This window comes from Spermophilus citellus (genome assembly GCF_964194105.1).
Source record: "Spermophilus citellus genome assembly, chromosome: 17".
In the NCBI taxonomy this organism is placed as follows: Eukaryota; Metazoa; Chordata; class Mammalia; order Rodentia; family Sciuridae; genus Spermophilus; species Spermophilus citellus.
The window spans coordinates 12988355-13212382 of record NC_138199.1 but is presented as its reverse complement, the minus strand read 5'-3'; the positions used below and the strand labels follow the sequence as shown (position 1 = coordinate 13212382).

The 224028-nt window shown below is 40.2% G+C and overlaps 2 protein-coding genes across 7 annotated transcripts; one reads left to right on the top strand and one right to left on the bottom strand.

Moving 5' to 3' along the window:
* The first annotated feature begins 26864 nt into the window (after positions 1-26864).
* Positions 26865-66318, top strand: NDEL1 (nudE neurodevelopment protein 1 like 1). Of its 3 annotated transcripts, XR_014019321.1 has the most exons (11): positions 26865-27018; positions 35892-35989; positions 37357-37510; positions 38398-38546; positions 39793-39929; positions 44214-44387; positions 47218-47309; positions 52071-52222; positions 55254-55288; positions 58942-59012; positions 61779-61797. XR_014019321.1 is itself a non-coding variant. In XM_081270975.1 (10 exons), exons 2-10 carry the CDS (start codon positions 35904-35906, stop codon positions 61832-61834), a joined length of 1071 nt encoding a protein of 356 aa, XP_081127101.1. In that variant the 5' UTR covers positions 26865-27018; positions 35892-35903; the 3' UTR covers positions 61835-66318. The 3 variants fall into 3 exon arrangements, 2 of the variants coding, with proteins under 2 accessions (XP_081127101.1, XP_081127102.1); XM_081270975.1 differs by lacking the exon at positions 55254-55288 and having other exon boundaries at positions 61779-66318; XM_081270976.1 differs by lacking the exon at positions 61779-61797 and having other exon boundaries at positions 58942-59503.
* Positions 66319-67609: 1291 nt separating this feature from the next.
* Positions 67610-219629, bottom strand: MYH10 (myosin heavy chain 10). Of its 4 annotated transcripts, none has more exons than XM_081270974.1 (42): positions 219400-219629; positions 211343-211718; positions 199201-199357; positions 175775-175802; positions 158781-158883; positions 158114-158143; positions 151056-151148; positions 136014-136077; positions 133389-133487; positions 130912-131055; positions 130566-130661; positions 128746-128864; positions 127930-128082; positions 123891-124064; positions 119919-120092; positions 119553-119667; positions 105838-106031; positions 105624-105745; positions 104061-104130; positions 103813-103973; positions 103048-103156; positions 102812-102943; positions 101657-101863; positions 98093-98230; positions 97506-97629; positions 95836-96007; positions 94221-94433; positions 91090-91234; positions 89212-89418; positions 86591-86695; positions 85218-85370; positions 84714-84962; positions 83910-84122; positions 81833-82045; positions 79272-79433; positions 77462-77590; positions 74630-74718; positions 73729-73852; positions 73443-73651; positions 71914-72022; positions 70475-70647; positions 67610-69266 (listed from the first exon to the last, which is right to left on the bottom strand). In XM_081270974.1, the coding sequence occupies exons 2-42, from the start codon at positions 211685-211687 to the stop codon at positions 69122-69124; spliced, it is 5961 nt and encodes a 1986-aa protein (XP_081127100.1). In that variant the 5' UTR covers positions 211688-211718; positions 219400-219629; the 3' UTR covers positions 67610-69121. The 4 variants fall into 4 exon arrangements, with proteins under 4 accessions (XP_081127100.1, XP_081127097.1, XP_081127099.1 ...); XM_081270971.1 differs by lacking the exon at positions 219400-219629 and adding an exon at positions 219205-219225; XM_081270973.1 differs by lacking the exon at positions 219400-219629 and adding an exon at positions 218938-219085.
* Positions 219630-224028: the final 4399 nt, after the last annotated feature.

Here is a 224028-nt window from a genome sequence, read left to right as displayed (position 1 = left end):
AAAATTAGGTCTCTCTCTCTCTCTCTCTCTCTCTCTCTCTCTCTCTCTCTCTCACACACACACACACACACACACACACACACATACACAAACACACACACACACGAAATGTGATTTTTGCACATGCTGAGGAGGCAGAAACAAAGCAGAAAGCTACTATTAATCTAAGCATAGCTTTTGGCTTTTCAGGGTGTTGGTGATTTAAAAACTGCATTTCTGATTCTTGTGAGAAAGAAGGATCTGGTAAACACTCTAGAGGTTCAGTGAGACTCCTGAAGGGCTATGATCTCAGAATAAAGGCATTCCAGAAATAGACCTGCCCACATAAAACCTGGAACATCTAAATTGGATCAAATGATTTGACTCTACTCTAACTGCCTGAAAAAAAAGATACACATCTTTTCTGGAGAGAAACATCATCCAGAGCCTCTAATTTTTCATTCTACCCAGCATCCAGCATTTAACAAAAAGTTGCAAATATGCCTGGAGACAAGACCAATAAAAATCAAGAGGAAAAGAATAGAAGCAAAGCTAGGCTTGGTAGTGCACATGTGTAGATGTGTAGTTCAGGCTAATTTGGAGGTTGAGGCAGGAGTATCATTTGAGCCCAAGGGTTCAAGACCAGTGAACAACATAGAGAGATCCCCATCTTAAAAAAAAAAGCAGATCCAAAGGAGAACAAGATATTGGTAATATAACACATAGACTCTAATGCATTCAAGAAAGTTGATGAAGAACTATTCATCATTAAAAAAACTTTAAAAATTGTAGAACTGATGAACATAATTATTAAAACTAAAAACTTAGATAGGTTCAATAGTAAATTAGATATAATAGAAGAGAAGATTATCAAATTGGAAGATAGGTCAGTAGAAAATATTCAATCTGAAACATGGAGAGAAAAAAAGATATGAGTATAGAAAAGAACATAAAAGCATATAAAACATGATATAAATGTTCTAAATATATTAATTAGAATTATTTAGTAAGGAGAGTAAGTGACTGGGTCAAGAGTAATAGTTGAGTTATTGACTCTGAATTTTACAGTACTGATGAAAGACATTTAATCACAGATTCAAGAAACTCTGAAAATCTCAAGGAAAATAAATACAAAACTAGGAGCACTGTAGTAAGACTTCTTTTTTTTAGCTATAGATAATAGTACAAGTATTTATTTATTTTTTTAAATTAATTTTATTTTTTAAATACATGACCTCAGAATTCATTACAATTCTTATTATACATATAGAGCACATTTTTTTCATATCTCTGTATATAAAGTATGTTCACACCAACTCATGTCTTCATACATGTACTTTGGGTAATGATGTCCATCACATTCCACCATCATTGCTAATCCTCTGCCTTCTTTCTTCCCTGTAGTAAGACTTCTGAAACCAAATAAAAGATAATTCTTAAAATTTGATTAAGGAAAAGAAAAGACACATTACCTTTAGAGGAGCAATAATTCTGACAGCTCACTTTCAAGATAAATGATGGAAATCAGAAGAAAATGACTGTCAAGAATACATGTTATAATCTTGAAAGTGCTGAAAGAAAATAGCTACACCAATCTAGAATTTTCTGCAGAGAAAAATATTCTTCAAAAATAAGGTGGAGGGGCTGGGGATGTGGCTCAAGCGGTAGCGCGCTCGCCTAGTGTGCCTGCGGCCCGGGTTCGATCCTCAGCACCACATACAAACGAAGATGTTGTGTCCGCCGAAGAACTAAGAAAAAATAAATAAATATTAAAAAATTCTCTCTCTCTCTCTCTCTCTCTCTCTGTCCCCCTCTCTCTCTCACTCTCTCTTTAAAAAAAAAAAAAAAATAAGGTGGAGATGGGTGTGGTGGCACATACCTATAATCCTAGTGACTTGGGAGACTAACACAGGAGGATCGCAAGTTCAAAGACAACCTTAGCAACTCAAAATAAAAAAATAGAAAGGGCTGGGGATGTTGTTCAGTGTTTGAGTGCCCCTAGGTTCAACCCCTGGTACAAAACAAAACAAAACAAAAATAAACAAACAAAAACCCCCAGTAAACAAACAATCAAAAAACAAAGGTGGAATAAAATAAAATGCGTTGGTTTTCTATTACTGTAAAAAATACCAGAGATAAATCGATTTATAAAGATAAAAGGTTTATTTTGGCTCACAATTTTTGAGAAATTAGTCCATGATTGATTAGCCCTATTGCTTTGGACCTGAGGTGGCACATCCTGGTGGAGCGCAAGGGCAGAGCAAAGCCAAGAAGGGTGGGTCCTATTATCCCCTTCAAGGATGTGCCCCCAGTGACCTAAAACCTCCTACTAGGTCCCAACTCTTTTTTTTTTTTTAAAGAGAGAGAGGAGAGAGAGAGAATTTTTTTAATATTTATTTTTCAGTTCTCGGCGGACACAACATCTTTGTATGTGGTGCTGAGGACACAACATCTTTGTATGTGGTGCTGAGGATCGAACCCGGGCCGCACGCATGCCAGGCCAGCGCGCTACCGCTTGAGCCACATCTCCAGCCCTAGGTCCCAACTCTTGAAGGTTCCAACATTTTCCAATAGTGCAAGGCTGAAAACAAAGCTTTTAATACATGGGCCTTTCAGGGACACTGCAGATCCAAACTACCAAGAAAAAGATTTAAATTTAAATCAGAGTGAATTCATTGTGGAAAGAGCTATACTAAAATGCTAAAAGAAGTTCTTCAGGCAGAAAGATGAACCTAATGGAAGTAGAGAAATGTAGGTACAAATAAATGATTTGAATATTGACTATATAGAACAATAATAATATTATTGATATATATATATATATATATATATATATATATATATATATATATTATTTGACAATTTTAGCTAAAAGGCAAGAAGGGAATAAGTGGAGTTAAATCAAAAGATTCTTGCATTATCTGAGGAATGGTAAAACTATGAATTATAATATACTAATAAGGATAAATATTGTAATTTCTTAAGGTAACCATTAAAAGGATAATACAGGAATGCAAAATTGAGAAGCTAATTTTTAAAAATCCAGTTATTACAGAAGAATCTAAGAAAGATGTAAAATAAGTAAAATTCTTAAAAATGCCTTTGACTATTTGCATTTCATTTGCTTTCAACTTACCTGGGTTTTTTACCCAGTTTTCTATATCGATGCTTCTTTTTCTTATTGATTTTTAGATGGTATGAATAGAAGTAAACGGAACTATGTCCATGTGAATGTTGAAAATACTGACTTATACGGACCAGTTTTAAATTTTTGTGCCTTTTTCTTAGTAAGAACACTAATGCCTAGTTTGTTTACTGATCACTTGCTTTGATGCTAGTGAGAAGAAAAATGTACTGTTGAAGCCTTTTTTTTTTTTTTTTTTTTTTAGATAGGGCCTAGCTCTATTGTTCAGTCTGATATTGAGTTCATGGACTCAAGTAATTCTTCCACTTCAGCCTCTTCCTGAGTGCTGGGATTACAGGGCTTCTTTGGAAGTCTTGATGTTTGCACCTACTAGGAGCTCAACAAGGTCAAGGGTCTAAGGAAACATCGAATGCTGCATTGCTGTCATTTAGAGATTAAGGAGTTATCTGACAGGAAAAGCGAATGGTGAGTGTTGAAGGAGCAGAAATAAATCAAGACTAGAAACGACCAAGTCATTCCCTACAGAAGATCCGAGATTTGAACTGCGGAGGGAACGCCTGCCTGGAGCCAAACTCATGGTGCATATCTAATTAAGACCAGCAGGTGGCGCCCTAAAGATGTCTCATTGCTATCCAGAGTCTTGAGTCCCAACTTCATGGGACTGGGCTGGAGTATCCAGGAAGTGAAAACTTGGGGAGGATAGGGGAACCTCCTTGCCCTAATATTTTTTTAAATTTGTGCTTCCTGGAGAGGGGCAGTCTTCAAGATCAATAGCCTTATCGGGTTTTTTTGTTTTTGCTTTCCTATTCTTGGTTTGCACATGGAAGCCTGTATAGCTCTATCATTTCAATTCTGTTTACACCAAATTTTTTGTTTGTTTGCTTTAAATTTTGATGAGCATACCAGTTACCGGTTCTGTTTTAAAAATGCAATTTCTGATTCTGTAGTGTTACAGAGCTGGGGCCTTCCACGAAACTGAGGCAGCACAAAGGGCCCCCTTCACCCCAGTTCTTGCAATCATGCCAGAAAGATTTCAGACTTGTAGCTTAGAGTAACATATGTGAGTCTATTAGAAGGGACAGGAAAAGGGAAATAAGGAACTCTGGAGAGAGAGTGGGTCCTATCAGAGAGGAGAGGGATAGTATCCTTCTCCTGCCCTCCAGTTTTATTTGGCTCCCAGGGGAATTTCCAGAGAGTCCTACCCACATCCATCTCTTTACTTCTACTGACAGACAAAACTCTAGGTCACTTTGGCTCATGCTGACCAGTTCTAATTGGAACCAGTTCTTACTGATTTTATGGTTAGGAGGAATTATCCTTATGTCCCTGAGGTCTAGGATCTAGTCTGTGTAAGGGTTACAAAAGTCTCCCTTCAAGGTAACTTGTGTTCTTATCAGCATTTCAGGGCCTGCATTTTTCCTGCAAATAAAAGGTAGTTTTCTGAGGAGTATAAAATATCCTCTGGACTTAAGCCAGGAAGGTCTGCAAGTAAATTGCTTTTGAAAAGTGAAAGCATGCCGGTATCAGCTCAGTGGGCCCAGTTTATAGAATAATTCCCCTAATCTCCTGTTCCCATCACTCATGTCTGTCTGTCTCCTTTCATGTAGGACTTGGGTAGAGTCTGGGATTCTGCATTTTTAACCCTCTATCTAGTGATGACTCATGCTCAGTAGTTCTGAAGTTTAGAACATGCTCATTGCGCAAGCAAGATCTTGTCTGAGCAACATGGGAGTTGAGAGACAAGCAAACCTCAGCTCTTCCCTCAGAGTTAATAGCAACCTGGAGTAAACATGATTTCACAGAAATACTGGAAATACATGTTATAGTATGATTTCCCCCTCTACTGTGTGCTATTGTTTGGAATGTTCCCCAAAAGTTCAGGTATTAAAGTCTTGCAGCTTGTTGCTTTCGGGTGGTGATGTAACCTTTAAGAGGCGGGGCCTAGGGAGAGGTCTCCAGGCCATTGGGGGTGTGTCCTCAAAGGGAATTATGGGACCCCAATCTCTTCTGCTCCCCTTCATGTCCTGGCCTGAAGTGAGTGGCTTTTTACTCCTCCATACGCTCCCTATTATGATCTGCTGCCTCACCACAGGCCCAGAGGTATGGGAGCAATGAGTAATGGGCTGAAACTTCCAAAGCTTTGAGCCTGAATAAACCTTTTCTCTTTATAAATTGACTTATCTCAGGTATGTGTTATAATAATGGAAAGCTAACACATTGTGTGGCCTTGGGAAAGTGGCATGACCTCCTTTGGGCTCAGTTTCCTCATTTGTGAAATAGAACTAGTAGCAGCCTTTACCTTAAAGAGTTATTGAGGTTAATGCAGGGATATTGTGGGTAAAGCATTTATTAAAATGCTTATCACATTTTCTCTAATATGCAGATGCTAATTTACAATAAGGCAGGGGGCACTAGAGAAGAATAGCTTTACCTTAGATTAGGTAGAGGGAAGTGAAGGATGGGGAGGGGAGGGGACATGGGGGTAGGAAAGATAATAAAATGAAACAGACATTATTACTGTATGTATATATGTGACTGCATGACCAATATGATTCTGCAACATGTACACTCAGAAAAATGAGAAATTATATCCCATCTATGTATGATATATCTAAGTGCATAAATGCATTCTACTGTCATGTATAACTAATTAAAACAAATTTTAAAATTCCTAGCACATAGTAAGCCTCAACAAAGCTTGGGGTACACTAAGAGAAATATTGGGTTAGGTGGGCAGTCCTGGTGAGATGATAAGTTGGAGGAAGCATAAGATAAGGGACAATTTTTTTTTTTGTACTGGGGATTGAAACCACAGGCGCTTAACCACTGAACCCCCTTTTTTAAAAAATTTTGAGACAGGGTCTCACTGAGTTGCTTGGGGCCTTGCTAAGTTGCTGAGGCTGATACTTTGAATTCGCACTCCTCCTGCCTCATTGAGCTGCCGAATTACAGGCATGTGTCACCACGCTCACCTTGGTAAGGGGCAATTATCAAGATGGGATTATCTCGGCTGTTAGAATATCCATCATCTGAGACGGGGTCAAGGAGATGAAGACAGAGAGTCAGGGGGTTCTCTTGTTGGCAGGTGGCAAACTTGAGGGCTGATATTGATGGGATATAAGCGTGGCGCAAGCTTATCAGGCTTCCTGCTGGTGCTGGATGGGGTGGTGGAGGAGAACTTCCTGGAGGGTCTATGGCTTTCTGCACACTCATGCATTTCACATCTTTAGGGGCCCTAGGGGATTGTGAGAGGGACTAAGAGAAGCCAGGGGCCACCCTGGCCCTGTCCTCAAGCAAGGCTTTGTCACAGCCTGTAAAACCTCAGCCCTGCTGCTATGAATTCCTCTGCCCAGTACCTAAGGTTACCTATATGCTTTAAATCAAGGTGATGTTTTCATAGTACCTCTAAGATTCATAGTGCTCTGGGGACACAGAGATAAGTCTGCACTGCCCCTACCTTCACTGGGTGACCCTGGGGAGCTAAAACATTCCCATGGGAGAGGTATTCTCAATGAAGAGCTTTGTCAGCAGTTTTTTGTTTTTAAATTGCAGACAAAACATCATTTCATTTTTTGGATTCAATTGTCATTTAGAGAGTTAACATGGTTAGCCACTTATTTCACATTTATTATCAGTAGCTTTTTTTTTTTTTTTCGCTAATGGAAACTGAACTCAGGGGTACTCAACCACACTGAACCACATCCCCAGCCCTATTTTGTATTTTATTTAGAGACAGTTTCTCACTGAGTAGCTTAGCGACTCATTTTTTGCTGAGGCTGGCTTTGAACTCACGATCCTCCTGTCTCAGCCTCCTGAGCCACTGGGATTACAGGAGTGAGCCACTGCACCCAGCTCAGTAGCTGCTTTTACTGATGATTCCTCTTCTGTTTGGTAAGATTGACAGATGAGAACTACAGCCACTGTGAAGGCAAGAGGTGTCCTGGGTTGCTCTTCAGATCAGGGTGGTCTGATCTGCTAAAGTTTGGGCCAGAAAGGAGTCAATCAATAACAGATAAAGGGACTCATTTAGGGATTTGTATGAAACCCATTAGACACATTATCTCATTTAAGCTGCAAATAACACCATGAAGTCAGTCCTAGGAAAATGGGGGAAAAAAGAGACTCAGAGAGGCAAAATGCTTATTCAAGTTCTCACTTAAAGTAACAGATTGAGGCTATCTTACTTTTAAGTTTATTCTCTCTCTGTTTCTTTCATTTTCAGTGTTAGGGATCAAACCTGGCTTCATGCATGCTAGGCAAGTGCTCTGCCATTGAGCTACACCCCAGCCCTAGTTTGTTCTCTTATTTACCATATTATGAGTTGTGCCAGGATCTATGGGAAAAATAAAATGAACAGTGACATCCAGTCATCTCCTCCCCTTATTAAGTAAGACAACTCTTCCCCTTGACTATGCCCTCTAAGTATAGGGACAAAGGCAGAAAAGTGGGGGAGAGGACAGAAAGTTTACCTAGAAGACCTGTGGCTTCCGTGCACACAGGGGAGGTGAGGAGCCCCGGAAGCCTGGTTGAGGAGCTGGACCTGGCTTTCTTCTTCTCTTGCCTAAGCACTAAAGTCTTGCTCAACTCCCGCTGAGCCACAGGCTGCCAGGGTTACCTCACTTCTAGACAGCAGGCCCCAGCCTTCCTGGCTCTAAATCGCTTCCTGTCCCTGAGTTTCTTGTCAGCCCGTGATTCTTACTCTTCCTGTTGACTTCTGCTTTGTTTCAGCTGGTTCACAGTGTGGACCTGTGTGTTCCTGTGGACCAGATCAGCAGAGGACCCAGGACCAGGTGCCTAGGAATGTGGGGAGACAGGGGTGGTTTCAAGAAGGTCTGAGCCAGGGCTAAGAGGGGCTAAGAGAAGCCAAGGGCCACCCTGGTCCTGACCTCATGCAAGGCTTTGTCACAGCTGTAAAACCTCAGCCCTGCTGCTATGAATTCCTCTCCCCGGGGCACCTAAAATTACCTACATGCTTTAAATCTGGGTGATGTTTCCATAGTACTTAGGGCTGGCCCTAGAGATGCCCCGGTAGGGGGCTCCTGGTGTCTGCCTGTGTGGTGGGGGGACTGTCAAAGGCTGAGGTCAGTTTGTGAAGTTGGTTATAACCCTGTAGTAGCTGACACTAAGGGTTTGCTTTGATGGCTTCTTGAAGCCATGTTGTCGGTCCTCAGGTCTCAAAGATTCTGATCAGATTAATTTGATTTTCTTTGTTCTATTTACTTATTGCAGTCCTGGGGAATGGAACCCAAACCTGGGGTCTCACATATGTCAAAACATTATATTTTGTTGAATTTTTGTGACGCTTAAGACTGTGATTATAAAGGTATTTTGTAAACTTTAAGATTCTTCAGGGTAATTTTTCTTTCTGTCTTTCTTTCTTTTTGTATTGAGAATTAAACCTTGTGGCTCTTAACCACTGAGCCACATCCCCAGTTCTTTTTTTTTTTTTTAAGAGAGAGAGAGAATTTTTTTAATATTTATTTTTTAGTTTTCTGTGGACACAACATCTTTATTTTATTTTTATTGGTGCTGAGGATCGAACCCAGCACCCCGCGCATGCCAGGCGAGCGTGCTACCACTTGAGCCACATCCCCAGCCCCCGCCCTCAGTTCTTTTTAGATTTTATTTAGAGGCACAGTCTCCCTAGGTTGCTTAGGGCCTCACTAAGTTGCTGAAGCTGGCTTTGAATTAGGGATCTTTCTGCCTCAGCCTCCTGAGTTGCTGGTATTATAATCACGCGCTACCAGGCTTGGTGGAGTTAATTTGCTTTTATTTAATTTTCTAAATGGAGTTAGATGAAAATTTTTCCAGATGATATGATAGTTGATAAAAATTTAAGCCTTACAATAGAGAGAAACTAAAGATCATCTACAATTTTATCCCTACAGACTTCTGGGCTTTTTTTTTTTTTCCTTTTGTTTTGCAGTGTGAGGTGGTAGGGAATTGAACCCAGGACCTGGCACATGCTAGAATAGCACTTTACCACTGAGCTACTTATGGACTTCTAAATAATTTTTTTTAAAATAATTTTTTAGTTGTAGATGGACACAATACCTTTTATTTTGTTTATTTATTTTTATGTGGTGCTGAGGACCAAACCCAGGGTCTCACACGTGATAGGCAAGCACACTACCTCTGAACTATGACCCTAGCCCCTAAATATATTTTAAAAAGTATTTTACTATTATTATTATTTTTTTTGTAGTTGGACACAATACCTTTATTTATTTTTATGTGGTGCTGAGGATGGAACCCAGGACCTTGCATGTGCTAGGCGAGTGCTCTGCCACTGAACCACAACCCCAGCCCCTAAATAATTTTTTTTAATGTCAAATTCTACTTACTGTCCTGTAACTTTTTTCAGTTACTCTCTCTTGCGTCATCTTACGTTAATTCATAAATACTTATCCTTAACTGTTGTGTAGTATTCCAATTATGTGCATATGCCATAATTTCATTAACCCATCAATGTATGGTAGGAGGTTTCCACTTTATTTCTATAATAATGAACAGTGCTGTAGAAAACACCATTCAATATACATCCTTGCCTACTAGTCTTATTTTTTCCCTTAGGATAAATGCTCAGGAGATGAACTGTTATATAGACACTATGCTGTTACTGTCTAATTGCCACTCTCTGATCTATGCAGTGATCATCATCATCATGATAATGGTGATAAGGTTCCTTTTTTTTTCTCCAGGAGTTGATGGCTATTTTTTTCATTTGCTTATTTTATTTTATTTTTTTGCAGGGGGAGTATGGGGGATTGAACTCAGGGGCATTGGACCACTGAGCCACATCCCCAGACCTATTTTGTATTTTATTTAGAGACAGGGTCTCACTGAGTTGCTTAGCATCTTGCTGTTGCTTAGCATCTCACTTTTGTGGAGCTGGCTTTGGATGTGCAATCCTCTCGCCTCAGCTTCATGAGCCGCTGGGATTACAGGTGTGCGCCACCTCACCAGGCTTATTTGCTTAGTTTTTAGATACATATCACTGATTCTTCTCTAACAGAGTTACTAAATTCCTATCCACATGATTAGACACATCAGACAATCTCTTCCTTCCTTCCTTCCTTCCCTCCTTTGTCTCTCCCTTCCTTCCTCCCATTCCTCAGGGACATCTTCCCTGGAGCCTCATCCTAGTGCTCTGGTCGGGTCTGGTTGCTCCCTAGATCTACTACATAGTGTTGTCCTCAGACTCTCCTAAACATCATCTTAGAAATCCACTTTTCATTTCATTCCCTTGTATGGATCCTCTTTTTTTTTTTCCTGGATCCCATTTTAATTCAAAGAAATTCTTCTTGACATTTTACTTATTATTATTATTATTATTTTTAGTGTTGGGGATTGAACCCAGGGCTTTGAGCAGGCTAGGCAAGCACTGTACCTCTAAGCTACATCCCCAGATGTCATTTCACATTCTCAAATAAAAATTTTATTTATTTTTATCTGTTTATTGATACTGGGGATTAAGCCCATGGGTACTTAACCACGGAGTCACATCCCCAGCTTTTTTTTTTTTTTTTTTTTTTTAGGTACCAGGAATTGAATCCACGGGTGCTTGACCACTGAGCCATATCCACAGCCCATGTATTTTTATTATATTTTTAAGCTTTTTTTTTTTTAAAAAAAACAAAGCCACAGGCCATCTTTTTTAAAAAAATTTTTTAGTTGTTGATGGACCTTTGATTTTATTTATTTGTATGTAGTGCTGAGAATCGAACCCAGTGCATCATACATGCTAGGCAAGTGCGCTACCACTGAGCCACAACCCCAACCCCTTAAGTTTTGAGACAGGTTTTCACTAAGTTGTTTAGGGCTTCACTAAATTACTGAGGTTGGTCTCAAACTTGTAATCCTCCTGCCTCAGCCTCCCAAGTTGCTGGGTTTACGTGTATGTACGACTGTGCTGGGTGGTAAAATTTAAATTTTAAAAATGTAAAAAATTTTACATTTTTAAAATTGTGGTAAAATACATATAGCATACAGCACCATTTTAATAAATTTTTAAATGTACAGTTCAGTGCATAAATGTACATGTATATTGTGGTATAACCATCACCACACTCCATCTCCTACTGAAACTCTGTACCCATTAAATGCTAATTCCCCATTTCCCCTTCCTCTCAGTACCTGGACACCTCTGTTCTATTTCCTGTTCCTATGAATTTGACTTTTCTAAGTACCTCATATGAGGAGAATCATGATGTATTTATCATTTTGTATGGATTCCACATTTTCCTCCTTGTTTACTTTCTTATTTTGGTGACAGACATCTTCCAATTTACATAGAAGATAATTTTTTTGAGGTTTTGACTGTCTCTAAAAAGGTCCTTATCCTTGTTTAAGGGTCTGGCTTAATCTAGAACACTAAGTTGAAAATGATTTTCTCTCCATATTTTAAGACAACATGTCATTATCTTCACACTTCTAGTACATTGTTGAGAAATCTTAAGTTATCTGATTCTTGGTCTTTTGAAGCTGACCTGGTTTGATGTCTGCGGAAGTCTTTAGGAGTGTGTCTTCATTTCTGGGATTCTGAAATTTCCTTTGTGGTGGTGTTTTTTTCTTTCATTTCCCTATTAACTTAGGAGATTTTTCAGTGGGGTTTCATGTTATTCAGTTCCGGGAAAAATTTCTTGAATAGTTATTATCTTAAAAATAATTTCTTTTACTGGGCATGGTGGTGCATGCCTGTAACCCCAGTGACTTGGGAGGCTGAGACAGGAGAATCTATAGTTCAAGGCCAGCCTCAGCAATTTAGCAAGACCCTCAGCAATTTAGTGAGATGTCTCTAAAAAACTAAAAGGGCTGGGGATGTGGCTTGGTGGCAAAGTACCCCTGAGTTAGATCCCAGTAACAAAAAAATCTAAAATAATAATAATAATTTCTTTATTCTGTCTTTCTGGAACTTATATTGTTTGGATGTTGGAATTTGGAGTTTATTCTTGCTTTTATTTTTTATTTTTATTTTTGGATCAAACTCAGGATCTTGTGCATGCTAGGCAAGTGTTCTACCATTGAGCTACATCTTGGTTCTTATTCTTGCTTTTAATCTCCTATTTAGGAGAGCTGTCTTTTGTTCTCTACTTTGGGACATTTTTCTTAATTTTATGATCATAACCTTCAAATAAATATTTTTATTTCAACACTCACATATTTTTTTGACTCTCACTTTTTTTTAAAGGTTTTTGTTCTCATTTCTTTTTGTGACCCTGTGTTCTTCCTTCCTGATGAAGTTACGAAGTTTATTTCTCTAAAGATATTTATTGAAGTATTTTTTTCTCTGGATTTCTGCTCCCTGTGTCTATAGTTCCTAAAGATGTCATACTTTTTTTTTTTTTTTTTTTTTTTTGGTACCGGGGATTGAACTTAGGGGCACTCGACCACTGAGCCACATCCCCAGCCCTATTTTGTATTTTATTTAGAGACAGGGTCTCACTGAGTTGCTAAGCACCTCTCCGTTGCTGAGGCTGGCTTTGAACTCATGATTCTCCTACCTCAGCCTCCCAAACTACTGGGATTACAGGCATGCACCACAGAGCCGGGTTATAGTTCCTAAATTTCTTTTGTGTTATTTTGTCCTGTCTTTCACACCCAAGTCTTCCTCACTTGTTTGGTGATTTCTTATTCAATGTTCATTTTTATTTATTTATTTTTATGGTGCTGGGGATGGAATCCTTAGCCTCATGGGATTCTAAGCAATTGTGTGCGTGAGTGAGTGTGTGTGTGTGTGTGTGTGTGTGTCTGCGCTTGTTGGTTTTGGGGTTTCTTTGCAGGGTGATTAAGTGTGGGGAATGGAGCCATGTGATTGGGAGACCTCATGAAAAATTCTCTGGTCTCCTACCTGGATGGTGCAAGCCAAGTTGCCAGTATTCTTGGAGGCCACCAGGAGAGACGCACTGGGGTCTCATCATTCAATGTTTGGATTGGAGAGGATTTTCTCCCCAAATTCCCTTTCCCTTTAGAGTGTAGTGACTTAACCCCACCCTCAGTTGTACCCACTCCTCTGAAGTCTAGAACTTCTCTAGTTTAGTTTCTCCAAAAAAATAAACTTCCTTTACCTGCTGGGTGAGAATCAGGTAAATGATCTGACTTGGGCTTTGAAGTCCACAGTCTAAATGCTCTGTAAATACACCATACTTTCAAGAACTCTTCCTGTCTTTAGCCCTCCACCCCCCAACCCCCAGTCTGCTTTCTGAAGTAGCTGGCACCTCCAGTTCTGGAGCCTCTCTGGAGTTCAGAGGCACAGTGCCACTTGCTTCCGAGGGGATCTAGTTTCCAGTCTTCTCTGACCCGGTGCATCCCTACCACTCACCCATCTGCTCACAGGATCTCAAGATTCTGCAGATGTCTCTTGTCCTCTGTTGTCTCCTTTGCCATACTTCGTCCTTGTGGGTTCATACCTTTGAAAATCTTTGTTTTATCTTTTTTTTGTGTGGGGTTTCGGGGGAGGAAGTGAAGATACATGTATTTAATCCATCATGGTAACTTGTGACAGCATCTTTCACTCCTACTGGAGAGCGGTAGGAGGGAATCGGCTTACACTTTTATCAGCACGAGGCATAATTTGTTTTAAACTTTGAGAATGTGAAAGGGAAAAAGTGATATTTGTTATTTTAATTTTAAAAAATTATTAATTAATTGATTTTGGTGCTGGGGATGGAATCCAGGGCCTCCTGCATGCTGAACAGACACCGAACTACTGAGCTATACCCAAAGTTGCTTATTATACTTTTAAAAGTTACTGGTATCATGGTTGAGGACCTTGTTCTGTGTTTATTGGCCATTTGTATTTCTTCTGTTTTTTAATCCATTTATATCCATTGCTCATTTTTCTACTGGGGTAGGAGAATTGTTAAGTTACAAATGCGTGGCTAGCTCTGTAAAGAGGCGTATGGTTTATGGTTAATCTTTTATTTTCTTATAAGGTTTAGACTCAGAGCATAGCCTTTTTTTTTTTCTTGGTACAGGGGATTGAGCCCAGGGGTGCTTTACCACTGAGCCACAACCCAAGCCCTTTTTGTTTTTTATTTTGAGACAAGGTCTTGCTAAGTTGCTTAGGACCTCACTAAATTGCCAAGGTTGGCCACTTGCAATCCTCCTTCCTCGACCTCCTGAGTTTCTGGGATTACTGGCATGTGCCAGAGCACCTGGGTGGAAAATAGCAATTTTTAGTGATTGTGTCTAGAGTTTTTGATGATTTTCATTCCTTGGATTATAAAGAATAATATGTTTACTGTGTAAAATTGGGAAAATATGGATAAACACAAAAATAATATGTGACTCATCTAGAGATAGACACCTCTTATAAATATATCTTTTCAGTCTTTTTTTTCCCTGTGGGTACATATTTATAAAAAAAAAAAAAGTGGAATCATTTTCTTTTGTATTCATACTTTCAATTTGCTAAACCATGATTTGTTCTCATATCAGTGTATGTGGCTCTATGACATCATCTTTAGTAACTGCATAATATTCCATTGTGTGCATGTATGATCATTGATTTAGCCAATCCTTTACTGGTCATTCTGGAACTCTCCTTAGGTACCTTCACAGCCTTTCCTTAGAGGGAAAATGATAACAGACAAAAGCACAGAGGAAGGACTGATATATGGAATGATGAGAAAAAATAAACAGATTAGGCAGAATCTTCACCTAAGAAATAATATCTTAAAAGAGAGAAAATCAGCTGGGCTTGGTGGTGCATACCTGTAATCCCAGAGTCTCGGAGCCTGAGGCAGGAGGATTGCAAGTTCTTGGTCAGCCTCAGCAACTTAGTGGGACCCTGTCTCAAAAAATAAAAAGGGTTGGGAATGTGACTCAGTGGTAAAGCACCTTTGGGGGCAATCCCTAGTATTTGGGGGGAAAAAAAGAAAAGAAAAAGAAAGGAAAAAGGAAATCTAGAGGAAAGGATTGGTTTGAGAGTTGATGGTCTGATTTCTGCCCCTGAGTCTAACGCTAATTTTTTGTTGTTGGGCAGGTTGCTCAACATCTCAGTTCTCTGATTTATCAGATGTTTTCTCTTTCTTCTTATATCTCTGGGCTTCTCTGAATACCGCCTTCGACACCCTAGCTGTGTAATCCTGGACAAGTTGTTTAACCTCTCTGAAATTGGGTTTTTCTCACCTGTAAAGTGGGACCACTAATAGCTACTTCACAGGGTTATTGTGAATGGATATTTGTAAAACACTTGTCATAAGGCCTGTCTCACACTAAGTATCCAATAAATGCTAGCTATTTTTATTGCATGATGAGTGTTATGTAAGAGGATAATTATGTCATCCCACATTCTGTATATAGAAAGAACTCTGCCTTCTCAAAAGTGGTTTCAAAGTTCAATTTGCAGCTGGGAGAGATGCCAAGGGGCATAGTTCAAAGTCGCAGCTGGCCATTGACCTCCCTTTTCAGTTTATTCTTCCCCAGGGCCTGGCCACTGTCCAGATGTGGGTCAAGTAAACAGACTACTGTTAAACACAGATAAGTCAGATGCATGAAACTTGATTGACAGAAAAACCTGCTCTTCAAATGCAAAAGGAGATTCTGGATGTCCATGAGTATCAAAGAAAGGGAAATAAGATTGTATGAATGAATCATCTGTGTTGGGGATGCCATTAAGAAAAAGCTGACGTACTTTTCAAGTTGTGATTAATGAGCGTGGAGACAGGAGGAAGAAATTGTGGGTGTAACAGAAAATTTGTTGGTGTGTATTCTTGGACAAATTGCCCTATTTGGTAAAAATCAGGAGGCTGAATTCTATTTTTGTTCCCCAAAGTATGCTTTGTGTACTACTGATGGCACACAAAGTGATTTAGGTGGTACAGAGATGAACATCTGAAATAATAATGGTCACATATTAATTTTAAGGAATATCAGGCAACTACGAGCAGCAGTCAATGCCATGGATTCATAGACATGATTATTTAGGAGAAGGAGAAGGAGGGATTTAAGTCCATCTTTAGGAAAGTGAGCTGATCTCAAAGAAAAATTTGAAGATGATATGCAGAAGTGGCAAATATCATGCAGGTGGTCCATGGAACTGGAATATCAGAATCGGTGGCAGAATAATAGCCCTTAAAGGTGTCCATATCCTAGTCTCCAGGATCTATGCATAGTTGTGTTATCCTATATGGCCAAAGAGACTTTGCAGATGTGATTAAGTGGAAGATTTTGAAATGGGGAGAATGTTCCAGATCATATGGGTGGGCCCAATGTTATCAAAAGATCCAAGGAAGAAGTCGGGAAGATCCGAGTCAGAGAAGGCCAAGGGATGATGGCAGCAGCTCTTGCAGTGATGCAGCCACCAGCCAAGCCGGTGGTCCTCTAGACACTGGCAGAAGCAAGGAACTGATTCTCCCCCAGAACCTTCAGACGGAACCAATCCTGATTTTAACTCTGCAAGCCTCATCTTGGATTTCTGATCCCCCCAGAACTGTAAAAGAAATGATATGTATTGTTTTAAGCCACCAAGTTTAGGGTCATTTGTTACCTCAGCCATAGGAAATGAATGCAGTGGACCTTAGAAGCTCTTAATGTAATACATTCTGCAAGCTCAGCAATTCCGTAGGATAGAGAAAGGAGCACTGGCATTGAATAAGAAGATCCCTGGCCACTTAGCCTCACTCACCAAAGAGTGACCTGACTCCTGCCATCATGTTTGTCAGACTGGCCAAGGAGGGGCAGGCGCTCAGCCCCACCAGTAGGATTCTTGGCTAGATGACAGGATGGGTCCTGATTCATGAGCACTGTCAATAATTGTCGTCTGGTTCAACCTGTTCATTTCACAGATGAAGAAACTGAGGCCAGAGATGGGAAGTAACTTGAACAGAATCATCAGTGATGAGGCTGATTTGGCCAGGAAGAATAACAGCTGTGATCTGAAGGTGGAGGTAGAGAATAGCAATGGGCAGAGGCCCCCTGTTCTCACACCAGGGCAGGGAGCCCAGAAGGGGTGGGGCCTGCACCTTTGTGGTGGAGGGTGGAACTGCCAACCTTTGATCACCTTCCCTATGTGTCTGGGCCTCCAGCTTGGACACTGCTTTCTCTAAATCTTTTTATCAGTGTTTTAATAACCATCCTGTTAACATACGATCTTTAGAAAATTGTTGAAACAGCAACATGATTGGAGAAAGGGCTCCCCTGCCCAACCCCCCCCCCCAGCACTTAAGTGAATATCTTTCTTTTCCTGGCCTGCTCACCTCCAAAGGGGACGCTTGTTTTCTTTTTATAGGAGGAACATCTTTCTGTGATTAACACAACACCTGGGTGTTTCATTTCTGCAATTCCGCATTTATGAGGCAAACTGGCCTCTGTGTTATGAACACCTGAATAATGTCCAGTCTCTCTATTATAGCAGAAAATGTTTCCCATGTCAAGGTCACAACCTCTTCTAATTTTCAAAGTGAACATTGTGTTGTATTATAGATGCGTGTTATATCATATAGGAATTGATGAAAACTAGAGTGAAATTCCCTCTTGAGATTTCATAGACTGTCATTTTAACCTATTAAGCTGTAATTATAAATGGTAGGTGTTTTGTTTCCCTCTTATTAGACAACAAGTGACCTCTTAAAAAAAGCAGTCTTTACCTTCCTGATTAGCTATGGTTCATGTTCCAGGTGATTCTACCATTCAGTGCGCCACTGGGGTCAGTTAATACGTGTTTCAAAGCTCTGAAGTTGAAAAGATTGCAGGGTAGAATTTTTATGTCTGTAGAATCAGCATATATGTTTACAGGAGGAAATTGTATAATTATTTATACCATCAGGTTGACTAATTAAGGAGTCATAGTAGAAGATTCTTATGATTCAGCCCACAGAATTGGGAGCCTTCCCATTGAAACTTTGTTGACATGAGTACTCAAGTCATTGTTCTCTCCACTGGAGTCACTTAGCTCAAAGGCTAGATTAAAAAAATTCCTAAATCTCTAGGCTTAGGAAATGGTTTGGATCATTTGCAAAGAATGTTCAGGAAATTATCTTGTTAAGTTTGGATGCATTTTTATTTTTAAACTTTAAAAAAGTATACACTTAGTATATTTTTGGTCACAATGCAGAAAAGAAAAAGAAAGGAAGAAATGTGTGTGTGTGTGTGTGTGTGTGTGTGTGTGAGAGAGAGAGAGAGAGAGAGAGAAAGAGAGAGAGAGAGAGAGAGATTATCCTGTGATTTTATCTTCCAGAGATAATCACTATTAACATCATTTCTAGGCTTTTCTTCTAATATGTAATGTATATGCATTTTCCTGCTTTACAGAAATGGAATTCTATACATATTGAGTCAACTGCCTATTCAGCTGTATATTGTGAACATTTTCATTGTTAATTCTCTTTTGTAACATCACATACTATTATATTGTGTAGCTATCACATAATTCCACTTCATCAATCTTTTAGGTTATTTCTGATTTTTTTTTTTTTTTTTTTTTTTTTTGCTAAACAACACTTTAGTGAACATCCCATTGGACCATTGGATAAATATTTGCACACATCCTTCATACTTCAGGTAAATTCCTAGAAGGGGAATACCGGATCACAGGGATTGCATATTTTATTTATTTATTTTTTTAATATTTATTTTTTAGTTGTAGTTGGACACACTACCTTTATTTAACTTATTTATTTTTTATGTGGTGCTGAGGATCAAACCCAGGGTCCCGAATGTGCAAGGAAAGCGCCCTACTGATGAGCCACAACCCCAGCCCAGGGATTGCACATTTTAAAGCTTTTGATACACATTGCGTGTTAGTCAGTTTTCTATTACTGTAACCATACCTGAGACAATCAACTTGTAAAGAGAAAAGATTTATTTTGGCTCATAATTTTGGAGGTGTCGGTCCATGGTAGAGTAGACCTATTGATGTTAGGTCTTGGCTTGTAGAAGGTTGGGCATCACATCAAGGGCAGGCAGGAGCATGTTGTATGCAAACTGTTCACTTCATGACTGAGGGAAAAGATGGAGAGGGAGGGGGAGGAGGAGGGAGAGAGAGAGAAAACCAGGATCCCATAATCCCCTTTGAGGGGATCCCCACAATGATCTAAGACCTCCTACTAGGGTCCATCTCTTAAAGATTCTATGCTTTCCAATAGCCTCACAGGCTGGGGACCAAGCCTTTCATAAGTGATCCTTTGGGAGACATTCTACATCCAAACTATAGCATGCTGCTGAACTGATTGCCAGGAAAACTCACTGCAAGTGACACACCTCCTCAGCACTCTACAAGAGGGTGCTGGTTTCTCTGTGTTCTTTTCTGCATTTTGTAGTCCAGTATTTAATTTATTTATTTAATTAGGTATATATGACAGCAGAATGCATTTTGATTCATTGTACACAATTGCAGCACTACTTTTCATTTCTCTGATTGTACACAATGTAGCATCACACCATATGTGCAGTCACACATGTAACTAGGTAATGTACCTAGGGTACTGATGTCCATCTCATTTCACCATCTTTCTTGCCCCACTGCACCCTCCCTAGCCTCCTTCCCCTTTGCCCAAAGTTCCTCCATTTTTCCCATGCCTCCCCCTTCCCAATGCATCAGCATCCACTTATCAAAGAGAACATTTGGCCTTTGGTTTTTTGGGATTGGCTTACTTTGCTTAGCATAATATTCTCCAACTCCATCCATTTACCTAAAATGCCATAATTTTATTCTCTTTTAATGCTGAGTCATATTCCATTGTGTATATATACCACAGTTTCTTTATTTTAAAAATCTCAAATGTGTTGGGTGAAATATGGAATCTCTTTGCTATTCTACTTTGAACGGGTTTGATTAGGACTGAGATGGAATATGATTCATATGTTTGTTAGTCACCTGTATTTTTTTTGCCAATTGTTTCTTATTGCTCATTTTAAGATCAGAGGTTCTTTATTAGAATTATAATTTGTGAAAGAGTTTGATAAAAGAAAAAGGAGCAAGAAAGAGTAGCAGAGGAGAACAGTAAAAATGATTCAGAACTTGGGGCTGGGGTTGTGGCTCAGTGGTAGAGTGTTCACCTAGCATGCATGAGGCGCTGGGATGTATCCTTAGCACCACACATAAATGTAAAATAAAGATATTGTGTCTACCTAAAACTAATAAATAAATAAATGTTAAAAAATAAGAAACTGAAGGAGTTTTTTTTTAAATAAAAATGATTCAGTACTTAAAAACATTCATTGAAAGTTTTTTATTCATTCAACAGATGTTAAGTGCTTACTACAAGTCAGGTATTAGAGCTAGAGATAAATAAGTAAGAGTTACTTCCCTAAATGCTACCTTAAATGCAAAATGCTGCAAAGCCCTAATTTTTTTCATTAGTACATATTACTGCCCTATATACTCATGCATATCTATTTTCTGTTTCCCTTCTGCTTCCCTTTTCTTTTTTCATGTTAGAAAATCTTCACTCAAAAAAAAAAAGTCTTCATAGAAGAGACTTTTGTTAATTGCTCTATCCCTGGGGCTAAGAACAGTGCTAGGCACTTAATAAATATTTGTGGAGTGGTTAAATAAAAGATCTTTTTGGTCCTGGTAACTTTGACTCACTGGATTACCCGGTAATGGGAATTAGGTTGAAATTGCCTGATACAATCAGGGTAGTAAGAAACATTCCATTTCTTTCAACCCTATCATTTTGTCAGTATGGTTTGGGAGTAGATGAACCTGGTGCCGCCTTGTCTGCGTAAAGGTATGAGAACAGATATCCATTTTTCTCCAGGGATAGTCACACTGTTTATGTAGGTGTGATGTCAACAGCTGTGGTTGCCAGGTGTTAACCAAATTAGCAATTTAGAGTGTTGTGCTACTATTCTTTCCTGGGGAGGCAGATGTTACCCTGGGGTGTGAGTAGTGACTTTCTAGGGGCTGGGGTAGAAGCCAGCGCTGACAGTGGAAACTGAGATTTGGGAGAAGGGAGGTTCTGGAGCCAGGAAAACCACAAGGTTCCTGATCTGGAGGAAGTCCACCAATCAGGTAGGCTGCTGGGGCTGAATTCAGGACCAACTTCAGGAGATTCGTGAGTGAGGCAGGATATCAGTTTTCAATAAATAGAAAAGACTGGGCAGAGACCCTTGAGACTTCAGTTATTCCTTCTAGATACAAGCAACCAGGGCAGGACCTTTTTTTTTTTTTAAAAAGAGAGTGATAGAGGGGAGAGAGAGAGAGAGAGAGAGAGAGAGAGAGAGAGAGAGAGAGAGAGAGAGAGAAAGAGAGAGAGAGAGAGAATTTTTCAATATTTATTTTTTAGTTATCAGCGGACACAACATCTTTGTCTGTATGTGGTGCTGAGGATCGAACCCGGGCCGCACGCATGCCAGGCCAGCGCGCTACCGCTTGAGCCACATCCCCAGCCCTTTTTTTTTTTTTTTAATATTTTTTTTTTAAGAGAGAGTGAGAGTTCGAGAGAGAGAGAGAGAGAGAGAGAGAGAGAGAGAGAGAGAGAGAGAATTTTTTAATATTTATTTTTTAGTTTTCGGCGGACACAACATCTTTGTTGGTATGTGGTGCTGAGGATCGAACCCGGGCCGCACGCATGCCAGGCCAGCGCCCCCAGGGCAGGACCTTGATAGGAAGGCCTGTTAACTGGTTCCATCCAAATTGTGTGCTCATTTTTCTTACCTCTGAGAGCTATCTTGCGGCAGGCTACATCTGGAAGCCTGCAGAGGGTAAAGCACCTTCCTGGTAAGGGGTGCAAGGGCCAGAAGCAGGTGGGATTCTCAGACAGACATGGTGGAAAGGGGAAGAAACAGGAAGGAGGTTTGCAACCTAAAACACCACACATAAAATCCATCTCCACCCAATTCCTGCCTTTCTGTTAACTTACAGCCAACTGCAGTTTAAAACTGAGGAGACCACTTTTTCCTTTCTTTTTTTTTTTTTTTTTTAAAGAGAGAGAGAGAGAGAATTTTTTTTTTAATATTTATTTTTTAGTTATCGGGACACAACATCTTTGTTGGTATGTGGTGCTGAGGATCGAACCCGGGCAGCACGCATGCCAGGCGAGCACGCTACTGCTTGAACCACATCCCCAGCCCCACTTTTTTGAAATGGAGATTTAACCAAGGGATGCTTTCCACTAAGCTACATCCCCACCCTTTTTTTACTTTTTGAGACAAGGTCTCTCTAAGTTTCTTAGGGTCTTGCTGAACCGCTGAGGCTGGCCTGGAAATTGTGATCCTTCTGCCTCAGCCTTCCAAGTCGCTGGGATTACAGTTGTGTGCCACTGCATCTGGCTGAAGGGATAAATTTTGATGGATGAGCTGAGTTTGGGGAGCCTGAGCTGCTTTGGGAGGGTGGGTTGGTGAATGTCATTTAGTCAAGAAGGTACTGAGGATGCAATAAAGATGACATATGGAACTTTCTTTCCCTTTGAAGTGGTATAGGAATACCCTAGGCTGGGCTCTTCATGGCCATCTGAGCCAAGGATTAGGGACAAACTAGAAGTGGAAATTTCTGAATCAAATATGAACTGGCTGCCAATCAAAATCTGGTTCTAGCATTTTTTAGACTGTCTAGCCAGTCATTATTCCAACCAATATATATTGAATGCCTGCTCTATGCTGGCACTATGATGAAAAACTATGTTTGTCTATTTAAGGCATCTGCATATATTTGTTATGTTCGTCTTTAGTTTCAGATCTCTGTTGCAGGCCTTTATTAAAAAGGGCCTTGACAACTTGAGAAAGGAAAAAAAATCCCATGAACATTAAGTCCTATTTTCACTCAGGAAGCAATCTTTGCCTCATCTTGTTCTTTGACCTTGGTTATTTTTCTTGACACAAGAAGAATAAATTGACCCAACAGAATAAATTTGTCTATTTGCTTATTGTCTGCCTTCACCATCAGACAATCTCTGTGGGTGGGGAGGAGAAGTGCCTTTTAAAGTTATGGTTGAATCTTCAAAAGTTTAGAACAGTGCCTCTAGCAAGCACTAAATTTATAGCTGTGAATGACAGATTTTTTTTTTTCTAAAATCACTTCTTATCTCAAGGTCTAAGTGTGTATGTGTATTTATGTGTGTACTCGGAGGGTGTGTACTAAGGATTTAACTCAGAGTGCTCTAACACTGATCTACATCCCCAGACCTTTTTATTTTTTTAATTTTTAAAATTTTTTTTTAAAAGAGAGATTGTGAGAGAGGAGAGAGAGAGAGAGAGAGAATTTTTTAATATTTATTTTTTAGTTCTCGGCGGACACAACATCTTTGTTGGTATGTGGTGCTGAGGATCGAACCCGGGCCGCACGCATGCCAGGCCAGTGCGCTACCGCTTGAGCCACATCCCCAGCCCCTATTTTTTTTTTTATTTTGAGACAAGGTTTCAAGAAGTTGCCAAGGCTGGCCTTTAACTTGTTATCCTCCTGCCTCAGCCTCCTGACTTACTAGGATTATAGGCATGCACCACCATGCTGGTCTTCAAGTTAATGTTTTTTTAATATTCAAAATAACTAACATCATTATTATTATTTTTTAATATTACAAAAACAAACTATATTGTGTTGGGGACTATAGGTGCTGTAAGTGCTTTAGGATTTAAGATTTGGGCTCTAGAAAAGATATAATTGCTTATGACCCAAATCCCAGTTCACCAGAGTTCAGCCTTTCACATAAGTTAAAATTTATTGCCCCACCCCCACCCCCAGGATTTGGGGGAATTGTCTAGAAAGTTCTGTCAGTCTTGCATTTCAAGTTTGAGCCACCAAATCATTGAATCATTTTTTTGCTTCATTGGAGCATATTAAATGCATGTTTGCAAAGGGCCTATTTTTGCTGAGGGGATATTAGGACAATCAACAACTCCCTGCACTCAGTGGGTTTTGGTTTCTTGGGGGAGAAACCTCCTTGTCCAAAAGGTCTTCTGTGAAGTATGAAGGTCTACACTTTTTTGGGTTCAGAGGAAGGAGAGCTCACTTTGTGGTTTTGAGTAGGAAGTTCAGGAAGCCTTTCTGGAAGAGTTAGCATATGAGTGAGTCTTCAAAAGGCTGAAGGATAAGTGACTGGCCAAGCCCAGGGAGCAGCCATAGTGCATGGTGAAGTGGGAGTCAATGTCATATTGACTCTGGGCCTGTCATAGGCCCAGAGAGGAAAGGAACCTTCCATCTCTGGTTAGAAACACATAGATGAGCTGTAGAATGTAGATTGCAAAAGTGGGTTTGAGTTGCTTTGGGGACCCTGAATGCCAGTAATACTTTATCACAAAATTAAGATGCTAAAAGAAGTTCTAGACCTAGGGATGCTCTTCATACCACGGGATTTTAGAAACACTATTCTGATGGCTATCTGTGGCTTCCTGGGCTGGAACAAGAAAAAATTCACTGGAGAAAAATTTGGGAAAGAAGACTCAGGAAGATACAGGAGGAAGGAACTGGGAAATGAATGGATTTGAGAGAGTTTTTGAAGGGGAAGTCATTGTGGCTTGGTGAACACATGAGTGAAATGAAAGGTGGTGGGGGGAAGGGGGAGTAGATAATTAAGGGCGATTTGAGGAGAGCTTTGTGCCTCAGTGACTGAGAGAATAATAGCACCATTGATAGAAATAAAAATTGTTTTGGAAATTTCAATGGAAGCAAAGGATGCTGTTTGGGATTTAGACATATAAAAAATGGAGGTGGTGGTAGAACATCTGGTAGGCATATACAGAAGACCTTGGCAACCAGCTAGCCATTGAGTGTCCCTTGCCTAGCTCTAACACTTAGCAAAAAATGCTGGCGAAGGAAACATAGATTAGGTTGAATCAAGGCCCTGATTTTGAGGTGTTTTATTCATGTGATCCAATGGAAGGTTAAATTCATCTCATCTCCTCAGTTTTTTCATAGCAGGTCCATGTGCACTGTATCACCTTTTGTGAGTATGTGATGTGGCCACAGTCCAGCATCCTCATTAACTAAAGTTTGGTCTTGTATCCCATACCTTCCCTATGACATGGTCAGTCTCCACTGGTCTCTGATTCCTGTATCTCAGAGTCTGTGGCTGTAAAGGTAGTGAGATGATTGTGCATGTTCTCAGGACTGTGACGTTTGGCTCAATGTGCAAGAAAGACCTCAGCAAACACTTCTTAATGGTTTGTGAAGGTAGAAGGGTGGGACAGCCCTCATTTACCTTTACCACCTTCACAAGGCTGATTTTTAAACTTCTTCCTTTTGAGGCTGCTTTCCATCTTCCTTTGTACTTTATTTTCTTGGATTTGGCATATTGGAAGCAGGGGGTGGGGCAAAGGTTCTGAATGTTATTTACCATCTTCAGCCCCAGGGTGCATCTCCCACAGAGAAATATCAACCAGCCTGGAGGAAGGAGATCAGTGCAAGACTCTTGAGAGCTTTGCCACACAATGCCCATTCACTAAGATGGTATCAACACATCCATCCTAATAAACACTGGTGGTTCTAGGTCCAGGCTATGTGGGAGTGACCATGGTTTGCAAGATGAGGCCAACATTTTCTGAGGGGCCTAACCTGCCATTAGGTGACTCAGTGCATTTCCTACCACCTCAGCCAGGAGGCAGGGACAAAAGCTGTAGCCTTTATTTTTTCCTCTTGGGGTGGGACTGTTCCGCCTTGGCACCAGGACTACAGGAAAGCCTTCATTAATCACCTCCCTGCCTGGTGATCTCATCAGCCAGAGCAGAACTTCAGCTAGGGAAGCAGAGCCCCAGAAACTGAGTGAGCTTCCAGAATGTCCTAGGTCACTGGCCTTGGGAATAAGAACTTTCTGGGTTTAAACTTCAGAAATTCTGGGTCTCATTTTACAATATTTAAAATGAGGGTAATAACTGCAGCCTGTTTTGAGGATTGAGAGAGGTGAGGTATGTAAAGCACTTAGCTCTAGCCCAGCAAATGGTATTATTAATATTTCCTCGGCAGTATAGTAATGGAAAATAGTATTTTCTGGAGTTTAAAAATTCAGTCTGGGTGAACTTGAGTTTTGAATGTTCCTTTTTCTAGTTAACCTTGGGCAGCTTCATCTTGCTGAGTCTGTTTCCTCATTTGTAAAATGGGAATAAGGTACCTATCTCATGGGGTCATTGTGTTGATTAATTGTGCTTAGCACAATTGCTAGTATATACAAACTGAGCAACAATAGTGAGTTACTATTGTCACTTGTTTCAGCCCTATATCCTTTAGAGTCCAGTTCAAGGTGCTATCCTATCTACAAACCTCTTTAACCCTTTCTTTCATCTTCACTGATTTAGGTACTTCTTATAATCCCTCTTAAATTGATTCTGTTTACGTCCGTCTCTATCAAAATTCTAACTGGGCCTCCTAGGCTCAACTTGCTCTCACCTTGAGGTGTATCTTACATGTTTTTATTGTTTCCAGAAATCCCACAAAACCAATCCTAAGAGCATTAAAATTTGAATTGCATTATACATAGTGCAGCAAAAGTTCCTAAAGTTGTTTTTAAAACGGCTTTCTTCCTTTAAGCTTCCACTTCTTGAGCAGTTGTTCATCTTTATGGGTTTCCTTTCTGAGCTAGAACCTGCTCCGCCCCGTTACCCTCTCTCAGTTTCCTAGGGCACCATTTTCCCCAGTAACACAGTCTCTGGAAACCGCAGCGCCCTAAAACCCACCACTCACAGGGTGCGAAAGCGCCTGCGCAGCAGGAACCGCCGACTTGACGTCAGCGCGCCGGGATCGGGCCGTCCCCTTTGACGCCAGTCTTGCCACAGCCCCGCCCAGCACGCCTGTATACTCCTGCGCATGCTCCGAACTCCGCCCCCGTGCGTCACAGAATGGCCTCGGACACCCAGGCAGACCCTGACGTGTCGGGGAGGAGCCGGGCGCGGAGGTGCGTGGAGTGGAGCTCAGGGCTGCCGAGGGGAGCGGAGCTGAGCGGCTGGGCGGGCCTGGCCAGGCCAGCGGTGCCGAGACGTCGGTCGAGCGGCGGCGAACATGCGCTGTTGACATATTGGAGGTGAGTCTGCTGTGCGGGGCTGCTCCGAGGGGCCGGAGCCAGGCAGGCGGCGCCGAGGCCTTCCCCTGGGGAGCCTGACCGGCTCGGGAGCTGTATCTGAGGCTCCGCCGGACCGGGCCAGGGCTTGGTTCTGGGGGGCCAGTCCGTGGGGCAACTGTACCAACCGCTCTAACTGTCCCCTCCCTGCCCTGGTCCGAGGTGTGGCCCACCAGGGGCGCCTGCAAGGGAGCGAATCCTCTGGCTTCCAGAAGATGTGCCCGCGTCCTAGGGTGGGGACGGAGGCCGGGACGTGGCACCGTGGGCCAGGGCGCTGGTGGCGCAAGGGTGGCACAGTCGAGGTGGCAGCAGCGCTCTTAGCCCTCCCTTACCCAAATTTCTTTCTGCTGTGAGGTTGTGGTTGTTGGGAGCCTGGTTGAATTTTGATCTCTCAGCGCCTCTGTCCTGCGGGGGACGAGAGCGGGAGCAGCCCACGTAGGTCTCAGATTGGCATTCCGGTGACTCCCCGCCCCAAACTGCTAATCACCCCCCTTGGAGTTCAGCAAAGTGTCACCAACCGGTTCAGGTTGTTTGTGTTCTCTTCCTTTTTTTTTTTTTTTTTTTTCCTAGTAAGCGACGGTAACCCTTTAAGTGCCAAGAAAGTGAAGGTTTTTTCACTGATGGTTATTTGATTCCATTCCTATAGTGCCTTCACGCATTTCACTTCGTTGCTATCAGCTTTGAACGCTGATCTTGTGACGGTTGCTGTTATTTTCATTTTCTGGATGGGGAAATTGAGCCCAGTTGGGGGGGCAAGTAAGTGATTTATACTTGGGTTCAGCCAACTGGTGAGAGGCGTAGCTTGAATCAGAGTTTACATTTCTAGGGTTCAGGTTCTGGGTTTCTTTTTGTGAGATTTTTAGACCCTTCTCAGCTAGAAGGCAAGGCAGAAAAATTTGACTTGCCCAAAATATACCAAAACCTAGAAAATGATTTTTTTCAGCTATTTTTGAGCAGAATTACCTAAAATAAAAATTATTCAGTTATGAGAAAAGAAAATCTTACTCTGAAGCTTATTCATGGGTGGCTGGTTATTTTGTCTGATAAATTATGTTGCTTTCAGTGCACTTAAAAAGGGATTGGGTTATGACTTTGCTAAATCCTGAAGTTGATGGAGCAAAATGCAGCGTTAAGTCATACAGTAGAGAAACAAAGGGACAGTAAATGAATGGTATCTGTTCAGAACTATTATTAAAAGTATTGTTACTTAAAATTGGAGCACATAAAGAACAAGAATAAAAACAAAAAAATCCTTGTTTTGTTGTTAGAGATTGACCTGATTCAGACAGAAGGAGCTAAATCTTCTGAACCTGAAGCTTATTTTTTCTGAGGTTAAAGTTGGAAAAAAGAGCATTTGAAATAAGTAGAAACCTTAATTAAAACTTAATTCTTACTTTCATGACTCTACAAAACTTTTTATTTTCATTTTAAACCATACTAAGATAAAGTTGATTACTCAAGCTTAAAATTGGTTCTCATGCAACCAAAAGAGACACCTTATAATGATTGGCTTTGAAAAATTTAAAAAAATCTGTAAATGTCACCTTTGGGAGAAGTAAAACACAGTGTGTATTATCTACGGGGGTGGGGGTGTGTGTTTCTCAAAGAACACTTCACTCTTAACAGTTGTTAACAAGAATACAGTATCATATAAAATAGATTTTCTTACCATTATACAAAGAGTAGTGTTCTTGTAAACAAGGCATTTTAGACAGGCTGTTTAAAACCCAAGTGAGTTGTTAGGTATCTGAAGGTCATATAGGGTATGATATGCCCGATGTAAAAGTTGTAATTTTCTTATCCTACCCGTGAAAGACACAGTATTAAGGGAAGGGAAACAGAGAATACCCAATTATCTGCCTTCATTTCAATGTCAGAAAATTATAGATGTACTGTTCCAGTAATTTTTTAGCGGTGTTTTTTTTTTTTTTTATATTGGCTAACTTTCTGTACCCTTAATATCTCCAATTACATAGTTTCAGATGACAGTGAACATATCCTCCCAATGTAACTTGAGGCAAACTGAACACACTGTCTTTTAAGCCCCTGAAAACAGTCTTGTGAATATCTGCAGTGGTAGCACATTTTTGTTTTTTTGTAAAGAATCTGATACTTAAAAGGGTAAGTCTAATGATAAAATTAGAGTCAAGCTGAATTGTACTAATTGGAAAGCAGTAAATAAAGAGGTGCGACCATGGAACTTTTTTGCTTAGTTCTTAACCTGGCTCATAAAGCCTATTCCAAAAGAAGTTTTAGAAATATTTTTAGTAGTGATGGTATCACAGGAATATGAGTATAGCTCCCTGAAATAATTAATATTAAGGAATCATTTGCATGTTTTAAATTCTGAAAAGCCTGTTTACTTTGTGGTTAAACTTCAAAGGTCCACTGTTGAATTATAGTTTTTTATAATTTAATGAGTCTTTATGCTGTTTACTGTGTGCCAGGCTGTATTCCAAGTATTTTATAAATGTTAACCCATTTAATTGTCATAACAATGTCATTTTACTGATTACCCACCCCTATTTTACAGGTTAGGAAATGGGGCACTGAGTAGTTGGTAACTAGCCTAAGGTCACCCAATTAGTAAAGAGAGGAGCCTGATTTCAAACTCAGGCAGCTTGGCTTCAGGGTTTTGTCTCTTAACCACTGTGCTATGCTGCTCCCATGAGTTATTATTGGTTAAATAATTTTAATTGGTTTGTTCTAGAAAAGGTGATGGTTATTTTAGTAGTAAGATATCTGGCATAAGGTATAATACAGTTTGAAGGGCCAAGAAGCAAGTTATGAAAGTAGCCTCGTTCATTAAAAAAAAATTGGGGTCAACATTAAGCCCACATAAGATTCAGCAAGAAAATTAAGCATGTATGAAGTAAAAGCATATAATAACTTTGCTGGAATTATTTAATACCAAAGTAGTTGGATGAAGGGAATGTCAGAGCTAAACCTAGATTCTCAAAAAATTTTCAAGCAAATGGCTATTTAAAACCTGTCATCAGGGAACATAGGTTAGAAAAGTTGATAGTTGTGTTAAGAATATGTTTCTGTTCAAGTACCAAAAGCCAGAGACAAATAGATACTTCATAGCACTGGACTCAGAGGTGTAAACAGTGCTGTCCTCCAGGGATCAATAGTTAACTAAGCCCTCTTCAAAGCAGTAACTGCCAGTAGGTTCTTCTATACAGTACATGGGTTAGAAACAACCAAAAAACCCTCCCTCACCACTGAAATGTTTGAAGTGGGTATTTGAAAAACATTTATAGACGAAAACAATCCTGATCTTATTTGTAGAATGATTGGCTCCACATTCAAATATAGTACATTCAAATAGATGTTAGATGCCAAAGTAGCATCTGACAGTCATGAGAAACTTCCATAAGGACACTGGTTCACGGGCCACACAGTCAGCAGCAGTATTGTCAAGTGCTGCATAATAACACAAAGAGTACTAAAAATTCAAAAGAAAATTATCCTGCTAGCCAATAAAATGTTGAATGCTGAAGTAGCACTATTCATTCAGCTCTGCACAGTTTATATGTGATCTAAGGATAATCTTAAAGCATGACAGTGAAAATGTTTAAGGACTAAGGTGACTACTGCATGATTATAGGCTAAAAAGACAAGAAATACTCACTTTGAGAAGACCAACACTTAAGAATTATTATCATCAAAGTCTAAAAAATGAGAAATGGCATAAAAAAGAGAATGCAAACTTGTTTGCCAAGACTTTGAGCCTTAAAACAGCAAGGTAAGAAACTTACCACAAATTCAAGACCAAAAAATGGAAAGGTTGTTATTGGCTATAAAATTATGGGACTTATCGCAGTTGGTTAAAATACTATAAAAGTAATTAAAAAATTTACATTTGAAATCCTTAAGATTATATAAGGATCAGGACTTTCTTTTTTTGTACTGGGGATTGGTACTGGACCACTGAGCCACATCTCCAGCCTTGTTTTGTATTTTATTTAGATACAGGGTCTCAATGAACTGAGTTGCTTAGCACCTTGCCATTGCTGAGGCTGGCTTTGAATTTGCCATCCTCCTGTTTCAGCCTCTCAAGCCACTGGGATTGCAGGCATGCGCCACTGTGTCCAGCAAGAATCACATTATGTTATTCCCCCGACCCCCATCAGGTTTTCAGTTGTTCTTTTTCTAATAGGTGGCAGAGTAATGTGCCTTCATCACAATCTCAGATTTATCCAGTTTCTCAGGCATGCTGTCTATTCTATGGGATTCTCTATTTTTCTCAGAGCCAATCCTTTTTGAGCTGCTCTCTGGGCCTGATGGACTAGGCTTTCATCCTGGGACTTCTCTTCATTGCAGTCCTGGTTGGAGCCACTGTGTACTATACTCTATGCTGATCAGGTCAGGTTTTCTCCCCCAACCTTTAAAATAATAAATAAAATAAATAACCCCCCCAACTATCTCAGGACTTATATGGGGGGTAATCCTCCTGAGTTCTTTTATCAGAAAAAAATTCTGTTTCCTGAATTCTCTTTCCTCTCAGTTTCAGTAGGTTCTAGGATTTACTTGTTCATGCTACTGTATTTTTCCATTTGGTGGTTCTCTATTATCCACTTACATTTAAAACTACTAAGCTGGGTGATGATTGAGGCCACTGGTATGCAGTTGTTTCCTCAAGATTCTCCCTGATAAGTTCCATCAGCTCCTTCTTCTTTGATGTGCTACCTACAAAAGAGACTGACTGTAACTTGGCATGCATCAGACTGATAATTTTGAACAACTGAGAATGATAGGTTTTATACTCTTGGGTTAATACATGGTGGTACATTTTGTGAGGTAGAAATAAACTAGCCACAAGTCTTTGCTTACTCTATCCCTGAAAGAGGAATACAGATGTTAATAAAGGAAAGTGGTACTTTTTAAAGGAAAGAGGGAATAATGAAAGAGAGATTATAAGTCAATTCAAGTAATATTTATTGAGATTCTTCTGGGTTCCATGTTTCTGGTGATGTGGATGGATTTATAAACAAGGCAGGTTTTGCCATCAAGGAACTAGAGAGACTTAACCTTTCATTTCTCTTCAACTCTTTCTTGTGGAATGCAGAGTTGATAGTAGTTGAATATTGCTTCCTATGTCATCCCTGGTCTTCACAACATTTTGCAAAACCATGATTTATTGGATTGTGTACCAGAAACTGAACATTTGAATTGCTCATTAACACTCAGTTGCCAGAGTTCAAATGGTAACTTATATCCAAATGCAGGAACCAGTGCCCATGAACTTATAATCTCCTCCTCCTCTTCCTCCTCCTCCTCCTCCTCCTTCTTCTTTTTTAAAATTGGGCACATCTTTTTAAAAAATTTGTTCTAATTAGTTATACATGAAAGTAGAATGCATTTTGACCATCATACATAAATGGAGTATAACTTCTTGTTCTTCTGGTTGTACGTGATGTAGAGTTATACAGGTTGTATAATTATATATGCACATAGGGTCATAATGTTCAATTCGTTCTACTCTCATTCCTATCCCTGTACCCTCTCCCTTCCCTTTACTCCCTTCTGTCTAGTCCAAAGTACCTCTATTCTCCAACCCCCCTTATTGTGAATTAGCATCTGCATATCAGAGATACTGTTGGTTCTTTGGGATTGGCTTATTTCTCTCCATTTCCATCCATTTACCTGCAAATGCCATGCTATCATTCTTCTTTAAGGCTGAGTGATATTCCATTGTGTATACATACCACAATTTCTTTATCCATTCATCTGTTGAAGGGCACCTAGGTTGGTTCCATAGTTTAGCTATTGTGAATTGAGCTGCTATAAACATTGATGTGGCTGTGTCACTGTAGTATGGTGATTTTAAGTTCTTTGGGTATAAACCTAGAAGTGGGATAACTGGGTCAAATGGTAATTCCATTCCAAGTTTTCTGAGGAATCTCCATACTACTTTCCATAGTGGTTGCACCAATTTGCAGGCCCACCAGCAATGTATCTTTTCTCCCACATCCTTGCCAGCATTTATTGTTGCTTGTATTCTTGATAATTGCCATTCTATAATCAGTTTCTTTAGGGTTGGATTTAAAATGTTATCACAATTTTTAGGGCAATTAGGGGAAAGATCTTGTGTCCTATAATTGTCTTCATTTGGATTGTTAAAATGGGTTCCTCCCTTTCAGGAGACTTAGGCAATGACTCTGAGGAGTTATTGGTAGCACATGACAATGGCTGTGAGTTCTTTGGGTCTTTTGAAATGTAGCTCCCTCTTGCTTCTGGATGAACCTTGTCCTTGCTTCTGGATGAAACTTGTCCTTAGTCATATCTTACTGCAAATTAATTACAAATAAGATTACCTCTACATTTGAGAAGGTGAAGTGGGAATTTGGAACTTTGATGAAGGGACAGGATTATAAAATTAGTATTATTTACTAATCAGTGTAATACAGTGTACAGTGACATAATTATAAGTCAGTTTAGTATAGTCCAAATCCTCATTAGATGAAAAAACTGAGGCCTAAGAGATCAAACTGTTTAAGTAATTTAGTGGCAGAATTGGAATGTTAGAATCCAGACTCAACAGGACTCCAGCCTTGTGAGGTTAACATTTTAAAGGGCTGCCATGCTATAATGGCACCTCCAAGAGTGGAATAGTTCAGACAAATGTGTCCTAGTATAGAAATAATCACATTAGAGGAGGGTGTGTTTGGTCAATAAGTATTTATCCAGTGCTTAACAATATCTGATGCATAGTAGGCATTCAGTTAATTTTTGAAAGTGTTCGGTGCTTTCTCTGAGCAGGGTGCTAGTCTTAGTGCCCTGAAAGGGAAACAAGATGTGTTAAGGATCCATCTCTTTCAAAGCACTTACAAGCTGATTTAAGATAATTGGTAACTTAAGGTAATTATGAGATTGTTTAACAGATGTTAAGGTAATAATAAATGGTGTGATCAGGCAAGACTTGATTCAGAAAGAAAAATTTGCAATAGGCCTCAAAGGAATTAAACTTAACATATAAAGTTACTTTATACTTCTGTTCGATTAAAAACCATACTCATCCCTCTTTGGTGTACTCACCCAGAAGTTGGAGTTCTGTGTTCTTTTTTGTTGTTTTTAATATTTGGGTCGTTTTGCAATTTGTCTTTTTTTTAAAAGAAATTTTTAGTTGTAGACGGACACAGTACCTTTATTTAGTTTATTTTTTTTATGTGGTACTGAGGATTGAACCCAGTGCCTCACATTGTGCTAGGCAAGTGCTCTCTACCACTACGCTACAACCCTGGTCCCTAGAGTTCTATATTCTTTTTTTTTTTTTTTTTAAGAGAGAGTGAGAGGGGGGGGAGAGAGAGAGAGAGAGAGAGAGAGAGAGAGAGAGAGAGAGAGAGAGAGAGAGAGAGAGAGAAAGGGAGAATTTTTTAATATTTATTTTTTAGTTCTCGGTGGACATAACATCTTTGTTGGTATGTGGTGCTGAGGATCGAACCCGGGTCGCCCGCATGCCAGGCGAGCGTGCTACCGCTTGAGCCACATCCCCAGCCCCAAGAGTTCTATATTCTTATCTGTGACTGAGTTCTTGCCATATCTTCACAAGTGGATTGTGTTAAATGAACTCCAAGTTATCTACATCTCCAGGGGTTTATTAATTTAATTTTAAAGCTAGTTTTGAGTTCTTGCTGCCCAGTATGTGTTAGGTTGAATCAATTATGTTTTAATTTAGAATATTGTTGAGCATTTTCTCAAATTGTGCAGATATTGTGCGGGGACAGAAATAAATAAGGACAATGCACAGACTAATAGGAGCCATAAAACTGTTAGCAAATACATTGCTATCATTGAAAGTATGTGTGTGGCATAGAGGCACCTAAGAGTACAGGAGATTTTAATGCTCTTTGGATGAGGGCAAGAAAGTCTGGAAAAGATGATAGCTGGATTTTAAAGAAAAATAGGAGCTTTCCAAATGCAAGGAATGGAGAAACATTTCAGGTAGTGAAAACATCCACGCCTGAAATAGCATGGTGTGATAAGACAATTTTGAATGGCATTACTGAAATATCAAGTGGAATGCTTAGGGGGGAGGTTGTAGGAAACCCTAGGCATGAATCTAGAGTAGACCTAACATTTTTTGGTATTCCATCTGGCCTGACTATGAATTGGGTGTTTAGCTGATCCAACAGCAAGGTTAAACAAATAGATTACCCCCTTCCCCCAATGTCTTGGGAGAAAAACCAAGACAAATGATAATTGAAGATTGAGATGACTGGACTTTGGAAGAAGCTTTGGATTTAAAAGATAATAGGGGGACTTGCCTAGCAAGTGTGAGGCCGTGGGTTCAATCTCCAGCATTAGGGGAGGGAATATAATAGGAAGGTTTTAGAAATTTGGAAGTAGTAAATTATTACCCATCTTCTGGCAGTGTCACCTGGCATGAAATGCTCCAAAGCAGGTGTTTTGATGCAATTAAACAACAAGGAAGGGCATGCAGTAGCAGAGTCTCTGACATTGTGCTTACTTTTATTACCTGATTCCCAGAAGACTAGTTGACCATAACCCAACTGCTGGAACTCTGTGTGCAGGATGGGGCCAAGTAACCTAGAACCCAGTGCTGCAATTGAAAGTGCCTCACTGGCTTTGTGCCAAAGGACTTTGTTGATTTTATCTCCTATCAAGACTTTGTCACAATATTGGTTGTTCCTGAGTGGGGCAGTGAAGTGGGGCATGTACTTAAGTAATACTAATGAGTTAACTGTTCCTAGAATATTTCATATTTAGCTCCAAGATGCTACAGATTTTGTGTTGCCCCAGATTTTATACTTTTGCTTAGATTTTTATGTTCTGTCTTTAACTTACAACAGTTTGTCTTTAATATTTCATAGGCTTTCTTGATCATGGATGGTGAAGATATACCAGATTTTTCAAGTTTAAAGGAGGAAACTGCTTATTGGAAGGAACTTTCCTTGAAGTATAAGCAAAGGTAAAGTTGAAAAGTACATTAAAAATAGGGGAGGACATTTGGAACACACCATATCTAGCTTGTGCATTTTTTAAAAAACATTAATCTAAATTTAGAGTATCAGATTTAGGTATATGATTCTAGAAATAGCCATAACATTGCTTGCATTTAAATAGTACTAAAATGCTGTAAATTTTTATATTGTTGTAATTATTAAAAATAGTAGGAAAAGTGTCATTTGTGATTTTATGATTTAAGATGGGTCACCTCCAGTTGTATTTATTAGAGTGGACCATCTTTGGCCTGCTGTGTGTGTGTTGTTTCTCACATGAAGATTCTTAGACTCTGGTTCTTTTCAGGCATGCATTATTAGTGTCTGGAGATAGGCAGGCTTTGAGGGTGTTAGGGATGAACTTCAGGGCTATGGAGCATTTTATAAAATTTCAGTTAATTTACTTGGTTAGAAAAACTTATGGATAATAACTTTTCAGCACCAAAACTGGTCTAAAATTGCTTTTTTAAAAAAGTAGAATCTTTCCAAAGTATTTATACATTTTCCTAGTTTGGTTAACAGAATTTATTAAATGTTATCAAACCTTATTGTGCTTTCACTGGTATCACTCCAGCTAGCTACTCTATTGTATCAGTGGAGATAGAAGGTCATCAGGGGCTCTTTACCTTTTTTTGTGTTGCAGATGGCTTTGAAGCCTATCAATCTCTTCTCAGAATGTTTTTAAATGCATAAAATTAAATGATAGAAATACAGAGGAAACCAATTATATTAAAAGCAGTCATCTAAATATTAAACTAATTTGTGCTATGTTACTGCATTAAGTAATAAAGATTTGGGGGTGTATAATACCTCATTTTGAATTGGTAGTGAGAATAAATGATGTTTAGAGATATCTGGGGTTGGGGACATGACTCTATGGTAGAGTGCTTGCCTAGCATGTGTGAGGCCCCTGGGTTCAGTCCCACCACTGCAAAAAAGAAAGAAATCTATAACAACTCTATTGTGATATGAGAGTATTTGTGATTACTACTGGACAGAATTGAAGGTAATTGTAGTTACTCTAGTGTAAATAAAGATGCCTTCCCTGCCCCCTTCCTTTAATTTCTATGGAGGAAAATCTAATGTTATTAAACTATGTAGACTTTTTATAAATATTTTAATCACTGATTTGTGAGTCTTTTGGGGGTTTATAACTCATTTTCATTGAACTCTGAATATATAGATAAGAAATATAGACCAGATTGTCTTTAGTGTTTAGCATATTTTATGAGAACATTAATTTTCAGGCAAAAATTATTGAATTGGTGTATCATTATCTTCACTATGATCCTGTAGTTCCTATTATTACTCATATTTGCTGCTTTATTCTCATTAGCTTCCAGGAAGCTCGTGATGAGCTAGTTGAATTCCAGGAGGGAAGCAGAGAATTAGAAGCAGAGTTGGAGGCACAATTAGTACAGGCTGAACAAAGAAACAGAGACCTGCAAGCTGATAACCAAAGACTGAAATATGAAGTGGAGGCATTAAAGGTAATTGTGGCAGGAGAAGCTGGTGTCTGATGTACTGGGTTTTATTAAAATGAGAAGTATATTTTTCAAGTCTGTGTAAGAGAAAGAGGCAACAAAGATATAAAAAAGGCTTTAAGTGAATTTTTGAATAAAATATTTTCTTTCCTAGAACCAAAGGAAGGTGGATCAGTGTTTAGAAGTTCACTTAGAAACTTAATGGCGCTCAGTTTTCTAGTTGTAACGTTCCTGGTTATATTAAAATTCCTCTAGTTTTCAAAAGCTGCCTGATTACTTGACAAATCATTTGCCTTATAGTACAGTACTTTAAAATTTTATTTATGAAATGTGCATTTATTTCATTATTGTTCATAGCCCTTTCATTTTGGAGTTTAATTTGTGTTAAAGTTTCCCTTCTGAATAGGAATCTTCAGGCATAAAAAGGTTGACCCCTTTCTCTGCTCTTCACCACCTGCCATAACTATATGCTTAGGAGTATTTCTGTAGGGAGAGGGTGGTTTGGGAAAGGTGGGGAGACAAATAAGGGGTAGGGAATCTAGACTCTGATGGCAGTCTGCTACTGTTTGCACTGGGTTGCATTCAGCTTGAGAACCCAGACGCTCCCCTACTAAGTCTGGGAATGTTGAGGCCAAGGTTTCATTATTTTACTTCTTTTCAGAGATCATTATTAGATATCTTTATGAGAGGAGAATGGTTGACTTAATTTTATGTGAGTTAAAACACATAGAATAGAATATTTAGTTATTTTTAAAATACTGTAAAAAGGAGAGGAGCACAGTCAACAGATTGTAAGTGATTCCTTGTCCCTCCCTCCTTAACTTGGGTTACATCCTTTAAAGGAGACTATATATTAATGACCTATTCCTTCTTCTCTATATCTATACCTTTAGGAAAAACTAGAACATCAGTATGCACAGAGCTACAAGCAGGTCTCAGTATTAGAAGATGATTTAAGTCAGACCCGGGCCATTAAAGAGCAGTTGCATAAATATGTGAGAGAGCTGGAACAGGCCAATGATGACCTGGAGCGAGCAAAGAGGTAAATGATGATGTGTGTTTTGTGAGAATAACCAAAGTTTGAAATCTGTATCATTAGCCTCACCCTCTCACCTAGATCTTAATCTCAGAGCATTTCCTTTTGGTGTTTTGTTGGATTAAAAGGCACCCCAAATCCTTGTCTTCCCAGATAACATCCTCCCAAACTTTTCTTTTAATTTTTTCTTTTTCTTTCTCCATGCACTGTTGTTGATCCTTCTTGTTTTTCAAGGCATGTCTCATGCATTCTGTCATTTCTTCTCTATAAAACACTACCATGCTTTCTGTAGGTCCTCATGTCTTCTACCTGAATTTTGCAGTTATTTCCCTGTGGATCTCTCTTTACGTTTATAGTTCTTTTCATTCTCTTCTGTTTGAATGCTGACCAGTGACTTTGCCTTAACGACCCATGGTGGTTTGCTATTACTATTGCCAAATTTTCGTGCCTCTGTAATTAGTTATTTCTTAACCATTCCAGACTTAATGCCTGTTACTTTACAGTTATTGTAAGGTATTACTTAATATTTATCAAGTGGCTCTTAAGTGATTGACATAATGCTAATATTGTGGAATAACAGCTTAGCAAGTTACTATCCTTGGGGCTGACAGATAAGAACATTCACTGTGGCAAATACTGTGGCAAAAAGAGTGTATAGGCTGCTCTGGCTGTACAGAGGTGGGAGCAGCAGAGTACCTGTGGGAACCAGGAAAGCCTTTGCAGATATTGGAGTCTATAAGGAGGAGAGAAGTTAAACAGGTGAAGGGACAGATGCAAAGGTAGAGAGGTAGGAAGGTGCTTTGGATATTACTAGTTTCACTTTGATTGAATTGTCTTGACACAGTTTTGCTGAATGTGATAGAGTGGTTAAATGTGGTTGGGGCCAGGTTGTGAAGAACCTTGTGTTTTGTTTTGTTTTTTTAATTTTTTAAACAAAAGAGTAATATCAGGTTTTGAGAAGATAATATTGAGGAATTGAAAATTTGAGAGGAGGCACAAAGGTTATTAAAGAATAATCCAAATGATGAGGAATTAAGGCAGAAGACTGGAGAATGTTAGGGATGAAGGTCGGAGCATAGAGTGGGAGGGGCTCAGATTAGGTTTGTGTTAATGTTTGTTAAATGGGTTGAGATCATTCTCTTTGAACTGGGCCAGACTGACTAGGTCAGAAATGGTGGGAGATAAACTGTTTCTTTTTATAATAGCAATTTGTACAGTTGTTTATTTAATTCATGGGCACTATTTTTTTAAGGGCAACAATAGTTTCACTGGAAGACTTTGAACAAAGGCTAAATCAGGCCATTGAACGAAATGCATTTTTAGAAAGTGAACTCGATGAAAAGGAATCCTTGTTGGTTTCTGTACAGAGGTTAAAGGATGAAGCAAGAGGTAAGATTTATAATTTAGAGGATGTTTATATATTACTTTGCTGTCTAGTAAGCTAAGGAGTCAACCTCTTTTTTTCTATGTTAATTTTTTTTTTTTGTGTGTGTGTGTTGCTGATGGTTGAGCCTAGGGCTTCACTTAGGCAAGTACTCTATGGGCGAGCTAGTCTCTAGCCCTCACCTTCTTTTAAGTTGCCCTGAATGCTTTTAATCTGTTTATTTTCTTAATACCTATGTCCTCAATGCTAAGAGGTAGATTTTCCCTATTTTAAGGAGGAGAAGACTGAGGCACAGAGAATTTGAGTTTTTCCAAGGCAGTATAGCTCGTCAGCTAGGATTGAAATCCTGGTCTGTTTTTCAAAGCTTTAATTATTACCACTGTACATATATTGCTTGGTTTGTTTGGGGTTTTTACGTACTACTTTTTTGTTTTGTTTTGTTTTTTGTTTTTGGGATTGAACCCAGGGGCACTTAACCACTGAGCCATATCCCAGCCCTGTTTTATATTTTATTTTGAAACAGGGTCTCACTGAGTTGCTTAGGTTCTTGCTAAGTTGCTGCTGCTGACTTTGATTCTCCTGCCTCAGCATCTTGACCTGCTGGGATTATAGGCATGCGCCAGCATACCTGGTCTTCTTACTATTTATGCCTAAATAATTTTGTTATGCACACAGCACTAAATATGTACATACTATTGTATACTTATTATACATATAGTTAATATATATTTTCCTCAAAATAGTTTCCCTTCTCCCCTTTTTTAGTAGAATGCAGAGTATCTTGAAGAAGATGAAGATCGTACCAATCCCTTTATTTGGAGGGAATCCACTAAGAGTTTGGCATATTTCTTTCTATTCTTTTCTATGACTATGCATATCTATTTTTTCCCTTTATATAGTTCCTGTCACTTATCTTTCACACACCCAATCAGATACACCCAAGTGTATTTTTTTCACTCCTTAACATTTGCCTTTAACAGAGAATCCTACATAGGGAATTCTATATTTGTACCATTAAGAAATTATATAAAATAGATTTTTAAAAATGTTATATAGAAACTGGGGTTGTGGCTCAGTGGTAGAGTGCTAGTCTCGCACCTGTGAGGCACTGGGTTCGCCATCCTCAGTACCACATAAAAATAAATCAAATAATAAAGGCATTGTATCCATCTACAACTAAAAATATTTTTAAAAATGCTACATACTATTTTATTATAGTTATATTTTAAGAAGTTCTTTATTGGTGACTATTTTTTCCCACTGTAAATTGTGCTATGATTAGGGTCCTCATACATAATGTTTAGGAGCATCTTTGATTTCCTAAGAATAAATTTTTTAAAAAAATTTTATTTAGTTGTAGATGGATACAATACTTTAATTAATTAATTAATTTTTTATGTGGTGCTGAGGTTTGAATCCAGTGCCTCATGCATGCCAGGCAAGCACTCTACCACTGAGCCACAACCCCAGGCCTCCAGGAAGAAATTCTTATAAGTGGTAAAGAAAATGAAGGTTTTGTTGTCGTAATATACAAGCTCATTTTTTTACATAAATCGGTACCTTTTTGCTCCCTCTGGCAATGACTAAGGACTTTCTCACATTGTTTATCAACATCATCAATAATAAAAACATATTTAAAATTTATTCAAAAATAAATTCATTTGAAAGTTGAAAATCACTTTTTTCTTTTCTTTTTTTGGGGTACTAGGCACTAAACCCAGGGGTGCTTAACCACTGAACCATATTCCCAGCCCTTTTTTTATTTTTTATTTTGAGACAGGATTTCATTTAAGTTTGCTGAGGCTGGCCTTGAACTTGCTTTCGTCTTGCCTTAGCTGTCAACTTGCAGGGATTATAGGCATGCGTCACCATTCCTGGCCCCAGCCTATTTTATTTTTTATTTTGAGACAGGAACTTGCTGACAACAGATCCTGTCTCAAAATAAAAAATAAAATAGGCTGCTAAGTTATTGAGGCTGACCATCCTTCTGCTTCTGCCTCTGGAGTCACTGGGATTATAGCATGTGCCACTGTGCCTGGCTTTTCATTGCTGCTGTTGCTTTTTTTTTTTTTTGATACCAGGGATTGAACCCAAGGGCCCTTAACAACTGAGCCACATCCCCAGCCCTTTTTATTTTTTATTTTGAGATAAGGTCTCACCAAGTTGCTTAGGGCCTCCATAAGTTGCTGAGGCTGGCTTTGTACTTTTGATAATCCTGCTCAGCCTCCCCAGCCGCTGGGATTACAGGTATGTGCCACCATGCCCAGCTTCATTGCTTTTTAATTTGTAGTAAATGATTACTCTTGGAGAGCTTTTTCCAATCTTTATTGACTGTTGTTTAGTTAGCTTTTTCATTACTGTGACCAAAGACCTGACAAGAACAACATAGAGGAGAAAAAGTTTATTTGGAGCTTTAGAGGTCTCAGTCCACAGAGGAGCTGACTCTGTAGTTTTGGGCCTGAGGTGAGGTGGAACATCATGACAGTAGAGCATGGTGCAGGAAAGCAACTCAGGACATGGCCACCAGGAAGCAGAGACTCACTCACCAGGGACAGAATATAAACCCCAAAGGCATGTCCCCAGTGACCTATCTCCTCCATTAATAATCTGCTTGCCTATAGTTACTGCCCAGTTAATCCATATCAGTGGCTTAATGCACTGATTAAGTTAGGGCTCTCCTTACCCAATTATTTCACCTCTAAACTTGCTAGCGTTGTCTCACACGTGAGTTTTTGGGGGAACACCTCATATCGAAACCATAACAACTGTTTTATAGATTGTTTTTCGTGTGTTCCCCCTCCTGATGTATTCGTCTGTAGAGCTTCTTATAGTTTATATAATGTATAAAATATTAACTTTTTATCTCATTTACTTACAATTGTGGTTAATGTCTTAGCCATTTTTTTGGTGGGTACTGGGGATTAAACCCGGGGTGCTTAACCACTGAGCCACATCCCCAGCCCTTTTTTGTATTTTTTAATTTAGAGACAGGGTCTCACTGAGTTGCTTAGGGCCTTGCTAAGTTGCTGAGGCTGGCTTTGAACTCACGATCCTTCTGGCTTAGCTTCCCCAGCTGCTGGGATTACAGGCATGTGCCACCACACCTGTCTTAATGTTAGCCAAAGTGCATAGTTCAGTAGTGCAAGGTATTTCCCACATTATTGAGTAATAGATCTCTAGAACTTTTTCATCTTGCAAAACTGAAACTATATAAACCATATAAACAGCAACTCTCGTGTTCTTCCCCACCCCCTGGGATCATAGTTCTACTTTCTGTTTCTGTGAGTTTACTTCTTTAAACACTTCACATAAGTATAATTATACAGTACTTGTGTTTTTTGTGACTGGCTTATTTTCACTTAGCATAGTGTCCTAAGGTTTATCGGTGTAATATGACAGGATATCCTTCTTTTTAAATAATATTCTGTTATGTGTATCCATATTCTTCATTCATCCATGGATGGACATTGGTTTTCTTACATCTCTTAGCTATTATAATTAATGTTGTTAGGAGCACAGATGTGCATAATCTGTGATCCTGTTTTGAATTCTTTTGGATCCCAGGATAGGAATAACTTTGCATCCTTTTTTTAAAAAGCATATTTATTTATTTTTAGTTGTAATTGGATACAATACCTTTCTTTTTACTTATTTATTTATATGTGGTGCTGAGAATTGAACCCAGGGCCTCTCACGCACTAGGCAAGTGCTCTGCTGCTGAGCCACAACCCCAGCCCGCTTCCTTTTTTTAACATAAGCAAATGTTCTGTAGGTTGGTTGTATAACTGGAAAAGAGAATATTAATTTTGGGTTAAAAATCCAATATTTGAAAGAAAAAAACTGTTCTGAATATTTTTCTAAAACAAAATATTTCATGATAATTAAAAATCCCAACCCATTTAAAATTACAAAACTACATTTTATTGATTTTGCAGTAATCTCTAAACTCCATCATTTCAAAATGAAAGCAAATGAGTTGGTAAAGAATATATATTTTTATGTCATATAGATATATTCTGAGTTCTATTTTGGACCTGGCCTTGTTTCTTTTTTGCATTTGGACATAGTGACTATTCTCTGAGGTTATAGTATTTTTAAATTCCAAGAAATCATTCAGATTGCAGAGCTGTCATTTTTATTTCCCTTGAAATAGAAGTTGTTAAATAGGAATTTCATTTCTGAGAAATAGTACTTGAGCAAGAAGGTCTTTATGACATTGCAGATGTGACTTTGCTTAATGTATTTGCTCCCTCTAGTGAGTATTCTTGTCTTTGTTTGCAACATTGCAGACTTAAGGCAAGAACTAGCAGTTCGGGAGAGACAACAGGAAGTGACCCGAAAGTCAGCTCCCAGTTCTCCCACGTTGGACTGTGAGAAGATGGATTCTGCTGTCCAGGCTTCACTCTCTTTGCCAGCTACTCCCGTTGGCAAAGGAACAGAAAATAGTTTTCCTTCACCAAAAGGTTTGTCTTTCTCTTTGAGACTGTGTTAGATTATCAACTGAAGAGGATTTGTTGATGAAACAGGAGTTGCTAAGGTTCAATCAGTAATTGCAGTTTAAAAGTTGGTTCAATCAAGTGCTTTTGAAGCAGAGCAACTGTTTTCCTCAGCCACTGCTATGTAGGAAACAAATAATGGCTGCCTTTAAGACATCAATAGCTTAATTGAGATTTTAAAAAGTGAAAAGTTTACTTTTTAATTCTAGGAGTAGAACATATTCATGCAGGTGGGCTTTTTTTTTTTTTTTTTTTTTTTTGGTGCTGGGTATTGAATCCAGGGCCTTGCTCATATTAGACAAGTATTTTACCATTGAACAAGCCCCATGAAGAAAAATTAAAAACAAAAAAAAAGAAAAAATGAAAATCAAAACCATCTATAATCTTAACTACTTCAATACAATTGTCTTGAGCATTTTAAGTTTCTTACTGCGTGCTAATGTGTATTGTATTTGTGCACATCTCCTCTTCACACTCAAGTTTTGGAACCATACTTAAATACAGTTTTATTTCTTGCTTTTGCTGCTTATCAGTATTATGTAAAACTAGAGGTTTTGAATAGATATGCCCATTCTGTTAACATGCTTCAGGAGCTGCTGTCATCAAAGGTGACCTTCAGGGTAACTGGTGAGCTGTAGTTTGAGAATATTGCTTTTGCTGTCAGATAATGGCAAAAGCAATCCGGAGAAGAAGAAAAACCACTTAGTAGTCACTAGATAGAACCTTAGAAGGAAATCCCAAAGCTCTCGATTCATATTTTAGTTTTTGCAGCTCATATCTCAGCTATTCTCACTCTTCCATGCTGCTTTCATCCCAAACTGAAGCAGTCTTTCCTCCCACCCTTTTTAAATTATAGGGCTTTAACTTTCAGAGTAATAGAAGGAGGTTTGCTGTCTGGGCAATTAGTACAGTAAACTGTATCTGGACTGCTTGATAAAGTAGCCCCTAGCCACATATGACTTTTAATTTATGCTGATTGAAGGGCTGGGGATATAGCTCAGTTGATAGAATACTTGCCTTGCATATATAAGGCCCTGGGTTCGATTCCCCAGCACCACCAAAAAAAAAAAAAAAAAAAAAAAAAAAGTGCACAAAACTGATTGAAATGAAATTAAATATAAAGTAAGTTTATCAGTTGTACTAACCACATTTCAATTAATCAAATTGTCTTAGGCTTATTATGAGACAAAAGTAGGTAAGGCAAGTGAAAATGCTATGTAGTCATATAGCACTAGTTATTAATTATAGTAGAATGTTCCGAGTTTGCTGCTGAATATACAGCAGACACTGTAGTTTATAGATGTCATCAGAAGCTCTCACTGTCAGATACTTTACAATTATCGAACTCTGAGAATTAACAAAGTTTTGCATTTATGCTGTTAATTTGAATCATACAGATAAGTTCTGAAAATTCTTTGGTTGTTTACCAATCAGAATAGTTGAAAGCCTAGATTGGGTGAGATCAAAGACAGTGCACATTCTTTTATAGCCCGTTAGAGTTTTTATTAATGAGTAAACAGGACACAGGGCCTGCCTTGGCACAGAATTAGATGTAAACCCTAAGGCAGGGTTGGCAAATAGATACAATTTTATTTTTTTAAAAATTTTAAAATATATTTAACTACAGAGAGCTAGGGTTGTAGCTCAGTGGTAGAGTGCTAGCCTAGCAAATGTGAGGCATTGGGTTCGATCCTCAGCATCACATAAAAATAAATAAATAAAATAAAGGTATTGTGTCCATCTACAACTCAATTTTTTTAAATTTATAAAAAATATTTAATTACAGAGTATGATTTTATTTTTGTTATTTTTTATTGGTTCTTTTTATAGATACATTTGTATATTGGAACCTTCTAATAAAAGTTCTAACAGGATCTTTAAAATTGAGAAGTTGAAGTTCAAGTTATTTTAGAATAGTAGATGTGTAAGAATGGTCAAGAAAAGTTTGAAATAGGCTAATAACAAGAAGAGGCTTTGCCTTCTTAGATAGCAAAAATAGATTTTAACACTATATTAATTAAATTACTTCTACATGGTACTCCATTAACACATACAATTTTTATCAGTTAAAATGAAAAGACTAATACTTCTCATGGCATAGACTTAAATAATTCAGTGAAACTGAAATATATATAAATAGTTAGGAATTTAGTCTATAGTCCTATTTCAGATGTGAGGTCTTACCTAAATGGTATTAGGACAATTGTCTATCCATTTGGAGGAAAAACATTTAGATTTAGATATCTATATTATCTCTCTCTCTCTCACTCTCTCTCTCTCTCTCTTTTTTTTTTTTTTTGGTGGTGCTCAGATTGAACCCAGGGCCTTGTGCATGTGAGGCAAGCACTATAGCAACTGAGCTATATCCCCAGCTCCCTCTACATTATGTCTCAGGCAACCATAAATTACAGGTGCTTTGAATGATCTAGGTTTCTCCTGCCCGCTGTGCTGGGGATTAAAACCCAGGGCCTTGTGCATGCTACAATACTCTCCACTGAACCATCCCCCTAACCTTCAAATGATCTAAATGTTAAAAAAAGATTTAGAAAACTACTGAGGGAAAATATGGGGAATATTTTTTTTAGATCACTGAGATGGGGAAGCCAAAGGTTTCTCCTGTCCCTGGCCAAAATAAAGTTTAAAAGATAAATGTTACACTCAGAGATACATGTACATAAGAGAAAGGGTTAGTTTGAAATAGTATATTGATTTTCTTTGGAGCGTGTACTCTGTTGTTGCAACAACAAAACCCAAATGTAAAGGGAATTGCTAATGTCATCACTCTATTTTTCTTTAGCTATACCAAATGGTTTTGGAACCAGTCCACTAACTCCTTCTGCTAGGATATCAGCACTAAACATCGTGGGGGATCTCTTACGGAAAGTAGGGGTAAGCATTTAATTATTTTATCACTAGGTGTTGCCATTGTGCTGTAGGATTGAGTTGTTTCTTAATTGGAAGTGAAGGAGGAATAAAAGGATACTTTTCGTGTGGTAAAAAAATCTGTAACAATAAAGTTGAGAAGCAAAGGCATCCAGTGACTAGTAGAGACCAGTGCTGGGCTTTTGGTGCCTCTGCAGAAGGGCCTGAGCTTTGAGGTTACCACTGGGTGATCTTTGAGTTCCCTACTGCTATGTTTATAGCATGACATCTCTGTCTCTGTTTAAGATACTTACTGTGAAGCCTCTAAGTGTCTTTGACCACCTTCTAATCCCTGTCTTCCATTTTCCTGGTCATTCCCTCATTTATTTTGTATGATGACATTTGGCTTGTGGCATTACTACTCTTTGTTTCTATCTTATTGCTCTTGGGACCACCTTAACTTTAGTCCATTCTCTTTAGCTCTAACCTTGTGTTCCATAACAGTTTGGTTTTTGAAATATTAAACTAGTTTTTCTGCTTAATCAGTTGTCTGTGTTTTGAGGCATTCTTGCTATGATGCTCAGGCTTTAAATTCCAGGGCTCAAATGATCCTCTGCTTCAGCCTCCCCAGTAGCTGGGACTACGGGTGTGTGCTGGCATGTCTAGCTTCTTATTCGTTTTTTTAATTTTTATTCTGTTTAACACCTACCATTTGACTTTACCAGGAGTACTGATTTGTTTATGTATTGTTGTATTTGTCTTTATCAGCCATCTCTTGCTTTCCTTTTCTTTCTACTCCTCTGTTAGGACACAGTTCACTTATTCTGTGGCTGTTGACTTCTTATTCTCTTTGATCATAAAAGGCTGCAATCTGGAACAACTAAACAGTTGAATTACTGGAAACAGTTATAGGACCATGTGGATTGATGTCATTACTATAACATTCCGATTTCTAGCATTAGCTTTCTTTTTCATTTCTCTCAGTGACTTTTATCACTTATTTTCAGTAACCAACTCTTAAAACTTCAACCATCCACACCACCCCTTCACTTATTTTTGTGTAAAAAATTTTCTGGAAAAATTAGAAATTGCATTATACTTTAAAGAAGAAATAGGAGGCCAACACACAATGTCCGATGTTTGCCTTTTTTGACTCAAAAAATGAATAATTTTCAAACTGTCTGATTTTCTCTCATTTTAAAGTTATTATAAAGAGTAATGTGCATGAATCATTCATGTAATACATAGATTAATCTTTTTAAAAAAGTTTTTTTAGTTACAGATGGACACAATACCTTTATTTTATTTCTTTATTTCAATGTGGTGGTGAGGATCAAACCCATTGCCTCATCTGTGCTAGGCAAGTATTCTACCACTAAGCTACAATCCCAGCCCTAGATTAATCTTTCTTCATTCCAAAGATGCCAAGATGACCATGTTTTAACTCTACTTTTCATAAGAGTTGTGTACACCCTTATAGCTTAAAATGATTTGTTTGTCTTCATCTTGATTTAATCACCTTGAAATAACAACAACAAAATAATTTAACCTACCACCTTCCATTTCATTTTTATTTTTTGTTCATCTGTTATTATATAACTCTCTTTTTTTTTTGAGGGGGGGGATTGAACTCAGGGAGCACTTGGCCACTGAGCCATATCCCCAGCCCTATTTTGTATTTTATTTAGAGACAGGGTCTCACTGAGTTGCTTAGTGCCTTGCCATTGCTGAGGCTGACTTTGAACTTGAGATCCTCCTGTCTCAGTCTCCCAGGCTGCTGGGATTACAAGCGTGTGCCCACCATACCCAGTTTTTTTTTTTTTTTTTCCATTATGGTGCTGGGGATCAAACCCAGGGTGTCATACATAGTAAACACATGCCGTACTACTGAGGTACATCCTCAACCCTAAATAACTTTTTAAGCCTCTGTTTCAGAATTACTAGACTCTATCTCAACTCCCTAATCTCTCCTCCTCTCCCTACCTGCTCCACTTCCCCTTCTTGAGCTCTCTCTTGGTTCTGAAAATTAAAAAGTAGTCAAGTAGATTTTACATTCTGATGCCCATGTATGACATTTACTGCATAATCATAGAGGAGGAGTTGGGCCCCTGGTATTTTGCCACTCAACAGATGTTTCAAACATTTTGTTTATTGTTTACTCAAAATCATAGCATATTTGTATCTTAGCTGACTTGTATGCCAAGTTTTCTTTTCCTAGCACTTAGAATTACCTTTCTTTTTTGTGGTTGAAGAAACATGCTTTCTTTGTGATATCTCTGTATCTTCCAGCTTCTCATTCACACTCTGCTGAATGCCTTGATGTACTTCTAGTGCTGTTGTGCCACTGTCATCCTAGACTTTGTCTCCATCATACTCTTGGTTGGTTCTACCTGCCACTTGAATTAATTTTCTTTGTTCCTTTTTTGATTTGCTTTCATATAATTTATTCAGAAGTGGTGATGAAAGTTTAATTTGGAGTCTTTACATGGTTTACCCATTTAGCCAACAGTCTGTCTTCTAAGTTATCACTAAAACTTTTGGTGTGCAGTTATCCACCAGTCCCTGTGTGCTTTCATGCATATTTCATTTGTGCTGTCCCCACTCTTATAGGCTAACACTCCATTCCTGTTATCCACTATCTCTTCACAGAGAAAATCAAGGCCATCTGATTTAAACTTACTTAATTTCTTCTCTTGCCTTCTGTTATTTCCCTCCTGTCATTACCTCTGTAGCCATTCTTCCTTTTTGTCTCAGTGGTAAAAGTGTCAGATTGCTGCCAGTGGCTAGTATTATCCATCTGTGCTTTGGATTCCATTCTTTTCAACCTTTTTAATCTTTACTTCTCCATATGTAATATTTGTATATTCCGTGATATGTATTATACACATACTATAATCTTTATGTGTAATGTTTATGTATCACATATTACTTTTTTTGGTGCTAGCAGTTGAACCCAGGGCCTTGTGTATGCTAATCACATACCCTACCATTGACCTTCACTCTCAGCCCCTTACATAATTTATTTTTTTAATCTTTAAAAGCAAAAATAAAGCAGCTCTTCATTTCTTTTACACTGCATGTCTCTTTAGCCATCACCCTTCTCTTCACAGCCAAGCCTTTTGAAAGCCTGTCTATGTTTATTGTTAGCATTTTGACCACGCACGAACTCCCTAGACATTCTGGTCTGGGCTCTGTTCCCTGCTCAATCCACTAAACCTGCACACTGGTGATCTCAGTGCTGTCAAGCCAGTGTGTAGTGTTCTAATTTTGTTTGAAACATTCAATGCTGACCTGCTTTTTTTTCTCCCTGAAATGTCCTCTGTCCTCTGCTTCCCTGACATTGTTTAATGGCTGCTCACACCTTTTTGCCCAGTTTTCTTAGTCATCTTGTTGGGTCTTTGCCTGCCCTTTCTGGTTCTGCTAAGAGTTCCATCCTTGATTTTCTGATTTTATAATTCACAACCATGAATTTATTCATCGCTGGGTGTGGATGATATCTGAATCTTAGCCTCTAGATTATCCTTTTCCTTTGAAAAGACCCCAGGGCTTGCGCTTGTGTGTCACTGATGCCTCAAACAAAATTTGTGCCTTCCATGTGGCAGATGCTCAGAAAATAATTTGAATGAATAGACAAGTGTGTTCACTGAATATAGGGAATTCATGACTTTCAGTGTCTACTGTGGATGTGTATATTTACAAGTCAGTAAATGATTTTCACTCAGCTTATCTTATAATGTCATTACCTCTCTTCTCCTTTCTGAAATTATTTTACTAGCTCATTATACTTTTTGTCATAGGAAGGAGGGAGGAGAAAAAAATTTTCTGGAAGTTTTTACTGCTGTTTTCTAAGCAGTCTTATTGAAATTTTAGGAGTAGGATATCCAAGTGGATTCTCAAAGTGAAGTATATGTTATCTTCGGATTTAATTTATCTGTGCATTTCTATTCTTTTAGTGTCATGGATGACAGGAATGGACTGTATATTTTGTCCCTTTTGTTTTGGCTATGGATTGTATTTTCCTTTTTGGGGAGTGGTATTTGATTTGGTCAGAGTGTTGATGGGAAGGAGGAAGTTGGTGATATCTGCATATGTGGAAATAGATGAGAAACTTTAATTCTTGTCATGTAGTTTGTTAGTTGGTAGAGCCTGACACTTGCTAGGTGTTATGACAGGTGCAAAGTAAAAATACTCAATTTAGAAGTAAATGCTAAAGGGCCAGTATTATTTTCAGGCGACTTATTAAATTATAGACAAAGAGTATCAGTTAAACAATGTGCTCTCAGAAATAAAATGACTTTTAATTTCCTCTGAGGTTGTTGTAAATGCTTTTGTATCCATTCTGATGCATTGGAAAAACTAGACAGAAGAACCTATACAAAGAATTGGCTGCATTAAAAACATTCTCAAATTATGTTTTTGGATTCTTTATAGTGCTTGCTCCCAACACACACACATCTCACTCCAACCAATACAGATAATGGATGGGGTCAAGAGACCTGGGATCTGTCTGTACCTACTGTGCCACATTTTTCTTAGTTGTCAGGTGGGAATTGTGTCTGTATCCCTCAATAAGACTGACAGGAATAAATACTCTGAGCTCTTTAAAAAGAAAGTCCATATAAGTATTTCCTCTTTCTATTAGAAAGGCGATCGATCATGGCTTAACTAAACCACCATTATCAACCAGGAGAGCAAAGGCTGAAGCTTGAAATAGATATAGTTTAAAATGCAAAATTTTCTCTACATCTCCTGTTTTGACAACCAAATCATTCTTTCTTCCTTTCATAGGCTTTAGAATCCAAATTAGCAGCTTGCAGGAATTTTGCAAAGGACCAAGCATCACGAAAATCCTATATTTCAGGGAATGTGAACTGTGGAGTGATGAATAACAATGGCACAAAGTTCTCTCGATCAGGGCACACGTCTTTCTTTGACAAAGGGTAAGTCCTGGATTTTTTAAATGATCAGTTTTGGAGTAGTAATGTTTCAGAAAAAGTCAACAGATTATGAGTCTTGAGAACATACACTCAGTTTGATAAACCCAAAGCCAATTCTCATTCAAATCCTGGAAGACAGAAATCTGTTGTCGTCTTCTTGTCTCTGTGGAGTCTGTGCCTCTGGTGCCTGGAGTGTGCAGCTACTGTTCTGGGAGCAGACCCTTGAAGGCAGCAGTGCTGGGCTTGGGTGATTCTGTAGGGCTAGCTGTGGTCCCAGTTCTCCACGTTTTATGGCCTATGACTCACTCGGTGAATCATTTTAAAGGATAGAAATGAATATATCCAAAATTCTTGAGAAAATCCCTTATCTGAAAATTTTAGAAAAATATAAAATCCAGAATTATTAGACACTGGATCAAATTCATTTTAGGAGATACAACTTCTGTATAAAGTGGAGACCTTTTTTGGGAGGATTTTAAAAAAAATTGTCATAAGATTGAAGGCAGAGGTATATTCTTAATAAAATAATTCAGTTGGTATATAAGTTTGTGAACTTAAAAGTGCTATTTTCTGCTATACTATTGTTTTTGCATTCCTTAGAGTTATTCTTAGGCATGTAAAATCATTTTTATGCATCTGCTGTAAGCTTTTTGCAACACACAGGATTGTACTTTAAATGTTGCTCTGTATCATTTTTATCATGACTTACATTGCCTGTATCTTTCCATGTCATTTCATATTGTTCTACCTGATTTTTTAAAAAACATTGCATGACTATCCTTCTGTTACGGGCATGCCTTAATATGGGAAACTAGATAGGGCCTGTGGCCTAGGAATGCTGACCATGTTACTTTAGGTAGCTGTTACTGTAACAAGCAGCTGAGAAACCCATGATCCCTTGCCATTGTCTCTGCTTTGAGTCCTGAAGACAGTTCTTCCTTGTTTTTTTTGTGTGGAAGAAATGCAGGCACAACTCTAGAAATTTTCACAATTTCTTAAAGAGCTTATGTTTTCTGCTATCCTCAATAATTACAGAATGTTTACAGAGGGCCAGTTTGATACACAATCTATTTTTAAAAGGATCATATTTTTCATCCTTATTGTCCATAGTAGTGTTGTTTTGTCTCTGTGCCTTAAGAGAATTCTGCCCTGAAGTATATACATTTCTTAGATATTCTTTTAAAAATACATTGAAAAAATATCAATATATAAATCAGAACTCTGTTCTAACTCTTATAGTTTCTTTGGTGGGGTAAGTATAAAATTAATTTTCCTTAGGTTTAGGAGTTTCAGGAAAACTTGGGGAGTTAACCCGGTGTTTATACTATAATGAATGATACATGGAATATTTATTTATTTATTTCACATGAGAGTAACCATTTCCCTCAATTTATAAGGAGAAAGTTTAAGGGAAGTCTTCAAGAGCATTGGAAATAAGATCTAATTATTTTCTCCTGCAACTTCTAATTACCTCCAGTAGAGTAGTTGTTAATCTCTGTCTGGAAGCATATATTTTGATGGGCCTCAGGTATCTTGTGACATGAGAACAGGAAAGACCCAGAACTGGATTGGTTGGACAGGTGCCTTTGTGTGTGGAGTGCCTCAGGATGGTCACAACAGGGAGGGAGGGATAACACGATCTGTTCAGGCTCATTGCTCCTGCCTTTCATTTGCCTCTGGTCATAGAGGAGCGATTATCCAGAGATGAACCTATTCTTGGGGAAATGTAGGGGATCCAAAGTAGGCTGAAAGCTGGAGTGGCCTTGGGCTCTCTGCTGGAGCCCCCGCCCCCAGGAAGCAGGCTAGGTGCAGTGTAGGCATTGTTTCCTGGACTGAGCTGGGAAAGGTGTTTCCCAATAGAACTAGTTCCAGGTGGTACTTGGTTTTGGTTTTAAATTATATGAATTTTATATTGTATTATTTCTACCAAAAGAGAAATATGCTTTTGAGGGCTGGCCCTTATTCAATCAAGTGTTGGGATTAGTTGACAAATGGATTGTATATGTACACTGCAATACTAACCGACTGTTGCTTGAGTGATCTGTGGGTTTGCTGTGTTTTCACTTCATTAATGCTCTGCTTTGGCCATATCCCCAGCCTTTTTTTGTGTTTTTTTTAGAGACTAGGGTCTCACTGAATTGCTTAGGCCCTTGTTAAGTTGCTGAGTCTGGCTTTGAACTCACAGTCCTCCTGCCTCAGCCTCAGCCTCAGGCTGCCTACCTTTTTATCACCAGTCTTTCTTCTGCTGACCTTATGGACACACAAAAACCAAGATGGCATGTACCTGCTGCAAAAGGAAAGGAGGGAAATATCTCAATTCCCAGATCCATTAGTAAATCTGGCAGAGTGGGAAAAAAAAGGGAAATTAATTTTATAGAAGTGTAGAAGTATGGTTTATAGTTTCATCATCTTGAACAGGCTCCTTTTTTAAAAAGCTCTAGGCTCCAGAATTTGCCTGCCCTACTCCTTGCCCCTGAGGAGGCTGTAGTGATCGTTGTAGCTCACCAGTTATCCTTGAGACCTGTAGGAGGGTTTTTTGGGGGAGGAGTTATTTGTAAGTTTGTGTGGCGGGGTGATTAGGTTCACCCCACCTTCTCACCCCTTGTAGCAGATGCAGTGACGCCTTACCACATGAAACTATCCCTGAACTGGGTACATTGTATTTTGTAAACCCTGGTTGAGGATTTTTTGGAATCAAGATTTTACCTAGTCTGGGATCTCTCTGCCAGTTCTTCAAATGCAGGCTGCTCTGCCTTCTTGTGCTGGTTCTTCCCACCCCCACCTTAAAGTCCTTCATGTCCCCATCTAAAAGGATACAAATTTTGTATGTGATATATAGTAAGTTGAATTTGCTCCAAAACTTTTTTCTCCATAAATTTGATTTAGTTTCCTATATATCACTTACTCTATTTTTGCAAACCAGTCTCTTTTCTTTTTGGCTTCATGTAGGTGGGCATAGACTAATTTTAGGGCACAATGTGAAAATAGTATTTGTATTACTATTTAATGTTTTTCCTTTTTTTTTTTTTATTAGGCAAGAAAAAGTCATATTTCCCACGTTGTTCATGGGTAACTGAATTTGTTTGCTGTGCTCTTTCCCTATTTCTTAATCATGGTGTGTGGTGGAAGACACATTAACAAACTGGTTTTACTAACTGCATGGGGCTGATTCAGCTCTAACCAACTTACAGCCCATGAGAGAGCTTTCAAGATCCTATTTTACTTGACTAAATACCATTGCTCCATTATTACTATCTCAGCCATATGAAATAAAACTTCAGTAGATGGGCATGGTGGCCCATCACACTGGACTGTCTTCAGAGGGATAGAGCTCCTCCTGTTCTCCAATTGCTTTTCTTAAATCAGGCATCAGTAATTATGAACTCCTTTGCCTGTGTGCTTGCTTTTGTGTTCCCAGATTAAAATAGAATGGCAGATGGGATGCGTGTAGAAGATCTGCCTTAGTTTCAAAATTGCATTTCAGTTTGCACAATGCGGGTGAAGAATTGGAGCTGCTTGGAGCTTCAGTTTATCCATTGAAATAGGGTGACTCAGGCCCTTGAGTATGCTTCCTGCTTTTCTGAATTAGCTCAAGCTGACTTCTCAGGTGTGCTGACCTCCTTCTTTGGCAGATTTAAGAGTTTCCCTCCTTTATCTCTGTTGTTAGATTTATTCTAAACATGCATTAGCTCATTTCCCCTTTTTACTACTACGTTGCCATTTTACAACTGACTGTAGCAGCACCTTTTCTTAGTCTCAGTTTTTCAGACTCCTTAACTAGATGCTGTGTAAAATCATAAATTTCATAGGTTGGGAACCTTTTCTTTTTGGTACTGGGGATTGAATCCAAGGACACTGCACCAATGAGCTACATCCCCAGGCTCCTTTTTATTTTTTTATTTTGAGACAGGGTCTTGCTGAGTTGCTGAGGGTCTTGCTAAATTACCATGGCTGGCCTCTTACTTGTGATCCTCTTGCCTCAGCCTCCCCAGTCACTGGAATTATAGGTATGAGCCACTGTGCCCAACCTGGATAGTTGATTCCCAGATCTGTCTTTCCATCCCTGCCTGTTCTTCTTTTGAGTGCTGTGTGGTCCACTGGGACGTTTCCCTTTGACTCTAGCTGTTTCTGATGCATATGGAGGCGATTTTTCTCTTGGGATCCTTTCTCCTTTGTAGTTCCCCAGAGGGACCTCACCTGACTGAAAATCCTACCTATAGGATCAGTGTTCTTCCTCTGGTTCTAATTTCCCATTTTTTCCCAAATATGTTTATCAGTGTATTATAGTTGTCCACTTTGATGGGATTTGTTGTTACTTCCAACTTCTTGACTCAGAAGAGAGATGCTGAGACCCTGGCAGATTGTCCTCTTCTCTGTACTCTACCCACCTTCAAGTCAAGAGTTCTACTTGGAGAAGTTACTTACCTAGTTCCAGTTTGCCCTTTTATCCTGGATTGTACTGCTTATTTTTCCCCCTAGAGTTTTTGTGCACTGGGAGCACCAAAGTGACTGCTTGCTGATGACTGTTGAGTGGCTTCTGACCAGAGCAGGCTGGTAAGGGCTAGTGCCCTGGGCATGTGGAGGCAGGTTGTGGCCCAGCTTCCCCACAACTCACTGGGTGAGCTTAAGTTCATGATTATACCTTCTGTTTGGTTTCCTTAGCTCTATAAAATGGAGATAAACTTGATATTTCTTTAAAAGTCCATCTAACTTGAAAATGCTGGAAACCTACCTCCCAACCTGCAAGGACCCACTCTCGTGGTTGCTGCTTTTGTGTGTCCTATAGACCAGGTGCCAGATTCTTCTTGGCAACCCACAGTGTTCCCTCTCTGCTGAGTTTTGGTGGCTGTCTGTAGTAAAGCTGGCCCATCACAGTGATTTGTGATGCCAGGAAACTAAGTCACATGTTGGAAGCTGAGGCCTTTTGTCTTGTTCTTCTTGAGGTTTCTAGGAGGAGCCAGGAATCGGGGATACTGAGACTAACCAGACAAATGACAGATGGCCTTATTAGATGAGTGCTACAACAACATAGGATGTGGCCCCCAGCCTCAGTGACAACATAGGCATGTAATCTTGGGAGAATGAGGAAAGATGATTTAAAGTTTTTAAGTGATGAAGCCCAAAAATCAGACTTCCCTTATCCCAAAAAGAAAAGGAAAAATTCAGGCTATCACTGAAGTAGAACATTATACATCAGGGCGAAGTCACGTTCATCGGAGCTTCCCATCCATTGTTCTTAGTTTCTTTTGTGTGTGGCTTGATTTCAGATTCCAAATGTGTTTGATTTTTTTTTGGGGGGGAGGGGTACTGAGGATTGAACTCAGGGGCACTCAACCACTGAGCCACATCCTCAGCCCTATTTTGTATTTTATTTAGAGACAGGGTCTCACTGAGTTGTTTAGCACCTTGCCATTGCTGAGGCTGGCTTTGAACTTTCGATTCTCCTTCCTCAGCCTTCCAAGCCACTGGGATTATAGGCATGTGCTTGCTGGGTTGTGTTTTTCTTGAGATACAAACTCTGTTTCTTCAGAGTAGTCACAGGTTCTTTGTCAAGTCTCTATATGCCTGTTTCTCTGAGATTATAGTTGCTTCTTCAGAGGATGAAAAACTGTAGTCTTTGGGAGGAATTTGTAACACCTCCCACCCCTTCCTTCTCTCTCCAGCTCCCTAGGTCAGCTCCTGGACCCATTCTATAAGCAAGTGGAGGGTAGTGGTAGGCAGGTGTGGCGCAGTGCAGCCCCTTGCAGTTGGCTGTCTCCCCGCAGTTGCTAGTGGGACAGATTCTCTTTGGAAGTTTTTCAGGACAGAAAAGGCTGAAGTAACCTCCCGAGAGAGGTTTTAGGCCCCTCCCTCCATTCCTTCTTTACTGCTTCCTGTGGCTGTGCTGCCAGGTGGTGGGGCTGGGAGCTCTTGACCTTGCTGGGTGTGGGGGCTGGTGCTTGTCGGGGGCTGGGGTAATTGTATGAGTCTGCAAAGAAAAGCCTACCCAATTGACTTTGCTTGCTAAACAATTTTTAAGAAGTTATTTTTTTCTATTTTATTATTTATAAGAGATTTGGAAAATAATTAAGTATAAAGTAGTAAACAAAATTTACTTAGTATTCAGAGGGAAGAAAGGTAATGATTGTTAAATTCTACTTCTGTGATATATTAATACATGTATGTATATGTATGTGCATATATAATGTATGTGTATATAGAATCCACACATTCTCTATTTGTGTACATAAGAGCCACAGCACTGTAGAATCTAGGTTATATATTGTTTTCTTAAGATCATGGAGCATAGGCATTTTCCATTTAGCATTAAGTACATCCTAAATATTTTCCCATGCTATTAAAAAACTTGAAGAATGTGTATGATATTTCATTGTGTTGTCGTACAATCATTTATTTAACTAGTTCACTATTGCCAGTCATTTAGATCTGGTCTGTGGGGAAAAAATCAGGTCTGTGGCTGCAGTGGTCAGTGTGACAAAGTTGCTCAGGTGGGTCAATGTGGGTCTGGGTATCCCAGACTAAAAATGTACTCTCAATTATCTGGCCAACTGATGCTTTTTGGGATGCCACTCACCCTTGGGCTGTCAGGATTGTACTGTAGGCCAGCTGAGGACTAGTTAGAGAAAGCAAATTAATTTCTTATTGTGTGTGGAGTACTTTTAAATGACAGTCTCTCTTTCTTTTTCCCTTCCCTCCCTCTCTCTGCTATGGTCGCTCCACAGGGCAGTGAACGGCTTTGACCCAGCTCCTCCTCCTCCTGGTCTGGGCTCTTCGCGCCCCTCTTCAGCTCCGGGTATGCTGCCTCTCAGTGTGTGAGTGCCCGGCCTCCAGGTGGGGGCTCCTGCCCTCCTCCAACAGCCCAGGACACCCACGCCTCACCCCTTGGTGCCTGGGCCCAGCCCTGTGCCCTTCCATCTGCCTCCCCATGGCTGGCAGAGGGCAGGCTGCATGCAGTGGCGGCTGCTGGGCCCTGCCCAGCCCCAGGACTCTGCGCGATATCAATACTGGCTATTTTTTCTTCTCGCCGTAGTGCCGTTGGTTTCACATGATTGCACTTTTGTGGGTCACAAGGTGATACATACATGTATTACTTGGTTACTGGATGCAGAAGTATCATTCATCACACCTGCCTCATAGCCCCCACTCTGCTGTACTGATAGGATTTAGTTGTGTTTAGGACATTGCAGATCTTCTAGAAGTTTTTCCCCAAATCAGGTTTACACGTGCCCTCTCCTGATCTCCCACCCATGCATCTTCAGTGCTCATGATCATGTGTCCCCCAACTTCATCCCCACAGTTTGAATTGTTTCTGGCAGAGTCAGGAAGGTCACTGAATTAGGGAAACATTGTCTGTACCTTCTGATTTTATGTAAGCAGTTACCATTCCATAGGCTTGCCTCCAAAGCAGCAAGATGCCCTCTGAGTGGCAGGTGGCAGGAACCTCCAGGCCTGGGCACTCACAGGGCTGAGCTTCCATGCTGCTGCGTTGTTCATGTGCCTCAGAGGTGGGTGGCAACTTCCTCACCAGCTTTCTGGTCCTTCAGTTAAATGCCATCTTCAGAACATTTTTGTTTTATCCTCTGAGGGTCCGTCCAGTTGCATTGGGAAGGATTGAGTGGCCTGATTCCGGGGGCTGGCTGGTGCCAGCTCCTGGTGGCAGATTGACCAAAAGTGGTTGTCCCTGTGCATCCTTTGGTTACTCTCATGCTGCATTTACTGTTTACATTTGTTTTATTGTACATAGGTTTGTAAACATTATTGCCTAAGATATTTGTATATAACTTGGGCTTTGTAGCTTTTATTTATTCAGAACTCACATGGCATGTTAATGACTTATGATGGTGTCCTTCTCTGGGGCAGCTGTATAGGATCATCATGTGGCTAAAAAAAAGAAAAAAAAGAAAAAAAAAAGAAAATACTTCCCCTCAAAAAAAAAAAAATCTTTTAATGTGGAAACAATAAATTTCACAAAAAAAAAAAAAAAAAAGGATTGAGGTTGCTTTATTGGGTTCCTGCCATCCCGTGAGAGAGAGCTGGAGTGTACAAAGGCCAAGTTCAAGTGTCTCTTTTGCTCTGATATGTGATGTGCAGATGGACAGCAGCTGTGGAGTAGACAAAGAAGATTCAGGTGGCCTTGGGAGATGTGCAGGGAACAGGCGTGCTCATGATAATTCTTTGTGCTGGTTACCAGCTCTATTTGATTTCCAGGGGCAGCCCAAGAATGTCCCAGGCCCCATGTGAAAATCTGGGGGAACATTCAGGACTTTGAGGGATGGGGCTTGCCAGGTCATGGAGTAACTAACTGGGATAGATCCAGGAGCTGGTCCTCCAGCTGTGCGGCCTTATGACAAATGTTTTGGGATTACAAGTTGCTTGGATCTGGACTTGTCTCCTGTTATTCTCAGGTTAGTGCTAGCAAGTGAGAGAAGGTGCTAGATGTGTGGTTCCAAGTACAAGGCAACATGACAAGAAATGTGTAAACTGGGGGTATGTGTGAATATGTCAGGTTTTGAACACTGCTAGCTTACAGCAGCATATATAAATGGCATACTTCATAGTTTTAAAACTATAAGTGAATGAAAAGTCAAAGCCCTAAGTGAGTAAGAAGTGTTAAGTAGGATACATATTCAAATATTTTTGCTGTCAAGGAATGTCTGTCATTCACTGTTGCTGGAAATTTTGTTATAAGCTGACTCACCTAAAGGCATTTGCAGTGGTGTGTGCTGTGCCCAGCTCTGCTGGTAGAGCCGAAGGAAAGAAAACTCCAAGTTTCTTATTGCTTTTTTGTTCTTGCTGTAACGGGGATTCAACCAGGGGTGCTTCTACCACTGAGCTCCCTAGTTCTTTTTACTTTTTATTTTGAGATAGGGTCTTGCTAAGTTGCCCCAACTGGCCTTAAGCTTGTAATCCTCAGGCCTTAGCCTTCAGAGTCATCGGAATTGTAGGTGTTTGCCATTGATGTGCAGTAACTCCCAGCTTCTTGCCCAAGTATCATTGGAAGGATTGGATTAGATCGGTGGTTTCGGCATTTAGCAGACCTCTTTGTTCATGTAGGAATCCTAAATCTGAAACCTATCAAGCAGAGCTACTCTGGTTTAAGCAAGGATGAGATTTGGAAACCTGAGTTGTCATCCCTGGATTCCCAGTGTTTTCTCAGTTCCTTAGCAGCTGCATACCTCTGGGTTCATCTCACCCAGACTGTTCTGTCAATTGTTGATCAGTTGGTTGATGGCTGGGGATGGGCCCCATGTATTCACCAGTCCAAAAGACCATGGGCTATATCTGTGAAAGAGTAGTAGTATGATGTTAGACTTAATTCTAGTCCCTTTGGGAGTAGACCCTCACTTGTTTTTTTTTCTCATGACTGTAGTAGCCCTTTGCATATGGCCCTGTAAGGAAACTGTTTGGCTCCGTAAGCCTCATCCATTTTTTTAGATGTTTTTGTTCAATATTTTGCTTTGTACTTTTTCACATAGAGCATTTGCAACTTGGTGTGAATGTTGCTACTCACTGTTTGCCTTTTTAGCTAAAGATCTCCTCTGAATGGATTTCTTCCTAGGGCTGCCCATTGCCTGGCTGTCAGGAATGAGCCCTCTCCACGCTGGGTCCACGTGATCTTCTCACCTGGAAGCAGCTGATCTTCCGGATGGCAAAGCACAGCCTCTTGCCTCCAGATGTTTTTACTTCACCACCAGTCCCATCCCTCGCTCCTGAAACATCTTCCTGGATGAGAGTAGGAGCCAGTGTTCCTCTTCCTTTCAGCCCAGAGTGGCCAGAAACTCTACTAACTCATTTCATAGTCCGGAGTCCCTGTGAGGCATGGGAGAGCCATGTGGAAGTGGCCGAGCCCAGCAGGATAGTTATTTTTTCCTCAGTTTGCAGAAGGGACAGTTTTCCCAGAGAGTTGGCCTTCCTGGAACTCACACAGCTAGCTCAGTGCAAAGCCAAGATGGGAAAGAGGCCAGTGTCTTTTTCCACTATGCCTTTCCAAACTTGAGTCTTTGCTGGCCTTAGCTTCTGTGGTCTGCCTTTTCCCTCAGGAGGTGAGTAGGTTTTGAAGGCTTGGAAATGATGAGCTGTGGGGGCAGCACAGCTGTGCAGCAGGAGGAGTCCAGTTCCCCCAGCCCTCCCTCCCTCCCTCCATGTCCTGCTCTTGCTGGACTGTTCACTCTGCCTCTCTCAGAAGCTGTTTCAGAGCTGCCATTAGCATCTCCTGAGAGCTGGGATGGAGGCCAGCACATTTGGGAAAATGGGAGAAGGTGTTCTGGGAGAGAGCCACAGCTTTAGGGAGCACCCTATACCTACCTCACCCTCTCCTCCCTGAATAAAACTGAGGAACCTGCCTGGCTGCTGGAGGGAACATGGGCAAGTGTTGGGATGGGCTAAGCAGTCAGTTGATTTCACTGTTGGAAGACACCAAGATAAGCCCTTTCACATTCAAGTTTTTCCTTCATGGTTGTTTTTCTCTGTTTTCCCCAAAGGTTAAGACAAATTTTTAAAGCCAAGCCAAGCCAAAAAAAAAAAAAAAAAAAGTGATTCTTTTCTAAAAATGAGTAGAGGAGAGCAATCATCTTTGAAAGTCACTTTTCTGTGACTTTAAGCACCTTATCTGAAAAATGGTCCCATGATTATTAAAAATGTAACTTATGGGAATATAGTAGTCTTTTTTTTGAATTTTAAGGAAAAACAATAATGGAGTAAATATGAATGTAACAGACTTCTTTATAAGTGTACATGTGAAGAGGCAAAATTGAAAACTGAACAAATCTTTTTTTTTAGATATATAATTTTTAGTTGTCGATGGACCTTCATTTTATTTATGTATATGTGGTGCTCAGAATTGAACCCAGTGCCTCACACATGCTAGGCAAACGCTCTACCACTGAGCCACAACCCCAGCCCCTGAACAAATCTTAATAGTGCTTGAATTGGGGATCAAATGGGGTTCGTGTTGCAGGGGGGGGGGGGTTGATTCGAGGTCCTTTTGTTCATTTGCATCTACAGGAATTCTGTTAGCATTTCCTGTTAGCTCTTTAGGAAGCCTCCCCCGAGGGACACATATTACACACTGAACTTGAACTTTTCCATTTATGGGGTGTTTTCTGATCAGGTGTCAGTTTCTTGTCTCCATGACACAGTATGGAGATGCTGCCTGGACCATGTTTTGCGGGTGGAGGCCTGGCAGAGGGCAGTGGGTTCACTTGTGCTGGCTGGTCAGCCTGGGCTGTAGGTTTTCTGGACATGGTTGAGGAAACAGATGAGTGATGTCTTAATGAAGCTCAGCCCTGCTGCTTCCTGTAGTAGAGGATGGAGCTAAGAAACACTTGCTTTGGTTCAAAAAAAAAAAAAAAATGTGATTGATTTAACTAGGAAAAAAACTGTTAATCCCATTGTCAACTGGAATGTAGAAGAGGTGGACTTTCATGTCACTGTTTTCTTTGCTATTCTGTATGTCTGGAATCATTCTAACAATGTGATAAGCTGTGAAAACTACTTTTCATACTCTGTGATGGTAAGAACAAATCAAACAAGTTTCAATGGCTGTAATACAGTGTTGGTTGGTAGGAAATGGTCAGGATGAGCCCCTGAAAGCGTGCAGCCATTGCTTACACACAAGACTGAAAATGACCAATGGAGAAGGACACAAACAGGAACATGCTTATGACAACTTTATTAGGGTGGAAAAATTGAAATGCAAAGGATGCAGATGGCTTACTCTGTGGCTTCTAAATTTTTTACTTTAAGTTGCTCAGATTAATTTTTGAAAAATTGGCCGAATACTGATTTTCATCCATTGTCCTTCTGTGATATAGAGTTCAAGGTTTTGGAGCAGTAGCAACCCAAGGCAGTAGCTCCCTGATTGCCCAGTGACCAGCTCAGTCATACCTGGAGAAATGTTAGAAGCTTCCCGGGGCTGAGGTTGTAGCTCAGTGGTGGAACCCTTGCCTAGCACATGTGAAACACTGAGTTTGATCCTCAGCACCACATAAAAGAATAAAAGAATGAATGAATGAATGAATGAATGAATAAATAAATAAAATAAAGGTATTGAGTTCATCTACACCTTAAAAAAAAATATAGTAGTAGAAAAGGAGGAGGAGGAGGAGGAATAGCTGCTTTCCAGGTCCCTGAGTCCTGGCCTTGAAGAGAGTATTATGTATTTCATAGAATCTCAGACACCAGGGCTTAGAAGACACACCTATATTTTGCGAACCACTAAGAAAAATGTTCCAATTAGAACTATGAAAATGCTTATCATTTGTACTTTTTTTTGTGTGTGTGTGTGTGTGTGTGTGTGTAGTTGTAGGTGGACAGCATGCCTTTACTTGTGTATTTTTTTATGTGGTGCTAAGGATCGGACCCAGTGCCTCCCACGTGTAAGGCAAGTGCTCTGCCACTGAGCTATAGCCCCAGCCCTGTACTTCTTTTTTAAAGATTTTTTTTTTTTTTGTAATGGTAGATGGACAGAATGCCTTTATTTTAATGTGCTGAGGATCGAACCCAGTGCCTCACACATGCCAGGAGAGTGTGCTATTGCTGAGCCCCAGCCCCAGCCCACCATTTATACTTCTTATAAATTTATTAGCTTTTAAACTTCTTCAGATTTCTATCTTATCACACTTAATTCATATACAAAAAGAAAAAGGTGAGATTCATAAAACATCACCTTCTGAGTCCAACATTCTGAACTACTTTATTTTTTTGAACTACTATTTGACCCATTGTTTTCATTATTTGTTTCCCCAAGCAATGCTGCCCTGTGTGTTGTGCTGAGTGTTGGTGATATAGCATTCTTGAAAAGCGTGTTCCAGTGTTGGCTCCAGAATTTTCCTCTAAGCTACTGATATGCATTCTGCAAGTTTTGGTGCTGGGCTATATTGATCTTACCAGAAGTCAGGTGATAGCCACATCCCAACTGCCACCTGCTGACAGTGATTGTGAGATGCATGAGATCCGAGGTATTTTATAATCTGCACAGTACAATATGGAGCAGGCAGCACCCTGCTTGATTTCCCCCAGACCCAGTGTCGCATTAAATCTTAAATAAGGCTTCATGACATCCAGTCAGTTGGAATGGAGCCCATGATTGGGCTACTTTGAAACACTGAACAGATCCCCCTGCTGTAATGAATCAGACATGAATTTCCTGTCTCAGTAGGAGTCGAAGGACATGTTCACACTTTTTGTATATGGTACATACGCACTGCAACTGTAGGATGACACCAGCTCTGAAAATGTAATCATCAGGTAACTATGCCCTTTTGATAGTTTCATGTTAGATTTCTGACAAGAACAAGACACTGCACATTTGGTGGATTCCCAAATGATGGGAATGGACTGGACTGCGAGGTCTGGTGCTGACTTCTGCAGCAGGACATTTTTAAAATCAGTCAAGATTTGGAAAAGCTCTTGGTTCACATTACCCCAGAAAGGTGGGGAGGGACTTCATCGTATCCCTCTTAGAGTAATAAGGCAGTCTGCAGAGAGGACCTCCCCGTAGGTCTCCAGAACTAGAGAAAGAGGAGCTATGCCTCTCCTTTCTCCTTTCCAGAGTCCATTCTGTGGCCAGTTCTGGCTTTTGGGTTTTGAGAGGTGAGGCAGGGTAGGAAGGGGTGGTTTTGAAAGCTTTCCCCACTAGTCTTTTTTTTTTTTTTAACATATTTTTAGTTGTCAATGGACCTTTATTTATCCATATGTAGTGCTGAGAATCAAATCCAGTGCCTCACACATGCTAGGCAAGCGCTCTTCCACTGAGCTCTAACCTCAGCCCTCCATCAGTCTTGACAGGGACAGGTCTATTCCTTGGCATCACTGGCTTAGGGAAAAGGGTCTGTGGGACCATCATACCCAGCACCACAGGAGGGCTGGCCAGAATAACTTGGCTTTATGGCCCATAGTTCATTTTAATTGGGGTTGCCAGGGATGGGGAAAATTGGTGACAGGAAGAACTTATGGTGGGCTATAGAGACTTTAGAGACTTCAGAGTTTTACAAGTGTTATCAAGCCAGCAGGCTAGAGATAGGTGTTAGCCCTACCAGAGTAGTTTAAATAATCCCCAGAACCATTAAAAACACACACACACACAAAACAAAAAAACAGTGCCTATGACATAGCAAAGATGGAGCATTTAGTTTGCATGAAGCTTTGAGGCAAAGCTCCAGCATGGTTTCATCCCACCTAAACCTCTTGTTGGGTTCCTCCTCTTGGTGACCTGTGCTACTTGGTGAAAGGTGGTCAGCCTCTTAAGACCTTCCTTGTGCCCTAATGCTTGGGAGAGGTGTTATGAACTATCTTTCTTAGACCATGAATGTACTTTTAATGAAGAAAGGTTCCTTCTAGTTAGCATCTTTGTGGCATCTGGAACTGGAATCAGTCCATGGAGAGTGTTTCTTCTGGTGGGCTGATGTGGAGAGTCAAGCCAGCCAGCAGGAAAGAATTCTTTGAGACAAACAATTCCCATAAGTCCATGAACTCCTGGACTAATTTATTGGATGTGGGTGAGAGAAAGTAGCTGCAACACTGGAACTCCAACTACCTTTGCGAACAAAAGGGAGCACTTTTGTCCTCCTCATGTCCTCACTGTTGCTAAGAAGCTTAGACATGCACCTCTTACCAGGTTGATGTGTGGGCTTACACTTGACTAATAGCCAAGACTATTATGGAGCAAGAAATCTTATTTGGCCAGGTGTGACGGTACATGCCTGTAATACTAGTGGCTCAGGAGGCTGAGTCAGGATTGTGAGTTCAAACACAGCCTCAGCAATGTAGTGAGGCCCTAAGCACCTCAGGAAGACCCTGACTTTAAATTAAAAAAAGGGCTGGAGATGTGGCTCAGGTGGTTAAGTGCTCCTGAGTTCAATCCCTGGTGCCAAAACCCCCAAAAAACCTGTCTGGGATTTCTCTCCAACTTTAGCTGCTTGAATCCACTCCCAAAGTGCTTTCAGTGTATATCCTGTCTGAAGATGCAACCTGAAACTTCTTGGACTTCTTAAAGTACTCTAATCCAGTGATTACCTTCTTTGGTTGATGACCCAAACCATCCTGAATTGCTTCCTCGGCAAAAGGGTCTCCAGCCCCACCTTCGGGTGTCCTTTCCCTCCCCAACTATCCACACAACAGCAGGTCACTGGTGACAACAGGACTTAAGAGCCAGGACTGCCTGGAGATGTAGCGTGCCATTGAGTAATTTCTGGGAGAGGAAAGATCCAGTGGACCTTGTACCATCTTTTAAGTCTGTGTAGCTAACCCCCCTCCAGTCAAGCCACAGATGGGATATTGAGAACAGAAGGTGAGAAAACAGGTTCCATGTTCACATGATTATTCTTCTTTATTGAGGTCTGTTTATTCTCAACGGGTGCTTTTTCCTCCAAGTAAATAAGCAGGCGTAAGTATCTATAATGAATAAATTTATTGTCTTACAAAAATCATTGTCTAGAAATATGGGAATACAAGAAAAGATATTTGCAGTCAGGTGTCTGGTGGTCAACAGCCAGTACAGTTCATACAGGGGGAAATCAAAGATTCCAAACCCACGTGACAAATTCTTCCTAACAGATGTTAAAGCTTTTAACCCAAAAGGTTTGTGTTTTCAAGCACATTGCAGAGGATCAAGGATTTATAATTAACACTGATTTGTTGTCACTGAATGTTTATAATACCACTTTGACTAGAGAGGTACATGATATGAAGCACAGTCAAAACTTAATACATTAAATTGTTATAGAGGCAAATAATATATTTAACATTGTCTTAGTACTGTAGTGTCTAAGGCACTTTCTGTAATGTCAGTTTGCTTAACTATCAACCAAAAACAGAATGCTAAGTGTTCACTGTAACACTGTCCAAAAGGAAGGGAAAAGGAAAAATGAAGGATTCACACCCACAGGCATGTCAACATTCAGGCAGGTGGCATCTGTTCTTGAGGTCCTCAAAACCTCATTGACAAACTTGTAACAAGCCTCGGACACAAAACCAATATTCCCATTTTGGGCTCAAAGCAGCGGCTGAATTTGCAAAGTCAGCACAAGGGCCTGGCTGGCAAGGGAGGGCCTTCTGCTAGCTCCTGTGGGGGCCGTGGCAGCTTGTTCCTGAAGTGAAGGGGGCACTGGCCAAGCCAGATGCTTCAGGAGACCATCTGGAAGTCCCTGGATGGCTGCCACCTGAGGCCTCCGCTGTGTCGTGGCCACCACCCTCTTTATGCACAGACCAGCCCTGGTAGGACAGTTCACATGAGTAGATGCAGGGACACCACCAACTTGAGGGGCAGAGCCACCCCGTGGGAGATGAGTATAATAACCCCAAATGGATGCGGCTTCCCCCAATCCAACCCACCCCTCCTAATCTTTCCGAAGCCCCTTTCACAGTTTGCTCACTGAAATAGTGATCATTATTTGAAGAAAATGAGATACGAGTGCTGTTTAAGTTCCACAATGTTCTAAGACTGGATGCGGCCGAGGAGTCAGGGCCACATGAACACAGAACTAAGTTACCTGTCTGTCTTGACAGAGAGCATGCAGAGCGACTGAGCAACGACCACGGGGCTGCCCCCGACCCAGCGACTGGCAACGAAGGGTCTGGAGTTTGCTTTAAAAAGGGTTCTTTTCTTAACATGTATTATAAAATGGTCTCTTGATGAATATATGGAAAATAGATGCAACGATGAGACAATCTGTTTAATATGTGTGTGTCTTGTGTATGTATATATATAAAAAGGGGAGCAATTGTACCTAATCTGAAGCGGGATACAGTCTGTGTAGGCGGAAAGCCTTAAGACACAGTTGATCTTTCCGTAAGGAATTCCATAGCTTGCTGATTCCTCACTCTGTAGGATGCCCCGGGCAGGCTGGCGCCCGGGAGTTCCTGCCTGTCCCACTGGATTGCCTCCTCTGGCTTCCTGTGCCTCTACTCGGATGGTGGCGGCTGTGTCTCATTGACATCACTGGTCTTACTTTCTGTGTCATCATCTGACAGCTCCAGGGAAGCTCCTTCAATGTGCAGCTGACGCCGGCCAGATCGGCTTGAGGAAAAACTGATTGGGCCACCCCGCCTGGGAAAAGAGAAAGCAGATGCACATGGGCAGATGCATAAGAACATGCGACCTTCATGGTGATCCACCCTCAGCAATGCTGAGTCTTGTCCTTGGGACACATGGCCTTGTGGGAGATGGGTACCACTGGGAGAGGCTTTGTGCTTGTCCAATCTACTGTCCCCGCCCAGGGGCACCCTGGTCAACACACAGTGTACATGAAACAGTCCTCAGAGACCTGGGGATGATCTGGTTCAATGTAAGATTGATGGAAATGGTGAGAAAGATGGATTAAAGCAAACTCTACCTGCTAACCAACATTTTTGATAAAAGGGCCAGATAACAAAAATCTTTTTAACAAATCCTTAAAAATGTAAAAACTAGGTGGTGGCACATATCTATAATCTGAGCAACTTGGGAGGCTGAGGCAGGAAGATTCCAAGTTTGAGCAACTTAGACCAGTCTCAATGTAAAAAGGACTGGAGATGTAGCTCAGTGGTAAAGTGCTTTTGGGGTTCAGTCAGTACCTGCCTCTCCCCACACTCAACACAATCCTGTAAAACCATTCTTGGCAGCAGGGCAGGAGTCAAATGTGCTCATCGGCCAGTTGCTGACTCTTTGGCTTTTCCTAGGGAGCAAGCTGAACTCCAGCTGTCCCACACACTGTCCTCGCACTGGCACAGAGGAGGAACACACTGAGGGCCGACTGTGCCGGTTTCTATGGGGAGCTCCTGCTCTGCTTCTGAATGGAGACCGGGACCTCTTATGCATGGGGTTGTCTGGACATGAGCAGACAAGTGACCTAACTCTCCAGCCTTGTGGTATGTTGCTTCAGTCCACTAGCCGTGGCAAAGAATGAGTGGATCTCTCTTTTCTCCTTCCCATGTACTATGTGATGGTCAGACTCTTTTTTTTCTTTTTTTTTGTGGGGGTGGGATGGGGGATGCCGGGAATTGAACTCAGGGGGCACTCAACCACTGAGCCACCTTCCCAGCCCTATTTTGTATTTTATTTAGAGACAGGGTCTCACTGAGTTGCTTAGCACTTCGCCATTGCTGGGTCTGGCTTTGAACTCCTGATCCTCCTGTCTCAGTCTCCCAAAACTGCTGGGTTTATAGGCATGTGCTACTGTGCTGGGCCACAAATCTTGAATGCAGTGATTCAGAGGAAGGATGGTCTATGTGTGCATCTACCAGCCCGCCAGCTCGTGTGCCCCCACCAGGACTCACCTCAGCCGGTTCTTCAGAGTGCTGACCTCGCGGCTCAGGCCTTCATTGGCCTCAGTGGCATCGTCCAGTTCCCGCTGGAGTTTACGTCGAGATGCGTTGGCACGGGTAGCTTCCTCCTCAGCTTCCTCCAGCTGCCGCTTAAGCTGCTTCATTCTGGCATTGGCCTTCTCCATCTTGGGGGAGTGAACAAACCGAGACAGCAAACTTATGAATTCTGTGTCAGCCTCTCTGCACCCCGCATGTGTGTGAGCAAGCTCCAAGAGAGACCCTTGTAAGTATACGCATGTGTGCATACCTCTGCATGAAGTTACACACACATACTCCCTCGGGGGCTGGTCTATGGCTTTTAACTTGGCTGCCACTCTCAGCAAAGCCAGTGTCTACAGAGCAAATTCTTCACAAAACTTAAAATGAACTGCTTTATCACCTATGAGCTTCCTGCAGAAAAATGACTCAGTCATTACTCAACTTGAGTAAACCCATGGGATCAGGAAAAGGAACTGCTTTCAGCATTTCTTGTAAAATGCAGAAGCAGCTTCAACAACTGGCAGCTGCATGAGGCTGCACCGTGCGTTTTCACAGCTCTGGTGAAGCATGGGTGTTTCAGATGCACTACTTTGATATTCACTTTGGAAGACGGGCCATGAGCACTGAGAGCCGCCTCACTGGATCCTTCACTCCTAAAATGACAGGGACTGGCCTGTCACCTGTGGGTCCAGCTCACATCCACTCAGAATTGCCAAGCTCTGAGTGCAGGCAGGATGAGAAGTTGGGGTGCCTGATGAGCAGGGTGCCCAAGGGGGAGGGTCCGGAGGGGACAAAGGCAGCAAATCCTCAGCTCTGTCCACCTTCCTGCTCAGTGTCTGCAGCAATAAGATTCATCATCACAGCAGAGGGGGGAGAGCTGGACAGAGCCACCCAGGCTGCAGTGGGTGCAGACTCATGCCACATTTAGGACACCTGGCTACACACAAGGAAGAGCACTCCGTGCCTGCGCAGTGCACTAGTTTTCAGTTTCCATTCAACATCTTCATCCCCTTCCAGCCAGATGGTATTCCGTGCCTGCCAACTATGCCCAATGACATCCAGGCACCAGGGAGATAACCATGAGTGAAACTAAGGGAAATCTCTGCACTCTTAAGGTACAATTTCTAATGGGTGATCAGATGATAACTTTGAAATTGAGTCTGGTCTCACACCTCAAAGCCTCACTGACTTGCTCTTGCCCCCTCATCTTGCTGCCTCTATATCCCTAGCCCCAGGAGAGCTTGCTGGGAACACAGGGTGGGCGCGGTAGTGCAAATGTTAGAATTAAGAATTTCAAATAGCATTTTTCTTCATTCTGCCAGTACGTTGTGGCATCTGGTTCATTTATCACCAGGCCCTTTGTTGAAGCACCTCCAGGGAGGCGGACACGCATCCTGCCCCGCTTCCTGTACCTGCTCTTTATACTGATCCGCATGTCGACGCTCATCTTCAACCTGCATGAAGATTTCCTTGAGCTTCTTCTCAGTACGACGGACTAGTTTGTTGGCAGCTGCTCGTTCCCTGTAAAAGTGATTATAGTCGTTTTAAAATTCTGGAAATTATAAAAGTTCTTTTTCTTTGGATGATGACATGTTGGAATGCCCCATGGACCCCTCTTCCCACACTAACACCATTAATATGGCTTTAAAGCATTTTTCTTTTGGTTAAAAAGGAATTATCTTTAGTGTGGCCCTCACTGCTGACAGGTAGAAAAAGCATACTTTTCTGCACATGCAGGTATTGATCACTTTATTCAGTGATCTTTTGAAGAGTAATTACACATAGGCTACCTATCAGCTATACTGAAAGACCTAAACCTTAGTTGGTCAGTCTAACCACCTAACCTTTTTGCCTGAAAGATAAAAATTCCAATTAAGTGGGCTATGATTGTAGCTCAGTGGTTGAGCGCTTGCCTTGAATGTGTGAGGCACTGGGTTTGATCCTCAGCACCACATAAACAAACAAATAAAATGAAGCTATTGTATCCATCTACAATTAAAAAAAATTTTTAAAAATTCCAATTAAGTGATCATCTCAATTTAGAATTTACTATCTACCCACCTACCTACTTAGGATGCTGGAAGCTTTAGCAGCAAACAAAGACCATCAAAACCCTATGCATTCAACTGGCTAGAAGTCAAACAAATTGCTATGTTTCCTGCATGGGACTTTGTCCCTTAAGGACGAGAGGTAACTTATTTGGAGGATTTTGTGGAAAACAGAAAAGATTCTTTGTTCCTTAAATGCTATGAAAAAATGGATTGCAGTGGGGTCAGATGAAAGGTCAAGTTATGTTAATCACAACTAAAACAAGACCTTAATTGTTTTCTTTCAGCCTAGTGGAGTCTCAAGGGGAGTGGGAAGTACTGGGAAACAGGGTTGGGAGGGTGCTGGGCTCAATTTCCCTAACATGGAGGTGAAGTGGAAGTTGTCTCCAGCTCTGGCAGCCTATGATTTTAATAGCTGCATAAATGTCTGCCAAGACTGTATGGTGTAATTCCTAACAATTTTCACCATGCTTAGCAAAATGGAAACTGTTGAGCAACCTCTTCCTATGGGGAAGAAAAACTGTTTTTCTTCTCTGCCAGCAAACTGCAATATTTCACGGGATGCCACCAACCTGGGAAACTGACTTAGGGTAGAGATATAAATTTAACAGTACCTAGGAAATCACAGGCACAGTGAATCCAGGAGGGGCTGACAAGCAGGCCAGCCCGTGCCATCTCACAGGTGTCCTCCCAAACTCTCCCTTCTTTCATGGCTCATGGCACCTTCTATCTGCCACTCTGGTCACATGTACTCCTATCATCCTGTTTCCCTGCACTGGGAGCACCCGGGGCAGGGTGCATGTCTGTGTGGAGTCTGATACAGACTGAGCCTGAAGCCTGCTCTGAGGCAGATACACAGTGAGTTATGGCTGAAGGCAGCAAGAACCTCTTACTTGGCTTCCTGCTCAAGCTGCTCTTCTAGCTGCCCAATCTTGGCTTCCAAGGCTGAGATGGTGGCCTTGAACTTGGACTTGACAGCACCCTCCAGCTCCTGTAGCTTGGCCTTCAACTCCTTGTTCTGCCGCTCCAGTTGCTGGCGTGCATTGTCACTCTTCTGGGCGGCACTGCGTTCAGCCGCCAACTCTGTGTTCAGCGTGTCCACCTAGAAGAGGGGGATTCAGTCATTCTTGCCAAGAGGCAGCACAGCCCCTCCCGGGGATGGCTGTGTAAGATGGCTACCTGCAGAGTGGTCTTGCGGAAGCGGTCGTTGAGCAGCTCCATATTGCTCTGCTCCTCTTCAAGTTCCTCCTCCAGCTGTGCGATCCGCGCTTCCAGACGCCGCTTTTCATCCAGCAGCGCAGACCTGGCCAGGGCGAGGAGAGGTGACACTCAGCACCAGTCAGCGCAGCGCAGGTTGGACTTGGGAGACTCCACCACCCTGCTGTGTGGCGACCTGAGCATCACTCCCAATTGCTTTCTCTCTCCTGTACCTACCCCCCAAATCCACCTACAAGCCCTACTCGATTCGCTTCCCTGCCCACACCTGTCTCCCTTCCCAGCCCTGGGGTCTTTTTCCTGGGATCCGGCAGCCTGCCAGCCTCTCTGCCTCTCTCCATCAGACTCTACAGACTATAGCCAGGGTCAGCTTTCAGGATGCCAGCAGGATCCCAGCATTTCCTCACTTAAACACTACCTAATGGCTTCTCAGTGCACTGAGCATAAAATTCCAGCGCCTCATCATGGCATGTTAGGAAAGGCTCATGATGTACCTTCAATATAGTAATCAAATGGAGAAATCCACTTATTCAGAAAAAGTGATTCTTAATGAAAAATGAATCAGAGAAAGGTCATGTCTAAGGAACCTGCCTGCCAAACCTAATAGATCTGAAAGTGAGGACTCGCCACCCCAGGTCAGTGCAGCCCAGGGACACCCCTCTGTATGAGCCATTAGGACTGGCATGTGAGTGCCCATGGCTGCCGCTGTCCAGGCTCAGCACTTCCTGCTCATCCTTCTAGACCCTGAATGGATGAGCAGGCCCGTGAGTGACTCTGCATGCCCGAAGTCAGGGACCACAGGCTGGGGTGGACACCACTGCTCTCTAAACCCCCGTCCCTGCCCACCTGCTGCCTGGAGACTCACTTGCCAGAAGCGCTGTTGGCAATCTCATCGGCCAGTTCATCTCTCTCTTGTTCGGCGTGTCGGCGGGCACGCTCAGACGAGGCAAGTTCCTGAATAAGTTTAGATTGATTTAGGCACTGGCCATTACCATATCCTCATGTGAAATCTGACAGTGCCTGGAGCTGTGGCAGCCCGGCTCCAGCCTTTCCACTTGCATCTCTAACTGCAGCTTAGATGTGAGAAGGGAAGCTGGCAAGCGGGCTGAAGATAACTCGTGGCCAGCCCGGTGATGTGTGGCCTCAACAGCCAGAAACAAAAGGCCCACAGAGGAAGTCCTAGTCCATGTAGGGGCTTTGCTGTCAAATAAGAGGTGGGTATTCCTATCATCCTTGAAGGCTGGTGTTTATTTTTTGAGACATGGTCTTACTAAATTGCCCAGGCTGGCTGGCCTTGAACTTGAGATCCTCTTGCCTCAGCCTACAGAGGAGCTGGGAATGCAGGTGAGCACCACTGTGCCTGGCAAGCCTTCCTTTAAAATTTTTTTTTTTTTAAATTTTTAAATATTAACTGAGCACAAACTTTACCCTGAACCCTACAGGAAAGTGAACTACACCAAGTTATGGTCTTGGAGTATCTTTGACATGTACATATGGCGATCAGGTACACTAGACTGGTGGCTGTCAGGGCAGCAGTGCCACAAGGATCACGGGTCCTTGTGGGTAGGTGAGTGTAGCATGGCTGCAGGAGCTCAAGTGCTGGATAGCTGGGCCTCTGTGGCAGGCTCTCAGAGGACTGCATCCACGCAAAGATGATTTGCTGTGAAAGGAGTCAGGGGCAGGATTCTTACCCCAACAGTGTAAAGACTGAGATCACAGCCTTAGAATCTGGGAATTTCATCATGAGGAAAACTAGGAAACTAGGAGAGATTGGCCCCAGTCTTTCAAGGTTGATCAAGAGCAGAAAGCTGGGGTTCTGCCTCCTTTTCCAGAGCTGCCCTTTTAAAAGGTGTTATATTTGACAAGAGCATATCCTGAAGATGTGTAAGGGGCAGGGCTGTATAGTAGTTCATCTGCAGGCTCTGGCATGTAGATAAGACTGCCTGTGTACAGGAGATGGGTCCTCCCAGGAGACCAAATTCTAGCACACATGGCCCTCACATATGGGCAAGGCCAGCTGTCCAGGATATAAGGGCAGCTGGCAGAATGCTTTGGACCTAACCCAAAGGCTGAAAGTCACAGCTCTGCCATCTGGCCTCTTACTTGTTCAGTCTTCTTGGGTCCTAGATACTCAACTGGGTTCCTGTCCGTCAGCTGGGTGTGCTTTAGGCAGCCTGATGGACCCGAAGGAAAATGGAAAAGACCCCAGGGCCTATATGCTAAAGGGACAAAGGTGTTGGAGAGAAGGAAAAGTATAAGAGAAAGGGAAGGGCAGGCTGGCTTTCTGGCTCAGTCTGTCCTTCCTATGCAGTGTGTGGCCTCTGCCTGAAGGTCTGGAATGAACACTGCTGGCTTTCAAAACAACAAAGGTGCAGGGAGTACTGCCTGGACACTTGGTCATGGCCTAGGAACTGTCCAGGAGACAGGCTCCATGGGTCCCATCACCTGCAGGGAAATGAGCATTTGGGATATCACTGGTCAACTCCATGATGAATGCAGAGAACTTAAAATACTCATTGATAAATCCAATTTTAAAGAATATTGGTAAAAACTCTTCTTTCTATTCTCTGTATATAATAAAATTAGAAATCAACTAAAAAATGTCATACACTTGGAAATTTAATCAGACTTTTAAATTTTCACCGAGTAAAGAAGAAGCCATAGTTGGGCACTTGCCAGTAATCCCAGCTCCTCAGGAGGCTGAGGCAGGAGGATCACAAGTTCAAGGCTAGCCTGGTCAAGGCAAGAGTTTGTCTCAAAAACCAAAATGAAAATGAAAACAAAACATGAAGGAACTAAAGCAAAAAACAATGTAACAAAATAAAGAGGCTCTCAGGGTAACTCCTAGGCTGCTCAATGTACTGATCTGGTTTTCAGTTCCTTTATTCCAGACACCTAGAGAACTCCTTATCTTTCTTCCCAACTCAAGTCTACTTTCGGTGATATTATCCAGCATCGCCACATGTTTGTATTGGGCCTTAGTCTTCATATAAGTTGGTACTAATATTTCAAGTTATTATTGTTTTAAGTTTGAATAGATTGTAATCATCTTTCATTTATAAAGAAATGTATATGTTCAACCATGCCTTACAAGGAGAGAATTCCACATTATATGTAAACACTTCATTGCTCCCCACCCCCCTTGTGAGAACTTTAAGAAAAGAGATGAATGAAAGAATATTTGTTGGGCTGGAGCTGGCCTAGCCTCAGGCCCTGTGTCTAATCCCCAATACCACAGCGGGTGGGGGAAGAAAGAATGAAAGAACAACTGTTGATCACGAGGCAGTTGCCTCTCAGTGCAATATACTTCTCCCCTTTTAAGGATCATAGGAACAGAGCTTCTGTGCAAAGACAATCCTGTGCCTGCTAGGGTGAGAACTAAATGAGCCCTGTGCTTACCAACACCAAAGAAACAAGTGAGAGCCACTCCCTTGCTCCCCCAGGGGAACAGGTCTGGCAGGTAGGTTGAAAAGCTCCTAATCAGCTTTTTCCTTTAGCCAGGTAGAGGAATATTGATGAATAGTGTCAAAGTATGACTGCTTTCTGTTCCCCAAACTGAGGCAACGTGATGATTGTTAGGAATGGATACTGAAATTACATTAAGCTACAAAGATACTAAAATATATTTATCTGATCTTGGAGATATTTCAAGAGCAAATATTTGCTGAATAACTGAATAAATAAAAGACAGACAAACCTCCTGCAACTGAAGGATTTCTGCTTCCAAACTCTTGAGTTTTTTTTCACTCTCTTTGGACTGTGCAAAAATCTCGTCTCGAGACGCACGGGCTTCTTCTAATTCACGTTGGTAATCTTTCATCTGAGCCTAAGATTAAATAAGAAGGTTTTGGGGGTAGTTTTCATTGTTAGTTTTTAAACATGATATTTTTTCCAATTTATAAAATTAACATAAAGGGCTGGGGTTGTGGCTCAGTAGTAGAGTGCTTGCCTAGTATGTGTGAGGCACTAGGTTCATCCCCATAAAAATAAATAAAATGAACACAAATTCACTGTAAATATGAAAGTTGTGGAAGTGACAATGATACCATAAGACTATAGACTAAAATCTTTTATGGATACTGATGTAAAAATATTCAGTAAGATAGTGACAAACTGAATCTGGTAACCAGGAAAAAGGAATACACACCATGTCCAGGTGTGATTTATCTGAAGAACACAAAGTTGTCTTGAAAATAAAAAATGAATATAATCATCTCAAGAAATACCGAAGACACATTTGACAAAATCTAATATCTTTTCATTGTAAAAATTTTCAGTGTGCTACAAAGAGAAGGAAACTTTCTCAACTGTGATAAAAGACATCAGTAAGAAACTGATATGATCTTATATATAAGAAATCTGAAGAATCCACTAAAAACCCATTACAATAAACAAGTTCAGCAATGTGGCAGGATATAAGATTAATATAAAAAAAAAACAACTGCAATTCTGTACACCTTGAACATTCAAAATTAAAGTGATTACATTCATAATAGCATCAAATACTTAGGTATAAATGGAACAAAAGACGTGAAAGAAATATACATCAAAATTATATTATTGTACAAAAGTTAGATCTAAATAAATGGAAAGACATCCATATTCATGGATTAGAAGACAGGTTAAGACTTAGATTTGGCAGTACTTCCAGAATTGATCTACAGAGTTTATGTAATAATTCGTGAAATCCAAGTTTGCTTTTTTTTGGGAGGGTGGGGGGAGCGTAGAAATTAACAATCTGATCCTAATTACTTTAGGGAATTGCAAGGAACCCTCCAGAATAGACAAAACAGTCTAGCAAAAGAACAAAGATGGATAAGTCACATTTCCCAAATTCAAAACTTCCTACAAAGCTATGGCACTCAAGACTGGGGAAGTATAGGACATACACATAAATAACACAGCGGCTTAGATATTTTTACGTAAACATCTCTTTGTACTTTGTTAGATTAATTTCTCAAGGTTGAACGAAACTTTCCACCACCACAGTTGTGCCTATCTACACTCCTGCTGGCATCACGGGGTGGCCTACACACACCTGCCCACACTGTGGATTGAAATAGATTATTTACGCAGTTGAGTTAGTGAAACAGGTACATCATCTGGGTAGCAAAGTGATGACCAAAATGATCAGAAGACGATTAATGCGCACAGTCCTAATAAAGGAAAGTCACACAACCTTCTCTTGGTGACTTGGGGGTCACAGGAGTCATGACCCAGAAATTGTGTATTTCTTCTGTGGACTCCATCCCCAGCTGCCTTAAAACATATCCTGTGGACACACAGGTCCATGTGAGCCATCTCTGTGCCCTGCTGCCTCAACCCTCAGCCAAGGGGTCAGTTGTGTGGCCTCCTGAGTGGAAGTGGCTGGGCGCCAAGCTCAGGGAGGAGGTGGCAATCTTTCTTTCCTTCTTCAGTTTGTCCTTGTGTAAAAGCAACAAGGGTCACAAAGTCCCTGATCTCAGCAGAACCACCTGTCCAAAGGCTTCCACGGCTCCTGCACTTACCTGAAGTTTGCGAAGTTGTTTGATCACTTCATCCCGAGCTTTGTTCGCAGCTTCAATTTGAGCTTCAAGGTCTTTCAGGTCTATCTCCATTTTCTTCTTTGAAGCAACAGCAAGTGCCCGCTGTTTTCTCTCATCCTCTAGCTCTGCCTCGAGCTCCCGAACCTGATGAACAACATCTGGTTATAGCTGGTTGAAGCCAAAAGCCCGTTGCCATTTAAGGGCTCTGGTGACTTGGGTGAGTGGAACCTCCGTTACTTGGTAGAGGTGGTCTGTTACCAGCAGTCCTTACTGCTACTAAACCTCAGTAGTTGAGTTTAGTTCAGAGGATCTGTAAGCAACACCCAGTACACACCGTTCCCACTGATTGCTAATGAAGACGCATGAGGAAGCAGAGGCCTAACTGAAGATGCAAAGATATGAGAAGTGAGACAGTGATTTAACAAACAGGCTGGGACAGACACACAGAGGACAGGGATTACTTGTTAAGGAACCTAGGGGGAACAGTGGGCATGATCATGTCCCTGGGCCACAGTAGCCACGCTGGCCCAGTGTAGGGACATGTGTTTGGCAGTACTGGAAGGAATTAGGCCTGCAAAGGTGGGCATGACCAGATTATGGGGGCTTCAGACCCAGGCAGAAACTACATTTGATACATAAGGAAAGCGGCAGGCTATCAAAGGGATCCAACTGAGGAGTGTCCAAATAAAGGCCAACAAGTACAGCAAGGACAAATAAAGGAGGCAGATGTGAGCTGGAGATTCAGGCAGACACAACTCTGGACCCATAACAAACCCCAGCTGTCACTTACTCTGGGACTTTCTTTTTTCCACAAGCTTCTCCACTATATAATGGGTATGGGACAATACTCATGCCATTGTGTGAAGGAGACAGAAAAAGGGCTCTTTATTTTTTAAACAGCATCCTAATGCCTCAGTCACCAACGATGAACTAAAAATGAGGACTAGACTCAAAGACACTGAGTTCTAAGTTCTGAGCTCATGAGTTCCTGAGGCCTTGGGCTTAGGTGGTGGTCTCACAGTTTGGGGCTTTGAACAAGTACTCTCCATGAATGGACAGGTGGCTTATGGGGCGGGGGGCAGCCTGGGAAGGAAGTGTTCTGGGTAAGGCCAAGAAGCCTGGGGTGAAAGGTGGCTCACATGAGCCTCTCCAAGGGGGAGAACAAGGCCTCTCCTGCTCCTGCTTTTGCAGGAGTTGGTGGGGGGGGGACAGCTGCTTCCATGCAATATACAGGTATTTGCCTGCTAGCTTTATGCTGCACAGACCTGGTCTGTATCTCTAGCCTGAGATAATAAGAGGCTCCTTAGGTATAGCCATTTCCTTTGTATTTGTTGTAAGTACAGTGGTTTTTCAAATGTGTCTACAAATTTTTTGACACTCCCTCTTCAAGAGTCAGAGCCTGGGCTGGGGTTGTGGCTCCTAGAGCGCTTGCCTAGCACATGTGAGGCACTGGGTCTGGGTCTGACCCTCAGCATTACATAGAAATAAATAAATAAAGGTATTGGGTCCATCTACAACTAAAAAATATTAAAAAAAAAAAAGTTAGAGTTTAATCTATTGCATGTGGACCACAGTCGATGATTTCTTTCTAATGAACGAAAAGGAAGTGACCTGAGTGTGACTTGAAGAGACGACTGGATCATAAAATGCACAAAGCTTCCTCCTTGCTGGCCGGCCCTCTTGGACCTCTCACTCTTGGGGAGACTCTCTCCGGGGCACTCAAATAGCCTAGGGAGAGGTTCCTGGGCTAGCGCTGAGGCTCCCACACTCGCGAGTAAGGTGTGTTGACTCACTCCTCCTACCTAGCTCAGGCCAGTAGGTGATGCACCTGGGCCCAGATCTTGATGGCGTCAGAACCACCACACTGAGCTGCTCCAAATTCCTAACCTATAGACACTGGGACATTTTAAGTGTTGATTCAATAAGCCAGTAAGTTTGGGGGCAATTTGTCATCCAGGAATAAATGACTAGTAGAGCTAATGTTAACAGAATGAAAAAAAAAAAAAAGCAAAATTAAATATAAGTCAAATCCAAGGCTTATTACTATGGACTCCAGTGAATTGTCAAAATATCCAGTTAGGTAAGTTTTAAAGAAAACTTTCAAATTAGAAGTTTAATGCACATTCAGAAAAGTATACGAATTATAAGAGCTTAGCAACTTTTTAAAATAAAAAATGTAAATATTTTCTTAAGAGTGATGAGAAGACGACCTGTGGTGTGACCTGTAGAAACCTGTGGCATCCTCTGGTCTGGCATGTAGTCCTTTTTTTCTGTACCCACAAAGAACTTGAACTTCACTACACAGCCTCTTGAGGTTCCACTGAGGGCTTTTCAGTTGAGAAGTAACCTGGCTTACTGTAAGCAGTCATGATGTTGTTTGAGAAACAGGAAATTTCAATCAGTTACAATGAATTCTCAAATGACTGAAAAATCTAATTTTCTTCTAGCTAACGTGCCTGAACACAAATACACAAGATCTTGAGTCAGGAATGGTGTGGAGAACGCGCAGGCCCTGGTTCTGTAGGTTGCTTCCTTCAACCTACCTGTTTAATCAGCAGACGCTTTTTTTCTTCATTCTGCTCATCTCTGGTTTGCAAGTCCCTCTCGAACTGGGCCTTCATGGCTTGCATGTTGACCTCCAGGCGCAGTTTGGCATCTTCTGTAGCCTGGAGCTCATCCTCTAGTTCCTCCAGCTGGGTCCTCATTTCTTCCACCTGCTGCTCGAGGGCCCTCTTGGATTTTTCAAGTTCATGAACCTAAACCACAGGAAGTATCAGGGAAGAATTTGACTCTTGGCAGAAACACAGGTTAAAGACAGCTGTCCTTATAGGCCCCTCTGGTCATCCCAGGCCAGCATCTGACACATGCATACATATCCTTCCCTGTCTCTCCAGGGCTGCTATTCCTCATCTCAGAGATGAAACTTAAAAGTGCAGTACCAACTTCTTTTATTCACATGTGTCCTATAATCATCATCCTCTGAAGACCTTTGTGCGAGCTTTCATAAAGCCCAAGAACAGAGAAAGTGGAGCCATGTCAGAGGAACGGTGTGATGGTGGGCCAGATGCCTGCTGTGTGTGTTAATACACACTTGTTTTTCTTATATTGGGGATTGAACCCAGGGTTTTTTTTTTTTTAACCACTGAGCTCCATCTAATTCTTTTTACTTTTTATTTGGGGATAGGGGCTAAGTTACTGAGGGTCTTAATAAATTGCTGAGGATGACCTTGACTTTCTGATCTTACTGCCTCAGCATCCTCAGTCCCTGGGATTACAGGTTTGTGCCATCATGCCTGGGTGAGAGTACACCTCTTTCTGCCACAGAAAAGATCACTTGCACTGGAAAGGCCATGGGCAAACTTGTGGGTATTAAGGTGGTTGGGCCTAGGAAGAACAGGGTATAGAGATATGGAGGCCTGATCTTTCCCTGGACAAACACTTCTCTGTGCGGAATGCTTCCATCTCCTGTCCTATTCGATCCTCATAACCTTTTGAGCTAGGCCAGGTGGTGTCACGTGTCCCCTGTGGGGTCCATGACCATATCACTTCTCACAGGGAGAGCAGAGGAAGACTTAGGACAGGAAGGTGCACTTTCTAAGCAGTGTCTGGCACTCAGAAGACACCAAAGACATGTTCGTGGAAGGAACATGTAGGTGTTGATTATTCTAGGGAATCTAGTGTGGAACCAATTGTAGAGTTCTCGCCCCACATCTTACTATGTAATCATGGTCATTTCTACACTGGGTGGCTGCTTCTTGTTTATGGGGCTGGTTCCCTCGGCACCAGGATATAGGAGACCCAGCAGGAAAGTAGGATAGTCTTCGTTCATTTATGGTGTGGCCAGACAGCTGGCATTCCATGAAAATGAGAACTTCCCTTCATACAGGACTTGGTGCTTTTCAAAGAAGATGCAGTACAATGTCCATATGACAGATGAGGACACGTAGGCTTTGAGAGTTTAAGAGGCTCCCCATGGTCAGCATGGAAGCTAGTGGAAGAGCCAGGCTGAAACCTCAGCTTTGAATGCCAGGCTCCGGTTTCTTTTGCTGCCCTCAATATATCATATAGCAAGGGAGGGATGCATGCAGGGTACACAAAAAGCACCAAGGCTCCTGTGGAAGATGTATACACTAGAAATAAGTGTAGTGCAGCAAAAATTTCCAAACTCTGAATAAACCCCCAGAGCACAGAAGCAAACAGGGAGCCTCTCTGGGGAGCCAGGTGCAAGGGAGCTGCTGCTTCAACCACTGTCCTCAATCCCAGGGACCTCGTGGTACCCTGGTTTGTTTAGTAGCTACTGGTGACTACAGAACAGTGAAATTCTGTTGTTGAAGGTTCCCCTACCTGGAAGGGGTCAGGGCAAGGAGGGCCAGTGACAACCTGCTGTGCTTGCTTTGTGAGTGCCAGGTCTGGCTTGGCACAGACAACAAAGAAGAGTCGCGGAGGAACACCTGACAGCTGGCCCTGGTCACACACAAGCTGAGAGACTTCAGCACCCTATTCACACACAAGCTGAGGCTCTCCCAGGACTTTACTGTGGGCCTGCACTCCTGGGTCCTTCAGGCTGGCGGAAGGCTCCAACCTGGGGCTACTCTCCGGTGCAGCTAGCAGGTGACTTACGTTCTTCCCCACGTCGTCTTTGGAGCTCATCAGGTCTTCCATGTCTGCTCGGAGCTGCTTGTTCTGCCTCTCAAACTCCTCCTTGGCCTCTAGGGCTTCCTCCAGGGCTCGGGACAGGGACAGAGCTTTGGTTTCTTTCTCTCTGGCCTCTGCTTCAGCCCGGTCTCGCTCTTCTGCATAGCGAGCAGAGATGTTCTTCTCTTCTGCCAATAGCTGTGTGGAAAGGTGTAAGGGAAGAGTAAAAAAAAATAAATAGCATTTGCTGGGAGTCCAGCTTCTTGCTAAGAATGTTACCATGAGTCAAGCATCCCTAGTTTAAACATGTAAAACTTTCTGAGTGCCAATATGATGCCCAAAGTGGAAAATTCCACATGTACCTCGTGATGGGTTGCAGTTAAAATGCACATACATTAAGCATATCGGTGTTAATTACTCAGGCCATCAGCACGAAGTGTATGTGAAACCCTCATGAATCTCATTACATGTGGATCCTGTCTCCAAGATATCTCATTATGCAGATGCAAATACTCTAGAACTGGAGAAAGTCCTAAACCTAAAACATCTTTGGTCCTAAGCATTTCAGATAAGGAATACTCAACCTATAATACATTATGGGTGTTTTATCTTTGTTTTTAACTCTTTTGCTTTTCTATTTTTCCAATTTTTATACAAATATCTTATTTTTCATTGCCTTTGAACAGGAAAACATTGTTTTAAACCAAAACAACAAAAGTGAGAGTTCTGTTGGGGGAGGCGACATGAGGTGTGGGGGCGGGGGCTGGGGCAGTGGGTGCAGCCCCCCACCTGATCGAACTTCTTCTGCTTCTTCTCCAAGTTGGAGACCACCTGGCGCTGGTGGTCCAGGTCCACCGCCAGGTCATCGAGCTCCTGTTGCAGGCGGTTCTTGGTCTTCTCCAGCTTGTCATAAGCCAGGGCCTTCTCTTCCAGGCGCTGGCTCAATGCCTCCACATCTTTAAGAAGCTTCTTTTTGGCTTCTTCCAAACTCTCAATTGTTCCCAAGTCGTCATCTACCTTCTTCTTGGTGTCAGCCAACTAGGCATTGGGTAAGGAAAAACGAAAAGTCAATGTAAAGAACTTGACTAGTCTTTGCATTAGAGGGGTAAAAGTATTTTGTTTCTTGCACAGGATACAGCATTTGGCTGGGTCACAGAAAAAACATGTAATGGGCTTAATATAGTACAACCTAGTTAAGTGCCCCAAATGGAGGTGAGACAGTCTGCACAGCAGGGATACTAGTTGCTAAGGGTACACATCTAGGCCACACTGCTCCCTAAGGGGGACACACACCTGGGACTGCAGGGCCAACACCTGCTTTTCCAGGTTCTTCCTGGCCTCCTCCTCCTCCTCCTGCTGCTCTTGAAGACTGTTCTTCTCTTCTTCCAGTTGTCGGATGCGACTGCTCAGGTTCAGTTTTTGGCGTGTCTCCTCCTGAAGGAGCTCCTGTTTATTTGTTTAAGAAGTTAATACTTAAGTTATATCAATTATCTGAGTTTAATCCTGAGCACCACAAAAACATAAAACAGAAAAAAAAATTAAAAATCACTAAAACAAAAATTTCATGTCATAAACAAAAGTTTCAGTGGATGAGAAATACCCAGTGACATTAACAAATGCAAATGACTTAAAAATACACATGATGATTTTGTAAAAGCTGTTTGTTCACCCAAATATTGCTTCAAGCTGGTTCTTGAAGCCAGGGCACAGGCCCAGGGCCCTGCAAGGCAGCTGCCATGCCTCTTCTTCCTGTAACCCCCCTGTTCCCTGAGCCTCAGTAACTTCGAGAATCTCTTCTTCTCCACTCCCCTGCCCCTGTCTCAGTTCAGGAGCTTGGCATTGCTCACTAAGATAACCTCTAGTCTTGGGCACCCCCTTGATCATTTGTCCTTTCTATCTTTTGCCAAGTTAACTTCTCCTAAGTATAAGTGCAAATATGTCTTTCCTGTTACTTTCAGACTTGAAAACTTTTGAAGGCATCACAGAGCTCTCTGTGATTGGCTCTTGCCTCCTCCTTTATTCTTGCTAACTAGGATGTGTTTTATCACAGCATATGCCCTGGTTACACTGAACTTGTCCCAATTAATCTAACCTCCTTCCTGTTTTGAGATTTTTTACTCTGTATCCCTAGTACCTAGCAATTGGAAATGTAATAAATATGTAAAACTCCAAGAAAAAAGTACCACATTACTTCAATTAACTTGTATATAACATAGAAACATCTTAAACAGAAGACTGAATATAACTCTTACCAGTATAATAAGCAAGGACCAATCCACCCTTCTACAAAAGGGACTGCTTTTCTCAGGTCAGCATAATGAAATTTCAACCATAATTAAAATTTTATTTAAAATGGTACAGTAAGACCACTGTTGGGGTATACCACTGGCAGGGCAGTGCCCATGAGTGTTGATTAGTGCTGCCCCCCAGGCCACCCACATGCTTGCAGGGCACAGGACCTGAAGGTTCTGTGAGATGCTGAACCTCAGTGGAAATTTCCTGAGTAGCAAGGATGGTTACAGAGCAAGATGGTCTCAGCACCAGTATAACACAAAATTAGTAAGAGGTGATGCTACAAAAGGCGGTTCTGGAATTGGCATATTTTACCAGTTTATGTATTATAGAAATGTCAGTTATTACTGAAGACCCTCACCCCCCTGGAATACCTGTGTATCCTGCAGTTGAGACTCGAGACTAGCTGCATCCTTAGCAAATTTAATACCCTTCTTTTCTGCTTCTTCCAAAAGGGTTGAGACATTATCCAACTCATTCTGCAAGGAGGAGTAAAAGACTGGATTCAATTCAATTTGACAAGTAAGCAAATAAAAAGATCTAGAATCATAGCTCTTCAACAGATCACAAATAGAGCTGTGTTTGTGGGCTTGAACTTAAACTCAATTAAGGAAGACTTTCACCACCTAGAGTCTGTTGCCTTTAAATACTGTTGCCTTCAAATAAGTAGGTGCTGGTACCTGCCCCACAGACATCTCATTAGCCTCTCCCTACTGACTGGATAGGAGAAGGACAACGACAGGGATTCCTCTCAATACAATGGACTACTGGTTTTACTTTCATCACGAAGAGACAAAAATGACATCAAGTCCTTTAAAAGAGTGACTGCTGTCCTGTGTGAGAAGCCCAGCAGGTTTTATCTGGTCCTTTCCATACCAAGATGCATTAGGCATCTGCTTTGGGACTAGTAAAAAACATATTCTCATTGAATTTGAAAACAGTATTTAAGGGACTCAAAATTTTTAAAAAATATTTCTTTTGTTTTAGTTGTGGATGGACACAATATATATATATTTATTTGTGGTGCTGAGGATCGAACACACTTGCTAGGCCAAGCGTATACCACCGAGTGACAACCCCAGCCCCAAGGGGCTCAAATTTTAATTCTAGTATTTAGTTAAAAGTTCTTTTAGCTTTTAAAAATCTGGTATTACAAATTCAGCATGAATATTTAGCCATTTTTATGGTCAGATTTCAGGAGTAATGTTAATTTTTTTTCTGCCTCAATTAATGATAGTTCTAAAATATTTTAGAAAATTGCCATGGTATAAGATGCTTTATAACTTTTTGTGAGGACAGTGGATGGATATAGAAAGAAAGAGTAGGGGGGCCCGTCATTCTTGACTGTCCTCTGTCATGTGAGCAAAGGGAAAGTGTATGGAGGACACATTTGCACATGGAGCACAAACCAATGTTTCTCTTCTTTCTCTCTTTTTTAGCAATATACTTAAGAGAGCTCACACTTCTCCAGTCTTGGGGATAGTGTCATGGGGAAGGGCTCTGTAGTCAAGTGAGGCAGACTGTTTGCCTTCAACCCAAGCTCTGCAAACTGTTGGTAAGCCACCTAGGGAGGCAGTCCTTAGCTTCGATGAGCCTCAGATTTCTCACCCATCAGATGGGGCAGTTTGGTGTGAGGACTTAATGGGGGAAGTATATACAGGAGAGCCTAACATAGGCCTGGTACAGCTCAGGGGCCCAGCTGGTCACTCCTGTGGCCTCTCTGATGTGCTCAGAGTTTATACTATAGTTTCTAAGATCTTCTGTTTTAGGAATATCTTTCCAGATTTGTGAGAACATGTGCGCACGCGCGCGCACCCACCCGCCCCCACACACAATTTCAGCACATATGTGTTAACATAGCAGCAGGCCCAAGAATACTCTCTTGAGAAAGACCCGCTTGTGTTCTCTAGCTGGAATCTGAGAATGTGGACTTTGGGAGGGCTCCCACCATACCCTAAGTGGTCAGTGTGGCCACTGTATCTAAGCTATTTGAGCAAATGACATTGGTTGTGCTGAACACCTGCTTTCCTTCTGCGAGTCTGGACTCTTGGGATGTGTTGAGCAAAGTGCTTCTGGGACCAGCCCCAGTAAGAACCCGACACAGCATCTCTAACTAGCTGCTTGGAAGACAGCACCTCACACACAGGGTCAAGAAGCTGCTGGAGGAACTGAGAGCATCTGTGACTGCACCGGAAAGGACTCCCGCCACTGTCTGTTGGTTTCTCAGGATCTTAGCCCAGGTACCCTTTGCTTTACTAAACTTGCTTTTTATCCTTTACTGTAATACACCACTGCCACGAGGAGGACTAGGTGCTGGGTCCTATACGTGCTCCTAGAGAATCACCAAACTGCGTGGTCTCGGGCCTCTTAACAATATGGCTCTGTCATTTTTTTTATTTCTAGGTACTAGGGATTGAACCCAGGGCCTTGTACATACTAAGAAAGCTACGCTCCTAGTGTGTAATTCTTTTTTTTTTTTTTAATATATATTTTTTTAGGTGTAGATGGATACAACACAATACCTTTATTTTTATGTGGTGCTCAGGATCGAACCCAGGTCCTGAGCCCGTGCGAGGCGAGCGCTCTACCGCTGAGCCACAACCCCAGCCCCAGGTTGTACTAATTTATACTTCGCCTGTGCATAAAACCCAGTTTTTTCCAATTTTCACCATTACTTGTCTGTCTTTTGCCCATTGCTCCTACTATTTCATCTACAAGGCTAAAGGAGAAGGTGAAACTGTGCTTAGACCCATTCAAGGAAACTATCGCCACAATTCACGGCAGCACTGGTGAGGTTAAGGCTGAATTATGCTGTCTTGTTCTGAATGATTATTTACCTTCATCAAAGTAACATACACTAGGGACACCTAAGAGTCGTGTACTCATGATGGTGATTTTCAGGTTTATAATAGCACATCAGCTGTGGGTCCCTTAAGGTCATATGGGTACAAAGGCTACACCGTGGACTGCACAGAGTCATGGCTTTCCAGCTTACCTGGAGCTTACTTGCTTTCTCAGCCAGCTCCACCCTGAGTCTGTCGCCTTCTGAGACTTTGGCGTGGAGTTCTTGGACCTGGGCATCGAGCTTCTTCCTTTTGTGCTCAGACTCGGCCTTGACCTGCTGTAGCACCTTCACCTCACATGCCAGCTCCTTGTTGTCTGTCTCCAGCCCCTGTTTGTTCTTCTCCAGATTTGCTTTGAACTTGGAGAGGGGAAGGAAAAATCACCGGTCATTTTATAATACTCCATTAAAAAGGTCTGTTTGATATAACTTTGATTAAATTGTTCATTGATTTAGTGGAATAATAAAATAACTGAACATTGAGCAATTTCCTTGACTCCAGATAATTCCATTTGAATATTATTTAATTATATACATAGGGGTTGGAAGGAGACATTTTAGAAGTGGTAGATGATAAGGCTATTAACTTGATGGGAGATTTTCATATCTTCTCAGCTCACAAAGCTACAGATATTATTCATTTCCTTAAAAATATCTGGATCTTAATTTAAGCTAAAAAGAAACACTAAAAGGAATTTGACTTGGTCTCCTAATGTAATTAGTTTTACTTAATATGAATTATATTAATAAAAGCTTTCTTTTTATTTGTTGTGAACATATTACCTGTTACTTCCATTGGGTATCACCTTATTATCTTGTAGATCCTGGAATTTACTAAACTATAAAAGCCCCCCACCCACTCCCAAAAAAGCACTGTTTTTTTTGTGATTGCAGACTAGTGCCTGATACATAGCCTGCAGGCAACATTTGTTAAATGAATGAAAACACCTGTTCTCTGAGCCGCAAGGTTTTTATATAAGGAACAGTCTGGCCACACTGCTTGGGGTGATAGATACACATATTCAGGGCTCACTGCACTATGTAATCATATTTCTTCATGCAGGGTGGGGGAACCAGACTGTCCGTATCCAGTAAAAACAAGTATTGTTAAAGAAAAATGCGCTTTGGTGCATGGGTATTTGCAACAGGGTGGGTCTCTGAGGACCGCCATAGGGAGAGCTGGGTGTAGTGGGGTGGTTATTCAGGGCTCTGGGGCCCACTGCTTGGCTTCTGTCTGCCCTTCCACTTCCTAGCTGTGTGACCTTGGCTTAGTTACCTTATACGTCTGGGCCTCAGTTTCCCTGACCTTTAAGAATGAGACTAAAGAAGGCTATGCATGGAGGGTACTAGCACACACTGACACTGTAACAGGTATGTCATAAGGTGAGAGTGGTCGGGCAAAAAGAAGAAAGGTGGGAAACCACACAAAGAGCAGAGGTGTGAAGGAAAGGACGACTGTGGGAACAATGGGAAGAAGATGGCCTGCACAGGGTGGTTGGAGCTGGAGGAGGGTAGAGAAGTGTGAGCAGGACAGAAACCCATGAGACACAGGAGGGGAACGACAGAGTGAATGACAGCAATGTGGTTGGTGGCCAAGATGAGAACAGAGGCAGAAGGGACAAGGAGGAGGAGATGTATCTAAGGACACTTGAAAGGGAATGTCACCAGGACTGTGACCTGCTGGCAGCAGATGAGTGGCAGGAGAATGACCAGGAAGCCATTCCAGGTCTTTGAGCTCAGCCGCTGGGAGAATGATGAAGTGAGTGCCACTATGGGGAGGGAGAAGGGTGAGGTTTGAGGTGGAAGCTGGGCCCAGCCAGTTCTTTCATAAAGACAACTCAAGGGCACATGCTTCTCTCCGCTGGTAAGTAGTGTGCTTTTTAGAAGGCCCAGGAGCCATCAGGTCCCCTGAGCCCACTACACTGCTGTGCAAAGGCTGGACAGTATGGGACTGAATGGACGGCCAAGTAGGAGGGGGTCTGCTGATGGCAGATTTTCTCTGGGACACGGGCACATGTTAGGGTCCCCTACCCTTTTAGCCTGTTCCAGTTGCTCGGAGAGTTCCTCCAGGGCTGTCGCATGTCTTTGTCTCATGTCCTGGATTTGAGCTTCATGGTTCTTAGTTTCTTCCTCAAGAGCTTTCTTCAGCTCTGCCACTTCCTGTTCCCGTTTTGTGCTAGAGAAATATGTGGGAAGAACCATCAGAATTGTTCTGCGCAGTCATGAATTGGTTAATACGTCATGCCAAATGACCAGCTCCAGTGCCAGCAGACTCAATAAAACCAGAAAGAGGTTAAGTCCTGAAGAGGCTTGTAAGAACCAAATCAATCAGGGATGCCCAAAGCAAGCCTTTTTCTCACCATCCATGTAAAGCAGCCACAGTTAGCTAACATACTCCCTAAACTCTACCAGGAAATGGCTACGGCTGGGAGGAGGAATCATCTTTTGAAGGGAGAGAAAGATTAGAAGGCAGGTGGAAGGGTCGCATTCCTGGTTAAGAAAGGATCTCTGGTGTGTGACATGAGGCTGCAGTAGAATACAGAATATAAATGTTCTGAAGTTCTATTTAACCTGCACTTACAAGTATGAAGATCACTTATTGCTGGGCATGGTGACCTGTAATCATAGCTGCTTGGGAGGCTGAGGCAAGTTCAAAGCCAGCTTCAGCAATTTAGTGAGGCCCTAAGAAACTTAGTAAGACTTTGTCTCTAAATAAAATATAAAAAGGGCTGGGGACATGGCTCAGTGGTTAAACATCCTTGGATTCAATCCCTGATACCAAAAAAACAAACAACAACAACAAAAAACCCCTCATCTATGGCATACAAAGGGTAACTAGAATAACTAAGTTATTTTGCTAAGTAGAAGTGAACTCACCCCCCAATCACTAGTCATTCTTTTAATTCATCAAGTTGAGTACCCTGACTAAGCACACAGCTTGATAAAGGTGGAAATTGGGGGCTGGGGATGTAGCTCAGTGGTAGAGTGCTTGCCTAGCATGCATGAGGCCCTGGATTCCATCCCCTAGCACTGTAAACAACAACAACAACAACAACAACAACAAAAACTCAATAAAAACAACTCAATACCACCCCTGCTAAAACTTTTATTAACATAGTTTCACTTATTGTAAACTCACAAAAATCCTGAAACACATCACTGGCAAACTTGCTTTATATTTTAAACCACATAACCATATAGAAGGGTGACTCACACACTGATTCCTGCACGGACACATTTTCCCTCCCTTTACCAGGGGAGCAGTGAGCTCCAGAGGCTGAGATCACTGCTAAGAGAAAGGGCCACAGCAGCTGCCAGTTCTGTGGTCACATGTAGCCCAGACAGGAGGAATCACTAAAGAGCCTTTGTGGCCCAAACTAGCTCAGCCACAATTTCCACTGGCTTGGCAAGAGGTCAAAGACACACGGTCTGGCCTGCCCTCTGTAAGTCTTCTCTTGAGATTTCTTCAGTTCACCCTGGTGGTCTGTATTTTCCTTTGTCAAACTTCCATAAAATCCTCCCTTCTCTCATCTCATTGTCTTTCAAGTGAACAGCTTTGCCCCTGATCCCTGCTTGAATCCAAGAGCCAAAGGAATCCTTCGCCTTCTTTTTCTCCCCCAATTCCCTTTAGTCTTTCATCATAAGTCCTAAAGAGATTAAAATGCCAGTGAGTCCACAGAAGAGGATTTGATTTGCCAAGCACCATTACTTTTATGTTAATCATGTGATACATAATTCAGGGACAGGGGGATAGGAGGATAGACAGGGGTGGCCCACATGTTTTGATAGTTCTTTCCAAGAGTGTAGTGCACACCTAAGCCACAAGGATCTAATTCTTTTTTTTTTTTTGTGCATTTGAGGCAAGCACTCTACCAACTGAGCTATATCCCCAGCCCCAGGATCTATTTCTTAACAAAACAGAATTAATGAGTGAGTGATACATCTGAGCATAGGCATGGTTTTGGTGAATATGCACATACCACTTGTAATTTTCTAATTTTTATTTCTGTAAGAACTGAATGGGCAAAATGCCCAGAGTGTTTTTTTCTACTGTGGTCAAAAGCCCAGCTGAAAGTGAGCATTTCCACCAAGTCTAGTTCAATGGTTTACAGTTTTTTTTTTTTAAGGTATTTATTTTTTAGTTATAGGTGGACCCAATATCTTTATTTTATCTTTATGTGGTGCTGAGGATCAAACCCAGTGCCTCACGCACGATAGGCAACCCCAGACCCCTACAGGGGGCTTTTTTAAAAAAGCATATCTTCAAAAGGGAAGACCACGACTTAAAAATTGCTAAAAGCAGCAACTCTGATGAAGAGGGTAGAAAGCCTCTAACACTGGCTCGGAGGGTGCCAACTGACTCTAGGGAACATGGACTTAAAACAACACCCAACCTGCCTCCCCACTGCGGCTGGAGTTGTACAGATTCATGGCCCTAACCCTAGACACTGCACTGTTCCTAGGCTCGCCATCTCCGTTCCTTTATCCAAGTATTCTGGATGCCCTGATCTGACTCAGACTCCCAGCTCCACTAAGCTGACTCGCTCCACGATGTCACTCTCTATGCCCAGATTTCTAGCTGTTGGCTGGACCCAGATGATCACATCCAACCTTCTGGAATAAGAGCTGGCTTTTGCTGTGGCACCTCTGCCTCGTGCATACCTGGTCTACGGACCTGTTCTCACCTTTCTTTTTATCTTTGCACCTGCACGCCTCCCTTCTCGTCTGTTTGCCTACCACTGTTCTTGACAATTGCTTCTGTCAGCAGCTGCCTGACCATACCTGTACCTGCTTTCTGTGTTCATCCCACTTCTCCCTCTAAATCTCTTTCCCTCTCTTTAAGTATAGCCACCCCTCTGTCCTTCCCTGGACATCTACCACTGACCTCGGCTTTCTGCCCACATCTCACTCTGGTCCCATCCTTCTGCTGGGCTACCCACTGCCCTGGACAGTACTCCTGCCTATCAGCTGGTTTGTTTCTAACTATTGCTACTGGATTGCCATTTCCACCTGCCACCATTATCTGGAGGGAGAAAGATTCTCAGAATGATGTCTTAAAGAGAAACCCATCATGTCCCACAGTAGGCCTGCAGGTCCCCATGTCTATGGGAGTGGGAGGAGCTGGCAGAGATGGAGGTGGAGTGAGGTGCCCCTTCACTCACCGCAGTTCCTGCTGAGCTGCTGTGGTATCCAGAGTGTCCTCCAGCTCTGTTTTCAGAGCTTCCAGTTCCTCACTCAAATCCCTTTTCTGCTTTTCCGCCTTGTTCCGTGAAGCCTTCTCAGACTCGAAGTCTTCTTGAAGTTCAGCAATTTGGGCCTGTAGCTCTCGCACAACCTTAAGAGCGTTGTTCTTATGTAATGTTTCATCGTCACCTCTGTTAAAAAACATCCAGGCAGAAAGACACTCAGGATGGTGCTTGGATGGGCTGTGTGTCCACCTTGCCACAAGGGAATGCCAGTCCCACCTCCCTCTTCCCCAGGGCCTGTACCAAAGCAGCAGCTGGTGCTGGCTGGGGCTGACAGCAGGTCCTCAGGTAAATGGCCCCAGGAAGGCCCCAAAGCTAGCCGTGGGAATCAGCATTAGAATCCAGCTCAGCCCCCTGGCTGAAGGGCTATAATTCTTAATTCTCCAGTGAAAGGGGAGATAATCTCATTTTAACAATTAGAATGTTTTAAAATAATCACAGTGAAGTGTGATTATAGGCGGAACCCTGATGGAGGGACAGTCACCAGCCTGGAGTGAACCCATAGATTCAAAGATAACGTGTGGGACACAGAAGAGAGGCCTGCCACCTGTCTCTTCTATAGTGCACATTTTTATTTGTGTGATGGTTTAAATGTTAGCAGGTTTTTCTGATAGGGAAGAGCTGCAGTGTTTGAGGTAAAGGAAGGGCAAGTTGATAGTGGCTAATGAAGAATTTAATTAATTTTACTTTAAATGCTCTAAGTGAAAGAGCAGTCGATCTGACCAGAGTACCAGTGATAAGGGATCAGAGAAATATTTTTATTGTAGATGTTCTTGATTATATCATATTATAAACTAAACTCTAAGTTCTATATCCATGTAGTTAAAATTCTTAAAAAAGAAATAAAATACTAGATAGAAATATGTTGACTAAGCTGGGTGTGGTGGCACATGCCTGTAATCCCAGTGGCTCAGGAGGCTGAGGCAGGAGCACCTTGAGTTCAAAGCCAGCCTCAGCCATGGTGAGGTGCTAAGCAACTCAGTGAGATCCTGTCTCTAAATAAAATATAAAGTAAGGCTGGGGATGTGGCTTAGTGGTTGAGTGCAGCTGAGTTCGATCCCCAGTACCAAAAAAAAAAAAAAAAAAAAAAAAAAAAGAAATATGTTGATTATATAATTTACATTAAAAAACCAATGGTTTGGAACTGAGTATTGGATCGTACAGAATTACAAGGGAGTATCATTTCTCAAAAGTGATTTTCTCTAAAGTTTCTAAACATACTGCAACTAATCTGTAATGTACAAAAACAAAACATTTAATGTGGTAAAATAATTTGAACTGGTGTAAATTTCCCAGGATTCTGTGATATGACTAATCATTTTTAAGTATAAATGTTGAGACTGGTTTATGAGATCTTGCTGTCCTGGCACAAATCACGAACTCCTGGGTTTTTCATGAACTTACACTACATCCGACAATAACTGACCACATCTCACTCCCCTGGGATTTCCCTAGGCTCCTAGACAGACTTGGGGGAACTCAGCCCTCAGCAGCCCACTCCACACCAGAGTGGTGGTGGCGGCAAGCAGACCTGGCCAGCGCGCCCTGCAGCTCCTCCTCCTTCTTGACCAGCTGGATCTTGAGCTCGTCGACCTGCGCCTGGAGCTCAGCGATCTGGTCCTGCAAGTCAGTTGTTTCGCCATCAAGTTTCCTTTTGGCCTTTTCCAGTTCCTGACGGGTCTTCTCTTCCTTCTTTAAGCGCTCTTAAAGGCAAGATGGAAGAAGCCCTTCAACACACTAAGTGACCCACACCCAAGAACAGACCCAGAGTTTGAACTGAACCAAGCTGGGAATGAGCCACGTCATTCCTGCTCACTTACCGGAAACCCATCAAAATCAAACTGAGGTGTGATAAATTAGCCAGAAGGTAGAATTTTTTTAAATATATATTTTTAATTGTAGATGGACACAATACCTTTGCTTTACTAATTTTTATATGGTACTAAAGATTGAACCCAGTGCTTCACACATGCTAGGCAAGCACTCTACCACTGAGCTACAACGCCAGCCCCCAGAAAGTAGAATTTTAAAAAGGAAATCAACAGAGTCTAGGGTCCTCATTTGGGAAGCAGACCTACACTGTAAGAGCTGACATGATCTGGAATCTTCTCACTTCAAACCTATCGCTGCACCCAGATCTGGAAAGGTGCTGAGCAGATGCCAGGGCTATGTTGGCAACTGCCTGACCCCTAGTCCTGTTATGGTAGGAATCCCTGGTTGGAATAGAGAAGGCTGCTGTCCTCAAGCACTAGGGGAGAGGAGAGAGAGGAGTGGGCAGAGAGGACTCGGTACCTTCCCCACCCTCCCCTCTACATGTCTTCAGGGGCTCTTTAATTTAGGGCAGTGGCCTATTCGGTTCACATGCGTTCCTCAGGACAAGGTGGCCTGTGTGTCTTATGCTCTCAAGCAGGAACTCATCTCCTGAGCAGATGAGATGAGTATCACAGGCTAAATAGACAGGTGGGAGAAAAATGGGCACGGCTGCCTTCTGGGCACCTCCTTAGCAGGGGAACAAAATAATTCCATGCTGACATTTTGCCTTTGGTCAATACTAAATAAACAAAAAACCCAACATGAAACCTAAAGTATATTTAAAAAACAAACCCCATCATATAATCACATTGAATAAGTGAGTGGGTGTATCCCTGCAGGACCCTGAACAGAGCAGTACGACATCAGCCAGTTCTTCTGTCCACTGCTGTCGACACCATCACTAGCTGCTGGTCCCAAGAAGGGTTTTATATGCTCTTTTACAACTTCAAGCCTATAATTTTGTTTGCAGCAATCCTAATCCTAACATTACTTATTCCTTCAGAGTGACACACCATTATCCTCAGTGGTTGTTCCTCTGTCCTGCCAGTTTCTGTATGAATGGCCAGTCCCTTTGTGAAGCGAACACTTCAGTGCAGTTTTAGATCAAACACATAGAAAGCCCAATACTGGATTCAAAGTTAACTTAGATCCCAACCTTTCCATCAAAGGGCCATACCTTTTCCCATAGTATCAAATTTAACAAAGTAAAACCATTTTAATGCCATTCCATCATAAATACTAAGTGGCAGGCAAAATGAAATAACTTATAAAAGATCCACTTCAATAATGAACCCAGGCTGAAGGCCCTGTTAGATGTCACCGTGTGCATTTTCTGATTAAAGTAAGATCTCAGCCTCGTTCTGATGTTCTCCAGCCCCAAACACTGACCTTCTAAATCCGAGATCATTACTTCTTGCTTGTTCCTGATTTTGGCTAAGTTTTTTGCCTTTTCTTCCTCTTCAGCCAGCTGAGAGGAACACTCAGTAATGCGATCTTCCATGAGTTTCTTTTCCTGAGTGGAAAAAATTGTTTCAGAAAAGGCATTCAAAATAACAGCTTGGGTTTGGTGTTACTCAGAAAAAATCCACTTTCTTTGACTAGAGAGAGTGATACTGACATTGCCTTCCCAGTGGATGGCACCCTCCCCTGAGCAGCCAGGCTCCCTCATTTGCTGCCCACTTCAGCCTGAGTCCCACTCCAGTTCTGGATGACTTGGGCTGGCACAGCTGGGAGCCACTCGGCAGCGAGTGCTTAACATGTATGAAATGCCTGAGTTAATAGAGTAAAAGATTATAGGGATACTTGGTGGATGTAAAAAGCTAAGGAGTGCCTGTATCTTTAGAGATCTAGACAGGTTGAGACACAGAAAATCATATAAATGGACCTAAAATCTTGGGAATTTTGTTTGGTAAGTTTGGTATCAACACAGATGCATTCAGGATCCTGAAGTCTGCTCTTCATGAAAACAGTCTTACTTTGATAAACTTGGAGTTTTGGTCCTCCAGAAGCAGAATTTCCTCTTCCATCTTCTTGATTTTAGCCTCAGCTGTCACCTTCTCTAGCTGCAGCTTCTGCCGAGCCCCTTCCTCTTCATCTAGCTGCTCCTCCAGGTCCTGGCAAAGAAGAACCATGGTCAGTCTCCCCATTTCTTTCACCACAGCCAACCACGTTAGATGCACTACAATGAAATACTTGCATTTGATGATATTTTTTAAAATAATTTTATTTATTTATTTTAATGTGGTGCTGAGGATCGAACCCAGGGCCTTGCATGTATGAGGCAAGCACTCTACCGCTGAGCCACAACCCCAGCCCTCTCCAATGACATTTTAAAGTGAGAGACATTTCTACCTTCTACAAGTACAAACTGGGTCGATCCTTTTGGAAGCCAACAAGGCAAAGTATAACAAGCTTTGAAAATGGGCACTTTTGCATGGAGCATTCCATTTAAATATCAATTTCAGGAAATTGTCAGATTAGATTTATATAAAAAGATGTACAGTGAAGTGTTATTTGTAACGCTGAGGTATTATGGACTTGCTACAAACGGAAAAACATTTAGTAATTAAAATTCATATGTTCAATAATAATTAGTAATGCAAGGAAATATGAACAATACAATTAATACACATATTTAACTTGGTTGACTTCAACTATACATGTTCATCCAGAGAGGAAAGAGAAGATGAAAACAATGATTTAAATAGTACTGCAGGCCAGTGAGAAATTAACTCTGTTCAGATACGCCTAATGCTATATGAGCAAGTCACAAAACTGAGTGGAAGCCTGGGATTTCCACTTATTTTTATTATAACCTGCTTGTCTTTATTTCACTCGATACAATATTGTATATGATGAATATCTCTTAGTGAACAGGATGGTACATGCAAAGTGATAGATAGCCAGTTCAGCAAACTTTCAAATTAACTCTGGCTAAATCATTTGTTCATGATTAATTTTAGAATGAAATACTTAGAAAAGGATTTAAAAAAAAAAGAGATGATCTTTGTATGGAAAACTTCAATCATGCATTTTAGCACATGGAGGAGCATAAGCCCCCCACAGTATGCATCACCCCCACCTTAACAAGTGTCAACTCATGGTCCTTCTATTTTGCTAAAACTCCACCTTTTCCCTTCTCATACTGGCTTATTCTGAAGCAAATTCCAGAACATCCTATTTTACCTGAAAAACCTTCACGCTGAATCTTTATAAGATTAAGACCATTTAAAAAATGTTCATTTCAATCAAAATGCAAATCCATCTCACATGTTGTGATTGACACGTCTCCTAAGACTCTTAATTTCTAGGTTCTCCTACACTTTTTCTCTCCCCCTCCAGGTTATTTTCGTATCGTTTCTAGCAGCTTGGATTCTGCTAACTGCATTCCTGTAGCATAACAGTATGTTCAGTATAATTTCAAAATGAATCCATATGTATCTACATATTTATCTGTTGAGAAAAATGAAAGAAAAAATAATATGAAGATGATTAGGTGGAGGAAATCCTATTTTAAGCTTTTGGGGTTTTCTACAATAATAATTTATTAATATTTATTAAAATCATAAAATTAAATTTAAAAAACCAAATCAAACAAACTAGTTCTGGCTGAAAAGGGAGATCATAAATCACTCAAAGTCTCACATGTGAGGGAAAAATGGCAAGAGGCCACCAAGGTGGGGTGTTCCTAGGCTCGTGAGATTAATATAGAACCTCTGATATTCCACAAGAGAAAAACAAAAAAACCCTATACTTAATAATTTAATAATGCTATAAATAGTTTTACAATGTGTTTGAATGAATTTCATGTCACAAAACCAGCCAATAAATTAAGATAACTGCAAAAAACTAGAACTTTAAGAGAGTCTGGTAAAAGAATGTGAAGAAGTCGTGAAGAAACCATACAAAATGGAAAGCAAACTCTGCTTCTACAAGGACATACTTGTATTCTAATCAGAGAAATGCAAGCATTTCATGTATAGTGGTTAAAGCCTGGAGTTAAAAGTGAGGTTAAGGAGACTAGAGATGAATTTTGGTGTCCTTTCCCTACATAAGTAAAATACTACTGAAATGAGCCAGTGCTCTTAAACAGAAAGAAAACCACAACTTTTAAGGATACCATCAGGGATGACTCACTGTGGTTAGTGTAAATTCTTCTAGATCTTCCAGATGTTCACATAAAAACTCAAAAATATAAATTTAAAAGCTATATGTCTACATATTTTTAAATTAGATCTTATTATATATACTCTTTTCCAACTACCTTTACAAGTATATTATGAATACTCATGAATATAAACATAATTAATTTATAACTGTACAGTATTACTAAGGTTTAAAAATCTCCTCTTGTTGAATAACTGACTTATCTTTTAAATCTTTTTTTTTTTTTTTTTTTTTTTTTTTTTTTTGGTACTGAGTATTGAACTCAGGGGCACTCAACCACTGAGCCATGTCCCCAGGTCTATTTTGTATTTTATTTAGAGACATGGTCTCACTGAGTTGCTTAGCACCTTGCCATTGCTGAGGCTGGCTTTGAACTCATGATCCTCCTGCCTCAACATCCTGAGCCACTGGGATTATAGGCATGTGCCACTGCCCTTAGCCTGATTTATCTTTTAAATAAAACATTAGAATTAATCTGCTTCTAAATGAATTCCTAATTCTACCAATTCCTATAATTAAAATTGCTAGATTAAAGAATATGCTTTTTTTCTTTTTTCACTTATAGCTTTTGTCATATTCTACTAACCTGTGGTGGGATATTTGAAAGTTGTTTGTGTTGAATAGGAAGACAGATCAAGTGTATGATTTACTGTATGGGGTGTTTATTAAGAAAATAATATAATATTGTTTGTGGTTTTGACAAATCTCTGAATTGTTTGTGCTATGCCAAGATAAGCTATGGGGTTAGAAAAATATTAAGGTATATTCTTCCTAGATATATTCTGGGAAGAAAGAAGGGTGGAACAGGATCCATGAAAAACTGGTGGCAGATGATGAAACCTGACGTTGTCAAGTATGATATTGTGTGTGGTGGTGGGAGACAGGAGTTAACAGTGGTAGGTGTGTCCTAGAATATGGACAAAATAGCTATTGTTTGTATCATTTGTCTGGGTGCTTCATGTCACTATAGGTTATATTTCACAAAGAAAGGACCATGGATGGGCTGACTCACCCTCCTTCAGTGCTGAGCACTTCTTAGGAACCAAGCCCTTAGCAAAAGCCTATCTAATGAATGGAGTCAGCAGAATTATTGACAATATAAAGAGCCAGTTAGGTCATCTACAGAATGCTACAGACCTTGGGAAGCGTGTGACTCTGAATGTCTTGGCAGGCTGTAAGATGCCACATCGGAACATAAAAAGGATTCCTATTCAAAATAATAAATCTATGTTCAAAGAGAATCTTTTGTTAGAGACGTGCTTCAAAGATCGAGTAAGCACAACCAAGAATCTTATCACTTAATGATCACAAGAAACCAAACACACAGCTTCAAATCCAGTTATACTTCTAACTAAAAACTATTTATAAGTTACCTGGATGTGTGCTTGCATTTTTTTCTTTTCATTTTGGAGGATCTGGTTTCTCTCTTCTTCTTCTTCCACCCTGGACTCCAGGTCATGGAGAATTTCCTCCAATTCCTGCTTTTTGGCAGCAAGTCTTGCTCTCATCTCTTCTGCTTCGGCAAAGAGCTCAGTTTCTGCTTGTAGTTGTTCTGCAAGGATATTCTTCTCTTCTAGAAGCTGCAATCACAACACAGGGACTAGTACTACAATTTACCCCCAGTGAACACCACGATGTTCACCACGGTTTCAGTGGTCAGTGCACATCACCAAAGAAAATGAGAGTTAAAAATATATAACATCACTAAAAAATAAAACCAATTAAAAAAAATATATATATATAAAACATCACTGGTATAATTTTCAAATATGTTTTTGGCAACAGTAAAATAAGCTAGATAAAAACTTTTTGGTTGTTCCTGTTACACCAGCTTATCCTGAACAATATCATAATAAGTTCATGTCATTTTAAGAATTGTAGTAATTCTATTAAAGTCAGTTACAAGGGATCATATGAATAGGAAAGGGAAGATATCTTATAAAACTCATGGTGCCTACTAAAGCCTATCTAATATCAAGTGATATTCTTGGCCTTTAATGTTAGTATATTTGGCCTTGAATGCTACAGTTCTATTACTATCATCCACAGACATTTCCTGAGCCTCTGCTTTGTCCATAAAGAGTAACTGCCTGCAAAGGGACAGTGATTCAAGACCCCTGTCACTGGAAAAGACGTAGGCACAGGCCTTGTACTCAGCCATCTCATCCTTTCGCTTCTGTTTCTCCCAGACATGGGAAGGCCACAGGACTGAAAGCCTCAACTAAAAAGGGTATTAAATACATGCTTGATGGCAAACACAATCATCGGTGTGTGCAGAGAACAAGAAACGCCATAATATGAGAGGTAAGGTTGATTTTAACTTATAGAAATCTAAAAGGCCAGGCATAATGTATCTGTTAACTCTATTCTGAAAATGTGTCTGGTTTAAAAGTGAGTGAAAACATCTCTCAGAAAATAAGATGACATGGTAGGAGAGCTATTTACTCATCACTAAATGCATGCGAGATGTTGTGCGTGGAGGACCCAGGCCGACCCGGCAGCGGTGAGTGCTGAAGTCGTGCCCTCACCTGTTGGTGCTTCCTCTCCATCTCCTCAAGCTCCCCTTCCACCTTCGTCTGCTTCTCCTTCACCTTCAACAGCTCTTCATCTTTGGCCTGAAGTTCTTCCTCCTGGCGAGTCACTTGTAGGAGAGGCTTCACCTGTAACCAAATTGATCAGTTTATCATCCTGTTTCTGCCAGGCGTCTTACTGATGGAGCTCTGCTGTGCAGGAAGGGGTCTGGAGAGACGCAGGCACAGCCCACCTTTGTGAACACCCGCCACCACTGCCAGTGCCGCAGCTTCAGATACGCCGCACAGTTCCGCTGCAAGACCTTTAAGGCACTTAGTTGTTGCTGCTTCTTGGCAAAGGCCCTGAAGAACAGGAAGAAAAACTATGTGAAGAAAACCAGGTTTTAAGAGCTGTTGTCATGCGAAGACCTTCTAACAGCAGACGCTCCTATCTGGCTAGTCAGGGGGTCCCAAGTCAGGTCCTTGTGTGAGATGCTCAAGGAAGTGGGACCGGGCCTGGCAATCATCCAACTCAGTGGCTTGTCTGGCCCACCTCAGGCATCTGTCACTGATTCCTGCACCTGCCTCGTGGATGCTACCCTGCACATCCATCCTCCTCCTGTCATCCACGCACACACACGTGAGTACACTCCTGGATTGGAATAAACCTATTTTCCTGAGGCTGTGAAGACAGTATGATGACAGAAGGTCTCTCATCTTAGCTTCGCTGGTAGTCACTCCCTCCTCTATAATTCATGGAGCCAGCCTTCTGATCCTTGAGATTTGGGCCTCAGAAAAGGTTTCTCTGAGGACCTCAGCTGAAACAAGACTTTTAATCCATTGTTTTATGTCTTGGCCCCTCTGCGTTTCCTAAGTGTGACACGTGGCTATTCAGAACATCTGTTGGCTTACTGGGTGCTCTCTCCCACTAGAAAGCAACTTCCATGAAGATAGAGACTTTTTATTATTTCTCCTGCACCCCTGCATCTGTGGCAAGTGAGTTTAAATCAGCCACTTACTTTCTGGCCAAGTAACCTCTGCAGACAGCCTGGAAGAAGATAATGATGTCGGTGATTTTCAAATCTCTTTCTTCCTCCAAGTGTGCCAAAACTCCTGCTCTGAAGAATATCTTGCTCTGTCCAATTCTATACAAGTTTGGGTCCAATTCCAAAGCCCGGATCTAAGAGAGATAGAGTCTGTTTATTTTTTGCTGAAGAAAAGATTATACTAATAGTTGACAAGACAGAAAAAATCCAAAAAAGCTTACCATTCGCTCACAGGCCTGTTTGCCATCCATGAAACCTTTAGGAATAGCATTGGGAGTTAGGATCTCGTATCTGTAAGAAAAATTCCAAAAGAGATCTTCTGTAGAAATCTGTGAACATACTTATTTACTGTGAGTTTTGCTCTAACAGGCAATAAAATGATTACACAAATTAAGGGCAAAGAAAGAAGTGGGCAAGTGATAACCTGAGGTTCTTTGCAGAGTTAATTTCTATTTCTTATCATAAGAAGCAAAGGAAAAATGAGATTAATTCTCCCAGATCAAAGTCTAGGTTTAGGAGGGTGTGGCAAAGGGGAATCAAAAGCATGTTATTTAAAAAAACTTTTCAGTTTTCTTCATCTGAAGATAAATTTTCAAAAACATCTTTAAGATGCAAAGAGAATCTGGCTGTTTATACTTTAGATTCTAGTCAATTTGTAGCATTGATTAGATAACAGAAAAGGTTGTAAGGGCAATGTCTATGGGCTTCTATTGAGAACACCAGAAGATATCAGGTGGCAGTCAACACAGCACAGGTCTGGTGCACCTTGCTGCATAAAATCCTACCTCAACCACAAAAGCTTTAAGGCAAAGTCAGGGGATAGATTAAAGGATGAATCCTGACTATTAACTTGGTATGTCCCCTTCTTCTCCTATTAATAAAAGTTGAAAATCTTTCAGAGTGTTTGTCATATAGTGGGGCCATAAGAGTGGCTTTCTGGAGAACACATAAGGGTTCGGAGGAGCTTCTCAAGTTGATTCTATCTGGAACGGTGGGAGAAGGGGCAGAAGGCCCTTTTGACTTGGCAACCCCATTTCTTTCTTGGAAACAACAAAAGCTGCCATAATTTGAAATTTAATTTCAAGGAAATAAAAAAATGGGAAAAGTGATTAAGTACCGAGGAAAATTATCAAACAAAATGTGAAAATAACTACTGCTCATCACATTTGTATCCATTTCTATTGCACACTGATCAACCTCTTCCTTTTTTTTTCTTAATTATTTTGTAATCTACCCTATACCGTTCTCTATTCTAAAGGACAGTAATGATGTGTGCACATATGCAAGAAAAAATACATACACAGACACACACATGTGCAGATAAAGTCACTGAAAAAAGATGGACCAAAACATCCCAAAATGTTTTCAAGAATCATTCCTGGATGATTTTTATTTACTGTTTACTTCTCTTTCACTTTCAAATTTTCTTAAAAGGAACTTACATTACTCATCTATTTAAAAATATCTGTTTCAAAGTAACTTTAAATTTCAGGGAGAATCGTCTGAATGAGTAAACTATAGTTTATAGCTCTTTGCATTGACCTCACAGCTGACTTCAAGGCTCTGTGCACAGAATGTCTCTGCAGCAACCACAGCAGTTCCTAACATCCTGCCTTTCCATAAAGTAGGCACTCAATTTTCCTAGCTATACATTGTCCTTTTGCTATAAGGAAATGAAAACTATCCAGGGAACAAGGAAAACAGTTTCCTCATTAAATTATCATTTTCATTCATATTAAGATAAGCTTTGATACATACGGAAAAAAGGTAAAAGTCAGCAATACCTCTGTCTGAATTCCTGGAAAACTATCCGGTTGGGGAACCCCTGGCGACAGATCCTGATCCCTTCCAGGACACCATTACAGCGAAGCTGATCTAGCACTAGGTGCGGATCCAGTTTTCCAGCCTAATCAAGCAAACAATAGTTTTCTAGTTTAATCTTCATCACCTGACTTCCATTAACTTGAAACGCTAGGGTATGTTTTGCCTCGTACGTACCCGCTTCTCATGATTCGGAATGATGCAGCGAACAAAATTAGGATTGGTGTTTCGGAGAGTTGCCATCAGCTTGGTGAGGGATTCTTTGTAGAGCTGCCCGACGGTACGAAACATGCCCTTCTTGGTTTTATATGCAGAGCCAAAAGCTGTCTCAGTCATACCAGTGACTTGATCCAGACCCACAATACGGTCCACTGGTGAGAAGAGAAAACAAATGGAATCTGAGCCAAATCTGACTCTTTGGAAGGGAAAGAAAAGACACAGTGATAGTGTAGCAGCACAAGCTTTGTGAACAAATGATAAGAGGTGCCATATAGGTAAGGCGGTCAGCATAATTAAGACACTGCGCAAGCCGTGGAACTAACAGCCACACACTTATATGGCGGGATATCGCAGTGCATCACAAGTCCAACTCCCACACACCGCAGGTACCTCCCGCTGCGCTAGCCTCGGGAACTGGCTGGCTTTGCTAACAGTCTGCCTGCTACATTTGCAAGTATTTAGTCAATGAAAGGTCATTGGCTGGCATTATTGATACACAAACTGATATTGTAAAAAAGTCTCAAAATAAGAAATGGCTCATCAACTACACATAAAAACTTGTGACTGTATAAATCCACTGAATGACTCTGCTCGGGGACCAGAGACCAGGGTTATCTCTTATTAGATTTTCAGTAATTAGAGCCATTTGAGTTTCAGGAACAGATGCAGGAAGATGAGATGACAGCAGTTTGGATTTTGAGCAATGTGTAAACTTCAGCTATTGCCTTAAAGTATGAGTAATACTTACAGGGGCACAAACAAAATGAGAAGAAAAACTTTTCTGAAAAGAACTAATGCCTAAGCGTCCTATCTGGATAATAGCTAGCCTTCTCAGACATTCCTCTCCTACTCAAGCAGTTGATATCTGTATGTTATCCACAGATCTAACACTTCTAATGGTGAGGTTATAAAGAGTGCACCCGCCGCTGGTACATTTGGTGCATAATGTGCATGTGCCCTCATTAAAAATACAAAACAAGAACAAAACCAAAAAACCCTGTTAAAATGAATGAAATACAATGCTGAAATATTTTTAAAGCAATCAGAATACCAACTGACCTGCCCTTATTAATGCTTCCCTCAACTCTAACAGCTGCCTCATTTCTTTCTGTTTCTTGTAACAGAGGCACGTGGGGACCAGACTTTATGTGTAAGATCTCATATGATTCTAGATTTTCAGTGAGTTTTTATAGAAGTGGAAGTAAAGTACGTGCTCAGGCTAACTGGTCTGGAATGGAAATTGGAGAGGGTGGGTTGGAGAAAGCTGTGTAGTTTCAGGCCTGGGCACACAAGCTATACTATGGCTGCTCCCAGTGAAGCCACCAGACTGAAGGGCAGGGGACAAACCTTGTGCCTGTGCACTGGAGTTCATCCACCATCTACCTCAGAGGCCCCTTTCTTTCCCTCTCCATTCTTCAACCTCTCCATCTTCACTTGCCCTATCAGAAACAGTACCAAGCCCCACCTCTGGATGCCATGAACAATTGTACTTCCCTTGCCCTTGCTTGGGCCCAATTCCCTTTCTAACTGCTCAGAGCCCAGCTTCTCTCGAGGAGTTCACAGGCTTGCCACTCCACATCTTCCCCCATGCACTTCCGCCATGTTGGCCAACTGGGCTCTAGCCCAGCTGCCTCCCCTCCTGCCCAGTGCTGCCTAGGGTGATGACACACCTATTGCCCTCTGGCGCTTATTTTATTTGACCCTGGTACCCTGACCTGTTAGCGTCACAGCAGCATTGTAAGACTCTCCCCCGCTGTTGGACTTACGACCCTCGGCTTCGTCGGCACCCTATCTTCTGCCAGTTCCTTCAGTCTCAAGGTCCTTGAGGACTTTTCTCCCACTTTTCCTTACAACTGTGGGACTCTCTAGAGACCCAAACTCAAGCCACTTGAAATCCTTCTAGAATATGATAAGATACAAGCACAGATATTGACCCTCTGCTTTTCTCAAGTCATATTCTCAGCCTAAGAGATCTCTTGACTCTAACCAGACAGACCTGACTACCCAGCACTGTGCCAGGCACCTGCATTCTCCTCTCACAGGTGCCTCTGCCTTCTTCAGATCCCTGTGAAATGCTGCTTGTGTCTGCTTTTCCTCAACACTGCATCCCTGCTCCCAGAATGGCATCTGGCACTAACATGCGTGGTACAAGTTAGTGCAAATGTGAAGTAGACATCAAATATATTTCAGCCACAAATACAAATGCACCAAAGAAAAGAACAGGATGCTGTGAGAGAACTGAGTGGTCCAGATCTCTCTGAGGAGATGCCATTTAATACCCAAAGATTAAGAACGAGCCAGTGAGAAAGACCATCCCAGTGGGTAGAAGTAGCACAAGGGAAAGTCGAGGGCCAGAAAGAAGTGAAAGGAGGCCATTGCCAGGGCATCATGAGCAATGATAGCATGACAGTCCTCTGGCTGCTATGGCAGAGTGGCCTGCGAGAGAACTAGTGAGATTAAAGAGGAGGTGGATAGAGAAGAAAGATTCAAGACATATTCTGGCGGGAGGATGCACTTGCTTTTCTGATTTTCTGGCTCTGCAAGGGAAGATAGAAATTTTAAGAACAGATTCTAGGATTCCGGCTTGAGACAAATAAGTGGCTGGTGGTTGAGACAGGGAGAGAGGTGGGTCTGTGGCTGGGAAACGCACTCTCCATCACAGTGGAGGTGAGCAGCCGAGGTTGTGGCTCAGTGGCAGAGTGCTTGCCTAGAGTGTGTGAGGCAGTGGGTTCAATTCTCAGCATTGCATATAAATAAATAAACAAAATAAAGGTTCATCGACGCCTAAAAAAATAAAAAGTGGAGGTGAGATACCAAAGACAAGCTGAATGCTATAGCCTGCCTCTATGAAGAGAGGTCTGAGCCAGAAAGGTAAATTAGGGAGTGTTGGCTTATAGACACTATTTAAAGTTACAGGACTGGATAAGCTACCTGAAGGGAGAATAGAAAAAGAGGTGAGGTCTGGGAGCGAGCGTCAGGACTTGGTAGGGGAGACAGTGCCAGAGAAAGAGGAAGAGGGGTGCCCTGGCTGTGCCCTTCCTTCCAACCTGGATTCTGCATGTCTTCTTATTACTTCCTTCCTCTGGCCCCCCATTTCATCCTCTGTCCCTGGATGCCACACTGTTCCTTCCATTTATACCTGTTGTCCCAGTGTAATGATTAATAGCCATTTCTAAAAGACAAAACTGAAATTAAATTCCTGAAATTTCTCCCACAGCCTTTCGGATATGGTTCAAATAATTTAGCTCAGTGACACAGCACAGTGATGAACTCGACCCAGAGTCAGAAACACCTGCCAGCCCATGAGCTGTGTGGTCTGGAGGCAAATCTCCCAATGTCTCCAAGTCTCAGTTCCTCCCTGTGAAATCGAGCCAGAGCAGAGAGCGGGGAGAATCCGCACAACATGCAAGAGCTCAGTGGCAGCTTCTCTTGCCACTTTCCCATACAAACCCCAACTCCAGCAAATTGGTTGTACGTCCCCTAAGATGCAGCAACTTTTCATTCCGTCCTTTTGTCTCTGCCAACACCCTTCAGTCATCTTGGCAAGCTCTTCAATAATTTTAAGTTGCCATTCCTGTACCTAACCTTAGGATTGCACCCAAGGCTGAGCCCATGCTAGGTAAGCGATCTACCAGAGCTACATCCCCAGGCCTTTTAATTTTACTTTGAGACAGGGTTTTGGTAAGTTATTCAGGGTGGCCTTGAACTTGCAATCCTCCTGCTTCAGCCTCCTGAGTAGCTAGGATTACAGGCCTGCAGTACCGCAGTGGCAATCATCTAAGAAGTCTTCTTAGTCTCTGGTTCCCTACAAGCCTAAATAGGCCACTCCCTCCTGAGCTTCAGATTGCCTAAGGACAGATACCCGGGACAAACCTCCACATTATTCCTTGCATCTTCTCGGCCAGACCAAGCTCCCCAGGGGATGTTTCCCCAGTATCTCACACTTAGGGACTGGGAGCTGTTCCTATGGTCCCTCTGACCGACAATCAGCTAAGATGACCACTACTACCTCCCCAACCACCCTGCACTGGGTAAAGCATGGTGCTTGGCACCCAGTGGCTATTTAATAAGTAGTTGCTGAAGAAACACCAAGTTTACCAAAAGAATGAATGACTACCACCACCAAAGAGAAAAGAGCACTGGGTTCACTTTGCAGGATGTTGACCTATAAGGGCATTTCTTGCACACCACATGCTGCTAATGTCCAACACTGCCATTCCATTAGACAAAAGTGAGCAAAATAAACCTGATTTTCAAGTTTAATTTTAATAAGAGTAATTGAAAACTAAATGTTCAGATTCTTAAAAAAAGAGAATTATTTGAACTTGTTATTATTTTTAATTTGAAATTTCAAACTCAGTGAAAATCTACTAATAAGCAAAACCATCTTGTGGGTAATAGAGAAACGCTTTGGGAAATTTATTAAATGATTTGGGCCAAAATGATATAAAAGTATGACTGCATTTCAAAATCAAGACCCAGAATAGCTGCTATTTTAAGAGTATTTTCTTGGGGAAAATGGTTAGAGTAGGAAGCAAGGAATCTGCAGCAATTCTGCTCCTTCGGGATCCAACACAGCCCAAGCCCCAGGGTGTTTCACAGTCACTGTCTCAGTGTGAGGCAGGCTTGGTCATCATCCCACCACAAACTCTTCTCCTTCGGGTATCAGGAAAGCTTGGTGAGGGCTGCTGGTGGGCATTTAAATTATTTGCTTTCCCAGATGCCTGCAAAGAATTAAAAGTATTTTGTACTGACATTTTATTATTCTATAAAAATTTCAATAGACAGACTTTAGATGCTTAAACATCCATTTAACAGAGAAAATGGAATGTGTCATTTATGTCATTACAAAGCTACCATAAATGGTTTTTATATGAGGGATATTATTGTCTGCTGCAGGAATTCTTAATGGCTGTTCTTCTAGGGGACAATCTAGGAGACAGGAGGAAGATGAGATTTTTATGTTCTTCAAACCCAACCCAAATACTACTGTCACTAAACTTAATTTGAAATATTTAAGCCAGGTAGCCAGAATTCTAACTAGTATAGCTGGAAACCAGGAGTGGGCCGTTTACTTTATTGTTAATTTCAACAGCCTCCACAGGCAGCACAGTCCCAGGCTCTCAGTACTCATTTCAACAAGTTAAGACTGTGCCACTCTAACAGACAAAAATGTTACTAACAGTTAAAACCATGTTTGGAAAGAAATATTAAATTGCTCTGAATTCCTAGAAACAATCTTAATGTCAAATGGTGTCTCCATAATGTTTCCATAATAACAACTTTAAAACCATTATACAAAGGCTGTTACAACCAGTCTCTCACAGTCATTGCTTTAGAGTATTTGGAAATTATTCCAGGAAGTCCAGAGGTTGATTTGAGGAGAAAGCAATCTTTCTTATCCCAAGCACCAGCAATAAGCTGAACTTCCCTTCCCCAGGGAGGTTTCCCCATCTCCTTCAGAAGCCCAAGGTGTCTGGCAAACAGGAAGCCCCTCTTCCTCCCAGGGTGGCTGCTGCACCATTGTCCTTGCTTCCCTGGCAAATCCCTATCCCAAACATCTTAATATTGGCAGCCCAGCATGACTACCTATCAGCTGGGCCATGGGACACTGTGCATAAAAGCAGACTTGCCTTAAACAAAAACCAAGGAAATAAACATTGAGTGTCTCTGTTTTTCATAATTACAACAGCAACAGCCACAAGGGTGCCAGCAGCAGCTGCAGGCGAGGCCATGGCAATAGCGACTCCCCAACACCTCGTATGCTGCACATCCCCCACATCAGGAGCAGGCTGATGAGGACCCTGAAAGCCCGGTGTCATCATCCCCACTTAACCTCAGGAACTCCAAATGCTACTTCTTCTTGAGTGCCCATTTACTGGTAAGACTCAAGATAAAAAAAATACGAAAGAATGGACTACACTGCAACAACAGCAAAATTTCATCCGCTGAAGATGACGGCACTTTAAGCATAAAATTGTATCAGGCTCAAACCACAGATCCTAAGAGAGTACTTTATTTCTACAGCCCATATTTCTGTGGCTGCCATTTTATCAGTCATGTTGCTTTATTCTAAGTGGAACAGCCTTTAACGTCTTATGGGATTAAAAAAAGACTGCTTCAAAGCTTTTGAAGTCAGAACATCCTCACTGCTAGGTTTTAAGCCTGGCTACCACATAAGTCTTTCCTCTCAATTATGGTGAGCAGATAGGTAAGAGTCCAGTGGAGATCACAGGAAGAAGGAAGCCCTGGAAGAGCTGTGACACTGGACAAGCCCTCCAGGGTTGGGGACCAGCCCCTTCCTTAACAGTCTCAAGTTAATTGCTGCTCCCTCATTTCAAGGGCTGATTCTATGAAAGACTGAGAAAGGGGTGGGGGACCAACAATAAAAACCTATTTCCTGGCTCTTCTTACATTTTCTTTCATGGTACTGTTTCAGCTCTGTCAGCTGCGATCTAGCAAATGTGAGGGTTCAAAGAGCCCAAATGGTGTCACTCTGTGAAGGAAACTGCAGGTTCAAGCCAGCATTAGGGCAGATAGGAACATAATTGTCCCTCCAGACTGGTTTGGGTCAGGTCTAAAAGCTATTTGACAGCTCTCTAACCCTTTAAGTCCAAAAGCCTGACTAACTTTGAAGTTGGAATCCCTCTTTCCTACTTAAGTCTGCTTGCATTCTCCATGACTGGTCCGTCTCAGAAGTCCAGACTTTCAAAACAGATGTAAAAGAAAACAGTGCTTGACATTACAGCAGAAACCTGTGGGACCTCCACATTCTGCTGCTAGGGATGGATCCCCTTCTCCTCTGCTCCTTTCTCATCTGCACCTGTCCTTTGATGCTTTTGAAAGCTCTACCTCAGTTTCTCATTTTTATCCTCAAAAGCCTACATGCTCTTCAATTTCCCAACATTACAAATGTGCCCAGCAGCACAGGGTCCATAACAGCGCTGTGTGACTTCCTTAAATAGATGCTCACTAAAGGTCAGCTTGTCATAGGCAATCACAATCTCAGTCCCCAGGAACCTCCTCACCCACTGTTTTCTGAGAAAACACTGAAAATATTAATATCCTATATTTTCAATATCCTAAACCTCTTACACTTCCCTGGGGTCTCTTGAACCCATAAACACATAATGAAGAGAGAAAGAATTGCTATAGAACTACTGTACACAACTTTACAGACCATATTTGGCCATGGTAGATGGACAGGCCTCTAAGGAGAAGAAGAGATTAAGACCCTTCATAATTGGTTCATCCAGGTAACTCAACCAAAGGTCACGTCACAGAGAGACAGAGCCAGGGACATCTTTAGCACCAAGGTAAGAATGTGTGTGACTCTGTGTGTGTGTGTGTGTGTCGGGGAGGGGAGGGTGCTTACTTCCTGTTTTCTCATTACAATGAAATCATCCAAGAGTGGCTCTGTACTGAATCCTGCTGGTACAGAAAAATGCCTGGTCTATGCACCCAAAGATCATGGTTGCACAGGAGCCTCTGTACTGTAGGGGAAGGAAAGGCTGGGGTGGGAGTTTTAGGGGAAACTGCTGGGTGTGAAAAGTGGGAATGGGATTGTCACCCCTCCCACCCAGCAATTTTCTCACTTACAGACTCATTCATGGTGTGCCTCCTTTGTGCCAGTTACTGGGAAATGACAGAGAGCAACAGGCCCTGCTCTCAAAGACCTCACAATCTGGAATTCTCTTACAAGATTAGAAATCCAAAAGTGGGACAGAAAATTAATCTCAAGAGGGCACTCTACTTTGGGAGAAAGTCCAAGAGCTTAGGCACTGACCTTTTGACAAAGCACAAGCCCTCGGCAGACCAGAAGCTGAGAGCTAGTGCTCAGCGCTCTCTCTTTCCACTTCCTCTCCACTGTCGGTGCTCCCTAAGGCCCAAGGTAACTGAGTTTGCAGGTTTCTTTCTTTGGGGTTCTGTGCAATTTTCATTTCAGCTCAAATTTTCTTTGGCATGATCTATCCTCCCCTCCCACACCAAGCTTGCACTCTATATGTCTCTCACAGTATCTGATTTATGGCAGGAATCTTAGTTGGACTAAATTAGGCACAGTCATTTAACATTTTTAAAAATAACCCTGGAGAAGGATTTAGATAACAATATTATCATGTTCTAAAATTCATAAGGGAAATTTTTATAAGATGAATTTGGCTTTTTCTTTGAATTCTGCTACTTGCCAATTTTACTTAAAAATGGAAAGCTGGGTGACTTTCATTTTATATTGGGCTTTTGGGGGGCCCTCTAGCCATCACTGGTATGTATTTTAAAACAGGACTGAGAACTCAAATTACAAAGCTGAAACATTTGGACCTCAATTTCAAGTTCAAAGTATAAATTCTACCAACACTCTACTCCATCTTAGTCTTGAGCTACACATATCAAACCTTGTAGACAGGTTCAATGCCCCCAGTTACAAAGATGAGTCCAACTAACTAGATATGCATACCAATTCCAAATCAAAGGTTTAACAAGACCAATATACCTGAGATAAATATGTAATTATTTGTTCACAAAATGGTAGAGACTTAAAAAGAGAAAACCAAAACCAAAACCAAAAAACTCCTCCTTGGAATTCCTTAAGAGTTAAAATTTAAAGGTGACTCAAAGACAAAGGAGATGTCATTTAGCAGATCAATGCCTTACAATTCCCTTGGAGGACTGTGTATCAAAATGGTGCGATTGGAAAAAGGTAGTGACGTACCTTTTAATATGCAATGCTACAAGTGCTATGCATAAAATAAGAAGCAATGTAGAGGCAGTAGCAATTGAATTGTTTATGCACTCAAACAGTTGCCTTGAAGTGTAATAAAACTGAGCATGAAATGAAAGGTTCATGCAGCCTATGAGCAAAACAAAAACAGAAACCCCAACCCCAACCCCAACCCCCCAGTGTACCCTGCCCTCCCCAGCCACCCTGCCAGCCCTCCCCAAGTTTGCTCTGTGGGCTTAAAACCCTTCTGTTTTGGAGGCTACAGGCTGTATACATTCACCTGGTGGCTCATGAAGACCAGAAACACTGTCATAGAAAGAAGCTCTCTGAATATTCTGAATCTCTAAAGCAGAGAAACAGTAAAAACAGGAGGACAGAAGAGCAAATACACAAACACTTCAGTTAGTGTGAAAGACATTTGACATCACAAGTAAACTGAAACTGGGCTACAGAAGCAGCCAGTCCAGGGCAAATCCCATGCAAACATTACTGGTTAGAGAATTTGCACATTTGGACAAAGTTCTTTATAAAATAAATTTAAACTGAATCAAAGAGCATATTCTCAACTGTAGGTGTGAGCATCATAGCATATTGATGTTCAATGATTACCCCAGGTAAGTGCTGGAGGACAGTTAAGAATAATAAGGTACAAGTTGAGCTATCTATCATAAAAAGATCTTGCAATTAATAAATCAGGACAAGACTGCAGTTAAGTTAGAGCACTGTGGTCAAAGTAAATATTAATGGGTTTCATATTGCTGTGAAATTTTAGTTCCAATACAGATTTTGGAAACATAATGTACTTCAAATACAAATTCCTAAAAGATCAGTAGCTACCATTAAAGATAACAAAATTCAAGTTCTGTTGCTGCAAAATGTTAAAATAATTTCAAATCCTAAGAAATCAATCATGAAAATACCCAAAGTGGAAAATTGACATGAAAATGCAAGCGTTAGTTTTCTTTCAGAAGTGGCAAGAAATCCTTTGTACTAGTAGAGAGATCCCAAACGTCTTTTAGCAAAAAGTGGGGCACTAAGAATCTCTAGGGCAGGGCTGCCACCAATACATCTTATTCCTCCTGGTTTGGCCTTGAGAAAACTCTGTAAACCCTAACACAAACTGGATTTAAACACAAGAGGTCTTATACTCAAGGCACTGTGTCCACAGGCAAGCTGTATACATATATCATATCTCCATCCATTCATGGTCAACTTGTCATTTTTCTGCATTTGCAATTCAGTGGCTATGAAAAGAGGTAACTAATTAGATGTTAATCAAGTGTTTTTCCAGGATTCTTTTTTCTTTTCTTTTTTTTTTTTTTTTCATGGTACTGAGGATTTAACTGGGGTGCTTTACCACTGAGCTATATCCCCAGTCCTTTTTATTTTGTATTTTGAGACAGGGTCTCACCAAGTTGCTTAGGGCCTCACTAAGTTGCTGAGGTTGGCCACAAACTTGTAATCCTCCTGTCTCAGCCTCCAGAGCCACTGGAATTATAGGCAACTAGGGCTATTTTCTTTTCCTAGAAAAAAACTTCCCATTATCCTCAAAGATCTATTTCTACATTCTGTGTGAGCAATCAGGAATCTTTCTATCTTGAGCCCAAATCCTTTTCTGAGCCTGCCACTGATCTTGCATATGAAACATACAGTCTTCAAACTTGGACAATGTGGTACTGCCTCTCCACCTGCCCTCACCCTAGAGGACAGCACCCTATTCTCTAGTGATTGACCTCTCAGATCTTCTCTGCCACTCAGATTCAACAGGCTGTTGGGAGACAGGATTTTCTGCTAAAAGGGGCATTATCAGGAGTGCAAACACACAGGACTGTTCCAGAGCAAAAGCTAGCAGAGACAGATCAAACCTGGGACAGGTGGGACAAACCTGGGACACCTCTTGGCCTGTTCTAACAAGAGTGGCCAAACACACTCTCAACCTACATAACTATAGCAAAGCAAGGGCTATAAACAGGGCTACAAAAAGTGTGCTGCCTGTGAAGTTAGAGCTGTAGACAAGTACAGATGAACAGGGCTGACGGGGCTCAGCAACACGGCCAGAGTTTCACCTAAGCATTTTGTAATTTAATAACTTTCCTGTACCTATTAAATAGAAATCACAGGTAAGGAATCTCCAGACATGGTCTTCACTGTAAGACTTGTCATCTGTGATCAGGAATCGGAACTCACTGTTTCAGCCTCCCACCTCTCACCTAAACCCTGACCCACTGCTGCCCAAGATCTCTCCAGTATCTGGGGATGACCTAAGACTAACGGAGAAGAATGGAAGGAGGACACCTAGGAAGGTGGGAGCCAGCTGAAGATGAGTGCAGTCCTATTACAGCATCTGGGTCTACCTGGACTCCTCACTGCAGTACATGCTCTCGGAGGGCAGGGGACACACCTTTTGTTGCTTCCACATCTATCCCACAGACACATGAGAAGCCCCTGACGAGGTTTGCGGTTACAGGACTGGGGCTCCACATGTGTATTTCATTCAAAATGGTTTTTGCTTAAGAAACACAATGTCAGAACATGTGTGTAAACCTAGGCCCCAATTTCCTTTATTAAACTGTCAGTGTTTCCCAAATACCTTGTTTTGCTTTGAAAGAAAGAGAAAATCAGGTTTGGAGGCTTCCGTGGGGAAATCCCCCTTCCCCAGACCTGCCTTCCAGGCCCACTATTGTCCTCAGTCACCTCCTTCACACTCCTGACCTCCAGAATCTCTCACCAACCTACCAGCAAGCCAGTGCCCACTTGACTTGTTATAGTTCAGACTGTGAACAAACCTACTCATGCTCTATTCATTAAAGTCCAAACTCCCCTCCAGCTGGGCCATCAGGCGGTCTCAGGATTGAGCCTGGCCCCAACCATCTCCCCAGCCTTGCTTTCTGACCACTCTCCCTTTCTGCCCCAGCTCTACAATGAAGCCAAAATGGATGTTCCTCCTGAGTGGTGGATCCCTCTATGCCCTTCTCCACCCCACACCAACTTCACTCACAAAAACCTTCTCCTAGATCCTTAGCCCTGGATGAGTTAATTCATGTAAGTCTTTTTATCTGCAAATGCTGAAGGCATGTTCAGGATGTAAATGCTTAAAAATTAGTGCTAAAACCACCGTGTGGCACTCAGTAAGCGCTCAGAACATGTTAGCTTTCATCATTTAATCAATAAGTTGTTATCCTTGAAGGACAAAGAAAAATGCATCCTCTTTCATGATGTTTTACTGTAGCACCCCAGGAAAAGAAGAGTTGCTTCCTCTGATGCAAATTCCTAAAAACTCTGTACCATTCACACAGCATTGATCTCAGATATCTCTGGCACTCAGTAGTTTGTGTGTGTACCCCCTTCCTTTTGCTGTGTTCTGAGACCTGGAAAGAGCACCAGGAGGGGACTGAGTGAGCACGGTGCACTTTGTGACTGACAGTGTCCACCACTCACAACTGAATGGACTCCCAAGGGAACAAAATCGCACCCCTCTCTCCTTTGTGAAGCATTTCCCATCTGCATGGCAACTTGCCAGTGCTCATCTTTCTGTACTGACCTGAGCTCAGTCGTTTTTATCCACTCTAGTCCCAGTTTCTCAGATCCCACACCAACACTCTCTGGCAACATAGTCAAGAGTGGGACCACTCTGAAGGCCCTGCAAATTCTTTCTGTTTTTTGAGACAGTATCTTGCCATGTTGCCCAGACTGGCCTTAAACCCTGACTTAAGCAATCCTCCTGCTTCAGCCTCCCAAGTGCTGGGACTAGAGATGCATGTCCTGTCTTGCTTGGGTCCTGCAAATTCTGCCCAAGGGCCTGGCAATTCTTCTCTGTCTTCAGGTAGTATTCCTTGACTGACTAGATCATTGCAAATGACACTGTGCGTCTAGTAGCCAGTTGAAGACTTTCATTTAAAGGTATAAAGATGAAAAACTTCCATTTTACTTATCAGAAAGTTAACCTTTTCCCCAGAATCTCCTTTTAATATAGTCTCGGGCATAGTCTCTTCCCAGGACATGTACATGCATGTGTGCACTGCACCCCACCCTGCAGGCTCCCTTACCTGCACCTGACCTGATGTGCATGATCATTCTTCTCCCTTTCTCTGCATTCACTCTTCTCTCTTTCTTTTGCCCCAACTACCCTGACCCCTCTTATTTATACTTTTTGTGTTTCTTTCCCTTGATCTCTCAGAAGACAGCTAGACTCCTAGGTCTTGAGATGCTATAGAGAAAACAGAAGTGAGACAGTTCCAAACATGCTTGGCCTCAAAGTCAAGGCCTGGTGGAGGCAGTTCCAGGGCCAAGGTCTTACATGGCCTGAGGCCAAGCAAAGAGGTAGGACAGAACCAGAGTGAGGTGCAGCAGCAAGAGCTAAGCTCTAAGAGATGATGTGTTCCTTCTTTGTGTACAGACACACAGGCTTTTTGTTTTTCTGGTACTAGTAAAATCTGATCTATGATAAATGTCACCAAAAATCTTCACCTGAAGTTCATATACAGAAAAAAAAAACTATGAGGACTAATGGAAATAAAAGAAAATGATTTATATGCAGGGTACTGGGAGACTTCATTCACCAGCCTCTGTGTGTGGCGGGAGTGGCAATGATGGAGGATGCAGCTTGGCAGACCTGTACACACTGGGAAATGGCACATGCAGGGCTTCTCGGTATTGTGTCCCTGTGCCCTCAGTTTATAGCTGAATTGTCACTGGAGAGCCTGAGGCATAGTGTAGTTCTTTATTCCTGTACTCCCCACAGCATCTGACCAAGAGGGCAGATGTCTTATTCATTTCTTAACCCAAGTATCTTAAAATGGATAACTTCCGATATAACGGCAGCCCTGCTCTAGCGAAAGATGTTAAAGTAAGAAAAAAAATGTTCATACACATATATATGAAAAAGAATCATCAACAAATCTTAACTATAAAAGATTCCAGCCAAGCTTAATTATAAACATAAGTACATCCTTACCGTCCTTCCAAAGCTCTGCCACGAATCTATCTGATGACTGGTGTAGAAGGGTGGCCACGTTGTCATTCAGAGGGTCCATGTTCTTCATCAGCCACTCGTCGGCCTTATAGTCCACCTACCCGTACCAAAGCCATATGTGGTGAAACAAAACCAAACACAAGAACAAAAACCTTCTTAAGCTTTCATCAAAAGTCTTCACGAAACAATTGAAAAAACTGGATTGTCTCAAAGGCAAGCCAACTGTTAAAATATATACCATATACAGTGTTTGTAAATGTCTGTCGACACCTTTGTTACACCTTCATAAAACGCAGCAACAGAAAACAGTGATTTAAATTGAGTTATCCAGCATAAGGACTCTCTTACCTTCCCGGCATAATGTATAATGCAAAAGTCAGCTTTGTCTTTCAGTTGCCGAGGTTTCTGGAACTTGGAGTGGGAACCCTGCTCTTGAACTAATTTTTCAACAAAGGTTTTGTCTGTGGCTTTAGGGAACCAGCACTCTTCATCCAGAAGGGCCAGGACACCTGGAGGGTTAGCCTGATGATGAGAGGCAGCAAGAAAGGACAAGGTTTGCATGTCAGATGCCATCGGGTTGACAGCTTATCTTTCAAAGCCATTAGAGTTTTACGCAGATCTGTGAAAAACTACTGCTAGTATAGAAAGTAAATGTACAAACCATAACAAGTTTATAATTCAAACATGGAGATCTCAAACTGCTAAGTACCAACAAGAAAATGGGTAACTTCTCTAGCCAACTTTCAAATATGTAAATTTTAAGTAAACTAATTCCAAATAAATGGCCCATAAAAGCAGAAAATAAAGAAGCCAAAAAGGAACTGGGAGGTGGCTGTAGAGATGAAATTAACTGTTTATATTCAATGACTGGTGGATATATTATTATAAAATCTCAACCAACTGTTTGTTTCAGGCATTATACATCTTAAGCAATGTAAGTTTTTGTTTAAGTGATGATTAAATAAAGTATATTGTTTCATACTTGGTAAACTATTTAAAAGTATTATTAAGTAGAGTACATGGAGAGTGATAAAATGAACATATAAAGCAATTGATGAATTAGCAGACTTTGAGAGCCTACTTTATGTCACTCACTTATGAGCTCACTGGAAAGAGGTCTCAGTGAGTCCACAAAGTTACAAAGCAGATTACTGGCAGCCAGGGGTTGGGAGGAGAATGGAGACTGATGGCTAATGGCTATGGGGCTTTTGGGGGAGAGGTGATGAAAATATTGTAGAATTAGCACTTAGAAGGCTCCAATCTTATGCTATGTGAGTTGTGTCTCAATTAAAAAATAAGGTGATCTATGCCATCCACAACAGAACTTGGGCCAGTTCTAGGACATATCCATAAAATCAGCTTTTTAGAAGAAAACTCAAATATCAGTTTTCTTTAACACACAGGCCATTATCTTTTTTTTTAGAATTTTTTAAAAAAAATATTTATTTTTTTTTTTTTAGTTTTCGGGGGACACAACATCTTTGTTTGTATGTGGTGCTGAGGATCGAACCCGGGCCGCATGCATGCCAGGCGAGCACGCTACCGCTTGAGCCACATCCCCAGCCCGGCCATTATCTTTACTGGGGAACAGCTAGCTATCTATACAAGTACTATTTTAAAAACAAAGTAAAGGTTAGAGTTAAATGTAATAATGTGGGTGGAGAAAGGTGAAGGTGGATTCCAAAGCCAGAAGGTAGAAGTTGGGAGAATCCTTCTGCAGTGAGACCTTAGCCCACGGCTCCTTCACCTGAAAGAACTTTTGGGGTTTCAGATCAGCTAAAAGAAGATGATAATCAGAAGCAACAAGAATTAGGTAATCCAGAGGAGCCAGGGCTCAGAGTGGCAGGTGGGTCAATCTCCCCGCATCACCTGACAGATGTGAGTAAGAAAGTGCCACAATAATATTAAGATAACCGAAACATCTGTCCTTCTACAGTGATTTTTACATTTCTATTCCCATTTAGTGAAAACATTCCTGAATTCTGACATGAAATCCAAATACGATTTAATTTTTTTCTAAATGACTCAGTGACAGCATGATTACAAAGAACCGTTAATGAGTCTCATTTTTTTTTTCTTCAATGTCAAAATCTCTTATCACTTTTTTTAATTGGGTATTTCTAAAGAACTATAAGTTCAGGAATCTATGTTTTTGTATAATGGTCAAGAGGTTTGTAAAAAGCTTTTGAACCCCAAGGCTCACAGGCTTCCACCCATCTCCAAGCCAGGTGTGACTGGAACACTTTTATTTATTTATTCTTAATTCATTAATTTATTTTTGGGTATTGGGGATTGAATCCAGGGGCAATTTACCACGGAGCTAAGTCCCCAGCCCTTTTTATTTCTTTTCTCAGTAAGTTGCTGAGGCTGGTCTCGACTTGTGATCCTCCTGTCTCAGCTTCCTGAGCTGCTAGGATTATAGGCATGTGCCATGGTGCCTGGCTCCAGAACACTTTTAAAGGTATTCTTCTTCAAGAAAATACTGCAACCACTTTCCCCTTCTCTCTCTTTTTTGGTGGGGGTGGGGTGGGGTGCGGTGGTACTGGGAATTTAACCCAGGTTCTCCTCCATTCTAAAGCATAAGTGCAGGGACACCATCAAGGCAGTCTTAAAATGTAGGCCTTTGAGTGCCACAAGGACACACAGATATAAACACCTCAAATAACATCGATAATAATGTCAACAGGGCTAACACAAAATATTTCATTCCCTTATTGATACAAATTTCCAAACAAATTTCTTGGTGATTTTAGGCAACAGAGCAGCAATGAAATGTGCTTGTGTGCTGGTGTGGATGTGAAAACTAACTGGAAATTACTGCAAGTATGCTGTGAGTGTTACCTCCAAAAGATGCGACAAGCTACCCAGCCATCCTCACCACTACAGGTAATTTGAGATTTCTGCTCCAAACATGTAGCTCAAGTGTCTTAAAAAGTAAAATGATTCCTTATGTAGGTAATGTGCCAAATGAAAATTATCTGTTGCATTCCTTAAACCCACATATCTAATGTACTAGGACTACATCTTCAATGGAGTGAATGTCTTCTAGGTTCCTCCTCTTCCTAATTTGCCACTGCAGGGACTGTGCCATCCAAGATCTCCAGACAGTGGGCCTCAACCATCTTCAAACAGACTCCAGGCAGCAACCAGAGACTGGATAACAAGAAAAAGAACTGCTTTTCTCAGTAAGTTGCTGAAGCTGGTCCCCTGTTAGGGGAGACCTTGGGATTATTGTTGCAATAGGCCTACTTTAGTAGTGCTAGAACTTTATGTAAATTACGGGTATTAATGCAAGAGGCTCTAGGTTAGAACCCTAATACTGGGGTTGGGAGGGATATCTCAGCCTTAATTACACATTAGTTTTTTTTTCCTCTATGTTGTGACAGATACTAGAATAAAATAAGCAAAACCAATATTATGGTGAGTAAAATATAACACCAGAAAGCCAGGTATGGTGGTGTACTCTTATAATCCCAGCTACTCAGGAGGCTGAGGTAGGAGGATGACAAGTTGGAGTCCAGCCTGGGCAACTTAGTCAAACCCTGTTTAAAAAAATAAATTAAAAAAAAAAAACAAAAAAAAACTATCTGCCAGGAAATACATAGCCAGATCATTACTATTTGTTCACAATCACATGGAGTAGTTCAATCAGCAAATGAACTATGTATAGTTCTATGTGCTTTTACATGATGCTAAAATTCTGATGCACTAAGATTGCTACTAAAAATACATCTGCCAAAAGGCCCCCTCTTCCCCCTGAAAACCACCCAAGACTTCAAATTTTAAAAACCCGCCCAAAGAAAAACATCTCTGTACTTACAAGGACAAACTTTTGTTGTGTAGAAAATGGATTTACACGACATGGCTTACCCCCAGCTAAGTGTATGTCCCTGAATTACCTAAGATGATGGGAGACAGGGGGGGCACCACTACCAAGGACCTCTGCCACCCGTGAAGACCACACTACATTATTCAACACAACTATACATGTGAGGATAGGAACGAAGCTGAAAGGAAAGATAACGGAAGGCTTTTATTGGGATGTCACCTACTTTTAAATAGGATATTTTACCCCAGCATCACCTTCCTAGAAAGGTTAGATTATTATTATTTATTAGTAGCAGTATGTGTGGGGTTGTGGGGGGCCTTGTGTGTGCTAGGTAAGCCTCTACCAGTAAGCTACATGCCCAGATGAACATTTAGATTGAAAAACTACTTTAACACTGATGAGGATAATTTCTATCTTGGATTATGCCAAGAACAAAATTTAAGGCTCTGCTTGAACAGGAACTAGAAGCCAAACAGTGAGGGCACACTTACGGGCCTCTCTATCAGGTCGATGCACGGCTGCAGATCCAGCCCGAAGTCAATGAAGTTCCACTCGATGCCCTCGCGCTGGTACTCCTCCTGCTCCAGCACAAACATGGTGTGGTTGAACAGTTGCTGCAGCTTCTCGTTGGTGTAGTTGATACACAGTTGTTCAAAGGAGTTCAGCTACAGATGTTGAAAGTCATTGTCCAAACATGGGGAAGAAGAGAAGATGGGAATAATTATCTAGTTACCCAAAAAGTTCATTAGAAATTATTAGGCATCCATGATATTACTGGTTCTAGCTGATGAATCAGTACTGTCTTGTTCTACCCTTCAGTGAGGATGTGGGCTCCAGAGTGATGTAAGAAAAAAAAATCATCTAAGAATCGTCTTTACTTCCCAGAGCTGCTGCTGGGAGCTCAGCCTGGTCTGATACAAAGAGCGCTGAGGAAGAGTAAAGATCTGGGTTAATCTATGCAAGCACTTCTCTTATTCAATATTTGACATTTGCCAATATCCAAAGTAACATAGCACTGCTCTCATTAAGTGAATCTGAACATCTTTCATTTGTTACAGTCACTTCTGTTCTTCCTCTGTGAACTCTGCCCATTTTTCTATTGTGCTGAAGGGTGGATGAATGGACAGATGGGTGAATTTAATAAGTATAATTTTCTTTGAGTAATCATCCTACATACCCTAAGTATACAGCCCTTTTTCTGTTTCTACACTGTTCACATGAGTAGCATGTATCCATAAATAACTTCTTTCATTATAAAAAGTGACTTTCAATTGAAAAGAATTTAATCAACCTCCTAGGAATAGACTTATGGCCTGAAAAAGCCACTCAGATCTTCCACAGCCTGCAGAACTGTTCGTACTTGCTGTTTTAGAATGAGGTCATACTGGGAGGGCAGGGGCAGAGCCTACCTTGCTTTCTAACTAGCACATAGTACAAGCCACATAAATATTTAAGAGATTGCCTGATTGTGCTTATTCATTCTTATACAAATGGATTTTGCTTTGCCTTATAATTGATTATGACATCTATTGCTCTATTAAGCCTGCAACAGAACGTAATCCTTATTTAAACTACTGATTACATCTAAAAATAATTGATTTAAAAAGTTTTGTGGTGCTAGGGTCCAAATCCAGGGCCTTGCATATGTTAAGCATGCACTTTACCACTGAGTTACATACATTCCCAGAACAAAAGAATTGGTTTAGCCGAGATAGCTTTTACACTGTTGAGATATGTTCCTACTATCCCTAATATTTTGAACATGAAAGGGCACTGTATTTTGTCAAATGCTTTTTCTGCATCTATTGAGATGATCATGAGATTTTTGTCTTTAAGTCTATTGATGTGATGAATTAAATTTATTGATTTCCATATGTTGAACGAACCTTGCATCCCTGGGATGAGCCCCATTTGATCATGGTACACTAACTTTTTAATAAGTGTTTATATGCGATTTGCTAAGAATTTTATTGAGAGTTTTTGCATCCATGTTCATCAGGGATATTGGTCTGAAGTTTCTGTTCCTTGATGTGTTTTTGTCTGGTTTTGGTATTAGGGTGATTCTAGCCTCATAGAATGAATGTGGAAGGGTTCTCTCCTTTTCTATTTCATGGAATAATTTGAGAAATATTGATGTTAATTTTTCTTTGAAGGTCTTGTAGAACTCAGCTGAGAATCCATCTGGTTCTGGGCTTTCCTTGATTGGTAGACTTTTGATGGAATCTTCTATTTCATTTCTTGAAACTGATCTGTTTAAATTGTATATGTCCTCTTGATTCAGTTTGGGTAGTTCTTATGTCTCAAGAAATTTCTTAATGCTTCAAGATTTTCTATTTTTTTGGAGTATAAATTTTCAAAATAGTTTCTGATTATCTTCTTATTTCAGAAGTGTCCATTGTGATATTTCCTTTCTCATCATAAATTTTAGTAATTTGAGTTTCTCTCTGTTAGTGTGGGTAAAGGTGTATCAATTTTATTTATTTTTTCAAAGAACCGACTTTTTTGTTTTGCCAATTTTTGAATTGTTTCTAAATTGATAATTCATTATAAAATTGAAAATGTATAAGTTTTATTGAGTTGCACTGAAGTCAGACTCTCTTCAACCCCTACTTGTTCTCACTATTGTCAGCTGATATCACCCATTTCTTGTGATTCTTCTGGAAATACTCTCTGTCCTCACATATGTGTGTATAAACTTGATTCTTTTTAACTTAATTTATCTTGGAGTCTTTCCATATTAGTATATAACCACTTCATTCTTTATATGGCTGCACAGCACTGCTCTGCCCATATCTCTGTATCACAATTAAAACTGAACCACTCACTCAATGGTGGATATTGAGGCTTTTTTCATTCCTGTCTGATGACAAATTATGCTCATTAAACAGCTTTGTATTTTTTGCATGTATGTACCTTTTCTTGTCTGCATATTCCTATATTAATACATATTTCTCTTACTATGCCTTGTCTTCAGTACTCTCTTCGCAGTTTTCACTGTCTCTTCTTTTTGATTATTTTTGGAATTAACAAGAAGGTTGCCTATTCTCTTCCTTCCCTTAAAATCCTACTAATAGGTTTTATTTTTTATTTTTATTTTTTAAAGAGAGAGTGAGGGGGGGGAGAGAGAGAGAGAGAGAGAGAGAGAGAGAGAGAGAGAGAGAGAGAATTTTTAATATTTATTTTTTAGTTCTCGGCAGACACAACATCCTTGCTGGTATGTGGTGCTGAGGATCGAACCCGGGTCGCATGCATGCCAGGCGAGCACGCCACCGCTTGAGCCACATCCCCAGCCCAGTACTAATAGGTTTTAAACAAATATGTTTGATTTATAGATAAATATTGGGAAGACCTATACCTTTATGATGCTAAAATTTCCCATCAAGAACAGGGTATGTCTCTTTATTGTTTTGTTTTTTGATAGCAGCGATGTAAAGTTGCCTTCATTTAAATCTTACCTGTTTCTTCTTAAAATTATTTTTAGGTATTTCATCTGTTTTTGGTGAAATTGGGAAATGGGGGTCTTTTCTTTCATTTTTATCTTCTGGTATTTATGTAGAAGAAGAAAGTTTTTTTTTTTTTTAAATATAAGTTGTACCCAGCAATTTTTTTAAGATTTCTCAAGCTATTTACAAATCAATAAATCAATATATACTAAAACAATCTCTTAGAGTGGCAGTGTCCAATCCAGTTCAGTGGATGAATTGCTTATCCCAGTAACGGTTCAGTTTTTATGAGGACAGACTGACTTAATAGTATTTTAAAGAAGTCCATTTTAAAATTAGACAATTCAGTACCCAATAGTGGCTAAAGTAATACACTAATTGCAAGAAAAGTCAATATTTGTTCCTTCTATATAATCTATCAAAGAAAAGAGACAAACTACATCTATCATGATTCAGCTTGTATATGTATTTACAGAGATAAGGATACAAATTTTTCAAAGAGCAAATTTTATCAACCTCTCTGCAAATCCTTAATAGGTGTGTGACCGTAAACCTTTGCCATGTCGAAGGTAACTGGACAAACCTAGTCAGATCACTGATGCAGTGTACTGTCAAACACGTGGACACCGACCATCATTCCTCCATACTGCTTCTTTCCGACTCTTGTGCTAGGTCACCCTCACCCTGCCCCTGGTCTACCAAACTGGCCTCCTCGATGTTGCCCTACTTCTACTTTGGTGCCAGAATACATTCCATATCCTCAACTCCCCTCTCCCTTTGGTCAGCTCTGTTTAGACACACTGGCTTTCCAGCAGCTTCTAACCTTTGACAAATTTTCCCCTAAAGGTCCTCCCTGTTCTTCCTATCACAGCACCTTTCACTGTGTTAGCCTTTCACACAACTGGGAACTGAGTAGCTGTTTGCCATTTATTGTCTGACTCTCTTCTAGAATGACAGGGACTGTACCTGTTCATTTGTCATTACGCCCCTGGTGCCTGGCACTGAACCTGGTACATAATAAGCCTTAACATTTGCTAAAAGAAGAAACAAAAAGAAATGTAGGAAGGAAGGAGAGAAGAAAGAATACCTCAAAAATTTCAAATCCAGCAATATCCAGGATTCCAATGAAAGATGCTCCCTGACGTTTGGTCCTATCCAGAGCTTTATTGATACGGTGAACGAGCCAGCGAAAGAGTCGCTCATAGGTAGCTTTTGCCAATGCTTCTACTGCAAAATCTGCCTATAATTAAATAACATCAACCCATTATCCTGGAAACAGTCTCAACAAAACATTTACCGCTATTATGTGAAGTTTATTGTTATCTAATACTCAAGAAGCCTGAAATGACATTTACTACTTAAACATGTCCCAATCTTACACATCAGTAGAAAGCATTATTAATACAATTAAATGAAAATGGGGGGTTACTCATTTTAGGGAATAGGTAAAAATGCCCAGGGAAAATAAATTCTTCCCCAGACTCCTGGGGCTCTGAGCGATATTATCTATCTCATCAATTCTGTTAGCTGGCACTTTGCCACCTTCCAACCTTCTTACACAACTATTAATGTATTTCTTAAAATAGTCCACAATTAAATGGTAAGTGCCATTCCCCTATTCTTGCTATTGTACAAGCACAGGAACAAGGTAATGGAGGTCTTGCTGCTGGTTTGGCTCCTAAGTTAAGATTTGTCTACTGGATTATTTGCCTCCCCTCCCCAGGACAACTAGAGATGATGTTTCAAATTCAAATATAAGCTACTGAAAAAAATGGACTCATTTAATACTAAGAAATATTCATGAAGTTTTCATTGATTCAGTTTGTGCATGTCAATCAGAAGGTCAAATGACTCCCACTTATCACTCCAGCAAATCTGAAATAACAATTAATGTTGAACTTACTTGTTCTTTGGTCTGGGCTTTCTGCACATAGTCTCGGCCGACCTTGATCCGAGGGGTAAGTATAGCCCGAGTAAACTCCATCACATTCATCCCAAGCAGGTGGCAGAGTTTCTGTGCAACTGAAAGGTAAAACCCCTAAATACTCCATGTGTACTCAGGATGGAATCACAACACTCAACAAACACTTGACAAACTCTAGTGATTATTAAGCTGTTCTAAAGTTAGACAAATATTCGATGCCTGGCTTTTCTTTTTTTCTATAGACCATCAGAAACACATTTTCAAGTGTGTTTTAAATGTGTTTAGGTCTGATGAAAAATACCTTCCATTCTTCCACGGTAATCACACACCCATTTTTAAAAAGTGAGAGATAATGAGACAGCATCTGCCCTCCTTGCCTTCGGTGACCTGATCTTCTACCTATGGGTCATTTTATGACTTCAAAGCTAAGCTATGCAGGTGCACATCTGTCTCACTTTATGTCTTTCATTTGCTCTGCCAACAGTAATTTCACCATGTGGAAGCCACAGGGGTACACAGGCCCATAGGCCAATTCAACTACTCTGAATGGGCAAGATACACGTAAGGGTCAGGAAATGGTAACCATGACACAGCAAGAGAGGCAGGTCACTTAGAAGAGTATCACAGAATTAAATTGCAAATGAGCCTTGAAATGGTTACAAAAAGGACTACTTCAAGGGGCAGATGATGTGACTTTATGTCAGCCTTCATGGACCACGGTGCACAGTTATGGGATGAGATGACTTTCCCAGGTAGTCAGGCAGACCAGGCCATATCAGTGATGCCTGACTTTTCTTTTTTCCTTTATTAAGTTATTTATATATTCTAATTTGTTACACATATAGCAGAATGCAATTCATTTCATATCACACACATAGAGCACAATTTTTCAAGTCACTGGTTATACACAAAGCGTTTTCACACCATTCATGTCTTCATACATGTCCTTAGGGTAATAATGTCTAACTCATTCCACCATCATTCCTACCCCCTTGTGCCATCCTTCCCTTTGCCCTATCTGAAGTTCCTCCATTCCCCCCATGCTCCCCACCCCACCCACCATCGCCCTTATGAGTCAGCATCCTCATATCAAAGAAAATATTCGGACGCCTGGCTTTTCTTTTTTTCTATAGACCATCAGAAGCAAATGAAAGCTCCCAAGTCTTGGAAACACATTTTTAAAATGTGTTTTAAATTTAAATCCATTTTGAACATTTACAAACTTGAGGATTTCCTATTAAAATGTAGATTCCTATCCAGCTTTGAAAATTCAGTTACGAGAATGCTCCTCAATTTATGATGTTCTGATAAACCCACTTTAAACTGAGACTGCATGGCTGAGTCTAGTCTACCTTAACATGTTTAGACACTTAAATTAGCCTACAGTTGGGCAAAATCATCCAACATGAATCCTGTTTTAGGACGACATACTGAATATCTCAAATGGCTTACTGAATTCTGTATCACAAGTGGAAAACAGAATGATTGTATGGGTCTGCTTTCATATCGTTATAAGGTTGAACCACTGTAAGCTGAGGACCACCTGTGTGTTTGGCAACACCGGGGGTTTCCAGGTAGCTCTCTTCCAGGTGAGCTGTGTGGTCTGCTACAGCTTAGTTCCCTTCCCCTCAATTACCAATGCCTCTCCCCTGTAAGCTGGGGACCATTCCCCGTCTTCCCTCAGGGTTGCCACTCTACTCAAGAGTCCCTCAGGAAGCACATGTTCGTGTTTTTCATATGTTCTTAGCAAACATAAGAAGCCATTGAAATAGAAATAAAATCACTATTCATTAGTTTACCTGTATTTTCTGGCATAGAAGCTTGATCAGTATTTCTCTCCTTTTTGAAAGATATATTTCCAAACTGTAGCACTGAAGACACTACTTTAAGCATTGCTTCATGTTGATAAAAAAAAAAAAATTAATGAAAATATTTCACTAAAATGTATCAAAGACTTATTCTAATTTATTTTGTGGTACAAATTACTGTATGTGAAATTTTTTAGTAAAATTTGTCTTTGAGGAGTTCATAAAATTAAGGGCAGTTCTCATTAGTTTCCCACTCATTTTCTAGTTTAGGTTATTTACCCCAAACTTATTTGGCTTATGAAAGTGAGGCTGTGAATGTTAGAGAAATCACACATACACAGGATCTCTTCGTGAGAAAAGCCCATTATGTGCATTGCTTCCATGGTCTCCTGAAAGTTATCCTTGTCTTGTTGTCCCGGAATAGGGATATAGCCGTTGGAGAGAAATCTGTAGTTATTAAATCCTTCAAGGAGTAAATCAGCTGAAAGGAAATACAACAGAATAAAATTCGATAAAAACTCATAAACAGACTAAAGCACCCCTGCAATCGACTGCTGCTGTCTCCGAGGAGAAGTGGGGTTCACTATCCAACCAATCACCAGCACATGCTTTTTCCCATCCAACCCATCACCAGCACATACTTTTTCTTTATATGTTCATGTAAACACACGAACAGACATAAATCTGTGAGCAACAAAGGCAGGAGCTTTCAGGATGGTGATTTTTACAATATTATATTTCATACTGGATAGCTGGGAATTGATGCAAACTTTCCAGATAAACTTTATTTACTCTTGAGTTATTCAGATTTAAACATTTTTAGCCATCTTTTTAAGGAAAGCTTTAAAACTCATGCTTTTTCTTTATAGCTTACCTCAAACATTATGGGGGTCTATATGAAAACTATCTAGATATTCAAGTTCTCAGCCCCATAAAGGCCCTGAAAAACTCTTTCACCAGACCAGTTTGTTTAAATAATGATTTTTTTTTTTTTTTTTTTTTTTTGGTGGTACTGGGACTGGAACCCAGGGCCCTTCCCATGCTAAGCATCTGCTCTACCAGTGAGCTACATCCATGTCTTTCCAAGCCAGTTTGTTTAGTGGTTACTTTGTCTTCAGACCAGGCCAGTTTGTTTAAATAATGATTCTTTTTTAAAATTTTGGCACTGGGGATTGAATCCAGAGGTGCTTTACTATCAAGCTACATCCCTAGCTATCTCCCACCTCTGCTCTTTTTTTTGAGGTTGGCTTCAAACTTGGGATTCTCTTGCTTCAGCCTTCAGAGTCTCCTGGATTACATGTATGTGTCACCATACCTAGCTAATGACAGATATTATAATGGATATAACTAGTAACTACGGCACTCTAGGACCCTGAGTTAGGGAGCACTTATTCTTTTGACAAGTGTGCTCAAGGATGCACAAGGACATTTCTCAGGAGTGCTCCGAACAGAGAGGGTACTTATCCCCTTAACAATGTGCCCCCAGTCTTCCTTGTAATTGGCTATCTTGCTGTCCTGCAGAGGGCTTCTGCTGATCACACCTTCCCTCTGATTCTCATTACATCATGTTTAATTTCTATTAGGTACTGCCTGCTTTCTTTTTCTACCTCCTTTCAACACTCTGATCATCTTTTAAAATTCATTCCTGGTGCAGAGTTATTATCAGTCGGAAAGCCTGAGGGTTTTATTCTTACCATACAGCACAATTATAAATTTTTAGTCTCTCCTAGGCACCCACTCTGTGTATTTGTTGCTTATGTATTTCCTCTGCAGGTTTTCTTTAGTTAATTTTTGAGTTCAATGCTTTTAGAGATGCCTTTGGTTGACCCAAGCCTAGTCCCCAGAGAAGTTCTACTTTATATATGTCTACTGTAATATCTAGATAACAATAATCATGGAGAAACAACACTGAATTTGAGACACAGAAGAGATTGAAACATTATACATCTTCTCCCTGCCTCAAATATTTCTGACTCAGCAAAATTCTCACCCTGACCAGAAATCTTTTAACCATATCCAATCCTAAGCTTCTAGTCCTTGTGATTTATGACAATAAGAAAATAAATACCCACCATTGGGTCTTTCTAGTATTAGTGCAAGCATAATCTATATTTAAGTATAAATCAAAGAATAAAAATGTTTATTCTACTTCACTTTATTAAGTAAATATATTTTTGCTTACCTTTCTACTTATAAGTGTTTTTTTAAATTTTTAATTTATTCTTTATTTAACGGTAGAATGTATTTTGACACACCATACATACATAGAGTATAACTTCCCATTTTTGTAGAGTTACACTGGTTGTGTATTCACATAAGAACATAGGAAAGTTATGTCTGATTCTTTCTACTATCTTTCTTATTCCCATCCCCCTCCCTTCCCTTCATTCCCTTTTGTCTAATCCAGTGAACTCCAATCCCCTCCCCTCTTGATGTGAGTTAGCATCTACATATCAGAGAGAACATTTGGCTTTTGTTTTTAGGGGATTGGCTTATTTTACTTAGCATGACATCTACTAATGTTGAACATGACATCTAAATGTTGAAACAGAATCTCATAAACATTCATCATTTTCTTCTGATTTAAAAATCTTAAAAAGAAATAAAAGTACAATGTAGAACAACCCACCACTTACAGTACTTACTCCATGATGTGGAAGTTCAATTTCATTTTCATTCTCATGATTTAACCAGCTAGAGATTTGACACGTGTATAAAACCACTATTTCCTGAGATTTTCCTTTCTCAAAAAAAAATTCAACATTAGAAATGATATTTTACTAAATATAGGTAGGAAGGACCCTTGTCACTTACACTTCAGGTGTTCACCAGCTCCAGATAACAACTGGTAAAAGATATGAAAAGTACGCTCATCTTTTGCTTGACGAACAGCACGAGACTTTTCCAGAAGGTCTGAGCAGAGATGGTTAAGGATTATTAAAAGGAGGTCCTCTTTCCGTGTTTTCCGTGTTAATTTACAAAATGTTTTTTCTTGGATATATATCAACTATACTGTAATAAACCATTCTACAGGATTATATTTTGTATCTGAATAAAGACAATACATACAATTTGTGTTTCTCATGAATCTAGAATTACCAGGTTAGGAGGGAACTTAAAAAAGATGGGAAGGTTGTGGGGTGCTTCTCTTGCCCCACCCTACCCTCCTCCTGCTAACTTTGATACATTTAAAGAACACAACACTGTACAAGGGATGGTCGGAAGCTATTAAAAGTGAATTACAAGCCAGGCGTGGTGGCACATGCCTATGATCCCTGTAATCCCAGCAGCTTGGGAGGCTGAGGCAGGAGGATCTGGATTTCAAAGCCAGCCTCAGCAAGGGTGAGGTGCTAAGCAACTCAGTGAGACCCTGTCTCTAAATAAAATATAAATAGGCCTGGGGATGTGGCTCAATGGTCAAGTTCAATCTCAAGCACCCCCCCAACTGTACCCAAAAAAGTGAATTACAATTGTTTAGGGCAGGAAAAGCTCTATCATACTAGAATTAATATCACAGTTTTACAAATGAAGAAAGCAAGGTACAAAGAAATTGGTCAAAATAACATAGCTAATGTGTTATAGAGCTAGGAACCAAAACTTGGTGATGTGCTTGACTCTGCTACTATGAGAGCTCCCTTATTGAGAACCTCGTATCTCTTAGATGCTACCCTCTCTAATCCAGCCCCTCCAGTAACTTTTCCAAGTGCCTTGAGATGTGGCTATGATTGAATGATGACTCTCACTGGATTCTCCACTGGCCTTCCCTTGGCTGAGTTGAAACCACTGAGGTAGGAGTGCCTACAGCCTGCTGCCACCTACCGCCTCCTGGCTGGCCTTCCTGGAGGCAAGCAGCTGGACCAAACTCCTGCATTTCAGACTATCACCCACCTGCCTGTGGATTTAGGGCTCAATCCAAGGCTGGCTCTGTCCACTGTGTGCGGACGCTCCAAAACCATTTGTGGGTAACAGTCACTCTGGGCTCTTGCCGACTCTATTTCACTGCTTTGCAAGACAACTGTCTCTTCTAAAGTAAACCTTCCCTGTGTCCACCAAATGAATTAATTCGGCATGTGCCAAATAGCCTGAATTTTTTAGTCAGACTATCCCAAACATCCTCCACATTTAGTGAAAAATAAATTGTGTTAGACTAGTATGAAGTGTGTGTGTATACACGTATGTTTCTGGCTTTGAAAGTACAAATAAGATACCATTCTTTTTAAAAAATATTTTTTGAAATACTGAGGGATTAAACACAAGGGCATTTTACCATGGAGCTATATCTCCAATCTTTTTATATTTTACATTTTTATTTTTTTGGAATCAGGAATTGAACCCAGGGGTGTTTAACTACACCAAGTCCTCCTTTTTTTTTTTTTTTTTTCTTTTTTAAATTAAAATTTTGTATTTTGAGACAGGGCCTTGCTAACTTGCTGAAGCTGGCTTTGAACTTGAGATCCTTCTGCCTTAGCCTCCCGAGCCACTGGGATAACAAGTGTGTGCCACTATGCCTGGCTTATATTTTGAGATTACTGTTTTGCTAAGGTGCTGAGCAGGCCTTGTTAAATTGCTGAGCTGGCCTTCATCCTGCGATCCTCTGACCTTGGGCCTCACCTGAGGGGTAGAAACAATATATTTCTATTACTGGAAATTATTCTAATAATCATCAGGCAACTGTCATCTGTATCCCTTCTAATTTGCACACTATTATTCAGATTCCTTTCTGTTATAACATCTCTATCTCATTTGTTTTATATATTCCTATTATTTCTTAAGACCATTCCAAGCATGTGACATTTCTTAGGAGTATTCTATATATTTGATATTTTATTTTATTTTTGGGGTACCAGGGATTGAACACAGGAGCACTTGACTACTGAGCCACATCCCTAGCCTTATTTTGTATTTTATTTAGAGACAGGGTCTCACTGAGTTGCTCAGCGCCTTGCCCTTGCTGAGGCTGGCTTTGAACTTGCAATCCTCCTATCTCAGCTTCCTGAGCTGCTGGGATTACAGGTATGTGCCACTGTGCATTTTATCTTTTCCTCTAGCTAAATCACTCTAACTCCATAATCTTACAAGGCTTGTTTTGCTGCGCACATGTTTATCCTACTAAGATTAGAGGCAGATGGTAAAACACAGTGACCATGACAATAGCTGCTGTGTAGCTGCAGTAACACTCACCTAAATGCCTCACCACACAGGCCATGGGGCTCTCCGCCTCCCGGGCCCACAGGTTGGGACATGGCTTTAACAATCATCAACAACAATATCCACACCACTCAAGTTCACATGCAGTAGCTGAAAGCCTTTGCCCATGTCCTACTGTCTCCGGGGTGAGTCTTCTCACCTGCATAGTGGGATGACGTCACCCAGGGTTGCTGAGGGGCTGTGGAAAGACTGGGTCCTTATTTTGGACAAAGCAATTATGAAAAAGGATACATGTTTCAATGTTGGCCCCAACAATATAGCCAGTTACATCAAAGTTGATCCGAATAAACTTTCCCTGAAAATAAATGTAAAAACGAAAATTGAAAATAAATAAGAACACTAATGATCTGAGATTATTGAAATAATAAGAAAATGTGTCCTTCCCTGGACCCACCCATAAATTGGCTACCAAAATAGATCTTATATACTGTTTCAAATTTTTTAAAAAAGCTGCAATAAGTATCAAAAAATCAACAATAAGATAAAGACCACCTTCCTAGGCTATAACAAAATAAAACTAGAAATGTTAACACAAAGAGAGTAATGAACACTAGTCATTTAGAGATTTTAAAAGCTTTTCTACTAAGTAATCTGAGATAGAAGATTTTAATAGCTTTAAAAGAATACTATTCCAGTCTCGTCAAAAATCTGATTAATATAGATGATTTCTTAGGAAAATAGAAATTCATTCAAGAAAAAATATGAGAAAATTGAAATAGGCCATAATAATAATGACAAAACCAATTATTTCTTTAAAAATGCTCGATTGGTTTTGTGAAAGAGTTTTGACATTTTTTTAAAGGAACATTTGACTCCCTTACTATATAGCTGTCTCAGGGAAAAAGAAAGTAATTATTTCATAGTTCATTTTATAAAGTTTTTATAACACTGAGTACCCTAATTGGTAAAAGACAGTACTCCCCAAAAAGCAAAAGAAAAGCCCAAATTGTTAGAGATAGCACAAAAAAAAAAAAAAAAAGCAAAAGAAAGCAAATATATCTAACTCACAAATATAACTTTAAAGCCCAAATTAAACATTTTATAAAATGAAGAAACATGATCAAGACGGCTTATTCTGAGACTGTTAAGAAGGGCTGATCCTAGTAACCATATGACCACGTGAACAGTTGAGGGTTTGGAGGGCTCCTTTTGAGGAAATTAACAGGCTCATTCTAAATTTTGAGGGAAAATGAAGATGACTTATTAGAGTAATTACAATTTTGAGAAAGAGAAGCAGAGTTGAAGGACTTCTACTACTTGATTTAAAAAAGCTATAAATTTATTAGGATGGTGTGATATTGGTATAAGGACAGAGATACAGATTAACAGAACAGAACAGAGTCAGGCATGGTGGCACACGCCTGTAATCCTAGTGATTTGGGAGGCTGAGGCAGGAGAATTGCAAGCTGAAGGTCAGTTTCCCCAACTTAGCGAGACCCACTACAACTTAGTGAAGCTTAGTATTAAAGTATCCTTGGGTTCAATCTCCAGTACCAAAAAATAAAAATAAACAACAAGAAGAGAACAGAGTTCAAAAGCAGACCATCCACATAAGGTCAATTCATTTTCAATAAGGATGCCAAGGTTATTTAATAGGTGAAGGATTTTCAATAAATGGTGCATGAAAAATGGGCAAAATGAAGCAAAATAAACAAAAAGAGCATAGACCCTTACCTCACATTATATATAAAAATATTAACTCAAAATATATCATAGATCCAAACATGAGTTAAAACTATAACACTTCCTAAAGAAAACAACAGAAAATCTTTATGACTGAAGTTTTAAACAAGGATTTCTTATAAAGTAAAAAGAGTAAACCATCAAATTTTTAAAAATGATAAGGTGGATTTATTCAAACTTAACATTTCTATTCTTCAAAGGACCCTGTAAAGAAAATGAAGAGAAGCCTCAGACTGGAAGAGAATATTTGAAGGACTTGTTCCCATAATATTAAAAAGACCTCTCACAACTCAACAGGAAGACAAACTAATAAAAAAATTAGATGAAAGATTTAAACATATACATCATCAAAGAATATAATGGGGCTGGGCAGGGTGGTGCATGCCTGTAATCCTAGTGGCCTGGGAGGCTGAAGCAGGAGGACTGCAAGTTAGAAATCCAGCTTCAGCAACTCAGTAAGTCCATAAAAAACTTAGCAAGACCCTGTCTCAAAATAAAAAAAATAAAAACAGACTGGGGATGTGGCTCAGTGGTTAAGCATCCCTAAGTTCAATCCCTACTACCAAAAAAAAAAAAAAGTCAATAAATTTAAGAGAAGATTCTCAATTTTATGAGTAATGAGAGAAATCCAAATTCAAATGGCCACAATGAAATACCACTACGTATCAACCAGGATGGCTATACTTTTAAAGAAAGACCAGCAAGGATACAGTACAACCAGAGAACTCTCATACAACCCTGGTGAGGATGTAAAACTGTTCCTGCAGAAGAAATTTGCCCAGTTTCTTATAAAGTCAAACTTGGTTACTATATGACTGAGCAATCCTACTCCTTAATTACCCCAGAGAGATAAAGCATGTGTGCACCCAGACTTGCACATAAATATTCATAGCCACTTTATTTTCTAATAGTCCCCAATTAGAAATAACCAAATGCCCATCAACCTGTGTAAAAATAAAAAATTATGGCCTATTCATACAATGGAATATTATTCAGCAATAAAAAAAACAAACCAGTGATTGAACCCAACAATATGGCTAGACTAAAAAACATTATGCCATGTGAAAGAAGCTGGACATAAAACTAAAGGCTTATGGGGCTGGGATTGTGGCTCAGCGGTAGAGTGCTTGCCAAGCATGCGACCCAGGTTCGATCTCCAGCACCACATTAAAATAAAGGTATTGTGTTATGTCCATCTACGCCTAAAAAATAAATATTAAAAAAAAAAGCTAAAGGCTGATGTAATAGGTATAGTAACATCCTTCTGGGCAATTCCATTATTCTTATTATTCTAATCAATTTTATTTTAGTACAGTTGGTAATGATAAAGATGAACAAATTCCTTAGATAATGAAACAACAAAATGTTTCATGATACAGAAAAAATAATAATACTCCATACCAGATATTTGCTTTATAAAATGGTCTAATGGATTTATATGGTAATTATAAGAGAATGAATTTTGTCTTATTTTAAAAACAAGTATATTTTGTCTTTGTTCCTTAAAAGACCCCTAAGAAAGAACAAAGTTAACAAACTATTAGTCCATAAGAACAGTTAGAACTGTTCAAGAAAGAAACACAAAAACTAAAATTGGGTCATGATGTTGTGAGGGTTAAAATTCTTTATAAATTTTAAACAGCTGTATCAGCTATACAATACCTCATTGAGTTAATTAAGAACTGCTATTTTAAGAGACAGTAGTCAAAAGACAATGTTATTATTCTCATGCTGCAAAAGATACATTGCAAACAGAACTGCCCAAGCAAATACTTTCTCAAACTTCTCATTTTAACACTGCAGAAAGGTTAATCAAAATCATACAGTGTCATCTAATTCTTACAAAATTCGTTATATCCAGTAAAACACACAGCTTTCTCCAACCTGTCTGACTTTCATACTGAATATATCTCAGAATAGCTTTTTAAACTTTCAAGTCTTTACTTTTGCTTTACCATCTTAGATAAAACGGAAGTTCGAAATACATTAAAAAATAAAAAAAAAGAAAAATTATTTGGGCCATAAGACAAAGTTTATTACACAGGTTACTTTGAACTCTTAACAACTTTAAAACTAAACTGAAATGCTATTCATTTTATATTTAGTGAATTTAATTTCCCCTTAGAGTTCATGGAAAATTATAAATTAGGAAAGAATGTTAGAGTCAAAGGAGAAATGGCAGAAAATTAGGGTTTGGGCCATCTGAATAGGTAACCTATGAAGAAATGTTCCAGAATAATTTAGACATGTGGTCACCTACTTGGAAAAATAAATGAAGTCTCTTACTTTCTCACCAGCTCCCTAGCCAAATGTCCTTTTCAAAACTGTGGTTGCTCTATCCCTTACAGTAAGTGAAAAGAGCCAGGCAGAGTTTAGGATATAGGAGGAAGGAGAATGTTCCCACTCTGCTTCTTCTCTATAGCCCCAAAGAAGCAAGTATCTCTGAAAATAGTATATACAGTAACAATGGCCTCAGTTATAAGCCAAACCTCTAGAGCTGATTCTGTTTCGAAAACACTTTAACAAAACAAAAACCTTATAAAGTGGAAAAATGATCACCTCTATGCTAAGCAACATTTATGCTCAGATATTTTATAAGATAAAAGAGCCAAAGGCTTTGACATATGATAAAGTGAAATTTCAGCACCAAAGAGAAAGACTTTACTGACAATCCTCAAATAACCTAGGGTTTAAATAGTCCCTTTAATGTGGGACATGGTAGCAAATTAGGTGAGAAGCAGGCCACAGAATGTGACATCACTTCAGTGTGAGACAGTCGAGGACTTGTGTAGATGAGCAAATAGAACTCTTCATTTTCCTTAGTGGGGAGTTTGGAGGAGGAATAAAATCTGTAAGTTAAAAAACTTCTTCTCGGGGCTGGGGATGTGGCTCAGTGGTAGAGTGCTTGCCTGGCACGAGTGAGGCACTGGATTCGAACCTCAGCACCACATAAAAATAAATAAATAAAAATAAAGGCCTTGTGTCCACCTACAACTAAAAAAAATAAAATAAAAAACCTTCTCATATTAATAATAAAGGCTCGGGCTGGGGATGTGGCTCAAGCGGTAATGAGCTTGCCTGGCATGCGTGGGGCGCTGGGTTTGATCCTCAGCACCACATTAAAAAAATAAAGATGTTGTGTCCACTGGAAAATGAAAAAATAAATATTAAAAAATTCTCTCTCTTAAAATAAATAAATGCTCTTTAAGAATTAATTAATTTTTGCTGAAAATACCCACTCCACATTTGATTTTCATAAAGGTTAGATTATGGTACTCAGAATATTCAACCAGAATTTCACTAATAAAGACAAAAAAAAGGGGGGGGGGGTAAAAATACAACATTAAATATTAATTCTACTTTCAGTTTGACTGTGTTGCAATATAAGAACTGAGACCATACACTTACTCTAAGTGTTCTAAATAGCAAGACAAGCAGAATTCTCTCTCCCTCTATAGAAAACAGATTTATTTATGTACTATGGGACCCAGGGTCTCCTGCACTCTGGCAGGCTCTTTACCCAGGGGCTGTGCCTCCAGTCCTAAAATGCAAATTGTTAACACTTCATTTAAAAGGTGCAAAAGAACGACCTGTATATTTAATACTTTGGTATTATAAAGAAAATAAGATTATTCAGTTTCATTTGTTCTGAATTGCTATCGTTTTCTGGGGTGATTACAACATATCCATAAAAACTAAACCTAGATTATCGGTTAGTTGGTGATTTAATACAGAGGCAATGCAGGTTACTTTCACATTCTGAAAATGTTTTTTCCCTTCCTAATTTGTTATTGAAACTGTCATATGAGCTGATAATTTACTTTAAGATGTTTTAGCATAGAGAGGGAATTATTTGTTTTCATCTCCATTCTGGAGCCAGCCATTTGCCCTAAACGGAAAACCCGTTCCAGGGGTAATTAGCTAGCATTTAATCCACCGGCCAGATGGCTACTTCAAATGCTTCAGCTATCTTAATCTCCGAACCACACCAGAAGCTTTGTTATTTGTAAAATGAGTTTTAATGTGAATTGTTACTTAGTATAATGGATATTAGAAATTACTGAGGCAACATGAGTGGCATTAAGAGACACTGACTGGCTGGTTAGAAATATCCAGAGCCTCCCCACTCTGGCAAAACAAGGTGTTTAGACTCAGGCAGGCCCAGGAGGCTGTGCTGCTGAAGGCTGGGCTCTCCCAAGCTATATGCAGCCTCTGATCTGGTTGCAGATTATGGTGCAGACCATAATCTTTCTGATATTATCACACGTGCTTTGGTAGATCTTTGAGGGATAAAAAACTTTGAGCAGAGTACTTAGAACTGAGCTGCATTTACCTTACACAAATTTTACACTTATTTTTAGTGTCTACTTACTAATAAGTACATGTGAGGGTGAGAATTCCCACTTGCTTTCATTATAACCTGGGAGTCAAACTGGAGGGAGGAGATATACCTACAGACTTTACCAAACTACAACTATCAGGGCCTAATTATCTATCAAAAGGCACATAATAGTTGGAAATTGTGAAACTGGCATAGGTGGGTTTGCAAAAATAAACAAAAAGGATTTGTACAAACAGAGAAAGTGATTCTGATTAAGACTTTGAGGAGAGATGTATCTGCTGATCCAAACAATCATTTTGAAATTGAAGTCCCTGTTTTTAAAGTTTCATTATGAGACATTCATTTTACATAAATCTCCTCCATCTGGAATGCATTTTACTTCTCATAAACAGAGAACAGGACTAACTGTGAACGATTATTTTCATACGGGTAATGCTCTCCTAAAGAATCCCCCTTTAACACAAACCATATGCTAGCATCTTTGAAAGAAAAGATATTCTTCAGGAAATTAGTTGTCTATATCAGATCAAAGAAATGGAACCAAATGGCTTCTAAAGCTTATGGAGTTTATAGTTTCAAATATTTTCACTGCAAGCATGTGGCTTGTAAATAATGACTGCATGAAATCTCATTGTACACACAATTCATTTTTCAACATCACATTACTCTGTCTGTATGACATCAATTCCAATTCAAGGGCCAGCCTGTCCATGAAGCCACTGGTTTCCACATGACTCCTACCCATGCTCCTAAAACTGGGGTACGGACGCTCTCAGAGGTGAGCACAACCTTGCATCATGGCATGTCATCAAAAACATATTAAAGTTAAAATCAGGACTGGAGATGGAGCTCAGTGGTAGAGCACTTGCCTAGCATGCCCTGGGTTTGATCCCCAGGACTATGAAAATAAAATAACATTAAAGCCAAAAAGAAGGTGAGCCCTAAGAGGCCAGGGACTTTAGTTTGCCCACTGATACATTCCGCAGGCCTAGAAGAATATCTGGCACTTAGTAGGCAATCAGATTTTAACTAAATGAATCCCATAAATATACCTACTATGTCCTTGCATGTTTGAGGCATGGTGCTGGGAACTAGGGACACTGAGGAGGACAAGGCAAAGTCCTTACTGTCAGAGATCTCACATCCTCATGGCAGAGATAATACATAAGCCAAGTAATGGGCTATCAACAGTCATCAGTGCAGCTAGGGACATATACAAAACACTGTGATGGGAATAATTTAGGAAATTGGAATAGGATTTCAGACAAGGTAGTTAGGAGAAGGAGAAATGTAGACAGATTTGAAACACATTCTAGAAACCAACTGGATTCACTGCCAGCCAGGAGATGGGCCATGAGAAAAAGGCTGAATCAAAGATGATCCCTAGGTATTTTATCTTCCTAGGCCTGTGCTGTGTTTTAAGTTGAAGCAACTGGGTGATCTGATGGTATCATTTATTGACCTAAGACATAAAGGACAAATTTTGAAAAAAAAAGGAAAAATTTCCATTTAGGGTATGTTAAATTTGTGAAATCTACTAGACATCCAAGTGGAGATATCAAGTAAGCAGCCCAGTTGCCTGGTAAAGACAAGATAATTAATAATTAATTGAACTGCCCAATAAATCAAAAGTCAAAATTATACACAATTTAACTTAAAAAAATGAGTCAACATTGGTTACTGCCAAATCTGCTGAGAACCAAAGCATTAGCAACACCCATAGAGAACTCTAAAGGGATATTTTAACTGAACATTATTCAATCAGTGGAATTATTACTATTTTTTTAATGAAACTACTAAAATCAACTACTTGTTTGAGTGCTGTATAGTTAAAACTTTACGATAATAACAGAAACCAACTACTAAACCATTTAAAAAAAAAACTATACATATCAATAAAAGTTGACGTTGTAAGAATTTAAAAAAAATTTTTTTTAGTTGTAGATGGACACAATACCTTTATTTATTTATATGTGGTGCTGAGGATCGAACCCAGTACCTCACACATGCAAGGCAAATATTCTACCACTGAGCCACAACTGCAAACCCTGTTTGTTGTTTGAATGAATAGCTATGTCTGAGAACATTGCCTTAATAAAAAATATCTTTTTCCTATAGAAACAAAAATCAGCCTTTACTTATAGCATTCTTAAAGGTAATCATATAGTAGTGCAAGCACTTTGGAAGGTGGTACATGGCTGAAAAAGGCTGAGAACTTAGATCACATGGCTAATTCTTGCTCTTTTCCTGCTACAGGTGATTACAAAACAATCTCAAGACTCTTCCTAATAGCAGAATGTAAAATAGGTTTCTAACAGAATTATTTATATCAACCTTTGGAATAGGAAGCATAAATAACAAGTATTAGTCAAACTCATGTTATTACTTTGTAAATAATTGCAAAAAGTTATCACCTTAGTCTGGGCTGTAACTTGAAGGAACAATTGAGAGCACAGTTTTGAAACCTTGGCATAAGTGACACTCAGGGCTGGGTAATTCTCTGTTGTGGGGACTGTCTGGTGCATCGTAGAATGTTTAGCAGCATCCCTTTCCTCTACACACCAGATGCTAGAGCACACCACTGCCCTTCCCCACAACTGAACAAAAATGTCTCCAGACATCCCCTGAGAAGCTCCCCCGCACCCCGGACCAATTAAGAACCATATACTTTGTCGAATGCTTTCTCTGCGTCTATCGAGATGATCATATGGTTCTTATCTTTAAGTCTATTGATGTGGTGAATAACATTTATTGATTTCCGTATGTTGAACCATCCTTGCATCCCAGGGATGAATCCTACTTGGTCATGGTGCACAGTTTTTTTGATGTGTTTTTGTATTCGATTCGCCAGAATTTTATTGAGGATTTTTGCATCTAGGTTCATTAGAGATATTGGTCTGTAGTTTTCTTTCTTTGAGGTGTCTGTCTGGTTTCGGAATCAGGGTGATATTGGCCTCATAGAATGAATTTGGAAGAGCTCCCTCTTTTTCTATTTCCTGAAATAACTTGAAAAGTATTGGTATTAATTCTTCTTTAAAGGTTTTGTAAAACTCCGCTGTATACCCATCCGGTCCTGGGCTTTTCTTGGTTGGTAGTCTTTTGATGGCTTCTTCAATTTCATCCATTGATATTGGTCTGTTCAAATTGTGTGTATCCTCCTGACTCAGTCTGGGCAAATCATATGACTTAAGAAATTTATCGATGTCTTCACTATCTTCTATTTTATTGGAATATAGGTTTTCAAAATAATTTCTAATTGTCTTCTGTATTTCTGTAGCATCTGTTGTGATATTGCCTTTTTCATCCCGTATGTTAGTAATTTGAGTTCTCTCTCTTCTTCTCTTCGTTAGCATGGCTAAAGGTCTGTCGATCTTATTTATTTTTTCAAAGAACCAACTTTTAGTTTTGTTAATTTTTTCAATAGTTTCTTTTGTTTCAATTTCATTGATTTCCGCTCTGATTTTAATTATTTCTTGCCTTCTGCTACATTTGCTGTTGTTTTGCTCTTCCTTTTCTAGGGCTTTGAGATGAAGTGTGAGCTCATTTATTTGTTGTTTTTTTCTTTTTTTGAGGAATGACCACCAGGCGATGAATTTTCCTCTTAAAACTGCTTTCATTGTGTCCCATAGATTCCGATATGTTGTGTCTGTATTTTCATTTATCTCTAAGAATTTTTTGATTTCCTCCTTTATGTCTTCTGTAACCCATTGATCATTCAGTAACATATTGTTCATTTTCCATGTGATGTACGATTTTTCCTTCCTTCTTTTATCATTGATTTCCAGTTTCATTCCATTATGATCAGATAAAATGCAAGGTATTATCTCCACCCCTTTATATTTACTGAGGGTTGCCCTATGGCATAATATATGGTCTATTTTTGAGAAGGATCCATGTGCTGCTGAGAAAAAAGTATATCCATTTGATGATGGTTGATATATTCTACATATGTCAGTTAAGTCTAGGTTATTGATTGTGATATTGAGTTCTATAGTTTCTTTATTCAACTTTTGTTTGGAGGATCTGTCCAATGGTGAGAGCGGTGTGTTGAAGTCACCCATGATTATTGTGTTGTGGTCTATTTGATTCTTGAACTTGAGGAGAATTTGTTTTATGAATGTCGCAGCACCATTATTTGGTGCATAAATATTGATAATTGTTATGTCTTGTTGGTGAATGGTTCCTTTTAACAGTATATAATGTCCTTCTTTATCCCTATTGATTAACTTAGTCTTGAAGTTGATTTTATTCGATATGAGGATGGCCACCCCTCCTTGCTTACGAGGACCGTGTGCATGGTATATTTTTTCCCATCCTTTTACCTTCAGCCAGTGTACGTCTTTTCCAATCAGATGTGTCTCCCTTTATGTTCAAAACATTAGAAAAACTAGGGATAACAGGAATTTACCTTGACATTGTAAAAGCTATCTATGCTAAGCCTCAGGCTAGCATCATTCTGAATGGACAAAAGTTAAAGGCATTCCCTCTAAAATCTGGAACAAGACAGGGATGCCCTCTATCACCACTTCTATTCAATATAGTTCTCGAAACACTGGCCAGAGCAATTAGACAGACGAAAGAAATTAAAGGCATAAAAATAGGAAAAGAAGAACTTAAATTATCACTATTTGCAGATGACATGATTCTATACCTAGAAGACCCAAAAGGGTCTACAAAGAAACTACTAGAACTAATAAATGAATTCAGCAAAGTGGCAGGATATAAAATCAACACGCATAACTCAAAGGCATTTCTGTATATCAGCGACAAAACTTCTGAAACGGAAATGAGGAAAAACACTCCATTCATAATATCCTCAAAAAAAAAATAAAATACTTGGGAATCAACCTAACAAAAGAGGTGAAAGATTTATACAATGAAAACTACAGAACCCTAAAGAGAGAAGTAGAAGAAGATCTTAGAAGATGGAAAAATATACCCTGTTCATGGATAGGCAGAACTAACATCATCAAAATGGCGATATTACCAAAAGTTCTCTATAGGTTTAATGCAATGCCAATCAAAATCCCAACGGCATTTCTTGTAGAAATGGATAAAGCAATCATGAAATTCATATGGAAAAATAAAAGACCCAGAATAGCAAAAGCAATTCTAAACAGGAAGTGTGAATCAGGCAGTATAGCGATACCAGATTTCAAACTATACTACAGAGCAGTAGTGACAAAAACAGTATGGTACTGGTACCAAAACAGGCGGGTGGACCAATGGTATAGAATAGAGGACACAGAGACTAATCCACAAAGTTACAACTATCTTATATTTGATAAAGGGGCTAAAAGCATACAATGGAGGAAGGATAGCATCTTCAACAAATGGTGTTGGGAAAACTGGAAATCCATATGCAACAAAATGAAACTGAATCCCTTTCTCTCACCATGCACAAAAGTTAACTCAAAATGGAGCAAGGAGCTTGATATCAAATCAGAGACTGTGCGTCTGACAGAAGAAAAAGTTGGCTCCGATCTACATATTGTGGGGTCGGGCTCCAAATTCCTTAATAGGACACCCATAGCACAAGAGTTAATAACAAGAATCAACACATGGGACTTACTTAAACTAAAAAGTTTTTTCTCAGCAAGAGAAACAATAAGAGAGATAAATAGAGAGCCTACATCCTGGGAACAAATTTTTACTCCTCACACTTCAGATAGAGCCCTAATATCCAGAGTATACAAAGAACTCAAAAAATTAGACAATAAGATAACAAATAACCCAATCAACAAATGGGCCAAGGACGTGAACAGACACTTCTCAGAGGAGGATATACAATCAATCAACAAGTACATGAAAAAATGCTCACCATCTCTAGCAGTCAGAGAAATGCAAATCAAAACCACCCTAAGATACCATCTCACTCCAGTAAGATTGGCAGCCACTATGAAGTCAAACAACAACAAGTGCTGGCGAGGATGTGGAGAAAAGGGTACACTTGTACATTGCTGGTGGGACTGCAAATTGGTGCGGCCAATCTGGAAAGCAGTCTGGAGATTCCTGGGAAAGCTAGGAATGGAACCACCATTTGACCCTGCTATTGCCCTTCTTGGACTATTCCCTGAAGACCTTAAAAGAGCATGCTACAGGGATACTGCCACATCGATGTTCATAGCAGCACATTTCACAATAGCTAGACTGTGGAACCAACCCAGATGCCCTTCAATAGATGAATGGATAAAAAAAATGTGGCATCTATACACAATGGAGTACTATGCAGCAATAAAAAATGACAAAATCATAGAATTTGCAGGGAAATGGATGGCACTAGAGCAGATTATGCTTAGTGAAGCTAGCCAATCCCTAAAAAACAAATACCAAATGTCTTCTTTGATATAATGAGAGCAACTATGAACAGAGCAGGGAGGAAGAGCAGGAAGAAAAGACTCGCATTAAACAGAGACATGAGATGGGAGGGAAAGGGAGAGAAAAGGGAAATTGCATGGAAATGAAGGGAGACCCTCATTGCTATACAAAATTACATATAAGAGGTTGTGAGGGGAATGGGAAAATAAACAAGGAGAGAAATGAATTACAGTAGATGGGGTAGAGAGAGAAGATGGGAGGGGAGGGGAGGGGGGATAGTAGGGGAGAGGAAAGGTAGCAGAATACAACAATTACTAATAGGGCATTATGTAAAATTGTGGATGTGTAACCGACGTGATTCTGCAATCTGCATTTGGGGTAAAATTGGGGGTTCATAACCCACTTCAATCTAATGTATGAAATATGATATGTCAAGAGCTTTGTAATGTTGTGAACAACCAATAAAAAAATAAAATAAAATAAAAAAGAACCATATAGAGTGATGCTAATTGTAGATTAAAAGCTCTTATATGTCAATGCTAGAGACCCTGCTAAGGATTCATGATAGCCAGCTCCCAAGATGGTCTCCAAGATCCCCACCTTTGGCACTCATACTCTGTACAGTCCCTTCCCACACAATGCAGGCTTGGTTTGTGTAATCCATAAATACAAGATCGATGGTACATGACCTCCAAGGCAGGATCATAAAAGATACCGAGTCTTGCTTCTGTCTTGCCTTCTCTTGGATCGCTAGCCCTGGGAAGCTAGTTGCCATGTCATGAGAACACTCAAGCAGCCCTGCAGGGAGGCCTACAAGATGAGGAACTATGGCTTCCAGCCACAGGTGTGAGGAACTGGGGACTCTTGCCAAAAGCTACCCGAGAAAGCTTGGAAAATCATCCTCTAACCTCAATCAGAACTTCTTATGACGACAGCTCTAATCAACAATGTCTTGAGAGGCTGAGCCAGAGCGACCTAGCTAAACTGCTACTAAATTTCTGACATTTAGAAACTATGAGATATGAAATGTTTTAAGCCATGGGTTTTAGTTCATTTGTTACTAGCAATAGATAACAAATACAGAATACTTTATATCTGTTCCAAACTCCAAATTAATGAGTAGAAACATACTTTGCCAAGTAAATAAATCCTTACCATTTGGTAACAGAATCATTACATTATTTACCAAAGGACACAAATATGGCTTAACATATTTATCTTTTCCAGGCAATAATGAGACAACTGGGCACAAAATGATTTCTTCTGAATTCAGAGTGTGGTTTGGGGATAAAAAAAATCAGAATACATGGGTAACTTGATATGCGGTAAAATAAAAGGATTTTCCATGAAAAAGTCCTTGAAAATTTTCATGGAGATTCACATACCAAAGTTGGAAGCTCACTGTTTCTCCCATCTCATGACATAGCCACTAAACACAGGGCTTTTCAGTAGGAAGAATTTAAAATTTAATTGTGGCTCAGACTCAACAGGGATGATCCAGGGGAAAGACAGGGACATGAAAAGCAGCTCAGTTTCCTAAGATTGCTTATAAATCCAAAGTCACTGGTGTGCCTCCTACTGACACAGGAACGTTCTTTACCCCACTTGGGTTAAGATAACTATTAAATGCACTTAGGGTCCTAAGTGAATCTTTAGGTATTATCCTACTAAGAATGAATGATATTCTCAACAAACAGGTACCTCTTTCTTCTATAATGCAAAAGTCTCTTGTACTACTACTACTCCTGAAGGTGGGCGGGTTGAATGGTCTCTCCCAAAAGTCACATGTTGAAACTGTCTTTAGAGTGGGGGTTGTTAGAGAGATAATTAAGTCAAAATGAGATCATTAGGCTGGATCCTAACCCAACAGACTGGTGTCCTCACAAGAGATTAGGACATGGACACACAGAAGAAAGACCCTATGAAAACACAGGGAGGTGACACAGTCATTTATAAGACATGGAAAGGAGGCCTCAGAAGAAACCACACCCCATTGATACCTTGATCTGAGACTTCTGTCTTCCAGAATGTGGGAAAATAAGTCTCTGTAGTCTGATCTACCCAGTCAGTGGTTCTTTTTTATGACAGCCTTAAAAACTAATAGAGGGTTTCTGGCTACCTTTGTGTTCACTGGGTCCTCAGAGATAATTAGGTCACTTCTAATAGACAGGGAAACCACATACCAAAAAATTAATATGCGGTCCACGACTTTATATGTCCAGTTTTTAAAAGTATGTCACAATGATACCAGGTTTCCAAAAACTTCCAAAGAGTCATTGAAATTCAATTCTCATTTTTCCTGACCTTCTAAGACTTTTATCAATACTTCAGATGATGATGAGAAAAATAGTAGAATTGAGTTGAACAACTTCAGTAGAAATAGTTGAACATTGAAATCTCACAGATAATAGGATAATATCCTAGGGTAAAAGACTTTGCCTAGTCAAACTGAGGAAAAAAGAAGAATCTTCAAGGAATTGAAATAGTTGAATAGCTAAGAAAAATGACTAATGAGAATTACTAGTAGCTGATATCCTATAGAAATAGCAAGATGTGACAAAGATAATTTACTACATTTAATACCAACTTTGTTTATTGAACACTTATTATGCCTATTGCTATGCTAAGAACTCAAAAATGCACATCCTTTTATTGCCACACCAACCCCACAAAGGGTGTTATCGTCAATGATAAAGAAACAGGTTCAGAGAGGTTACAGTAATATAAATGGCTACATACTGCTATGTAATAGCATTACATAGAAGTATTACTTTTTTATTTCCTTTTTTCTAAATGTGGCTGCTAGATAATTTTGCTACATCCGTCTGCCTTTTCTTGACAGGAAGAGAAAAATCAATTCATTTGCTTAATCACAGTAGACATTTAACTAGAAATCTGAGGAATTAAGTTTCTGGTGCTTTTAAACTTACGAAACGAGATGAGTTATCATTTTTCACAGTCTTCGCATTTCCAAATGATTCCAGAATTGGATTTGCTTGCAAAAGCTGCCGTTCAAGTTCCCCCTGTAAGACATCACACACACACACACACACACACACATACACACACATAAATAAAAACAGATGTATGTTAATCTAAGGTCTTTATTCCAGTCCCCAGGGAAAAAAGAAAAGGGGGGGGGGACACCCACAAAAACTGCCTCTCTTCCTCAGTCCTTTCATTTTGCCATCCAGCAACTTTTTATGGCTTCTCAGTCCTGGTTATGCTAATGGGTTCTGCTAAAAGAAAAAATCAGCATCCAGAAAGTGGTCACAGGAGAAGAAAATGTCACACTGATCAGAGATCAGCTTAAACAAGGGCACATAAACTAGGCAGAGAACTGTGAAAACAAAGCAAATCAACTGGTCTCTGTGAAATGAACTTTAGCACGATACTTCAATCAAGAACATATTAACACTTACACTTCTGTTTATTTTTTGCTCTGCCTTGTTCAAAACACTGAAGGTGGCTAAGTTAATAATTACTACTGTATTAGTATAAGACCTTCCATCTTTCCAAGGGTTTCACCTAATATCTCAATGATGTAGACAGGGCCATTCCTCACCTTAACTCTCAGAGGATGGCAAAGATGGCAAGATACTCACTTGCTCAAATTTAAAAGGTTAGGTATAGTGCATTTGGTATAATGTTTGCTTTAGTCAGTATGTTTATATGCAAATTAGGATAGAAAACAGATTTTACAAACAAAAGATGCAAGTATATTAATATGTGCTTTAATTATGTATGAAACATAGCAGAAATCTCTGTCAGAAAGCATGATGACATTTCTGGAGGAGGAAAGCACTAGAAAGTGATGTTGTGTTTCTGGAATGTAATTTCAGAATTATCTTTGAAGACCTAAATAAATCTGCTTTTTCAAAACACAAACCTTACCCCTATATTTTAAAATGCCCACAGTATCTAAAGAAAAAAAAATAAATAGAAAATATCATTCTTGGGCTGGAGTTGTGGCTCGGCGATAGAGTGCTCGCCTAGCACACTCGAGGCCCTGGGTTTGATCCTCAGCACCACATAAAAATAAACAAATAAAATAAAGGTATTGTGTCCAACTACAACTAAAAAATAAGTATTAAAAAAAGAAAATATCATTCTCTAAGCAAAAAAATGTGGAACATAAAGAACCACATGTAAATTTTTAAATTAGTGGCTATTTGTTGTGTGAAGCATTGCACTACTATCCAATCTCCAAACAGGAACAAATATATGCCAGGCTATTACTTCCCTTCTAATGGATCTGGAATCAATGAGTCCAAGTAAAGATCTCAGCATCAGTATCCAGGCTCTGGTTTGGGCTCTATCAAGCAGATGGAAAGGTGGGGCACTCATACTGGAGACATGCTACGGATGCTTCATCTGGATTGCCCAGATTGTCAGGTTTTAACTGCAGTCTATAACCGTGTTCAGCTGAAATCAGTCAGGAGCCAGTCCTGTTAAGAACCTTGTGCCATGTGAACTCATTATGCAGTACTGCTTCACTTCCTGGGCATTAGAGAATTTTCTCCTTGTACAGTGAATCTTTCAGTTTACTGACTTACAAACATTTGCCTGTTATGTAAATCTCCCTAAAACATTACAGGCTGTCCAACTTTATTAAACATGACATCCTGAACCAATTCTGATGGCTGAGAGCACCACTGAGAATGTCTACTACTCTGTGACAGGACACACTGCCTTTTCCCTGGAAGTCACTGGTCACTTCCATCAGTGTGCCCACAACTAGAATCTTGCAGACTATGGTATATTGACTTTGCATCAATTGTTTGAGCCTCTAAAGCCATGCTCAGGCTTTTTTTTTAAAAAAAAAAACCAATTCAATTTGTATTAAGTTGATATAGATTATGGCTGATGTAGAGCATCAACCCTGAAGTTCTGGTAAGAGTGGCATTAACTTTAAATGGCCACTGTTAGAGCAAAGGCTTAGAATATGAATTCCTCAAAGTTAGATGCCATCTTGCCAAATCATAATTAAAAGACTTTCATGATCTTTTCTTAAGGTGTCTCCCTAAATTAGAAGTAAAGCAAATAATGCATACCCCTCCTTTAATATTCCCTAGAGGTGGCTACAAAGATTCTTTAGATCAAGTTTGTTTTTATTGATTCTTTCCTTTCTGCCCTGGGTTCAATTCCTAGTACCACATGCAAGCCTGCTGGTATACACACACACACACACACACACACATTAAAGAAAGAAAGAGAGAGAGAGAGAGAGAGAGAGAGAGAGAGAGAGAGAGAGAGAGAGAGAAAGAGAGAGAGAAAGAAAGAAAGAAAGAAAGAAAGAAAGAAAGAAAGAAAGAAAGAAAGAAAGAAAGAAAGAAAAGGAAAAACTAAGATTTGGGCTAAGGTCCTCATATCACCATTGTCACTATAGACACAGGTACTCCTGTGTCCCTACTGTTGTCTCTACTGAACTAATGTCACATAATTACTTCCTTAATGGATCTGTGACATCAAAGAGGTCAAATAAAGACCTTAAAAACTCATAAATGAATCTCAAAAAGCTCAACACAAAAGTAGTATCACAAAATATAAAAATGGCCTTATAATTAGGAAATTACCATGGTCATTCCTGTATTAAACAATTTAATGATGAGACAAATGGTACTACCATCTCTCAACCAAAAAAACCATCCAGGAACAGTGACTAATAATGTTTCACTAGAGTCCAAGGGGCAATGTCCCCTGTTTCTATTCTATATGACAATGAGGAATTTATTTGAGAATGTAGAGGGGAAGAAAGCAGCATTAACTTTTGAGGTTAATTTTTAAACTTTAAGTATCCAGAGTCAGATAGTGTTTTGAAGGTCCATCAATCATGGTAAAAAATGTATTCTTGTATTTATAAAGTGTATAAAATACACTTGCTGTATGATATGGAATGAGTTTGAAATGATTAAGAAAAATACACATCCTTCAAAAAAATTTTAAAAAGTAATTAAAAAAAAAAAAAGAAATATATACATCCTTCAAAACTCTAACTCAGCCAGCAAGAGGCCGGGACTGGGATTATGCAGCACTTTGCAGGTCTGGCAAGGCCCAGTGCAGGTGTTCCACTGACCACCAGAAGAGGGATAAAGCAGGATGCTACAAGCAAGCACAGGTTGAAAACCAGATTTTAATTGTAACTGGCAGCACATGTCCCTCCCTCCCTCCCTCCCTTCCTTCCTTCCTTCCTTTCTTTTTTGATATTAGGGATTGAAACTCAGGGGTACTTCATCACTGAGCTGCATCCCCAATCCTCTTTATTTTGCAACAGGGTCTTGTTAAATTTCAGAGGTTGGCATAGAACTGCCATCCTCCTGTCTCAGTCTCCTGTGTGGCTGGGATTACAGGTGTGTGCCACCACGCCTGGCAGTACAGGTAGTTTCTGTATTTGCCACTGCTATTTATCACTTTTTGTCTTGATTCAAGGCAATTTAGTGGCACCAAACTAAGGAAAGATACAAAATCATTCTGAAGCTAACTTGGGAGGCACGCACAAGACAGGCGGGCTAGCTTGAAGGACTCATTTTGAGGGGATAGTTCAGTTTTGAAAGTTACTCATTTTCAAATCTTCTATGAAATTGCCCTAGGTTGAGGCTTTGGAGGTGCAACAAATACTGCCAGATTATCACGAGTAAAGGTGACAGTGGCCCTGCTTGCAGTCAGCTGGTGGGCACTAAGGGCATACAGCCAAGGAAGATTTCAATTTTGTTATAAGAAGTAAACCACAAGTTCATAGGTGAATGTTTGCTTAAAGTTTACTTCTTAAGTATTGTGACTTTAACTCTGAAAATTGATTTATCTTTTATTTGTTCAGATTTTTGAAATGAAGATTAAGTTTTACAGATAAGCATGAGAGAATGAGTGTTCAACCAGGATGGTTTAAAAAAACAATGCCCTGTGTTGATAAGGATATGAGAAATGGCAGCTCTCATATGTTGCTGGTGTACATGCAAAATCCAACAGTCTTTTAATAAATAGCTTGGCAGTTCCTAAAAATGTCAAAATCAGCACGAGACCCAGCAATTCCACTAGGAAGGTGCATGAGAGAAAATGAAAACATATATGTCCACACAAAAATGTGGACCTAAACATTCACAGCATGAACCATAATGGCCCAAAAGAGCAAAACAATCTCAATGTCCATCAACTGGTAAATGCATAAATAAAATGATATATTGACTACTATGGGATATTATTAGGCCTTAAAATGAAGGTAGCACTTACACATGCTACAATGTGGATAAACCTTGAATTATGTTAAGTGAAAAATCAGCTGGAAAAGATCTTCTATGTGCTTGGGATGGACCTCAGTGGAAGAGTGCTTGCCTAGCATGCATGAAGCCCTGGGTTCAGTCCCTTAGCAACACACACACACACACACACACACACACACACACACACACGCAAGCACACAACACCTATGATAAAAAAAAAGGACCATCTATTGTATGATCTACTTATATGAAATATCCAGAATGTGCAAATTCATAAAGACAGAAAATAGATTAGGGGTTGCCAAGGGCTGGGGGGAAATGGGAAGTGAACTCATTACAGGGTTTCTTTTGGGATAATGAAAACATTCTAAGATTAATTGTGATGATAACTGAATTGCATACTAAAAACATTAAAATGTATGCTTTAAATGGGTGAAGTGTATGATGTGTGAATTATAGTTCAATAAAACTGTTTTGAAAATGAATGAGCAAGTAAATAAATAAATAAATAAATAAATAAATAAATAAATAAATACCTGACAAAAAAAGGAACCCAGAAATCCCTTCCCTTTTAACAATTCATACTACTGTGTAGTGATAAAATGCTAGAAATGTATACAAATGGCTGTTTTATATATAAAGTTCCACAAACCTGTGGAATAAAACCAACCAGAAGAAACAGCACCCTTGCAATGTACAGTTGGCCTTCTGTGGGGTTTTATACCCATAGGTTCAACCAAATGAAGATTGAAAACTTTCAGGAAAAACAACTGTATCCTTATTGAATATGTACAGACTTTTTTCCTCATTATTCCCGAAACTATACAGTGTAACAACTATTGAAATAGCATTTACATTGCATTAGGTATTATAAGTAATCTAGAAGTGATATAAAGCATAGGGGAGGTTGTGCACAGGTTCTATGCAAATGCTACATTATTTTATTTTTTATTTTTATTTGTTTTTAAATCATTTGTTCACTTTTTTATTGGCTTGCACTACATTATTTTATGTAAGGGACTTGAGCATCTAAGAATTTTGGTAACTGACGGGGGTGGGATGGGGCCCTGGAGCCAAGGCCCCTCAAATAACAGGGATAACTGTACAGACTTTCCACATTACTTTAAGGCAGTAGTTCTCAAAATGGGGTGAGCAAGTCATGAGCAGGGACAACTAGCAGGGAGAAATAATTTCCTGACAGGACATTCTCCCCTATGGGAATGACTGTCCCATATTCCTTAGGTGGATTGGAGAAGAAAAATGAATTGAGAACCAGTATTCTTCCGGCTGTATTTCTAAAAACATCACCACAGCTACTACTTGATTATACTACTATCAAAATAAACTCTGGAAAGGCAGCCTCAGGTATTCTGTGCGCAGCGATGCATGCAGCACAACATGCATATCAGCTATGGCAGCGAAGCCAGGCCCAAAGCAGTGGTCGCCTTCTTGGGGAGAATTTGCTTCCCAAGGACTGACTGAGCCCACAGTAAAATCAAGGGGGAGGCATGCTACTCACATACACAGGGATCCACTGTCGTTTAAAATGACATCGAAACAAAATGTCAACAATAATGGCTCCTGTGCTCCACAGATGATTCAGAAAACCTAAATCTGTATGTCACTTATTTAATCTGCACTCTTAAGTACAGATTAAGAGGCCATACAACATGTACCTCTAAAGCACAATGAAAAGCTGGTTTCTGGTCTGGATTTTCCCTCTTTAACTGGCAAAGAAGGCTTTAAATATCCCATAGGATAATGATTACTTCACTAACCATTCCAATTTATATCCCCAGCCTGAAATGCAGTTAAAGGAGCAAGAGAACATCACAGGCCTTCATAGGTCTAGTACAGCTTCAGTGTCTGATGATTTCTTAAGAATTTTAAGAAAGATATCTGAAAACCTCAGTATCTCTGATGGTTCCTTAAAGTATGATTGAGCATTCCTTTATATCAATAAATCATTTCTACAACTCAACATTATTGCTTCTCACTTTATATTAGCTTCATAACTTGTGGAAGACAGAAAACCAAAACCATTTCCATGTTAGGGAAAAGATTACATCCAAGGCCAGACGTCCCACTCTATCTAAGGATCTGGCTTGGTTTTGCCTTCCCCTCCTCCCGGGAAACAGGAAATGGAGGTCCTGCTTCAGTTCACAGTTTGGTCAATGTCAGAATCTGTGGAGCTAAAGGACAGGCAAGGCATCTGATAATTAGGAAGAATTACATTCCTCCACTAATTGCCCAGCACAAAGAAAAGTCTAACTTATTTTGTGTATCAAATACAATGAGGTTTTTAGGTTAAAACATATATAGACAGAAACTATTCAATGCCACAAAACTTTAACAGATTAGAAATTTATTAATCCCAAAGGTACAACTTTTAAACTTGGACCCCAAATTCAAATTTTAATGTGTGGCACAAAGCTAAGTTCCCATGAGTTTCAGAAGTATTAGATAATACCAGCTAGTATTTGCTAGATGAAACCATAAATTTAGAGGCTTCATAAACATGCAGTTCAATGTCATGATAAAAGGGCAAATAAATATTAAAATGAATCTGGAAAACAAATGTAAAGCAAAATGGCATGCATCTTCTCAGGAAAGAAGAAGGCTCTAAGCAGTAAGTTTTTCAAAATTAGGTGTTTTTTTTAAAAAATAATAGATTCAGAACTAAGGATGGGATTTGTTTCTAGAAGAGACTCAATCTAAAGACAAATTAGCGCAAACACTTAAGACTAAGAAGCACAAAGAAAAGCACTTGCCTGGTGTTTCACTGGTTTAGGCGAGTCCTGCTGTTCATTACAAACAGATAAGCAAATGTTAGCGAGTCTGGGTCTTTCCCTAGCAGGAGCCACATCCAAAGCACCAAGCCAGTGTGCAAGCTTAGGACTATGAAGGCCACTATGGCTGGCATTCTCTCAGGCTGTATCAAGTACCATTCCTGCATCTCTAAAAATATTAAGGATAACTAGCATTTATATTCTACATTTCTATCTTTTCTAGCATTGATTCTTCCCATGTATCTCCCCTCCCCTCACATAACCTTTGGCAGCAGCACCAGGCTACTCTGCAAGTTCACAGACTGCTTAAAACATTTGAGAACTTTTTTTTTTTGATAAAAAATAAGAAATCTTCATAAGCACTGCTCATCAATTTTTAATCACTCTCATCAAATCTTTGCAAGAAATTAGGCTTCAAGCCACAGCCATAATTCGTTTGCCCTATAAGAAAACCCATTTCATGACAATTTCCTTGAATGCTGCCTGGCTCCTCTTGAGTGGGGGGAAAATAAAGGTTGCTGGATAGAGGGCGACCAGGGAGCTGTCAATCAAAGCAGTGCAAAGAGTACATGTGTTTCCTTGGTTCACTTCTAAAATTTTAAAAGAAAAAAACTAAGGTTTACAAAACAACAACATAGCCAAAACTTACAGGAATATTATGGTCCTTTCTTCCCTTATGTGAAGAAGCAACGTGAGCAAGGTACTGAATGACTTTCTTAGTATTCTCTGTCTTTCCGGCACCTGATTCACCCCTGAAAGAAATATTAACATCAGCTGTTTTAAAGAAAGCTTGACCATGCATTCCAAAATTACAATTGCTACCGCTGAACGAATCAGAACAAGAACTAGTAAAAAAGAAAAGAAAAAGCAGGAAACAAACAAACAAACAAAACCTCACTGGCAGTAGTTAGGAAATTATTTTTTAAAAAAGATTAAATAGGAGGGGGGAAGATGGCGGCGAAGGGAGTGCATCACCCCAGTGCGCCACGTCACTGTGCGGGAGAAAGACGAGGTGAAACAGCTGAAGGCTATCTTGTTGGGAATTTCCAGTGAAATTGAGGTGCTCCAGAATCTAGTGGACGGATTTCCATCGCGCGAGGTTCGGCTGCGGGGGCTCGGACACGGGCGATTTCTCCGCACGGAGGGTCGCATTGACTGATCGGCAGATCGCCCCACAGCTGGAGTGTGCAGCCCGCGCTGGGAAGCGGCGAGGTGCCGGAGCGGGGGGTGCAGTGATGCGGATTCTGGGGGCTCCTGCCAGCGGTGCAATGGCCGTGCTTAGTGCTGAGTTCCGGCTTTGAGACAGAGGAGAGAAGCAGTCCAGTTCGGTTCTCGACACCGGTCGGACCACGGAGGAGGACAGCAGCCGCCATCTTGGAGAGCTGATGTAAGCATCCCTGTTTTCTACTGATCTCAGCTCATTCAGCTACGGAACAGGTGATTTCAGGCTGGTATTTGCCTGCGTCTCGCAGACAGATCGCTCAGGCTCGGGGCTGGAGAACCAGTGGAGAATACTCCTAGGGGCTCACTCCTGGCAAGGTGTGCGCTAGGCTCTGAGCGGCCGGATTCTGGTTCCCGGGGCTGCTTTGGCCCAGGGCTGGGGAACCCGCGGAGACTGCGTGTTGAGGCCAGCTCCAAGTGGAGCATGCGCTGAGCTCGGGGCGGCTGGGTTCTGACTCCCGGAACAGTTTTGGCCCGGGGCTGGGGAGCCCGCGGGGACTGCGTCTTTGAGCCTGCTCCCAGCGGAGCGTGCACCGAGCTCGGAGAGCTTGGAGCGGCCTGGCTCTGGCTCCCGGAGCTGCTTTGGCCTGGGGCAGGGGAACCCGCGGGGGTTGCTCCTTGGAGCCTGCTCCTAGCGGAGCGTGAGCCGGGATCGGAGAGGCCGGGTTCTGGCTCCCGAAGCTGCTTTGGCCCAGGGTTGGGGAACCTGCGGTGACTGCTTCTTGGTCCAGGTCCTGCTGGGTGCTGTGTGGGCCAGGGGGGCAGAGTGGAGCTGCCGCCTGCGCCCAGAGCAGGCCAAGTGACCCACCGGCGTGGTATCACGACACCACAACTGCAGCTGGGGCCGAAGAGAGTAGCCGCCCACGCCTAGAACAGGACCAGCGACCTGATGGCGCGGTAGCCAAGTCACCCCATTTGGAGTAGGGGCTGTGCAGAGCCGCCGTCTGAGCCTGCAAGGTAGGCAGACCTGCGACCCACTGGCAGGACAGGCCCGGTAGCCTGCCAGCGTGGTGGACACGTAGCACCAAGGCAGTCATGTCACACTGGTTGGAGTGGGGGTGGAGGAGAGCCACCGCCCGTGTCTGGAAAAGGCCCAGCGACCCGTTGGAGAGGCAGTCAGGTACCCCCATTGGGAGTGGGGGCTGAGCAGAACTGCCGCCCGAGCCGGCAAGGTAGGCAGACCTGCGACCCACCAGCGGAAGAGGCCTAGAGGCCTGCCAGGATGGTATACGTGTCACACCAATTGGAGTAGGGGCCGAGCAGAGCTGCCGCCCACATCCGGATCAGGACCAACGACCCGAGGGCGTGGCAGTTACGTCACCACAATTGGGGTGCGGGCAGAGCAGAGCTGCCACCCGCGCCCACAGGGTGGGCAGACCTGTGACCGACCAGCGGGGTAGACAGATCTCGCTAATTAGAGGAGGAGCACAGCTACTACCCGCCCTGCAAGGGAGATTTTCCAACTATACAAGAGCAGTATCAATAAATAGGGGGAAAATTTCAAAAACACAACAGTTTCACCAAGCAGAAAGAAACGCGAGCAGTATGAAAAGACAAGGAAAGAAAGGACCACAAGCAATGCAGGTCAACTCAACTTTAGAAGAGGTAATAGCTGCAACAGATGGAATGTCAGATAAAGAGTTCAGGATATACATGCTTCAGATGATCTGGAGTCTCAAGGAAGACATGAGACAGCAAAATCAGACAATGAAAGATCATTTTGACAAGGAACTACAGAAACAATTCCAGGAAGTAAAAGATCAATTACACAGGGAGATAGAGGTAATAAAAAACAAACAAATAGAAATCCTAGAAATGCAGGAAGCAATAAACCAACTTAAAAACTCAATTGAGAATACTACCAGCAGAATAGATCACTTAGAAGATAGAACATCAGACAATGAAGACAAAGTATTTCAACTTCAGAAGAACATAGACAGCTCAGCAAGACTGCTAAGAAACCATGAGCAGAACATCCAAGAAATATGGGATAACATTAAAAGAACAAACTTAAGAGTCATTGGGATACAGGAGGGCACAGAGCTCCAAACCAAAGGAATAAACAATCTATTCAATGAAATAATACGAGAAAACTTCCCAGACTTGAAGGAGGAGATAGAATCCCAAATCCTAGAAGCCTACAGGACGCCGAATGTGCAAAATCATAAGCGATCCACACCTAGACACATTATAATGAAGATGCCCAACATTCAGAATAAGGAGAGAATTTTAAAAGCTACAAGAGAAAGGAAGCAGATTACATTTAGGGGTCAACCAATCAGGATAACAGCTGATCTCTCAACACAGACTCTGAAAGCTGGAAGATCCTGGAATAACATATTTCAAACACTGAAAGAAAATGGGTTCCAACCAAGAATCGTGTATCCGGCGAAATTAAGCTTCAGGATGGAAGATGAAATTAAAACCTTCCACGATAAACAAAAGTTAAAACAATTTGCAGCTAGAAAACCATCTCTTCAAAAAATCCTTGGCAAAACATTACAGGAAGAGGAAATGGAAAATAACAACGGCTTAAACTCACCAATTAAGAGACACAGGCTAGTTGAATGGATCACAAAACAAGACCCAACAATATGCTGCCTACCGGAGACGCATTTGATAGGAAAACATATACATAGACTGAAGGTGAAAGGTTGGGAAAAATCATACCACTCATATGGACTGCGGAAACAAGCAGGAGTGTCCATACTCATATCTAATAAAATAGATTTCAAGCCAAAGTTAATCAAAAGGGATGAAGAGGGACACTACATACTGCTCAAGGGAACCATACACCAACAAGACATAACAATCATAAATATATATGCCCCAAACAATGGTGCAGCTATGTTCATCAAGCAAACTCTTCTCAAGTTCAAGAGTCTAATAGACCACCATACAATAATCATGGGAGACTTCAACACACCTCTCTCACCACTGGACAGATCTTCCAAACAAAAGTTAAATAAGGAAACTATAGAACTCAATAACACAATTAACAACCTAGACTTAACTGACATATATAGATTATACCACCCAACATCAAGCAGTTACACTTTTTTCTCAGCAGCACATGGATCCTTTTCAAAAATAGATCATATATTATGTCACAGGGCAACTCTTAGACAAGATAAAGGAGTAGAGATAATACCATGCATCTTATCTGATCATAATGGAATGAAACTGAAAATCAACGATAAAAGAAGGAAGGAAAAATCATGCATCACTTGGAGAATGAACAATATGTTACTGAATGATCAATGGGTTTTAGAAGACATCAAGGAGGAAATTAAAAACTTCTTAGAGTTAAATGAAAACACAGACACAACATATCGAAATCTATGGGACACATTGAAAGCAGTTCTAAGAGGAAAATTCATTGCTTGGAGTTCATTCCTTAAAAAAAGAAAAAAACCAACAAATAAATGATCTCATACTTCATCTCAAAATCCTAGAAAAAGAAGAGCAAAACAATAGCAAAAGAAGTAGAAGGCAAGAAATAATTAAAATTAGAGCTGAAATTAATGAAATTGAAACAAAAATAACAATTGAAAAAATTGACAAAACTAAAAGTTGGTTCTTTGAAAAAATAAATAAAATCGACAGACCCTTAGCCATGCTAACGAAGAGAAGAAGAGAGAGAACTCAAATTACTAGCATACAGGATGAAAAAGGCAATATTACAACAGACACTTCAGAAATACAGAAGATAATCAGAAATTATTTTGAATCCTTATACTCCAATAAAATAGAAGATAGTGAAGGCATAGATAAATTACTTGAGTCATATGATCTGCCCAGATTGAGTCAGGAGGATATAGACAACCTAAACAGACCAATAACAATTGAGGAACTAGAAGAAACCATCAATAGACTACCAACTAAGAAAAGCCCAGGATCGGATGGGTATACAGCAGAGTTTTACAAAACCTTTAAAGAGGAACTAACACCAATACTTTTCAAGCTATTTCAGGAAATAGAAAAAGAGGGAGAACTTCCAAATACATTCTACGAGGCCAACATCACCCTGATGCCTAAACCAGACAAAGACACTTCAAAGAAAGAAAACTACAGACCAATATCTCTAATGAACCTAGATGCAAAAATCCTCAATAAAATTCTGGCGAATCGGATTCAAAAACATATCAAAAAAATTATACACCATGATCAAGTAGGATTCATCCCTGGGATACAAGGCTGGTTCAATATACGGAAATCAATAAATGTTATTCACCACATCAATAGACTTAAAAATAAGAACCATATGATCATCTCGATAGATGCAGAAAAAGCATTTGACAAAGTACAGCATCCCTTTATGTTCAAAACTCTAGAAAAATTAGGGATAACAGGATCATACCTCAACATTGTAAAAGCAATCTATGATAAGCCACAGGCCAGCATCATTCTGAATGGAGAAAAATTGAAGGCATTCCCTCTAAGATCTGGTACAAGACAGGGATGCCCTCTCTCACCACTTCTGTTCAACATAGTCCTCGAAACACTGGCCAGAGCAATTAGACAGACGAAAGAAATTAAAGGCATAAAAATAGGAAAAGAAGAACTTAAATTATCACTATTTGCAGAAGACATCATTCTATACCTAGCAGACCCAAAAGGGTCTACAAAGAAACTATTAGAGCTAATAAATGAATTCAGCAAAGTGGCAGGATATAAAATCAACACGCATAAATCAAATGCATTCCTGTGTATCAGCGACAAATCCTCTGAAACGGAAATGAGGACAACTACTCCATTCACAATATCCCCCCCAAAAATAAAATACTTGGGAATCAACCTAACAAAAGAGGTGAAAGACTTATACAATGAAAACTACAGAACCCTAAAGAGAGATATAGAAGAAGACCTAAGAAGATGGAAAAATATACCCTGTTCATGGATAGGCAGAACTAACATCATCAAAATGGCGATATTACCAAAAGTTCTCTATAAGTTCAATGCTATCCCAATCAAAATCCCAACAGCATTTCTTGTAGAAATAGATAAAACAATCATGAAATTCATATGGAATAATAAAAGACCCAGAATAGCAAAAACAATGCTAAGCAGGAAGTGTGATTCAGGCGGTATAGTGATACCAGACTTCAAACTATACTACAGAGCAATAGTAACAAAATCAGCATGGTACTGGTACCAAAACAGGCGGGTGGACCAATGGTACAGAATAGAGGACACAGTAACCAATCCACAAAACTACAACTATCTTATATTTGATAAAGGGGCTAAAAGCATGCAATGGAGGAAGGACAGCATCTTCAACAAATGGTGTTGGGAAAACTGGAAATCCATATGCAACAAAATGAAACTGCATCCCTTTCTCTCGCCATGCACAAAAGTTAACTCAAAATGGATCAAGGAGCTTGATATCAAATCAGAGACTCTGCGTCTGATAGAAGAAAAAGTTGGCTCCGATCTACATATTGTGGGGTCGGGCTCCAAATTCCTTAATAGGACACCCATAGCACAAGAGTTAATAACAAGAATCAACAAATGGGACTTACTTAAAAGTTTTTTCTCAGCAAGAGAAACAATAAGAGAGGTAAATAGGGAGCCTACATCCTGGGAACAAATCTTTACTCCTCACACTTCAGATAGAGCCCTAATATCCAGAGTATACAAAGAACTCAAAAAATTAGACAATAAGATAACAAATAACCCAATCAACAAATGGGCCAAGGACGTGAACAGACACTTCTCAGAGGAGGACATACAATCAATCAATAAGTACATGAAAAAATGCTCACCATTGCTAGCAGTCAGAGAAATGCAAATCAAAACCACCCTAAGATACCATCTCACTCCAGTAAGATTGGCAGCCATTATGAAGTCCAACAACAACAAGTGCTGGAGAGGATGCGGGGAAAAGGGTACACTTGTTCATTGTTGTGGGACTGCAAATTGGTGCAGCCAATTTGGAAAGCAGTATGGAGATTTCTTGGAAAGCTGGGAATGGAACCACCATTTGACCCAGCTATTCCCCTTCTCGGTCTATTCCCTAAAGACCTAATAAGAGCATGCTACAGGGACACTGCTACATCGATGTTCATAGCAGCACAATTCACGATAGCAAGATTGTGGAACCAACCTAGATGCCCTTCAATAGATGAATGGATAAAAAAAATGTGGCATTTATACACAATGGAGTATTACTCTGCATTTAAAAATGACAAAATCATAGAATTTGGAGGGAAATGGATGGCATTATAGCAGATTATGCTAAGTGAAGCTAGCCAATCCTTAAAAAACAAATGCCAAATGACTGCTTTGATATAAGGGGAGTAACCAAGGACAGGGTAGGGACGAAGAGCTTGAGAAGAAGATTAACATTAAACAGGGATGAGACGTGGGAGGGAAAGGGAGTGAGAAGGGAAATCGCATGGAAATGGAAGGTGATCCTCAGGGTTTTACAAAATTACATATAAGAGGAAATGAGGGGTAAGAGAAGAATAATACAAATGGAAGAAATGATTTACAGTAGAGGGGGTAGAGAGAGAAAAGGGGAGGGGAGGGGGGATAGTAGAGAATAGGATAGACAACAGAATACATCAGTCACTAGAATGGCAATATGTAAATCAATGGAAGTGTAACTGATGTGATACAGCAATCTGTATACGGGGTAAAAATGGGAGTTCATAACCCACTTGAATCAAACTGTGAAATATGATATATTAAGTACTATGTAATGTTTTGAACGACCAACAATAAAAAATATAAATAAATAAATAAATGTAAATAAATTCTGTAAAAAAAAAAAAGAGAGAGACCAATGGAAGGGAAAGTCTGTTCAGAACAAATACAATTTAAAAAAAAAATTAAATAAACCCAAATAAATATTCAAATAAACCCAAATGAAGATTCCTTAGTAGGTGGCAGTAAGACATCACAGGAAAATGTCCGCTACTCTTTTTTTTTTTTTTTTTGGTTGCTAGGGGTAGAGGCTTCCACCAGAGAAATTAAATTTAAATTTATTAGTGTTTGTAAAAAATAAAAACTTCCACACCAGAAATATCTAGCACTGCAAACTGAAATCCTAAAACAATTCAATTATGAGGATATAATTTACAGGAGCTGACAGGAACTTTGGAATGCCCACTGGTTACTGACATTGACCTTCAAAGCCACCAAAATCCTTCTTGATTCATCCTTTGAACTGGATAAGGACAATTCTCTCTTCTGCACCAACATTACCTCCTTAAGACCTTCCTACTGGCTGCTGGCCTTGCACACCAGGTTCTCTGACCCCAAGGACTGTGGCCTCACAAGTTAATAACTGCATTTGCTTCTCTTTACTTCTTTTTGTTTCCATATAACCTTACAAAGTGTTAGCACAAAGGCCATATGTAATTGGTTGTCAAAATGAGGAAAAAAATGAATTTTGTGGTGAATGGGGACAAATGCCATCACTTTATGAGATTCATATTTACAAATAAATAAAGCTGGTGGCATTTCAAAAGTTTTTTGTTTTCTAAATTTCTACACAGAACTAAGCTTGAAAATTCAGAAGGTGCTGTGGGCACCAAGGGACACATGAATTATGAGTTCTCTGCTCCAACACTTAAGGTTTCTCAAGACACAATCAAAGCAAACCTATAGTCATAATCAAAGAAAGTCTCAATTTGGATTATAATACAAATCTTAATAGATTTTTTGATTAATTTTTTAAAAAAATTCAGAAACTCAAAAATGTTATATTGTCAATAAATAATCTAAGCATTTCCTCAAATGCTTGAAAATCTACTGTTTCTAACAAATCCCGGCACCATTCTTGGAACTGTACTTGGAATTGCATTATTTGAACTAGACACAACTTGGCTAGGGTGTAGCTCAGTGGTAAAGTGCTGCTCTGGCACGCAATGGGCCCTGGGCTTGATCCCCAGAACCATAAAACAAACAAACAAACTGCAACTGTCCATGACTTAAAATTTTCAGTGGACTTACTGGTTGTAACATCTTCCTGACTCTCTGCACTTAGATAACCTCAGTCTCTACCACAGGGAGGGCTGGGCAAAGTGATCCTATTGACCAGTTTTACAACCATGAGTAAGGAAACAATCTTCTCTGGGCCTCAGTATTCAATCTGTAAAATGTAGACAGATTTGATCCTCACTAATTCCTAGACTGATGATACTAGGCATAGCCTACTTACTGATTTATAAGGATAGTTCATATATTAACTTTACTGAACACCTCTACTGTTTTATTACAAATAGTCCCCTTCTTTGTTTCTCCACCCAGAAGTTTTTGGAATCTTAGGTACTCCAATCTACAAGGTTTTAAAGTTTCTGCCAACCATTGATACTTAAAAAGGCCTGCTTTGAGATTATTTCTTCTAAACTTTCATTTTTATATCATCTGTATTATTAAATCCATCTGTATTTCCTTCTAGAACTTTGATGGTTTCATTTTTATAATTAAATCTTTCAGTAATCTGAAAAAAAATATGGTTTGAGGTAATAATTTAATCTAATTTTTCCTCAAATAATTTGCCCATATCCTAATACACATGGTTGATGAAGACATTCATTCTCCAGTGATGACATGCTACCTTCATCTTGTATACTTATTTCTTATACATAATGGCCCATACAAGGCCGGTACCATAATGCAGGAGTTAGGAAATTTGATTGGCCAGAGCACTGTTCTTTGAAAAAAGTAGTCTCTGAGGTTTATTTTCTAGATAAATCTCAAATAACTTTGTTCTGCTATCCCTGACCCATCTCTCTGCCCCACAAATAGAAAACAATAGGTGTAATTTCACGTTAAATGGCATCAATACACATACTTTTTTTTTTTTTTTTTAGGGAAAACAATGTTTTCTCATTGTCTTTCAGGTAATTTTTTTTTTTATCTTCCTTAGTTCAAAAAAAGCAAGGCCCTTGTTTTCCTTATTGATCTTTGATATCTCAGTATCTAGCTTAGCAGGTGCTTGATGTATACTGCTGACTGAATGAATATGGGTCCTATGCATTGATTCCTAGTGTCCTTTTTACATTTTTTTTGTTCCTGTCATTAACGTCAATATATATGCTATCTGGTTACCTCTGGTCCGTAGATAAGGTAATGATTTTTCACTCATTCATTTCATAGCTCTTCCATTGAGCCATTTGACAAATATTTACAAATCAACTTCTGTGTGCCAGGCATTCTTCTAAGTGCTAGGGATAGAGCTGTGAAGGAAGTCCACGTCCTTGTGGAGCTTAAGTTTAGAAGAGACATAAAAATAAACAAGCAAAACAAATGAGATAATTATAGGATGTGAGCAATGTTAGGAAGGAAATAAGACACTGAAAAGAAGGAAGTTAGAGAAGAAGGCACAGCTGCCTTCAGAAGCCATGGTGAGGGAGACCCCTCCTGCAGGAGCAAGAGCTAGCAGGTGAACCGCTGGGGAAGGAGCTTGGTGCACACCAGAACCTGCTGGCCAGCTGCCAGGATTTCATATAACAATCAAGGCAGAGAGTGGCAGGGGACACTGATCAACCAGGGAGCAGATGGATGCCAGAGGCCCAGATGGATTTTATTCAAGTGTAACTTCTTAATAGCAATGAGAGGGGTTTCTGTGTTCCAATGTTAACTTTATTCAAAATACTTAGGATTTGGTGCTAATCTTGATATTGGCGGTTGGTTTCAAATAGGTCCTTTTTTATTATGTAAAGAAATGAGCCTCTCATTTAGCCTGATGATGACTTGTCTCAAAACCAGTTATGATGGTTGCTTTTCAGTTTAGTTTGTCTCTGTGGTTTCCCAGCTCACCCTGATCATTCATTGGACAGGGTCCTCAAAGCATTTTTTCCCAGCATGTCACCCACCCTTATGCAGCTGTCACCAACTGCTCATGAACTTGGCTACATTTTTCCATATTTCAGATCTAAGATAACTTTGCTATAGAGAATACTGCTTCAATGATAGATGTGTATTCCCAAACTCCATTCCTAAGCACCCCCCCCAAGAGGGCAGATTACAACTCTTAAATTCTCCATCATAATTTGGGAATGACAGCTCCTAACACAAAGGAGAAAAAATACAGTCTAACCAAAATATATAATTAGCATTCAAAAAACAGTGGTCATTATTGTCTGCTTCAATGTTCTTGTACTATATGCACATGAAAATTTGAATTACCACATTTTTAAGTTACTCATTTTCTACAGTTTTGGTATAGTGGTTGAAAATGTGGCCTATGGAGTAAAACTGACTTACTTAGACACAAATCCTTCTCCTGCTCTGTAATAGTTTGCATCTTGATTGTTCCCTAAAGGCCTGTGTATTGAGAGCTTGGTCACCAGCCCATGGTGCTATCGGGAGGTAGAAGAATCTTTAGTAAATGGAATCTAGTGGAAGGAAGTTAGGTCATTTGACGTGTACCCTTAAAGGAGATATCAGGACCCTGGCCTCTTCCTGGTGCCAAGAGACGAGCAGCTTTGCTCTATTATGTGTTCCCAGCATTAACATTCTGTATAGCCAACAAGCCCCAAAGCAACAGAGACCAGTGACCCTGGGCTAAAGTCTCTGAAACCATAGTCAAAATAAACCTTTCCTCCTTATAAGTTGACTTACTTTAGGCATTTGTTACAGTAATGAAAAGCTAACTAGCACAAACTCCCTAGCTATAGGGCTTTGGGCAAGTTACTTTGCTTTTTTGAGATTTGGCTTATAAATTAAAACAATCACTTCATGGAATAGATAATGCATGTAAGAGCCTAGCAGCATGCCTGGCCAAAAGGCTCTCAAGAAATGTCAGTGCTATGAATAGCTATGCTGATGATCGCTGATGATCAATGATGACAATGACGGAAAAGACTTAAACAGAAGTTTACCCCCGAAAAGACCTCTGGTTTTAATATGAAGGAGATGGCAGAACACATAATTCTTTGGGGGGGGGGGTGGTATTAGAGATTGAATCCAGAGGTGCTTAACCACTGAGCCACATCCCCAACCCTTTTTTATATTTTGTTTTAAATTTAGAGACAGGGTCTCGTTGAGTTGCTTAAGGCCTTGCTAAGACGTGGAGGTTGGCTTTGAGCTTGTTGTCCTCCTATCTCAGCCTCCCTAGTCGCTGGGATTAGAGGCATGTGCCACTTTACCTGGCAGAAAATATAATTTGTGCAAAAAAAAAAAAAAAAAAGAACATAATGGGAAATGGAATATCTGTCCCAGATGGAAGCAGAGGAAATAAACACAGTTTGAACAAAAGCAAAGGGGTAAGAGAACCAAAAAGAAAACTCAGCAGACTTCTCTTGAAGAAAATTGGAAGAACCCTCAGGAAAGAGAGCAATAGGCCAAGCTTAATAGCAACGAGGGCAAAGGAAATCTGGGCTCATTTCTATCAACAAACTAAGATGTACAATGCAGCAGTTTCAGCCTTGCAGTGGCTGGTAGTTCCACCGCGGGTCTATGCAGGACCAGTTAGGGGAGAGATATGGGTCCAACACTCTGCTCTTTAAGCTCTTAATGGCCTTCACAGAGGCCAAGTTAACCTAAAAACAAAACAGGAAGCCTTCTGGTTGGGGGTGCCCTGTGTCTGTTGAAGCACATTAAGGTAGAAAAGATCAGGAGTTTCAACCTGAAGGCATTTGTGTTTTCTAGAGCTTTCACTAGCTTCTCAAAGTGATGTGCAATTCAAAACAAAAACATAAGGAACAACAATGTACAGAAGCAGGGAAGCATATGATTAATACAGGGTCAATTCTGGGATCTTTATTTCTTCTGTACCCTGATTTCCCAATGAGAAATCCTGCCCTTGCTTTTATTCTCTCTGGATATTTGTAATTTCAAATTCATTCTCGATTTACAGTACCCTTTGCCTGAAGTCTTGCTTTAGATAACCTCGATTTGAAAGACACCGCATATATATTACCTTCTCTCTAAATTAAATATATGTATATATATTATAGGTATACAACACTAATAGATATTTCCTATCGTTCCAAAACTCAGTTCCTTTACAAAGCAGCTTACTAGAAAGGACAGAAATTTTGTAATCAAGATAGGCTTGATTGTGGCTCAGTGATAGAGCGCTTGCCTAGCATGTGTGAGACACTGGATTTGATTCTCAGCACCGCATATAAAAAATTCATACAAATGGATAAAAAATTTTTAAAAAATGAAAAGGAAGAGGGGGACAAATCTCATGAAAATCAAATGGAGATCAGTAGCGGAAAGGAGCCTAGGGGTGAGAAGTGAGGAGGGAGGGGAAAAGTGCTGGGGAGTGAAATTAGCCAAATTATATTGTGTGCATGTACAAATATATAACAACATATCCCATTGGGATGTATAACTATGATGCATCAATGAAAAAGGTGAGGGGAAAAAAGATGGGTTTTTAATTATATGTAGACTTTATTTCAAAACTTGAAAATTCTAGGACTTAGTTAATACTAACTGTACATGCTGAAGTATTTGGGGTAAGTGCACAATTTAACTTGAAATACCTTGAATGTTTTCCAATGAAAACATCTAATCAGCAGCCACAGAAAGAAATGCTGCCTAAATTTAAGCTAAAGCATTAAGGGGGGGGAGGTGTCAGTGCCTTGGATCCCCTTCCAGGGAGTTTCCTGAGTGGGACAAGCCTGACCCTTAGTACCTGAACCATGAACTCAACTGTTCATTAGCACTGAAAAGTCCCACAGACCCCTCCAAATGTCCATTGAAGTGCTGGAATCCACCACCCTCCTCTTTTTGTTAATATGACCAATTTCTTTCAGGCAATTTCCCCCAAAGTTACTTATCACTTGCCCAAGTCTGGCTGGGCACAAATCACGAGCTACTCAATCAGGAACAAACTTTATTTCTGAACTCCCCCCCACCCAACGGCCTTCTCCCGGACACACCACACACCAACCGGAAATCCTTCCTCCCCCACTTCCCCAACCACCCCCCAGAACTCCAGACGGACAGCAGGGGTCTAATATACAATTGAATACACAGCTTAACATAACCATCATCATCTCCATGGCTTGCTGGCAGTCACCTCTCAACCACTGGTTCTGGCAAAAATGCCACGCGTCATTCCGACTGGGCTATGGCTCTCAGCAATCACTATGTTAGGTGTAAATAAACCTTGTCTCTTCTCTTGTTAATCTGTTGTCAGTTACTTATAGGCCCCAAACCAGTGGTCCTCCCCCGACACAAATCAGATGGAGTGAGAGTAGGCAGAAGGGTAAACAGATCAATAGAGAGAATAAAGCAAGTATAGTTAAAAATGGTGGAATCTTGGTAATGCATGTAATAGTATTCCCTGAAAAATCCTTTCGACTTTGCTTTATATCTGAAAATATTCATGATAAAATGATTGGTGAGGGGCTAGGCAACTCAGTGAGACCCTATCTCTAAATAAAATACAAAAAATGGTATCATGAATAGCTAATAAAAAATAAATAAATTTTTAAAAAATGGGCTTGGAATGTGACTCAGTGGTCAAGTGCCCCTGAGTTCAATCCCCAGTACCAATAAATAAATAAATAAATACATACATACATACATACATACATACAAACTGAATAGAAAAGAAAATGAACATGATACTTGATGGCAGCTACTTTGTGCCCAAGAAGACATAACCCAGGTGCTAAGACTTACCTCTTAAATATGCCTATTAATTGATGACAAATTTCAATCTAAAATGATATAGAGCGTCTAACTGCAAGTGCTCACGTTTGCAATGGTCACTTTTGGTAACAGAAGTAAATCGGTGCTCACTGATCTGTCAAATAGCAGCCATTCCCGAGGTATTTCTTGCTTTCAGACATTCCTCAAAGTCCCTCTCAAAAATGGTTATCTGAGCTGTCAAGTCACTAAGTCTATAAGAGGTGTGAGTCCTCTACCTTTTGTTGGGCTGCATTTGGTTCAATTCCCACAGCCTCATGGTAGATGGACCACAGCAAAGGCCTCCACTGTCTCCTGCTCACTTTGTAGTGTTTCCCTTGCCAAATCTGGCCTTGGCTGTGTGTCTGGCTTGAGAAAGGGGCAACAGCAAATGGGACACAGCAGAATCCAGCCTTTACACATTGGAGCTTGCCCTCTTACTGTTCTTAGAACCCAACCCTCCTAAATTATTAACACATATTAATTATCTACCACCCCATTAAAAGCCAGGGCTAGACTGGAGAACAAGAGGAAATGAAGAAAAGCCAAGGCACCTGGGCTAAAAGCCAGCCACCCACAGCCACAGGAGTGAGCTCAGGAGCAAGTCTCAGGTGTGCCAGCTGAACCTGGTCCACATAGCAGGGCCAACAAGCTGAGCCCAACCCAACTGCTGGGGAGCCTATGAAGCATGCTGATTTTTGTTGTTGGGTTTTATTTTGCTTTTTTTTTTTTTTTTTTGCAGCACTGGGGACTGAACCCAGGGCAGTTCTACCACAGAGCTACATACATCCCCAGGCCTTTAAAAAATTTTATTCTGAAACATTATCTTGCTAAATTGCCTAGGCTGACCTCCAACGTGCGATCCTCCTGCCTCAACATCCCCATTAATCGATCTTGCAGGCATTCTGCACCTGACAGAATCACACAGTTTCGATTGTACGTTTCAGGATGGTTTATCATTTGGAAAAAGCCTATTTACAAAACTCCTTGAGGCTTAACAATGCCAGAAGAAAATTCATAGATCAAAACAGATGAATTCTCCTCAAACCTCCTGCCCTGCTACTCTTCCCATTCGGGTTAGATAGCACACTTTCTACTGCCCAGAAAGGAGAAACCACTAGATAAGAATGTTCTTGGTTCCCAACTGCCACCCCTACTTATCAGCTCTAGGACTCAGGCTAATGGCCGTCACTGCAGAGGGCCAACCTGCCAAGCTCTGCCTCTCACAGTCCGCTTGGCTCATCAGTTCTCCTTCCTTCCTGCCCCCACGCTGCTACTCCAACTGTCTGCCTCTCACTTGCATTTCATCTCGACCTCATTAAAAACACCACCAATAATAGTACCAGACGTCTGTTGAGCTTTCACACTACTCAACCACTGCTCTCCATGTTCTCCAACTGTTTGGAAGCAGTAGGTCTGTACTTGGTCTTTTGATTTCCATTTCCAACCTTTTCACCTCCCCTCCATTCCTCAACTGGATCTGGCTTCTTCCTCTTCCTCATGCACTCGTTCACTTCCCCACACTTCATTCTCTGCAGCACACGTTTCTGCACCCCTCACTTCATCAGATCACTCCTTTGATGCAATGCCTCCCTCCCCTGGATGCTGGGTCACATCCCCTCTTCCATGTTGGATCATTTTGGCCTTGGAAGCGCTTCGTTTTCTGCCTGGCTCTTAAATGTTGCTTTTCCTTGGGATTCCATACACTACCTTCTCTCTCAGCATGTTTTTTCTTTCTTTCGTTCTTTTCCTTTTTTTTTTTTTTTTTTTTTTGTACTAAGGATTGAATCCAGGGGCACTTAACCACTAAACCACATCCCCAAACCGTTTTAAAATTTTTATTATTTACAGACAAGTTGTTCGCTAAATTGGTCAGGGCCTCACCATGCCTGGCTTTGAAACCTGACATCCTCCTGCCTCAGCCTCCCAAATTGCTGGGATTACAGGCATGCGCCACTGTGCCTGGCTTCTCAGCACATTTTTTCTAAGGCAATCACGTTCACCATCCTTGGTTTCCAAGAGCACCCATGCTGTTGACATCTCAGAGTTGCATTTCTAGCACGGACTGTTCTCGTCCCCAAGCCTTACGGCCAGCCATTTATAGATGAGCCACAGTGATCTCAAGTGCAAGATGTCCCAAAGCAAACTCATTATCTTCCACTCCAATCTGTTCTTCCTTCTCTGCTCCCAGGCCAGGAGAGATCTTAATTCCATCAATAACTGCTTCTCTCTTTGCTTTTTTTCTCAGGCATGTACATCACCAAGTAAGTCTGTCTTCTAAACTGAACACCAGTTACATTCAATTGCTTCTGTCTGGGTTCACAATCAGTACCTGAAGTCACCACCATCTCTTGCCTAGATAACTGAACAGGCTCCTAAGTGGTCTCTCTGTTTCTTTTTCCTCCAGACTGCAGTCAGAGTGGCCTTTCTAATGTGCAAATCTAAGCATGTCCTGTTGTGGACTGTTTTATTCAGCTGTGAATCTCTAGTTTTAGCACACAGTACACAAGGCACATGCTCTGTAAATGCTTATAGAGTAAAACAAATAAATTGTTGAAATGTCTAGTAGTCCTACACTTAAACATACAAAACAAAGATACAAAGTTCACAGACCAACACTGTAAAATGTGTGAAAAGCCCAGTTTGACAATCAAACAATAACACCAAATTTAAGCAATTTATATAATCTTAGTCTTAAAATAACTTACAAAGTTTACTTCAAACTCTTGCTCTACTTCCCCCTCCCATATACAAAAAATGATTTTCCACTTTCCAAAAAAAAAAAATCAAAACAAGTCTGAACATTCAACATTTACTTACGTGCAAAGAATTGACTGGTCCTCGCGATCTATAAAACAGAGCAAAACAAAAAAGAAAGTGACAATTTGCCTGGTTTTATAATATTCGATATAATAAAGTTACATTAATAGCCTATACAATATTAGCAACTCTCTTCTCAAGCTAAGTTAAATCCTTTCTGTTCCAATTAGTCCTAAGTCTAATTGAGTTCACTCATTATATCACCTATTATGGTTCTAGATTCTCTGGGGGTCACTAACTGACCCAACTCTCCCTACACCTCTTGGCCTAGATGACTTCAGATGCCTGATCAACCTTGATCCTCAAACCCTGCTGCATATCAAATTCAACCAGGTAGTTCTAGAAAAATCTTACTTTCTGGAGCTCCAGCCTGGAGAAGTCATTCTCAGAGAGGTAGGGACTGAAAATAACACCCCCACCCCATGATCCTGAGGGCTGGCCAGGTGTGGAAAGCATTGCTTTTCTGGACAGCTTCAAGAATAATCATGACCAGAGAGGAACCATTAATCTGATCTTAAAGGAGAAAAAGGTATCAAACACTGAATGAGAAGGTTGAAGGATGAACATTTATATGAGTTTAACCACTAAATCAAAATGTTACACAGACCAACTATAACAAAGGAACATACAATGGTAAAATCAAACACAGTTTCACAGTAAAAAAAAATTCATGTTTTAAAGTGATTCAATCATTTAAGGATTCAACTAAATTTTTTCAAATGAAAAAGTGAAATTCAAATTAATTAACATTTAGCTCGTGGACAAAATTACCAGCATAGGATATATGATTTCTAATTACTTATAAGAATTATTATCCCTATTTTTCAGAGAAGGGAATATTCCTCAGAAAAGTTGGATAATCCTTTTAAGTCATGCAGCTACAAGGGGCAAGGATGCTGAGACCAGAACTCAGGCCTGTCTGCCTGAGCACCTGTGTCCTTAACATGACTGAACAAGTTTGCCTTTGCTCCAAAAAAGCGTTGTAGTCACAGGGCCTGGCCCTGGTAGCTGTTCTGTCACTACCTATCTGCGCTTGCTTTTCCTCTGGTAGATGCCATCGGTACCCAGTAAGGATCTCACTGTAGTTCTGGCATGAATAATTCGTGAAAGAGAAACAGTCCATTCACTATGTCATACTCTTTTACACACTATTAGTAAAATAAACCAATCTACTTATTCTATGTTTAAACTGAGTTGAACAAAGAGCCTATTCATGTCCTGACTCTGAAGTTTAATTTAATTCTTTTATTAAATATATACTTCTTATCTTCAATTATACATAATTATACATATATATGGGATACAATGTGACATTTCAATATATGTATACAACGTGTACTCATCAAATCAGGGTAACTAGCATATTCATCAACTCAGATATTTATCATTTCTTTGTATTTGGAACATTAAAAATCTTATTTACTAGCTATTCTGAAATAACAATTGTTGTCAAAAACAGTTACCCTACTGTGCCGGATTAAAAGTCATCCTCCTATCCATCTGTATACCTGTATCCATTAACTATCCTTTCTACCCCCCCCCGCCCCCCCCCCCCGCCTAATTTAATTCCTTTTTTTGAGAGGGGAAACTGAAAATTGAACCCAGGAGCACTTTATCACTGAGCTACACTTCCAGTCCTTTATTTTACTTTTTAATTTTGAGACAGAATCACACTAAGCTGCTGAGAGTCTTACTAAGTTCTGAGGCTGGTCTTGAACTTGTGATTCTCTTGCCTCAGGACCCCGAATAGCTGGGATTACAGACATTTGCCACTGTGCCTGCTCCCCTAACTCAATTATTTTCTTTCTTTTTTTTTTTAGTTGTTGATATAATTTCATATTTATTTATTTATATGTAGTGCTAAGACTCGAACCCAGTGCCTCACAGGCAAGTGCTCTACCACTGAGCCACAAATCCAGCCCCTAATTTAATTCTTAATAGCTCAGAACCACTGTGTTAATCCTCCTTCTGCTGCCACAGGCAACATTCTCAGTAAAGAGCCAATATTTGCCTCCTTTGTTCATTTACTTTCAAAAGATTCCAACTTGCTCTTCCTAGATCCACAACCACTCAGATACCTCCTGTGGGTCCCTGCACCCTCATCTCAGTTTTATTTCCTCTAGGAAACATTCTCAGACACCCTCCCTCAGCTGCCTCATCTTTTAAGAAAAATTTGTAACTAGACAAAACTATTCTGCAATTGAGATCCCGCAATACTGTCTTGAGATCCAAGACCGTTTTATTTCATTATTCCCAGCATTATCAGCTTTAGCAGGCCCTCACTAGCTTTCTTTTTAAAAAAAAAAAAAAAAAATTATTTATTTATTTATAGTTGCAGTTGGACCCAGAACCTTTATTTATTTTTATATGGTGCTGAGGGTCGAACCCAGGGCCTTGCACATGCTAGGCGAGCGCTCTACTGCTGAGCCACAAACCTAGCCCCCTCACTAGCTTTAATAAAGGTCTCCTGAGAGAAATCCAGTGCTGGGTACCTTGCTGGATACTGGCAAGATGGTGGGAACTGCAATCTGGGGTTCTAGTTCCAGCCCTACCAGCTCTGTATCTACTAAAGAGTATTTATTCCTTGCTGGTCCTTCAAGATAAAACCCATGATTTTTACCAAATTTTTGGCATAAATAACTTTCATAAGAGTTCATGCACTCTGTTGTATTCTTTATATACTATTAGTAAAATACACCAGTGTATTCATATATTCTATGTTTAAATTGAGCTGTTCAAAGAGCATATTAATATTCTGACCTGAAGTTTAAACCTTCATATGTGACTTTCAGACCCCCACACTCTCCTGGTCTGAGCAATTCTATAGAACTCATTATACCAGGGTTTTGGTGAGTTTTCTGAACTGGTTTGCACATTAAAGAAATCAAAACACAGGGTGTGGCTGAGTGATAGAACACTGGGTTCCATTCCTAGCATTGCAAAGAAATAAAGAAATAAAAATACACAAAAATTAAACCAAATTAAATACCCCCCTAATTCATTCAGAACAGCTGTCTTCCTGTATCTGTAATGCCAATTTTTTTTTTTTTCAGTACTAGAGATTGAACCAAGGCCTCACTCCTGCTAGACAAATGCCCTATCACTGAGCTACAACCCCAGGCCCATCATCTGAAACTTGAGACACCACAATCTGCCCTTCAAACCTGCTCCACACTTCATTCCCCAGTGCTACTTGTCACTTCCACTACCACCACCACCACCAAAAACTCTCTATTCTAGCCAGACCCATCTAGCTAACTTTGGACATTACTTTCTTCATCAGTTCAATAAGGGGGTGCTCCAAGATTCTCTCCAACTGTATTAATACTCCTCCCGCTCCTGCTTCAGTGAATCCTTTCCATCCTTCAAGGACCAAATGAAGCACCTCAATAGTTTACAATAGTCTTTTACTCTAAAATCCTACAAATGTAATTGGACACAATCTTAAAGTGATATTTAAGGGGAAAAAGTTTACTTTCAAAAGCACAGCTAGCCTTCTAAAGACTCGTTTGATAGCTCAGTATTTTCCAAAGCACCTTCCAAAAATCACATGAGGAGGTACTCAAAAAAATCCATGTTGAATTAAGTCATATTTTCAACAGTGATCTCAGCTCCTACCTTAAAAGACCAGGAAAGAGCAAATTAAGCCCAAATATTTATGTTCAGAACAGAAATCAATGCAAAGGAAATCAGACGAAAGAAAAACAACAACAAAAAAAATCAATGAAATAAAATGTTGATTCTTTGAGAAGATTGATTTTGATATATTTCCAGATAAACTGATTAGGAAAAAGGAGAAAGACACAAATACCAATATCTGGAATAAGAAAGGGATTTGTGCAGATCCCACAGATATTAAAAGAATAATAAGGAAATAGCAGAAACCACTTTAGGCCAAAATATTTGACAACTAATATGAAAGGAATAATTTCTTTAAAAGATACAAATTACTGCTAGGAGTCATGCTTGGAAGCAAGAGGAGGATTACAAGTTCCAGGATAGCCTAGAAAACTTAGTGAGGCTCTGTCTCAAAATTTTAAAAAATATATAAAGGGCTAGGGATGTAATTCAGAAGTAGAGCTCCCCTAGGTTCAATCCCCAGCACAGCAAGGAGGAGGAGATTAAAAAAAAAAAAAAAAAAGCTAAAGCTTACACAAGAGGAAACAGTAACTTGAATAGACCCATCTCTATCAAAGAAATCAAATCTGTAATTAAAAACCTTCCCACAAAGAAAACATAGCTTCCCGGTAAATTCTATAAAATATTTAAGGAAAAAATTATAATGACTCTGTACAAAGTCTTCAGAAAAACCAAAGAAGAAACATTTCATAACTCAAAGAGATAAGACTTAGCTGATGCTAAAACTGGAAAAAAGACATTACAATAGAAAAAAAAATAACAGCTCTCATAAACAAAGGCACAAAAGTTCTTCCCCTTTCCCATTTTTATGAGCCCTAATCTAGTAATGATTTTTTTCTTTTTCATTGTGTATAATGATGCATAATAGTGGAATCCATTGTATTCTCATGCATGCACACAATATAACAATATAATTTGGTTGATTTCATTACCTCCCTCTCCCTCTCCTCCTCCATCCTCGTGATCCCCCTCTTCTATTCTACTATGGGTTTCCTTTCTATTTTCATGAGATTCCTTTCCCCCCAACATACATCTTCTTTTTTTCCCCTTTTTTCTAACTTCCACATGAGGAAAAAAATGTATAACCCTTGACCTTGTGGGTTTGGCTTATTTTGCATAACATAATGTTTCAAGGTTTGTTTGGCTATTTATAATCATGCTGCTGGCTGGGGTTGAGGCTCTGTGGCTCAGTGGTAGCGCGCTTGCTTAGCATGCGTGAGGCCCTGGGTTTAATCCCTGGCACCATATAAAAATTACAAAAATAAAGGTATTTAAAAAAGAAAAAAGAATTGTGCTGCTAGGAACATGGGTATGCAGGTACCACTATAGTACACCAACACTAATTCTTTAGGATAAACACCAAAGAGTGGCATAGCTGGGTCATATGTTGGTGGTTCCTTGCCTAGTTTTTTAAGGAACTTCCATACTGGTTTTATTCATCTACAGTCTAAAGGCACAAAAACTCTTAACAACATGTTAGCAACTGAAATCTAGCAAGTGGTATTTATCCTAGAAACACAAGGCTAGTTTAACATCCCAAAAGTAAACCATTTAATTCACTTTATCCATAAAGGAAGAAAAACCACAGGTTCACTAAGTAGATGTAGATGTTGACAAAACTAATCACCCATTCATTATTAAAAAAAAATTAGCAAACAAGGACTACAAGGGAACTTCAGCCCATTGAAGGGTATCTTAAAACAAAATAAAAACCAAAGAACCACAATTAAACATCATCTTTAATGGTGAAAAACTGAATGTTGTACCTCTAAGATCAGGACCAAAGCAAGGGTGTCTATTCGTAGCACTCTATTTAACATAACCAAACAAGGTAAGACATTAAAGGCACAGACTGGGAAGGAGAATAATAGAATAACAAGGAACAATGAATCTATTTGAGGAAGAATGAGTGTCTAGACAGAAAATTGCAAAGAATCTACAAAAAAATAAAAAATAAAATAAAATTCAACATACATTTTTAAAACCCTACTTCTATATATTAATAGTGAACAACTGGAAGTTTAAATTTCAAAAGTTCCATTTAAAACTAAAAAACAAAAAATATTTAATTATACTAAGGAAGGTATATGCTATAGTTATTAATCCAACAAAACGTGCAAGACTTGTATGCTAAAAACAATTAGAAAATATGAAAGAAATCAAAGGAGATCTGTATTCATAGAGACACAAACCGTATTCATGAATTGGAGGATTCAATATTATTGTCAATTCTGCCCCAATCGATCTATAGATTCATGCAATCCATTCAAAAATGTCAGCAAGATTTTTCGAGGGAGAAATTGACAAGCTGATTTCTAAAATTTGTATGTAAGAAAAGTCAAAAAGGAACTAGAATAGACAAAACAAATTTTAAAAAGAACAACAATAGAAGACTCATACTATCTAATTTCAAGATTTACTACAAAGCTATTGTTTTGTCAAGCAGTGTAATATTGATAAAAGACATACAGATCAAAGGAACAGAGAGCCCTAGAATAGACTTCTGGTGGTTTTCAAAAAAGGCAATTCATTGAAGAAACAAATAACGTTCTCAACAAACACTGATAGAACAATTGGCTAGTCAGATGCAACCACAATTCATACTATCCATGTACATACAAAAATTAACTCAAAATAGATTATGGACTGGAAGAAAAAACTGAAAATCACTTATGTAATAAATGATATGTATCTGAAAGAACAAGAGTTATCAAAACTGAACAATAAGAAAATAAACTAGGGCTGGGATTGTGGCTCTGTGGCAGAATGCTTGCCTCACACATCTGAGGCACTGGGTTCGATCCTCAGCACCACATAAAAATAAAATAAAGGTATTGTGTCCATCAACAACTAAAAATAAAATACTTTTTTAAAAAAGAAAAGAAACTATCCAATTAAAAGAAAAAGTTCAAAAGATATAGATACAGAGATGCCAAATAAGCACATCAAAAGATTAGGGAAATGTAACTTAAAAACGCAATGAGAAACCACAACAGAACTATTCAAAGACACTACAATTTAACTGACAATACCAAATGCTAACAAGGATCTGAACAACTGGAACCCATCCCTTGCTCGTAGGAATGCAAATTGGCACAGCTACTTTGGAAAACAGTTTTGTAATTTCTTACAAATTTAAACATAAAACTACCATATGACTCAGTAATCCTATGTCTAGGTACAAACCCAGGTAAAATGAAAACTTTACATTCACACAATCTAATTAATTGCCAAAACCTGTAAAGAATCAAAATGTCCTTCAGACATAAATGAATGAATAAACTATAAACACGCAATTCAACATTTTAAAAATGAGTGAACTAGTGGTGAATGATCTCAATTACACTATGCTAATGTGATGCCACTCTCAAAAGGCTAAATTGTGACATTCAGGAAATGCCAAAGCTGTAGTGTTTATTTCTAGCATTTATTAATTTGGAGGCTATAGTAAAGGATAATTAGGAATATCTAAGAAAGCTACTGATTTTTGTACATTTTAAACCACTGCCCTATGAAATCAGTTCCCCCCCGCCAATCCTTCTATTCTCCATATTCTTACCATAGCCTAGTTTTCTTCGTATCACTTATCAGTTAAAAAAAAAAAAAAACTGGTGCACTATTGTTATTCATAATAATGGGATTCATTATCAATACTGTCTTTGTTTCCCCAAAGAAAAAAGTTTGCTAACAGTGTCAGTAGAAGGACTTTACCTCATTTTAGCTTCACAGGGCAAAGGGTGATCTTTTCTGTTGTCTATATTTCTACATTAAAAGATTCAATCCATAGATTTAAGAAGACTATAATTCATTATAAAATATTCCTTTTCCTGACATAAAATGATGCTTTTTGTTTCTGTTTTTGCTTTTCAGTTTATTTTAGATAGATGCTTTCTTTTTATATGCAAGTGGCTAAGGTATGTGTCCATCCTTAATCTTTTATTATTTTGCTACTTGGAGATGTCTTTCTTGTAAATGGTATATGATTGTGTTAGGCTGTCTCTTATTAATAGGGTGTTAAAGTATTTAACGTTTGTTGTTGTCAATACTATATTTGATGTCATGGTTACTGTCTTTCTACAGCATTCCTTGGTGTTTCTTTCTGGGGAAAGCTGTTTTCCTTGCTTTTATTTCTCCTAATGTAGAAACTTGTATTCAGTTTCACAATTTAACTTGTATTCAGTTTCACAAAATAATCTGCATTTCATATAAATATACATTTTAATGCACATCAATCCTATTCTTAAAAGAGAGCAGGATGCAGGTCTATCACACTAAGGAAGTGTATCAGTCATCTTTTCTTTCTATAAATTAATTAATTATTTATTTATTTATGGTGCTGAGGATCGGATCCAGCGCCTTGCACGTGCTAGGTGAGCACTCCACCCCTGAGCGACCACCCAGCCCCTATCAGTCATCTTTCAACATGGCTGCTCTCAGCACCTGCTACTTGGAGGAGCCATCCTTTAACTCATCACTGACTGATAGAATAATTGGTTGCTTCCAGTGTTTCTCAGAAAGCTATTAGTGATTATCCTTCATCCAAAACAATGGCAAATGAGATCTATAAATTAAGAAATATAACCAAGGGGGAAAAAAAGGAATTTTTAGGAATAGGTGAAGGCAAGTTCAAAGAGCAACAAGCACAGACTATAGGAGGGCAAAGGGCACCAGGAGGTGTCTCAAAGCCAGGAAAGACTGAGAAATTCTGGGATGTGCTTCTGTGCATTGGAAGAAGGTGTGTACTTCTGTCAAATTAATGTAGTTAATTGCAAAACTGTCCTGTTTCCCAAGTGGGAAAATTTCTAACCACAGGGAAAACAGCAAATTATCTAAGAAAGGAAACATGATCAGAGGGCAAATAATTTGAATACTGACTACTAAAATGCAAAGACACATCGATTTAACTTCTATCAGGAAGATAAAGGGGGAGGGTTTAGATAAATTAAAATTATTCTTTCATAAAAGGAACCTGCAGATAATACTTGAAGTACAAAAAGAAAGAATGGCATAATCTTGTTACTTGCAAATGTGTAGATAAAGAATAAAAAACTGTTAAAATTCCTCTAAAGAGGGAATCTAGAAAGGGCAGGGGTGGAACAGGCATATCCTATTTTTTCAGTAAGGTAGTAACCTTTACTGTGTATTTATTATTTTTTAAAAATACCTTCATATATTTCTTCAATAAAAAGTAAAAATTAATTTAAACACTCAATTTTCTTTGACAAACTCTGATCTTGATGCTATATATTCTTCATTGTCTAGTGGTCTTAATCTGTTTAGATACCACAGGAATCACTCTTTTTTTTTTTTTAAGGGAGAGGGAGAGGGAGAGGGAGAGGGAGAGGGAGAGGGAGAGGGAGAGGGAGAGGGAGAGAGAGAGAGAGAGAGAGAGAGAGAGAGAGAGAGAGAGAATTTTTTTTTTGATATTTATTTTTCAGTTCTCGGCAGACACAACATCTTTGTTTGTATGTGGTGCTGAGGATCGAACCCGGGCTGCCTGCATGCCAGGCGAGCATGCCACCACTTGAGCCACATCCCCAACCCAGGAATCACTCTTAAGATGAAGACAGACTTTACTTCTAAAACTGCTTGGGCCTCATGACTAAATGTAAAGGTAGATCTTCAACAATCTCTTCAAATTCTCCAAGGAGCACTGTTCTGGTTAAGTTTATTTCTAATCAAGCTTGTTTGTTTCAGGTACTGTAGAACCTTTATTGTTCCTGGTGGTTCTCTGTCCTTGGTCACACTGGCCAGATATTTGTCTATTTTATGTTTTCTTCATGGATCCAGCTCTCAACTGTACTAATGGTTCTCTGAAAATATGTACTCTTTTGTTCCAATCCATTAATGTCTTTACATGTTTTTCCTCTTGTTTTGGTTCATTTTATTGCTGTACTTTCAAAGACCTTTTTTTTTATTATCATTGTGAAAGGTCACACAGAAAAGTTCACAAGATAATTTGCCACTCAATAAATCACCATAAAGTTGTCTTTTATCTATCTTGCAGAGTAAAGAGTAAATGGCCTTATTCCTCTATAATTTTTTGTTTACTAATAAGAACACTGTAACTATGAATTGTTTTTTTTTAAACTTTTACAATATATCTTTATTTAATTTTTATGTGGTGCTGAGATCAAACCCAGCATGCTAGGCAAGTGCTCTACCACTCAGCCCTACCCCAGCCCCATGAATTGTTTCTTAAAGTGACTTTTGCCACAACTAAATTTTTTATGTGTTATTTTTGTTGTGGTTAATTTCTAAAGAAGCTATTAGGTAAGTTTTGATTTCCTCTTTTATCAAAAAGCCATACAGATGAATGATTAATAGCAAAACCAGCAAGAACTCATTAAACACTCCCATAAAAACAAACCGACTTGGAAATCTTTTTATTGTTAATATTTTATTTATTATACTGTGGTCAAAGGAACTAAGACTTTTATTGGTGACCTACTATAGAATTTTTACCAAGTTTACAAATGGTGCTCTCTGCTTGACAGGCAGTAGTACTATACATACATTTTTCAATACAAACTTGCTAACTTGTGGTAAATTTAAATCACATGTTTTATATTCTTTTTCCCTCCTACTTAATATGTCAAATTCTGAAAGAAATACATTACAACTCCCTCTATAAATTTGGTCATATTCTCCTTGTATTTCTAATAGCTATTGGATTAAATATTTGATGCAGTGACAATGGTGTATAGGTAAGTATCATCTGTCTCTTCTAGGCAACCACGTCATAGTATTTCTACCACCAACCTCTCTTCCTTTCTAAATCTCAACTGAAATCTTGCTGTCACCCTGAGAATATAGCAAAATTTTCACAAGCTGTTGCCACTAAATCATACCTACCTACCCTACCTACCTACCTACCCTCCTACCTACCTACCTACCCTACCTACCTACCTACCCTCCTACCTACCTACCCACCCTATCTGTAGACACTGTTTCAAAAATATGGTGTGTGAAAAGAATGAGGAAAGAACAGCTTTTAGGCATAGGCAAAAACTTTCTGAATAGGACCCCTAAAGCTCAGGAAGTAACTCCAAGTGTTAATAAATGAGACAGCACCAAGTTAAAAAGCCTCTGCCCAGCAAAGAAAATGCTTAGGAATGGGAAGAGGGAACCTACAGAATGGGAGAAAATCTTTACTAGCTACTATTCTGACAGAGAATTAAAATCTAAACAATATAAAAAACTCAACTTTCCACCAAAAAAAAAATCAAATAACTCAATTAATAAAAGGGCACATGAATTAAGTAGACACTTCTCAAAAAAAGGAATACAAATGGCCAATAAATACAGGAAAAAATGTTCAACAATTAGGGAAATGCAAATCAAAACTATACTGAGATTTCATCTCATACCAGTCAGAAGGGAAGTCATCAAGAATGTAAATAAAAATAAGTCCTGGAGGGGATGTAGATAAAAAGGAACACTTTTACACTATTTATACGATTGTAAATTAGTACAACCACTATGGAAATCAGTATGGAGGCTCCTCAAAAGACTAGGCATATGCTCTGGGGTTCCGGGAGAACACCGCGTGTGTGGATCGGCAATCTTCCCGGGCACGTACAGGGCATTGGCGGCAGTTTCAAAAATAAAGTTTGTTCCTGCTTGAGTGGCTCGTGATTTTGTGCCCAGCCAGACTGCGGCAATTTTGAATTAAGGTTTATGTTTATAATGCAAGTTTGGAATGTGGTCAATGAAAACCAAGTAGGGAGGATTTCTGGGGCAGACACTGCTGGATCAGGATCGTAGTTCTCAGACACAGAATGGCTAGCGTGAGAAATATCAACAGCAGGACCATCTCAGATCTTGGTTATGGCAACTCATGCAGGAAGCTGTTGAATTAGACCCATTTCCTATAGATGAGAAACCATATGAGCAGTGAATCTAGATTTTTGGACATTCCAACATGGCGGCGGGCGCAGAGAGATCAAGTCTCTGACCTCTTCAGCTGTGCAGGCATAGGGAGTCGTAAACAACCTAAATCTGTTTGCTCACGATCACTAGGCAATGCTGAGCTGACGTGGATCTGGGGCGAACAGTCTGGGCCTCTCAGAACACACACTGAGCCCAGATCGGCTGAATTCAAGCTCCCGTTCGCCTGCTTCCCGCAGACAAACAGCTGTGACTCAACACTAATCCATCCAGCTGAAACAACTGGTCAGCCCTTCTCATCCTACGGAGGTAAATGCCTACCGAGCCTTCATAGGTAGTGGCCACAGGTTTGAAACGGGGCTTGGGAGAGACAGTAAGGATCCACCCGTTGCATTGGTCGCCCGGCAAAGGGAAACGAACGTTGCCATTTGCAAGAGATACCACCATGGCAGAGAACTGACGTCATCAGACTGCGGCGGAAGAGATAACTTCATTGAAACCTGCGGCTACAGGTGTGTAATTCCCTAGCCTTCCCTCTCCACACATCGGGGAAACCGTAAGGGCCCCTCCCAGCTCTCCTGTGAGCACGATAGCCAGACCGAGGGAATCAGAGGTGGCGCGGGACCCGCTGTGCGGAACTACCGCTCCCACCAGTGCTGACAAGCTGAGGTCTCTTGCACCAGATACGGGGGCGTGGCTACCGGAGGGCAAGTAAAATTCGCTGAGGATTCTCAGCCCCAAGCTCTACAAACTTAGGGTCTGAGGGAATGGCAAACTGGAAGAGTGTGCCCAGTCGTTCATGAAAACAGGGCTCCCGGGAGCAGCAGACCTGGCGTGTAGCCAGTATTGTGGTGAGCGGCACCCGTGAGAGGGGCGTGGCTAGAGGAAAAGTGGGAAGTGACTAGAGACAAGAGGAGGCCCTAGGCACTCAGGATTGGAGACTCGCCCAGTCTGGGAGGAGCTGCTGCACAGTGATTGCTTCCCGCGTATTGACAGGAGAAACTTGGCCTGGTGGGCACAGCGCCACCTACTGGAAGAGAAGTTAATCAAACTCTAAGACTGCATTTATTACTTTTTTTTCTTTTCTCTTTTTTTTTTTTTATTTGGGTTTTTCTTTCATTTTCATTTTTCTTTCTTGTTGTTTTGTTTTTAATTTTTTTTTACAATTTTTAAAAATTTTTTTTTCTTCTAATTTTAACTTTTTTTAAATTATTTTTTTTTAATTTTTTTCTTTATTTCCTATTTTTTTTCTTCTTTTGTCTTTTCATTTCTTTTCAATTATCTTATTCCCCCTTCCTTGAATTCCACCTGCTTACTCTCATTCTCTTTAGTGACTTCTTCCCTTCCCTTCTAATACCTTTCCTCCCAAGCATCTAATAAATTTATAGGAGTAAACAGTAACTCATCAGTCAAACAGAACAAGAAGTAACATGAGCAGCTTGAAAAAGCAAGGAAGAAAAGGAGTACAAACAATGCAGGACAGCCTAAATATTCAGGAGGACCTAGAGTCATCAGAAAAATGGTCATATAAAGAACTCAAGGAACACCTTAGACAGATGGAATGGAACCTTAAAGAGGATACAAGACAGCAAATTCAAGCAGCGAAAGAACACACTGAGAATGAATTACATAAACAGATAAAAGAAGAAGTTAAGCATCTTTATCAGGAGATAGAGATTATAAAAAATAATCAAACAATAATTCTAGAAATGAAGGAAACGATAAACCAAATTAAAAACTCAATTGAGAGTATCACTAACAGAGTGGAGCAAGTAGAAGCCAGAACGCCAGATAATGAAGACAAAATATATCATCTTGAAAAGAGTCTAGCCAACTCAGAAAGGCTGGTAAAAAATCACGAGAAAAACATCCAAGAGTTATGGGATAATATAAAAAAACCAAACTTACGAGTCATCGGGATAGAAGAAGGTACAGAGATTCAAACCAAGGGAATGAGTAACCTGCTGAATGAAATATTACAGAAAACTTTCCAGAAATAAAAAAGGAAACAGATATACAAATTGAAGATGCATACAGGACACCGAGCACACAAAATCACAGAAGACCAATGCCAAGACACATTGTTATGAAGATATCCAATATACAGAACAAAGAGAAAATATTAAAAGCTACAAGAGAAAGGAGACAGATTACATTCAGGGGTAAACCAATAAGGTTAACAACGGATTTTTCATCACAGACACTGAAAGCAAGAAGGTCATGGAACAATGTATTTCAAACACTGAAAGACAATGAATGCCAACCAAGAATTCTGTATCCAGCAAAATTAAGCTTCAGGTATGACAATGAAATAAAAATCTTTCATGATAAACAAAAGTTAAAAGAATTTGCAGCCAGAAAACCATCATTGCAAAGCATTTTGAGCAAAACACTACACGAGGAAGAAATGAAAAACAATAACCAAAACCATCAATAGGAAGTGCCTCAGTAAAGACAGAAGGTGAGGGGAAAGATAATCATGGAGAAACAAACTAAATTTTTTTAAAAAAATTTCCATCAAACATGGATGGAAGTACAAACCATATATCAATAGTAACTCTGAATGTTAATGGCTTAAACTCTCCAATAAAGCGACATAGGCTGGTATCATGGATTTAAAAAAAAAAATCCAACAATATGCTGCCTCCAGGAGACACATCTGATTGGAAAAGACATACACAGACTGAAGGTGAAAGGATGGGAAAAAATATACCACGCACACAGTTCTCGTAAGCAAGCAGGGGTGGCCATCCTCATATCGAATAAAATCGACTTCAAGACTAAGTTAATCAATAGGGATAAAGAAGGACATTATATACTGTTAAAAGGAACCATTCACCAACAAGACATAACAATTATCAATATTTATGCACCAAATAATGGTGCTGCGACATTCATAAAACAAATTCTCCTCAAGTTCAAGAATCAAATAGACCACAACACAATAATTATGGGTGACTTCAACACACCGCTCTCACCATTGGACAGATCCTCCAAACAAAAGTTGAATAAAGAAACTATAGAACTCAATATCACAATCAATAACCTAGACTTAACTGACATATATAGAATATATCAACCATCATCAAATGGATATACTTTTTTCTCAGCAGCACATGGATCCTTCTCAAAAATAGACCATATATTATGCCATAGGGCAACCCTCAGTAAATATAAAGGGGTGGAGATAATACCTTGCATTTTATCTGATCATAATGGAATGAAACTGGAAATCAATGATAAAAGAAGGAAGGAAAAATCCTACATCACGTGGAAAATGAACAATATGTTACTGAATGATCAATGGGTTACAGAAGACATAAAGGAGGAAATCAAAAAATTCTTAGAGATAAATGAAAATACAGACACAACATATCGGAATCTATGGGACACAATGAAAGCAGTTTTAAGAGGAAAATTCATCGCCTGGTGGTCATTCCTCAGAAAAAGAAAAAACCAACAAATAAATGAGCTCACACTTCAACTCAAAGCCCTAGAAAAGGAAGAGCAAAACAACAGCAAATGTAGCAGAAGGCAAGAAATAATTAAAATCAGAGCAGAAATCAATGAAATTGAAACAAAAGAAACTATTGAAAAAATTAACAAAACTAAAAGTTGGTTCTTCGAAAAAATAAATAAGATCGACAGACCTTTAGCCATGCTAACGAAGAGAAGAAGAGAGAGAACTCAAATTACTAACATACGGGATGAAAAAGGCAATATCACAACAGATGCTACAGAAATACAGAAGACAATTAGAAATTATTTTGAAAACCTATATTCCAATAAAATAGAAGATAGTGAAGACATCGATAAATTTCTTAAGTCATATGATTTGCCCAGACTGAGTCAGGAGGATACACACAATTTGAACAGACCAATATCAATGGATGAAATTGAAGAAGCCATCAAAAGACTACCAACCAAGAAAAGCCCAGGACCGGATGGGTATACAGCGGAGTTTTACAAAACCTTTAAAGAAGAATTAATACCAATACTTTTCAAGTTATTTCAGGAAATAGAAAAAGAGGGAGCTCTTCCAAATTCATTCTATGAGGCCAACATCACCCTGATTCCGAAACCAGACAAAGACACCTCAAAGAAAGAAAACTACAGACCAATATCTCTAATGAACCTAGATGCAAAAATCCTCAATAAAATTCTGGCGAATCGAATACAAAAACACATCAAAAAAACTGTGCACCATGACCAAGTAGGATTCATCCCTGGGATGCAAGGATGGTTCAATATACGGAAATCAATAAATGTTATTCACCACATCAATAGACTTAAAGATAAGAACCATATGATCATCTCGATAGACGCAGAGAAAGCATTCGACAAAGTACAGCATCCCTTTATGTTCAAAATATTAGAAAAACTAGGGATAACAGGAACTTACCTTGACATTGTAAAAGCTATCTATGCTAAGCCTCAGGCTAGCATCATTCTGAATGGACAAAAGTTAAAGGCATTCCCTCTAAAATCTGGAACAAGACAGGGATGCCCTCTATCACCACTTCTATTCAATATAGTTCTCGAAACACTGGCCAGAGCAATTAGACAGACGAAAGAAATTAAAGGCATAAAAATAGGAAAAGAAGAACTTAAATTATCACTATTTGCAGATGACATGATTCTATACCTAGAAGACCCAAAAGGGTCTACAAAGAAACTACTAGAACTAATAAATGAATTCAGCAAAGTGGCAGGATATAAAATCAACACGCATAACTCAAAGGCATTTCTGTATATCAGCGACAAAACTTCTGAAACGGAAATGAGGAAAAACACTCCATTCACAATATCCTCAAAAAAAAAAAATAAAATACTTGGGAATCAACCTAACAAAAGAGGTGAAAGATTTATACAATGAAAACTACAGAACCCTAAAGAGAGAAGTAGAAGAAGATCTTAGAAGATGGAAAAATATACCCTGGTTCATGGATAGGCAGAACTAACATCATCAAAATGGCGATATTACCAAAAGTTCTCTATAGGTTTAATGCAATGCCAATCAAAATCCCAACGGTATTTCTTGTAGAAATAGATAAAGCAGTCATGAAATTCATATGGAAAAATAAAAGACCCAGAATAGCAAAAGCAATTCTAAACAGGAAGTGTGAATCAGGCGGTATAGCGATACCAGATTTCAAACTATATTACAGAGCAATAGTGACAAAAAAGCATGGTACTGGTACCAAAACAGGCGGGTGGACCAATGGTATAGAATAGAGGACACAGAGACTAATCCACAAAGTTACAACTATCTTATATTTGATAAAGGGGCTAAAAGCATGCAATGGAGGAAGGATAGCATCTTCAACAAATGGTGTTGGGAAAACTGGAAATCCATATACAACAAAATGAAACTGAATCCCTTTCTCTCGCCATGCACAAAAGTTAACTCAAAATGGAGCAAGGAGCTTGATATCAAATCAGAGACTGTGCGTCTGACAGAAGAAAAAGTTGGCTCCGATCTACATATTGTGGGGTCGGGCTCCAAATTCCTTAATAGGACACCCATAGCACAAGAGTTAATAACAAGAATCAACACATGGGACTTACTTAAACTAAAAAGTTTTTTCTCAGCAAGAGAAACAATAAGAGAGGTAAATAGAGAGCCTACATCCTGGAAACAAATCTTTACTCCTCACACTTCAGATAGAGCCCTAATATCCAGAGTATACAAAGAACTCAAAAAATTAGACAATAAGATAACAAATAACCCAATCAACAAATGGGCCAAGGACCTGAACAGACACTTCTCAGAGGAGGATATACAATCAATCAACAAGTACATGAAAAAATGCTCACCATCTCTAGCAGTCAGAGAAATGCAAATCAAAACCACCCTAAGATACCATCTCACTCCAGTAAGATTGGCAGCCACTATGAAGTCAAACAACAAGTGCTGGCGAGGATGTGGAGAAAAGGGTACACTTGTACATTGCTGGTGGGACTGCAAATTGGTGCGGCCAATTTGGAAAGCAGTTTGGAGATTCCTGGGAAAGCTGGGAATGGAACCACCATTTGACCCTGCTATTGCCCTTCTTGGACTATTCCCTGAAGACCTTAAAAGAGCATGCTACAGGGATACTGCCACATTGATGTTCATAGCAGCACAATTCACAATAGCTAGACTGTGGAACCAACCCAGATTGCCCTTCAATAGATGAATGGATAAAAAAAAATGTGGCATCTATACACAATGGAGTACTATGCAGCAATAAAAAATGACAAAATCATAGAATTTGCAGGGAAATGGATGGCACTAGAGCAGATTATGCTTAGTGAAGCTAGCCAATCCCTAAAAAACAAATACCAAATGTCTTCTTTGATATAATGAGAGCAACTATGAACAGAGCAGGGAGGAAGAGCAGGAAGAAAAGACTCGCATTAAACAGAGACATGAGATGGGAGGGAAAGGGAGAGAAAAGGGAAATTGCATGGAAATGAAGGGAGACCCTCATTGCTATACAAAATTACATATAAGAGGTTGTGAGGGGAATGGGAAAATAAACAAGGAGAGAAATGAATTACAGTAGATGGGGTAGAGAGAGAAGATGGGAGGGGAGGGGAGGGGGGATAGTAGGGGAGAGGAAAGGTAGCAGAATACAACAATTACTAATAGGGCATTATGTAAAATTGTGGATGTGTAACCGATGTGATTCTGCAATCTGCATGTGGGGTAAAATTGGGGGTTCATAACCCACTTCAATCTAATGTATGAAATATGATATGTCAAGAGCTTTGTAATGTTGTGAACAACCAATAAAAAAAAAAAAAGACTAGGCATATTACCCTGAATTAAAGTTATCATACTACAGTGATCTATGCATACCCATATTTATAGCAGCACAATTCACAATAGCCAAACTATGGAATCAGCCAAGGTGTCCATCAATGCATGAAGGGATGAAGAAAATGAACACACTAAATATATACACAATGGAGTTTTATTCAGTCACAAAGAAAAATGAAATTATGTCTTTTGCAGGAAAATGGATGGAACCAGAGACCATTATGTTAAGCTAAATAAGCAAACTCAGACAATTAAGGATTATATTTTTCTCCCATTTGCAGAAGCTAGAGAGAAAAAGGAAAAGGAAGGTGAGGGTGGATCTTCTAAAAATCAAAGGGATATCAGTAGAGGAAAGGCACCAAGGAGTGGAAGGTAGGGAGGGAGGGGGGAAATGCTGGGGAGTGGCACTGTCCAAATTATATTGTTATATTGTGTGTATGTGTGAATATGCAATAACAAATTCCATCAATACATACAATTATAATGCACCAATAAAAGATGTGGGGGGAACAAAAGAGAAAAGACTAGCAAATTTAATGCTGATGTTAGGAGTCCATAAAGAGAAAGGCAAATAGAAACATATTTCATAACAATGAGCAATGTGAGACTCCCAGGAAGGTTGGGAGAGATGTGATCAACGTCAGAGGTGAAGGAATTGGTAAGAGTGGCCTTGGATAGGCTTATATTTGATGAGTTCTTGCTGGTTTTGCTATTAATTATTCATCTGTATGGCTTTTTGGTGAAAAAGGGAATCAAAACTTAAGTAACAGATTCTTAAGAAATTAATCACAATGAAATAACACAAAAAAATTATTTGTAGCAAAAGTCACTTTAAGAGTGGCCTTGGATAGGAGTGGACAGGAGCAGATGGTCTGTAAATATGGTCTGGAAAGCTGCAGCAGTTCCCCTCTGGTGGCTTCTAATTTCTCTGTGGAATGGAAAACAAGTCACCAGCTGGGTAGTGAGAGGCATGTGGGGACCCAGAGATCTGAAGTGTGCAGAGGTCTGAAATAGTCATTATGGGGAGTGGGACAATCGTCTCAGTAGGGAAGCAAGGTAGAACTGACAAGTCATGTTAAGAGTGGAATCAGGGCTCATGGTCAGGAAATGATAGCAGTACGGATCTGGCTGACTGGGTGAATGTAACCCCAGAAGCAGCCGCAACCCCTGTATACATTAAAAGGGACAAACACCTTGATTGGTCCTAGCATGAAAATTCTGTCAAACGGGAATAACAAAAGAACAGGACAAGGGGGATTAGGATATGGATAAAAGATTGTTGAAATGGTAAGCTATGAATCTAAACTAAATGAGGAAGAAAATGAAAGAGGTATTGCTAAAATACAGGGAGAAAATAGAACAACAAACTGATGGGAGATCCACATGGAGGCAAAGAATACATTTGGGGGACTTCTTCACTGGACCATAAACATGGAAGGACATTATAATAGAATTTTTGAAACATATTCGAAAAATCAGATAAGGCCAAAAGATGGCAAAGTCTACAGCATTACCATAGAAATTGGTGCATAAGTAAGAAAAGAAGATCAAGGACCTAAAAATATCAAGGGATTGGATTAGTTATAAAAAACTAAGAAGCAACCCAGGTATTCCGATGCCTGAGGCAGAGAAAAAATGATGTGTCAGGAGCCATCCTCATCAAGGAGAGGAGCCAAGAGGAAAGCTCTAGGTGATGAGGGCAGGTGGAAAGGTAGTGCAAAGGAGAACAGGTTCAGCAGGTACATGGTAGGTAAAGACACAACCCCCATCTCCCAGGGCACAGGATTTGAGTGATAGGGCAATGTTCACTGAGGATGCTCAAACTGCATCCTCAGGGAAAAGCCAAGTCTCAGCTAAAGGATAAAGGAAAAACACTCAAGGCTGGGGCTGGGGCTCAGTGGTAGTGCACTTGCCTGGCATGTGTGAGGCACTGGGTTCAATTCTCAGCACCACATATAAATAAATAAAATAAAGGTCTATTGACAATCAAAAAATAAATAAAAATAATTTTTTTTTTAAAAAAAGGAAAAACATTCGATGAAATACACTGAACATATAGGTAAGTTTTTATATTTCAGACTGGGAGTACCCCGGCCCTTTTTCAAGCTGAAAACCTGAGTCTTTTTTTCAGCCCAAGTAAACTTTAAAAAAAAAAAAAAAATCACTGCTTTGACAGAATCTGAGACACATCTATACTCCATTACTCTTTCTCTCATAAATTCTATCAGTTTCTTTTTGTTCTGCATCTAGCCTTCTGATTTGTTGCTTTTGTTTCCAAGTGGGCCCATTCTGTTGTTTCATGCTTTGACCAAATGTGTTTGTTTTTTTTTTTTTGCAGTCAAGTTTATGTACAAGAACTCTGCTTCTGTTCATTCAACAAATACTTATTGAGCAACTACGATGCCCTAAGCATACTCTGCATTTTCTTGATACTGTATCCCTTAGAATCCAAACTTTGGAAAAAAATTAAGCTCTCTTTTGTTTTATGTCCTCCAACACACATTAAAAAACAACTCTTTCAATATTTTTATACACTTGAAGATGTGGGATACATGCCCCAAATTTGTATATGATATGGGATTGGCAGGGATGATATATATTTGATAGAAGGAAACAGAATCTTGAAAAGATCTTGACAGGTTGAATAGGGAACTGAATCTAACAATCGCTGAGAGGGGCTATATGCCCTAAATTCTCCACATGGGTCCCTCTCAAGCAGTTGATCCTTGTCATAGGTCCAAGGACAATGAATCATCCACTCACATTGGTAAACAAGGATCTACTTGGTTGGCACTGAAGGCTCGTGTGAGCTCCCTCTGCAACCACAGTGCTCCTGTTAGACTTCCCTAGCAGGTGTCCTACCCTACTGTTGTTCAGCAGGCCACCCCTTCCTGATAGAATGGAACACAAGGGGTTTTTGTTTTGTTTTCTTACTTTCTATATCTATATTTTCCTTTTTTTTTTTTTTTTTTTTTTTTTGGTGGTACTGAGAATTGAGAGCCTCCTGCATGCTAGATAAGTCTTCTACCACTGAACTACCACTTCAACCCTTTTTAAATTTTTTAAAATTTTGCGACAGGATCTTGCTAAGTCACCTAGGTTGGCCTTGAACTTTCAATACTTCCACCTCAGCCTCTCGGGTAGCTGGTATTACAGACATGTGCCACCATGCTGGGCAAACTTTTAAATTTTTATATAATCAACTAATTCATTTTAACTGTCACATGAAAGTTTATTATTGTAGATAAAAGTGGGCTACTTGCTAGTTTTAAATCCTGGCTCACATTTTTGAACATCTAAATTGTCTTAGTCAAGTTATTTCTTTGTGCCTCAGCAAAATCGGGATAGTATTTTTATTCACTTGACATGGTTGTCATTGTACATTCAGTAATACAAATAAATTCACATAAATATAAATAATATATATTACTGTACATGGTTCATAATAATTTTCAATAAATGTTCATCCTATCACTAATAATGATAATATTAATAGTAATGATATGCCAGTAGGCCACATCTTCCTTATTCTGTACATAAACAGCTGGTGTAGCCACCCAGTAATGGGATATAACAATTTATCCCTACTAACTATTACGATACACTCAATTCCCCATTAACCTGACAAAGGATTTTTAAAAATCTGTTCCTTTTCATCAAATATATTTATTATCCCCACCAGTTTCATGTTGCCCACAAATTTCTTAGAGAGGCAACCCTCCCATCTTTAAGTATATTGATAAAAATGTTGAAAAGCACACATGCCCTGTAGTGCACATCCTGACAAACCTAGCCAGCCTCAGTCACTCACTGGTATCTCAAGAGCGACTGCGCAGCATGGAACTGTGAGGGTAACACGGGAGGTCATGGAATGACATGAAAAGTTCTGTGATCTGTTAATACTGTTCACTTTGTGTTCCCTTTTCTAGTTAGCCCCCAAATAATGTGGCAAATATATTCATGTTGTTCTTTTTTAAAAAAAATTTTGTAGTTGTAGATGGACAGCATGCCTTTATTTTATTTGTTGATCTTTTTGTGGTGCTGAGGATCCAACCCAGTGCCTCACACGTGCTAGGCAAGCGCTATGCCACTGAGCCCCAGCCCCAGCCCCTCACATTATTCTTCTATGGTTCTCTTAACATTAGATTTTAGAGACTTTCCTGGAATGCATATGAAGCTCAGAGGTCTAGAATTTCTTCCCATTTAAAAAAAGAAAAAAATCAGAATGATGTGTGAGAGCCTGTCCCAGCCTTCTGGGAACTCCCTGTTCCATCAGACTTCAAAGAGCCGTGGCTGGCAACCTCACTTGTGAGAATGTGTTTGTTTAGATGAGAGACCCAAGCTGACTCAGAAAGTGAAGGAGGGCACTTTCTCCAGTGTCTTCTCACCTATAAAGCATTCTATTACATTCTGGCTTTCCAAAAACATCCTCCCATAAGCCATTGTGTTTAAAGCCACAGATTCTTCAAATTTATATTTCTCCTGCTCCAAAACAGAGCAATTGAAATCAACCAATTCAACCGTTTTTTTTTTTTTACTTTTATTGTCCCTTTTTACATTCATTTAAATAAAAAATAATACTTTGTGATCTTATTTTAACCAATAAAGCATCCACCTTTCCTATTGTTCTTCCTATTGGCTTTATTTTATTTTATTTTCTACATGCTGGGGATGGAACTCAGGGCCTCCCACATAATAGGCAGGTGCTCTACCACCTGAGCAACACCCCCAGTTCCATCCTACTGGTTTTAAAATCACAGCATTAATTACACTGGTTTAAACACAGCATTAACTACACTGGCTTGTGGTGAAGATCAAATGTATGTAAGAACTAAATGTTTTTTTTTTCTAAATGTTTTTTAATATTAAAATCTACATGAAGTATTGTTGTGAAGCAACAAACACATTTCCCAGCTTCCTACAGAAAATATCCACTTTGTCTTCTAAAGAACTTGTAATTTTTCTATATCATTATTTAAAAAAAAAAATTTAAGAAAATTAAAACCTTTTGTAGACTAGATTGAGACATGAAAAAATACTAAATTAGATTTAGGAAATTCTGGGTATTTCTTACTCTAATATTTCCAATTACCTTGAAGCATACATCTGTAAGCAGATTCAGATATGGCATAGATGTGTGGCGGCATCTCATGACGTTTCTTCCCTCTGTACATTTCAATAATATTCTCAGAATAAATTGGAAGATTCTTGTAAGGATTTATGACTACACAGAAGAGGCCGGAATAAGTCTAGAATAAAAATAAAATAGTTGTTAAAAAATAAATAGGAAGCAAAACAAAACAAACCCCTGCATGTGTTAATCAGGGTCCAGTCAGGAGACAGAAATAATACAGTAATTTTTTTTGTGTGTGGTGCTGGAGTTTGAACCCAGGGCCTTGTGCATGTGAGGCAAGCACTCTACCAACTGAGCTATATCCCCAGCCCACAATATAGTAATTTAATTCTTGGAAGCATACAAGTTATGGAAAGCTTACCAACATTCTTTCAGATTCCACATTGCAACTAATCTTTGAGAAAATACAATTTGTCAAGTTTGGCTATAAAATCAAAGAAGAATATTCACAATTATCTGAAAAAGCTATTAGAGTACTCCTCTTTTTCCAAATTAAGTATCTGTGGAAGGCAGGATTTTCTTCAAAGGCTTCAACCAAAACAGCTCATTACACAAACTGAATGCAGAAGCAGATATGAAAATCCATCTGTCTTTTGTTAAGATATTAAGGAGATACACAAAAATATAAGTTTTTGCTCTTCTGATTTTTTTTTTGAAAATGCAGTTTTTTCATGAAAAATTATTTAGGTTAACTCATTGGGGGGGGTTACTATTACTTTTAAATAAAATGATAAACATTTAAATTTTTCTTTAATTCTTAACATGATAAATATCAATAAATACAAGCCATAGAAACCAAAGCTCTTTGGGTCCTCCAAAATTTCAAAGAATTGCTGGTTTAGAGATACAAACATATCCTGAACATACAGTAGTCATTATTTAGAATGTACATGATGGAAACTTATGACTTAGGGGTTTTTAAAATTTTTATAGAGTAATCTTTGAGAATATTCTACAATAATTGACTCAGAACTATGGAAAAACAAGAACAGTGGGAACTGCGGCCAGATGCTTGCTCTGGCTCTCTGCAAGACTGAAGGCGTTTGGAAAGGACACTCAGATACATGAGAAACAGACCTTTTATTGAAGATGATTTGGTTAGACCAAAACCTAACAGGGACAGGACACTACAAAAGGCGGGAGGACTGGGGTGTTTGGCTGGCCAGCTTCCCCAGGGAACACTAAGGGGATTCTAACTAACAGCTGTGTTCATAAGGATAAAACCTTTGGCAATTGCCATCAGAAAACCCTCTGGAGACCACTCTATTTTGAATACGGCAGTTACTAATGCTAAAACAAGAGAAGGAGCGCCTGCCAAAAAATTCAAGTGACCAGAACCATCTCTCGGCTGTTCTCCTTATATCTTTCCTTAACTCACCACTGCAGGCTGAGGTGGAATGCACTTCCCTTCTAGATTAGAGGCTTAGAAGGGGACAAAAGGCAAAGGATGCCTGGTCTGAGGTCACTTATTTGCACTGTTGGCTAATGCCTTACATCTGAGTAGACAGATGGAAAATCTGCCCCCTGTCCTGTCTCCCGCTTCTTTGTCTGAGGCCAGATTTATGACTTTCCCCTCCTTTGATGATCATTCACATCTTAAGACCCTTGGCCTTCTAGTACCCAGGTACACACCTCAGACAAACTTGGCTCGCTCCTCCCATACCACCATCTTGCACTTTCTCCCAGTGAAGTCTCTTGTGCTTCTGTGGCCCAGATGACAAAGAGGCAATAGAGATAATAAAAAGACAGACTTTCACAGCAATAGCATAGCTACTGCACAGTGGGGTGACTAAAAACAGCAATTGTGTACTAGATATCTCAAAATGTTAGAAAAAAGGATTTTGAATGTTTTTGCCACAAATAAGTGATAAATGGTTGAAACAGGTATGATTAGCCTGATTACACAATGTATATATGTACTGAAATATCACATGGTACACCATTAATATGTACAATTTTTGTGTTTTGATGTCAACTAAAAATAAATTTTATTTCAAAAATACTTTTAAGAGTGAGAAAAGCAAGAGAAGTAACCTTAATATTTTTAGAGTTTAATTTATATATAAATTATATATTTATAAATATTTATAAGTTTATATATATAAATTATACTAATAAGTCATGACACCTTAATAATTAATTTTATACAATTTCACTTTTTCATTAAAAAATTAAATTATAGCCTACTATGAAGCAACAGATTCTACACTTCACTTTTATAACATATAAATAACTACAGACTGACAAAAAAATAAAAAAGGTGTGGCAGAGTGGCACATGACGGTAATTCTAGCAACTCAGGAGACCGAGATAGGAGGATCACAAATTAGAGGCCAGCCTGGACAACTTGGTGAGACATTGTCTGAAAATAAAAAATAAAAAGTACTGGAAATGTAGCTCAGTGGTAAAGTATCCCTGGGTTCAATCCCCAGTACCAAAATAAATAAATAAATAAGTTAAAAAAGATTTTAATCTAACAATCCAAAAAAAAAAAAAAAAGCCTCTGAGAAAATTAAAATGCACAAATTCAGTTTAGCATTTCAAAACATGGACAGTGGTGACATGTTTAATCAGAAATCATCCCAACATGTGCGTCCACCATGTGTTAGGAGGCCCTTTCCTGAAGACTAGGATTACAAAGATGATGAGTAAGTCTTACAAATATGAGTAAGTCATCAAAAAAGAAGAGATTAAATAATCACCAGTATCTTATACTTGCCAAGGAAGAGCAGGAACAAATGCTCAAGTGGAAATTTTAGTAAAGTACATAAAGAGCTAACTTCCACCCATAAGGAAAATTAGCTCAAATATCAGGCTCTTGCATAAACTGATCCTCGAACTGATACTGTACCCCTCCTATCTTTCCCCAGGCACATGCTGTTAAAATAACTTCTCTGGAGATCGTTAAGTTTGAATTAAACTTCATTAAGTATTTGAACACACATACACACACACAAGATACTGAGCACCTTTGAGACAAATAAACTCTAGGCATGAAGACAACAGATAACCACTAAACAAACCAGTCACAATATCAGGCAGTAAAATGGGAAAGAGAAAGATGAACAGGTTCTATAAATAGTGGAGAAAGCTCTGGGGTGGAACATACACCACACCCCAAGCACTCAATGGTCATAACCATCCTGTTAGAAACTATAAAACTGTGTACAAAATTCAGGCCCAGATGGTCTTTGATGTTCCTTTAAGACATTATTAGATCCAAAAGAGGGATAAGGAATTCCCATTAAAACAGTAAGAAGACTCCTACAGCGACAGGATATAGCCAGGGCAGGGCAAGAAGACTGGTCTAGCTGAAAACAGTCTACGCCATGGAATGAGAGAAGAGCCTAGAAGGTCACACCAAACAATTGAGATTTTGTCCTCAACATGTGATAAGGTAATAGAGGTTCAGGAAAGAAGAGTGACAGGAAGAAAGAGGCACTTGAGACCAAGAGTGAATCTGGAAGCCACATGCAAAATCGACTGAAGGAAGGAGCAAGAAGTGAGAAGTAGGCATAAAGTGGAAACCGCTAGACAGGCCTGGCCCGTCCAGTAGGGCCTGGATGAGAAAAGGCAATGCAAACTGGGGAGGGATGAGTCATGGAGAAGCTGGATGCAGACTTGACCTTGGCCGTTCATACTCAGAAAACCTCAACAGAAAAGCCATTTAAGGTCCAAGTCAAGAAGGACAGCAAGGTTTTTAAGCCTGAGAGACTGGGAAAGTTACTGAGTGAAGAGAAAGATAATGTGATAATTTACAGGAAAAGATAATGAATCCCTTTTTAACATTCTGGGTTTGTGGTATGGCAGGTGACCTCAGTAGGACATATACTGAGAAGCTGAAAGTATTGCTTGCTTTGCCAGAGACCTGGGAAAATCCTAAGGACTACAGAGATCTGAGGGAGAAGTTTGTATAATAACACTATTGCACACTTTACCTAAGGGAGACATACAAAAATATTTGCACATATAAAAGTTTGCAATTTCTCAAATACACAGTGCAGCTTTAGGACTCTAGGCTTCTGCCTGGAACACCCACCCTCCTCTGTCGGCTACTACCAGGAAATGGTACTCATCTTTTAAGTACCAGGTCTCTGATTAAGAAAGCAGGGATACATAAAGGCATTTGTTTCATAGAAGCAAAGAATTCCAAGAACCATGAAATGGAAGCAGGTGCAGATGCCAATGTCAGGGAGCAGAGACAGTATAGTCTCCTTCTAGAACAGGGCACTGACCTGGGAACATCACATAACCCTATTCCCCACTATAACTCTCACAAGAAATCATCCCACTGCCTGAAAGGAATGCAAGGAAGGAAAGAATACATTCACCCATCTCATCAGCAAACACTGCACCCGGATAAAATGCAACTGAATCAGAAACACAATAACTACAATCAGACATTAAACAAAACCACATAAAAAAGGAAAAAAATGGTCATCCAGAGAATTTGGAGAAAGGACTTAGCTATGGAAATTATCTACAAAATAAACCAAAAGAAAATTCTAGGAAATAGAATTACATCTGCAACAGAATACACTGTCACATACTGAAAGAGAAATACAAAGAAAATAAAGGTGACAAGAGCAAGAAAAGACTAAGAGAATGGAAATCAAATGGTGAGAGTAGACACCTTTATTCTGGGAGAGCATCCTCTTTACAGAAAAAGAAAGAAAACAAAGGTAAAATAATAAAAGACAAAGAAGTTACAAAAGTAAAACCAATAAAAAAATAATACATAGAGGACAGTTGAATATGGATGGCAGAGGAAAGATACCAAAAAATGTTAATGCTCCTTTGGGGAAATTTTTTAATAATAATAAAATTTTTTAAATAATAATAATAATAATGACAATAATAAAAAATGCACTTGAAGAAAACTGTAGGCATGGGAGGGAGATATATAGTTAAAAAGCACTCACCAAGCTAATGAAGGCAGGTGGTATATTCTCACCATTTTTTTGCCCCTAAAGAAACAATGCTCATCACTGCTTAAATCCTTGGGTGATCGGCAGAAGAGGACCTTCTAAGGAACAGAACTAAGGGTGGCACAACCTAAATGGAGTCACTTCAGACTCACTGATCAATCTCAGCATCATAAAGTGAGAGACAACTTGACGTTAAGTGTCTCCTAATCTAAAACCATTTAGGACTCTGGACCCAAGGACCAGACTACAAGAAGCACCATGGGAATGTGACCATAAATTCAGAATTAGGAAATTCTACAACACAACTGATTCTGTTTCTTCTAGTGAAAAAATAAGGAAGGGAAACATCAGATTAGAAGAGACACAACAATTACACCTTCTCTGCATTCTGCATTGAACAGACCAACTATTTATGAGACATTTATGATGTAAGGGAAATTTGAAAAGTTTGTGATGATACGGAATTGTCACTTGTTTTTTAGACACATGATAGCTACAAATCCTAAAAACTGTGGCTGGGGAGCAAGAGGCTAAGCAGAGCTTTTAGCAGCATACAAATCTAAGAAAACAAACATTTTGAAGAGTTTTGGCCCACCCAGGATAATAGTAAACATGCCAAGTCTTGGGACACTCATGGCTACCACCTAAGAATTAAGACTATACCAGAAATCAGCCTTCACACAGACTGAGGCACATCTGGAAAGGATGTCAATCCCTGATTAAATTATATGACCTGGTTCCCTCACCTACACTGCCAACCCAAAGCAAAACTCCAAGATAAGCTTGATGCCATCCAGAGCCCCACATTCTCCTCCCAATTTCTTATTCACATTAACCAGGCAGACAATGCAACAAACTATGACTAAAATCCAATATAACATCTGGATCCCTTGTGAGTCTATTTTTATTGACTTCTATTATTATCTGGAATGTTAATATGTCCAAGTAATTAAAAGACATGGTAGAGAATTCTGGTAGAGAACTGGAAACTAAAGAAAATTCTAAAATTGAAAAAAGCATGAACTAAAATAAAGAATCCAATGGATGCCTTTAATGGCTAATTATATACAGCTACAGAAAGAATTACATACCTGAGATTGAGTCAAAAGAAATAGACAGATTGAAAATACGGAAAACAAGCACAAAAATGTAGAGGAACACTAGAGCTATAGGGGACACAGGGAAAAGGTCTGACAAGCAGGTGTTTGAGTAGAAGGAGGAAGAAGGGTAGCGCTGAAACACTGTTGGAAGAGATGATGGCTAAGAATATTCCAAAACCAACAAAGGCATCAGGCCACAAAGCCCAAAACACTACAAACTCAAAGCTGAATGCATAGAAGAGAAGTTTACCCAAGCACATTCTAGTAAAACTGTTAAAAACCAAAGACAAGGGCTGGGGTTGTGGCTCAGCAGTAGAGCGCTCACTAGCATGTGTGAAGCCCTGGGTTCGATCCTCAGCACCACATAAAAATAAATCAATGAAGATATTGAGTCCAACTACAATTAAAAAATAAATATTTAAAAAAAACAAAGAGAAAAATTTTAGAAACAGATAGAGGGGGTGGAGGGTACAGATTACCTTCAAAGGATATAATAATAAACATAGGATAAAGTAATAATAAAAATAATAATAAAAAAAGGATAATAATAAAACCCTAAGCTGATTTTTCAAAAGAAAAAGATGGAAGGCAGAATACAAAGCTATATCTGCATTGTGCCTGGCCAGGTCTGAACCCCAAATCTAACAAAAACAAAAGCAAGAAAACTTAAAAAACAAAGGAGTAATATAGCACTTCCAGAAAAATAATAAGAGATGCTTTCTAAAAGAAATAAAGGAGATGTAAATTAAAAAATAAAAGCAATAAAAGGGTAAATGGGTAAAACTAAATAAATATTGACTATTAAAAAGTAATAAGCAGAGCCAGGCATGGTGGCACATGCCTGTAATCCCAGTGACTCGGGAGGCTGAGACAGGAGGATCATGAGTTCAAAGCCAGCCTCAGCAAAGAGCAAGGTGCTAAGCAACTCAGTGAGACCCTGTCTCTAAATAAAATTCAAACTAAGGCTGGGATGGGGCTCAGAGATTCAGTGCCCCTGAGTTCAATCCCCAGTACCCCTCCCCCCAAAAAGTAATAATAACTGTCTTGTGGGTTTTAAAATATAAAGAGAATTAAGATAACAGCATATAAACTGGGAAGGGAGAGTAAAGAGAGTTCAAGTGTTTTCAGGTTCTTACATTATCTATAATATGGTAAGAATTCTGTCAATGATATAAGTTAGAATGGGTAATCACTAAATGAAAAGCTAAGAGAATAGCAAAAATGTGTGTTTTTTGGTGAAAGATAGAATAATAAAAACTACTTAATCCAAAAAGAGGGTATAAAAGAGAAAACAAACATAGAAGAGGTAAGACAAATAGAAAGCAATGAATCAAATGGTGGGGTTTAAACTGAAATGTATGTCATTACATTACATGTATATGAATCAAATATTCTAGTTTTATAGTATTGTCAGAGCTTGGTGCTGTGGCACGTGCCTATTCTACCAGTGACTCTGGAGGATGAGATAGGTAGATCGCAAGTTCAAGACCAGCCTCAGCAACTTAGAGAGACCTATCTCAAAGCTGAAAGAAAAAAAAGGGGGGGGGGGCAGGGGATATAGCTGAGTGGTGCAGCAATCCCTTGCACCAAATATGTATGGTCTGATTCAGGACAAAAATAACTACAGGCAGTTTATAAGAGACATACCTTCAGTATAAAGATACAAAAAAGTCAAAAGTTTAGAAAACAATAAACCATGAAAACACTAATCCAAAGCAGGGAAAAATGAACTAATGTTAAGATAAAAAAAGTCAACTTTGCAAGATACAAAAATGAAGACTATTTCATGACGATTCACCAGAAAGATCTCAAACTTCTACGTTTGTACACATGGGATAAGAGAGTGTAGGAATGATACAGCAGAACTAAAAAGGGAAATGGAGAAGTATTCACAGTAACTGAAAGAACAAGCAAATAAAAAATAAAGCTGCGGATGTAGCTCAGTGGTACAGCGAGCATGGGCAAGGCCCTGAGTTCAAACCCCAGCACTGCAAAAACAAATAAAATAAAGTAAAAAAATAAAAAACTGCCCAGCACTGCCAGAAATAAATAAGATTTTAAAGCCTACAAGGACATATAGGGCTGAATGACACTGCACATACCCAATGTTGTGTCTAATAACTGCCTAAGACACATGCTTTTCAAGTGCACAACTATCTTCTACCCAAAATGATCATAGGATGGAACCATAAAGCAAGTGTAATAGATATCAAAGGGTATGTTCTCTGACCAAGGAGGCATTATAATTAGAAATAAAATAATCCTGAAAATGCCCTGTTTGGAAATGAAGAAATTCATATCTAAGTAACTTGTGGAGCCAAGGAAGACATCCTTATTGTTTTAAACTGAATGATAGTAAAAATACCACATAATAAAATTCAGAATAGAGCCAAAGCAGTACTTACAATGAAATTTATAACTTTTAAAGCACATGCTGGAAAAGAACTAGCTGAAAAAAATTAATGATCTAAATTTTTGTCTTTAAGAATTTGGAGAAGGAACAACAAATTAGACCCAAAGAAAGTAGAAAGAAAATGTGTGAAAACTAAATAGGTAAGTAGATAGGTAAATGGGAAGACCGAATTGAAAGGGCCAACAAAATGAAAAGTTCAATAAAGTTAGAAGGCTGCTATTTGAAAAGATGGTTATAACTGAAAATCCTCTGGTAAGACTCATAGTAAGAAAAGGAGAAACCATCCATATTGTCTGCCTTGTTGTAATTCAATAACACTCAAAGTATGGTCTGGGGACTCCCTAGGGTTTTCCTAAAACCTTTTCAGGGCATCTGAGAGGTCAAAACTATTTTCATAATAATATGAAGATGTTATTTGCCCTTTTCATTATGCATATTTGTACTGGTGGTCCCCAAGCTAGATGAATAAAGCTCTGACACCCCCAAGCTGTTCTCGTAATCATCTTATTGTTCACTGCACTTTATTGGCAGTTAAAAAAAAACCCAAAAATCAAAAAACACAGTTTCACTCAAGAATGTCCTTTAACATAGGAAAAAAAATATTGATTTTTATTAAATAGCAGCCCTTGAGCAGGCATCCTCTTAGTGTCTGTGTAAGGAAATGGTGAATATACACAAGCACTTCTGCTGCATATGGACTTGTGCCTTGAAGGAAAGAACCACAGGTGTGGTTCTTTGAGTTGCAAGCTAAACTTGCTACTTTTTTTCATAGAACACCATTTCTATTTGATAGACTGACCGATTGATGAACTAGTTCCTTGCATAGAGGTATTTGGCAGATATTTTCTTGAAAATAAACAACGTGAGCCGGGTGGTGGCGCATGCCTGTAATCCTGTGGCTCTGGAGGCTGAGGCAGGAGGATTGAGAATTCAAAACCAGCCTCAGCAAAACTGAGATGCTAAGCAACTCAGTGAGACCCTGTCTCTAAATAAAATACAAAAAAAAAAAAAAAAAATAGGATTGGAGATGTGGCTCAGTGGTTGAGTGCCCCTGGGTTCAATTCCTTGTGCCCAAACCCCCACTCCCACACCCCACAAAAAAAACCCCAAAAACCAAAAACCAAAGTGAGCCTGTCACTTCAAAGGAAACAACTGTGTTTGTCAATGGTAAAATTTGAGTTTTTATGTGAAAATTAGAATTATAGGAAACTTGAATCTAACATCATGAACTTGACAGCTTTTCAATACCTAAAAAGCTTTTTGATGTGATGATAATGAAAATGATTTTGTTTTCTTTTTGTTTGTCATATAGTGAAATATCATCATCTGGAAGACTTGGTGAAGACTGGCAGAAAATAGCCCAGCTCCCTTCCACACTGTGCTCCTCCACTACTCGGGTGGGGCATCACCTCTCCAGCCCTGCATAAGCCACGGTACACAGGGCTGCATCTCAAACTGATCCTGCTCCTAAATCTCATGTTCATATTACCATCTGACCACAATCTCTTCAATTTTCCAGTCCTCTCACTCCCCGACTCCCAACAACCCTATCTTTCAACATCATTAAAAACTCCAGCCCTTGATCATCAGCCCCCTCCTACCCAGACTTCCATTCCTCCAGAGCTTGATGCCAAAGACAATCAGAAGAGTTACCTCTTTGTGTGCTGGCAATGGAGACACAAGTTCCCCTGCCTGGAGCAAAATCACACAGCCAGACAAAAATGTGATCTCCTTCTACACTGATATTCAGTCTCAGCTTGATTCTCATTGTTGTTCTCCAGTTGTTTTCTTATCCTTGGCCTTCCCTCATTTCCAAGATTTTCCCACTCTCCTCAAACCACTTTTCCAGCCCTCCTGCCTCTTCCTGTCTTTATTTTGCATCCTACCTCGTAATGGAAATAAATAAATAAATAAATGAATGAATGAATAAATAAATAAATAAATAAATAAGGAAGCCAGTCTGGCTTGATGGAAACCCTCCCACAAAGGTCCTGAGCCAGCTATTCTTTGCCCCTGTCTGGCTCCCTCTATTGGTCAGACTTGTCAAAGAGCCCTTCACTGACCTACTGTGGGAAGCCATTCTCCTCCTGATCCTATCCTATGTTTCAGTTCTTCACAGAATATATCTTGTTCAGTGCTCTACCCAAGAACCTACAACATATTAGGCACTTAAAATATTCCTTAAATACGCTAAATTCTATGAGAACACTAGTTCTGATTAAGTGAAGTTTTGAATTACTCATGAGCATCAGTAGTATGCTCCTTGCCTAAAATCCAACTAACCTTTTCCAATTTCAGACCATTACTCATTTCTTCTCTCTACTTCTCTTCATTCTAAATCCAATCCATACCACCTTCTGCAAATCACTGCCACATCTGTCCACCATTCCCTCAGGCCTATTTTGTCATTCTAGATTCTTTTCAGGATCTGGCTTCATTTTTCCTCTCTACTTTATCCCTTATTATTTTCAATAATTTCTACAGTCAGGGACATGGTGCTATACTTTAGATCTTGAATGTCTCCCAAGGGCCCATGTATTGGAGGCTTGGTCCCCGGCCCATGATGCTACTAGGAGGCAGTGAAGTCTTTAGGATGGGGGAGGGGCTAGCAGAAGAAAGTTATGTCATTGGTGGTGGCTCTTGAAGGAGATATTGAGACCTTGTCCCCTCTTCTCTTTCTCTCTTTGATTCCCCCATGTCATGAGGTGAATAGCCCTCTTCCACCTCATACTCCCAACATGATATACTATGACAACATAAGCCCAAAGCTGGGGCCAAATGATCACGGGTTAAAACTTTTGAAACTGTGAGCCCAAATAAATTCTTCTCTTTTTAAATTGACTTAGCTCAGGTATTTTGTCACAGTGATAGAAATCTGACTAACACACATAGTCAATGACCGTAATATACATGTCAACTGTTAACCACAGGACAACCACAAGACAATCCCAGGCTCAATCTCACCCTAGATGATTTCCTCTTAAAAACCTCAACACTGGAGGGCTAGGGATATAGCTTAGTTGGTAGAGTGCTTGCCTTGCATGCACAGGGTCCTGGGTTCAATCCCCAGTACCACCAAAAAAACCTCAGCATTGGGCTGGAGTTGTGGCTCAGTGGTAGAGTGCTTGTGAACCCCTGAGTTCGATCCTCAGCACCACATATAAATAAATAAAACAAAAGATCCATTAACAACATAAAAAAAATTAAAAAAAAAAAAAACCTCAACATTTATCTTTCCTACTTCCCAGTACCCAAATGAAGCTATTCTTGCTTTTCACTAAAATCTGTAAACTTGCTGTCCCTTCACACTAATCCTCCTGGACAGACACTTGATTTTCCACTCTTCTGTTGAATGCACTCTCTTTACCTGGTCTTTCTGCCATATGCTCTCTCTTATCATACTGTGCTTCAGAGCACCACCGTAAAAGTCTTCAAACAACATTTTAATCATACCTAATTACAGATTGGATTATTTAAATTTAGCATGTTAAGTTAAAAGGAAAGCAAGACTTGAACAAGAAGGAGACAATCTTTTTATATTTAATACGATGGTAATGCTAAACAGAACATTCCTCATTTTCCTTTGATTATGACAGGATGGGTAGTTCACATTAATCCCCAGTCACCACTTCCCTTGATTTTTTGGAAGAAATACTCACGTAGATAAGTCCTGAATAGTAGCGGTCCTTCAGATTATGTAAAACAGAAGCTTCATTCAAGCATGTCAATTCCGCCATATCCTCCACCTTGGAAAACTTTGGTGGGTTCATCTTCTGGATGTCATCTTTGTTGACCATTGCCTTTTTCCCATTCTCTGCCAACTCCACCATAACTTCATCTCCCCGTTCTTCTTTGATACTAGCTGCCTCAAATCCATGGCGTTCAGATGGAATCCACACTAGCTTCTTAGCTGTCCAATCAGCTTGAGTGACAGGGTTGTAGATGACAGCCCTGTCCACAAAGAGATACCTCTCTGGATCCTCCAGTCCAGTTCTCTGTGCCATTGTAAACAGAAGGATCCAAGAGCAATTGCCCCTAAGAGAAGAGGAGAAGGGCAAAATTAGATGTTTACAAAATGTAATATAATTTACAAATTTTGTTTTCAAACAAAACTTTAAGTAAACATGAACCATAAACTCTGAGTTCAGGAGCTGGGGTATTACTCTTCACAGCCTTACTAACTATATTTCCAAGGTAAATTTCAGAGGTGACCACTAATTATGCCTCTGGTTGTCTGACGACCACTCAAGATCTGCCCTCAGTTACCAAGGGCTGAAAAGCAGGCAAAAGAAAAAAGCAAAGTTCCAGGATGACCTTTTTTTCCCTCCAATTCCTCTTTCATCCTCACCACAAATTAAACAGGGAGTTAAGTTGGGAAAGGAGAAAAAAGAAAAAGAAAACAAATGCATAATAAAAGGTCCTTGGAGTGGTACTGGAATTAGTGGGACCACAAGGATATAGCTACAAAAACACAGGATGATGCTAGCGAGAAGCAATCAGACACAGCATGCCTCCCAGTCCATCTTCAAGCAACTCAAAGCTCTTCTTTAGAAATAACCCAGATCAATCCCCCTATAGCTTTCCTATTGGCCCCATGTGGTCTTAGTGTGATTAAATGGAGCCAAAGAAGAGAAGTGAAACTTCTGGCTTCTCTCAATGGCCTTTCAAGTATGTGGTGGTGACAGCTATCCAGATCTCCACTCCCATCCTGCAGCTGCTCCCACTCCTCCATGTTGGCATTAGCATTGCATCATTCATCAAGACTCCTGCTAGCAGGGTGTAGGTGCGTAATCTAGTGGGGATGCTGAGGCAGGAGGATCTCAAGTTCAAAGCCAGACTGGGTAGCTTAGCAAGACCCTGCCTCAAAATAAAAATAAAAAGGGTAGGGGATGCAGCTCAGTGGTAGAGTATCCCTGGATTCCCCAGGACCACAAAAAAGGGGTGGGGGCAGGGAAAAGACTCCTTCCCTGATCTCTTATCTCTAGACAGACTCCAATGTGTCCGTGTCTTCCCTTTATGGAGTGTGTCCCAGAAGCAAACATAACATTCCAGATACAATCTGATCAATGCAGAAGAAAGAAAGAATCATCAGCCACACCGAGGAAAGGACTGGTTCTGTGACTTTGCCAATTAATATAGCTCAAGACCTAACCAATTGGTTTCTTTAGCACCTATGGAGATCTGGCTCATAAGAAGCTACCAGGAGAACTCCACACACATTATATTGCTATTGCTATATATTTTCCTCTACTTGTGCAATTGACTTTTTGGATCAAATGACAGCATTTTAAGTCCTTATCATTAGCCTTTCTGACGTCACTTGCTATTCCTGCCCGACAGCATCTTTTTAGAATCTGATACTATCCTGAACATTTTTTGCCATTACTCCACAAATTCCAGGTTATTACAAACTTCACAGGTACGATTTCCATGGTTTCATCTAAATCAAACACAGTATCGACTCACAAATCCCCTCAATTTCCCCCCCCCACCCTGCCCTCCAGAAATGTTGGGGGCTCTTTGCAGGCAAGAGGATCAATAAAAGTCACCCTTTACAGGTTGCAAGGAAAATCATAAGGTTGTCCAAAGTTGCTAAAAAGTTCTTAACATTAACTTGATAGATGAATTTCAAGTTCTGTGAAATCACAGAAATTCGGGTTAAAAACATGATATACACTTAGGGTGTACACAGTATGTTGTCTTAAGACATCCGTAACTTTCTTTAGATTCTCAAAGGATTGCTATATCCTTAAGAATGAATCACTGACAATGGGTATAGGTACTAGTCATTTAACCCCTAATGGTAATTTATTATTATTTATCAATTAGCTATGATTCTTCAAAAATTTGTTACAATGTAATGCATTATAAATGCCCATACCCTATTAATAATGAGTCTCAAACTTTGGAATGCATCAACAGCATCAGGAAGTCTTCTTAACACACACAGATTAAGGCTCGGATGTGGCTCAATGATAGCACATTTGCCTAACATACAAGAAGACCTGGGGTGGTTCAATCTCCAGCACACACACACACACACACACACACTCTCTCTCTCTCTCTCTCTCTCTCTCTCTCTCTCTCTCTCTCCATACTCTCTTCTCTTCCTTTCTCTGTTGGGTCCATCCCCAGAGTTTCTGATTCAGTAGATATGAGATAAAGTCCAAGAATCTGCATTCAGAAGATGCTGATGCTGCCTGTCATGGGAGAGACACACTTGATAACCATTGCTCTAGTTTTCTGGCTGCCATAATGGGTCACTGTTACTATCAGGTAGACCAGGGTAGAAAGGCAGGTTAAAAACCAATGTTCTAAAGCTGGGCACAGTGATGCATGCCTGTAATCCCAGTGGTTCCAGAGGCTGAGACAGGAGGATCTCATGTTCAAAGCCAGCTCAACAACAGCGAGATGCTAAGCAACTCAGTGACACCCTGTCTCTAAATAAAACACAAAATAGGGCTGGGGATGTGGCTCAGTGGCGGAGTGCCCCTGAGATCAATCTCTTGTACCAACAAACGAACAACAACAACAAAAAAACCCCAATGTTCTAGACTCATTCATAACATGATTTAGAGAATGTGCTAATATTTTAAAGGTTAAGACATGGATAAAACAAAAATCACAAAACAAAGTGAACCCTTCCCTAAATATTACAAAACATGTGATTCATGTTAAGATTTCTACAAATAAAATTGCTTACATGTTGTATAACTAAATTTATATTTGCCTTCCTAGGCATCCACGTGTCACGTGGGGAGAGGACAGCACAAAAAATATTCATGGGTACATGTACATCATGAAGAATGGTTTCAAAAGCCCATTAATGCTGGAGGCAGGAGTACATCAGCAATCCCAGCAACTCGGGAGGCTGAGGCAAAACAATCGCTGTGTTTGAGATCAGCCAACAACTTAACAAGACCCTATCTCAAAATAAAATATAAAAAAGGACTGGGGATGTAGCTCAGTGGTGAACTGAACCCCTGCTGTAAAAGAAAAAAAAACCATTTACTCCCATTACCCCTAGGGACTGGACTCATATGACTATTAACAAATCGTTCCAACTTAAACACTGCATACTGGTAAAAAGGAAAGCATGGGAATCATCCTAGATGAATTTGAAGACAAGTAATAGAACACAACACTCTACCTTTTGGAAGCACAGAATCTATTAAAAGAAAACATATCCAACTACAACAAAGTATGATAATAAGTTACTCATTATTCTTGTTCAGTATTAACTGTATATTCTATATAGCACTTAGGAAACCATCTTGCTGACAGTAAGCATGCACACATTGCTTTGATTTACCTTGGGTATATAATTACATGCTTAAATTGTAGGTAACTATAAATTAGAATAACTTTACAGGTCATTTCTAGAACAGGTCATTTTTAGGGCAGGTCTAGAAAAACGAATTAGATTAAGTTATCTTATCAAATTGGGACAGTTAAAACTTATCAGTACTTTTTCTAGGTATAAAAATGCTTATAATATAAAAAAAAAATCAATAGATCCCCAAAAGTTCACAAACATGTAAAGTTACATATACACATCTTTTTTTTTTTTTTTAGTGGAATAAATGTTCATTGAGTTTTTTACTACACAGTAGGATTACAAATTACTTTGCTTTTTTTTTCCCCCCAGCTTTTTCTACAACTGAACACTGTGGGGATGGTCACCTGTTCCTTGCTGAATCCTAAGCTCTGAGCCTAGCCCCTGGGACACAATAGGGTCTCTATACGTATTGATCAACCTTCCATGAAAGGCCCCCACCCTTACAGTGAGCTTCAACTTCTCCACAATCACAAACCTACTATTCCTTCCACTCCTGACCCAAATGCCACCCTTTCAGAAGTTCTTTTCAGGTCAATCTGGCAATTTAATCCTCTCCTTCTCCTAACATTTTGTACTGTTCTTCTGGCAAGTGTCCTTGTCCTGCCTTGCATTGCACCAAAGGGCCTAGCAGGTAGTATATTGTTGTTTAACTGCAGAGTTCACGAGGCCACTGAAGATATTTTGTTCTGTTTAACTCTTCACTTATGATTGCCAAATATGTCATGTTTTTTCACTCCACTGTACATCTGGTACCGAATCTGAATAATACTGGTATTTAACAATGTACCACCCCCAAATGTTTTGTGTTGTTGAAAGGTTCATGCCACAGTTTTTTTTTTTTTATTTGTAGATGGACACAATACCTTTATTTTATTTTTATGTGGTGCTGAGGATTGAACCCAGTGCCTCACACATGCTAGGCAAGCGCTCAACCACTGAGCCACAACCCCAGCCCCCATACCACAATTTTTAAAATAGTTTATTCCACATATACCCTAAATTATATATCCCTTATTATGTCCAGGCACTATTCTAAGTACTTTACATATATCAACTGTTAATCTTCACAACAGTGCTATGGGGTAGGGGCCATTAAAATCTCCATTTCACAGATGAGGAATGTGAGGTACAGAGAAAGCCAATAACTGGTGCAAGGTCACACAGCTTACAAGCAACAGGGTTGGGATGAAGTCCACAGTTCAGGTCCAGCATTCAGGCTACAGTGACGGAAGGTAAGAGGGAGGAAATTGTGAAGGGCATGTAGTATTTTTTTGATGCCAGTCTATCAAAAAAAAAAAAATTCCTACCAATTATGACTTGAAAACTACAGGCTTAGTCAGTGAACCAACTAGCACAATCTGACCAAGGTTTCATATTTTAATAGAAAAAAATGCCCATATTTAGGGGGAAAAGGAATAAACAGGCACCTTTTCAGCAAACATGAAGATAATCTGGAGGTTTATCTTAGAGTCATTTGAACTAACTGCTTAATTATAACTAAGTCATTTATCTGTGAATGAATTAAATAATACTGTACATATTATCAGGGAACAACAGAACCATAGTTCCCATCACCAAAACTGGTTTTAGACACATACACACCCCTGGGGCTCCATCCACCCAAGCCATATTTTATTTTCAAAGAAATGCCACCCAACTAACTTCTCAACTGCCCCCCAGCATCCCTTCTATAGTAGAAAATAATTCAGAGGAAAACAACTCAATTTTATGAATAGCTTGCATAGGGAAAAGCAAAAAAAAAAAAAAAAGATGAATAAGTTATCCAGGATAGGGCATCCTTGTAAAACAACAGACACCTAAAACAGAACTGCCCCAATTTGTGTAATGCTAGCTACCACTGAGGTCACTTACATTACAGAATTGTGCAAGTCTGTTAATTTATCAAAACTCCGCTTAAACAAATGATCCCACACCAAAGGCAAAAGACCACTATTGCTATTTGTGGCCTGGACCATCTGCCAATTAATACTGTTATACTGTGTTAAATATTTCCAAACCTTTGATCCAAAACCAGGAATTTTAATTCCTCATATATGATAATAAAGTACATATACCAGTGAAGCATACAGTCTTCCACCCTACAATGTGCCCTTCAAATTTTCCTCCATCTCACCTTCCATTCAGTCTCTTCATTGTAATGATTTCCCTAAAGAGCCCAGACAAACAGCCAGGCTCTCCCAGGCTACATCTTTTTGCTGCAAAAGCCTGTGCTATATCACACAATTATACCATCTGCTTTCTCTCGATAAGGACAGGGAAGAACTGAATTTAAGATGCAGAAGTGAGGAGATGCATAAAATGGCCACTTTTCCAGAAACGGAGACAGACAGGGCATACTAAAAACATCAAAAGCGTGGGACTCCAAGAATAATTAATAGAGGCAGATTGATGGAGATAAAACAATGAACAGATTATAAAGTTTTCCAGAGTGAGATACTACTATCCAGAATAATTAAACCGGACTCAAGGAATCCTCAGTTTCAATGCTTTTAAAAAAAAAAATCTCAGCAGAGCCAAAGTATTATATTTAGTATTATATTATTCTGCGAAAACAGCAGTCTTTGTTTCATCTGCAGTCTGGATCTACCCCGCCTGCTTTCCCCTACCCCACCCCAGTCCACCCCACCCCCTTCCATCCACCGCAGTGATCTTGAAGGGAGCTGCAGAGGCCCTAAGACACAGAGATAACGGTCGTAGGCAGAGGCCACATTACCCAGACCTCACCAGCCGGGGTCAGACCCGCGGAGTCGCCAACCTCTTTCCTAAGGCCCCAGTTCAGGCAGGCCTGGCTGGGGGCCTCCCGGGTCTCCGGGCCGCATCCGCCCACCACAGGCCCACAAAGCCCGGGCCAATGCTAGGACCGACTCGGCAGCTTCAACTTCCCTACGACCTATTTCCAGCCTGATTTTTAGGGGATCAGGGTGTGACCCCCCAACTGCAGAAGACAAGGAAGAGACTCTGCGGCGAGCCATTCCCAGATCACTTACACAATAAAGGGATCCCGAGGCAAGGGCTGACCCTCCCCCCCGGCCGCCCTGCTGCAGCGCGCCCCCGCCACATTTCCCGCCTCGCCCCCCCAAACCGCGCGGGCCTCGCCGGGCGTCCACCCCCGGCCCTGGCGGTCCACGGAGCGCGCGGCATGCCGCCGCCTCCCCTTCTCCTTTCCCAGCGCCCGCAAAGTGCGACCCTCCCCGCGACCGCAGCCGGCTCGGGAGCTCCACACCCGCCGCGCGCTCTCCAGGCTCCGCAAAGCCTCTAGCCCCGGTTCCTGCACCCCACGGGGCCGGCGCTAGCCTTCTGAGTCCTCGGCGAACTCTTCTACCGCGCCCGGGGAGCCCGGCCCGGCCTAACCCACCCAAGGGGTCCTTCCTGTCCAGCGCCCCTGGGCACCACGATCACGCCACAGCAGGGTACGGTCCTCTCCTAGGAGGCAGACACAGACTCGCAGGGCATACCGGGACCCCCGCCAGGGCACTAGAACCCCAACTCCACACCGCCAGGGACCCCACACACCGAGGAACTGGCCCCCACATCCCCGCCCCCAAATCTCCATCCTCAGTCCCCCAGGGGTCGCCTTCCCGCACACCCCGGCCCAGATCCCTGCAAGGATCTCACTCTCGAGGACCTCATTCCCCGACCCTCCAGGGGTCTCTCCATCTTCACCTACTGGGGTCCTCTTACCCACTCCCTGCCCAGGTCCTTGCTCACACGAATCGAAGGTCTCCTCAGCATAAACCCTCCCGCCTAGATCCCCTTCTGCCTTCCCCAGCTCCCGCTTCGGCTTGGTCTCTGTGCTCCAAAGCCGCCCGGTCCTCCAAGCCCGGAATCCTTCTCTGCCCCCCAAACACCTGCCCGGGACCGCCGCACTCGGACCCGGACAGCCGTACCTCTCACCTTCAGCCGAAGATGGTGGCGCCGGCGCACGTCCCCAGCCGCGACCACAGATCCGGCGCCTCAGTCCCAAACCCACCGCTGCCTCCGCCGGGCTCCTTTAGCACTGCTGCTAGCGGCTGCCCCACCCACTCCCACCCTCATTGGGCCATCTCCACGCCCATCACCGCCGCCCCCAGACCCACTGGTCCGTTTGCGCGCCCATCTCCTAGAGAAGACGTTAGCAACCCGAACGAAGCTACCTTCCCAAGTCCGGCTCCCTCCACCCACCTGGACTGATGCTCATTGGCTCCCGCTCCCGGCCCAGGCCCCCAGAGCCCCAATCTCATAGGCTGGCCCTCATGCCCGTCAAAAATTCCGGGAGGTGCGGTCGGGGCAGTGGCGGGCGATTGGCTGGCTCGGGTGGAGATGGACAGCTGAGGCTGGCTGGGCGCTTAGCTATCCCGCAAGGCAGCGAGGACTGACCGGGTTGGAGCCGGCGTGCGTCGCCGGCCAGGACAGTGCACCCCGGGAGGCAGGTGCGCTGCAGCAGGGGCTCCCAGCTCCGACTACAGGAAGAGTCGGGAGGCCGCTGCAGCCCGCTGGAGCACCTGGCCACTCCCTGGGATTAACGAAGCCTTGTGTCCCGGGGCAGAACAAGCTTTCACTGCGGAGTCCCGGCCCGGAGCACTGCCGACAGGGGCGGGGCCCGAGCGCGGTCCTGAGGCCTGACGTCACCCCAGGGCGGCGCGGGGGGTGGGGGCCGAGGCTCTGCGGCTCACCTGCAGTGGGGGAGGGGTGCAGCTCCGCCCTTGCGCCAGGGCCCTACCTGGGCCCCGCTGCAGACAGTGCACTGCTAAATGCTGTCGCGACTTGGGACCCCAAACCGGTGCTGCCGGCTAATCTCCTAGTGCCGGGACACCTTCCTTGGTTGCCGCAGTTTTGGTGTTAGCGAGGGGAGGGGCCTCCCTGTTCAGTCTCTAGGCAATGCTGAGATTCCAGAAGAATGAGATTCCAGAAGAATGAGGTCTTGGAGAGAAGACTTGGGAAAAAGACTTCATTCGCCTTATTCATTCATTCGTCCATTCATTTATCAAGTAGAGCTTCCTATTTGAGAGTGGTGTGAGGGTTTCGCAGGTTTCCTGTAGGGCTGTCATATTGCCTAGGGCCGTCCAAAGGCCCTAAAAAACATCTGGGCTGGGACACTCCAAAAAAAAAGCAAAAGAAACTGGAAAATCAAAGTTAACAAATAGTTAATGAAATGTCTGCAGAATCTAGGCAACAACAACACAATTCTTACTTAACTATATGTGTACAAATACAATAAAGTTTAAAATCACAAGAACAAAATTATTTGTTCCTACAAAAACTGAAAATTGAGGGCTGTGGTTGTAGCTTGGTAGTAGAGTGCTCACCTCGCATGTGGAAGGCATTGGGTTTGATCCTCAGCACCACATGAAAATCAAATAAAGGTATTGTGTTCATCTACAACTAAAAAAAGTATTTTTTAAAAAGTTGACAATAGCTTTTTCAAAAAAAATTGCAGCAAGATGTAGTTATTTAATATTGAATATATGAGTGCATTTAAATACGTATGATGTAAGTGCCTCGGAAACTTCTAGTCTGATGAAAAGTGAATAAAACAACCCAAACAAGGCAGGAAGTGATAAGGAAATGTTGGTGGAATTCAGAGAAAGCTCCAAAGCAGCTGTGTGCAGAGCCCTTCCTTGGGAAGTGGAATCAAGATCTGCATTGTCCTTTGTCCTGATCTGGTTCCCACCCCCACCTGGCTACTGGGGTAGCTTCCCCTACCCCCAGGTGTCTTGTGACTTGACCCCATTAAGAATTCTGTCCTTTTTAATGTGGTCTGCACATGGAAGACAAGTTAACTGTACAAAATATGTGGATAATAGTCCTCTTCTGAATTTTTAAATGTGTTTAGAGTAAAGACCTAAAACTCCATTTATAAGGCCTGAAGTCTTAACCTTGTCAGGCCTTGAAGTCATTTTCTGAATGCAATACTCCATGCTTAGATCTTCCACACACAAGTAGCCCTGTATGCCACCATGCCCATGGTTTCATATTATTTTTAAACAAACTCAGTGGACCATCAGAAGAGGAATGCCAAAAATTCACCAGAATTAAACCTCACAAAAACAGTGGTCTTGATATCAATAATTTTAAAAAGGACCCCAAGTATATCTGTGGCTCCTATTTCCCTTATCTGTCAATAAAAACAGTCTTCAAAGCTCTTTACTTCCTTTTTCTCCCTTGCTCCCCACACCTAACCCCTTGATATCTACCATCCATCTCAGGAAGGGTCACCTTCTTGTAGCTTCATCCCAGGATCTGCTACAGTTCTGTTAAGGATAACACAAAATCTAGAATCAGGTAGAACTGGCTTTGAATCCAACTCTGCCACTTCCTAAGTGTTCAACCTTAGACAAATTACTTCCCCTCATCTCTAAAAAGAAGATACAAATATGTATCAACATTACCTATTCAACATATATGTAATGATGATTTACTGGGGGAAAAATGTGACATTATGGAAAAAAAATTGAAATTGCCTTTTTCTAGTGTATAAGTTTATTACACAATAGTGAGAGATCCTCCCCATCTTTCTCCATAGTCATTTTCCCTGGCAGTCTAGGCTGCTTTTACCCCCCAAAGCAAAAGTTCACACACCATTGTTTTGCAGGGTTTAGGTCAGAAGTCGAAACTCATTCCCTCAGGGCAGGTCCAGCTTCTGAACTTGTTTTGTTCCATCTGTACAGAACTGATATGCAGCATTTTAAAATTTGAATGAATTCCAACATTTAAAAATTAAGAACTATCCAATATCATTAGCCATTAAGGAAGTGCAAATCAAAACCACAATGAGATCCCACTTCACACCCACAAAAATGACTATAGTCAAAAAAAGTGACAACAGCAAATGTTGGGCAGGCTGTAGAAAAAACTGGAACCCTCGGTTATTACTAGTGGAAATGTAAAATGGTGCATTTTTGAAAATAGGCAGTTTCTTAAAAGGTTAAACATATTGTTTGCTTTTGGTCATAATAATAAAAAAGTATGAATTTCCCGTGTGATCCACAATTCTACCCTTCTATCCATCAAAAATTCTATCCAAAAAAAAAAAAAAAAAAAAAGGAAGAAAAATAAAAAGAAAAGAAAGAAAGAAACTTTTGTGGACATAAAGACTTGCACAGAAATATTTGTGGCAGCATTATTCTTAATTGCCAGAAGATAGAAACAAACTAAGTGTCTATCAACAGGTGAATTAATAGACAAAAGTGATAGATCCATACAATAGAGTACCATTCAACAATAAAAAGGAACAAACAATGGGTGTGTTTGACATGGATGGTCTTTGGAAACATTATGCTCAATGAAAGAAGTCAGACATAAGAGACCACATATTGAATCATCCCATCTATATGAAATACCCATAAAAGGCAAAAGCTACAAAGACAGAAAGTAGAATGGCAATTGCCTGGGGCAACAACTGAGGTCATGAAGGAGGGACAACACAGGAATTGACAGTAAATATACATGATGGATCTAATTGAGATGATGAAAATGTCCTAGAACTGGTTTATGGGGATGATTGCACAACTTGGTAAATTTACTAAGAAAAAAAAAAAAAAAGCATTGAATTGTACACTTTGAATTATATAAGTATGCAGATATGCCACAACAAAGTTATTTTTAAAAAGAAAGAAAAAAAAAAGCTGCCCCATGAAAACCCAGATTTCCAGCTTCCCTTAAAAAACTGGAAGATCTAGAAATGCAGCACCATGTTTTGCTAACTCAGCTGCTGCTCATTTTTAGACAAGGCATTGCTCCTTAGGATACCTCAGTTGCCTGCACTCCCTGCTCTCTCTCTCTTTTTAAAAAAAAAAAAAAAAAAAACCAAATATTTATTTTTTAGTTGAACACATTATCTTTATTTTATTTATTTATTTTTAAGTGGTGCTGAGGATAGAACCGCTGAGGTTCTACCCAAAGCCTCACACGTGGTAGGTGAGCGCTCTACCGCTGAGCCACAATCCCAGCCCTCCCTGCTGTCTCTTATAGCTGACTGAGCCCAGCAAGGAGTGCATGCCTATAATCCCAGCCATTCAGGAAGCTGAGGGAGGAGAATCCCAGATTCATGGCTAGCCTGGGCAATTTATTGTGACCCTACCTTGAAATAAGATTCTAAAATCAGGCTAGGGATGTAGTTAGTGATAGAGCACTTGCCTAGCCCACAGAAGGTCCTGGCTACAATCCCCAGCACTGAAACAAAACAAAACAACAAGAACAACAACAAAAAATTGATTTATTTCATTCTTCTATTATGTGCCTGGCTTGTTTTTTTCTTCCTTTTCCTTTTTCTTTCTCCCCACCCTTTTTCTTTTTAATAATTTTGAAATAGCACTGGAGATGGAATCCAGGGTCTTCTTGCTTATTCTAGACAAGTGCTCCACCACTGAGTTATACCCCCAGCACACATAGCATTTCTTAGAGTTTTCAGTCCCTGTCACACCTGGTGGGGCAGAGGGTTATGATCATATCATGTCAGATCATATCATAAAGTTAAGAAGTGTGATGTTTTTGAATTGAAGAATTGTTTCCCTAAAGGTAGTGAAGTGATGAGACATGTCGATAGGGGCCCCTTTGAGCATGATTCCTGGAAGTCTTGGAACTCTGCAGCCTAGACGACTGTGATAGCCACCTCACCATCCAAGCAGGGCAATATTACCTGATCAATGTGAAAAATCAGTGCTCAAAAGTGATTACTTCAGGACTGGAGCTGTAGCTCAGTGATACAGCCCCTGCCTTGCATGTGTGAGGCACTGGGTTCGATCCTCAGCACCACATAAAAATAAATAAAGATATTGTATCCAACTACAACTAAATTTAAAAAAAAAAAATGATTACTTGAAACAAGGAGTAATGGTGGGCTGGGGATGTGGCTCAAGCGGTAGCGCGCTCGCCTGGCATGCGTGCGGCCCGGGTTCGATCCTCAGCACCACATACCAACAAAGATGTTGTGTCCGCCGAGAACTAAGAAAAAATAAATAAATATTTAAAAAAAAAAGAAAAAAAAGGAGTAATGGTAAAAACAGA

What these genes read in the sequence shown, in the direction of transcription:
- NDEL1 (XM_081270975.1), top strand. Translation starts at nt 35,904, where the DNA reads ATGGATGGTGAAGATATACCAGATTTTTCAAGTTTAAAGGAGGAAACT. An exon ending in TCCTTGAAGTATAAGCAAAG is followed by an intron (nt 35,990 to 37,356) that starts GTAAAGTTGAAA and finishes TATTCTCATTAG; the next exon opens with CTTCCAGGAAGCTCGTGATG. An exon ending in GCGCCCCTCTTCAGCTCCGG is followed by an intron (nt 59,013 to 61,778) that starts GTATGCTGCCTC and finishes ATTTCTTCCTAG; the next exon opens with GGCTGCCCATTGCCTGGCTG.
- MYH10 (XM_081270974.1), bottom strand. Translation starts at nt 211,687, where the DNA reads ATGGCACAGAGAACTGGACTGGAGGATCCAGAGAGGTATCTCTTTGTG. An exon ending in TGGGGCCAACATTGAAACAT is followed by an intron (nt 133,488 to 136,013) that starts GTATCCTTTTTC and finishes ATCTCTGCTCAG; the next exon opens with ACCTTCTGGAAAAGTCTCGT. An exon ending in CTCAACTGCAGGATACACAG is followed by an intron (nt 85,371 to 86,590) that starts GTATTCCAGGGG and finishes ACAAATAAACAG; the next exon opens with GAGCTCCTTCAGGAGGAGAC.